Source organism: Oncorhynchus mykiss, chromosome 12 (genome assembly GCF_013265735.2).
Source record: "Oncorhynchus mykiss isolate Arlee chromosome 12, USDA_OmykA_1.1, whole genome shotgun sequence".
Taxonomy (NCBI): domain Eukaryota; kingdom Metazoa; phylum Chordata; class Actinopteri; order Salmoniformes; family Salmonidae; genus Oncorhynchus; species Oncorhynchus mykiss.
This window is the reverse complement of record NC_048576.1, coordinates 44,011,338-44,299,695: the sequence shown is the minus strand read 5'-3', so window position 1 is coordinate 44,299,695 and position 288,358 is coordinate 44,011,338. Positions and strand designations below refer to the sequence as shown.

Genomic DNA, 288,358 nt, shown 5'->3' with positions numbered 1-288,358 from the left:
TCCATGTCGTCAGCAAACTTGATGATGGTGTTGGAGTCGTGCGCTGCCACGCAGTCATGGGTGAACAGGGAGTACCGGAGGGGACGCTCTGAGAATGCGCCCTGGAATAACATCCGGTCCCGCGGCCTTGAGAGTATTGACCTGATTTAAAACTTTCCTCGGGTCGGCCTCGGAGAGCAAGATCACCCAGTCCCCTGTGTCGCCAAGGGCCCTCATGCACGGCTCATTGTTATTTTTGTCGAAGCACGCATTGAGTTTGTCTGGTAGAGAGGCATCGTTGGACAAATCATGGCTGGGTATTCCTTTTTAATCTGTAATTGACAGACAGATATAATCCCCTCCCCTCCTTGTTTCAGTCCGCTGTCTTCAGTTTGGTGCTTGAATACCGCCGGGACTCATTATCAGGTTTTATTGTTGTTGTCAAAATGTAGACTACATGTATTGTTGTGGTTTATCGATAAAGCCCACTATTGTGAGTCAACATGATTATTGTTGAACATGCAGTACATCAAGACAGTCCCTAATCATAGGATAGGATAGGACACGAATGGATAGGATAAGCAAGGAAAGTATAGGGTATAGAATAGGATATGAAAGGATAGGATGGGATAAGAAAAGAAAGGAAAGTATAGGGTTTAGGATAGTATAGGAAAGGATAGCGTAGAACAGTAAAACATTTTTATTGTCCCTGAGGGGGAAAATTGTCTTGGAATCGTAGTAGGCCTACTGCTGTAAACAAACAAATACAGCAGCGCATGTGTCCAGGTTGCTACCAGGCAGAAGAGGGTACATCGTACAACATAAACATTTGGCTAATTTACTGTGGAAGGGTGTTTTTACGGAATAATAAATGAGTCTAAATGAGTCCCAAACATGTGGCAGGGACATCATGCTCTCCCTGGAGAGAGATGGACCGTCATGATTTCTCTGTGACGCCTGTCACCTCTGTGTGAACCCCCTTCCATCTTTCATCATTAGGGAGTTGTGGTTTGACCTTGTTAACATGACATCCTCCCCAGTCCCCACACGGCCCTGCTGCCTCGTCCCTCTGGTACCTTGTCCCAAATGGCACCGGAACAGCCATTTGGGGGTGCATACTCTGATTCCACACAACCGCAAAGCTCTTCCACAGTTTACAATGAGACCACAAGACCTTTGAGACGGGTGCCTACTCATCTTCTTCTTTTGTCTCCGCAACTGGAAGGTATTCCCCTTTCTGTGTTTTTTCTCCCTCTCTCCCTCATTCAGTTTTCCCTCTCTGTCTTCATCCCTGTCGCTCTTATCTAAGAATGCTAAGATGTATTGATGTGAATATTTGTTAATCCAGCGAGGGACTGCATGCATTGCTGAATGCTTACACCAGTCTGGCTTGTAGTGATATTACAAACACAGCTCATTGTCGCTACCCAGAGGCTAGAAGAGGCAGAGTATAGCATTAAAGGCTAGGATGCTAAATCAATTATTTCCAAAGTTGTTTGCAGTGTGAAACACTTAAAATCTAATAAAAATAAAAATAAAATTAAATATGACCCTCCAAATTAACAGAATTATGTTTCTCTTTTATTGTTACTTAAAGCCACAAGTCCACAGGATTTCCTGCTGATCAATTACGATAGCCTATATGTAACTGGTGTGAAATGGCTAGCTAGTTACCGGTGCGCGCTAGTAGCGTTTCAATTGGTGACTTCACTCACTGACACCTTGAAGTAATTGTTTCCCTTGCTCTGCAAGTGCCTTTACTTTTGTGGAGCCATAGGTAACAATGCTTCATGGGAGGCAGATGTCGATGTTTTCAGAGGGCCCCTGGTTCAAGCCCAGGACAGAAGCAACACTGTTACATGTAAAATGGATTTTACCCCATTTTTCTCCCCAATTTCATATACCAATTGGTAGTTACGATCTTGTCTCATCGCTGCATCTCCACAACGGGCTCAGGAGAGGTGAAGGTCGAGACAGGCATCCTCCAAATCATGACCCGCCAATCCATACGGCTTCTTAACACACTGCTCGCTTAACCCGGAAGCCAGCCGCACCAATGTGTCGGAGGAAACATCGTTCGACTTATGCCCGAAGTCAGCTTGAAGGTGCCCGACCCACCACAAGGAGTTGCTAGAGGGTGATGAGCCAAGGAAAGCCTTCTGGTCAAACCCTCCCCTAATCCCAGATGGTGCTGGGCCAATTGTGTGCCGCCCTATGGGGCTACACAGCCGGCTTTGTGCCTTAGACTGCTACACCTCTCGGGAAGCAAACATAGATGGATTTTTTAAGAATAAACATTGTAAATGTCTCATTAAATCAGTAAATCTCAGAGTCAGTCAAGAGTAGCCAAGTAGTTCAGTTTTCTCTATTGGCCTCTATAGGAATTTTTCTCACATTCTTGAACACTGTGTAAACGTCTATAATCAACATTTTCAGACAACATGACAGAGATGACAGGTCACACAACAGACAGAGCCATTTGCACCACAAGCTATAGATCTGACATCACAATATGAAGGTCCTCCATGCCCATACAATCGTATTCATTTGGATCTAAAAGGGGTAATGTATCCTAGATCAGCACTCATACTCTAAGAAGCTTTGTGAATACATGCCCAGAAATGATGGGACAGCCAGTCAGAGGGTACTTGGTTCTCTGGCAGTAGAAAGTAAAAGCAACACACTGCTACCATCTGCTGGAAACTGTGAAGCACTACAGGCATGGGCACCTGATGGTTAGAGGAAGGCCCTGTTTGAATACATCCTTCCTTCCATCCTTTCGCCCTTCCTTGAAGTAATCACTGATCTAACAGCAATGGCTTATCACCAATCTAACATCAAGATTTCCACTATATTAATTCCACCAATTCACATAAGCTCAAGGGAGGAAGGGAGGAAGGATGCATGTTATGAGTATTTGAACAAGGCCCATACCTGAATAGGAAAGGATCCCAATCGTCCTATTGGTTGCACTAGCACCAATATCACCAAACTTATGGGTTAGTATATGCTGACTGATCATGTGCTGATAGACCAAGCTGCATTTTGAGATGGTTTATTCCCGAAATGGTACCCTATTCCCTATAGTTCACTACTTTTGACTCGAGCCTGGCATAGGGTCAGCCGCGGTGCAGCACCGCTGGATGGAGAGCAATTTAGGTTTAAGTGCCTTGCTCAAGGGCACAATGGCATTGGTTTGTACCTGGGATCAGATACCACAACCTGGCCTCAAGGCAATTTGTAGGATTTGGGATGTACATTTGTATCCCTTCATTTAGTATAATATGTTACCTTACGTTATGAATGGAATAGTGGTGGTAAAATATTATACAAAAACTTCTTACCCGATCTATCGTACAATATCATAATTTTGTTTATGTCTTAATTAAGAAAAGATGCAGTCCGGGATTTTAAGCACTTACAAATTCTTGTATGAATTGGAATTAGTAACATATCATAAGAATGGCAAAAAAACGTGCAGGAGGTAACATATGAAATGGATAAAGTGGTACACAATTGTGCACAATTTTCTATGACCTGTTTTGACTCGTGAGCACTACTTTCAAAACTACTGGCTGAAATTATACAAAATCACTGGAGCATCACTTTAAGTAACCAGTAATATATTTGTAATTTAACATAACATATCATACTAAATGGAGGGATACAAATGTACGCAACATATCCTATGTCTGTTTAATGTGGTCAGGCTGGACATCAGCACCCCTACCCCTATCAGTTCAATTCCCTTTTTTTTTTATCGCTGGCCCTTGGCTAGAACCAGCAACCTTCCGGCTGCTGTTGCCACCCTCCTTATTGACATAATACTTGTCCACATACAATATTACATACAGACATATTCCCATTCTGTGTCTTTGGTAGATTTGAGGGAGGGCACTTGAGTGATCAGTAACATAAGGTATAAACAACTGTAGAGTTACCAAATAAGGTAACTTCCCAAAACCCTGGTTGGAGGAATTTTGCAACTCTTTGACTGAGAGAGGGTTAACTGTTAGATCCTATCCTTCTCTGGGACAGCTGAACATGCCCCAACTGCACCCCCAGTCACCCCCCTAAATCACAACAATAAATATGGAATATTTAGCCTACTCAGTCAGTGCATGAGTGCACAAATTAAAATATCAACATTGCTCTTACATAGGCAGCTTGACTCTTATAATCGTGTACTTACACATTGTTCCATAGTCTACTCACAACTGTGATAGGCTTGATGGTATAACACATAAAATATGTTTTCTTTATATGATTTAGATGTGCAAACATTCAAATACCCTCACTTCTCAATTATACACTGTAAAACTATTGTTTAATATCAGGCTATAGGCCACACAAGGCTTCGTTCTGATTTGATCTGCAGCTACACAGTTGTAATTAGAATAGTTCAAGTCTACAATGCTGTCTGTCCAATTAACTAAACCTTTTTTGGAATAATTTATTCACATGAATCTTCATATCATAAGAAAATTAACCAGGCTACGGATTTCATTCGATTTTGACATATATTGATATTTCTGTAGCCTACAAGAATCCCAATTTGTGCACCAGCTCTGGAGTGCTGTCTTTGGATGGGAGAAGACTGTAAAAATTGATGGGTGAATTGGAAAGCGTGGCGGTGTGAGTTGTTTGTTTATCTATCTAAATACGGATTTAGGCTATAGCTAACCACTACTGTGTATAAGAAATATTGAAAATGCGTCACTGATTTAAACACAGACTTTCCATCTTCCGTTTTTGGCTAGGTTTCTTTTACGCTCAACTTTACGCTCGTAGGTGCGTTTTCGGTCGGTGGATGTGTCAGTCAGCGTCTCTGACGCGAGAAGTGGCGCATCGCAGCCATCAGGGTTATGAACAATTCGGTGTTTTTCATGCAAGATACCCTCTGTTTTCCCGCGGATTAATGCAATCGTCGTCGGTTGCATGCAGCAAAGCGATGGGGAATTGATAGATTAAACAGTAGCCTATTATTATGATAAACAGAGACGCTCATCCCAAAGCCGTATATTTGTTTTATATGCCGAAATGAGGCAGGGGGCGGAAAGTCGCCGCAGAAACAGTGGGTTTTGGCCAAACATCACACAGTTTCAGTCCATAATTGACGTTAAATCGTGGGTTTGCGTTGCTTTTGGTGCAAAATTACCGAATTGAGCGAATTTTGCCAGAGAAATGCAGCTTGCTTGAAGACACCCCAGATATCGGTTGGCTACTGCTGCCATGACAGGTAGAGGTCTCCTCTCGACTACGGCGTCGCCGGTTGGAGAATAAACAGGTTGATTGGGACGTGATCTCAGCTGCGGAACTGCCAATGTCGGATGTTATTATTAGTGGAGCCTGATCCTGTAAATATAAACGCAAACATACAGTAATTCGGGAAAAACTCAGGGAAAATGTCTTCTCGTTCTGCATTACCGTCTGGAAACGACAGGAGCACGGACCATGTAAGTGCAATAATTATCCCCATAATTTGAGTGTCAATGCAGAAATTATACATCCTATGTAGAGTATAGAAATATGGTTCATAACATGGGGCTTTGCATTCACCATATTTATTTGTAATGCATAGGCCTAATTATTATATGGTGTGCATTTTGGTTGTTAAAAAAAGAGCCTGGGTATGAGAGTGGGTGGAAATTTAGCATAGCAGATTATCTCAAAATGGGCCGTATCCTTATAACGTCTAAACAGCAAAATAGCTGATGGCTGTAGGGAAACAGCCCGGGATGAATCCATCCACATACGGTAACACTCCGTGGATATGCGCAGAAGCTCATACTAAGAACCGTCACCTCTTATTATAGCTGTATATATAGTGATGTCACTTATTGCCCATGTATTCCCCTTGTGTGGTGAAACCTCGTTATGCCTGGCATACTGTCGCACCTACAACCATTCGGAATAATAAAAACGAGAAAAGTCTTTAAGATAACTGTTTTCGATTATTGCATACAATGTTGTGCAAAACGCTATCCATTGCTGGGTATAGCGGCGTACTATCCAGGGCTATGGGTGTAACAGCGGAGCGCCATCTGCTAGGCTACAGCTTCCACTAGCCAGTAGCAGTAGGGCCTGCACAAGCAACAATGGATATGTACAGTGTGTGTGTGTGTGTGTGTGTGAGTGTGTGTACAGTATTTTTGTATCTCCATCTATCTATGAAGGCCTATCTAATATGCATAGCCTAATATGCACTTTGGGGGTTTCTCTTTAGATGTGATTCCATAAATACTGATTTCACTGCTGAAATTATGTGTGTTTATTGAGGACCTGTCTGATGAAGCAATCTGTTATTATTCCCAGGCCCAAATCTTTGTGTGGAGACCATGACCGCATTACAAATGGCACCGTATTCACCATATAGTGCACTACTTTTGACCAGAGCCAAATGGGCTTCTTCACGATATATACTGAACAAAAATATAAATGCAATATGCAACAATTTCAATGATTTTACTGAGTTGCAGGTCACATAAGGAAATAAATCAATTGAAATACATAAATTAGGCCCTAATCTATGGATTTCAGATGACTGAGCAGGGGTGCAGTACCCATGGCTGCGCCCCTGCTGAGAATGAGTTTTTCTCCACAAAAGGGCTTTATTACAGACAGAAATACTTCTCAGTTTCATCAGTTGTATGGTTGGCTGGTCTCAGACTATCCCTCAGCTGAAGAAGCCCGATTTGGAGGTCCTGGGCTGGCATGGTTACACGTGGTCTGGGTTGTGAGGCCGGTTGGACGTACTGCCAAATTCGCTAAAATTATGCTGGAGGTGGCTTATGGTAGAGAAATTAACATTACATTTTCTGGCAACAGCTCTGGTGGACATTCCTGCAGTCAGCATGCCAATTGCACGCTCCCTCAAAATTTGAGACATCTGTGGCATTGTGCTTTGTTACAAAACTGCACATTTTAGAGTGGCCTTTTATTGTCCCCAGCACAAGGTGCACCTGTGTAATGATCATGCTGTTTAACCAGCTACTTGATATGCCACACCTGCCAGGTGGTTGGATTATCTTGGCAAAGGAGAAATGCTCATTAACAGGGATGTAAAAAAAAAATGTGTGTACAACATTTGAGAGAGAGAAGCTTTTTGTGCAAATGGAAAACTTCTGAGATCTTTTATTTCAGCTCATGAAACATGGGACCAACACTTTACATGTTGCGTTTATATTTTTGTTCAGTATAGTTAACAACTTTTGACCAGAGTTTCCCTATTCCAAAGTAGTGCACTTTAAAGGGAATATTGTGCCAGTTGGGGCACACTCCATGTCCCCTCTTCCTCTACTCTCACCAATCACCACCCCTCTCATGCCTTGATGACAACCAGCGACTCCTGGAATGTTTTTCCAACTGTCTTGAAGGAGTTCCCACATATGCTGAGCACTTGTTGGCTGCTTTTCCTTCACTCTGCGGTCAAACTCATCCCAAACCATCAGGTTGAGAGAATGCCAAGAATGTGCAAAGCTGTCATCAAGGCAAAGGGTGGCTACTTTGAAGAATCTGAAATATAAAATATAACACTTTTTTTTGGTTACTACATGATTTCACGTGTTATTTCACAGTTTGGATCTCTGCACTATTATTCTACAATGTAGAAAATAGTAAAAATAAAGAAAAACCCTGGCATGAGTAGGTGTCTCCAAACTTTTGACTGGTACCGTACATCATAGACATTTTAAATATAACAAAACTGTTTTAAAAGAGTATCTTTATTAACCTCTACAGGATCTCTGGGTCCCCCGCGGTATGGTTGAGCTAACGTAGGTTAATGTGATAAGTATGAGGTTGTAAGTAACAAGAAAATTTCCCAGGACATAGACATATCTGATATTGGTAGAAAGCTTACATTCTTGTTAATCTAACCGCATTGTCCAATTTACCATGCTATTGTTTGAGGAGAGTGCACAGTTATGAACTTGAATATGTATTAATTAACCAATTAGGCACATTTTGGCAGTCTTGATACAACATTTGAACAGAAATGCAATGGTTCATTGGATCAAGTAAAACTGTGCACATACATTGCTGCCATCTAGTGGCCAAAATCTAAATTGCTCCTGGGCTGGAATAATACATAATGGCCTTTCTCTTGCATTTCAAAGATGATGGTACAAAAAAAAACACGTTTTTTTCTTTGTATTATCTTTTACCAGATCTAATGTGTTATTCTCCTACATTTATTTCACATTTCCACAAACTTCAAAGTGTTTCCTCTCAAATGGTATCAATAATATGCATATCCTTGCTTCAGGTCTTGAGCTACAGGCAGTTAGATTTGTTTATGCCATTTTAGGCAAAAACATTTTTAAAAGGGGTGGATCCTTAAGATTTAATTATGAAATTATTAAAAATATTAATAACTGTCCACCCATGAGGCCACTAGAGGGCGATTTGGTGATTTGACTGCAGGGAAGGACGACGGTGGGCCAGGCCAGGGTTGGACGGTGAACTGTGTACCAATAGTAAACCTCATGGTAACACTTTACTTAAAGTATCCCATTATAATGCTTATCATGAGCACGTACAACCCCTTTATAATGTCTTAGAATCATCTCGTAATGATCCTGACTCAACAACAGCCAGTTGAGTCAAGTTCACATTCATAGTCATCTCACCATAGAGAGTTTTTAGGCATTGAAGGTGGGAATGTACAAATGTATACATATACAGTGCATTCTGAAACCCCTTGACCTTTTCCACATTTTGTTACGTTACAGCTGTAATCTAAAATTGATTAAAAAAACACATCCTTAGCAATTTACACACAATACCCCATAATGACAAAGTGAAAACTGGTATTTTTACATTTTTGCAAATTTGTAAAAAAAAACAATAACAGAAATACCTTTACTTAAGTATTCAGACCCTTTGCTATGAGACTTGGAATTGAGCTCAGGTGCATCCAGTTTCCATTGATCATCCTTGAGATGTTTCTACAACTTGATTGGAATTCTCCTGTGGTAAATTACTTTAATTGGACATGATTTTGAAAGGCACTACCCTGTCTACTTAAGGTCCCACAGTTGACAGTGCATGTCAGAGCAAAAACCAAGCCATGGGTTCGAAGGAGCACGGAGACAGGATTGTGTCGAGGCAACGATCTGGGGAAAGCTACCAAAACATTTCTGCAGCATTGAAGGTCCCCAAGAACACAGTGGCCTCCATCATTCATAAATGGAAGAAGTTTGGAAACACCAAGAGTCTTTCTAGAGCTGGTCATCTGGCCAAGGTGAGCAATCGGGGGAGTTGAGCCCGATGGTCACTCAGATAGAGCTCTAGATTTCCTCTGTGGAGATGGGAGAACCTTCCAGAAGGACAACCATCTCTGCAGCACTCCATCAATCAGGCCTTTATGGTATGGCCAGACGGAATTTATGGCCAGACGGAAGCCACTCCTCAGTAAAAGGCACATGACAGCCCACTTGGAGTTTGCCAAAAGGCACCTAAAGACTCTCAGACCATGAGAAACAAGATTCTCTGGTCTGATGAAACCAATATTGAACTATTTTGCCTGAATGCCAAGCGTCACGTCTAGAGGAAACCTGGCACCATCCCTACGTTGAAGCATGGTGATGGCAGAATCATGCTGTGGAGATGTTTTTCAGCTGAAGGGACTGGGAGACTAGTCAGGACTGAGGAAAAGATGAACGGAACAAAATACAGAGAGATCCTTGATGAAAACCTGCTCCAGAGCTCTCAGGACCTCAGACTGGGGTGAAGGTTCAAAAACCCCAAGCACATAGCCAAGACAATGCAGGAGTGGCTTCGGGACAAGTCTCTGAATGTTCTTGATTGGCCCAGCCAGAGCCCGGACTTGAACCTGATCGAACATCTCTGGAGAGACCTGAAATTAGCTGTGCAGCAACACTCCCCATCCAATCTGACAGAGCTTGAGAGGATCTGCAGAGAAGAATGGGAGAAACTCCCCAAATACAGGTATGGCAAGCTTGTTGCATCATCCCCAAGAAGACTCAAGGCTGTAATCACTGCTACAGGTGCTTCAACAAAGTACTGAGTAAAGGGTCTGAATACTTATGTAGATGTCATATTTCAGATTTTTTTGTTTAGAAATTTGCTAAAATGTCCAAAAACCTGTTTTTGCTTTGTCATTATAAGGCTGTAACCTAACAAAATGTGGAAACAGTCAAGGAGTCTGAATACTTTCCGATGGCACTGTACATCAGTCCGAAATCAACAAGAAGATTAACTCTAAAGTTCCTCATCCTGTGTGCATCCAGTACATAGTCTCCTCCTCATTTTATCTTTCCTTGATTCCTTGCTTTCTCTCGCCTCACTTCCTCAAACCGCATTGGAGGATAAGATCCAAGGTCCCTCCCCTCTGATCTTCTCTTCCAATGTGTTTTGAGAAGGAGGCGATGAGAGAGGGCACGAGAAATAAAGGAAAACATGTTGGGAAAGATACTCTGTACTCAAGACCAGCCAGGGACCACTGTCTGCTTATGCTTTCTTTCTCTCTCTCTCTCTCTCTCTCTCTCTCTCTCTCCCTGCCTCTCTCTCTGTTTCTCTCGCTCTCTTTGTTTTTCTCTCAGTCCTTTCTCTGGTATCTGTTTCCCTCTGCTTTGGGCCCTGCTTCTGTTTGGTCACATGACAAGGAGCTGCATCCTACTAAAACACATGTATCTATGTTCCTGTAAAAAACACATAGTTTAAAAAAAATCTTACGCTTTGCTGCCTACCTAACTTAAAATTAGCCATAACTCAAGCTTTGGACTGAATCTTCACAGCACCTAGGTCGAAAGCTATTGGGTTCTGGGATGGAGCACCTACCAGCATGCCATGCATACCAGACCTGGGTTCAAATTCTATTTGAAATTATTTAAAATACTTTAGCTGTGCTTGATTGAGCTTACCTCTTGCAATGGAACCAATAGAAAACTGCAAACCCTCCCGAAATGGCACTCGACACAGTCTAAAGCAAACACTCAAACCCTGGTTTTATGAAAACTAGCTCAGTAGTTGTAGGGCTCATGTGACTAGTCACCTCATACACTTGTACCTTTGTCCCAGTTATCAGAGAGATCAGACAAGATATTCTATGAATAGTAGTATTTGTCATGACATATTCATATGTTCACCTGGAAATGAATGATCTCATGAATTTCTATACACTAAGCTATACCAGGGCCATGATCAGTAGACAAACGGTGTGTAACATTCCACAACATTATGCCCCGTTGAACGCAACCCAGGCATGACGATGTCCAAATCAACGATAATATTACAAATTTGAAAACAATTTCAGTGAAGAACTATGGTGTACCAGCAGTCCAGGGTGTTGCTTTCAGGCACTTAACCCCCTGCCTATGAGCAAATAGATCTAGGGAAAACACTGATGTGACATTATCTTAGTTAGATAAGTTCACTCTCAGTAATTTCCTGCCATATTAGAGAGCCAGAGCCACCATGCTATAATGGCAGACCAGTCCAGTAGTGTACAGTGGTACCTTAAACACTACCATGCCGAGCTGAGCCAAGCCAAACTGTACTGGCCTGGTTACACATCCACCATAGTTAGTGCTGAAACCGTGCTGGAAGGGGCCATATGAAAACAAAATTCCTTTAATCCGAGCCAGCTCAGTAGTGTGGTTCAGGTCAGCAGTTGGTACAGTAGTGTAAAATAGCAATTGGTCTCTGAGTTTGTCTTGTATCATTTCACCCCACTAGGCTGAGCCAAGCTATACTGGGCTGGCCTTGTTATGCATCTACCATAGTTGGAGAAACCGTACTGGAGATGGAAATGTGAAAATAAAATATCAGAGCGTGCTAAGTATGGTTTGGGTGGAACCCTATTTTGAAAAGGGTCTTGGAGTTCCCAGGCTTTGCATGGTAGTGGTAATGGGGGCGCTGGTGGTGACCCCCTCTCCCCTCTCTCCTCTCCCCCCAGCATGTGTCTCTAGCCGCCAGTCGCTCAGACAAGGGCACTAGCCTGTCCAGCCGCTCACTGGGCGCCCGCTGCAGGAACTCCATCGCCTCCTGCTCTGACGAGACTCCGCACATCGGCAACTACCGCCTGCTTAAGACCATCGGCAAGGGCAACTTCGCCAAGGTCAAGCTGGCCCGCCATATCCTGACGGGCAAGGAGGTGAGGCTGGGGCATGGGGAGGGTGGCGGGTGGGGGGTTGTTGGGTAAGGGATATGATGCAGAGGAAGGGTAGTGGTCTTAGAAAGCAGAAATATGATGCAATAGTGTCCATTTCCATGGTAGTGTGTTAGAGCATGGATGAATGCATGGGGCCCAATCCCAAATTGACTCCTAGACCTAGTGCATAGGGTGTAAAGTCTAGGGGTTGATTTGGTATTGGTCTGTTTTAATGATTGGGTTGGAATATAGGGTAGAGAGATGAGACTTGGGTAGGGATAGGGGTAGAGTGAGTGGTGGGGGTAGGAAGTGGATGGAGGGGGATCTGTAGTTGTGGTTCTTCTTTATTCAGATGGTTCCCCATTATCTTTGGCCTAAGCAACCCCTTGTCTTCCTGGGGTCAATGATTAGAGTATAGATGGGTGCAATGCTAAAATAGAGGGTTGGGAGGAATAGGGATAGGTTTGACTGGAATGGGGAACTAAAGAAGTGGGACATTGGTTCTGGGGCGTCTGGCCATGGATAGGAAAATAATGAATGTGAATAGGGATATTAATCTTCATTACTTGAAGCTTGTTGGAGAAAGCTATGTTGTACTACTGGGTTGTTTTCATCTTCTCATTGTGCTTTTTTTGTAAAATGTTGTAAAAAGTTATCCTCATGTCTCCTCCAGGTTGCAATAAAAATAATTGACAAAACTCAGTTGAATCCAACCAGCCTACAAAAGGTGAGTCTTGGCAATTTACTTTAAAAAAAATCAATCTGTGTTTCATCAGTCACAGTGGACACGACCTTAATAAACGCTTAATGAACACTTAATAAATGCATAATAAATGCCCTCCTTACCCCAACACACTATCACAGATTAATGTGAAATAGACACAAATGACTGATTTGAAATTTGTGACAGGCACAGAAAAAAGTCCACATTTTAGTGTGTATTACATGCTTTTCATCACAACGCATTTTGTGTGTATTACATGATTTTCTTTCTTCATAACACATTCATGTACATTACACAAATTCATTTTTTAAAATGTTAGCTAGGCTAGCTAGGTGGCTAACGTTAGCTTGGCTAGGGGTTAAGGTTGGGGTTAGAGGTTAAGGTTAGGTTTAGGCGTTAGGGGTTAATGTTAGGGCTAGATAACATACTAGCTAAGTAGTTAAAGGGCTAGGTTTAGGAGTTAGTTTAAAGGGTTATGGTTAGGGGAAGGGTTAGCTAACATACTAAGTGGTTGAAAATTAGCTCAAAAGTAATAATGAGTTGCAAAGTAGCTAATTTGTTCAAATTCTAAAGTTATCCAGATTCGAACACACAGCCTTTGGGTTGCTAAATGTTCACGTTATATGCCCACCCATCCTTCCCGACCAACCTCTCTCCTACCAGGACCCCTACAAATCAGCCGGGCTAGACAATCTGGACCCTATCGTTCTAAAATGATCTGCTGAAATTGTTGCAACCCCTATCACTAGCCTGTTCAACCTCTCTTTCGTATCGTCTGAGATTCCCAAAGATTGGAAAGCTGCCACAGTCATGACACTCTAGACCCAAACTGCTATAGACCTATATCTATCCTACCCTACCTTTCTAAGGTCTTCAAAAGCCAAGTTAACAAACAGATTACCGACCATTTCGAATCCCACCGTACCTTCTCCGCTATGCAATCTTGTTTCAGAGATGGTCATGGCTGCACCTCAGTCACGCTCAAAGTCCTAAACGATATCATAACCGCCATCGATAAGAGACATTACTGTGCAGCCATATTCATTGACCTGGACAAGGCTTTCGACTCTGTCAATTACCACATTTTTATCGGCAGACTCAACAGCCTTGGTTTCTCAAATGATTGCCTTGCCTGGTTCACCAACTACTTCTCTGATAGAGTTCAGTGTGTCAAATCGGCCGACTCTCTTCTCTGTATACATCAATGATGTCGCTCTTGCTGCTGGTGATTCTCTGATCCACCTCTATGCAGACGACACCATTCTGTATACCTCTGGCCCTTCTTTGGACACTGTGCTAACTAACCTCCAGACGAGCATTCAATGCCATACAACTCTCCTCCCGTGGCCTCCAACTGCTCTTTAATGCAAGTAAAACTAAATGCATGCTCTCCAACCGATCGCTGCCCGCACCTGCCCGCCCGTCCAGCATCACTACTCTGGACGGTTCTGACAACTACAAATACCTAGGTGTCTGGTTAGACTGTAAACTCTCCTTCCAGACTCACATTAAGCATCTCCAATCCAAAATTAAATCTTGAATCTTCCTACTTTGCAAAAAAGCATCCTTCACTCATGCTGCCAATCATACCCTTGTAAAACTGACCATCCTACCAATCCTCAACTTCGGCGATGTCATTTACAAAATGGACTCCACCACTCTACTCAACAAATTGGATGCAGTCTATCACAGGGCCATCCATTTTGTCACCAAAGCCCCATATACTATCCACCACTGCGACCTGTACTCTCTCGTTTGCTGGCCCTCGCTTCATACTGGTCGCCAAACCCACTGGCTCCACGTCATCTACAAGTCTCTGCTAGGTAAAGCCCCACCTTATCTCAGTTCACTGGTCACCATAGCAGCACCCACCCCTAGCACCCGCTCCAGCAGGTATATCTCACTGGTTACCCCCAAAGCCAATTCTTCCTTTGGCCGCCTTTCCTTCCAGTTCTCTGCTGCCAATGACTAAAAGGAGCTGCAAAAATCACTGAAGCTGGAGACTCATATCTCCCTCACTAGCTTTAAGCACCAGCTGTCAGAGCAGCTCACAGATCACTGCACCTGTACATAGCCCATCTGTAAATAGCCCATCCAACTACCTCATCCCCATACTGTATTTATTTATTTATCTTGCTCCTTTGCATTGTTCATATATACATATATATATATATATATACACTGCTCAAAAAAATAAAGGGAACACTTAAACAACACAATGTAACTCCAAGTCAATCACAGTTCTGTGAAACAATATTGCACGCCCAATTTTTCAGTTTTTGATTTGTTAAAAAAGTTTGAAATATCCAATAAATGTCATTCCACTTCATGATTGTGTCCCACTTGTTGTTGATTCTTCACAAAAAAAATACAGTTTTATATCTTTATGTTTGAAGCCTGAAATGTGGCAAAAGGTCGCAAAGTTCAAGGGGGCCGAATACTTTCGCAAGGCATTGTATACAGTGCATTCGGAAAGTATTCAGACCCTTTGACTTTTTCCACATTTTGTTAGCTAACAGCCATATTCTAAAATGGATTAAATCATTTTTCCCCCTCATCAATCTCCACACAATACCCCATAATGACAAAGCAAAAACTGGTTTGTAGAAATGTTTGCACATTTAAAACATTTTGGGAAACAAGATGCACCTGAGATAAATATCAAGTCTCATAGAAAAGGGTCTGAATACTTATGTAAATAAGATATATAAGTTGGAATTTTTTTTTTAAATTAGCAAACATTTAAATATAAAACTGTTTTCACTTTGCCATTATGGGGTATTGTGTGTAGATTGAAGAGGATTTGTATCTATTTAATCAATTTCAGAATAAGGCTGTAACGTAACAACATTTGTAAAAGTAAAGGGGTCTGAATACTTTTTCTGCACATGGTAACATTGACTCATAACCCCCCTCATGCATTAGTCAGAGGCCCGGGCTGCTCTGTAGATGGGCTCAGAGCATGTATATGCTCTCTCTCTCTCTCTCTCTCTCTCTGTCTCTCTCTCTCTCTCTCTCTGTCTCTCTCTCTCTCTCTCTCTCTCTCTCTCTCTCTCTCTCTCTCTCTCTCTCTCTCCCCCCCCCCCCCCCCCCTCCTGGCTCTGTGGCGTCACACATGCCGGGGGGCATGAAGTGAACAGACCGGAAAGAGCCAATCAAGGATGAAGTAATTGTTCATAATGGTGCTGTGTGTATGTACAGTATGTGGGGAAGATAGTGCTGGACTGGGAGAACGTCTGTTACGTTCAGCTTCACATCATGATTTTGCTTGACTATGGGACCATCTCATACAGTATGTGGATTAATGACATCGACATGAGTCAGGATCAGGATTTGAGTCTCTATGAGCTCCTAGTGTCATCATAGTGAGTTTGATTCCTGCTGGGGCCACCCATACTGAAATGTCTGCACGCATGACTGTATGTCACTTTGGATAAAAATATTTTTCTAAATGGCATACAGTCCTCACCATACTGTATGTATTTAGGCAGTGAAGCAATTTTTTATTATTTTGTCTCTATACTCCAGTATTTTGGATTTGAGATGAAAATACAATTTTGTAGCTCTGAGCCTCTACTTTTATCCAATATACAAAACACCATTCAAAATTCATGAGACCGAATCGAGCCACTCGGTCACAATTTACAGTATGTTGCAGTAAAAAGTTTCAGAGAATGTGGATGTTGACAATACCAAAAATTACTGTATTACATACAGTTTTCCATTATAGTGTATTATAGTTGAATATTTGGCCCCATGTTTGGTCCCATATCCATTGCACACAATGACTGCGTAAAGCTTGTGACTCTGCAAACTCATTGGAAGTACACTGCTCAAAAAAATAAAGGGAACACTTAAACAACACAATGTAACTCCAAGTAAATCACACTTCTGTGAAATCAAACTGTCCACTTAGGAAGCAACACTGATTGACAATACATTTCACATGCTGTTGTGCAAATGGAATAGACAACAGGTGGAAATTATAGGCAATTAGCAAGACACCCCCAATAAAGGAGTGGTTCTGCAGGTGGTGACCACAGACCACTTCTCAGTTCCTATGCTTCCTGGCTGATGTTTTGGTCACTTTTGAATGCTGGCGGTGCTTTCACTCTAGTGGTAGCATGAGACGAAGTCTTCAACCCACACAAGTGGCTCAGGTAGTGCAGCTCATCCAGAATGGAACATCAATTCGAGCTGTGGCAAGAAGGTTTGCTGTGTATGTCAGCGTAGTGTCCAGAGCATGAAAGCGCTACCAGGAGACAGGCCAGTACATCAGGAGACGTGGAGGAGGCCTTAGGAGGGAAACAACCCAACAGCAGGACCGCTACCTCCGCCTTTGTGCAAGGAGGAGCAGGAGGAGCACTGCCAGAGCCCTGCAAAATGACCTCCAGCAGGCGACAAATGTTCTTGTGTCTGCTCAAACGGTCAGAAACAGACTCCATGAGGGTGGTATGAGGGCCCGACATCAACAGGTGGGGGTTGTGCTTACAGCCCAACACCGTGCAGGACGTTTGGCATTTGCCAGAGAACACCAAGTTTGGCAAATTCACCACTGACTCCCTGTGCTCTTCACAGATGAAAGCAGGTTCACACTGAGCACATGTGACAGACGTGACAGAGTCTGGAGAAGCCGTGGAGAACGTTCTGCTGCCTGCAACATCCTCCAGCATGACCGGTTTGGCGGTGGGTCAGTCATGGTGTGGGGTGGCATTTCTTTGGGGGGCCACACAGCACTCCATGTGCTCGCCAGAGGTAGCCTGACTGCCATTAGATACCGAGATGAGATCCTCAGACCCATTGTGAGACCATATGCTGGTGCGGTTGGCCCTGGGTTCCTCCTAATGCAAGACAATGCTAGACCTCATGTGGCTGGAGTGTGTAAGCAGTTCCTGCAAGAGGAAGGCATTGATGCTATGGACTGGCCCGCCCGTTCCCCAGACCTGAATCCAATTGAGCACATCTGGGACATCATGTCTCGCTCCATCCACCAACGCCACGTTGCACCACAGACTGTCCAGGAGTTGGCGGATGCTTTAGTCCAGGTCTGGGAGGAGATCCCTCAGGAGACCATCCGCCACCTCATCAGGAGCATGCCCAGGCGTTGCAGGGAGGTCATACAGGCACGTGGAGGCCACACACACTACTGAGCCTCATTTTGACTTGTTTTAAGGACATTACATCAAAGTTGGATCAGCCTGTAGTGTCATGTTGTCTTGTCTCTGTCCTTTCCCTTCACCCTGTCTCCCTCTGCTGGTCGTTGTTATGTTACCTTTTCTCCCCCTCTTTTCCCCAGCTGTGCCTTGTCTCCTCCTAATTACCCATTCACCCCGTTCCCCACCTGTTCCCTTTTTCCCTCTGATTAGGTCCCTATATCTCTCTCTGTTTCTGCTCCTGTCCTTGTCGGATTCTTGTTTGTTTGTTTGTGTGTCTCATGCCTGAACCAGACTATCATCGTGTGTGCTGCAACCTTGTCCTGTCCTGTCGGAATCTACCTGTCCATCTGAGCCCACGTATGTTCGTCATTAAAGTACTCTGTTTGTTAATTCGCTTTTGGGTCCTCATTCACGCACCATAACAGAAGAATCCGACCAAGAATGGACCCAGCGACTTCGGATCCTCTCCACTCAGCCGTCGAGATCCAGGGAGCGATGCTAGGCAGACACGAGCAGGAATTGTCTGCTGCTCGACATGCCGTTGAGACCCTGGCCACCCAAGTCTCCAACCTCACAGAACAGGTTCACCATCTCCGCCTCGATCCACCGGCCACTTCCAGGGCTTTCGAATCTCCGGAGCCCAGAATCAATAACCCGCCGTGTTACTCTGGGGAGCCCACTGAATGCCGCTCGTTCCTCACCCAGTGTGATATTGTGTTTTCTCTCCAGCCCAACACTTACGCCAGGAGCACTGCTCGTGTCGCCTACGTCATATCTCTCCTTACTGGACGGGCTCGTGAGTGGGGCACGGCAATCTGGGAGGCAAGGGCTGAGTGTACTAACCAGTATCAGGACTTTAAGGAGGAGATGATACGGGTTTTTGATCGATCTGTTTTTGGGGAGGAGGCTTCCAGGGCCCTGTCTTCCCTATGTCAAGGCAATCGATCCATAACAGACTACTCTATTGAGTTTCGCACTCTTGCTGCCTCCAGTGGCTGGAACGAGCCGGCTTTGCTCGCTCGTCTTCTGGAGGGTCTCCGCGCAGAGGTAAAGGATGAGATTCTCTCCCGGGAGGTTCCTTCCAGCGTGGATTCCTTGATTGAACTCGCTATTCGCATTGAGCGACGGGTTGATCTTCGTCACCGAGCTCGTGGAAAGGAGCTCGCGTTCTCCGTTGCCCCCCTCTCCGCATCACTACCATCTTCCTCTGCCGGCTCGGGAGCTGAGCCTATGCAGCTGGGAGGTATCCGCATCTCGACTAAGGAGAGGGAACGGAGAATCACCAACCGCCTCTGTCTCTATTGCGGTTCTGCTGGTCATTTTGTCACTTCATGTCCAGTAAAAGCCAGAGCTCATCAGTAAGCGGAGGGCTACTGGTGAGCGCTACTACTCCTGTCTCTCCTTCAAGATCCTGCACTACCTTGTCGGTCCATCTACGCTGGACCGGTTCGTCAGCTTCCTGCAGTGCCTTAATAGACTCTGGGGCGGAGGGCTGTTTTATGGACGAGACCTGGGCTCGGGAACATGACATTCCTCTCAGACAGTTAAGGGAGTCCACGGCCTTGTTCGCCCTGGATGGTAGTCCTCTCCCCAGGATTCAGCGTGAGACGCTACCTTTAACCCTCACTGTTTCTGGTAATCATAGCGAAACCATTTCTTTTTTGATTTTTCGTTCACCTTTTACACCTGTTGTTTTGGGCCATCCCTGGCTAGTTTGTCATAATCCTTCCATTAATTGGTCTAGTAATTCTATCCTCTCCTGGAACGTCTCTTGTCATGTGAAATGTTTAATGTCTGCTATCCCTCCTGTTTCCTCTGTCTCTTCTTCACAGGAGGAGCCTGGTGATTTGACAGGGGTGCCGGAGGAATATCACGATCTGCGCACGGTGTTCAGTCGGTCCAGGGCCACCTCTCTTCCTCCACACCGGTCGTATGATTGTAGTATTGATCTCCTTCCGGGAACCACTCCCCCCCGGGGTAGACTATACTCTCTGTCGGCTCCCGAACGTAAGGCTCTCGAGGATTATTTGTCTGTAGCTCTTGACGCCGGTACCATAGTCCCCTCCTCCTCTCCCGCCGGAGCGGGGTTTTTTTTTGTCAAGAAGAAGGACGGGTCTCTGCGCCCCTGCATAGATTATCGAGGGCTGAATGACATAACAGTTAAGAATCGTTATCCGCTTCCTCTTATGTCTTCAGCCTTCGAGATCCTGCAGGGAGCCAGGTTTTTCACTAAGTTGGACCTTCGTAACGCTTACCATCTCGTGCGCATCAGGGAGGGGGACGAGTGGAAGACGGCGTTTAACACTCCGTTAGGGCACTTTGAATACCGGGTTCTTCCTTTCGGCCTCGCTAACGCTCCAGCTGTCTTTCAGGCATTAGTCAATGATGTCCTGAGAGACATGCTGAACATCTTTGTTTTCGTTTACCTTGACGATATCCTGATTTTTTCACCGTCACTCCAGATTCATCTTCAGCACGTTCGACGTGTCCTCCAGCGCCTTTTAGAGAATTGTCTTTTTGTGAAGGCTGAGAAGTGCACTTTTCATGCCTCCTCCGTCACATTTCTCGGTTCTGTTATTTCCGCTGAAGGCATTAAGATGGATCCCGCTAAGGTCCAAGCTGTCATTGATTGGCCCGCTCCTAAGTCACGCGTCGAGCTGCAGCGCTTTCTCGGCTTCGCGAACTTCTATCGTCGTTTCATCCGTAATTTCGGTCAGGTGGCAGCTCCTCTCACAGCCCTTACTTCTGTCAAGACGTGCTTTAAGTGGTCCGTTTCCGCCCAGGGAGCTTTTGATCTCCTCAAGAATCGTTTTACATCCGCTCCTATCCTTGTTACACCTGACGTCTCTAGACAGTTCGTTGTCGAGGTTGACGCGTCAGAGGTGGGCGTGGGAGCCATTCTTTCTCAGCGCTCCCTCTCTGACGACAAGGTCCACCCATGCGCGTATTTTTCTCATCGCCTGTCCCCGTCGGAACGTAACTATGATGTGGGAGACCGCGAACTGCTCGCCATCCGGTTAGCCCTAGGCGAATGGCGACAGTGGTTGGAGGGGGCGACCGTTCCTTTTGTCGTTTGGACTGACCATAGGAACCTTGAGTACATCCGTTCTGCCAAACGACTTAATGCGCGTCAGGCGCGTTGGGCGCTGTTTTTCGCTCGTTTCGAGTTCGTGATTTCTTATCGTCCGGGCTCTAAGAACACCAAGCCTGATGCTTTATCTCGTCTCTTCAGTTCTTCAGTAGCCTCCACTGACCCCGAGGGGATTCTCCCTGAGGGGCGTGTTGTCGGGTTGACTGTCTGGGGAATTGAGAGGCAGGTAAAGCAAGCGCTCACTCACACTCCGTCGCCGCGCGCTTGTCCTAGGAACCTTCTTTTCGTTCCCGTTCCTACTCGTCTGGCCGTTCTTCAGTGGGCTCACTCTGCCAAGTTAGCCGGCCACCCTGGCGTTCGGGGTACGCTTGCTTCCATTCGCCAGCGTTTTTGGTGGCCCACCCGGGAGCATGACATGCGTCGTTTCGTGGCTGCTTGTTCGGTCTGCGCGCAGACTAAGTCCGGTAACTCCCCTCCTGCCGGCCGTCTCAGGCCGCTTCCCATTCCCTCTCGACCGTGGTCTCACATCGCCTTAGATTTTGTCACCGGACTGCCTTCGTCAGCGGGGAAGACTGTTATTCTTACGGTTGTCGACAGGTTCTCTAAGGCGGCTCATTTTATTCCCCTTGCTAAGCTTCCTTCTGCTAAAGAGACGGCACAAATCATCATCGAGAATGTTTTCAGAATTCATGGCCTTCCGTCAGACGTCGTTTCGGACAGAGGTCCGCAATTCACGTCTCAATTTTGGAGGGAGTTTTGCCGTTTGATTGGGGCTTCCGTCAGTCTCTCTTCCGGCTTTCACCCCCAGTCTAACGGTCAAGCAGAACGGGCCAATCAGACTATTGGTCGCATCTTACGCAGTCTTTCTTTTCGCAACCCTGCGTCTTGGTCAGAACAGCTCCCCTGGGCAGAATACGCCCACAACTCGCTTCCTTCGTCTGCGACAGGGCTATCTCCTTTTCAGAGTAGCCTCGGGTACCAGCCTCCGCTGTTCTCATCTCAGTTCGCCGAGTCCAGCGTCCCCTCCGCTCAGGCTTTTGTCCAACGTTGCGAGCGCACCTGGAAGAGGGTCAGGTCTGCACTTTGCCGTTATAGGGCGCAGACTGTGAGAGCTGCTAATAAGCGTAGAACTAAGAGTCCTAGATATTGTCGCGGTCAGAGAGTTTGGCTCTCCACTCAGAACCTTCCCCTTAAGACCGCTTCTCGCAAGTTGACCCCGCGGTTCATTGGTCCGTTCCGTATTTCTCAAATCATTAACCCTGTCGCAGTGCGACTTCTTCTGCCGCGATATCTTCGTCGCGTCCACCCGGTCTTCCATGTCTCCTGTGTCAAGCCCGTTCTTCGCGCCCCCGCTCGTCTTCCCCCCCCCCCCCCCCATCCTTGTCGAGGGCGCACCCATCTACAGGGTCCGTAGGATTTTGGACATGCGTCCTCGGGGCCGTGGTCATCAGTACCTAGTAGATTGGGAGGGGTACGGTCCTGAGGAGAGGAGTTGGGTTCCCTCTCGGGACGTGCTGGACCGTGCGCTGATCGATGATTTCCTCCGTTGCCGCCAGGCTTCCTCCTCGAGTGCGCCAGGAGGCGCTCGGTGAGTGGGGGGGTACTGTCATGTTGTCTTGTCTCTGTCCTTTCCCTTCACCCTGTCTCCCTCTGCTGGTCGTTGTTATGTTACCTTTTCTCCCCCTCTTTTCCCCAGCTGTGCCTTGTCTCCTCCTAATTACCCATTCACCCCGTTCCCCACCTGTTCCCTTTTTCCCTCTGATTAGGTCCCTATATCTCTCTCTGTTTCTGCTCCTGTCCTTGTCGGATTCTTGTTTGTTTGTTTGTGTGTCTCATGCCTGAACCAGACTATCATCGTGTGTGCTGCAACCTTGTCCTGTCCTGTCGGAATCTACCTGTCCATCTGAGCCCACGTATGTTCGTCATTAAAGTACTCTGTTTGTTAATTCGCTTTTGGGTCCTCATTCACGCACCATAACATGTAGTGTGGTTTTCCACTTTAATTTTGAGTGTGACTCCAAATCCAGACCTCCATGGGTTGATACATTTGTTTTCCATTGATAATTTTTGTGTGATTTTGTTGTCAGCACATTCAACTATGTAAAGAAAAAAGTACAGCCACAGCTTTTGCAGAGCAAGGGGAACAACTACTTCAAGGTCTCAGAGCGAGTGACGTCAACGATTGAAACGCTATTAGAGCGCACCCCGATAACTAGCTAGCTATTTCACACCGGTTACACATAGGCTTCATTAATGCCATTCAGACTTGAAGTTGATACAACAACTATGATAGCTGAGGTTCATAGATAGGTTCTAAACTAATATTCATACCAAACGTTTTAGGGTCCATACACAGATCAGCTACATACTGTAGCTAGCTACACATCCATAGTCATGCAGTTATTTTTATCCTCCACTACACAATAAGCAAGTAAATACTTAGCTATGTTGCAAGGCAAGCTTACACAATTGTGCATTCAATTTGCAGTAAATGCTTTAGCTAGATAGATTCTTTACATCCACTGTTTCACAAGACGACAGCCTGGTTTGCTGGTTTTCTCAGGAGTCCCTAAAACATTAAACAACACGAATTACAAATTCATTCTCCCAACACTAGCTAGCTGGCTAATGTTAGCTAGTCAGATAACTTGCTAAATAGCGATTTTCGTAAATTAACTTTATGACAAATATGCACAAACCTTTTTCTCTACATTAACTAGGCGGCAGGGTAGGCTAGTGGTTAGAGCGTTGGACTAGTAACCGGAGCTGGTAAACCCCCGAGCTGGCAAGGTACACTGTTCCTAGGCCGTCATTGAAAATAAGAATTTGTTCTTAACTGACTTGCCTAGTTAAATAAAGGTTATAAAAAAAACTAACATATTCCTCTAAATTGTACATTTTGTTAGCCAGCTTTGCCCAAGGACGGGTGACTCGCGTCAAATATCGTCATTGAAACCACTCAATATGTTTGGTCATATAAAAACCTTGGGACCCAAATGCATAATGAGTGCTCTAACTTCCCCTTGTGGTGGTCTGGAGCAATGAAGTCGTGACGCTGGGTAGCTCTAAGTCCCGCGGTGCAAGCTCACAACTTTTAATGGAGGAACCACTGTATATATTTACAATTGTGTGCCTTTGTTGTCTCTCTGTTGATATCGCCGGTCTGTCTAGGGTGTAATTCGAAAGAAAGTCTGTGGTTTTGTCTGTTAGAATGTATCTTCCAGACATTCTATGGTCGTTGGATATGGAAATGTTCTTTTAGAATGGATTTTTTTGAAGTGCCACCCGGTGGTTCTTGGTCGAGGTTACTAGAATAGATACTTCGGTTCGAGTTTCCTAGGCTAACCGTATTTAAACAGACTGAATGTTCCTGTGTAGTCTTCTTCACTCGAGAGTTTGAGGTTCTTACCATTTCCTGGTATTGTAGTCTTTAAACCATTTCTCAGCCATGTAGCCACCGCTTCACGCTGTCTGGTCTATATTTAAATTGCCAACCATTCCAACATGTAGCTACAGTGCCTGGCTCTCTGGTCTAATGTACATTTTGTCAGAAGTGGGTTTTATTCTCTTTGGGAAAAGGGGGGCGTTCCATGACCCGACGTAACATCTGTGCTCACGTGGGTGTGGCCAATGACTTGGCTAAGACTTCATATAAAAAACAATTATATCATTTAGAAGGCTAACATCACATTACATCTTCTCACAAATAGTTTCATGTTTAATCATATCAGCAACATTTTGATGTGAATCTGATCACTGGGAATACACATTCAGAGATACAGTTATGTTCTTATACTGTCCTTCATGGGATCCCAAAACACAACTGATCTGACATAATTGTTCTTCAACCACTCCAACCGTTTGGTTGTATTGGCGGGAGGACTCCCTTTGTTCTACAGAGGTTCTCTCCCTGGCAATTGAAATGTACAAACTATGGCAAAAGGGGACGACAAGTGGATAAGAGGCAAGCAGTAATTTTGATTAATTAATGAGCGAGCTAAGATGGACGTAGTCAATATAACTATTTGTTCAGCACTTTTGAAATGTACATCGACAGAATTCAGAACAAGGGCCATTTTTACAGTGTTCTCCCTGTACAACAAGTCAGAACTGTAGGATAAATAAAGGGGGCATGTAAGCAGACAATGAAAGCTCTTACAATATTCAATGATTTAATTTCTCTAAAACAGGTTATAGGCTACATGTGCACCACCAAGTCAGAGCAGTAGGCAAAATTAAAAGGGGAAAATATACCAAATGATTAGGGTGAGGCACATGTACCTAAAATCTATCTACATTTCTTAAAAAGCTATGGCTATGTTTGGACAATTCCCTAATAAAATATAATGGTCAGAAGATTGAAGTGAGGGCCTCCCGAGTGGCACAGAGGTCTAAGGCACTGCATCGCAGGGCGTGAGGCGTCACTACAGACCCAGGTTCAATCCCAGGCTGTGTCGCAGCCAGCCGTGACCTGGAGACTCATGAGGCTATGCACATTTGGCCCAGCATCGGAGGTTTTGGCCAGCCTGGATGCCCTTGTCCCATCGCACTCTAGCGACTCCTTGTGGCGGGCTGGGCGCATGCACCCTGACTTCGGTTGCCAGTTGTCCTCCGACACATTGGTGCACATTGGTGCGGGTTAAGCGAACAGTGTGTCAAGAAGCAGCGCGGCTTGGCAGGGTCGTGTTTCAGAGGACGCATGGTTCTCGACATTCACCTCTCCCGAATCCATATAGGAGTTGCAGTAATGGGACAAGACTGTAACTATCAATTCAGATAGCATAAAAAAAGAAGATTGAAATTACATTTGTATAAAAGTTTGGTAACTTCGTATAATGTTACATCAACATTATTACACAAATTTACTGGATTTTTTCATGTTTGTTGTTATTGGTGTTATTAGGAATCCATCACCATTAGCTGAATATTGTTTTTTTAACAACTCCAACATTTTATTGCAGAAGTATGTTCAAGGAACTTTATTAGAACCATCATGTTATAATGTCACACTATAACTTTATGAGGAATAATCCCTCCTGGTTTTTATGGGTGTTTGAATAACATATCCATCAACATTAGCAGAATGTTCCCGTAACCACTTATATTGCTCCCGCATTTTGTTGCGGCAGTATGTTTAAAGAACATTACCGGAACATTGTGTTATTATTTTCCCTGTTAACCTAAAGACAACCTTAAGTAAATGTTCTGTGGTAACATCTGATCAACATTTTAGTGAATGTTAGGAGAACATTCCAATAATATTTCATTAAAAACATGAATAAAAGTAATAATTGTTAGCGAAAACATTCTTTGAATGGGATTTTATCATCCTAATGATAAAAACTAGAACTTAATGAGAATCTTAGGAAATGTTCTGGGAATGTTCCCCGGTTTGCTGTGTAGATACATAAAGTGCTTTTCGTGGCTTAATGGTAAAACCGATATGAAAATACCCTCAAATAAAAAGTGGCATAATGTACTGTCTCCTCATAATTTGATCTCAAATGCAAAATGCTATAATGAGTAAAGTAAAAAAAAATAAAAAATGTAGCTTCACTCTCCATATGGTGAGGAATGTATTATGTTATACATATAATCTATAAGGCTTTAAATTATGACTCCTACTATCTTATAACATTTGGACCTATTCCCTTTCGTTTTGATCTGTTGTACATTTTATCTCTTTGAGGACATACAGTATAGGATCATTCAAATTGATGATCTTTCGTCTGGCCACTGTCTAGGTTCTAATTCATGGCTACTATGTCTTTCCCTTGAGTTACAATGTTCTTGCCTGGATGGCATGTCTTTCCAGGATCTGTGATCATATGCAGGCCTATGCCTTCATTCATAAATCCTTCTCAATTCTCTCGCTTATCTTCGATTGGGCGACTGTGCGAGAGAGGACACTGATTGGGTGGCTGCATGAGACCAAACAATGTGATTGGGCCATTGTCAGAGAAAACACTTGCTATCTATTGGATTGGGCCTAGATTGCCAAAAGAGGGCCGGGATTGGGTAGGGACAGGGGAGAGCGCTCTACAATTGGCCAGCGATGATAGCAGGTTACTTTACATACCTGTGGTCTAGAGAAAATCCTCAATACAGAAAACATGAAAGAGCCCATATTAGCATAACCTGGCCTGCTATGCAGTCTCACAAGATGGGTATACAACTGACCAAATCCAATGTATCTGTAAATTCACCCTATATGCTGTTTGTTAGTAGTATATCAGTGACAGTAGGTCAGATGGGAGATTGTGGTAGCGATTGGGCTGGGGCGTGTTTGGTCAGTGGAATTCTGGGATTTCTTGACAACGACGACGAGACACATTGGCGTATCCCGTGATTCCCTCTGGCACAGCTGGAGAAGCAGGGTTGCTATGGCAACAGTGACGTTGGGCATTGCCAGAGGAAAAACCTGAGAAAATAAGGGATTGAATGAAGAAGGAGGAAACCGGGAGAGAGAGACATATAGAATAAGGAGAAGGATTGAAGAAAGAGGATAGAAAAGCTTATCATGCTATCTTCTTTCTGATTCTGACTAGATGACGTGGGGGAGTTGCTGCTGATTTGCAACGATGGTCTTTATGTTAAGGAGCCTTAAAGTTATTATGAGCCAGACGAATGGTTCAAATTTAATCTTCTGCTTTATGACAAAGTGTAGACCTACAGCAAATGTTGAAAAAACAAATTGTACACATTGCTATAACATCTACTATCAGTTCAAGACCCCATATTAATATATTATTTGTATTCTATTCACTTCTAACACACTTCCTTCTACGTTTCACAGCTCTTTCGAGAGGTTCGGATAATGAAAGGTTTAAATCATCCAAACATAGGTAAGGGCCTACATTTAAGAATCTGTTATACAGTGCATTCGGAAAGTATTCAGACCCCTTGACTTTTTCCATATTTTGTGATGTTACAGCCTTATTCTAAAATTGATTAAATTAATTTGTTAATCTACACACAATACCCCATAATGACAAAGCAAAAATGGGTTTTGAGACATTTTGGCAAATGTATTAAAAATCACAAACAGAAGTACCTTATTTACATAAGTATTCAGACCTTTTGCTATGAGACTCAAAATGGAGCTCAGGTAGATCCTGTTTCCATTGATCATCCTTGAGATGTTTCTACAACTTGATTGGAGTCCACCTGTGTTAAATTAAATGGATTGGACATGATTTGGAAAGGCACACACCTGTCTATATAAAGGTCCCACAGTTGACAGTGCATGTCAGAGCAAACACATAGCCATGAGGTCAAAGGAATTGTCCGTAGAGCTCAGAGACAGGTTTGTGTCAAGGCACAGATCTGGGGAAGGGTACCAAAACATTTCTGCAGCATTGAAGGTCCCCAAGAACACAGTGGCCTCCATCATTCTTAAATGGAACCACCAAGATTCTTCCTAGAGCTGGCCGCCTGGCCAAACTGAGCAATCGGGGGAGAAGGGCCTTGATCAAGGGGGTAATCAAGAACCCAATGGTCACTCTGACAGAGCCCCAGAGTTGCTCTGTGGAGATGGGAGATCCTTCCAGAAGGACAACCATCTCTGCAGCACTCCACCAATCAGACCTTTACGGTAGAGTGGCCAGACAGAAGCCACTCCTCAGTTAAAGGCACATGACATACCCAAGAAGACTCGAGGCTGTAATCGCGGCTGAAGGTGCTTGAACAAAGTACTGAGTAAAGGGTCTGAATACTTATGTAAATGTGATATTTCTGTTTTTTTTATTTTATAAATTTGCAAACATTTCTGAAAACCTGTTTTTGCTTTGTCATTATGGGGTATTGTTTGTAGATTGATTAGGTAAGAAAACAATTTCATCAATTTTAGAATAAGGCTGTAATGTAACAAAATGTGAAAAAAGTCAATGGGCCTGAATACTTTCTCAATACACTTTATGTAAGTATGTGTGTGTTTGTGCGTGCGTACGTACGTGTGTTCTTGCGTGTGAGTGTGTGTGCATGTGTGTGTTTGTTTATGTTGATATGTTGCAGTTTTTGCTCCTGGCACCTGCTACCATACCCCGTTCAAAGGCACTCAAATATTTTGTCTTGCCCATTCACCCTCTGAATGGCACACATGCACAATCCATGTCTTAATTGTCTCAAGGATTAAAAATCCTACTTTAACCTGTCTCCTCCCCTTCATTTACACTGATTGACGTGGATTTAACAAATCACATCAATAAGTGATCATGGCTTTCATCTGGATTCAGCTGGTCAGTTTATGTCATGGAAAGAGCAGGTGATCTTAATGTTTGTATACTAGTGTAATAACATGTGTAGTCTAAATGGTCCATTCCTGTCTCATCTACCCAGATGGCAGGCTTTTGTCTAAGCCTCTCACTGTGTTTAATAGACTGATACACTACACTACTTGCACATACAGTAGCTAGCTACAGTAGGCCCAGGGTTGGGGATAGAGGGCCCAGGATTGGGTTGGCAAGGGGGGTAGGGAACAGGATTTTCTAAAGATGAAAAAAAATTAATGCCATTAGACAAGACCGGCGTCATGCACCACTGTATTTAGCAGGCCGAGACAGAGATTTGTGTTTTTTAATGAAAGGGGATTTTATTAATTTATTCTTTTTAATCTGATTTTATTTTTGCCTACTACAGTGCAGCTGTTCGAAGTGATTGAGACGGATAAGACCCTTTATCTAATCATGGAGTATGCCAGTGGAGGTGGGTGCATCTGCCTTCCTGTCTGTTTCAATAGACTTAGCTACTGTCTCTCCGTAATGGCTGATTAGCTTGTGTTTGATTAACAGGGGGAAAAGTATAAATAAACCAATGGAGATTACTCAAAATCACAACCTAATGCAACGGTTGTACATTACGTACTCCTACTGTATGTGTATGTAAACACAACATAATGTTGCATATTTTACCTTTGGTGTTCTATGAAATTATATGATAAATGTAAGGGGGAGTGTGGTAATAGGCTTATAGCTTAGGACTGGGGTTTTAGTGGCCAGGGAAAATATTTCTACCAGCATGAAATGTCATTGGGATAGAATATAGGAGGCAGCAGGCCACAGCCCCACAGTCTCTGTCATGACAACATTACTGTTAGGCCTTTGATATTAGCTACTGGAAACATATTAGTTTAATAACTGTTAATGATGGTTGGAAATACAGAATATTCTAAGAATAAAATATGGAGTACAATACGAGTACAGTACGAGTAGAATATGGAGCCAGGAAAGTGTTTAAGCAAGATTGAGTGTACATTATAATGCATTGAAACATATTTTGTCACATATCTCCTTCATCATCATGTTGACCACTCTTCTTTTTTTTCAGGTGAAGTGTTTGACTACCTCGTATCTCATGGGAGAATGAAGGAGATTGAAGCCAGAGCCAAATTTCGGCAGGTATGACGACCACTGTGCCTCACACACCTGTAGGCCGTCTATACTGCCTATCTGTCTGTCTGTTTGTCTGTCTATCTGTCTTTGTCTAGTTGACTGTCTGGCTGGCCGCTAAACTTTCTATCTGTGTCCGTCTGTACATCTCTGTCTTGTCTGCCGCTCTGTTTGTCTTTCTGTCTTTCTTTTCCATTTGGCTTGCTAGCTGACTGGCTGCCTGCTAACCTGTCTGTCTGGCTGCCTGCTAACCTGTCTGTCTGTCTGTCTGTCTGTCTGTCTGTCTGTCTGTCTGTCTGTCTGTCTGTCTGTCTGTCTGTCTGTCTATGTACAGTTGAAGTCGGAAGGTTACATACACCTTAGCCAAATACATTTAAACTCAGTTTTTCCACATTTCCTGACATTTAATCATAGTAAAAATTCCCTGCCTTAGGTCAGTTAGGATCACCACCTTCTTTTAAGAATGTGAAATGTCAGAATAATATCAGAGAGAATGATGTATTTCAGCTTTTATTTCTTTCATCACATTCCCGGTGGGTCAGAAGTTTACATACAATCAAATAGTATTTGGTAGCATTGACTTTAAATTGTTTAAATTGGGTCAAACATTTCGGGTAGCCTTCCACGAGCTTCCCGCAATAAGTTGGGTACATTTTGGCCCATTCCTCCAGACAGAGCTGGTGTAACTGAGTCAGGTTTGTAGGCCTCCTTGCTCGCACACGCTTTTCAGTTCTGCCCACAAATGTTCTATAGGATTGAGGTCAGGGCTTTGTGATGGCCACCCCAATACCTTGACTTTGTTGTCCTTATGCCATTTTGCCACAACTTTGGAAGTATGCTTGGGGTCATTGTCCATTTGGAAGACCCATTTGCGACCAAGCTTTAACTGATGTCTTGAGATGTTGCTTCAATATATCCACATCATTTTACTTCCTCATGATGCAGTGGCTTCTTCCTTGCTGAGTGGCCTTTCAGGTTATGTGGATATAGGACTCGTTTTACTCTTTATATAGATACTTTTGTACCTGTTTCCTCCAGAATCTTCACAAGGTCCTTTGCTGTTGTTCTGGGATTAATTTGCACTTTTCGCACAAAAGTACGTCCATCACTAGGAGAAAGAACGCTTCTTCTTCCTGAGCGGAATGACGGCTGCATGGTCCCATGGTGATTTATACTTGCGTACTATTGTTTGTACAGATGAATGTGGTACCTTGAGGCGTTTGGAAATTGCTCCCAAGGATGAACCAGGTCTTGGCTGATTTCTTTTGATTTTGCCATTTTTCCCAGCAAAGAGGCACTGAGTTTGAAGGTAGGCCTTGAAATACATCCACAGGTACACCTCCAATTGACTCAAATTGACTCAAATGATGTCAATTAGCCTATCAGAAGCTTCTAAAGCCATGACTTCATTTTCTGGAATTTTCCAAGCTGTTTAAAGGCACAGTCAACTTAGTGTATGTGAACTTCTGACCCACTGGAATTGTGATACAGTGAATTCTAAGTTAAATTATCTGTCTGTAAACAATTGCTGGAAAATGACTTGTGTCGTGCACAAAGTAGATGTCTTAATCAACTTGCCAAAAATATTGTTCGTTAACAAGACATTTGTGGAGTGGTTGAAAAACAAGTTTTAATGAGTAGAACCTAAGTGTATGTAAACTTCCGACTTCAACTGTATGTCTTTGTGTCTATTTGTCTGTTTGTCTGTCAGTCCGTCTGTCTACTAACCTGTCTCTCTGTCCTCCAGATCGTGTCTGCTGTCCACTACTGCCACATGAAGAACATTGTCCACCGAGACTTGAAGGTAAGAATGAGGACATTCTATAGAGCTTGATTGAAAAGCTTGTAAACTCACTTTTGAGACAATGGCCTTTGAATGTTTTGGTATCTAGTGAAGAGCTATTTTGTTGTCTATACCCATTCAGCACCATTCACACCCTCTTAAGCTTTAGCCCCACCCATCTCGTTTAGCTCTCGGTGCGTTCAGAGCGCACACTTGACTCTCTGGTTGATTATTTGTTTACCTCTGGATAACATGGAAATATCCTAACCAGTTCTGCTGGCAACAATTTCATTACGCTTTTTTGCAGACGTTTACTGACACCGGCCTTAAGACATGTAGCTAGCTAGCTAGGTAAACAATGAACCTAGCTAGGTTAACAACGTGTAAGATCACACACATCACGTAACGTTAGCCAACGAGCCAGCCAGTTAAAGTTAGCTAGTTAAACAACAATGAACATAGTGCCAAGCTAACGTTAACAGTACACAATAGCTTGAAATGAAACCACTTTCTGTCAAAATTAGAAATGTGTAATATCTGAAAATGTAGCTAGCTGACGCTAGACTATCCTACCTGTATACATCATCATACATGATGGACGCGTCTCCCTGTCATGGATACCATGCCACGGTTGCCCTTAGTTTGAAGATGTAATCCAGAGGCAAGGGTTTTCTCCATTTCTTTAGCTATCATACTCTAATTCCACTGATTTCAAAACTTGAAAGTGGAGAGCAACACTTATGCAGCTCCACTACACAATAAAACATTTTAAAGCCACGTTCGACAGGATTACCAACACAGACTGACCAGCTAAATAGACACAAGCCTTCTATATGGCAGACCAATCGGAACTCCTCTCTCGGGATGTCCAGCCCGCTCATTATCTCAGCCAATCATTACTAGTGGGAAGGTTTCTGACTTTTTCTGTGGCATGGCTTAACCAATAAGGCTCGTAATGTAACAATTTTATTTGTATTTACAGATGGCATACAAGTTTGTTATCAAGGCACATGAAAGTTAACATATTCCAGAAGGCATTTCTACCAAAAAACACATTTTGATAAAAATAAACGTTAAAATGGCTCTCCTGTGAAGTCGTGACTTGCGATATACGCCTAGTTTCCTGAAACGGGTCACATTTAGCAGACACTCTTATCCAGAGCTACTTACAGTTAGTGCATTCATCTTATAATAGCTAGGTGGGACAAACACATATCTAATGGCGAAAGTTAAAACTGCCAAAAATGCAGTCAAAGAGGGGAATAATTGTCAATGAATTAAAAAAAAGGTTTTAATAGAGGCATACTAAGACAAAATAAATGTGTGTGTGTAAACAATAACACATGAGTGCAGCAAATTAAGACATTTATTAAAATGAGGGAAGTGAGTGTTAAACAAATAACTATGCAAATGAGGAAAAGCTTTGCGCAATAAGGAAATATACACCTGGCTCAACTAGAAGTGTGTCTCTACTAAGCGACTGTTGTGTTCCGTGATTTAAGCAAATAAACGCCTAGGCTATTAATTGAAGTTTTACAGGTATTGTGATTATTATTGGATATTTACATCCTTGAACATAAACACAGACAGACGGAATGTGAGTCACTTCTTCTCCCAGTGTTTCCGATGTACTTATCTATAATACACTGCTCAAAAAAATAAAGGGAACACTTAAACAACACAATGTAACTCCAAGTCAATCACACTTCTGTGAAATCAAACTGTCTACTTAGGAAGCAAGACTGATTGACAATAAATTTCACATGCTGTTGTGCAAATGGAATAGACAACAGGTGGAAATTATAGGCAATTAGCAAGACACCCCCAATAAAGGAGTGGTTCTGCAGGTGGTGACCACAGACCACTTCTCAGTTCCTATGCTTCCTGGCTGATGTTTTGGTCACTTTTGAATGCTGGCGGTGCTTTCACTCTAGTGGTAGCATGAGACGGAGTCTACAAACCGCACAAGAGGCTCAGGTAGTGCAGCTCATCCAGGATGGCACATCAATGCGAGCTGTGGCAAGAAGGTTTGCTGTGTCTGTCAGCGTAGTGTCCAGAGCATGGAGGCGCTACCAGGAGACAGGCCAGTACATCAGGAGACGTGGAGGAGGCCGTAGGAGGGAAACAACCCAGCAGCAGGACCGCTACCTCCGCCAAGGAGGAGCAGGAGGAGCACTACCAGAGCCCTGCAAAATGACCTCTAGCAGGCCACAAATGTGCATGTGTCTGCTCAAACGGTCAGAAACAGACTCCATGAGGGTGGTATGAGGGCCCGACATCCACAGGTGGGGGTTGTGCTTACAGCCCAACACCGTGCAGGACATTTGGCATTTGCCAGAGAACACCAAGATTGGCAAATTTGCCACTGGCGCCCTGTGCTCTTCACAGATGAAAGCAGGTTCACACTGAGCACATGTGACAGACGTGACAGTCTGGAGACGCCGTGGAGAACGTTCTGCTGCCTGCAACATCCTCCAGCATGACCGGTTTGGTGGTGGGTCAGTCATGGTGTGGGGTGGCATTTCTTTGGGGGGCCGCACAGCCCTCCATGTGCTCGCCAGAGGTAGCCTGACTGCCATTACGTACCGAGATGAGATCCTCAGACCCCTTGTGAGACCATATGCTGGTGCGGTTGGCCCTGGGTTCCTCCTAATGCAAGACAATGCTAGACCTCATGTGGCTGGAGTGTGTAAGCAGTTCCTGCAAGAGGAAGGCATTGATGCTATGGACTGGCCCGCCCGTTCCCCAGACCTGAATCCAATTGAGCACATCTGGGACATCACGTCTCGCTCCATCCACCATTGCACCACAGACTGTCCAGGAGTTGGCGGATGCTTTAGTCCAGGTCTGGGAGGAGATCCCTCAGGAGACCATCCGCCACCTCATCAGGAGCATGCCCAGGCGTTGCAGGGAGGTCATACAGGCACGTGGAGGCCACACACACTACTGAGCCTCATTTTGACTTGTTTTAAGGACATTACATCAAAGTTGGATCAGCCTGTAGTGTGGTTTTCCACTTTCATTTTGAGTGTGACTCCAAATCCAGACCTCCATGGGTTGATACATTTGTTTTCCATTGATAATTTTTGTGTGATTTTGTTGTCAGCACATTCAACTATGTAAAGAAAAAAGTATTTAATAAGAATATTTCATTCATTCAGATCTAGGATGTGTTATTTTAGTGTTCCCTTTTTCTTTTGAGCAGTGTATATCCTATAGCCTAAAATCCAATATGACATGCTCTCTTTCTCCCCCTCCATCTCCTCCCTTCATCCCTCCATCCCTTTCCTCCATGCCTTCTTTCACCCCTCCCTCCTTCTCTTCCTACCCTTACCCTACCCTCTCCCTATCCTCCCCCGTCCCTTCTCCAGGCCGAAAATCTCCTGCTGGATGCCAACGCCAACATCAAAATTGCCGACTTCGGCTTCAGCAACGAGTTCACACTGGGCAACAAGCTGGACACGTTCTGTGGCTCTCCACCCTACGCCGCCCCGGAACTGTTCCAGGGGAAGAAATACGACGGGCCCGAGGTGGATGTCTGGAGCCTGGGGGTCATACTGTACACGCTGGTGTCAGGATCGCTGCCCTTCGACGGGCAGAACCTCAAGGTGTGTGTTTGTTAGAGGTGGACGTCTGGCGTCTGGGAGACATGCTGTGTACGCTGTATACGCGTGTGTGGGGAGAGGTGGGGGCAGTGTGTCTGTGTGGCTGGTAATCCGAATGCTTCCTAGGTTATAGCGTTGTGCAGAGTACTTTTAGTGTCCAATGGGTGTCTTATTTCTACTGTACTATATGTCTGTGTTGGTATGTGTCTGGGTTGGCCTGTTGTGTTTGATGTGTGTTTGACAATTTCTGTTTTCATATGTATTTGGTGTGCTTGACAACACATGTTTGGTGTGTGCTTGCAATGTGTTTTTGATCTGTGTTTGACAGTGTAGGTGTAGTGTGTGTTCGTCGTGTGCTTAAAAACATGTGTGTTTGTCACTGCCCACAGGAGCTGCGTGAGCACTTCCTGAGGGAAAAGTTTCTTGTGCCTTTCTACATGTCCACCGACACTAACCCTTAACCTCTGACCTTTACCTTGACCTCTCCTCTCCATCGCATCCTATAGGAGCTTCGTGAGCGCGTCCTGAGGGGAAAGTATCGCGTGCCCTTCTACATGTCCACCGACTGCGAGGGGATCTTACGCCGGTTCCTGGTGCTCAACCCTACCAAGCGCTGCACCCTAGATGTGAGGAGGACCAACCCCCCAACACCAATGCCTGATTCACACTATAGGATCAAATCAAATCAAATCAAATTTATTTATATAGCCCTTCGTACATCAGCTGATGTCTCAAAGTGCTGTACAGAAACCCAGCCTAAAACCCCAAACAGCAAGCAATGCAGGTGTAGAAGCACGGTGGCTAGGAAAAACTCCCTAGAAAGGCCAAAACCTAGGAAGAAACCTAGAGAGGAACCAGGCTATGTGGGGTGGCCAGTCCTCTTCTGGCTGTGCCGGGTGGAGATTATAACAAAACATGGTCAAGATGTTCAAATGTTCATAAATGACCAGCATGGTCGAATAATAATAAGGCAGAACAGTTGAAACTGGAGCAGCAGCACAGTCAGGTGGACTGGGGACAGCAAGGAGTCATCATGTCAGGTATTCCTGGGGCATAGTCCTAGGGCTCAGGTCCTCCGAGAGAGAGAAAGAAAGAGAGAATTAGAGAGAGCATATGTGGGATGGCCAGTCCTCTTCTGGCTGTGCTGGGTGGAGATTATAACAGAACATGGCCAAGATGTTCAAATGTTCATAAATGACCAGCATGGTCGAATAATAATAAGGCAGAACAGTTGAAACTGGAGCAGCAGCACAGCCAGGTGGACTGGGGACAGCAAGGAGTCATCATGTCAGGTAGTCCTGGGGCATGGTCCTAGGGCTCAGGTCCTCCGAGAGAGAGAAAGAGAGAAGGAGAGAATTAGAGAACGCACACTTAGATTCACACAGGACACCAAATAGGACAGGAGAAGTACTCCAGATATAACAAACTGACCCTAGCCCCCCGACACATAAACTACTGCAGCATAAATACTGGAGGCTGAGACAGGAGGGGTCAGGAGACACTGTGGCCCACTCCGAGGACACCCCCGGACAGGGCCAAACAGGAAGGATATAACCAGGACCATATATAGGACCATCCCAAACCGTACTGATCTGGCTTGGATATTTTCTTTTCACATTGACCTTTGCTACGTAGATTCAGCAATTATAGTGGATTCGTAACCATGCCATCCCAGTACAGCTCGGTTTGGCTTGTCTCAGTAGTGTAAAAAGGGAATAATAACAGCAGTATATGTCACACACTAATAGCCCAACATGTAATAAAGCACCAAACCACCATAACATGAATATCACCTACATCCCCAACACCCCAACACACACACACACACACACACACACACACACACACACACACACACACACACACACATACATCAAATACAATTTTCCACACCAAATCAAATCAAATTGGAGTAATCAAGGTGACAGACAGTGACACATTTAATACCATCTTGCACACTCTTGCCTGCATCCAACTGATCTGGGGCTTAATCAGTCCAAACAGTTGCAAAACATTCTGTGTGACAGGTAAAATAATAATAAGAAAAAACATGAGAAAATATAGCTACCTCTCTCTCTTTGCTCCTCCTTATACTTTGAAGAAATTAATTTGTTCAAAACTGTTCAAGTGTTGTCTTTCTCTCTCTTTGAGTCAACTACTTACCACACGTCATACACTACATTGCTAGCTAGCTGTAGCTTATGCTTTCAGTACTAGATTCATTCTATGATAGGTTGGAGGACGTTCTCCAGAAGTCATCATAATTACTTTGTAAGTCTATGGAAGGGGGTGAGAACCATTGTATTGATGTCAATGTACCCAGAGGAGGACGGAAAATAGTATCCTCTAGCTACACAAGGATGCTAACCTAGAGGGTGTTGTTGAGGCTACCGTAGACCTTCATTACAAAACAGTGTTTTAATCAGTTATTTGGTGACGTGAATATATTTAGTATAGTTTTATCTAAAACCAATTCTCTATTTTTAGGATTTCTAGGATGTTCCTCCCCTTCCTCCTCTGAGGAGCCTCCACTGACACACACACACACACACACACACACACACAATCACACACACAATCACACATGCACACACAATTTCCAACTTTACTTTCTAACATTGAATCTTGTTGTGATGCCACAGCAAGTCATGAAGGACAAGTGGATAAATGCAGGGTATGATGAGGATTCCCTGAAGCCCCATATAGAGCCTGTCGAGGACTACAGTGACACTAGTCGCATAGGTGAGCTAGCTATGTTCAGGCCACTGGGTTGCCATCCACCATTTTGGCTCTAAGGGCAATGTGTTACTCTTTCATTTTGGCTCTCATGACATCTTTAGACAGTTCATTTCATGCCGATTTGACATTCTCATGAAACATATTTCAGATATATGTATCTTTAAGTCCTAGTTGAAATCTGTTCCTGAAATTCAGCAGGAACATTAGCTTAAAATTATTTCCAAAATGTCTGCCTTCTTTTTCCTCATCTCCCCTCATTTGTGGTCCTCAGAGGTGATGGTGGGGATGGGCTTCACTCCAGAGGAGATCAAGGACGCTCTGCTCAACCAGAAGTACAATGAGGTTACCGCCACTTATCTACTGCTGGGCCTCAAGAACGAGGTGAGATGTCTGGGACTGACCACCAGATGGCAGCACAAGATATCAATGATCTATTATACAGAAATACACAGCAAGCCCTAGTAATCAGTATGTATGCTTGAATTAGGTACGAATGTGTTTAACAAAATAGGTATTTTGATATTTATATAGCCATATTATGTGAATTTGATGAAAAACAGCATACCGGTACACAGAATGCCACAATGCTCTTGGTGGCTCCATATTCAGTCCATGCAGCAGGCTAAAAGGAGGTGGTTTTCTTGGTAACAGGATGGCAGCGAGTCTCGTTTGGCCAGTACCCTGTCCTTGGCACGGATCCGGCCCAGCCCCATCACCAATGGGACCAACAAACACTCCTCAGCCACTGCAGGCTCCTCTTCCTCCTCTTCCTCGCATAGCAAGACCCAGCGCAGCACCTCCACCTATCACAGGCAGCGGCGGCACAGTGACTTCTGTGAGAGTTCTACTGTGCATTCTACTGTATATTTCACTGTACCTTCTACTGTATCCTCTCGTCTACTCTAACCCTAACCCTTCTACTGTAGATTTCACTGTACTCTACCTTTCCTCACCTGGTCTCATATCTGCCCCATATACTCAGCTCCTGTCCTGGCCACTGACTAAGTGTGTGTATGGGTGCGTGCGTGCATGCGCATATGTGTCTTTGTCCGTGCCTGTGTACACACAAGTGTATATGTGTGCCTGCCTGTGTGTGCATGTGTGTAAATATATGTCTCTGTGTCTGTGTGACAGTGTTAACATGTGTGGTCGCCCCTCAGGTGGGCCCTCCATGCCCGTCATGCACCCCAAGCGGAGCCCCACCAGCACGGGTGACCGGGAGCTGCGGGAGGGGCGCATGCCACCGCGTAAGGCCAGCTGCAGTGTGATGGGCAGTCGCTCGCTGCCCCCCTCCAGCCCCATGGTCAGCAGTGCTAATAATCCCAACAAGTCAGAGATCCCTGACCGCCGCAAGGAGATGACGGCCACCACAGTGAGAAACAGTGAGGTAGGAATGGTGGGTTGGGAGGGGGGGGGGGGGGGGGAGTTAAAAGGGCTGCATTTGAAATGGAACTCTATTCCCCAGTGGAGGCTGCTGAGGGGAGGACGGCTCATAATAATGTCCGGAACGGCGCAAATTGAATGGCATCAACCATTCCACTCATCCCGCTCCAGCCATTACCACGAGCCCGTCCTCCCCGATTAAGGTTCCACCAATCTCCTGTGCTATTTCCTAAGTAGTGCATTACTATACAGAGAATAGGGTGCCATTTAGGATGCGGCCTAGCAAAGATTTATGTTTCAAGCTCTGTGTTTGAAATGGCCCCTTGTTCCCTAAGTCAGTGCTCACCAGCCTTTTCTGAGTCAAGATCACTATCTGAGTCAAAATGCAAGCTGAGCTCTGCCTCTCAGATTTAATTTAAAGATGACTTTAAAAAGCCTCCGCTCTTCCTCCCTCCTGTTACAAAAGGAAACACATTTTTCCAGCAGATGATGAAACTCAAGTCGCACTGCATTATTTCTGCCTCATGTACACATTCATGTTGTTACACCTATGACCAAAGAAAGTGAAATATTCGTTGGTATTGAAAAAGACACAAGCCGCTAATAATAACAAGGCAAGCTTATCGGAACACTTTCCTATACTCAATCATTGCAGCTGTAGTGCTTGTTGTAACGTGAGTGGAAGTAGAGAGAACACGCATCTTATGGCTTATAAAAGTTTTGACCGAAGTGTTGATAGTGTTGAATAACAACTTAAACATGAACTTACTCTTAAAAACAGAGTCTCTCTCTAGTCATGGTTTTAAAAGATTTGAAATCTCACAGTATCAACTTTGCTGTGCGCTCGAGGCTGTGCAGACACGGTGATCTGAGATATCTGATTGGCCAGCGGTAAGCCTATAGGTGCTCTTGATTTGCTCTCTGGGCCTGCCGGGTAGGCGGAGTTCTACTGTCAGACACATGAAATGGTTCAAAATGGGAATAATTTGCATTCCCTGTGCTACGACTGTTGAATCAAGTGCACACTGTCCACAGTACAAAACAAATAATGGGAAGGCAAAGTGTGGTTGGTGATCACTGCCCTAAGTAGTGCATTACTATACAAGGAATAGGGTGCCGTTTCAGATGCACTCTAGGTTAGAAAATGGAAGGCGCCATCTAATGCGCAATTGGGTTCATTAATTTTTGTGCAGAACACCCCCTTGTTTGATTATCAGCTGTTGTCACACACACATGGGTCGGAAAAGACAATTCTCTTTCTCAATAGTATGCACCGAAATCTTACGAGATGAGAAGCCGAAATTAGTATGACATCGTGGCATTTCAAACTAGAATCCTTAATTGAAACAATAACAAAGGGTCACCCTGCCTGTATTTTTGTAAAAAGCTGAGGGATGGACCTGGAGAAATGAAACCACTCTCAAATTCATAGACTAGAGCTATGGAAGCAAGGACTGACCGTCCATGATATCAAAATGATAGTTTTACAAATGTTTTGAGGCTATAAATTGTTTGTTTAATTTGACATTGTTTACGAACATTGGAGAAAAATAAGCTTGTATTTTAGGTTCTGATGGGATACGATGGGTTACGGTGCCAAAAGAACAAACAAATAAAAAATGGATGTAGCAACTAAGGAGACCAACTTTAAAGCAGCCAACATTTTCTACATTTCACATACTATAAAACATTATATTTTCACATTCCCAATCAGCCTACTATGTAGAACGCTAGTATGAACATTTGGAAACAGCCATTGAGTACTCCACTTTGGTAGTATGCAGTGACAACTTGGTAATGTCTGATTTGGACATTTGTTCTGATCCCGCCCTCCTACTTTCCCAGAACAATATCCCGGGAAGTGCTATGACCCGCCGGAACACATACGTCTGCACGGACCGCTCCAGCACCGACAGACACTCCTTGCTGCAGAATGGCAAGGAGAACAGGTAAAGGGCATGGAAGGACAAGGGGGGGAGAGACTCTCGAAAAGATGTCCTCTCATGTCCGCTGATGATGATATTTTTAGTGTTGTTGTTTTTTTATGTCAACCTTGTTATTGTGAAGTCAAAGACAAATGTCCACTTTGTGTGGACTGTAACATTTGTCTAATTCTAATTGCTTCTCTCCTCCAGCTCGCTGTCCCACCGCCTACCCCCCACCTCCCCCTCCACCCTGAGCATCTCCGGGGCTGGGGCCTCCTCCTCTGGCGAGCGCTGCCGTCTGACACGGGGCTCCACGATCCGGAGCACTTTTCATGGGGGCCAGTTGAGGGACCGGGGCCCGCCCGTCTACTCGGCCCCGCCCACCTCCCCCACGCTGTCCCACCACGACGCCAGTCCACTGCCGCACGCCCGCAGCCGCGCCACTTCCAACCTCTTTACCAAACTCACCTCCAAACTCACACGCAGGTAAGCGGTCAACTCCGTTACAGTCAGCTCCGTTACAGTCAGCTCCGTTACAGTCACCTCCGTACCAGTCACCTCCGTAACAGTCACCTCCGTAAAAGTCACCTCTGTAACACCTACCTCAAAACTCACAAGAAGGTAGTCTTGGACCAGGGTCATGTTTAGAATGGGAAACAGGGGAGGTAGGCCTACTACCTGAAGTTGTTCAAGAAGATCACAGATATTCATTCTCCGTTGCAAAACGTTACAGGGCACAGCCTTGGGTCCTGACATTGGAAACAGAGCTAAATACGTTTTTACCTTGGCTTGCTTGACCAAGAACAACCTCTTTCCTTGGACTTACCCAGCTCTCCCTGGCCTCAGCTATTATACACTGCTCAAAAAAATAAAGGGAGCACTAAAATAACACATCCTAGATCTGAATGAATGAAATATTCTTATTAAATACTTTTTTCTTTACATAGTTGAATGTGCTGACAACAAAATCACACAAAAATTATCAATGGAAATCAAATGTATCAACCCATGGAGGTCTGAATTTGGAGTCACACTCAAAATTAAAGTGGAAAACCACACTACAGGCTGATCCAACTTTGATGTAATGTCCTTAAAACAAGTCAAAATGAGGCTCAGTAGTGTGTGTGGCCTCCACGTGCCTGAATGACCTCCCTACAATGCCTGGGCATGCTCCTGATGAGGTGGCGGATGGTCTCCTGAGGGATCTCCTCCCAGACCTGGACTAAAGCATCCGCCAACTCCTGGACAGTCTGTGGTGCAACGTGGCGTTGGTGGATGGAGCGAGACGTGATGTCCCAGATGTGCTCAATTGGATTCAGGTCTGGGGAACGGGCGGGCCAGTCCATAGCATCAATGCCTTCCTCTTGCAGGAACTGCTGACACACTCCAGCCACATGAGGTCTAGCATTGTCTTGCATTAGGAGGAACCCAGGGCCAACCGCACCAGCATATGGTCTCACAAGGGGTCTGAGGATCTCATCTCGGTACCTAATGGCAGTCAGGCTACCTCTGGCGAGCACATGGAGGGCTGTGCGGCCCCCCAAAGAAATGCCACACCATGACTGACCCACCGCCAAACCGGTCATGCTGGAGGATGTTGCAGGCAGCAGAACGTTCTCCACGGCGTCTCCAGACTGTCACGTCTGTCACATGTGCTCAGTGTGAACCTGCTTTCATCTGTGAAGACCACAGGGCGCCAGTGGAGAATTTGCCAATCTTGGTGTTCTCTGGCAAATGCCAAACGTCCTGCACGGTGTTGGGCTGTAAGCACAACCCCCACCTGTGGACGTTGGGCCCTCATACCACCCTCATGGAGTTTGTTTCTGACCGTTTGAGCAGACACATGCACATTTGTGGCCTGCTGGGGGTCATTTTGCAGGGCTCTGGCAGTGCTCCTCCTGCTCCTCCTTGCACAAATGCGGAGGTAGCGGTCCTGCTGCTGGGTTGTTTCCCTCCTACGGCCTCCTCCACGTCTCCTGATGTACTGGCCTGTCTCCTGGTAGCGCCTCCATGCTCTGGACACTATGCTGACGGATACAGCAAACCTTCTTGCCACAGCTCGCATTGATGTGCCATCCTGGATGAGCTGCACTACCTGAGCCACTTGTGTGGGTTGTAGACTCCGTCTCATGCTACCACTAGAGTGAAAGCATCACCAGCATTCAAAAGTGACCAAAACATCAGCCAGGAAGCATAGGAATTGAGAAGTGGTCTGTGGTCACCACCTGCAGAACCACTCCTTTATCGGGGGTGTCTTGCTAATTGCCTATAATTTCCACCTGTTGTCTATTCCATTTGCACAATAGCATGTGAAATTATTGTCAATCAGTGTTGCTTCCTAAGTGGACAGTTTGATTTCACAGAAGTGTGATTGACTTGGAGTTACATTGTGTTGTTTAAGTGTTCCCTTTATTTTTTGGAGCAGTGCATATAATCACATACAGTACCAGTCAAAAGTTTGGACACACCTACTCATTCAAGGTTTTTTCTTTATTTTTACTGTTATCTACATTGTAAAATAATAGTGAAGACATCAACACTATGAAATAACACATATGGAATCATGTACAGTGCCTTGAAAAAGTATTCGGCCCCTTTGAACTTTGCGACTTTTTGACACATTTCAGGCTTCAAACATAAAGATATAAAACTGTATTTTTTTGTGAAGAATCAACAACAAGTGGGACACAATCATGAAGTGGAACGACATTTATTGGATATTTCAAACTTTTTTAACAAATCAAAAACTGAAAAATTGGGCGTGCAAAATTATTCAGCCCCTTTACTTTCAGTGCAGCAAACTCTCTCCAGAAGTTCAGTGAGGATCTCTGAATGATCCAATGTTGACCTAAATGACTAATGATGATAAATACAATCCACCTGTGTGTAATCAAGTCTCCGTATAAATGCACCTGCACTGTGATAGTCTCAGAGGTCCGTTAAAAGCGCAGAGAGCATCATGAAGAACAAGGAACACACCAGGCAGGTCCGAGATACTGTTGTGAAGAAGTTTAAAGCCGGATTTGGATACAAAAAGATTTCCCAAGCTTTAAACATCCCAAGGAGCACTGTGCAAGCGATAATATTGAAATGGAAGGAGTATCAGACCACTGCAAATCTACCAAGACCTGGCCGTCCCTCTAAACTTTCAGCTCATACAAGGAGAAGACTGATCAGAGATGCAGCCAAGAGGCCCATGATCACTCTGGATGAACTGCAGAGATCTACAGCTGAGGTGGGAGACTCTGTCCATAGGACAACAATCAGTCGTATATTGCACAAATCTGGCCTTTATGGAAGAGTGGCAAGAAGAAAGCCATTTCTTAAAGATATCCATAAAAAGTGTCGTTTAAAGTTTGCCACAAGCCACCTGGTAGACACACCAAACATGTGGAAGAAGGTGCTCTGGTCAGATGAAACCAAAATTGAACTTTTTGGCAACAATGCAAAACGTTATGTTTGGCGTAAAAGCAACACACCATCCCCACTGTCAAACATGGTGGTGGCAGCATCATGGTTTGGGAATGCTTTTCTTCAGCAGGGACAGGGAAGATGGTTAAAATTGATGGGAAGATGGATGGAGCCAAATACAGGACCATTCTGGGAGAAAACCTGATGGAGTCTGCAAAAGACCTGAGACTGGGACGGAGATTTGTCTTCCAACAAGACAATGATCCAAAACATAAAGCAAAATCTACAATGGAATGGTTAAAAAATAAACATATCCAGGTGTTAGAATGGCCAAGTCAAAGTCCAGACCTGAATCCAATCGAGAATCTGTGGAAAGAACTGAAAACTGCTGTTCACAAATGCTCTCCATCCAACCTCACTGAGCTCGAGCTGTTTTGCAAGGAGGAATGGGAAAAAATGTCAGTCTCTCGATGTGTAAAACTGATAGAGACATACCCCAAGCAACTTACAGCTGTAATCACAGCAAAAGGTGGCGCTACAAAATATTAACTTAAGGGGGCTGAATAAGTTTGCACGCCCAGGTTTTCAGTTTTTGTTTTGTTAAAAAAGTTTGAAATATCCAATAAATGTCGTTCCACTTCATGATTGTGTCCCACTTGTTGTTGATTCTTCACAAAAAAATACAGTCTTATATCTTTATGTTTGAAGCCTGAAATGTGGCAAAAGGTCGCAAAGTTCAAGGGGGCCGAATACTTTCGCAAGGCACTGTAGTTACCAAAAAAGTGTTTTTTATATTTTAGATTCTTCAAAGTAGCCATCCTTTGCCTTGAAGACAGCTTTGCACACTCTTGGCATTTTCTCAACCAGCTTTGCCTGGAATGCTTTTCCAACAGTCTTGAAGGAGTTCCCACATATGCTGAGCACTTGTTGGCTGCTTTTCCTTCACCCTTTGGCCCAACTCATCCCAAATCATCTCAATTGGATTGAGGTTGGGTGATTGTGGAGGCTAGGTCATCTAATGCAACAATCCATCACTCTCCTTCTTGGTCAAATAGCCTTTACACAGCCTGGAGGTCTGTTGGGTCATTGTCCTGTTGAAAAACAAATGATAGTCCCACTAAGTGCAAACCAGATGTGATGGCGTATCGCTGCAGAATGCTGTGGTAGCCATGCTGGTTAAGTGTGCCTTGAAATCTAAATAAATCACAGACAGTGTCACCAGCAAAGCACCCCCACACCTCCTCCTCCTCCTCCATGCTTCATGGTGGGAACCACACATGCTGACATTATATGTTCACCTACTCTGCGTCTCACAAAGACAGTGGTTGGAACCAAAAATCTCAAATTTGGACTCATCAGTCCAAAGGACAGATTTCCACCGGTCTAATGTCCATTGCTTGTGTTTCTTGGCCCAAGCAAGTCTCTTCTTATTATTGGTGTCCTTTAGTAGTGCTTTCTATGCAGCAATTCGACCATGAAGGCCTAATTCACGCAGTCTCCTCTGAACAGTTGATGTTTAGATGTGTCTGTTACTTGAACTCCGTGAAGCATTTATTTGAGCTGCAATTTCTGAGGCTGGTAACTCTAATGAAATTATCCTTTATTGCAGAGGTAACTCTGGGTTTTCCTTTCCTGTGGCGGTCCTCATTAGAGCCAGTTTCATCATAGCGCTTGATGGTTTTTGCGACTGCATTTGAAGAAACTTTCCGCATTGACTGACAAGCATGTTTAAAAGTAATGATGGACTGTCATTTCTCCTTGCTTATTTGAGCTATTCTTGCCATAATATGGACTTGGTCTTTTACCAAATAGGGCTATCTTCTGTATACCACTCCTACCTTGTCAAAACACAACTGATTGGCTCAAACTCATTAAGAAGGAAAGAAATTCCACAAATTAACTTTTAATAAGACACACCTGTTAATTGAAATGCATTCCAGGTGATTACCCAATGAAGCTGGTTGAGAGAATGCCAAGAGTGTACAAAGCTGTCATCAAGGCAAAGGGTGGCTACTTTGAAGAATCTCAAATATAAAATATATTCTGATTTGTTTAACACTTTTTTGGTTACTACATGACTCCAAATGTGTTATTTCATGGTGTTGACGTCTTCACTATTATTGTACAATGTAGAAAATAGTAAAAATAGAGAAACTCTCGAATGAGTAGGTATGTCTGAACTTTCGACTGGTACCGTATATATAATGTAAGGAAGCATGTGCTTCCTCCGTGCCAATCAACTATAGCTGACCTGTTATCCACCACTCCCTTGGCCATGATTCAATGATATTCTCTTTCTCCCCCTCCTCCTCTCCCCTTTATTTCTCTCTCTTGCTCTTCCTCTTCCTTTCCGTACATCAGGGTCAATCTTGACCCCTCTAAGCGCCAGGGCTCAAACAAATCAGTCTCGGGTTGTACCCTTCCCCAGGGATCAAAAACAGTTAGTAAGTTCCCATGATACTAGCTTCTGTCTGCCTGCATGTCTGCCTGCCTAACCTACTGGATGTGTGTGTGTGTGTGTATGTATGTGTGTGTGCGCGCACCTGTCTGACTGTGTGCTTGTTTACTTACTTATATGTTTGCCTGTCTGTTACATTTATTTTTGTCTGTCTGCATGCCTACCTGTTTGTCTATGTCTTACCAACCTGTCTAATTTGCCTAGTACTTGTATGCTGTAGTATGCCTGCCTGCCTGTCTTCCCACTTGTCTTTGTTCTGCAGCTCTCTGCTTTTTGGTTAATTCCTTTGGCATACCCTTGTCATCCATTGTCTTGGGGGTAACACTTTACTTGAATGTTGCATCATAAGGGCTACATAACACTGTCATTACAATGACATGTCATAAACCGTTTTGACTTGCTGCAACTGACTTTAAACTGTCACGACACAAACCATGAATTAACTATGGCAGTTTTGCTAGACGATTGGCTAATCTACAGTAAACATAGTCTGTATCATTTTGACAGTGTAAAGGCATTTGTCATAAAAAACTGACACCTATGACATCTGTTATGGCATTGTTATGAAAGTGTTATGTAGCCTTTATAATACATTGGGCTTCTGTTAAAATAAGTATTTGTTCCAGGGGCACCATCGTAGTGGATAAGGTCTTCTTGTGACTCCATCTACTTTGTTTTAGTTTTATTTTGAATGACATTTTATTCCCGGGCATGAGGATTATCTTTGTTGTGTGGTGGAATTAGGGTTGCAAATTGAGGGTATATTACCGGAAACGTTCAAAGTTTACCATTAAACTATCAGTTTTTTTTTTTTTGTGCGCATTTTATCAGATGACTATCTACTGTAGTGACGTTTTTGATACTTCAGATTATCACAGGTGTCTCTAATTACCTCTGGAACTATGTGGCCTTATCACACGGAAACGGTGGTGGTGTAGTGGGGGGTAAATGTAAGTAAATGCAATTTAGCCATATGTTTTTGTTCCTATACAGTTTAACCACTGTATTTTTTTAAACCGCGACCGGCGATCAGTTTACCCACCATTTTTTTTTACTTTACCATTACCTCACTGCATGTAAAATGTAGAATATATATATATTTTTTAATTAGAATGACAAAACTGTCAAAAATCGTCCTAAATATAAACCATCAACTTAGTGAATACCATTGGTGTTTTTTTAAATGTACGCACTTTTATTTATATTACTATGTCAATATGTCTTTATTGTAAATATTTTTGCGCGGAATTGGTGGCAGTTGTGAAAAAAGTCAATAGTTGTAAGAGTTGCAGAGTTAATTGAAAATAATGCAATTGTTAATTATATGCTTTTTTCATTCATTTGGCTATTTTCTCTTGAACCATATGGTCTATCCACTAGAAACTCATGGACAATATGGACACAGATCAACAACAAAAAATTAATACTATATATGAAAAAAACTCATCCTAATTACCATAGATTGCCACAGATGACCTTTTAATTACAAAAAGTACAGAAGATTCCGGTAACTTTGGTAAATATCCAGTATCTTTGCAACCCTAGGTGAAATTGATAGTGATGGACAGTTGGTGTCACAGAATGCACCAACATTTACACTGCTGTGGATTCTCCCACTTCGCCTTAAAAGACATGGAATGTAATCACATCAGTACAGTTTACTGTTCTCAATGAACAAACACAATATGAGACGCTTGGGGTTGTTTATTCATTTCTTATATTGATACAGCGTTATTATATTACTCTGTTGTGCAAGTCAGGGCGCTCTGATACAGAGTGATATTTGTGCCAATAAAAAGTATGTTGCACTCTTATCACTCCATACTCTGACCTGTATACATGAGTTGCAACTACGTCATCTGATCGCGTCACCACATTGTTATCAACATTCTCAAGACGCTGTCAGCCATAGTGGCTCCTGAATGTCGAGTGGTGCCCAGTCATTCTGAACAGAGGCTAATGATTGTTTCGTCTTTACAGTATACTGTAGTGGCATGAACATATAATGACATTAATAGTAGGCAAATAATAAGTAGGAAACAACTTTGTCATCACCATGATGTTGTTACATTTACTTTGGACAGAAGACAATGTTGTCATTAGCTAGCAAAGTTTATCAAAAATACCTAGCAATGCTAACGTTAGCTTAAATCCGGTGCTCTCCTCTCACGCTTATCTAGCTAGCTAACATTATACTGCATCTAAAGGTAATATGAAGACATCACAATTAGAGGTCGACCGACTATGATTTTTCAACGCCATACTGATTATTGGAGGACCAAATACAGCCTAATCTCGGGAGTTGATAGGCTTGAAGTCATAAACAGCCCAATGCTTGAAGCATTGCAAACGCAGGAAAGTGCTGTGTGAATGCTTACGAGCCTGCTGCTGCCTACCACCACTCAGTCAGACTGCTCTATCAAATCATAGACTTAATTATAATATAATAACACACAGAAATACAAGCCTTGGGTCATTAATATGGTCAAATCCGGAAACATTAATGTCGAAAACAAAACATTTATTCTTTCAGTGAAATACGGAACCTTCTGTATTTTATCTAACGGGTGGCATCCATAAGTCTAAATATTGCTGTTACATTGCACAACCTTCAATGCTATGTCATAATTACTGTATGTAAAATTCTGGCAAATTAGTTTGCAACGAGCCAGGCGGCCCAAACTGTTGCATATACCCTGACTCTGCGTGCAATTAACGCAAGAGAAGTGACACAATTTCCCTAGGTAATATTGCCTGCTAACATTAATTTATTTTAACTAAATATGCAGGTTTAATTTTGATTTTAAGAAAGGCATTGATGTTTATGGTTAGGTACATTCGTGCAACGATTGTGCTTTTTTTGCAAATGCGCTTTTGTTAATCATCCCCCGTTTGGCGAAGCTGTGTCACGTTCTGACCTTTATTTCCTTTGTTTTTGTATTTAGTTAGTATGGTCAGGGCGTGAGTTGGGTGGGCAGTATATGTTTGATTTTCTATGATTTGGGGATTTCTATGTTTCGGCCTAGTATGGTTCTCAATCAGAGGCAGGTGTCATTAGTTGTCTCTGATTGAGAATCATACTTAGGTAGCCTGGGTTGCACTGTTTGTTTGTGGGTGATTGTCTATGTTAGTGGCTTGTGTCAGCACAGGTCTCATTTGTAGCTTCACGGTCGTATTTGGTTTATTGTTTATTGTTACTCTTTTGTATAGAGTTCAGTGTTCTCTTTATTAAAATTCACTATGAACACATACCACGCTGCATATTGGTCCTCTGATCCTTCTCGCCTCTCCTCTTCAGATGAAGAGGAGGACGACCGTGACAAGCTGGCTGTCTTTGTTGGGAAGAAATGGTCTTCACACAGTTCGCAACGAGCCAGGCGGCCTAAACTGCTGCATATACCCTGACTCTGTTGCACTGAACACAAGAGAAGTGACACAATTTCCCTAGTTAAAAGAAAGTCATGTTATCAGGCAATATTAACTAAATATACAGGTTTAAAAATATATACTTGTGTATTGATTTTAAGAAAGGCGTTGATGTTTATGGTTAGGTACACATTGGTGCAACGACAGTGCTTTTTTCGTGAATGTGCTTGTTAAATCACCTGTTTGGCAAAGTAGGCTGTGATTCAATGATAAATTAACAGGCACCGCATCGATTATATGCAACGCAGGACAAGCTAGATAAACTAGTAATATCATCAACCATATGTAGTTAACTAGTGATTATGTTAAGATTGATTGTTTTTTTACAAGATAAGTTTAATGCACCTTACCTTGGCTCCTTGCTGCACTCGCATAACAGGTAGTCAAGCCTGCCACGGAGTCTCCTCGTGGAGTGCAATGTAATCGGCCATAATCGGTGTCCAAAAATGCAGATTACCGATTGTTATGAGAACTTGAAATAGGCTCTAATTAATCGGTCGACCTCTAATCACAATGACAACAAAAGGTTTTCCTACTAATTATTTGCCTCCTTTAGAAATGTTAATCAATGGCAGTTGACAATGCATTGAGTAGAATGTTCACTCGGGAGTCAGCCCTCAATATAGAACTTATAAAACAATATTGTGACGCAACGTACAACCGATGAATACCTGGAGTTTTTTTGTCGCTGTTGTCGTTTGCTTGTCCTCACTCTATGATTTCCTTTCTTTTTGAATGGCTTCAAAGTATTGTGGATTGATGGTGACTCTCTCTGTGTACTTGGTGGACATGGAACTGCATCTCCCTTAAAACACCTCTCTGATTCCCCATTTAATTGTGTGTGTGTGTGTGTGTTCTCTACGCAGGGTCACAAATGAACCTGAGGGAATCTGCCGATCTGCGGTCACAAGGTCAGTATATGTCACAAGGTCAGTATATCCGGCAACCCTTTGTCACCTCATCTATAACCCCAACATAACCGTGTTAGGTTGTTGTCATGTTTTAGACAGTAAACTTGCTCACATTAACTGAAAATTCATTCTTAAATTTAAAGGCCCAGTGCTGTCGAAAATGTTGATCAGTGTTATTTTCTGATAGTTGCTGGTTGAAAATACAATATACACAGGACCTTCTAATCAACAGGCTTGCATCGTCTGGAGTTTTTGCTTGCAATGGTGACATCACCATCGGTAAATTGGTAAAGAGACCTAAAACAAATAGAGTTCCAAACCTCTCTGCCAATACAGCTATTGTTCAGTTTCCCCCTCCCCACTCCTAGCAAAATTCTTGATTAAGAAATATGTTTTTGCTAAAAACAAATGAAATATATTGCAGTAAGGTACTTAATTGTTACCCAGAAAATATTTGATATTGATATAAAAATGGCTGCATTGGGCCTTTACTAGATTCAACCACCCATTCTCACTTTCTTTTCTCCTTACCCACCCCTTTCCCTCTAACAACTCTTCTCTCCTCCTTTTTCTTTTACTCTCCCACCACTCTGTCCTTTCTCTTTCTTTTTTTTCTGTCGCTCTCCCTTTCTGGTCACCAGTCGCCATTTACCTGGGCATCAAAAAGCGGCCGAGCCCCGGGCCATCGGATGTGGCTGGAATCTGAGGGTACCCCGGGGGCGGCGGGACCCAGCGGAGGTGGTGCTGGCTCTGTGGGAGGCGGCACGGGGCTGCGGCTGCCAGGTCCACCACGCCGGCCCCTTCCTGCTCTCCTGCACCCACGGGGCGTCCGGAGGTTGCGTGGCCTTCAAGGCAGAGGTGTGCCACCTCTCCACGGGGGGTGGTGCCTCCAACAATAAGACTTCCAACGGGGTGCGCTATACACGACTTTGGGGAGCACCGCTCGTTTTCCGGGACATCGCCATGCAAATCTCAAAGGACCTCGAACTCTGAATATAATGGGGGTTGAGAATGATGGAAAGAGAAATACAGAGAAAGAGGGATGTGGGGCTGGACTCAAGATAAAATACATTTGCCCCTGTCTCTTACGTGGCTATAGCCCTACCCCCCTCCGCACCAGTCTCAACCTAACCACCCGCCCCCATCGCCACACCACCCAGACCCAAATGTACCCCCCGCGTCCCTCTCACCACTACAACTGAACAGCTTCACCCACTGGAACCTGATCAGACAGGAATCCAGCTTAAAATGTTTTACTGTTACCTCTAGCCATAATGACTATTACTTTTATGATTGGTATCATTGTCTTTTTTAACGATCACCAACTCCGTACCGACAACATCAAAAACATTCTCGAAAACATTTCTCGTGTACAGATATAGGATCTTGATTTGATCACCCTGTTGCAGGATAACTTTCCTGCAATACAGGAAATGTAAAACTTGTAGTGTATTTGAGGTTTAAAAAGGCTTCTGAAGTTTGTAATTTCCACTTCAAAATTTCAGACTTTATTTTCCCTTACGAAAAATGTATCAACCCATAAAACATTTCCATTAATTATAATCCACATAATAATTCATAATTCCTGTTGCTGCAGGATTATTTTCCTGCTGTAGCTAACTGGCTCAAATTAAGATCCTACATCTATGTATGTATTGCTCTTTCTTCTCCCATTTGAACATTGATACTGATGAAGTGATCATCCAAGGACTTCTGTGGACGATATGCACAAATAGAGACAGTTAACTCAAGGATTTGACAAGCGGCATCAAAGGTTACTCTGTTTTTCTATTTGTGCACAGTATAGGCGGGATTGGATTGTTGGGCAATGACAGAAGTTGACAAGACACTTTGTACCAGCCAATGGGAACCTTCACATCCATTTCCACTAACATCATCAACTGAAAAAGGTAGTAGCTGGGGATGTTATCTCGGACACATCATGAATCTATCTCAGTTAGTCTTACTGCATATGACATAAATAAACTGGACTGATATAGGTTTCACTTTTGTAGTATTGTACAAACCAAACACCATAATAAGCTATTATGTTAATGTGTAATGTCAGGCAGTATACACTTTAGTACATATCATGCTCCATTTTAGATATCAGTGCCAATACGAAAACTGAATCTATGTACAGTGCATTCGGAAAGTATTCAAACCCCTTGACTTTTTTCACATTTTTTTACTTTACAGCCTCATTCTAAAATGGATAAAACATGTATTTTTTCTCATCAATCTACACACAATACCCCATAATGACAAAGCGAAAAACAGGTTTTTAGACATTTGTATGAAACAAATATAACAGAAATACCTTATTTACATAAGTGTTCAGACCCTTCGCTATGAGACTTTAAATTTAGCTCAGGTGCAACCTGTTTCCATTGATCATCCTTGAGATGTTTTTACAACTTGATTGGAGTCCATCTGTGGTAAATTCAATTGATTGGCCATGATTTGGAAAGGCACACAACTGCCTATATAAGGACCCACAGTCGACAGTGCATGTCAAAGCAAAAACCAAGCCATGAGGTCGAGGGAATTGTCCGTAGAGCTCCGAGACAGGATTGTGTCAAGGCACAGATCTGGGGAAGGCTACAAAAAAATGTCTGCAGCATTGAAGGTCCCCAAGAACACAGTGGCCTCCATCAATCTTAAATGGAAGATGTTTGGAACTACCAAAACTCTTCCTAGAGCTGGCCACCCGGCCAAACTGAGCAAGAATCCAATGGTCACTCTGACAGAGCTCCAGAGTTCCTCTTTGGAAATGGGAAAACCTTCCAGAAGGACAACTATCTCTGCAGCCCTCCACCATTCTGGCCTTTATGGTAGTGTGGCCAGACGGAAGCTACTCCTCAGTAAAATGCACATGAAAGCCCACTTGGAGTTTTCCAAAAGTCACTTAAACTATTTGGCCTGAATGCCAAGCGCCAATTCTGGAGGAAACTTGGCACCATCCCTATGTTGAAGCATGGTGATTGCAGCATCATGCTGTGGGGATGTTTTTCAGCGGCAGGGACTGGGAAACTAGTCAGGATCGAGGGAAAGATGAATGGAGGAAAGTACAGAGAGATCCTTGATGAAAACCTGCTCCAGAGCGCTCAGGACCTCAGACTGGGGAAAAAGTTCACTTTCCAACAGGACAACGATTCTAACATGCTGACTAGACCGGACACGTCGCGTGCGCGAGCGTCACAAAATACATTTAGAAATCCATGTTATTCAATTATTTCACCCACACTGCTCGCGTGCACCAATGAGCGTCTGCGATGCCAAGGGCTAAAATAGGACTCCTTTCTATTTCTGATGCCGATCGCGCTGCAAGTCCTGCCTCTTCCATCTCCTCGTTAGTTTATAGAAGCAAGTACCCACATGCCATCTCCTCATTGGTTGAATGATGAACTGTTGCCGGTTGTCGTGGTAAAACTACGAAAGTTTAGATGCCAATCGCCATATAAATTAAACGATGAAAAGGCCTGGAAGGAGGAGAGATGACTAGAAACGATTTGGTTGGCTGTTTTATGTGTGGATTAATTGTCGGCGTAGGGCACCTTGTGCCTTCCAGGTAAAATAACAACTCGATGTTTATATCCCAGGACAAATTAACTAGCAACAGCAAGCTATCTAAATAGGACAAATTAGCTAGCAAGTGCAAGCTAACTAGCCTAATTGCCATACATGTTTAAGGCTTTTCGACCTGTCCCCAAATTAATGTCATTGGTTCAGAGTTTGTTTTGATATTTTAACCTGCTTGTCGTGATCGCGTTTGGTGTAGGGGGACAAAATAAATGTATGCACAATAGCGCATGATGGCGCACGCGCACAGCCGGTTTGGGTTCCGTGTAAGCACACAGCCAAGACAGCGCAGGAGCAGCTTCGGTACAAGTCTTTGAATGTCCTTGAGTTGCCCCGCCAGAGCTCAGACTTGAACCCGATCGAACATCCCTGGAGAGACCTGAAAATAGCTGTGCAGCGACGCTCCCCATCCAACCTGACAGAGCTTCTCTGTAGAGAAGAAATAGGAGAAACTCCCCAAATACAGGTGTGCCAAGCTTGTAGCATCATACCCAAAAATAATCTAGGCTGTAGTCGCTGCCAAAGGTGCTTCAACAAAGTACTGAGTAAAGGGTCTGAATACTTATGTAAATGTAATATTTCAATTTTTTATTTTTAATACAATTGCAAAAATGTCTAAAAACCTGTTTTTCGCTTTGTCATTATGGGGTATTGTGTGTAGATTGATGAGGAAAATGTTTTATTCAATCCATTTTAGAATAAGGCTGTAACGTAACAAAATGTGGAAAAATTCAAGGGGTCTGAAAACATTCCGAATGCACTGTAGATCAAAACTGTGGTTCGTAGCGCTATACATTTTTTCACCTTCAAACATCTTTAGCTATCTGTAGCTTTGGTTTCCTGCACACACCCTTGGAAAGTAATTCCTTTGCCAAATTCCTATTCCGTAGAAACTCTTTTATCCCTCTGATTGGCTGGGATCAATGTCTGTGTTGGCACTGGTCATCATCAATAATCATATCATGCCATTTCTAAGCATTTTATCCCCTACCTCTCACGGTTTGATCTCTCCCTTTTACCTTTCTTGAACAGAGTTGAATTCAAGTCATGAAACAGTTGCACAGTGAGTTGTTCCTCAGCATAAACTAGTTTAACTCAATGTCTAATGACTAAAAGGGTGACTGGGAAAGCCATTTTTGTTTCAATGCAAAAGCAGTTCAGTGCAGAACATTGTGCCCTTGAACGCCACATGGCTTTGCCAAAATGCAAAGCTGTCAGGCTTCATAGTGAACCAAATCTGGAACAGACCTGGGTTGAAATAAATGATTATTTAACATTTCAAATACCCTTAGATACTCTGCCCTAAACGTTGGGCAAAAAGAGAGAGTATTTTAGTAATATTTTTTTAAACAATATTTGCCCACTGAAATAGGCTACATAGTTCAGAGAAACTCGATATAGAAACTCAAATAGAGATAATACTTGATCCAGATCTGTTTTGGAATAAGTCATATTTCTTTCAATGTGATGCAATGCCATTTTGTTTGGATTCTATTCCGTGCCCTGATGTTTTATCTTCAGCTATCTCTCAACATTGAAGGTGAACATCAAAATCAGTTTTTTTCCCTGAGGTAACTGCAACTGTCCAATCCCATTCCTACTGTTACACATGCCTCAACTCTGACACCCTTTAGCATTTTGGCACTGGTTATCTTCAGATCAAACTGGTTTTGTCTACTGTTGATGACGGTGGGTTGCTGTGAGGTGTGGGGGGAGGAATGCATAGACACACAGATGAGTCATTTAGAGAGAGAGAGCCTTAAAGGCAGTGTGACTGGGATGCTGTGTTTTCCCTCTTGCACCCCTTATGCCTACATATAGTACATGTTCAATGCTGGAAAATAAGCTAAAAAAGGCTTCCTCACATTCCCCCCTGATAAGAATGAATGATGTACTATGATGTTCATGTAGGCTACAAGATTTCTGCCTGATTATTTACTGGTAATACTCTCGAACTCAGTTGTGGCTTTTTGCTCATGGTGACATAACCAGTCAGAACAACGTGGTCATTTAACTTTGGATCTCTTTTTTTTTATTTCAATCTTCACCACAAGCGTTTTTACTGTCCGTATGTCCGTTTGTTTTTGCAATCCTCCTCTTGTTTTATTTTTCGAAAACACTCCCAGCTGTCTTCCACTTCACAGACACGTCGTTAAATCATCTCTTCAGAACCTCCTCAGTGCCGTTTGGTCTGCTACGCTGCCACATGACAGGATCCCCTATAGAGGAGAGCAATACTAATCTACAACAATACACAGCCCTCAACAGTACAGACAGATAGATTCACGGGCCTGAGGAGGGTCAGTCCTATAACATTGTGGTGTATATTAGCATTAGGTAATATAGACCTTGATGCACTTTGCTTTGACTTGAATCAGCTCCTTCCAGTGGAATCTCGGGCAAAGCCCACAACGAGCCACTGGAGGGCGCCAATGTCTTAAATGTGAACACTTCAATTTGTGGATATTTGCACAGGTACTTTATTTATTTTTTAGAATAATATCGTAATAAAAAATCTGCATTTATATCAGCCAGTTTATGGCTGTATAGAAAATATATGAATATAGTATATATCTTAGAGCTCAAGGTTTATTTATAGCTAGAGCAAGGGAAGTACTTCTAGTTTAAAGCAGTTTCTGTCAATGACAATGTGGAACAATACCAACCTGCAATCCTGCATGACTTCAAAGTTTGGGTTTTAGGGAGGGGGGGGGGGTTGAAATGATTCATATCCATTATTCATAAAAATGCAGTCAGTGTTTGGATATATATATATATATATATATATATATATATATATACGGTACAGAGAAATGGTACCAAGTACAAATGGCAGGCTTTTGGCCAATTGCAATGATTTCAGTCAATCTTCTATTACTTACAGGGAAATTGGTTCAATTTGGACAATTTTACTTCCTGAATTCTGCAAATGTAACTTAAAAGGATTATCCACTGGGTTTTCAGAAATGTACTTCACAAGTCTCTGATTTTCTCCACCCGCATAACAAAATGTAAAATGTGTCTAATGTGTTGTTGCAAATTCTGACATTTTAAATTGATGTTTCAATTCACACTATCCCTGATAAACACAAATGTCAGGCAGATCTGATAGGAAAACCTTGGGTGCGTTCAAGCAATAGTAACGTCTGTTTAAGTCTTTACAGAATTAAAGTAAAGCATCTGGTTGATGAACATGCTAAGGTGAAGGAAAAAAATGATGGGCTGACATTGTTTCCAGGTGGAATATAATACAAACCTATGAAATGCAGAAAGATAGTTCAATGTGTGCTGGTATGCCTATAAGAGACTGTCTGTGGTATAGATGGTTGTTGAACACAGTATTGTGACCCCAGGGGCTCAGTATTTAAGTAATGTACATTGTCATGCTAGAACTGTTTATTTTTGGAAATGATGTAATATGCAATAGAGGCCAATGAAACGGATGAACAGACACATTTTGACCTGGACGCCTAGTTCTGTACACCCCTTGACCCATTCAGAAACAAACAATGTGAGATTGTGTTACCCAAAAGCCCTGTTGCTTTTGGTCTAGAGAGAAAGTGAGAAACATGGAGCGGACGAGAAATTAAAGTCACAGATGTTGCCATTGTTTCTTTGTTTTTTGTTTGTTTGATGGATTTCTATGTTCGCCTCATGATTGAGCATCAATTGATTCTTGCTGTTGATCTTACTACAGATAATAACTTCATTTGACAGTTAGGCTTTTGGAAAACATCTTGACCTACCACCCAGCAAACACACAACCACCACACAAAGCTATATAAATGTTTACTCCAGGTTGTGAGCGTCAACGTGCCCTTGCTACTTCGTAACAACACTTCGAATACCCTGTAAGTGCTACACTGTCTTAACAACAGCGCCTTTAACTATTAGTATATTCTACACCCTACAGTGTTAAAAAGTACATTCTATTAGAGGCAAAATATTTACACAGAGCTGGTTTTGTATAACATTTCACGTTTACACCCTATACTGTTCAAATGTAGTCACTATTAGAGTTTACATTTACTCGGATGCAGTTTATTTGTAACACTTGACGCCAGTGAAGAGTAAATACAACAATAGGCAGTGTTAGCCAGTGTTAATGTTCAACTATTCACAGAGTAACAGAAACGTTGTAAATGGTTAGAAAGCTAACCCTTTTGAAATTGTAATATTGATATACAGTGCCTTGCGAAAGTATTCGGCCCCTTGAACTTTGCGACCTTTTGCCACATTTCAGGCTTCAAACATAAAGATATAAAACTGTATTTTTTTGTGAAGAATCAACAACAAGTGGGACACAATCATGAAGTGGAACGACATTTATTGGATATTTCAAACTTTTTTAACAAATCAAAAACTGAAAAATTGGGCGTGCAAAATTATTCAGCCCCCTTAAGTTAATACTTTGTAGCGCCACCTTTTGCTGCGATTACAGCTGTAAGTCGCTTGGGGTATGTCTCTATCAGTTTTGCACATCGAGAGACTGAAATGTTTTCCCATTCCTCCTTGCAAAACAGCTCGAGCTCAGTGAGGTTGGATGGAGAGCATTTGTGAACAGCAGTTTTCAGTTCTTTCCACAGATTCTCGATTGGATTCAGGTCTGGACTTTGACTTGGCCATTCTAACACCTGGATATGTTTATTTTTGAACCATTCCATTGTAGATTTTGCTTTACGTTTTGGATCATTGTCTTGTTGGAAGACAAATCTCCGTCCCAGTCTCAGGTCTTTTGCAGACTGCATCAGGTTTTCTTCCAGAATGGTCCTGTATTTGGCTCCATCCATCTTCCCATCAATTTTAACCATCTTCCCTGTCCCTGCTGAAGAAAAGCAGGCCCAAACCATGATGCTGCCACCACCATGTTTGACAGTGGGGATGGTGTGTTCAGCTGTGTTGCTTTTACGCCAAACATAACGTTTTGCATTGTTGCCAAAAAGTTCAATTTTGGTTTCATCTGACCAGAGCACCTTCTTCCACGTTTGGTGTGTCTCCCAGGTGGCTTGTGGCAAACTTTAAACGACACTTTTTATGGATATCTTTAAGAAATGGCTTTCTTCTTGCCACTCTTCCATAAAGGCCAGATTTGTGCAATATACGACTGATTGTTGTCCTATGGACAGAGTCTCCCACCTCAGCTGTAGATCTCTGCTGTTCATCCAGAGTGATCATGGGCCTCTTGGCTGCATCTCTGATCAGTCTTCTCCTTGTATGAGCTGAAAGTTTAGAGGGACGGCCAGGTCTTGGTAGATTTGCAGTGGTCTGATACTCCTTCCATTTCAATATTATCGCTTGCACAGTGCTCCTTGGGATGTTTAAAGCTTGGGAAATCTTTTTGTATCCAAATCCGGCTTTAAACTTCTTCACAACAGTATCTCGGACCTGCCTGGTGTGTTCCTTGTTCTTCATGATGCTCTCTGCGCTTTTGACGGACCTCTGAGACTATCACAGTGCAGGTGCATTTATACGGAGACTTGATTACACACAGGTGGATTGTATTTATCATCATTAGTCATTTAGGTCAACATTGGATCATTCAGAGATCCTCACTGAACTTCTGGAGAGAGTTTGCTGCACTGAAAGTAAAGGGGCTGAATAATTTTGCACGCCCAATTTTTCAGTTTTTGATTTGTTAAAAAAGTTTGAAATATCCAATAAATGTCGTTCCACTTCATAATTGTGTCCCACTTGTTGTTGATTCTTCACAACAAAATACAGTTTTATATCTTTATGTTTGAAGCCTGAAATGTGGCAAAAGGTCGCAAAGTTCAAGGGGGCCGAATACTTTTGCAAGGCACTGTATTAGGGCTCCCGAGTGTTGCATTGGTCTAACTTGCTGCATCTCAGTGCAAGAGGTGTCACTACAGTCCCTGGTTCGAGTTCAGGCTGTATCACATCCGGCTATGATTGGGAGTCCCATAGGGCTGCGCACAATTGGTCCAGCGTCGTCCGGGTTTGGCTGGGGTAGGCCGTTATTGTAAATAAGAATTTGTTCTTAACCAACTTGCCTAGTTAAATAAAATATATATATATTAGTGTAGTGTGAGACAATACGACAAGAGTGTTAACTCTACATTGAGTGCATGACCAAGAAAGACGTCAGCATCTGTATTTGTTCATGGAGATTATTGGACCACAGTTTCAATGATAACTTTTACTGATACATTTTAACAACCCATGTGATGCCACATCTGTCAGACAAGCCCGACTACAGTGGATGCTGATCCCAGGACATTACCGACTGAATAGGAGAAAAGTGAGAAAAAATGGCAGAAGGAAGAAAAATAAATGGGTCTGTGTTCTGGGTACCAGATTCCTCTAAAGTCGGGCCAGTCATGGGCCATAACAGCACCCAACAGCAGGGGGAGACGGGGGCTTGTCAAACAAGAAGTGGTCATTGGTCAGCTGGTCCTGCTTGGCATCTGTCATGCCCTTCAGGGGGTAGTGCTTTCCCTTGAACACACCGTCCAGGGTGTTTAGAGCTGGAGACACAGAAAAACCCATTAAATATTATGTTCTACCATCCTCCAACTCTTAACAGCTAGAAGCTGTTCAATAAGAATTCTGGACCTGTATCCACAAAGCGTCTCAGAGTAGGAGTGCTGATTTAGGTTCAGGTCCCCACTTATCCATAATCATGTTGTTTCTGGAGGAAAAAATGTAGCACTTTGTTAATACGAGCCTTATCTATATTTCCAGTAAACTCCCTTTCGCTCACCTTACTACCTAGCTTCATGCACAATCCTGTGATTGCATGAGTGGCTATTGGTAGATGGGAGGCTCACCCTTGACGGACAGTCTCTCCATTGCTCTGCGGTAACCACGGCTGTCGTGGAGGGGCAGGGCATATCCCTTGATGCTGCGGCTGGTGCGCACATGGCTGGACAGGACGTAGTTGGGGTCCAGGTCATCACCTCCCTACACAGAATCAAGGTCACAACTGAGTTTTAGACCTGAACATTTGAAGTGACTCAAACAACTTTGTGAATCCCAACCCCCTATGTCCTGAAGAGATTATTCAAAACATTTCCACACTACTTTTGCTCAGCAGTACTCCTCCTATAGTGAATGAAACCCATCAAACATGTCAGAGGAACGTCTCTACCTTCAGGTTCTTGAAATTCAGGTCCGTCTTGTGCTTGTCTGTGGGCTTGTAACCACTATGACGGTCTGAGATGATGGGGTCCAACAGATCCTTGAAGACCTCGTAGGACTCCTCATCACCAGCCACTCAGCCAATGGTCATGATGAAGGGGTGACCTGAAGACAGAGAGAGGAGAGGAGGGTAAGAAGGCAGCACATCTAAGGAGTAGGCTTACTGACTTTAATATACCACTCTGTGGTGTAAAAATATGCAAGACTTCAAGAAAGTGTGTGATATGTAAAATGCAAGTTACACATACAGTATTACAAGATTCCCCAACTGGTGGGCCGTCAGCCGAATTTGGCCCGCTTGTGATTTTATTTGGCCCCCCATGTTTTCTGAGCAAAAAACCCAAATTTTTTATTTATTTATTTAATTGTTGGACATAAAAGACTGTAAAAACACCATCAAATCAGCTCCAAGTTATATACATTTCGGAAATTTGTTCCCAAGTATTCCTACACATAATAGAGACGTGAGTGTATACAAATTTAAGCAAGGTTTGAAATGGTTATGCTTTAGTCAAATATTATATATGTTTGGGCTTCTTGCGGTCAATATGCAGTCTACAAATTATTTGTAATTATGTTACGGCCCCGTAACCATCTGCTCAAGAAAAAAATTGGCTCGCGGCTGATGATCCCTGCAATATTATATTCGCTAACATGGATATGGGAGCAGGTATCTATTGTATGAAACTAAAAGCCCACAAACATTGTTGCAGCTTGTGCATATGTTAAACCTGCAAATACCTTTGCGAGCTTCCCGTTTTCTGCTCAGAAACTCATGAGCAATGACTCCCGCTAAAACTGACAGTTGGCCATTTCTCCTCAGTTTGAGTTTGGTTTTCACCATGAACAAACAGTTTACCAATTCACCTATATTACAATGTTGCATTATTGAAACTCTTTAACTGGGTTCTTGTGTCCATCCCACTCAATGACTGGAGTGCAGTCTTGGTTATAGGCTACATCATCTCCCAGGCAGCACCAACTCCTACCACTTCATCCAGGGTTGCAAAGGGAGGGTATTACTGGAAAGAATTTTGGTAACGTTCACATTTGTTTTCCATTTTATTTTATCAGATGATATCTAGTAGCCTTTTTGGGTACTTCAGATTATCACAGGTGTGTGTAATTAAATCTGGACCTCTGTGTGGCCTTGTACATGTACACAGTGGTGTAGTGGAGGGTAAATGTAAGTAAATGCAGTTTGGCCATTTTTTTTGTTCCTATACATTTTAACCACTGTATTCTTAACCCCGACCGGCAATAACACTGCATGTAAAATGTATTAAGATTATTATAATTTTTTTAATTAGAATGACAAAGCTGTAAAAAATCTACCTAAATATAAACCGTCAACTTAGTGGATACCATTGGTGTTTAATATGAGGGTTTCAGCATTAAATATACATATTTTTAAATGTACACACTTTTATTTATTTTACTATGACAATATGTTTTTATTGTAAATGTTTTTTTTTGCAACCATAGTCTAGGCTATATTATATATTATGGTATTGATATCTCTTAAGCGATGGCATTATGATTGATTATGATTGATTGATGCCTAAGCTTTAGCTCAGCAGGCTACAATGGTTGTGCAGACTATTGTAGGGATATCTGCTCAGTTCTACTTCTGAGAGTTGTGTGTTTGAGGTGGTTATTGTCTATCCTCAGGGGGTGTATAGGAGATGTGTGGCACTCACTAGGGTTGTCGACACCTGTCTGGATGCGGTCATCCTGTGTGAAGCCTGGAGGAGGTTTGCTTGCCCCTCAGCTTGGCGTACATGTCCTTGGTCAGCACCTTGGCCATGTGGTTGATGTGCTTGGTGAGGTCAGGGTACTCCTCCTCAACTTTGAAGTTGAGTTTGAAGTTGTTGTGGGTGTCACCGAAAGGCATGCTTGCGTTTCTAACACTGTGGGGGGAAAAAAACCTCTTTGATCTTTAGATTTTTATTGTCCATAATTTGCACAGAAAAACAGCATCGTACAGACACATTAGGAATCCCTGAATGGCTTTGAAACCACCAAATATGATAGTAACCTATCAAGAATGTTCCCAGACACTGACAGTCGAGGAGATTCAATAGAACAGCTGCAAAGACTAAACGGTATCCTAGTAACAATATCCATGTGCACTGTGTCAAGTTATTCAGAATAGTTAAGGGGGAGCGCTTATGCATTGGATATTTTTAACACCCTCACCCCCCGACCTCATAACCTCTTCAACATTCCACCCACCATATATAATCCTCACCATATATAATCCTCTCTTCAGTCCCCTTACCACTATCTCACACTCAACCCCTCTCTTGAACACCCCTACCCTTCATTCCCTTTGTCCACTTACACACACTGACCAAAAATATAAACACAACATGTAACGTGTTGGTCCCATGTTTCATAAGCTGAAATAAAAGATCCCAGAAATGTTCCATTCGCACAGAAAGCATATTTCTCTTAAATTGTGAGCACACATTTGTCTACATCCCTGTTAGTGAGCATTTCTCCTTTGCCAAGGTAATCAATCCACCTGACAGGTGTGACATGTCAAGACGCTGATTAAACAGCATGATCATTACACAGCTGCATCTTGTGCTGGGGACAATGAAAGGCCACTCTAAAATGTGCAGTTTTGTCACACAACACAATGCCACAGATGTCTCAAATTTGGAGGGAAAGTGCAATTGGCATGCTGACTGCAGGAATGCCCACCAGAGCTGTTGCCAGACAATTTAATGTTAATTTCTCTACTATAAGCTGCCTCCTATGTCGATTTACAGAATTTGGCAGTATGTCAAACAGGCCTCACAAACGCAGACCACGTGTAACTACGCCAGCCCAGGACAACCACGGACCTCCACATCGGGCTTCTTCACCTGTGGGATCATCTGAGACCGGCCACCTGGAAAGCTGATGAAACTGTGGGTGTGCACAACCAAATAATTTCTGCACAAACTGTCATAAACAATATCTTCTCCAGGGTCTTGTCCTGACTGCAGTTCGGTGTCATAACAGACTTCAGTGGGCAAACGCTCACCATCACTGGCAAGCTGGAGAAGTGTGCTCTTCTCAGATGAATATTTGTTTCAACTGTACCAGGCAGACAGTGTGTATGGCGTTGAGTGTGTGAGCGGCTTGCTGATGTCAATGTTATAAGCTACGAACAACGAACACCATTGCATTTTATCAATGGAAATTTCAATGCACACTGATACCATGACGAGATCCTGAGGCCCATTGTCGTGCCATCCATCCACCGCCATCACTTCATGTTCCAGCATGATAATGCATGACCCAATGTCGCAAGGATCTTTACAATATTCCGTGAAGCTGAAAATGTCCCAGTTCTTCGATTGCCTGCATACTTACCAGACATATAACCCATTGAGCATGTTTAGGATGCTCTGTATCTACGTGTACGCAGCATGTTCCATTTCCCGCCAATATCCAGCAACTTCGCACAGCCACTGAAGAGGAGTGGGACAACGTTCCACAGTCCACAATCAACAGCCTGATCAACTCAATGCGAAGGATGTGTCGTGCTGCATGATCACACTAGATACTGACTGGATACTGACTGGTTTTCTGACCCACGCCCCTTCCTTTTTTTAAGATATCTGTGACCAACAGATGCATATATGTATTCCCAGTCATGTGAAATCCATAGATTAGGGCCTTATACATTTATTTAAATAGACAGATTTTTTTATATGAACTGTGACGTGGTAAAATCTTTGAAATTGTTGCATGTTGTGTTTATATTTTTGATTAGTATACATATTCACCCCATACATTACACTCACACTGCAAAGAGAACAAACGCAGCCCCCCTTCACTTTACAGTATACAGGTAACTGCCAACATAAAGGAAAACTTGAGTAATTGAGGGATACAAAGTATATTGAAAGCAAGTGCTTCCACACAGGTGTGGAATTAACATCCCATCATGCTTAGGGTCTTGTATAAAATGCTGAGCAGGCTCAGTTGCCCATTATTTTGGCTACAATGGCTAGAAGAATAGGTCTCAGTGACTTTAAAATAGGTGTGATTGTTGGCACGTCTGGCAGGAGTTTCAGTGACGAAGACTGCTCAACTTGCTGATGTTTCAAGATAAGCCATGGCCGTCTGAGTCACCAGATCTCAACCCAATTGAACACTTATGGGAGATTCTGGAGCGGGGCCTAAGATAGCATTTTCCACCACCCTTAACAAAATGCCAAATTATGGAACTTATTGTGGAAGAATGGTGTCACATCCCTCCAATAGAGTTCGAGACCCTTGTATAATCTATGCCAAGGTGCGTTGAAGCTGTTCTGGCAGCTCGTGGTGGCCCCACACCCTATTAAGACACTATGTTGATGTTTCCTTTATTTTGACAGTTACTTGTAGCTCCCTACCCTACAGTGTGATCACCCTATCAGCATTTTCATTGTCAAATATGTCAAGAGAATCTGACACGTAGCCTATGAGATATTTTCAAATATCAATTGATTTTAAACTCAAACCAATTCACCAGAATGCCAGTGGTTTAAAGTACTGAAGTTAAAATAATTTAAAGTACTACGGGTATCTGTACTTCACTATTTATAGTTTTGACTACTTTTACTCCACTACATTCCCCCCCAAAATAATGTACTTTATACTCCATGCATTTTCCCTGACACCGAAAAGTAGTCGTTACATTTTGTATGTTTAACAGAACATGAAATTGGTCCAATTCACACACTTATCAAGAGAACACCCCTGTTCGTCGCTACTGCCTCTGATCTGGCAGACTCACTAAATGCAAATTATTAATTCGTAAATTATGTCTGAGTGTTGGAATGTGCCCTTGACTATCCATAAATAAATAAAAAAACAAGAAACTTGTGCCGTTTGGATTGCCTAATAGAAGTCATTTGTAAAAAGCTTATTTTTGCAATTACATTTACCTTTGATGCTTAAAAACTTATTGGGGATAGCCCCTTTTTTTCCCAATTGTCACCTAAAATGACCCAAATCTAACAGCCAGTAACTCAGGCCATAAAGCAAGGATAGGCATATTCTTGGTACCATTTGAAAGGAAACACTTTGAAGTGTGTGGAAATGTGAATTGAAGGTAGGAGAATATAACACAATAGTCAATAATCTATTAGAAGAAAATATAAAGAAAAAAACGACCATATTTTTTCCACCACCATCTTTGAAATGCAACAGAAAAGTCCCACGTCTAGCCATCACTTTGGTTGTAATTCCAATGGTGTCGACAAGAGGGCATGTGCAGACGGACAAGTTTAGCAGCTACATTTTGCGACAGATATGGGGTTTCCTGATACTCCCGTAAAACCCAGCTCATTGGCTATCTGTCTAGCTTTGTTTGACCCCGATTGGTGCTTATTTGACAAAATTACAGTTGATAAAGTGAAGATTGCCCGTGTTATCGGCGTGCCATGAAGGCATCGCTCTCTGATCAAATTTGGTGTCCTATAGGATAGGGTAGCCTAGTGGTTTGAGTGTGGACTAGTAACTGGAAGGTTGCAAGTTCAAACCCCCGAGCTGACAAGGTACAAATCTGTCGTTCTGCCCCTGAACAGGCAGTTAACCCACTGTTCCTAGGCCGTCATTGAAAATAAGAATTTGTTCTTAACTGACTTGCCTAGTGAAATAAAGGTAAAATAAAATACTACACCCCTAATGATATAGTGAAGTCTGGTTATGTTCTAGGATCTCAATCTTTAGAATTAGATTTTCACAGATTCCTTTTTTTGAAAATTGAACGAGTGTAAATACAAAATCGATCGTGCATGCTATATGGACCTTTTTAGGATATGAAAAATGATTGTATCTAACAAAACGACACATCATGTTATCTCTGGGACCCGTTGAATAATAAATCAGAGCAAGATTCCAGAATGTCAGTACACATTTCACCTTCAGAGGGGAATTTATCAAACCTATCGCGGTGAAAAAAGTGTTTCGTTGTTAAGAGCTCTTCTCAAACAATAGATATTTGCAGTAATATCTACTGTAAATTGTACAGTGCAGTTCTATTAACAAGAATTTAAGCTTTCAGCCGATAGAAGACACTTATATGTACCGACATTTGTTGTTTCTTGTCCATTAAAATAACATCAAAATGATCCGAAATACAGTGTAGACAATGTTAATGTTATAAATGACTATTGTAGCTGGAAATGGCTGATTTTTTTATGGAATATCTACATAGTCGTACAGTGGCCCATTATCTGCAACCATCACTCCTGTGTTCCAATGGCACGTTGTGTTAGCTAATCCACGTTTATCATTTTAAAAGGCTAATTGATCATTAGAAAACCCTTTTGCAATTATGTTAGCACAGCTGAAACCTTGTTCTAATTAAATAAGCTATAAAACTGGCCTTCTTTAGACTAGTTGAGTATCTGGAGCGTCAGCGTTTATGGGTTTGATTACAGACTCAAAATGGCCAGAAACAAAGACCTTTCTTCTGAAACTCATCAGTCTATTCTTGTTCTGAGAAATGAAGGCTATTCCATGTGAGAAATTGCCAAGAAACTGAAGATCTCGTACAACGCTGTGTACTACTCCCTTCGCAGAACAGCGCAAACTGGCTCGAACCAGAATAGAAAGCGGAGCGGGATTCCCCGGTGCACAACTGAGCAAGAGGACAAGTGCATTAGAGTGTCTAGTTTTAGAAACAGACTCCTCACAAGTTCTCAACTGGCAGCTTGATTAAATAGTACCCGCAAAACACCAGTCTCAATGTCAACAGTGAAGAGGCAACTGCGGGACAAATGAAGAGTTGGGATTTTGCCTGAAGACCAGACAAGAATGAAGTAACTGTCCTTGGGATCAGATCCTGTTCATCAGAGCCACAACAAACTCTGAAGGTCTTTGCCTCAGTTTAAATACCAGGCAGACACACAGCCATATTCTGGCCATTTTATTTTCTGCACGATTAGCAGTCCGGTTTGGTATGCTCTGCCCCATGACAGGATCCCTTATAGGAGAACAATACTAGTCCTACAGAACACAGACATATAATGAATCTTGTCTTCCCTCCTCCTCAACCTTTACACCTTCTATAGTCAAGTTTCAACCTGGGGTTACATTAGGAATTTAGTGGCGGGGGAGCCCTTTTTTGGAACTGTAGGCTTCACTGTGGGAACCACACATGCTGAGATCATCCGTTCACCTACTCTGCGTCTCACATAGACATGGCGGTTGGAACCAAAAATCTCTAAATTGGACTCATCAGACCAAAGCACAGATTTCCACAGGTCTAATGTCCATTGCTCGTGTTTCTTGGCCCAAGCAAGTCTCTACTTCTTACTGGTGTCCTTTAGTAGTGGTTTCTTTGCAGCAATTCAACCATGAAGGCTTGATTCACGCAGTCTCCTCTGAACAGTTGATGTTGAGATGTGTCTGTTACTTGAACTCTGTGGGCTGAAATTTCTGAGGCTGGTAACTAATGAACTTATCCTCTGCAGCAGAGGTAACTCTGGGTCTTTCTTTCCTGTGGCGGTCCTCATGAGCGCCAGTTTCATCATAGCGCTTGATGGTTTTTGCGACTGCACTTAAAGAAACTTTCAGAGTACTTCAACTTTTCAGAATTGACTGACCTGCATGTCTTAAAGTAATGATCGACTGCCATTTCTCTTTGCTTATTTGAGTTGTTCTTGCCATAATATGGACTTGGTCTTTTACCAAATAGGGCTATCTTCTTTATACCAACCCTACCTTGTCACAACACAACTGATTGACTCAAATGCATTAAGAAGGAAATTACACAAATTAACTTTTAACAATGCACACCTGTTAATTGGAATGCATTCCAGAAGCTGGCTGAGAGAATGCCAAGAGTGTGCAAAGCTGTCATCAAGGCAAAGGGTGGCTAATTTGAAGAATCTCAAATATAAAATATATTTGGATTTGTTTAACTCTTTTTTGGTTACTACATGATTCCATATTTGTTATTTCATAGTTTTGATGTCTTCACTATTATTCTACAATGTAAAAAATAGTAAAAATAAAGAAAAACCCTTGAATGAGTAGGTGTGTCCAAACTTCTGACTGGTACTGTATGTCCCCAGAATTACCATGTAGTCCAAAAAGTTGACTCAAGTTTGCCAAAAAGCACCTGGAAGCAACTGGATGATTATCAAGACTCTTGGGAGAATGTTCTATGGACAGATGATTCACAAGTATACCTTTTTGGATGACATGGGTCCCATTGTACCTGGCGAAAACCAAACTGCATTCCACAAAAAGAACCTCATACCAACGGTCAAGCATGGTGGTGGTAGTGTGATGCTTTGGGGATGCTTTGCTGCCTCAGGACCTGGACGACTTGCCTTAATAGAAGGAACCATAAATTCTGCTCTGTATCAGAGAATTCTACAGGAGAATGTCAGGCCATCCGTTTGTGAGCTGAAGCTAAAGTGCAGCTTGGTCATGCTGCAAGACAATGATCAAAAACACACAGTCAAGACTACATGAAAATGGCTAAAAAGCAAAGTCCAGACCTAATCCCAATTGAGATGTTGTGGCAGGACTTGAAACGAACAGTTCATGCTTGAAAACCAACAAATGTCATTGAGTTGAAGCAGTTCTGCATGGAAGAGAGGGCCAAAACTCCTCAACAGCGACATGAGAGACTGATCAACAACTACAGGAAGTGTTTGGTTGGAGTCAATGCAGCTAAAAGTGGCACAACCAGTTATTGAGTGTAAATGGGCAATTACTTTTTCACACAGGGGGTGTTGCGTAACTTTGTTAGTTAAATACATAAAATAAGTATCCATTTTTCTTTTTGTAAACTCAGGTTCCCTTTATCTAATATTAGGTTTGGTTGAAGATCTGATAAAAGTCACTATCAAAAAATTTGCAAAAATCAGAAAGGAGCAAATACCTTTTCACTGTGTGTCATTTTAATAGTGTAATGCAAACCAAAGTTTTCATAAATGGCACCTAATGTAGGAAAATTCTGTTAACTTCACCAAATAATAATAATAATAATGAATGGTATTTACACGGAACAAAAAGATAAACGCAACATGCAACTATTTCTAAGATTTTACTCATTTACAGTTCATATAAGGAAATCAGTCAATTTAAATAAATTCGTTAGGCTCTAGTCTATGGATTTCAATTTACTGGGAATACATATGTATATGCATCAGTTGGTTACAGATACCTTTAAAAAAACGGTAGGGGCATGGATCAGAAAACCAGTCAGTATCTGGTGTGACCATTTGCCTCAAGCAGCGTGACACATCTTCTTCGTATAGAGTTGATCCGGCTGTTGATTGTGACCTGTGTGGAATGTTGTCCCACTCCTCTTCAATGGCTGTGTAAAGTTGCTGGATATTGGCAGGAACTAGAACACGCTGTCCTACACGTCGATCCAGAGCATCCCAATCATGCTCAATGGGTGAAATGTCTGGTGTTTATTCAGGCCATGGAAGAACTGGGACATTTTCAGCATCCAGGAATTGTGTACAGATCCTTGTGATATGGGGCCGTGCATTATCATGCTGAAACATGAGGTAATGGCGGAGGATGAATGACACGACAATGTGCATCAGAATCTCGTCATGGTATCTCTGTGCATTGAAATTGCCATCGATAAAATGCAATTGTGTTCATTGTCCGTAGCTGATGCCTGCCTATACCATAACCCCACTGACACCTCTGTTCACAACGTTGACTTCAGCAAACCACTCACCCCACACCATACATGCTGTCTGCATCTGCCCGGTACAGTTGAAACCGGGATTCTTCAGTGAAGAGCTGACTTCTCCAGTTTGCCAGTGGCCATCGAAGGTGAGCACTTGCCAACTGAAGTCGGTTACGACGCCGAACTGCAGTCAGGTCAAGACTATTTAAGAGGATGACAAGCACGCAGATGAGCGTCCCTGAGACGTTTTCTGACAATTTGTGCAGAAATTCTTCAGTTGTGCAAATTCAGCTGTCCGGGTGGCTGGTCTCAGATGATCCCACATGTGAAGAAGCAGTGTGTGGAGGTCCTTGGCTGAAGAGGTTACACGTGGGCGGCAGTTGTGAGGCCGTTTAGACGTGCTGCCAAATTTTCTAAAATGACATTGGAGGCATCTTATGGTAGAGAAATTAACATTAAATTCTCTGGCAACAGCTCTGGTGGACATTCCATGGTAATTGCATGCTCCCTCAACTTGAGACATCTGTGGCACTGTGTTGTGTAACAACACTGCACATTTTAGAGTGGCCTTTTATTTTCCACCTGTGTAAGGATCATGCTGTTTCATCAGCTTCTTGATATGCCACACCTGTCAGGTGGATGGATGATCTTGGCGAAGGAGAAATGCTCACTAATAGGAATGTAAACAAATGTGTGCCTATGGAACATTTCTGGGATATTTTATTTCAGCTCATGAAACATGGGACCAACATTTTACATGTTGCGTTTATATTTTTGTTCAGTATATTTAGCGCTTTCAAGGTCTCAAAGTCGCTGATAAGGACCCAAAGTCGCTTTAACTACTGATGTTCTTATAAACACGCCTCCAATTCTTCTGCTGAAGGCCCTGACATGCTGTGTGACCTTTCATGAATTTGCAGGAAAGTTGTCAAAAACACATTGCATAAACATAAAAAACAAACATTCTTGGAACTTTAAAACTACCTCCCTAATGTTCATGGAAATATACATTTTCCAGGGAAATGTACAAATATGAATGGCTACGCATTGTTTACGGTTTATGTTGTTGTTAAGTGATAAATATTTAACATCACTTGTTTGTTGCTGTTGCTCTTACTGTTGATAATTACTCATGTTCATGCTTTATTGTTGGACAGTTAGGCTTGTTAATAGCATATTTGCCTACTATCCAGCTAAAACACAACCACCACACAATTTTGTTTCAATGTTGATTCCAATTTGTGGGCCTCAACCTGCATTGCTACTTTGTAACAACACTTTGAAAACCCTGCCAGTGCCTGTGTGTTAAAAAGGTAGTCACTATTAGAGTTAAGACATTTCTGAGGGATTACAATTTTTTTGTTACACCATAGTAGAGGGAATCCAACAATAACCAACAGTGTTGGCCAATGTTAACTTAATTTGCAACTATTTACAGAATATCTGTGAAATTGAAAGCGTACAATTAACTCTGTGTACTGTGGGACCATATAAACACTTTTTTATGGTTAAAGTGAACAATGTTAGACTTGTTTTAACATTTACAGTGACTTATCACGAGTGTATGACCAAGAAAGACCAAGCTATGTTGACATCCGTTTTGGTTCATGGGGCCAGGTTTATTGAATCACAATTGAAATGGTAACTTTTTAGAACCAAAGTTCAAATTAAGGTGACGCCACATCTGTCAGGCAAGCCGACTGTAGTGGAGACTGATCCCCTGATGTTACTGACTGAACAGGAGAGAAGTGGGAAGAAACGTCTGAAGGAAGAAAAGGAAGAAAAAGGAGAAAAAGAAAAAGGCTGAAGAAAAAGATGTGAGCAGCAGTCAAGAGTCTCTAGAGCGACCATCAGTTTCCTCTGCGCGGTAGTTGGTTTGGCTCGATTTCACATGACTTGACAGTAGAAAAACAAAAGATGAATAGCGACGTCAACAACTCTTTACTTCTGGGCGGGGATCATGCCGTCGATGGCCTCTCCCTTCTCCAGCTTCTTCTCCATCTCCACCATGAGCTTGACACCATCGACCACCATCTGGACCTGATCCACCTCAGAGGAGCCCAGACGGTCAGCGTTGGAGATGTCGAACACTCCACCCACGGAGGCGGTGTCCACGCCACCTGGAGAGAGCGAGGAAAATGGGGAGAGAGGCGAGTGTAAGTGTTTGTCTCAGACTATCTCTGCATCCCTACTGATACTATAAATGATCCAGATGTCAACAAAATACAGACTCAATGAATTAACAGCTGTGGGACATGGCTATTTCATAATAGCTTTCGCTCATGCTAATCTCCTTTTACATGTTTTGTTGTGAAAGGGAAGACAGCTGTGATCTGTGACGAATTAGAGTTGAATATATCAGCAGCTGTTCTGGATGTGTTTTTCTGTTGTGCGTGTGTGTACCTGTGCCACGCTTCTGCAGACGCAGCCTGCCCAGGATCTCCTCGAACTTGGCATGTGTGCTCAGCTTGGGCAGCTTGACGTGCACTCCACCACGCAGGCCGGTTCCCAGGTTGGATGGGCAGGTCAGCACATAGCCGAGATGCTCGTTCCACATGAAGCCGTGGTTGTGCTTTTTGAAAGTCTCCTCAATCTGTCAGGTAAGAGAAACAACCATATATCAACATTGTTGTCTTTGTCTCTCTTTGTTTCATGTATTTCCATTGTTTTAGGGGTGTTTTTGGGCCATATCAAAATGGTTTGAGTACAAGAACGTACCCTTTTCAGACCAACGCAGAAGCGTCTGAAGACCTCCTTCATGTTGCCACCCTTCTCCATGGAGATGACACGCAGGTGATCCTCCTCATTCACCCAGACCAAGAAGCTTTTGGCATCGTTGTGCCTTCAGAAAGGAGGGACGGGGTTTCACATGACGCATCGCCACGATACATTGTGGGATGTTCTGCACAATACACCATCTGTTTCCACAAACAGTATTGTTTTGGTGTGGGCCTGTGCTCGGGTTACTCACCAGATTCCTCTTGCGTCGGGCCAGTCACGGGCCATACCAGCACCCAGCAGCAGGGGGGAGACGGGCTTATCAAACAAGAAGTGGTCGGCGATCAGCTGCTCCTGCTCGGCATCGGTCATCTTATTCAGGGGGTAGTACTTTCCCTTGAACTCACCATCCAGGGTGTCCAGGGCTGGAGAGACAGAAAACCCCTCAGTTTCCCCTCACTCTTAACATGGTATCTCCTATATGGAGTTATTTGACGCCATGCACAAGTCATTGCAACTAAGGATTCACTTTTGATCTCCATCTCAATTTCCGATAAATACCCTTTTGTTAGTTTTACTGTCTAGCTTCATGAACAATCCTATGGATGCATATGTAGCTATTGATAGCTGGGTGGCTCACCCTCGACAGACAGTCTCTCCACTGCTCTGCGCTCGCCACGGCTGTTGTGGGGTGGCAGGGTGTATCCCTTGATGCTGCGGCCGGTACGCACACGGCTGGACAGGACGTAGTTAGGGTCCAGGTCATCACCTCCCTACACAGAAACAAGGTCACAACTGAGTTTTAGACCTGAACATTTCAACAAGTCTGTGATTCCCAACCTCCTATGTGCTGCAGAGATACCGTTGCCATCTTTCCATTCTACATCTAATCGAGAATGAAACCAAGAAAACATGTCCAACAAATGTATACAAAGCCCTACCTTCAGGTTCTCGAAGTTCAGGTCGGTCTTGTGCTTGTCTGTGGGCTTGTAACCGCTATGACGGTCTGAGATGATGGGGTCCAACAGATCCTTGAAGACCTCGTAGGACTCCTCATCACCAGCCACGCAGCCAACGGTCATGATGAAGGGGTGACCTGAAGACAGAGAGAGAAGTGGCTGTAAGAAGCCAGCAGGTCTACAGAGTACAAACATTAATATACCACTATGTGGTGTATGCTGCATATTGAATACATGTGAAATGTATGCTGCATATTGAATAAGGTAACCTGCAAATCTAGTATCATGTATGGTTGTGGTATTAGTATGTCTTGACTGTAAATGGGATATAAGCATCTGCTAAATGGCATGTATTATTTTTATATGTTTTAATTGCAATGATATTACGATCTATTGATTCTTAGAGCGCTAACTTGGTTGTGCAGACTGTTGTAGGGTTTTGATACCTGCTCAGCTTTATCTTTGACAGGGGTGTATTGTGTGTTTGCGGCGGTTAGTGACTATCCACCGGGGTTGTGTGGGAAATGTATGTCACTCACCAGGGTTGTCTACACCGGTCTGGATGACGTCATCCAGGGTGAAGCCGGAGGGGGTCTGCTTGTCCCTCAGCTTGGCGTACATGTCCTTGGTCAGCACCTTGGCCATGTGGTTGTTGTGCTTTGTGAGGTCAGGGTACTCCTCCTCAACTTTAAAGTTGAGTTTGAAGTTGTTGTGGGTGTTACCGAAAGGCATGATTGTGTTTAATACTGCAGGGGAGAAAGAAAATAGGAAATCTTTAGATCTTTAATGTCTATTTGCACAGAAAACAACCCACAAAACCTAATATTAACCTATCTGAAATGAAGTTCCCTGACACTGACAGTGGAGTAGAGTCTATAAGGAGCGCCGTCCACTGTGTCATGATTCTGTTTGGAATAGATAAGCAGGAGAAGCACGTTTGTTGGATATATTTAAACACCCTCACCCCAACCTCTAACATTCCACCCCTAACCTATATTACCTTTCTCCCTTATGCATGGAACATATTTCCACACCGTCCACTCACACAAAGAGCCCCCCCTCACAATATAGCCCCATACCCTACAGTGCGATCACTCAACACGTTGGGTCCTATCCATCAGAGAGACCAACTGGCTGTTGTGCCATTACCTTTTCCAGCCCCTCTTGTTTTTTATAGTTCTTAACACAAGGGTCAATTGATTTTAAAGGCCAACTCATTAATTGAATTGTATTCACTATACTTGATAGGTCATTTACCAATTCACAAATTGTATTTCTTTCTTATTATTTTTTTTTCAACTTTTATCCCATTTTCGTGATATCCAATTGGTAGTTACAGTCTTGTCACATCGCTGCAACTCCCATACGGACTCAGGAGAGGTGAAGGTCGAGAGCCATGCATCCCCCGAAACACGACCCTGCCAAGCTGCACTGCTTCTTGACACACTGGTCACTTAACCCAGAAGCCAGCAGCACCAATGTGTCAGAGGAAACACTGTACAACTGGCAACCGAAGACAGCTTGCGGGCATGTCACAAGGAGTCGTTAGAGCACGATGGGATAAGGACATCCCGGTCGGCCAAACCCTCCCCTATAACCCGGACGATGCTGGGACATCTGGCCGTAAGTATTGACACAGTTGTTGCATCACATACCCATGTCCAAAGGCAATGAAAGGATGTGACTGTTACAGTAACTGTCCGAAAGCAACTGCTAGACATTCAAGCTATTTTTTTATATATTTTTTTACACCTGTTCCAGAGATGTTTAGACGCCTCATACTGTATCGGATTGTGAGACACTTACTTATTTACCTCAGTATCCACACTAGAGAACTATTTGCTGAAACAAACCTTATAAAACTTTGCAACAGTTCACAACTTCACAACTTCATTTTTTCAAAACGAATCGGTCTTTGTCAAACGAGCCAAGAGAATCAGACTCCTACTAAAATATGCTGTCAAATATTCTACTGATCTGAAACGTTTCCAGAATGCCCCATATGTACATTTACATTATTGATTTTGCATCGTTAAGCCTATTCATTTTTTAAGTATGATGACAATTAAAAGGCAAAAGAAAGACAAAAGAAAAGTAGCTACATGTGCAGGAGAGGTAAAGCACCTCCCCCCAAAAATTATTTAGCTAACTCTAAAATGACATGTTGTACACCTATTCTCCCCCCAAAAATGTTTTTGCTCAGAAGCTTTTCCAAGTCCAACTAATCAAAACCACCAACCTGGCTTCCCAAAGCTTTAGCTATTCATACAAAGCGCAACATTGAGTTACCTGCACACCAGACAAGAAAAAAAGTAACAGTCCTTGGGATCAGATCCTGTTCACCAGAGCCAAAATATAGAGGTCACCCAACTCTGAAGGTCCTTGCCCTCAGCTTATATACCGGGCAGACACGCAGCCATTGGCTGCCCATTTTACTGCATTCCGGTCTCTCATTGGCCCAAGCCGGTCTCTGATACACAGTTTACTTTACGGAAGGACTGGATTTACATCTTAGTCATCCAAGACGAGGCTGCAGCTGCACACTCACCCTCTGAACCCCTCCCGCCCCTCCCCTGTCCCCCTGCCATAGTGCCTGTGGAGGGGATCTGGTGTTTTTTGGATTCCATCCAAGATTTTTGCAGTCGACTCCAGACTCCTGCTAGCAGAGTAATTGGAATTGACTCTCTTGACTCCAACTCCAAAACGAAAATAATCAAGGCTAATCAATACGTCAGCTTAGCTGCTTTTTTTTTAAACATTAATTTAAAACACAATAAAAGGACAGCTGGTAGCTGCTCTTTAATTGAGAAACATGCTATTGTATTATAGATATATGTATCTAACACTATCCTACAATAATTGATTCTAGCGAAATTCAGACCCCTTACTCAGGACTTTGTTGAAGCACCTTTGGCAGCGATTATAGCCCTGAGCTTGGCAAACTGCATTTGGGGAGTTTCTCCTATTCTTCTCTGCAAATCCTCTCAAGCCCAGGTTTGATGGGGAGCGTTACTGCACAGCAATGTTAAGGTCTCTCCAGAGATGTTCGATTGGGTTCACGTCTGGACTTGTTTCCAAGTCCCTGCCAATGATAAACCTCACCACAACATGATACTGTCACCACCATGCTTCACTGTAAAAAGAAAGCAAAGGGACAATGAAAACTCTAAAAGTCTACTCTGACCCAGTCTTGTTCTGGGCTTCTTTATGGCCACTGTATGACTAGAGGTGCTGTCAAAGAAAGATTGGAAGATCCATATCCTGACGGTCATGTCTGTCAGGGAAGTCTTTCCGGTGATATGTTAGAAGAGACCCAACGTAATCTGCCTCACTTACTAAGATGAATATGCTGGTCTCCCTTTCTCTGATGTTGGCTTTCCCGTATTCATGTGAGGAAATACCATTCGAATACCAAGGAGGACGTGTTTTAGCCGGCATTTCAGTTCACGACGAGACAAGCATCAAGGGATAAGAATTCAAGTGAATACACATTTGAGGCCATGAAAATAGATTGCCGTATAATATCAAATGCTAAATCCATCTTGTGGGAAGCAGACCTGCGTTCCATTAGTATTTGTTTTCTTTCCAACAAAGAGTGTTTGATTGAGCCTATCTGGAGGGCCAGATGGGCAGGTTTTTTTCTTTTGGGGCTATTCATGGGTTGCACCTCTGTCACTCGGTCAATTCATGCCATTATTATGAATGTTCTAAAGATGCCTCAGCCATAGTGCTCCTCTGGATGTTGTATTTCCTAGTTGTTGACGTCATAAATATGAGTTTCGAGTTTTGTCACGTGCACAAGTACAGTAAAATGCCTTTTTTGTAAGCTCTTTACCAACAATACAGTAATCAATATCAGTAGTACTATACAAAAAAAAGTAAAGTAGAACAAAAACACAAGAAATAGAAATAAGAAGAACTGCGACGGTCCGTGGGGCGACGCACAATTGGCCTAGCGTCGTCCGGGTTAGGGAGGGTTTGGCCGGTAGGGATATCCTTGTCTCATCGCGCACCAGCGACTCCTGTGGCGGGCCGGGCGCAGTGCACGCTAACCAGGTCGCCAGGTGCACGGTGTTTCCTCCGACACATTGGTGCGGCTGGCTTCCGGGTTGGATGCGCGCTGTGTTAAGAAGCAGTGCGGCTTGGTTGGGTTGTGGTTCCGAGGACGCATGGCTTTCGACCTTCGTCTCTCCCGAGCCCGTACGGGAGTTATAGCGATGAGGCAAGATCGTAACTACTAACAATTGGATACCACGAAATTGGGGAGAAAAGGGGGTAAAATTTCAAAAAAATAAATAAAAAAAGACTGTCGATAAAGGCTCCTAAGACCACTTGGAAATAAATCTTAACCTGTCTACGATACTGGTTCCCAATTGGGAATCAACCCTCCCACGTTCAGCTGAAACGGTGGCGCATGGAACGCAAAAATATTCTTAAAAATATTTAACCTCCACACATTAACAAGTCCAATAGCTCAAATGAAAGACACACATCTTGTTCATCTAGCCAGCAAGTCAGATTTCTAAAATGTTTTACGGCGAAAACATAGCACATATATATGTAAAACCACCACCAGACACAGCTCATTTCAATAGCCAAAACATGCAATCAACAAACGCAGGATTAAAAAATAAATCGCTCACTAACCTTTTGAAAATCTTCATCAGATGACAGTAATATGACATATTACACAGTACATATTTTTTTTTTCAATAATATGCCATTTATATCCATAAATGTCCATTTACAGTGAGTTCACCTTCAGAAATTACTCAAAAATGCCCGCAGGAAATCTATGTAGCGCGGCAAGATAACGTAAATAGACATCATAAACTTTGACTAAATATACATGTTCTACATATAGTTAGAAAGATACACTGCTTCTTTATGCAACCGCTGTGTTAGATTTATTTTTAACGTTACAGAAATCGCACACTATTCCATATGCTGAGACAGCGCTCAGTTCCAAGCTACATTTCCACGTAATGTTGGAGTCAACAGAAACACAGATTTAAGCATAAATATTCCCTTACCTTCGATGGTCTTCGTTCAGAATGTTCTGGAAGGCTTCATACTTACCCAATACATCGTTTGGTTTCAAGTCTTGCGTCTTTGTATTAGCTACTGCTAATAACATCAGCTGAAATGCACCCAAAACGTCCTCTGGTCCGGATAAGTTGCGCATCAAAACTTCAAAATTACACATTATATGTCGACTAAACAGGTCAAACTAAGTGCAGAAGCAAGCTTTATGATGTTTTAGACGTGCAAAACAAACTTCAATTCAATCGGCCATCGTCTGCCCTTCTCTTGAGTGCTGGAAACAAAGGAATGGCTGGGACCAATTCGCGCCCATACGCACAGCCTATTCTCTCGTGGCACGCACTAATTTCACTCCCATAGGGTCAATTCTCGCGGGATTTGAACGATTGGAAGCTCTAATGAAAGAGGACATCTAGCGGAAGAGATAGAAAGTGTCCCCAGAATCATAGCTGGTTGGGAAGGGTGGGGGCCATGACGTCAAAGTTGCTCCAACTTTCATGGCCACAAAAACTAGTTTGGAAGAATGCCTGCCCTGTGAGTTCTGCTATACTTACAGACATAATTCCAACGGTTTTAGAATCTTTAGAGTGTTTTCTATCCAATAATAATTGGATAGAAATTGGATAGATTTTTCTTCCAGTTTACTAGGGGTACCCAATCTCTCCAAAGGGGGCGTATGTCTGCCATATCCTTAACAGGTTTCACCAAAGCTTTATTGAAATATCAAGTTTGAGAGGAGTACAGTGCATTCGTAAAGTTTTCATACCCCTTGACTATTTCCAAATTTTGTTGTTACATTTTGTTACATTATTCTAAATGTTATCCTAAAATTGATACACTGAAATATCACATTGACATAAGAATTCAGAATTAGGTACTTTACTCAGTACTTTGTTGGCAGCGATTATAGTCCTGAGCTTGGCAAACTGACCATCTATACCATTTGTATTTCATTAATATTTGACTATTGAATGTTCTTATAGGCACTTTAGTATTGCCAGTGTAACAGTATAGCTTCCGTCCCTCTCCTCGCTCCTCCCTGGGCTCGAACCAGTAACACAACAACAACAACAACCACCATCGAAGCAGCGTTACCCATGCAGAGCAAGGGAAACAACCACCCCAAGGCTCAGAGCGAGTAAAGTTTGAAACACTATTAGCGCAAGCTAACTACCTAGCCATTTCACTTAGGTTACACCTGCCTCAACTCGGGAGTTGATAGGCTTAAGTCATAAACAGCGCAATGCTTGACGCACAACGAAGAGCTGCTGGCAAAACGCACGAAAGTGCTTTTTGAATGAATGTTTACGCGCCTGCTTCTGCCTACCACTGCTCAGTCAGATACTTAGATACTTGCATGTTCAGTCAGATTACATGCAACGCAGGACACGCTAGATAATATCTAGTAATATCATCAACCATGTGTAGTTAACTAGTGATTATGATTGATTGTTTTTTATAAGATAAGTTTAATGCTAGCTAGCAACTTACCTTTTCTTACTGCATTCGTGTAACAGGCAGTCAGTCTCCTTGCGGAGTGCAACGAGAGAGAGGCAGGTCGTTATTGCGTTGGACTAGTTAACTGTAAACTTGCAAGATTGAATCCCGAGCTGACAAGGTGAAAATCTGTTGTTCTGCCCCTGAACGAGGCAGTTAACCCACCGTTCCTAGGCCGTCATTGAAAATAAGAATGTGTTCTTAACTGACTTGCCTAGTTAAATAAAGGTATAAAAAAAAAATCGGTGACCAAAAATACAGATTTCCGATTGTTATGAAAACTTGAAATCGGCCCTAATTAATCGGCCATTCGGATTAATCAATTGACCTCTAGTATGTATAGGGGTATGGCATCAGAGTATATGATAATCAGAGTAGCAGCAGCGGATATGATGATTGTATGAATGTGTGTGCATGTTATGTGTGTGTGAGCAAATTAAGTGTATGTGTGAGTGTGCGTCTGTTGGTGTGTCAGTGGGAGTGTGTAGAGTTCTGTGAGTGTTTATAGAGTCAGTCCAAAAATAAAATGAAAGGGTCAATGCACATAGTCCCTGTAGCCATTTTCTTAGCTATTTATCAGTCTTATGGCTTGGAAATAGAAGCTGTTGGTGTCAGACCTGTTGCTCTGGTACCACATGCCGTGCAGAAGCAGAGAGAACAGTCTATGGCTTAGTTGGCTGGAGTCTTTAACAATTTTCCGGTCCTTCCTTTCACACTGCCTGACATAGAGGTCTGGATGGCATGGATCTTGGCCCTAGTGATGTACTGGGCTGCCGCATCACCCTCTATAGCGCCATGTGCCTGAGGGCGGTATAGTTGACATACCAAGCAGTGATGCTGACAGTCAAGATGCTCTCACCAAGTCCTCTGGGTCGGCGGGGGCCCTCATGCACAGCTCAGTGTTGTTTTTGTTGAAGTGTGCATAAATGATTGCGTTCTAGAGTTTTCTAGTCAGAACAATTCTTCAACCAATTTAGCTAGATGAGCTAGATGAGCTAGCTAACGTGGCTAATCTTGACAATACTGTCTTTGTTTCAAAGGTGAAAGGTCAGTGATTAAACGTAACGTCTTGAAATGTCCGACAGCACCACTGACAGCATTATTGTCATCCTCCTGTCGGAATATACTGCTTGCTCTATTTGCAGCAGGGTTACAGGGCCTGGACAAAGAAAGAGGAGACCAACACTGAGGCAGAGAAAGTCCAATGTAGGTGAAGTGCCTTGGGGAGACAGGCATCCCAACCCTGCCAGTCTATGGTGTGATCTGGCCAATTGGCAATGGCAACAGCCTGCAGCCCAACCTGCACACACTATGTCTACCCTCACCCCAGTCCCAACCTCACACACTGAACCCCGACCCACTGTGAGCGGACATGGAGGGGTGGAGTGTGGGCTGGTCACGGTGCCCTTGCCTTGAATCAAAACCATGTCTCTTGTTACACAGCTGTCTCCTGCATTTTCACCTTCAACAGGGGGCTGACCAAATGAGTCTCTTTCCCAACTCCTGCCACCAACCCCCTTGCCGGCCTCCCCATGCCCATTCCCCAACATCCCAAGACAATAATCACTCATCAGCACTCTTAAAGGTTGAGTAAGTAAGAATTATGTCCACAAATGTACTGAAATGTCTATTATATGTCAATAGTTTATGATTAGTGAATGACATAATGTTGTTATTTTGTTAGATACTTCTTATTAGCTGAAGTCGTATTTTTTCAAAGCCATTTTAGCTGTCGCTCTAGCTGTTAATTCAGAACAGATTCACAAATCATGGGAATTTGTCACGCAATGCAGAAGTTGATTCCCTCTGAGGCACGTGTTGCTAGGCAACCCCCCTGCACTTGCCAGGACAACCTTGCTCCCTCTGTGGCTAAACCCAGTGAGTGAAACTGTCACGCCCTGATCTGTTTCACCTGTCCTTGTGCTTGTCTCCACCCCCCTCCAGGTGTCGTCCATCTTCCCCATTATCCCCTGTGTATTTATACCTGTGTTTTCTGTTTGTCTGTTGCCAGCTCGTTTTGTTTCGTCAAGCCTACCAGCATTTTTCCCTCTGCTCCTGTCTCTTGTTTGTTCCTTCTAGTTTTCCTGGTTTTGACCTTTCTGCCCACCCTGACCATGAGCCTGCCTGCCGTAGTGTACCTGTCCCCCACGACTCTGGATTATCAACCCCTGCCTGCCTTGACCTGTCATTTGCCTGCTCCTTTTGCTGTAATAATGTCACGGGCATCATGCAGCGTGGAGAGCGTACATATTCCTTTTATTTGTAGAAGATGTAGCCAACAAAACAAGGAAACAACCGTGAAGCTTAACTCCGGCTATAATGCCTCTAACAAAGTCACCTATCCACAAGAAGGCTGCCTAAGTATGATTCTCAATCAGGGACAACGATAGACAGCTGTCCCTGATTGAGAACCATACCCAGGCAAAACATAGAAGCACAAAAACCTAGAAAACAAAACATAGAATGCCCACCCAAATCACACCCTGACCAAACCAAAATAGAGACATAAAATGGCTCTCTCAGGTCAGGGCGTGACAAATAAATATTGTTAATTCGACACAGTCTGCATTTTGGTCTTACCTGAAACGTGATAGAAACATGCAAACGTCTGTACAATGAAGCTAAATAAATTCTGCACTCTGATCCACAAAACGTATTTGCTAGATTAAAGGTAGTGTTAGACAAAGAAAGGAAAGTGAAATTCAAAACGTGATGTAGTTTTATTGGCATTTGCAGCTGTTGATGGTAAGTAAAGTATCCGCTACCTTCTGACATGACATACTGCATCTTTAAATGTCGCTCTGATTAAAGCTGACCATCCAGATTTTTGCAATTTCTAAATTAAAGATTGTGTTGTTGTTGCATTATGAAATTGGAATGAGTCTACTGGGCTGGCATGGGCAGACAACACTGTTAACTTACAACTTGATAGTAATAACCTCAGCAGTGCAGTAATAGGCCTGTGTGTTTTGAGTGTGTTTCTTCCCCATAATCATTAGTCGAGTTGTAGGTCGAGGCAAGTAGCAGTGTCTGAGAATGTCTCCTGGTATTGCAGTTGCAAACATTTCACACACTACAGCCGCCCAGATCTGAGCTGGAACAGCTATGCAATGGAGGGCCGTTATACTGTACGATGCACGATGTACGATGCACGACTGTACGATGCACTGTACGATGCATGTGAACCGACAGAACTTTAACAGTGGTCAAGTAGGCTACTGCTATTTGATTATAATGTAGGCCTAACAGAGTGGCCTATCATCAAAAACAATAGAAAAAATGCATCTCATAATATTTTAACATGGAAATTGCTGCTATATCATTCAGCCTATGTAACAGTATAACTTTAGTCCGTCCCCTCGCCCCTACCCGGGCTCGTACCAGGGACCCTCTGCACACATCAACAACAGTCACCCACGAAGCATCGTTACCCATCGCTCCACAAAAGCCGCGGCCCTTGCAGAGGGGAACCACTACTTCAAGGTCTCAGAGCGAGTGACATCACCAATTGAAACGCTATTAGCAAGCACCACCGCTAACTAGCTAGCCATTTCACATCGGTTACACTCACCCCCCTTTTGACCTCCTCCTTTTCCGCAGCAACCAGTGATCCGGGTCAACAGCATCAATGTAACAGTATAACTTTAGTCCGTCCCCTCGCCCCTACCCGGGCTCGAACCAGGGACCCTCTGCACACATCAACAACAGTCACCCACGAAGCATCGTTACCTATCTGCAAGGAGAACCAATACTTCAGAGTGATGTTACCGATTGAAACGCTATTAGCGCGCACCACCGCTAACTAGCTAGCCATTTCACACCGGTTACACCTACAGTAGCAGCCAATGTGTGGTGTTCTATGTAGGCTTACATTCCATGAGACTTGAAAAAAACATGCAGGGATTGACATAAACGTGTTTATCCACTCATCCTTCAGGCTGAAGATGTTGTTCAAATCAAATCCAATTTTATTGGTCACACACATGGTTAGCAGATGTTATTGCGAGGGTAGCGAAAATGCTTGTGCCTCTAGTTCCGACAGTGCAGCAATATCTAACGTATAATCTAAACATTCCACAACAACTACCCAATACACACAAATCTAAGTAAAGGAATGGAATAAGAATATATACATATAAATATATGGATGAGCAATGACAGAGCGGCATAGGCAAGATGCATTAGATGGTATAAAATACAGTATATACAGTTGAAGTCGGAAGTTTACATACACTTATGTTGGAGTCATTAAAACTTGTGTCACGAACCGGCTCAAAGCCCTTAACAAAAGGGAGACAACGTGGAGATAAGGAGTAACAAAATATATATTTATTAAATAAGTAACTAAGTACAATATACACTGGTGTGTGTAATCAGTAATCAGTAGTGTAAGTGAGTGTTTTGCATGCATGAATGTGATAATGCAGGGTGTTGAAAGGTGCCAAAGCAAATAACCAAAAGGCCACCAAGAAACACAACAAAATCTAGAAAGGTGTCTGCATGGAGAGAGTCTCCTCCATGAATGGGGAAGTGGTGTATTTATCCTGGGACACACCGGGCCCAGGCGTTTCCCATGTAGCTGACGACCCTCCCAACTCCGCCCACCGGCATCCTAATAAGGAAACAAGAACAAAGAGAGAATACGGCAGACAGAGTGGGAGGGTCGTCACACTTGTTTTTCAACCACTCCACAAATTTCTTGTTAAACTTCTTTGGGATATGTGGGACGCTAACATCCAGTGAAAATGCAGAGCGCCAAATTCAAATAATTTACTATAAAAATTTAACTTTCGTGAAATCACACATGCAATACACCAAATTAAAGCTACACTTGTAGTGAATCCAGCCAACGTGTCAGATTTCAAAATGGCTTTAAGGCGAAAGCAAACAATGCTATTATCTGAGGACAGCACCCCAGCAAACAAACACAATCATATTTCAACCCTCCAGGCGCGACACAAAACACAGAAATAAAGATATAATTCATGCCTTACCTTTGACGAGCTTCTTCTATGGGCACTCCAAAATATCCCATAATCATCACAAATGGTCCTTTTGTTCGATTAATTCCGTCGATATATATCCAAAACGTCCATTTATTTGGCGCGTTTGATCCAGAAAAACACAGGTTCCAACTCGCGCAACATGACTACAAAATGTATCATAAGTTACCTGTAAGCTTTGTCCAAACATTTCAAACTACTTTCCTAATACAACTTGAGGTATTTTTTTACGTAAATAATCGATACAATTTAAGACTGGATTAACTGTGTTCAATACCGGAGGAAAACAAAGTGGAGCGTGCTTTTCAGGTCACGTGCCTCTAACAAAGAGTACACGTCTCTCTACCCTCGTTCTGAACAGTGCTACTTCTTCATTTCTCAAATGATAAACCTCAACCAATTTCTAAAGACTGTTGACATCCAGTGGAAGCGATAGTAACTGCAAGAAAGTCCCTTAGAAATCTGGATTCCCAATGAAAACATTGAAAAGAGATTGACCTAAAAAAACAAACATCTGAACGGTTTGTCCTCGGGGTTTCGCCTGCCAAATAAGTTATGTTATACTCACAGATATGATTCGAACAGTTTTAGAAACTTCAGAGTGTTTTCTATCCAAATCTACTAATAATATGCACATCTTAGCATCTGGGCCTGAGTAGCAGGCAGTTTACTTTGGACACGCTTTTCATCCGGACGTGAAAATACTGCCACCTATCCCAGAGAAGTTTTAACAAAACTATAGTTTTGGCAAGTCGGTTAGGACATCTACTTTGTGTGACACAAGTCAATTTTACAACAATTGTTTACTGACAGATTATTTCACTTATAATTCACTGTTTCACAATTCCAGTGGATCAGAAGTTTACATACACTAAGCTAGCTGCCTGTGCCTTTAAACAGCTTGGGAAACGCCAGAAAATTATGTCATGGGCTAATTGACGTACGTTTTGTCAATTGGAGGTGTACCTGTGGATGTATTTCAAGGCCTACCTTCAAACTCAGTGACTCTTTGCCAGACATCATGGGAAAATCAAAAGAAATCAGCCAAGACCTCAGAAAAAACATTGTAGACCTCCACAAGTCTGGTTCATCCTTGGGAGCAATTTCCAAATGCCTGAAGGTTCAACGTTCATCTGTACAAACCATTGTACGCAAGTATAAACACCATAGGACCACGCAGCCGGCATACCGCAGGCATTCTGTCTCCTAGAGATGAACGTACTTTGGTGCGAAAAGTGCAAATCAATCAAAGACAAACGGGCAAAGGACCATAAGAAAACATATTTTGGAATGCACTCGGAGAACTACCAAGTGGTATAAGAAGATATTTTTCCATCTGATCGACACTGCTGCCCTCAATGGCCACATAGTTTACGGCCATGTGACAGGTGAGATGATTACTGAAAAGGGTATTTTTTGTAATTGGACATACAGCTCACATACAAGTCACATAAGGTTCCATTATGCAATTATAGTGACAATATCTCACCCACCTACCCACTGCCTCATCATCCTCTCCCTTCCCTCTTCCTCCCCACTCCCTCATAGGTAAAGTAATTACCTACCAAAAGTAGAGAGAGAACCTCATGAGAGAGCTGCAGGAGAAGCACCTCACCCCTCTGCGCCCATCCACTGGGGTTGTCCTGCTGCAGACAATCCCCTACGCCTCACTGCACGGCATTTTCCCTGCAAAGTCCCTCAAACTGCTGCTCAAGGTAGTCGCACACGGAGGCACTGCAAAGTCTGACTAAATGGCACCAGGAGAAGGAAGCAGAGGAGGTTGACAAAGTACATGTGTTTAGCGTATGACACACCTCTATGTGTTTCACCATGCTTTGGGGAGTATCATATGCTCCAGCGTTATTGAACTTATCTGTAGCAATTACTGACTGACTGACCTGACAGGTGACTTGACAGGTGACCTGCCATGATACTATGCCTTTAGAGGTGGGGGGTGGAAATGCAGTTGTTGTTCAATCACTGCATGAATATGAAATATGGGTTTTGCATATTCCATTTTTCCCTCTAGTAAAACAAGTTTTTGTTGTTGTTGTTCAACCATCACCAATACTTCAATAAATAGATGACTATTACCTATCGGCCTATGTGTTTTATTGCTGTGTTTTCATCCAGCACAACAGTTAAGGAGTATACGCTACCAAACAAAAGCTGGTGTCACGACTTCCGCCGAACTCGGTCCCTCTCCTTGTTCGGGCAGGGTTCGGTGGTCGACTTCACCGGCCTTCTAGCCATCGCCGATCCACTTTTCATTTTCCATTTGTTTTGTCTTTGTCTTGCACACCTTGTTTCAATTCCCCAATTACTTGTTCATTATTTAACCCTCTGTTCCCCAATGTTTGTTTGTGAGTGATTGTTTGTTTTGTAATATGTCACGTTATTGTGGGCTCGGGAATTTTTGTGTTGTATTTGTGCAATTTTGAGTAAATACGCCTGACTCCTCTACACCAGCTACACACAGGCTTTATTACAGTTGGCCTCAATCTTCAGCTCAAATGGTGTCCAGCTCCAGTTATGATATTGGCAAATACTGTTTGTGTGTATGGTTTCTGAAAGTACAGAATAAAGAGGAATTATTAGTAATTAGAATACAATATCAGGATATAGCAATAAAACAATATTGCAAAAAAGTAACATAACACTGCTATAAAAAATAATATATAGCATTGACAAAATCACTAATGAGTTATAACAGTAAGAAACAGTAACTGTTGAGCTCCACAAGGGCAGGGCAGGGCAGAACAAAGCTATGCTAAATAGGCCAAATGAAAACAAACCATGGTCATAAGGCCAGGGTAGCTTCAAAATAAAACACAAGCTAATACTTCTCTGATGCAATTAGCATTGTTTTACAGAGCTAATAGAAGAATGTAGCTAGCTACTGTACATAAGCACGATTGAATATAATGCCATAAAGGTTATATGAAATTAGTAACGTTACCTCGAGTGTCTGCGGTTATAAGGAATACACACAAATATATTATACTCCATACATACAGTGAGCTACAGTAGAAATGACATAACACGACATACAGAAACTATTATAATGTAATAAGGCACTTACTTTGACATAAACGCACACATTTCCAAAGTTATTATCATGTAGTAATGAAAACAACAATGAATGCGATGCAGTCACCAGAGGGAAAATGTGAACACTTGTGTGCAGGTCCTGTTTTGACAGGAGATGTGCAAATTTCTGCAGACTTGATTTGCAGAAACAATTGGGAAGTGCTTGGGGAAGGAGGTTAGCGTGGATGAACTGTCCTGTTGCGTAAAAATCCAATTTTGGAACAGTGAGCGCACTCTGATATCACGTGCATAAAAAATTCATGTAGGGGGACCATTAGAGATATTTGGAACACACGCATGAAAAGATTAAAACACAATAAAAGGACAGCTGGTAGCTGCTCTTTCATTCAGAAACATGCTATTGTATTGTAGATGTATGTATCTAACACTATCCTGGAATAATTGATTTTAGCGGCAATTTATTTTATTTTTTTAATAAAATGGAAGTAGACTAGTCGAGTCAAAAGTCAAGGAGATGAAGAATCGACTCTTTTGCGATAGTCTTTCCATGGGACGTCATGATGGTGGGAGGGTTTCTTTGAATGGGGTGGACTGGGAGAAGTAAGTAACAACAACAAAAAACTGAGCAACGCTTTTGCCAGCCATGCCATGAATTAGCAGGGGTCCTTCCTTGTCAGGAGTAGCCTAAGGGTTTAAAAAAGCTGGTATTCTTTTCCCTTTTCACATGGCGTCCTATACATTTACATTTTAGTCATTTAGCACACACTCTTATCTAGAGCTACTTAGAGTTAGTACATTTATCTTAAGATAGCTAGGTGGGACAACCCCATATCTCAGTCATGGTAAGTACATTTGTCTTCAATAAAGTAGCTATCAGCAAAGCCAATGCAGGTAGAGAAAAAAAAGTTAAGTACGGGTGTTACTTCACGAAATGCAAGGTTATTAGTTACCCCATGAACGCTACTGTTTTTTCTTTTGTAGGTTTCTCTTCTAACGTGTTTAGCTTATTACATGTGAATTAGTAATGCATGTGTAATGCGTGTTATTTACATGTCAAGTGAATGTTAAGAATTTGGTTATCTTTATTACCGCCTTATATCAATGCAGGCCTCTCGTGTGCGTGTGCGTGCGGCTAGTCTTTCCTATTCGCATGCAGACACATTGAACAGCATATCTAGTTTGCTCATCGTTAGGTTTTCATCCAGACGGAGTATTTGCATAAAGTACATTTTGGCAGCGTTGGAAGCAAATCATGGGGGCGGGGACATGTGTCTGTTGAGGGACGGAGGCAGGCCCATCGCTGATGATCCTAAATGCTAAATTCATCATGTTGGAAATAGACCTGCGTTCAATTAGTATTTGTTTTCTTTTCAGCAAAGAGTGTTTGATTGCGCCTATGTGGAGGGCCAGATGGGCAAGTTTTTCGCTTTTGGGGCTATTCATGGGTTGCACCTCTGTCACTCGTTCACTTCATGCCATTATTATGAATGTTCTAAAGATGCCTCAGCCATAGTTTTGCCGGAGAATTAGTGGTGCCCAGTCATTCTAAATGGTGGCTGATAACTGTTTAATCTAAATTAAACTATAGTGGTGTGGAAAAACGTTTACATTGCTACATAACTGCTATCATTATGATATTGTAAAATGTATTCTAGAGATGTTCATGTTGCCATTAGCTTGCAAAGTTTGTCAAAAATAGCTAGAAATGCTAACATTAGCTAGCTAAAATATGGTGCTGTCCCCTCAATCTTAGCTACTGTAGCTAGAAAAACTTATAGTGCGTCTAAAGTCAATCACAATGATGACAAAGGTTTTCCTGCTAATTATTTGCTTTCCAAGCCACTATGATGAACTTTGGACGAAATCTTTATCAGCACCAACTGAAAATTATTTAAGTAAAATGCTCAGTCGGGGAGCAGTGCTCAAGAGAATCGTCATAACAATATTGTGATGCAACGTAAAACCCATGAATTCCATTGGTTCAATTGTGCCAGGCAAGCTCATTTAAGTGCAATTTTAGTGAGTGAGGGGCACACTCACAGCCCTTTCGCGCCAACGGCAGCAAGTGGGCTGATAATTGTGATAGTGAAAATATTACAAATATTTCTGACACACCCCATAACCTATAGCGAAACCGCCAGCGCATAGATTTACCAGTGCGTTAGGTTTGTTAAAATAGACCCCTAGATACTATATGTATCAGGCATCAGAGTATATGATGATCAGAGTAGCAGCGGTGTATGTGATGATTGTATGTGTGCATGTGTGTAGACTCAGTATGAATGTGTTATGTGGGTGTGAGCAAATTAAGTGTGTGAGTGTGTGATGGAGTGGAAGTGTGTGAGTGTTTGTAGAGTCAGTCCAAAAATAAAATTGAAACGTCAATGAATATAGTCTGGGTAGCCATTTTGTTAGCTATTTAGCAGTGGGTCAGCGGGTCAGCGGAGGCCCTCATGCACAGCTCGGTGTTGTTTTGTTGAAGTGTGCTTAAATGATTGCGTTCGCATGTTTTCTACCCCTCCCTCCACTACCACCGTGAGCGGATATGGAGGGTGTGGGCTGGTCACGATGTTCTTGCCCTGAATCAAAACCCTTTCTCTTGTTACACAGCCGTCTCCTGCATGTTCACCATCAACAGCGGATGACCAAATTGGGCTCTTTCCCAGTTCCCGCCACCCACCCCTTGCTGGCCTCCCCATGCCCATTCCCACACATTCCTAAACAGTCGTCACTCATCAGCACTCTTAAAGACTGAGTAAGTAAGAATTTTGTCCACAAATTGTAAATTATATGTACCGAAATGTCTATTATATGTAAATAGTTTATGATTAGTGAATGTCATAATGTTGTTATTTTGTTAGATACTTTTCCTTATTAGTTGAAATCGTATTTTTTCAAGCCATTTTAGCTGTCACTCTAGCTGTTAATTCCGAACAGATTCACCAATCATGGGATTTTGTCGTGCAATGCAGAAGTTGCTACACAACCCCCTGAACTTGCCAGGGCAACCTTGCTCCCTCTGTGGCTAAACCCAGTGAGCAAAACATGCAAACGTTTGGTCTATGAAACTAAATAAATACTGCACTCTGACCCACAAAACTTATTTGCTAGGCTCATAGTAGTGTTGTCAGACAAAGCAAGGAAAGTGAAATTCAAAACGTGATGTAGGTTCATTGGAATTTGCAGCTGTTGATGCTAAGTAAAGAATCTGCTACCTTCTGACATGACTTACTGCATCTTTAAATGTCGCTCTGATTAAAGCTGACCATCCAGATTTTTGCAATGGATATACTTTCTAAATTAAAGATGTTGTTGCATTATGAAATTGGAATGAGTCTACTTGGCTGGCATGGGCAGACAACCCTTAACTTACAACTTGATAGCGAAAACCTCAGCAGTGCAGTAATGGGCCTGTGTTTTTTGAGTGTGTTTCTTCCCCATAATCATTAGTCGAGCTGTAGGTCTGAGGCAAGTAGCAGTGTCTGAGAATGTCTCTCGGTCTCCTGATATTGCAGCTGCAAACATTTCACACACTACAGCTGCCCAGATCTGAGCTGGAACAGCTATGCAATGGAGGGCCGCTATATTGTACGATGCATGTGAACCGACAGAACTTTACACTCCAGAAGCTACGAAAGCACTATGACTACACAGGATATGGAAACCCTCTCTCCTCATAGTCCGACCACCTCAACACATAGACTGCAGATACTTTTGCAACACTTTAGTTGACACCCAGTGTCATGACACGTTATGACAATTATATGTCATAACAGCTGACATAACCTGTCATAACCTGTCATAATATGGTCATAAAGGGTGTGTTCCTAAATTCAATCTGGAGTGCAGAGCGTGGTCAGATTGTCTGTTTGTACATTTTTGAGCGTTTCGCTGTCGGAATGTTCAGAGCGCACATTGGACACTTTCGCCTAGGATCCGAGTGTTCTGACCACACAACGGCAGTCAATCACCCAAACTAACTGGCTAACGTTGGCTAACGGTCCCTCTCATTTGAGCACAAACTTGAATGTTGTCAAAATTCTGTTCAACTTCCGGCCCAAATCTACTTATAATATGCATATCTTATCTTCTGGGGATGAGTAGCAGGCAGTTGAAATTGGGTATGCTTTTCATCCAAAATTCCAAATGCTGCCCCTATCCTATAGAAGCTAGTGCAAGGTAAACTGACCAAGGGATGTGAATAGCCAAATTTGGTTAGAAATGTTATTTCATGTAATGTTGTAGATACAGTATCAATCAATCAATCAAATGTATTTACATCAGCTGATGTCACAACGTGCTGTTCAGAAACCCAGCCTAAAACCCCAAATAGCAAGCAATGCAAGTGTAGAAGCACAGTGGCTAGGAAAAACTCCCTAGAAAGGCCGGAACCTAGGAAGAAACCTAGAGAGGAACCAGGCTATGAGGGGTGGCCAGTCCTCTTCTGGCTGGGCCGGGTGGAGATTATAACAGAACATGGCCAAGATGTTCAAATGTTCATAGATGACCAGCAGGGTCAGATAATAATAATCACAGCTGTTGTAGACAGTGCAACAGGTCAACACCTCAGGAGTAGATGTCAGTTGGCTTTTCATAGCCGATCATTCAGAGTATCTCTTCCACTCCTGCTGTCTCTAGAGAGTTTAAAACAGCAGGTCTGGAACAAGGTAGCACGTCCGGTGAACAGGTCAGGGTTCCATAGCCGCAGGCAGAACAGTTGAATCTGGAGCAGCAGCACGACCAGGTGGACTGGGGGCAGCAAGGAGTCATCAGGCCAGGTAGTCCTGAGCCATGGTCCTAGGGCTCAGGCCCTCAGAGAGAAAAAGAGAGAGAGAGAGAAAAAGAGAGGGAGAGAATTAGAGAAAGCCTACTTAAATTCACACAGAACACTGGATAAGACAGGAGAAATACTCCAGATATAACAGACTGACCCCCGACACAAAGTATTGCAGCATAAATACTGGAGGCTAAGACAGGAGAGGTCAGGAGACACTGTGGCCCCATCCGATGATACCCCTGGACAGGGCCAAACAGGCAGGATATAACCCCTCCCACTTTGCGAAAGCACAGACCTCACACCACTAGAGGGATATCTTCAACCACCAACTTACTATCCTGAGACAAGGCCGAGTATAGTCCACGAAGATCTCCCCCACGGCACGAACCCGTACACACTGTTGCTCCAGTGCCTTTCCGTTCACCTTCACACTCCTGGGCCAGACTACACTCAATCATAGGACCTACTGAAGAGATGAGTCTTCAATAAAGACTTAAAGGTTGAGACCGAGTCTGCATCTCTCATATGGATAGGCAGGTCATTCCATAAAAATGGAGCTCTATAGGAGAAAGCCCTGCCTCCAGCTGTTTGCTTAGAAATTCTAGGGACAGTAAGGAGGCCTGCGTCCTGTGACCGTAGTGTATGTGTAGGTATGTACGTCAGGACCAAATTGTAAACATAGGTAGGAGCAAGCCCATGTAATGCTTTGTAGGTTAGCAGTAAAACCTTGAAATCAGGGCTAACCTTAACAGGAAGCCATTGTAGAGAGGCTAGCACTGGAGTAATATGATAATTTTGGTTAAGATTCTAGCAGCCGTGTTTAGCACTAACTGAAGTTTATTTAGTGCTTTACCTGGGAAAGTAGAGCATTGCAGTAGTCTAGTATAGAAGTGACAAAAGCATGGGTAAATCTTTTTGCATCATTTTTGGACAGAAAGTTTCTGATTTTTGCAATGTTACATAGATGGAAAAAAGCTGTCCTTGAAAGTCTTGATTTGTTCGTCAAAAAAGAGATCAGGTTCCAGAGTAACGCCAAGGTCCTTCACAGTTTTATTTGAGACGACTGTACATGTCACGCCCTGACCTTAGAGATCCTTTTTATGTCTATTTTGGTTTGGTCAGGGCGTGAGTTGGGGTGGGCATTCTATGTTTTGTGTTTCTATGATTTTCTATTTCTATGTTTTGGCCGGGTATGGTTCTCAATCAGGGACAGCTGTCTATCGTTGTCGCTGATTGGGAACCATACTTAGGTACCCTTCTTCCCACCTGTGTTTGTGGGAAGTTGACTTTGTTTAGGGCACATAGCCTTTGAGCTTCACGGTTTGGTTTTGTAGTGTTTATTGTTTTGTTTGGCGTCATTTTGAGTTAATAATCAAAATGTGCGCTCACCACTCTGCACCTTGGTCCTCATCCTTCAACAGCCGTAACAGAACCTCCCACCACGAAAGGACCAAACAACGTGGTAAAGAGGACTCCTGGACATGGGAGGAGATCCTGGATGGTAAGGGACCCTGGAGGCAGGTTGGGGAGTATCACCATCCACAGGAGGAACTGGAGGCAGCTAAGGCGGAGCGGCAACATTATGAGGGAACACGGCTGGCAAGGAAGCCCGAGAGGCAGCCCCCAGAATTTTTTGGGGGGAGGGGGGCACAAGGGGAGTGTGGCGGAGTCAGGTTGGAGACCTGAGCCAACTCCCCGTGCTTACCGTGGCGAGCATGTGACTGGTCAGGCCCCGTGCTATGGGGTGATGCTCACTATGTCGAGGATGAGCATTCACGGGCCGGTGTGCTCGGTTCCAGCGTCCCGCATTTGCCGGGTGGAAGCGGGCATCCAGCCAGAACGGGTGGTGCCAGCTCTGCGCACGAGACCGCCAGTGCGCCTCCATGGCCCAGTGTATCCGGTGCCTCGGCCAAGGAAGAGGCCTCCTGTATGTCTCCCCAGCCTGGTGAGTCCTGTGCCTGCTCCCAAAGACAGGTCTCTTGTGTGTCTCCCCAGCCTGGTGAGTCCTGTGCCTGCGCCCAGCCCCGAGCCTCCAGAGACGGCTTCCAGCCCGGTCCCTCCAGAGTCGCCCTCCAGTCCGGAGCTTCCAGCGACGCTCTCCAGTCCGGAGCCTCCAGAGACGACGGCCTCCAGTCCTGGGCCCGCTACGAGGGCGCCCAGTCCGGGGTCGGCGGTGAGGGTCCCCGCAACAGAGGTGCCACCAAAGTGGGGTGAGCCAGCGGTGGATCGGGGTCTGCGTCTCGCACCTGAGCCGCCGCCGCGGATAGATGCCCACCCAGACCCTCAGGTTCAGGTTTTGCGGCCGGAGTCCGCACCTTTTTGGGGGGGGATACTGTCACGCCCTGACCTTAGAGATCCTTTTTATGTCCCTAGCCTTTGAGCTTCACGGTTTGGTTTTGTAGTGTTTATTGTTTTGTTTGGCATCATTTTGAGTTAACTTTTTATGGCTGCAGGGGCAGTATTGAGTAGCTTGGATGAAAAGGTGCCCTTTGTAAAGGGCCAGCTCCTCAGTCTCAGTTGCTAATATATGCATATTATTATTAGTATTGGATAGAAAACACTCTAAAGTTTCCAAAACTGTCAAAATATTGTCTATGAGTATAACAGAACTGATATTGCAGGCGAAACCCTGAGGAAAATCAAAACAGGAAGTAGCTTCTATTTTGAAAACTCCTTGTTCCATAGGGATATGAACCAGATTCCTTTTCCTATCGTGTCCTCAAGGTGTCAACAGTCTTCAGACATAGTTTCAGGCTTTTATTTTGAAAAATGAGCCAGAACGATAACATCGCGTCAAGTGGTCACATGAGTTTTGCTCACGCAACAGAATTCGGACAGCCATTTCCTTTCCCTCTACTACTGTGAAAGACATTTGCGGTTGATATATTATCGATTATATATTTTAAAAACTACCTGAGGATTGATTATAAAAAACGTTTGACATGTTTCTGTGAACATTATGGAAACAATTTGGAATTTTCGTCTGCGTTGTCGTGTCCGCTCTTTCCTGTGGATTTCTGAACATAACGCGACAAACAAATGGAGGTATTTTGGATATAAAAATCATCTTTATGGAACAAATGGGACATTTGTTGTGTACTTGGGAGTCTCGTGAGTGAAAACATCCGAAGATCAAAGGTAAACGATTAATTTGATTGCTTTTCTGATTTTCGTGACCAAGCTTCCTGATGCTAAGTGTACTTAATGTTTTGTAGTGCGATCGATAAACTTACACAAACGCTTACACAAAAATCTGACACGACAGGTGGATTAACAAAAGGCTAAGCTGTGTTTCTTATATTGCACTTGTGATTTCATGAATATAAATATTTGTCGTAATATTTATTGAATGTAGCGCTATGCTATTCAGCTGTTGTTGTTGACACTTATCCCGATATCGGGATTGCAGCCATAACAAGTTAATAAAGAAAATGTACGACCACAACGCTGCACCTTGGTTCTCATCCTTCAACAGCCGTGACAGTACAACCATCAAGATGAATTGTCAGATTCAACAGAATATATCTTTGTTTCTTTGGACCTAGAACAAGCATCTCTGTTTTGTCCGACTTTAAAAGTAGAACATTTTCCACCATCCACTTCCTTATGTCTGAAACACAGGCTTACAAGGAAGACAATTTTGGGGCTTCACCATGTTTCATCGAAATGTACAGCTGTTAGGAAATACCTGAACCATGTTTCTGTCATCTTTGTACATGTTACGTATATGCCGGGAGTAGGAAAGCAAGTGCAGGTGGTGAGTTTAATAAAAATAAAACGGAATGTAGAACAATATAACAAACATGAGTAGCGCATAGACATGAAACACATAGTCAATACTGCCTGGGGCATAGAACTAACGGAGTGACCGATGTAGTGGAGGTAATCAGTGAAGTGATGGAGTCCAGGTGTACCTAATGATGAATGATGAATGCCAGGATCGATGGTTAGTAAACAGGCAATGTCGACTGCCGGAGGGGAGGAACAGGAGTTAATGTGACCTATACGTCACCTCGTTGACCCTCCGGAGAAACTTGAACAGCCCCACAAACCAGGGGCTCAGCTTCTTACAGGGCAGGCAGAGTGAGAGGTGACAGCTCCCACTCCGATGAATGCCAGGTGTTCATAATGATGAATGCCAGGACCGTTTTTTAGTAAACCAGCGACGTCGAACGCTGAAGGAGAGGAACGGGAGTAGATGTGACAGTACACTTTAAACAATGTTTAAAAATTTTGACTTTATTTAACTAGGCAAGTCATTTAAGAACAAATTCTTATTTTCAATGATGGCCTAGGAACAGTGGGTTAACTGCCTTGTTCAGGAGCAGAACGACAGATTTTTACCTTGTCAGCTCGGGGATTTGATCTTGCAACCTTTCGGTTACTAGTCCAACGCTCTAACCACTAGGATACCTGCCACCTTAAATGTACTATATGATTAAATCCACATTGTTATGTTTGATCAAACGTTGTGACTCAGATATCAACTAAAGGGTGAAAAATAAAACATATCAGAGAAGCTGACAAAGGCAGAGAGGCTTGGAATCCGTACAACTTGACCCTTTGGAGGAGGTAGCCATGTCAACTTTACAACCCATGTCAGAACAGCATGGCGCCAAGCTGCAGCTTCCAAAAATACTTATAGCCTTTTGAAACCTGATTCTGAACACTACATAGGCATACAGTCGTGTCCAAAAGTTTTGAGAATGACACAAATATTTATTTTCAAAGTCTGCTGCCTCAGTTTGTATGATGGCAATTTGCATATACTCCAGAACGTTATGAAGAGTGATCAGATGAATTGAAATGAATTGCAAAGTCCCTCTTTGCCATGCAAATGAACTGAATCCCCCCAAAACATTCCCACTGCATTTCAGCCCTGCCACAAAAGGACCAGCTGACATCATGTCAGTGATTCTCTCGTTAACACAGGTGTGAGTGTTGACAAGGACAAGGCTGGAGATCACTCTGTCATGCTGATTGAGTTCGAATAACAGACTGGAAGCTTCAAAAGGATGGTGGTGCTTGGAATCATTATTCTTCCTCTGTCAACCATGGTTACCTGCAAGGAAACACGTGCTGTCATCATTGCTTTGCACAAAAAGGCAAGGCACAGGCAAGGACATTGCTGCCAGTAAGATTGCACCTAAATCAACTATTTATTGGATCATCAAGAACTTCAAGGAGAGCAGTTCAATTGTTGTGAAGAAGGCTGCAGGGAGCCCAAGAAAGTCCAGCAAGTGCCAGGACCATCTCCTAAAGTTAGTTCAGCTGCGAGATCGGGGCACCACCAGTACAGAGCTTGCTCAGGAATGGCAGCAGGCAGGTGTGAGTTCATCTGCACGCACAGGCGAAGACCTTTGGAGGATGGCCTGGTGTCAAGAAGGGCAGCAAAGAAGCCACTTCTCTACAGGAAAAACATCAGGGACAGACTGATATTCTGCAAAAGGTACAGGGATTGGATCAGTCCTGTGTCATGCCAACAGTAAAGCATCCTGAGACCATTCATGTATGGTGTTGCTTCTCAGCCAAGGGAATGGGCTCACTCACAATTTTGCGAACACAGCCATGAATAAAGAATGGTACCAACACATCCTCCGAGAGCATTTTCTCCCAACCATCCAGGAACGGTTTGGTGACAAACAATTCCTTTTCCAACATGATGGAGCACCTTGCCATATGTCAAAAGTGATAACTAAGTGGTTCAGGGAACAAAACATTGATATTTTGGGTCCATAGCCAGGAAACTCCACAGACCTTACTCCCATTGAGAAGTTGTGGTCAATCCTCAAGAGGCAGGTGGACAAACAAAAAACAACTAATTCTGACAAACTCCAAGCATTGAATTATGCAAGAATGGGCTGCCATCAGTCAGGATGTGACCCATAAGTTAATTGACAGCATGCCAGGGCGGATTGCAGAGGTCTTGAAAAAGAAGGGTCAACACTGCAAATATTGACTCTTGGCATCAACTTCATGTAATTGTCAATAAAAGCCTTTGACACTTATGAAATGCTTGTAACTATACTTCAGTATTCCATAGTAACATCTGACAAAAATATCTAAAGACACTGAAGCAGCAGACTTTGTGAAAATGATTATTTGTGTCATTCTCAAAACTTTTGGCCACGACTGAACATAACATAAGGTGTTTCAACTTCTGGCTCAGTGCTTAAGGTGGGAGACAAAGGAGCAGGGTTGTGGAGGGGGTTACTCATCCAACAAAGAGGGCTCCGTTAGGATTCCTCATAACATTTCCAAGTCCATAATCCTACCCTGATCCTTCCTCTTGTGGAATTACTTACATTTCTCAAGCAATAATTTAACGTGGACTTTCGGGGAACGGTCTGTGGGAAGTGGAAAACTGAAAAATAGCTGTTATTGGCAGAGAGTTTTTGAAATCTCTTATTATTGATCTTTTAGCAAATGTACCACCTGGCATCATCGCCTGTTATGGCAACTGCTCGGCATCTGACCATAACTCACTACAAAGGGTAGTGCGTACGGCCCAGTACATCACTGGGGTAAAGCTTCCTGCCATCCAGGACCTATATACAGTTGAAGTCGGAAGTTTACATACACTTAGGTTGGAGTCATTAACACTAGTTTTTCAACCACTCCACAAATTTCTTGTTAACAAACTATACTTTTGGCAAGTCAGATAGGATATCTACTTTGTGCATGACAAGTAATTTTCCCAAAAATAGTTTACAGACAGATTATTTCAATTATAATTCAGTGTATCACAATTCCAGTGGGTCAGAAGTTTACATACACTAAGTTGACTGTGCCTTTAAACAGCTTGGGAAATTCCAGAAAATGATGTCATGGCTTTAGAAGCTTCTGAGAGGCTAATTGACATAATTTGAGTCAATTGGAGGTGTACCTGTGGATGTATTTCAAGGCCTACATACAAACCCAGTGCCTCTTTGCTTGACATCATGGGAAAATCAAAAGTAATCAGCCAAGACCTCAGAATTTTTTTTTTCATCATTGGGAGCAATTTCTAAATGCCTGAAGGTACCACGTTCATCTGTACAAACAATAGTACGCAAGTATAAACACCATGGGACCACGCAGCCGTCAAACCACTCAGGAAGGAGATGCGTTTTGTCTCCTAGAGATGAACGTACTTTGGTGGAAAAAGTGAAAATCAATCCCAGAACAACAGCAAAGGACTTTGTGAAGATGCTGGAGGAAACAGGTACAAAAGTATCTATATCCACAGTAAAGCGAGTCTTATATTGACATAACCTGAAAGGCTGCTCAGCAAGGAAGAAGCCACTGCTCCAACACCGCCATAAAAAAAGCCAGAATACGGTTTGCAACTGCACATGGGGACAAAGATCATACTTTTTGGAGAAATGTCCTCTGGTCTGCTGAAACAAAAATAGAGCTGTTTGGCCAGTTGTGGCAAAATGGCTTAAGGACAACAAAGTCAAGGTAATGGAGTGGCCATCACAAAGCCCTGACCTCAATCCCATAGAAAATGTGTGGGCAGAACTGAAAACGCGTGTGCGAGCAAGGAGGCCTACAAACCTGACTCAGTTACACTAGCTCTGTCAGGAGGAATGGGCCAAAATTCACAACAACTTATTGTGGAAGGCTACCCGAAACGTTTGACCGAAGTTAAACAATTTAAAGTCAATGCTACCAAATACTAATTGAGTGCATGTAAACTTCTGACCCATTGGGAATGTGATGAAATAAATAAAAGCTGAAATAAATCATTCTCTCTACTATTCTGAAATGTCACATTTTTTAAATAAAGTGGTGATCCTAACTGACCTAAAACAGGGAATTTGTACTAGGATTAAATGTCAGGAATTGTGAAAAACTGAGTTTAATTGTGTATTTGGCTAAGGTGTATGTAAACCTTCCACTTCAACTCTATGTATGTGTGTGTATATTTATATATATATATATATATATAACAGGAAAATCACACTTTTGACTGGGCCTTTGAGAAATAAATAAGATCTGTCTTCACCTCATCCTGAACATCATATAAAGTTGTTTCAGCTTTTTTTTAAACCGCAACAAATACAATCTTTATGACCACAATTTTATTCACCACCATGTTAACTGCTGTTTGACATTTTGGGGAAATTATGTATAAAATCCCACAAAACTAGCCCACCTGTATTTTGAAAACAGACCAATAAACCGACTACTAAGACATCTAGTGAACGCAGTTTGTGTTTATTGAACTTTCTATTTAAAGATCAGTGCTATTATATGGTTGACAGTGAGGAGGGAGAGGAGTGCTTGTTTGCATGGTGGTGGGTATCGCTGGTCGGTCAACCCCCATTGAAACCAGAGCCTGCCCAGTCACGTGTACTGTGTGGTCAGGTGGAGGCTATATTTATTACAGGGGTTGGGTGTCCACCATTAAACGCAAACACTTCCCCCCCACCTACCTAAACTGTCTTGTTTGTTTTCTACCCCTAATATCTAGTCCAGGCTAACCAGTCCCAGAAAGCCTATGTTCAGCAAAAATTTTATTCAATTGACCACAGTATACTGTATCATGTAGGTTCTACTCTGCATAAAAATGCATGCTACAAAGCCACCAGCCCAAAATGTGTGTACAGCACAGAAGGCTGCTGAGGGGAGAAAGGCTCATAATAATGGCTAGAACAGGGCTTATGGAATGGCATCGAACACATGGAAATCATGTGTTTGATTTATTTGATACCATTCCACAATTCCGCTCCAGCCATTACCACAAGCCTGTCCTCCCCAATTAAGGTGCCACCAACATCCTGTGATGTACAGGACGTACTCTTGGAGGGTCGGCTGTAGCCTTTTGGGTGCCCTAAGCGAGAGTTGGTTGACCATTGATGTGTGGACAGTATATGACCAGGGATGCGGGGACAGTATGTGACCAGGGATGTGTGGACAGTATATGACCATGGATGACACGTACTGTACTTTTGTAGCTTATACCACTGGGTTGGCAGTTCCAGTTCCTGTGGCAGATTATTTTCCTATCCTGTCTGAGCACCAGAAAGCCTGCATCTGTAAGTAACCCGACAAAAGACCCTGGCACCAGGGATGCAGAGGTGTGATGAATTACCTTACCTGACACGTGCCTAGGTTTTTAGCTCAATGGGCTAAGACAGCCTTGTGGTGCTCAGAAGGCCCAGGTTTGAAACCTTGGTCGAAACCCTAGTTGATCACACTAACCTTCAGCTTAAATAAGTGATTAAACTCAGAGGAGATCCCCCTTCCATGCAGGCTGTAGAGCTAATGTCTAAGTCATCACTGTCCGCTGAATAAAACTGTTTACCCAAATGTCTCTACTTGAATGAAATAACTCCTGACCCCTCATGGCTCTAATGGGAGCTGGGGGTCACCCCTAACACACGCCCTGCCTATACGGTACAACCACATTCCCAACACTAAGCACAGGCACAGGCTAGGCCTTCACCCAGAGCAGTGGAAAACACCCTGTGCACAGCACCACTCCTTTCTGTTGAGGCCTGCCTAACAAAACATGTTGCTAAATACTGTACACATACATGAACACACAAAATACACATACACACAATTGTTTGTGTCATTGCATTGTTAGTGCTCATCCCAATATGTGGAATGCACAAATGTAATCATTGAATTAATAAATTGAACTTGTATTTCATGATTTGAAACTGAATTGAATCAATATTGCGTTACACTTTAATTTAATTGACTATTCAAATGTAATATTTTTATATATTCAGCTTCAATATGCTAGAGAGTATTTTTCTCTGCTCTGCAGAGGAGTAATAAAGGCCCAGTTCACTATTTCTGTGGATTTAAAGAAATAATAATATTATAATTTTGTCTTCTAATTTATTTATCAAGGGGTGCTGCAGCACCCTCAGCACTCCTACTTCCCAAGGCTATGTAGATATTGCATTAATTGTCTGTGTATCACGTTTACAAACCATCATTTCAAGTTTACCAAAGTGTCATTTATTCAACTTCTCAGATGCATTCAGATTCAGTTTTCAAATTCAGATTCAAAACCAGAGACAACATCCTGGTACTTTGCCAGCAAGGAATGGTAGAAGAGAGCAGTATGAATCAAACACTCTCTTAAACAAGTTTCTGGTGCTTTCTGAAGCCAATGTGGCATGTTGAATTTATTTGAATTTGGCTCTAGCATTTGAACAGGGGTTGTGAAATACAGTCTTGGTTCTTGGTAACGTACAATATATATACATATGTATGTGGACACCCCTTCAAATGACTGGATTCAGCTATTTTAGCCCTACTTGTTGCTGACAGGTGTATAAAAATCGAGCAAACAGCCATGCAATCTCGGTTGACAAACATTGGCAGTAGAATGGCCTTACTGAAGTGACATTCAACGAGCCACAACATTTCCAACAAGTCAGTTCGTGAAATTTCTGCCCTACTAAAGCTGCTCCGGTCAAATGTAAGTGCTGTTATTGTGAACGGGAAACGTCTAGGAGCAACAACGGCTCAGCCACAAAGTGGTAGGCCACACAAGCTCACAGAACAGGACCGCAGATTGCTGATGCGCGTAGTGCATAAATATTGCCTGCCCTCGGCTGCAACACTCACTGCTGAGTTCCAAACTGCCTCAGGAAGCAACGTCGGCACAATAACTGTTCGTCGGGAGCTTCATGAAATGGTTTTCCATGGCCAAGCACCAGCTCACAAGCCTGAGATCACCATGTGCAATGGTAAGAGTCAGCTGGAGTGGTGTAAAGCTCACCAGTATTGAACAATGAAGCAATGGAAACGCGTTCTCTAGAGTGATGAATCACGCTTTACTATCAGGCAGTCTGACCAACGAATACGGGTTAGGTGGATGCTAGGTGAACGCTACCTGCCCAAATACCAGTGGTGTAAAGCGCTTAAGTAACAATACTTTAAAGTACTACTTAAGTCGTTTTTTGCCAACTTTTAGTTTTACTTCACTACATTCCTAAAGAAAATAATGTAGTTTTTACTCCATACATTTTCCCTGACACCCAAAAGTACTTCTTACACTTATCAAGAGAACATCCCTGGTCATCTCTACTGTCTCTGATCTGGCAGACTCACGAAACACAAATGCTTCATTGGTAAATTATGTCTGAGGGTTGGAGTGTGCCCCTGGCTATCCGTCAATAAAAAAAGAAAAGAAAATAGTGTCGTCTGGCTTGCTTAATATAAGGAAATTGAAATGATTTATAATTTTACTTTTGATACTTAAGTATATTTAAAACCAAATACTTTTGGACTTTTACTCAAGTAGTATTTTACTGGGGGACTTTCACTTTTACTTGAGTCGATTTCTAATAAGGTATCTTTACTTTTACTCAAGTATGACAATTGAGTACTTTTTCCACCACTGCCGATTGCATAGTACCAACTGTAGGAGGAGGAATAGCGGTCTGGGGCTGTTTTTCATGGTTCATCAGTGTCCAACCTCACTAATGCTCATGGCTGAATAGAAGGAAGTCCCTGCAGCAATGTTCCAACATCTAATGGAAATCCTTCCGAGAAGAGTGAAGGCTGTTATAGCAGTAAAGGGGGGACCAACTCCATATTAACGCCCATGACATTGGAATGCAATGCTCGACGAGCAGGTGCCCACATACTTTTAGTCACGTAGTGTATTTAAAGTGTCTTGGCGTACTGAGAGAATCCGGGTACATTTCACTGCGTCATTACTCAGTCTGATTCCAGGCCCTGTCCTGCCCCCTGTCCTGTTCCCCTCTCTCTGCCAGATTTTGCCAGCCCTTATAGGGTGTGGGTGTCTCTCTATGCCAATAGCAGCTGAACCATAAATTATATTTTATAAAACTTCAGCCCCAGTTGCACACACACACGCACACACTCTTGATCATGACCAACATCCATGTCATCGGCACCCAGGGAGCAGATTTTGTTGGGGGTTAACTGCCTTGCTCAAGGGCAGAACAGCAGATTTTTCCACCTTGCCAGCTCAGGGATTCAAACCAGCGAACTTTCAGATTCAAACATGAGGCTACAAGACTGTTTAGCTAGTACAGGCTGGGATATTCATCTGATAGAATACTTAGCTAGAATCTATTTAATCAAAAATAAATCACAGTAAGAGTTAATCAATTGTTTGACCTTGTGGATTTTAAAGTTACCAAAATCCTGAGTGGAGCTACAGCAGAAATTTTTCCACTCCAGATTTTGGCCCATTGAAATAAGTAGCATCAGACACCACTAAAACCCACTAGGTGGCGCCATTTCCACAGTAAGCACTGTCAACAAGCCCCTCAAAGTAACCAGCTGTCACGGCTGATTTCCTACTCTTTTTCTGAAGAGGAGGTGTAGCAGGGATCGGACCAATACGCAGTGTAGTACGTGCTCAACATGTTTTAATGAAAGACGAAAACGTGAACACTACGCAAATACAACAAATACGTCAAAACCGAAACTGTGCTATCTGGTGCAGAGAACACAAAGACAGGAAACAATCACCCACAAAGTACCCACAGAATATGGCTGCCTACATATGGTTCCCAATCAGAGACAACGATAGACAGCTGTCTCTAATTGAGAACCAATCTAGGCAACCATAGACATACAATAAACCTAGAAGGGAAACAGCCCCATAAACATACAACAACCCCTAGACAAGTTAAAACATACATCACCCATGTCACACCCTGACCTAACCAAAATAATAAAGAAAACAAAGATAACCAAGGCCAGGGCGGGACACCAGCCGACATTGTCAACTATTGTAAGAGTGAATGCATGTCTTTTACTCTATTTCACATATTGGCAATGTCAACTAAATCAATAAACAATCAAATAAATAAAGGAAATCAAATCATGAATGCCTCATGACATTTTGAAGGAATAGAGAGAACTGTATTAAAGATAAGCTAATGCAATTCAAATGTACTGGCCATAAATATGACAATTTCTCACATTAATATCTCATTCATATATCACTTCTAAACTGACAAATAAACATCAATATACCTTTTACAAATTCATGAGCACCTTTAATACATTTGTTTCAAGCAATAGAGCATAAAATATGCTTTGAATGCTGGTCTGTTGGGAAAATCTGCAGTTTTGGGCAAATTCTCATATCAATTTTCTCAATGTCACATATAAGGCTTTGGTTTGGCTGTTTAAATGTGCAGAACATTAATCAGCTATGCCTGCCCCATATGTAAGGCCCTCTGAGTGGTTGCTGGTGCCGCTTTACTTTCTTGACCGTGTAATGGGACCTGTGCCTACCCTTGGCACACTCCGTTGAAGCAGCGTCAGCACTCACAACACACCTCATATCCTTCTCTCGGATTGCTTCTAGTGTCACCAAAGTGCTGTCAAACCGCAATTTGTCCATCAGATTTGATATAGCAGTGGCTGCCTCAATGAAGCTTTTGCCCATGAAGACAGTTTTGGGGCATTGCGACCATATTACAGAGTTCAGACATTCATTTGCATTCTGGGTTCCTCCGTGAAACATTATTTTGAGAAGGTTATCATTTGACATCCTATGATATACATGCACCACTTTCTGGGCAACCACTATTAAAAATGTATGGCCTCCGTGGTTTTTGTGACTGGGTGGATCTTCACCATTTTCTAGGGCTTGCTGGTACCAGCACCAATGCACACATCTATCCCTTAGTGGGAAGTGAATCCTCTCATGCCAAGTGCCATCAAAAGATACATTAATGTCTTTGTACCACGTTTTAGGGAAGACCCAGTTGCAGACAGTGTAAAAGTAATGTTTTATTACTAGAGCAGCGGGCAGGCAAAACGACAGGTTAAGAGCAGGCAGAGGTCAGTAATCCAGATCAGAGTCCAAAAGGTACAGAACGACAAGCAGTCTCAGGGTAGGGGCAAGGTACAGGACGGCGGGCAGGCTCAGGACAGACAGAACAGTCAAAACCGGGAAAACTAGAAAACAGAAACTACTTTTAAAAAAGACAGGCGCAAGGGGAAAACTGCTGGTAGGCTTGACAAACAAAACAAACTGGCAACATACACAGAAAACACAGGTATAAATACATAGGGGACAATGAGGGGAGATGGGAGCCACCTGGTGGGGGGTGGAGACAAGCACAAAGACAGGTGAAACAGATCAGGGTGTGACACTATGATGGCATTGTAAGGGAAATGTTAACGATTGTGCTATTCTTATAACTAATTTCTGTGTTCTGTTTATGTGCTGTTCTAAATAACCAATTTCTGTGTTCATGCAAGTGGCTGACCATACAAATCCTCACTATCAGTAGCTGCCATTTCAGTACACCCAGATCTTGTTTTGAGAAAGAACGAAAGATCTCAGTTTCAAGGTCTCAGTCTGTCACATGTTATGAACCAGCATTGGTCTGTCACATGGATGAAACAAAACGGTAATGATTCAATAATTATGCTAAATCATGCAAATATAACTTGTCTGTGTATAGCCAGCCGTATGTAATACAACCGGTCACATTCGTCATAACAATGAGACCAAGGTGCAGCGTGAGATGAATACATTATTTTATTAAAACGAAGACCACTTACACAAACTAACAAAATGACCATGATGCTATAACCACTAGTGCTGACACGCAACTACACATAGACATAACAACCCACAAACAATCCAAGGAATATGTCTACCTAAATATGGTCCCCAATCAGAGACAACGATAAACAGCTGCCTCTGATTGAGAACCAATCTAGGCAACCATAGACATAAAAACACCTAGACTAGAAAAAAAACATAAACATACAAAAACTACACGAACCACCCTTGTCACACCCTGACCTAACCAAAATAATAAAGAAAACAAAGATAACTAAGGTCAGGGCATGACACAACCGCTGGACTGCCCAGGCAGAGCTTCTGCCAGACATTCACTATGGCACATTAAGTTTGTTGGAACCTTTCCAGTGCACTGACAAATAAACATTTATTCATTTAAGATTGACTTTGAGTAAGTGTGTAAGAATTTCCACAATGGCATCCTCATCCTCCTTCAATTCTGCTATGTCTGGGTCTATATCTGCTTATGCTCTTCTAATTAGCTTTGCAGCACTATCCATTGAATGTAGCCCTCTCTGAATCTATGCAACTAAAATGGAGGGGGAAAGTACTTATTATGTCTGTCGACATTATAGTCAGAACTGCAGGACTAAATATCAGCATGTTACCCTATGTAAATAGTAGCATATCAGCATGTATTTACTTTATTTAAAGCTCATTTCTAAATAATCACAGTAGGCTACACCCCTATGACCCTATAGGCCTATGTGAAAGTCTCATTGTATAGTTATGTTTTCCTATCACTCTGTCGATTCACTTTGATTACATTTGCTGGAGCAAGGGAAAATATTTATACACAGCAAGTCACCTGACAATAATGGGCTTCCCTCCCTTTTTATTTACCTATCACTCTCCTGACATGTCTCTGATATGAGCAGAGATGCAAGGAAGGAATCCCTAGGACTTAGCTTATTTTCTTTTGCGTTGCATAACAAAGTCCAAGTTCGTGGGCTAGAAGAACCATCCTCACATTTATATAAAATGCCACATCTCCCCTGGAGCACTCCTGCAGCCTGGAGGAAGAGTAAACACTCATCCTAAAGGCATCACAATAACCTTCACAGTGTGCACATTCTATCATAAAAGAATTACAGAATCCCTGGTTGGTGGGGTCTATGGTGATTGTCAGTCCAGTGTTCAGACACTTAGGGCAAATCAAATCATGTACAAATCAAGTTGGTTAATTTGTGACATGATAAATAAAAGCCACTGATGGCTGCTTTATTTTAAGAAAACTTAACGTGTAAATATTTGTCAATATTTGTATGAACTTAACAAGACTCAACAACTGAGACATAACCTGAATAAGTTCCACAGACATGTGACTAACAGAAATTGAATAATGTGTCCCTGAACAAAGGGGGGTCAAAATCAACAGTAAGTGTCAGTATCTGGTGTGGCCACCAGCTGCATTAAGTACTGCAGTGCATCTCCTCCTCATGGACTGCACCAGACTTGCCAGTTTTTGCTGTGAGACGTTACCCCACTCTTCCACCAAGGCACCTTTAAATTCCCAGACATTTCTGGGAGAAATGGCCCTAGCCCTCACCCTCCAATCCAACAGGTCCCAAATGTGCTCAATGGGATTGAGATCTGGGCTCTTCTCTGGCCAAGGCAGAACACTGACATTCCTGTCTTGCAGGAAATCACGCACAGAACGAGCAGTATGGCTGGTGGCATTGTCATGCTGGAGGGTCATGTTAGGATGAGCCTGCAGGAAGGGTACCATATGAGGGAGGAGGATGTCTGCCCTGTAACGCACAGCATTGAGATTGCATGCAATGACAACAAGCCCAGTCCGGTGATGCTGACATACCGCCCCAGACCATGACAGACCCTCCACCTCCAAATCGATCCTGCTCCAGAGTACAGGCCTTGGTGTAACGCTCATTCCATCGACGATAAACACGAATTCGACCATCACCCCTGGTGAGACAATACCGCGATTTGTCAGTGAAGAGCACTTTTTGCCAGTCCTGTCTGGTCCAGTGACGGTGGGTTTGTTCCCATAGGCGACGTTGTTGCCAGTGATTTCTGGTGAGGACCTGCCTTACAACAGGCCTACAAGCCCTAAGTTCAGCCTCTCTCAGCCTATTGCGGACAGTATGAGCACTGATGGAGGGATTGTGTGTTCCTGGTGTAACTCAGGCAGTTGTTGTTGCCATCCTGTACCTGTCCCGCAGGTGTGATGTTCGGATGTACCGATCCTGTGCAGGTGTTGTTACATGTGGCCTGCCACTGCGAGGACGATCAGCTGTCCATCCTGTCTCCCTGTAGCACTGTCTTAGGCGTCTCACAGTACGGACATTGCAATTTATTGCCCTGGCCACATCTGCAATCCTCATGCCTCCTTGCAGCATGCCTAAGGCACGTTCACGCAGATGAGCAGGGACCCTGGGCATCTTTCTTTGGGTGTTTGTCAGAGTCAGTGGAGTCAGTAGATAGGCCTCTTTAGTTTTCATAACTGTGACCTTAATTGCCTACCGCCTGTAGTGTCTTAACAACCGTTCCACAGGTGCATGTTCATTAATTGTTTATGGTTCATTGAGCAAGCATGGGAAACAGTGTTTAAGCCCTTTAAAATGAAGATATGTGAAGTTATTTGGATTTTTACTAATTATCTTTGAAAGACAGGGTCCTGAAAAAGGGACGTTTCTTTTTTTGCTGAGTTTATTTTCTTTCTTTCACTGCTTTTCTCACATTGACTTACTGGGGTAGCCTATTCTTATTCACAAACTAAGTATATTCTTTGAGATTTTCAAATTTTGTCTCTCTTTACATTGATTCTTCATGGGGAGTTATTTTCAAACAAGGAACAACCAGGTTGCTGGAAAGGGCCTTTAAATGCCAGTAACCAATCAGATGTCAGGAAATTACTCAACTTTCAGCATGAAGCACCACGTCTACAAAAGATATAGCCATGTATGGACTAGCTAACGATATGCTCCGGAAAACAAGCTTTTGAATGATATGTGATTCAACATGGAGATTTAAAAAAATACCAGTTGAAGTTCTACATGAAACATGCTAACAATAACAAAATGTATGCTAGGTGTAAATCAAATCAAATTGTTATTTGTCACATGCTCCGAATACAACAGGTGTACAGCCTTACCTTGAAATGCGTACTTACAAGCCCTTAATCAACAATGCAGTTCAAGAAAGATATATCTTTTTTAATTACTTAATAAACTAAAGTAAAAATAGTCAAATTAAAATAGAAAGTAACACAATAAAAATAGCAATAACAAGGTCAATGTGCGGGGTACAGTTTAGACAAGTTATTTTGCACATGTAGGTAGGGGTAAAGTGACTATGCATAGATAATAAACAGCGAGTAGCAGCAATGTAAAAACAAATGAAGGAGGAGCAAGTCAATTTAAATAGTCCGGGTGGCCATTTTATTAATTGTTCAGCAGTCTTATGGCTTGGGGGTAGAAGCAGTTAAGGAGCCTTTTGGTCCTAGACTTGGCGCTCCGCTACCGCTTGCCGTGTGGTAGCAGAGAGAACAGTCTATAACTTTGGTGACTGGAATCTTTGACAATTTTTGGGGCCTTCCTCTGACACGGTCTAGTATATAGGTCCTGGATGTTAAGAAGCTTGGCCCCAGTGATGCACTATCCTCCGTAGCGCCTTACGGTCAGATGCACAGCAGTTGCCATACCAGGCGGTGATGTAGTTGACGGAGTTGGGATAAATTATACAAATCAATAATTTATATACATTATTACAGATATATTTGTACATTTTATGAAAGTATAGAAGTTATAGTTGCAAAAAATCCCCAAATCTGAATTGTTTTTGCTAGTGGTGCATGGCCTTAAGAAAGTGCTGTGTGATGACGTGGGAGTGGATAAGTGGGTCTCTAGGGTATCCTGACTCCTGAGGTTTCTTTGAGGGAGCAGGTAGAGAAAGCCCAGGCCACTGATGATGGTGAACAGGCATGTGATGATTCCTCCCCTCCAGGTCCATCCCCTACCTAACACACACAGAACATCAGGTGTGAATGAATTGCAGATCTTTATTAGGACTCTCTATGGAGGAGGACATCAAGCAACCTATGTTGAAATTACATCTGAATAATATGTTTTTGCATCAATGAATGTGAAAGATGTCTTCAATGATCACACATGGGAGGGAAATTATGGAAATTTGATTTCTACATTTTTTATGGGTCAATTTTGATGGGTAGTGCAAGTGTATTGCCTAATGTGAAAACAGGACTATAGAATATTACATTCAAATGGCAATTTTGCAACATGTATCTTCCATTTTTGGATTAACTGGTTTTTAAATCAACTATACTGAACAAAAATATAAACGCAACATGCAACAATTTGAAAGATTTTACTGACTTACAGTTCACATAAAGAAATCAATCAATTGAAATAAATAAATTAGGCCCTAATCTACGGATTTCACATGACTGGGAATACAGATATACATCTGTTGGTCACAGATACAGTACCTTTAAAAAAAGGTAGGGTTTGCAGCTCGGTTTGCAGTTTGATCAGGCTGTTGATTGTGGCCTGTGGAATGTTGTCCCACTCCTCTTCAGTGGATGTGAGAAGTTGCTGGATATTGGCTGGAACTGGAACACGCTGTTGTACATGTCGATCCATAGCATCCCAAACATGCTCAATGGGTGACATGTCTGGTGAGTATGCAGGCCATGGAAGAATGGGACATTTTCAGTTTCCTGGAATTGTGTACAGATCCTTACGGCATGGGGCCGTGCATTATCACACTGAAACATGAGGTGATGGCGGCAGATGAATGGCACGACAATGGACCTCAGGATCTCATGACGGTATCTCTGTGCATTAAAATTGCCATTGATCAAAGGCAATTGTGTTCGTTGTCCGTAGCCAGTGGTGAAAAAATGACCCAATTGTCATACTTGAGTAAAAGTAAAGATACCTTAATAGAAAATGACTCAAGTAAAAGTGAAAGTCACCCAGTAAAATTCTACTTTAGTAAATGTCTAAAAGTATTTGGTTTTAAATACACTTAAGCATCAAAAGTAAATGTAATTGCTAAAATATACTTAAGTATCAAAAGTAAAAGTATAAATCATTTCAAATTCCTAATATTACGCAAACCAGACTGTTTGTCTCCACCCCCCTCCAGGTGTCGCCCATCTTCCCCATTATCCCCAGTGTATTTATACCTGTGTTTTCTGTTTGTCTGTTGCCAGTTTCATCAAGCCTACCAGCGTATTTTCCGTGCTCCTGTGTTTCTCTAGTTCCTGTTTCCTCAACCTTGCGGGTGGTATCAACATTCGCTATGAATACTGGATTTTGTGGTTCACTACGAGTAGACGAATATACAGGGAGATGAAACTTCCTGGCTCTACCAGTGTTTTAGCTTGTGGTTTGGATAATTGTGATATTTATGATAACAACATTTAACATAGTAATGACTATATGCTGGGGCAGAGAAAGGGTGAAATTCCCCTTTAACAAAAGGCACATCTCAATAGGTGGACCAGGTATCCTCAAGACATGGCACAAGTGGGGAGGTGGGCCTTTCCTCTTTTGTTCTCTATTTCTTCTTTAATGTTTCTGCAAGCAAGGGGGAGGCCGATGACATCACAAGGCACCACTAGACCAACTCCTTGATTGGCCTACTCCATAAAGTTTGCAGTTGTGTCTATTTTCTTTTGAATGCTGCAACTGAGACGGAATGAAGTCAAGTGACACACACTGAGACTCCGAGTATGACTGGACATGCGAGAGTCGAATATTTGTGACATCAACCAAAAAGGGGTGTAGAAGCACATCAGCACCCCATTTTATGTTTATTCTATGGCCAACCATCTCTCTAGCTACCCCTTATTCCACACTATGCATTTTATGCCGCATGGTCCCTCAACTTCCGACACTTTGGAATTCTCTATCTTACTTTTATAAACCCACCCTACATTCACCCATTTTGATGCTTCCTTCACTTGTTCTTCTCCTGATTTGAAAAATGTCTAGACTCAGTTCCACGCTTAAGTGTTGTGGTGTACTGTATTAGCTACCATTTTTTCACCTGTGAAATGCTGTCCTATTTATTCTGGGATTCAGATTGAATGCAGTGGTTAAGGTGCTTCTCACAACTGACAGCAGCAACATGGACCTGTTAAATTGACAAGGGTGTTGATATACAGTGCCTTCAGAAAGTATTCACACCCCTTGACTTTTTCCACATTTAGGTGTGTTACATAATGTCAAAGTGGAATTATGTTTTTCGATATATTTTTTTACGAATTAATTTTAAAAAATGAAAAGCTGAATTCTTGAGTCATTAAGTATTCAACCCCTTTGTTATGGCAAGCCTAAATAAGTTCAGGAGTAAAATGTTGCTTAATAAGTTGCATGGTCTCACTCTGTGTGCAATAATGGTGTTTAACATGATTTTTGAATGACTACCTCATCTCTGTACCCCACACATACAATTACCTGTAAGGTCCCTCAGTCGAGCAGGGAATTTCAAACACAGATTCAACCAAAAAGACCAGGGAGGTTTTCCAATGCCTCAAACAAGGGCACCTATTGGCAGATGAGTAAAAAAAACAGGCATTGAATATCGCTATTAATTACACTTTGTATCAATAAACCCAGTCACTGCAAAGACACAGGCGTCCGTCCTAACTCAGTTGCCAGAGCAGAAGGAAACTGCTCAGGGATTTCACCATTATGACAATGGTGACTTTAAACCAGTTACTGAGTTTAATGGCTGGGATAGGAGAACGGAGGATGGATCAACAACATTGTAGTTACTCCACAAATACTAACTTAATTGTGTGAAAATAAGAAATCAGAACACAAATATTCCAAAACATGCATCATAGGTTGCAAGATCGAATCCCTGAGCTGACAAGGTAAAAATCTGTCATTCTGCCCCTGAACAAGGCGGTTAACCCCTTAAGCCATCATTGAAAATAAGAATTTGTTCTTAACTGGCTTACCTAGTTAAATAAAAGTTTAAAAAAATGCAACAAGGCACTAAAGTAATCTGCAAAAGATGTTGCCAAGTAATTCTCTTTTTGTCCTAAATACAAAGTGTTATGTTTGGAGCAAATCTAATCCAACACATTACTAAGTACCACTCTCAATATTTTCAAGCATAGTAGTGGCTGCATCATGTTAAGGGTAGGCTTGTAATTGTTAAGAACTTTCAGGAAATGGAGTGGAGCTAAGCACAGGCAAAATCCTAGAGGAAAACCTGGTTCAGTCTGCTTTCCACCAGGCACTGGGTGGTGAATTCACCTTTCAGCAGGACAATAACCTAAAACAAAAGGCCAAATATACACTGGAGTTGCTTGCCAAAAAGACAGGACTCAGTGGCTGAGTTACAGTTTTGACTTAAATCTACTTGAAAATCGATGGCAAGACCTTGAAAATGGTTGTGTAGCAAGGATCAACAACCAATTTGACAGAGCTTGAAGACTTTTGAAAAAAGTAATGGGCAAAGGCTGTACAATACAGGTGTGGAACTTTCTTAGAGACTTACCCAGAAACACTCAAATCAAATAACCTTTTTTTCACATGCGCCGAACAGTTTACTTACGGCTATTAACCAACAATGCAGAGTTTTCAAAAAGTAAGTATGAAAAAATTTCTTAAATAAACTAAAGGAAAAATAGTAACACAATAAAATAACATTAACGAGGCTACATACAAGGGGTACCGGTACCGAGTCAATGTGCAGGGATACGGGTTATTCGAGGTAATTGGGGTAATATGTATTTACTGTGGGTAGGGGTAAAGTGACTATGCATAGATAATAAACAGTAGCAGCAGTGTATGTGAAGAGTGTGAAGGAATGTGAGTGTGTGTGTGTGGCGTCCATATGCATGTGTGTGTGTGTGTGTGTTTTATGTGTGTGTCCGTGTGGGAGTACAGTGCATTCGGAAAGTATTCACACACCTTCACTTTTTCCACATTTTGTTACGTTACAGCCTTATTCTAAAATGGATTAAATTAAAAAAAATCCTCATTAATCTACACACAAAACAGTATTCAGACCCCTTGCTATGACACTCACAATTGTCTCAGGTGCATCCTCTTTCAATTGATCATCCTTGAGATGTTTCTACAACTTGATTGGAGTACACCTGTTGTAATTTCAATTAATTGGAAATGATTTGGAAAGGCACACGCGTCTATATAAGGTCTCACAGTTGACAGTGCATGTCAGAGCAAACACCAAGCCATGAGGTTGAAGGAATTGTAAGTAGAGCCCAGAGACAGGATTGTGTCGAGGAACAGATCTGGGGAAGGGTACAGAAAAATTCTGCAGCATTGAAGGTCCCCAAGAACACAGGGGCCTCGATCATTCTTAAATGGAAGAATCGTAGAAACACCAAGACTCTTCCGAGAGCTGGTTGCATTTTTTGACCATTTGATTCTGAAAAATAAAATAAAATATATTCAATAAATAATAATAAATTCAAATTGATCAGCAACATTAATAACTCCGGAGCACAATATATGAAACACTTTGACCTATAAAACCTAAATGAATAAAACAATTTGTGCTGATTTTTTTTATCAAAATGAGGAAGTCAGGATTAATGGCTACAATGAGCACGTTTTGCAGAGCACAGCTTTTCGAAGCGGGTTTTGAAGCATGATACTGCAACTCTCAGCTCCTGCTCAATGTTTAGCCCGGGACCTGTACTTGGTCTTCAGTGCAGCAACAGCAGAGAAGCCAGTCTCACAAAGATAAGATGTTGCAAAAGGAAGAAGAATGCCCATGGCCCTCTGCCCTAAGAGTGGATACTGCCTCTCTACACTCAGCCAGAATTCACTCAGTGTCTGTGATGTGAACCTCAGTCTCAATGTGGAGTCAGATGTCATATCAATGAACTGGTCCTACTCTGCAGAGCTGAAACCAGTTGGAGCTGGTGCATTGAAAGGATCTCTCACCCAGTCATATTGGGAACTGTTTTCAGGGAAGTACTTTTTAAAGAATCCGATCAGTGATGAAATATGCTCCTTAATATATGGAATCACAGAGGTGGCATCATAGTAAGTAGTGTCAACAAATTCATGCAGGTTCTCGAATGAATCATTATTTCCTTCATCAAGTCGCCTGCCCCACAATGCAAGCTTTCGAGTGAAAGAGCTGATCTTGTCTGTGACCTGAGGGAGGTGTTTATCTTTCCCTTGATGCTGTAGATTTTGTTCATTTAGCTTTCAAAATATGTCACTCAGGTAGGCCAGTTTTGCCAGGAAGTTCTCATCACTAAATTTTTCTGCGAGGTCATACATGTGCTCCTGCTCCGAAAATATTCTTATCTGCTGTCTGAGCTCAAAGACTCGGGACAATACCTTTCCTCGTGACAGCCACCTTCCTTCACTGTGAAATAGCACAGCTTGATGTTCAGCTCAAATCTCCTCACAGATAGCAAGGAAGACTCTTGTTTTTAGTGGTCTGGTCTTTATAAAATTGACTACACCTACAATGTCAGTCATAACCTCACTTAATTCAGAGGAAAGGTGCCTTGATGCCAGTGCTTCTCTGTGTATAACACAGTGTGTCCACTCAGCATTAGGTGAGGCCTTCTTGATGAGTGCCCGAAGTCCTTTTCTCATCCCTGCCATGGTCTGTGCACCATCACTGCAAACACCAATGCAGTTCTCCCACTTTAGCCCATTCTCAGTCAGGAAGCAGTTCAGCATTTTGAATAGCTCTTCAGCTGTGGCTCTGTCTCTGACATATTTACAAAAAAGTAGATCCTCTCACAGGGAGTTTGTCATGTCAAAACGTACATAAGCGATAAACAAAGTCTTTGTTGCTGTCAGTCTTTGAGTTTATCTACCAGCTGTTCTTTAAGATCGTTAGCAATGTCATTTATACGTCTGGCGACAGTGTCATTGGACAGAGGGAGAGTTTTTATTTTTGCAGCACTTGCGTCATCCAGCATGACAGAGACCATGTCTAATGCTACAGGCAGTATCAGCTCCCCATGCTATGGAGTGGGGTTTTTTGCACTGAGCAATTTGGTACGCCACCTTATATGATGCTAACAGTGCTCGCTGGTTTACTGAAGTAGCATTCACAAAGCTGGACGATTGTTGGCAATATTCGGCATGTTTTCAAGTGGCTTATCAGCGTGATTGGGGTGTAATGTCTTTAAGTGACGCCTTAATTTATTTGGCTTCATGCTGTCCGCTGCCAACATTTTTTCACACAGTAAACATACCGGTCTTTCGTCGTCTCCCACCGTAGTCACAGTGAAGCCGAGCGCTACATACGCTTCGTCATATTTCCTCATCTTAGCTTTCGGGAGACTTACCATTGTCTCATTATCTCTGCCTTTCTTTTCATGGTGTCTCTAAAGGGTTTGTTATCTACACTTCATATATCCTGCTCTGTGCTGTATGCTCTTGTTTGGTGCAAAAAAAAACTACTCCCTGCGGCAAAACAAAGCATGTTCCCCGGGGTCACGCGCGCCCCCCCCTGGGAATGTGATGGGAAGAAATTAAAGCTGAAATAAATCATTCTGACATTTCACATTCTGAAAATAAAGTGGTGATCCTAACGGACCTAAGACAGGGAATTTTTACTAGGATTAAATGTCAGGAATTGTGAAAAACTGAGTTTAAATGTATTTGGCTAAGGTGTATCTAAACTTCTGTCTTCAACTGTAAATAGTGAAAAGATCTGGACCAAGAATTTAACCCTGTGGGACACCTTTTGTATTATCTAGAAATCCTAATTTAACGGCATCAGTAAGTACACACTGTGTTCTGTCTTTTTCAAACAAGCTTCATGCAGCCCGATCTAAGCCAATCGTAGAGAGTTTCTGAGTAGGTAAGGTGTGATCCACACATAGGACAGGTCAATTAAGAGGGCAGCACAGTGTTCATTTGTATCTAAACAATTTATGACATCCTTTAAAACCATAGAGGTAGCAGAGATGGTGCTATGACCTGGTCTGAACCCTGACTGTTTTACATTCAGAAAAGATGTAGCAGTTAAAAGGGATCTAAGCTGAAAATTAATCAATGATTCCAAGATTTTTGCTCGGCATTAGAGTTTGGAAATGGGACGATAATTATTTAGATCACTCTGATCACCACCTTTATGTAAAGGAAGCTCTGGGGATAGTACTCAATATAATTGTCAAGTAAAAAATATGTGTTAATGCTTCCGCAATCAATGGAGCAGAAAGCTGTATAAAGAAGGGCTCAAGCATATTACCCCGAGTATTTTTTTTTTACATCAGAAGCAGACGGTTGCTCCAGAGAGTAGAATGATTCATTGGGGGTTGTCTGGTCCTCCTTCAAGACGACCAGCGGCTGGGAGAGGGATGAGCAATTTACTGACTGACCCGGATGTATTAAACTTGATTATTTTTATGGGGGACATAAAATGTTGATTAAAAGCATGACCTATCAAATTTTTTTCCAATACTGATGTCAGAATTCAGTATAACTTGCTTGTGTAGGGAAGGAGAGGAATTTCCACGCTTTAGTGCCTTAACTAGTGCCTTAACAGAGTCAGAGATAGAATTTGGGAAGTGGCCCAGGCATGATTTCTTGTTCTAAAAATATTGAAAAGTTCTGTAGAAAACCAGGGATTTGATCTGTTTTTTAGTCTATAGCGTTTAAAAGGAGCATGTTTATCTGCCAGTGATATAAAAATAGATGAGAAATGCTCAAGCGCTAATTCAGGGTCAGGTATACACTTGGAGGAAAGTTCCGAAAGTACAATTCATGCATAAACGCTTGGAGAGAAAAGTAAGAAAAAATGTATCCTAATAATATGGGGATCAGAATTATGCTGTCTCTAAATCTAATCATCTGGATCTATCTAGATTTCTCACATTTAACCTAGTGGGTTTTGTGATTAGCTGGGTTAGATTAAGATCAAGATAAGTTTAAAGTCACCTAAGACCACCAGTTCAGAAGATAGAACATTTTTTAAATGCTAAACTATGAAACTAGTCGCATCAACTAAAGCAGCAGGAGGCCTGTACACTCCAGCAACAAATACATGCACGTTTTGGCTCATGGTCACATCTAAAACCAGGATTTCACATTTCTGTTGAGCTTCCAATGATGAGCTCAGGTCGGATCCCCCCGCTACCGTATCTCCTATCAGCAGCAGGAGCCGCAGAAATCGGATGTTGAGGCGGCAGCCACGCGGCACCCTGAACAAGAGAGCCCAGAGTGTAGCCCGTAGTGGAGGCGGTCGTCACTGTAGAAGCTACAGCATCTGCGTACCCGGTGTCCGTATGCCCTGAGGAAGACAGCGGGACAGTGGATGAAAACGATTTGAGAGTTTGTCATGACGCTGCGAGAAACAAGACGGAACGCTGGGGTGTGGGTCTCTTCCTCCTCCTAGATCCAATCACACTCCATGTACGCCCGCCAGGAGTAGAGCTGATAGCATCCGACTTTTGGCTAGGTTTAGAAGGCCGTGAGGTGGGGAAATGCTCAAGATCCATAAAAGTTCCATTACAGTTGTCTTTTTGAAAAGAGGCATCAACAAATGCGGTTAAATGTGAGGCGTCCTTATTCAAAATTAGACGCTCATCCAGATGTTTAATTTCCTCAAGTAAAGGAATGATCATCCTCTTGGCAGCATTTATTTTGTGACATTGGACACAGGTGAAGTTTTCAGATAGGTCCTTCACTGGGATGACTGTGAACATGTCACATAAAATGCATTTACTGGCCTTATGGTCGGCCGATAGAGTCAAAGGAGTTTTCACTGCTTTATGTAGAAGCAGGAGAACACCCTTTACTCAATTCAGCTATTTTGCGTGCTAGCCAAATAGGCTTCTAAAAGGCTATCTGTGGCTATCGGCATCACTGGATCCAAAATAACTAATGAAAACTGGGTATAAAATACTAAATATAACATAAAATGAAATGTTTATCTAATAATCAGATAATTAAAAGTATTCACCGTTTGTCAGAGAACCACAGCATGGACAGGTAGCAAACAGCATGGACCTGCATCCCATGTTCTTTGCACATCAGTGCAAAATAACCATGTCTGTCCCTGTTTCATTGCATTCTCAACCCGCAGAAAAGAGAATAGAATGTAACTTATCTCCCAAAAGCATGGGAGGACAATAACTCCCAAAATAGACTGCAATGATGATGTATATTTCATTCATAGCGTTAAAAAAATATTGAGATGATCAAATGCCAACAACAACACATACAGTTTACTGCTATTTTATAGATGGTGCAGGTATTGTGCTAATTCCATAACAAGTCCAACAAATACTAATTGAAACCATAACACAACTAACACTTCAGGCTCATATCTAAAAATCCTACAACTGTCTTGTCTAGTGTGATGACCTTCCATAATATTGCTGCTGCATGGCTATATGATCTTCCTAGTCCTGCGATGGATCAACACCCTGTAATTTATACTTCCTATAACTCAGTACCAACGACCCAAGGATGATGGTACTGATTCCTAACACTGTCTAGGCTCAACATATGCTTTTAAATAGATGTAGTCCCCTTCCGACTTCATTAACACACATCCCACCATGCTACTGTGCAGGTACTGATAAGCCTCGGAGCCTTTCAGGTAGTTCATGGCTTGCCCATCGCTAGCGATGGATTCAATGAAATAACATAAAAATACTACCGTAGGTAATTCGGGGCCACTTTTTCACATTATCCTCCCATCCTTCGATGGTATAGGGGTGAGGGAGAGTAATGTCGCCTCGTTTTAAAGTTGTTTTAGTATGCTCCCAACTTTTGCGACTGCTGATCATGTAATGTTAAAGTTGCTAGCCGCCGGTTGTTTACACTTTGCCGGAAGTTGGTCCCATAATGCGAGCAAAGAATCACGGGATTTAGGAATGTTGTGGATATGCTGTTTTACCGTTTGTGTTATTTGTGCTGGTCTAATTCCTGTAATGGAAAATCAGAAGAATCTGTGTGCTCATGGATAGTTCATATGGTGCTCTTCGATGTCCCAGGTTTATGGCAATGATTAACAAATAATTTAATCTTTACTTATAGTCAGACATTTATATGTTATGTTATGTATAAAAGGCATGCAGTGCCTTCGGAAAGTATTCAGACAACTTGACTTTTAACACATTTTGTTACGTTACAGCCTTATACTAAAATGGAAGTGCTTGCAAATGTTTGTTTTTTTTTACACAGAAATACCTTATTTACATAAGTATTCAGACCCTTTGCAATTGAGCTCAGGTGCATCTTGTTTTCCATTGATCATCCTTGAGATGTTGCTCCAACTTGATTGGAGTCCACCTGTGGTAAATTCAATTGATTAGACATGATTTGGAAAGTCACACACCTGTCTATATAAGGTCTCACGGTTGACAGTGCATGCCAGAGCAAAAACAAAGTCATGAGGTCGAAGGAATTGTCTTTAGAGCGCCGAGACAGGATTGTGTCGAGGCACAGATCTGTGAAAAAGCACCAAAAAATGTCTGCAACGTTGAATGTTCCCAAGAGCACAGTGGCCTCCATAATTCTTAAATGTAAGACATTTGAAACCACCAAGACTCTTTCTAGAACTGGCAGCTCGGCCAAACTGAGCAATTGGGGGAGAAGGGCCTTGGTCAGGGAGGTGACCAAGAACCCGATGGTCACTCTGACAGAGCTCTAGAGTTCCTTTGTGGAGATGGGAGAACCTTCCAGAAGGACAACCATCTCTGCAGCACTCCACCAATCAGGCCTTTATGGTAGAGTGGCCAGACAGAAGCAACTCCTCAGTAAAAGTTACATGACAGCCCGCTTGGAGTTTTCCAAAAGGCACCCAAAGACTCTCGGACCATGATTAACAAGATTCTCTGGTCTGATGAAACCAAGATTGAACTCTTTGGCCAGAATGCCAAGCGTCACATATGGAGGAAACCTGACACCATCCCTACGGTGAGCATGGTGGTGTCAGCATCATGCTGTGGGGATGTTTTTCAGCAGCAGGGACTAGGAGACTATTCGGGATCGAGGCAAAGATCAACGGAGCAGAGTACAGAGAAATCCTTGATGAAAACCTGCTCCAGAACACTCAGGATCTCGGACTGGGGAGAACGTTCACTTTCCAACAGGACAACCCCCCTGATGAGGGGGGGAAACTATTTAATCAATGTTAGAATAAGGCTGTAACGTAACAAAATGTGTAAAAATCAAGGGGTCTGAATACCATCCAAAGGCACTGTATGTATGAATTTTTTACTATTTAGATGTAATTAAAACGATGCAATTGTTGGAGCTCATGTGTTTGATGTGATTGATAGGTGACTAGGTGCATTCTTGTCAAATAATCTTTATGATTATGGATACATTCTGCAATAAATTAATCTGGCTTGGAATCTGCAACAGAAGATGTCAAAAGGTTTTCAGTTAAATACTTGATTACACCATGATCTGAAATAGAATTCACCTTGTTCATATAGTTGGCAGACATTAAATATTAGTCCTCCACTGGCTGAAGGAGAAGAGGATCTGGCAAAATAAGGGTATGTTGCCAATATCATCTATGTCAGATTTTCCTAACTCCAGTCCTCGAGTACCCCCAACAGTACACATTACATTTTTAGCCCTGGAAAAGCGCAACTAATTCAACTTGTTAACTAATCATCAATCCATTGATGAATTGAATCAGATGTGCTTCTCCAGTGCTACAACAAAAAGGTGAGCTGTTGGGGGTACTCGAGAACTGGAGTTGGGGAAACGCTGAACTATCTTATTTGCAGAAAACTAGCCTATTCAAACAGTAGCACATTGTAAATATCTGACTGCTACTAGGATAGTATTCACAAGACCAAATTCCTAAACAAGCCAACAAATATTAGTTTAAAAAAATGTAATATGGAACAGTAATGAAAATGTTCAATATATCGTTTTAGATCAAGATAGCTAGTAGTTAGCTAGTTGACAGCCAAGGTGTTGCCTAGATGAAGTGCAAGAGCTTGCATGGATTTGTAGTCTTGCATGATATTTACAGTAATTTGATAATTTGCATTTTTTAATCCAGGAGTAAATAAAGCTGAATTGATTGATAAATGTCACCTTGACCGAGAGAGATTTTCAGTTCTCAAAATGTCATGCTATGGAAAGCCTACATGAAACACATACCTTTTTTAAGTGGTTTTAAAATCCCCTATGAGAAAAATGTATGTTGAAAAACTATTGGAACCATTTCCGTGTTACTTTGACTGATAGATTTGATGGGTATTATAACGACAACACTGTGGTACCCTATTGTAAGATGTTTCATTCATCCACCTGTTTATTTTAACCATAGAGATAGTTAGAGGACACAACATGTACCTGTCCCATTAGGGAGAGGCTATACGGAATGTCATACAGCGAGTTGCGACGGAGGGTTTCGGTTCCGTCAGTTGTCGCGATGAGCCCTTCCCAGCTAGCTAGATTATGCTTGTGGCTAAAAACTCCAGCAAGAATTTGAAACTTGTCTGCCGAAGTTGAAACTTGTAGTGTAGTGTAGGGAGAGTGTTCAGAAGCATTCCGTTTTTATTGGAGTAAAAATAAAAATAGGTGAAAATCGCTACAATGTAGGTGCTTTAGCTGTCACCCTGGCGGTCAAGCGGGAGTGAAGGACACATGCCCCATGTTGTGTTGCTGGCTTGCAGCGCAAACTCACACCATTGCGCAATAAACTGTATCACAGTGACATCCAGATGGTTACTACCAATGTTACAAGTTATTTCTCTTGTAGGCTACCATACTACTCAAAATAAAATGAAGTGGGGTGGAAGAAATTTGCCACGTTAACTACCACCAGCGACATGTGATACAGCTGCGTTGGGAAGCAACTGCTGCAAGCACCTCGATACAACACCGTTGCACATTCATTACATCAACCAATTGCTTGTCATGGTGACCAATACTACAAGTGGTGACCAATACTACAAGTTTTTTCTCCCTCACCCATCAAAATAGACTTCACTTTATTTTACAAGTTTTAACTAGCGTCATATTCTGTTGTTGCCAGCGTAACTGATTGACTGAAACAAATCCATTCCTCTCTTCTTTTTTTTTATCATTCTTTTTTTATTAATTTCAAATCAATACATAAAGCACATGAGGGAACACAAGTATACATAGATTACAAACAATAGACAATCGAGCTAGGGGGTACAATATCACATTACAATTACACAAGGACCTTAAGGGACATGCATATACTTACAATTCTAACAGCTTTTTTGTTAGTAGAGCATTTAACCGTCTTAAAATACAGTTCAATTTCTTTTTGTAGGGTACGAAAATATGGTTTTCTGTTTGTAAATTTACATTTGTATATGAAATTTGGCCAAAAGAATAATGAAATTAATTACATAAAAATGATTCCGCTTATTTCTATTGTATGTAAAGAATCCAAACAGTACATCTCTCCACAATAGTGTAACATCTTCATAAATGTGTTCAATTATAAACCTACTGATGTCTTGCCACAGTTTTCTTACATGCATACAATGCCAAAAAAGATGCACAACTGTTTCTGGGTGGTCATTACAAAAGGAGCAATTTGAGTTAATGTTTTCCTTAAACTTCTTCATATAGTGGTTGGCAGGATAATATTTATGAATAATTTTAAAGGAAACTTCCTTAATTTTGTTAACAAGTAGGTAGGTATGTGTGTGGCAACATCCAAACTTTTTTCCAACAGATATTATCAATAAATCCATTCCAATAAGGCATGACATAAAACAAGGATCGTATCGCTCTGTTGTTGAATGGACCAAAAGAGAAACCAATCTTTCCTACTGATGAGTCAACAGGGTCAACAGAAGGTAGGCTCTGAGGGTCAGGTCTTGACACGTTCCTGAATAACATAGCAACACCCGAGGGAATGGCATCTAAAACAATTGAAAAATCTTTAGGTGTTACAGGGACCTTGTAAAGTGATAAGAAATCCATTCCTCTCCACTTGACTCTCAGCTGCATGACATGCGTCATCAATTTGGGCACCAGTGTCTGTATAGCCTCTCCCGTCGCATTATGGCATCTGTGAGAGCATGGGCAGCGCCATGGATGCCATATCCATTTTGAAGTAGTTCATTTTCTTCTACTACTTCTTTGAACATGTATAAAGTCAAGGTTGATGATTTACAGCCATCTGCAGTTATGGAATGTTTGTGCATGAGTATAATTCATTGGCTGATCCCTCCTGATGACCTGGATGGTATTATGTTTTCCATTAGATGCTGTAAAGAAGTCAGTGGAACGACCAAAATAATGGTAATACCATGGAAACGCGTGGGGAAAGATCCAGAATATCCTCATTGCCAGCTAAATTTGCCTACATTTAGGCTATTGTTTTTATGTGTATTTCACAATATGTTATGGTAAAAATCGGAGTATATTGCTTGTATGGATGTCAACCCCAATATACTTTCATGTCATCATCACAAATGAACTGCATTAAAGTTAAAATGACTTTGACTACCACCACCAATTTCTGTAAGCTCTCTATGCTACCAGCTCATAATAACACGAGTTAGCATTTAGCAGTCATTTCTTCTAAACCTGAAAAGCAGGTTCCCAAACTATTGGGAAATCATTCCAGGTGAAGCTGGTTGAGAGAATGCCAAAAGTGTGCCAAGCTGTCATCAAAGAAGAGGGAAGAATTTGAAGAATCTAAATATGAAATTTGTTTAACACTTTTTTGGTTACTACATGATTCCATATGTGTTATTTCATTATTTTGATGTCTTCACTATTATTCTACAATGTAGAAAATAACAAAATAAAGAAAAACCATTGAATGAGTAGGTGTTTTAAAACTTTTGAACCCAAAATAGAAGCTTGTTTTACTCCAATGTTTGTAAACATTGTAAAAGTTAACAAACACTGTATAGCCTCATAACATTTTTAAAACAAAAAAAATATGTAATGGATAGTCAGTCCTTGCATCCATAGCTCTGTCTATTAATGAGTGGTAACATTTCTCCTGGCCCATCCCTCAGCTTTTTACCAAACCATACTTGGGGCGACCGTTTAGTTATTGTTTCATTTGTGGATTTGCCCTTTAAACAGCTGCATATTATCAAGATATCAAAGTGTCACCAACAAAAAGGTAAGCGATCGGCCTATAGCAAATGCAGCACATGGCATTCATTTTTCACATGTAAATAGCATGTTTCAGTAGTGCTCAAAGCATGCCATTCCATGAGTGCAGCATTTATTTTTCAACTCAAATCAATGAGCCCAATCAGTTCTCCATGACAACAAAATCATAAACAACAGAGTAAGGCTGGCTAATAAGTCCTTAGTTTTGGGTTCATGCTCAGGTAAAACAATTTGGCTAATCTATACTTCCATATTTCCAAGTCCTATTCTTGAAGATCAAGGGGTATAACATGTCTTGGAATGACTGGAATTCTGACAGACTTTGGTTTTCAATGTAAATATATCATTTAATTGTATTATTATATGTAGTAGAAAGCGATGGGTTAGAAGAAGCCTACATTACCAACCCATAAAGTAAAGTTGAACATCCATATATGGTCAGCTATGTAAGCTTTAACATTGATTTATCCTGCAATAGATGGGGTTTAATTGGTAACATAAGTAATCTAAAATAATAATCTAAAAGTAATGTAATCAGATACATTTTACCCCCTTTTTCTCCCCAATTTCGTGGTATCCAATTGTTAGTAGCTACTATCTTTTGGATCAATGCTACTTAGGAAATCTGTTTAATATCTAGAGGAAAATCTGGAATGTGTGGAGGCTGGAAGGTGAGAGTCACAAGAATTAGTCTTATTTAGATTGTTGTGTGTGTCTGCAGAGCAGAAGAAGCATGTTTTAAGACTATTTAACTAGGCAAGTCAGTTAAGAACAAATTCTTATTCACAATGACAGCCTACTGTCAAACCTGGACGACCCTGGGGCATATTGTGACCCACCCTATGGGACTCCCAATCACGGCTGGTTGTGATACATGATGTCGTTTTCCCCCTTTCCGTAATGTTTTTTTCAAAACTTTTCTTATTCAATTCCCCGTTCAGTTGGTGGCGGTAATGCACCATTAACATTGGATGCTAACCGCCGTTTTAAACCCCATCGACGAAGAAGATTACGTGTGCACGCACCCGGCATCGTAGCTTGTAGGAACCAATGGTATGTTACTATTCAGGAAATCCCTCCTCCATGAAACCGAAAGAGACTCGCTCTCTGGTTGGCGGTACTTCCTTCCCTGGGTTATATGTTAAACGTGCTGTTGCCTTGTGCGAGCAGCTAGCTAGGTCAATACGGGAAAGGGGGGGAGTGTGGAAAAGGTGAGTGCCCGGCTTGTTACTATGCTAAGGAAACGAAGACAGCATAACATTAAACACAAATTATGAACTCGTAAAATGAATCACGCTTTTTTTTTTACTAGTATTTGCAGCTGACTGAGGCCAACTGGGAAACGGTGTTCATTCACTAGCTGAACGGGGGAGGCGGGTAGCTAACGTTAGCATAGCTAGCTGCATCAAGTGAGTATGGCAGCCATTGTATATCGATCCAAGCTGCGTTTTCGGCGAACTGTCTGAAATCACATTTTGGCAAGAATCAAATGCTTAGGGTTTGTTTTCAAACCAGTTTGTGTTTATCGTGATATTTCTCCCATTTGTAACGTTATAGCCTTATTTGGTGAACAAAACCGCGTGAAACCATGCAATGGTGTGCGGCCTAGCTTCTACGCGCAAAGTGCTGTATTGCCCACTGCACTGTTGCTAGCTAACTAGTTGTGAGCATTGGTCTCATCTTAGGTAACGGCTGCTATAGCTAGTTAACTACTGCCACTTGTAACGTTAGCAAACAACGGTAATGTTAACTACGTTATTTGGGTAAAAGTACATTAGTCTCGAGACCGACATGGTATTCTTTACGCGTTTGTTATCTAACGTTAACTAAGGGCATTTTTACACTTGTTCTCTCTGACAGTTTTTGTCAGTCAACTCGGTTCCGTTATTTTTTGTGTGCAGAGTGAACACTCCAAAGGAACTCAGACCTTTCAAAAGAGCCCCGGAACCGAACTAAAACCATCTCGATAGGTGGTCTGGGTTAGGTTCGCTTGAATTCCTCTGCCCGGTTGCCTTTTTTAGAGCATTGTGAACATGAAGCATCTCAGGTTTGCTTGTCATTATTCCTGCACCACACACGAGGCTATTGCAATACCGTGTCCCCTGCCATAAATCCTCACATTGATGCCACAAAAGAGAGAAGAGGTGGGGGGTTGCAGAAGAAACGGTCTTTGGCTATTGATTGGGATTGTCAAGGATGCACAGAAATTCCACTGTGGCGTTTTTAGTTCAGATTATTTGGTATGCAATATGTCTTTATGTTAAGAGAGCTTCAGAAACGCATTTTTCGATTGTGGGGTTTGAATAGTGTGAGAATCACAACATGGGGTATAAAATCATTTCTAGCTCTTAAAGGTGTAGTAGCCTACGTTGGGTGTAAATTGAATTAGTAATATTTAATCTGCAGTTATTCTAGTATTTATTCTGTTACTATTAAAATGTACATAAAGATTATAGGTATCTTCTGATTAATTATTGTCTCATCTTTTAACTAAATGCAATTTATTTGCTTACCAAATGTACGTAGGTATGTCTAGCTGTCTGATACCACTTTCTGATGGAATGTCTTGGCCTGCACTTTGTAAAGACCCAGAGTGTATTGAGTGAATGTTAAAAAAAAATCTAGATTCCTTTCGAAACATAGCAATGTGAATGTAATCAGGACTCTGACAAAACAGGAGAACTGGCAAAAGTGTTGTCGTCATTCAAAGGCCATCCAACCAGCCTCATAACCGCAGACCATGTGTGTGGGCAAACGGTTTGCTGATGTGAACAGAGTGCCTCATGGTGGAGGTGAGGTTATGGTATGCGCAAGCCTAAGCAAGGACAACAAACACAATTGAGTTTTCTTGATGGCAATTTGAATGCATAGATCCTGAGACCCATTGTCGTGTCGTGCGATTCATCCGCCGCCATCACCTGTTGCTCTGGATCAACATGTAAGAATGCACATTCTAGTTCCTGATGATATCCAGCAACTTTGCAGAACCTTTGAAGAGAAGTTGGATGACATTCAACAGGCCACAATCTAAAGCCTGATCAACTTTATGCAAAGATGACAAATGGTGGTCACACCAGATGACTAGTTTTCTGCTCCACACCCCAACTTATTTTTTTTTAAGGTACAGTGGGGCAAAAAAGTATTTAGTCAGCCACCAATTGTGCAAGTTCTCCCACTTAAAAAGATGAGGTCTGTAATTTTCATCAAAGGTACACTTCAACTATGACGGACAAAATGAGGTGAAAAAATTCAGAAATTCACATTGTAGGATTTTTTATTTATTTATTTGCAAATTATGGTGAAAAATAAGTATTTGATCACCTACAAACAAGCAACATTTCTGGCTCTCACAGACCTGTAACTTCTCCTTTAAGAGGCTCCTCTGTCCTCCACTCGTTGCCTGTATTAATGGCACCTGTTTGAACTTGTTGTCAGTATAAAAGACACCTGTCCACAACCTCAAACAGTCACACTCCAAACTCCACTATGGCCAAGACCAAAGAGCTGTCAAAGGACACCAGAAACAATCTAGTCTTTTAAAGTGGGAGAACTTGCACAATTGGTGGCTGACTAAATACTTTTTTGCCCCACTGTGTATGTGACCAACATGCATATCTGTATTCCCAGTCATGTGACATCCATAGATTAGTGCCATATTTATTGGTTTCAGTTGCATTTATTTTCGTTCAGTATAGGACAATGCCGCAATACGTTTAGATGGAGTTGTTGGTTACCATAGCCAATTTTCCTCTAAACACAACATGTAAGGTCCTTGGACTAGGAGTAATGTTAGGCTCTTTAATCCATTATTGGGCTAGCTAACCTTTAGCCAGCCTCACTTGTAGCATGTGCGTAAACTATTTAATTGTTCCTGTAAAATAATGAGCAGCTGGATAAATTGCAAATATTTTCATGAAATGATGAGTTGGTCATTATTTCCTACCCAGTGCAACAGGCCATGCTAGTCCTGAAGGTCTGTATGGTGTTACACAAGGTCTCAATGTCACTCCTTCATATCTAGTTTCAGATTTTAAGATGTCCCACTCGTCATCACGTGGCTCCTCGCGCAACACTGACTGCAAGGTCTATGTGGGTGACTTAGGCAACGGGGCTGCTAAGGGGGAGTTGGAGCGGGCGTTCAGCTACTATGGACCTCTGCGCAGCGTCTGGGTGGCCAGGAACCCTCCTGGCTTTGCCTTCGTCGAGTACGAAGATCCCAGAGATGCTGAGGATGCGACAAAGGGCATGGATGGCAAGTGAGTACATGTGAGATTGCATACAGCAGCCCGTTATTCCGTGGATTCATAGGGCTTAATCTATAACACTGTCTTCAATATTACATTTTTTGCAGACCTTACCACTTTCACAAGACCTGACACTGGCTAGCAGGCTATATATGCCATATATTCTTAATCCACTGTCCTTTTTCAGAGTGCTCTGTGGTTCTCGCATAAGAGTGGAGTTGTCAACTGGCATGTCTCGCAAGTCACGCTACGGCCGTCCCAGCCGTCGGCACTTCGACCCCAACGACCGCTGCTACCAATGTGGCGAGAGTGGCCATTATGCATATGACTGCTCTCGCTTTAGCAAGAGGGGAGGAGGCCGTCGCCGCAGCAGGTACAGTGTAGAGGCCGCCTACTCCAGAATGTTTCTTTCACCGTTAATTGGAATGTCACTTTCGTTGAATGACATTCAACAACATGGTGGCTCCAAGATAATGTCATTTGTGTAGCAACCATACATATACTATATGTTGATCAATGATCCTCCTCTCAGGTCCCGCTCACGATCTCGCTCAAGGTCCAGGGGAAGGCGTTACCGTTCACGCAGCCGAAGCAACGACCGTGACCGGTGAGTGATTCTGTTTCACAAAAGGACCCCTGCAAGTTGACTTGAAGAGACTTGGAGTCTCCTATGAAATGTTTTTATTTGATTATTTATTATTCTAGCTGACCTTGGACCTGTGTCTGATATTATAAGGCTGTTTTTACACAGGCAGCCCAATTCTGATATTTTTGCCAATTGGTCTTCTCTTTTGCTGGTAATTTGGCAAAATATTAGAATTGGGCTGCCAGTGTAAATGCGGCCTAAGAGTTCTCTTAATTGCTATTATCAGCTTCATGAGTTCCCTTATCTCCCTCTAACAGGCGTAATAGATCCCCATCATACTCAAAGCGCAGAAGCAGGTAAGATTTAATCTACTGCTGAAATCGGTGAATATACTATATTTTTTGACTGTTTGTTGTATATATATTTTTAGACTTGTGTAATTTGTAGCTACCATCCCAACCCTTAGTTTACATATAGGGGCTAGAGCTGCTTTGAATAGATGACATGACAGAGGGTATTGTGTTTGCACGGTAGATCTGGGTCCCCCGCACGTTCCAAGTCCAGAAGTCCAGTGTGCAGATCCAGGACCCCAGTCCGTCGGTCCAGGACTCCAGTGCGCAGATCAGTAAGGTAAATGATAGTCAGTCATGAAGTTGTCTTTAAACATGGTAGGCCTGTCGTCTAGTTCTTACTGCGACAGATGATGCTACTGAAAGTAATGATTGATCGAAAGTGCATGATTGCAGGGCCTCCTGAATGGCGCAGCGGTCTAAGGCTGTGCCCTGAGGCGTCACTACAGATCCGGGTTCGATCTCGGGCTGTATTGCAACTGGCTGTGACCGGGAGACCCATGAGGTGGCGCACAATTGGCCCAGAATCGTCCGGGTTAGGGGAGGGTTTGGCCGGCCAGGCTGTCCTTGTCACATCGCACTCTAGCGACTCCTGTGGTGGGCCAGGCGTGTGCACGTTGACAAGGTCGCCAGTTCTACAGTGTTTTCTCCGACACATTGGTGCAGCTGGCTTCCAGATTAAGCAAGCTGTGTGTCAAGAAGCAGTGTGGCTTGGCAGGGTTGTGTTTCGGATGACACATGGCTCTCGACCTTCGCCTCTCCGGAGTCCATACAGGAGTTGCAGCGATGGGACAAGACTGTAACTACAAAAAAGGGGTAAAAGAGTACAAAGTAAAGAAAATGCGTGCTTTTCATTTTACTGACGACACACTGCGGTTTCGAAAAGCCAGTGTCTCTCTGGAAATTAAACAAACGTGTCGCAACTGCCCCACTCTAAACAGGGCTTTGCCACAACCTGATGGGGGCGATGAACTAATAGAGTTTTCAATGTAAGGCAGTGAAGTGTGCAGGGCGAGGACAAGTTGGGGAAAGCTAAACTTTATGCAAGTACTATGCAATGGCTGCTGATACCTAGCACTACCAGGCCTGCTTGTTAGCACTCACGAGGGTGACACTTGCTTGGCTATCCAAATTATCGTGTTATGTGAATTTCCTGTAAGGTGGTTTTAATCAATGTTGTAAACCAACCAATATGGCACTCAAGAATGGACTACTGTATCATGGCAAATCTCCCTTGTTGTGAAATCTATTCCTTGGGAGAATAATACAGAACTTTTGCACAGGTTAAAGTAAACTCAATCTACATTCTGACTAGAAATGAGACAGGTTCTTAAATGGCAGTAACCAGGTTTCCATCAAACTATTTGAGTCAAGTACCTGTTAAACTGAAGACAGACCTGGTGGAAATGTTAAGTTGTTTAAAAATGTTGATGAAACAAAATATGCTAGACAAGGGTGGATAGTTTTTTTTTTGTAGGTGATTAGATTCTGCGACTAATAGAATAACCGGTCACGCTATGCGGTGTGGTCCTCCCACGACGACTTTAAAAAGCATGCACAGTTTATTGGGCTACAGATTAAATAAATTGAACTTCAGTGTGGTAAAAGTGCACTGATGAGCTTGATGCTCCTTTGCAATAGATGGAGGATCATTGGTGATTGGCTGCCAATTGACAAATGTAGATTCTTGCTCTTATCTGTAATCTCATCATGTAGCCTACCCTCTGCACTGTATCTGCAAGTTGTTGGCTAGAGTGCATGCCAATACCAGAATGGGCACATTTGCTGTTTTAAACAGACTTTGTGCCAAAACCAAGTTAAAAATGGGATGGAAATGCATAGCATTTGCTTTTTATTCGGGAAATGAAAGTTATGCTTTGTGTGCACTTCATTACGCACAGCCTTTTATTCGCAAGAAGTTGGTTTGATGTTATAACACCACTGCTAGTAAAATGCCAATATAAAAAATAGCAAATCTGCCACATTTATGGAAACCTAGCCTAGTGCTTGAAGTGGAATAAGTGCTAGTACAAAAAAAGAACCAAACCAGTCACGGCTGAACGATTAAATCAAATTTGACTCGAAATTGCGATATTGATGTGCAATATCCATATTGCAAGAGGCTGCAATATATTTTAAGTACCAAGTAAGTGAAAAACTCATCAGGAGGTGAAGCAAGCTGGGTGGAAAGGACCGGCGGAGTAGTGACTATGCTAGCAGGATATTATCTCCAATCTTTACAGATGGCAATCGTTTCCATAAATTGATGAATAGGTCTAGCTTAGCATGTATGGTAAGGCCTTGACTATCTTCCTATTCAAATGAGCTCAAAAAAAAATTATGGTAACATTCGTATTGTTTTGTGTGGCTTCAGCGTAAGCGATAAAAAGTGAAAATAGAGACCCGTTCTAGTTGAGATGCGCGTCAAAGCTGTCAGCCTGATAGGCATCATTATAATTCAAAACCATGCATTCTAAAATCGCGCGCTCATGTTTGAGTTTAGGCTGTCTAACATTATTTTAATGTATTTTTTACTTTCAATTTTTTTTGCTAGACTTGGGAGTTCTCTCCTCTTTTGGCTGCTTCCCAATCCCACACACCACTCCCCGCCCCCTGTCACTCCAGCAGATTCACTCAGCATGCATTGACCAAAACGCATGCAGTCAACAGATTATCCCAAACAAAATCGATGCAGCTTTCCACTTTTCTTAATATAAATTCAAGTGTTCTATTATACTATTTGTTTGTATAACTAGTGTTTTGCAGAGAGCAAGTGATGTGGTCTTAGCAAGCTCCAAATGTGCCTAAAAACAATGGCCCCTAATGCTAATTGCTAGTGACCAGATGGCTAGCAAAATTTATTGAGGGCGAATCTTGCTAGGAAACTTTTGCTCTAATACAGGCTGGGACCAGTGGTGGAGTATATCAGCATTGTTCTTAATCTGAGGAAAGGGTGAATAATATTCTAAAATCTGTCTGCATGTACATTTATCTAATTAAGGTCCCATGGGAATCAGTGACCAACACTTTGATTCCTACTGTCACAACCATTTCCTCCCTTCATTTGTTATCATGCCAAACTAAACTGCATTCCAACCTTTAAAATTAGAATGATCATTCTATTTCTGTGATTCCAATAGTACCTGTTTTGATCTATAATTGCAAGTAAAATTGCAATATTTGGTCCATGCCATATTGTGCAGACCTACAACCAGTATTGAATTGAGAATTTAGGGACCCCTCATTGCCCACTGACGCTAATGCTGTTTCTTCTGCAGTCGCTCCCGTTCTCGCTCCCATTCCCGGTCAGTGTCCCACCCCAGGGCGCGGAGCGTCTCCAGATCTCGCTCCAGGTCCCGCTCGGCCACGACCAGGAAGAAGAGGTATTAAATTTGAGGATCTCCTCATACCCCTACACCAGGGTTTCCCAATCCCGGTCTTCGGGACCCCAAGGTGTGCATGTTTTAGTTTTTTGCTCAATCACAACATAGGTGATTTTTAAAAATCATCATAGCTTTGATCATTTGAATCAGCTGTGTAGTGTTAGGCAAAAAACTAAATGTGTACCCCTTGGGGTCCCAAGGACTGAATTTGGGAAATGCTGCCCTACATATGTTTTCTTTCATGTGGCACAGAAGTAAGACTTTTATTCATGCATTTGGTACTGGATACACTTAAATTCAACTCAAAATGGGTTGCCTCTGTCTGTACACTAGTTTTCCCACTTTTGCACCACATGTCTTTCTCCAGGTCGCATCCCAGATTACTAGCTATTTTAGTTATGGTGATTACCAGATGCTTGTACAACTATCAGGTTCTACCTTTTTTGTTTTTTTCCCCCCAGTATCTAAACACAATGATTATTTGAATTAGGAGCAGTGCCTGGTGCAGTCAGCTGATGAAATAGCTACGCCAATGTTCATGCTTTGTTTTTAAGGTCGTGCTCCACTGAAAATGCTAATTACCTTCCTGCCTTGTTTCAGCCGATCCAGGTCTCCCAGCCAGAGGAAAAGCCCCATACCCGATGCTGACTGACCATGGGGGTGAAACCGCTCCATGCCCTGCTGTTCCCCTATCCCCATTTGCCTCAGGGCTTGAAGCCATTTAACCCCTTTGTCCATGTATTTTGATTTCTTTCTCCTGTCATTTAGTTTATTTATCCCTTGGTGTTCATCCTCTGGCTTTGGCATTATTATTTCATCTGTATGTACAACAAATTCCCGAACTGTACATTTCAATGGCTCTTTTTACAGTGGTGATGTTTTTAGCTTTCTGTGCATTTTGAATTTGTTAGCCTTTGGCCAGTGTTAATGGCAATTTTTTTTCCTTTTCTGACATATTTGGCAATATATCAGCTCCAGTCGAGTGCATTGAAGTGTACTCATAGCTGTACTAAAAGCAGAATGATTTAGGGTTTTATTTCATTTTCAATGTAAATGGCGGTATCTTTTTAATAAAATGAATCTTTACACTAGTAATCTGATTCATGATTGTCTGATGTGGATTTAGTCTTAAGTCGATTGCTCACCTGTGTCCATTTTAATTAACATAATAATAAATTCCCCATTTAAAAATCAGTCTGTTTAAGCTAGAGGTGGTTTTTGTATGGGCTGCATCTCAAGCCATTGCATCAGCCTTCCACATTTGTGGTGGAAAATGGCAGCTACAGGGCTGATTATCAGACCAGGAGACATCCTGAAAATCTGTCTTCACACAAGTCTGAGGTCAGTACTTCTGGGCTGTAGTGTCCAGAACCATTTGGGATAAAAACTAGACTGAACTAAATTATAAATGCAACATGTAAAGTGTTGGTCCTATGTTTCATGAGCTGAAATAAAATATCCCAGAAATGTTTAATTGACTAAAAGCTGAACTCAAATGTTCACATTTTGTTTATATCCCTGTTAGTATTTCTTCTTTGCCAAGAAAATCATCCACCTGACAGGTGTGGCATATCAAGAAGCTGATTAAACAGCATCGACATTACACAGGTGCACCTTGTGCTGGGAACAAAAGGCCTGTCAAAATGTGCAGCTTTGACACAACACAATGCCACAGATGTCTCAAGGTTTGAGGGAATGTGCAATTGGCATGCTGACTGCAGGAATATCCACCAGTGCTGTTGCCATAGAAGTTAATGTTAATTTCTCTACCATAAACTGTCTCCAATGTCATTTTAGAGAATTTAGCATTAAATCCAACCAGCCTCAACTGCATACCACGTGTAACCATGCCAGCCCAGGTCCTCCACATCTGGCTTCTTCACCTGCGGGATCGTCAGAGACCGGACAGCTGATGAAATTGGAGTATTTTTATCTAATAAAGCCGTTTTGTGGGGAAAAACTCATTCTGAGTGGGCTGGCATATGCACACTTGATACAAACTGTAAATCAGTAAAATGGATATTTTTGCATGTGTTCATATTTGTAAGTATATGACCCTATTATGGAAAAGGGAGACCCATCACCAACCCATAAAGTAAAATGTATCATTCAGCTATGTAAACTTTAACATGGATTTATCCTGCGATAGATGTGGTTCAATGGGTAACATGTCTTCTAATACCTCTTAAAGGGCAAAAACGAAAATACAGCGCTAATTTGACCACTTCACGTCAAAGGACATGAACCTACGGTGTCAGGAAAAAAAGAACCAACCATTTATCCATTGCAATTTAAGAGAAATCATACAATGTACAATTGGTGATGTTCATAAAAAGGTGTTTTTTTTCTTCAAAGATGTTACAGATCCAGTTGCAGCATGTTCAGACAAATCTTTTTTAAGTGTGTATCGGAGCTCTGTGAGATTTCTGTGATTTTCTGAAATAACACACACTCATTCAACCCTCTGTAAATAAGTCAAAGGAGGATATGTGTTCACTTTCAGCTTCCTGTGTCAACCGGAAGTGCCTTCAAATGGTGTCATAGGTGCTGTTTCGAAAAGGGTTAAAAGGGTCTGATCTTTTCAAAACTTCATATGTGTCATTTCTTCCAACAGATGTCAAAGAAAAGCTCTCTCTCACACACATACACACACACACAGCAAGGATGGAGTGACAAAGTGCAGTGCTTAAAGACACTCAGAGCCTGCAATGGCATTACCATCATCTCTAGGCTGTGCCGAATTCAACGAGATGCCCCGTTAGACCTTAGACCGTAGCTTGCTCGGTCTGAGCTCACCGACCATGAAAAAAGTAGGTCCATAATGAAGCCTGGCCCTAAATTGCAGGTGCTTTTGGGTGACAACGGGAGAACAGTTAGGGTTAGAAGCACAATTCGACCTCAGGAACATTCCTGAGGTCCTCCCGATCTGTGCAAGCCTAATCTTGACCATGCGGCATTAATCCTTAACAGTTAAAAGGTGTTTTCATCAAACAGTTTTCAATGACTTCTCTCCCCATAGGAATACATTGCCTGCATCCCTAAATTCCACCTGGATCCTAGGACGGAGGGACAGTGTGGTGCGTAGAGACAGACAGAGCCTGCAATAGTTACCTTTGTTCGAACTATTAAAGAACCGTCAGACCTAGAGCTCTGAAACTTTAGAAACCTGCTATAGAGCTCAAGTCGACAGTGCACAGTGAGTTATGTGGCTCTAGAAGGTTCTCAGACCGAGAAACAGCCTCGTACATTTGCAATAACTTCAATTCATTTTGACATCACGGCAATGACGACATTTAGAAATGTCCCAGAGTCGCAAGACTAGGTGCATTGAAACCACCTCGGCCCATAGAGACGGACCCTAACGTTTCTGTCCGATAGCTCATTCAAGGACCCCTTAGCAATGCCCAGAAAATTTGGATTTTCAACACCAATTAAGGTCGCTACTCGGGCTCCAAATGACCTATCGAGCTGAAACTTGGGATTCGGGGTCACCTCAGCTAGGCCTACATATAATGTCAGAACTGGAACCGCAGCTAGAACGTAACTACGTGTTTTATGTTTTTATTATGGTTTGAACAGAAGGCGCTGTGAATTTTGTGCCTGCTCTGAAATATGTGATAGTTGGCTTCTAAACGAGTTGGAAAAAGTGGGTGTGGTGTCGTTTACCTTTGATGATCTTCTGATGTTTTCACTCACGAGACTCCCAGTTAGACAGCAAATGTTCCTTTTGTTCCATAAAGATTATTTTTATACCCAAAATACCTCACCTCCGTTTGTTGGTCACGTTATGTTGAGAAATACACCGGAAATAGCGGTCACGACAACGTCGAAAAAAATCCAAATTATATCCATAATATCGACAGAAACATGGCAAACGTTTTTTATAATCAATCCTCAAGGTGTTTTTCAAATATCTATTCGATAATATATCAACGGGGACAATTGGCTTTTCAGTAGGACTGAGAGGAAAAATAGCTACCTCTGTCTTTTATGCAAGAATCTCTCTGAGAGCCCCCACCTGTCCACTTACGCAATGTAGTCGTTTACGCTCATTCTTCAACATAAAGGCGTGAAACTACGTCTAAAGCCTGTAGACACCTTAGGGAATACGTAGAAAAAGGAATCTGGTTGATATCCCTTTCAATGACCAATAGGGGTGCATAGGAACACAACGGTTTCAAAACATGAGTCACTTCCTGATTGGATTCTTCTTAGGCTTTTGCCTGCAATATCAGTTCTGTTATACTCACAGGCAATATTTATACAGTTTTTGAAACTTTAGAGTGTTTTCTATCCTAAGCTATCAATTATATGCATATTCTAGCATCTGGTCCTGAGAAATAGGCCGTTTACTTTGGGAACGTTATTTTTCCAAAAATGAAAATAGTGCCCCCGTAGCTTTTAGAGCTTATTAATGGGGGCGATATTAATTTTTTTTACTTTTGACTTCCTATGAAATCATATTGCAAATGGACAAAACATATGCCTTTTGGACAAGTAAAATAAAAAAATAAAAAATATGATAATAAATTTGACAAAAGTATGTTCATACAGTTCTTATACATGTGTAATTGACAAAAAATGTTTAAAGAATTTCGAAAAACGGTCCAGAAAGCACTTTTTTAAGGGGGTGATAAGGTTTTGAAAAATGTTCAAATGTTCAAAATTGTACTCTTGGGTCTTGACTTGTGTTACATTTGCAATATGAAAAATTACGGTGGAGCGCACTCGCCATCTATTGGATTTTTGCAGTGTTACACTTGGCATTTGCCATATGGCATTTGCAATCAACTTTGAATGAAACTATGTCCAATTGAGTGGTATTGTCCATTGGGTATATGTTTTGTACGGTGCCAATATGATCCCATTCATTTTTGTCCATTTCAGGGGGGTGTTCTATTACATACATACACCAACCAGAAGCCATGGATTACAGGCGACATCCGCACTGAGCTAACCTGCCACTTTGAAGGAGCTTATAAGAAATCCTTCTATGCCCTCCGACGAACCATCAAACAGGCAAAGCATCAATACAGGACTAAGACTGAATCGTACTACACCGGCTCTGATCCTCGTCGGATATGGCAGGGTTTGTAAACTATTACAGACTACAAAGGGAAGCACAGCCGTGAGCTGCCCAGTGACACGAGCCTACCAGATGAGCTAAATTACGTCTATGCTCGCTTCGAGGCAAGTAACTATGAAACATGCATGAGAGCATCAGCTGTTCCGGACGACTGTGTGATCACACTCTCCGTAGCCGATGTGAGTAAAAATAAAATGCATTATTATTCCCATACCATTATTACAGAGACTCAGATAAATGATGCTACCCTCTGCCTATTTGCTACTTAGCTTAATCAAGCCTTTCTCAAAATACAACACTGCCCCTTTAAGACAAAAATAAGCTCTGTACCTGACTTGCTTTTCAAAGATGTCTAGAAACGTACAAGTTTTGTGCTCTTGTAGGAAGGAATCACTCCCCTATTGCTGACTACAAATTATCTATAACTGGGCTATTAACACACTGATGCACTAACTAGCAAACATTATGAACAGAATGTGGCTACATGCAGCTCTTATTTTCATCTTAAAACAAGCTTATCTACTCACTACCACAGCAGTAAACAGTCCAGTTCATAGTAAATGGCACAGATCTATATTGTATAGTCTAAATGCATAGTCTATTTGCATATAGGCCTACTACAGCTCTGATTGGTTACACTGCACTTGTCTGTGTCTGTGTAGAGTATGGGCTGCGTCGTGCACATAGAATCCTAGTCCAATGCGTTCTGCCTACAACAAAATCTCTGTTTCTGTATGTTACATTGAAAGTGGTTAATATTGCGTTGATTTGATCACAATTGCCACAGTAAAGGGAAATGTTGATAGTGTTAACTAACTTTGAAAACTCTAGAAAGTTGAGTGTAGTTCAATCTCGTGCTTCTCCATGGTCGGATATTTCTTCTGAGCTTTGTGTACCAGTGCTGCAAGCTGCAAGGCTTACATGCTGAATTGAACGGGCACACGCCTGCATGTTGATTTTGTCCATCCACACCAGATGCACGCAACTCTGAACCACCTATATTATTTTTTGAAAGGTCGAAATGCATGAAATTCATTTATGGCCATTTATCTAGCTAGCTTGCTGTTGCTACCTAATTTGTCCTGGGATATAAACATTGGGTTGTTATTTTACCTGAAATGCATAAGCTCATCTACTCTGACAATTCATTTGTATTTAATTTAAAGGGCTAGGCATCCCGCTGGCGGGACAACTTCCAGTGAAACTGGAGGGTGCGCAATTCAAATAAATAATCATAAAAATTATCGATATTAAACATTTATGTACATACAAGTCTCTTATATCGGTTAAAAGCTTAAATTATTGTTAATCTAACTGCACTGTCCGATTTACAATAGGCTTTACAGTGAAAGCATGCCATGCGATTGTTTGAGGACGGCAACCCACATCGAAATATTTTCAACCAGCACAGGTTTCATAAATTCACAAATAGCGATTAAATATTCACTTACTTTTTGAAAATCTTCCTCTGATTTGTCATCCAAAGGGTCCCAGCAACAACATGTAGTGTCGTTTTGTTAGATAAAATCCTTCTTTATATCCCAAAAAGTCTGTTTAGTTGGCACCATTGAAAGGAAGGAATCCAAAAAGCTACCGCTGAACTTTGTTATAACAAAATTATGGTTGGTTTTTCTTTGGATTTTCTCCTACCATATCTATTTTGTTATAGTCTCCTACACTATTTTAACATTTCTACAAACGTCAGAGTGTTTTATTTCCAATGGTACCAATTATATGCATATCCTGGGCTTCAGGGCCTGAGCAAAAGGCAGTTTACTTTGGGCACGTCAGTCAGGTGGAAATGGAGAAAAATAGACCCTAGCCTCAAAAAGTCAATATAACTGATCATCTGTGGTGTCAGCAGTGAGTGTGTACATGTAAATGTAATGTGTGAGCATGGGTGCATGTGTATGTGTGTATGCATGAATGTGAAGTGTCAGTGTAGGTGGGTGTGGCTGAATGATAGAGACCTGAGGATGGGCAAAGTCCTTTCAGGTAGTCAGTGTGGATAGTCTCTGGGAGAGAGGGAGTGCGGGGGTAGTTAGCTATTCAACAGTTGTATGCTATTCAACAGTCTTATGGCCTTTTTGGAGCCTGTTGGTCTGTGATCCGATGCTCCGGTACCGCCTGCTGGATGGGAGCAGAGAGAACATGGCTCGGTTGGCTTGAATCCTCAGGTTGCTGGAGTTTTTCAGGCCTTTCTCAGACCCCACCTGGCATGAATGTCTTCGGTGGCTGGGAGCTTTTAAGATGTATTAGCTGTTGTTTAAAGAAAGTTTTTAACAAACAGGGAAACCTTTGCCCATCCCCTTTAGCCCAGACAAAAAAAATGGTACATTATAGCAATAAACTTTTAGCAATTGATTAGTATTTTAAATCTGTGATTATTATATTATTATTTTGGTGAGGAAAAACATTTTGGTACTGGTAGCTGGGGATTCTACAACAAGCACACAGATTGCATAGAAATTAGTAAATAGAACAGATGTATTCATTATATAATGTGATATGACATTAGCTAGCTACATTGAATCAAACAAATATTTAATTCAAAGAGACAGGCAACATTCCAATGCCCACCCCTTTTCTAACAATGTTTCTACCGTCCAATCATCACAAACACTAGTAGGGGAGGGAAAATCTATCACTCTTGCACGATTGGTCTGTTGTGATAGATTGACGGATCACTCCCACCACTGTACGTGTGCTCCAGCTCCTGTCATAATTTTTTTTGCAACAATAATATCACAATACTACATATCAATACAGGGACAATACAGTGTGCACAATGAAAATGGGTGAAGAGAAATCTAACAAAATATAACAAGAATATTTCAGGACACATTTAGATGTGACAAGGCAATGAGATAGCAACATACATTCAGAGACATAACTTCATGACTTTAGACATTTTAAGTTTTACAAGTTTGAGGGATTTATACAATTTTTGCAGTTCAATATATAAAAAATGAATAAACATTATCCCACCTCAAGGGAGTAGCCCCCCTATCCTTTAGGAAAAGGGCAGTATCATCTGCAAATTGACTGATATTTCTATCTTTACCAAAAATATGAATCCTGTTTAAATGATCAGATTTGTTAAGAAAGAAGGCTAAGGAATATGTGGCTAAAATAAGTTAAAGAGGGGAGCTTTGACAACCCTGTTTATTCCTCTAGCAATAGAGAAATTAGTGGATGTTATTTTGCTCATAGCCACCGAACTGCTAGTATCATTATACATCAACCTTATCACTTTACAGAAATTCTCCCCGAACCCAAAGTAGGTTCTAAATAAAAAGTTAGTCTCTAAAGTGTAAAAAGCCTTGAAAAAAGAGAAAGACTATTTAAAGCCATATTCTTCTATGAACTCTGTAATGAGTTCTGCTGTAATGTAGGTTATCTAATACCTTCTATGAACTCTGTAATGAGTTCTACTGTAATGTAGGTTATCTAATACCAATTGTATATGGTTATGAATACTCCTTCCTTTAATGAAGGCTGATTGAGTTTCAGTCAGATCTGACAGAACAACTGGTCAGGGTGGTGGATGCGCTACATTCATAAATGCATATTGTAATATATCTGTTCCTCCTAAATATGAATGTGTGATGGTTGACATCCCCAGTACAGGTAATAATATTAAGCTGGTCAATTTCAACAATCCTTGTCGAAAACTTTGTATAGCAATGTTTGATGAAATGTCAGGATACTTGGGATCTAGAGAGATATGGTGTGGTGTCTTTAATACACATACTACTTTATAGGGAAGCCCACATTGTTACGGTGCGTGAATGAGGACCCAAAAGCGAATCAACTTAAACAGAGCTTCTTTAATTACCACACACAGGTAGGCTCAGATGGACCGGCAGATTCCGACAGGACAGGACAAGGTTACAGCAAACATGACGACAGTCTGGTTCAGGCATGAATGACACAAACAAACAAGAATCCGACAAGGACAGGAGCAGAAACAGAGAGAGATATAGGGACCTAATCAGAGGGAAAAAGGGAACAGGTGGGGAACGGGGTGAATGGGTAGTTAGAGGAGACAAGGGACAGCTGGGGGAAAGCGGGGGAGAAAAGGTAACCTAACACGACCAGCAGAGGGAGACAGGGTGAAGGGAAAGGACAGAGACAAGACAACATGACAGTACATGACAGTACCCCCCCACTCACCGAGCGCCTCCTGGCGCACTCGAGGAGGAAACCTGGCGGCAACGGAGGAAATCATCAATCAGCGCACGGTCCAGCACGTCCCGAGAGGGAACCCAACTCCTCTCCTCAGGACCGTACCCCTCCCAGTCAACTAGGTACTGATGACCACGGCCCCGAGGACGCATGTCCAAGATTTTACGGACCCTGTAGATAGGTGCGCCCTCGACAAGGATGGGGGGGGGGGGGGGGAAGACGAGCGGGGGCGCGAAGAGCGGGCTTAACACAGGAGACATGGAAGACCGGGTGGACGCGACGAAGATATCGCGGAAGAAGAAGTCGCACTGCGACAGGATTAATGACCTGAGAGATACGGAATGGACCAATGAACCGCGGGGTCAACTTGCGAGAAGCCGTCTTAAGGGGAAGGTTCTGAGTGGAGAGCCAAACTCTCTGACCGCGACAATATCTAGGGCTCTTCGTTCTACGCTTATTAGCAGCTCTCACAGTCTGCGCCCTATAACGGCAAAGTGCAGACCTGACCCTCTTCCAGGTGCGCTCGCAACGTTGGACAAAAGCCTGAGCGGAGGGGACGCTGGACTCGGCGAACTGAGATGAGAACAACGGAGGCTGGTACCCGAGGCTACTCTGAAAAGGAGAAAGCCCGGTCGCAGACGAAGGAAGCGAGTTGTGGGCGTATTCTGCCCAGGGGAGCTGTTCTGACCAAGACGCAGGGTTGCGAAAAGAAAGACTGCGTAAGATGCGACCAATAGTCTGATTGGCCCGTTCTGCTTGACCGTTAGACTGGGGGTGAAAGCCGGAAGAGAGACTGACGGAAGCCCCAATCAAACGGCAAAACTCCCTCCAAAATTGAGACGTGAATTGCGGACCTCTGTCCGAAACGACGTCTGACGGAAGGCCATGAATTCTGAAAACATTCTCGATGATGATTTGTGCCGTCTCTTTAGCAGAAGGAAGCTTAGCAAGGGGAATGAAATGAGCCGCCTTAGAGAACCTATCGACAACCGTAAGAATAACAGTCTTCCCCGCTGACGAAGGCAGTCCGGTGACAAAATCTAAGGCGATGTGAGACCACGGTCGAGAGGGAATAGGAAGCGGCCTGAGACGGCCGGCAGGAGGAGAGTTACCGGACTTAGTCTGCGCGCAGACCGAACAAGCAGCCACGAAACGACGCGTGTCATGCTCCCGGGTGGGCCACCAGAAACGCTGGCGAATGGAAGCAAGCGTACCCCGAACGCCAGGGTGGCCGGCTAACTTGGCAGAGTGAGCCCACTGAAGAACGGCCAGACGAGTAGGAACGGGAACGAAAAGAAGGTTCCTAGGACAAGCGCGCGGCGACGGAGTTTGAGTGAGTGCTTGCTTTACCTGCCTCTCAATTCCCCAGACAGTCAACCCGACAACACGCCCCTCAGGGAGAATCCCCTCGGGGTCAGTGGAGGCTACTGAAGAACTGAAGAGACGAGACAAAGCATCAGGCTTGGTGTTCTTAGAGCCCGGACGATAAGAAATCACGAACTCGAAACGAGCGAAAAACAGCGCCCAACGCGCCTGACGCGCATTAAGTCGTTTGGCAGAACGGATGTACTCAAGGTTCCTATGGTCAGTCCAAACGACAAAAGGAACGGTCGCCCCCTCCAACCACTGTCGCCATTCGCCTAGGGCTAACCGGATGGCGAGCAGTTCGCGGTTACCCACATCATAGTTACGTTCCGACGGCGACAGGCGATGAGAAAAATACGCGCATGGGTGGACCTTGTCGTCAGAGAGGGAGCGCTGAGAAAGGATGGCTCCCACTCCCACCTCTGACGCGTCAACCTCGACAACGAACTGTCTAGAGACGTCAGGTGTAACAAGGATAGGAGCGGATGTAAAACGATTCTTGAGGAGATCAAAAGCTCCCTGGGCGGAAACGGACCACTTAAAGCACGTCTTGACAGAAGTAAGGGCTGTGAGAGGAGCTGCCACCTGACCGAAATTACGGATGAAACGACGATAGAAGTTCGCGAAGCCGAGAAAGCGCTGCAGCTCGACGCGTGACTTAGGGACGGGCCAATCAATGACAGCTTGGACCTTAGCGGGATCCATCTTAATGCCTTCAGCGGAAATAACAGAACCGAGAAATGTGACGGAGGAGGCATGAAAAGTGCACTTCTCAGCCTTCACAAAAAGACAATTCTCTAAAAGGCGCTGGAGGACACGTCGAACGTGCTGAACATGAATCTGGAGTGACGGTGAAAAAATCAGGATATCGTCAAGGTAAACGAAAACAAAGATGTTCAGCATGTCTCTCAGGACATCATTGACTAATGCCTGAAAGACAGCTGGAGCGTTAGCGAGGCCGAAAGGAAGAACCCGGTATTCAAAGTGCCCTAACGGAGTGTTAAACGCCGTCTTCCACTCGTCCCCCTCCCTGATGCGCACGAGATGGTAAGCGTTACGAAGGTCCAACTTAGTGAAAAACCTGGCTCCCTGCAGGATCTCGAAGGCTGAAGACATAAGAGGAAGCGGATAACGATTCTTCACTGTTATGTCATTCAGCCCTCGATAATCTATGCAGGGGCGCAGAGACCCGTCCTTCTTCTTGACAAAAAAAAACCCCGCTCCGGCGGGAGAGGAGGAGGGGACTATGGTACCGGCGTCAAGAGCTACAGACAAATAATCTTCGAGAGCCTTACGTTCGGGAGCCGACAGAGAGTATAGTCTACCCCGGGGGGGGGTGGTTCCCGGAAGGAGATCAATACTACAATCATACGACCGGTGTGGAGGAAGAGAGGTGGCCCTGGACCGACTGAACACCGTGCGCAGATCGTGATATTCCTCCGGCACCCCTGTCAAATCACCAGGCTCCTCCTGTGAAGAAGAGACAGAGGAAACAGGAGGGATAGCAGACATTAAACATTTCACATGACAAGAGACGTTCCAGGAGAGGATAGAATTACTAGACCAATTAATGGAAGGATTATGACAAACTAGCCAGGGATGGCCCAAAACAACAGGTGTAAAAGGTGAACGAAAAATTAAAAAAGAAATGGTTTCACTATGATTACCAGAAACAGTGAGGGTTAAAGGTAGCGTCTCACGCTGAATCCTGGGGAGAGGACTACCATCCAGGGCGAACAAGGCCGTGGGCTCCTTTAACTGTCTGAGAGGAATGTCATGTTCCCGAGCCCAGGTCTCGTCCATAAAACAGCCCTCCGCCCCAGAGTCTATTAAGGCACTGCAGGAAGCTGACGAACCGGTCCAGCGTAGATGGACCGACAAGGTAGTGCAGGATCTTGAAGGAGAGACAGGAGTAGTAGCGCTCACCAGTAGCCCTCCGCTTACTGACGAGCTCTGGCCTTTTACTGGACATGAAGTGACAAAATGACCAGCGGAACCGCAATAGAGACAGAGGCGGTTGGTGATTCTCCGTTCCCTCTCCTTAGTCGAGATGCGGATACCTCCCAGCTGCATGGGCTCAGCACCCGAGCCGGCAGAGGAAGATGGTAGTGATGCGGAGAGGGAGGCGACGGAGAGCGCGAGCTCCTTTCCACGAGCTCGGTGACGAAGATCAACCCGTCGCTCAATGCGAATAGCGAGTTCAATCAAGGAATCCACGCTGGAAGGAACCTCCCGGGAGAGAATCTCATCCTTTACCTCTGCGCGGAAACCCTCCAGAAGACGAGCGAGCAAGGCCGGCTCGTTCCAGCCACTGGAGACAGCAAGAGTGCGAAACTCAATAGAGTAGTCTGTTATGGATCGATTGCCTTGACATAGGGAAGACAGGGCCCTGGAAGCCTCCTCCCCAAAAACAGATCGATCAAAAACCCGTATCATCTCCTCCTTAAAGTCTTGATACTGGTTAGTACACTCAGCCCTTGCCTCCCAGATTGCCGTGCCCCACTCACGAGCCCGTCCAATAAGGAGAGATATGACGTAGGCGACACGAGCAGTGCTCCTGGAGTAAGTGTTGGGCTGGAGAGAAAACACAATATCACACTGGGTGAGGAACGAGCGGCATTCAGTGGGCTCCCCAGAGTAACACGGCGGGTTATTGATTCTGGGCTCCGAAGATTCGAAAGCCCTGGAAGTGGCCGGTGGATCGAGGCGGAGATGGTGAACCTGTTCTGTGAGGTTGGAGACTTGGGTGGCCAGGGTCTCAACGGCATGTCGAGCAGCAGACAATTCCTGCTTGTGTCTGCCTAGCATCGCTCCCTGGATCTCGACGGCTGAGTGGAGAGGATCCGAAGTCGCTGGGTCCATTCTTGGTCGGATTCTTCTGTTACGGTGCGTGAATGAGGACCCAAAAGCGAATCAACTTAAACAGAGCTTCTTTAATTACCACACACAGGTAGGCTCAGATGGACCGGCAGATTCCGACAGGACAGGACAAGGTTACAGCAAACATGACGACAGTCTGGTTCAGGCATGAATGACACAAACAAACAAGAATCCGACAAGGACAGGAGCAGAAACAGAGAGAGATATAGGGACCTAATCAGAGGGAAAAAGGGAACAGGTGGGGAACGGGGTGAATGGGTAGTTAGAGGAGACAAGGGACAGCTGGGGGAAAGCGGGGGAGAAAAGGTAACCTAACACGACCAGCAGAGGGAGACAGGGTGAAGGGAAAGGACAGAGACAAGACAACATGACAGTACATGACACACATACTGATGCTAATGGTATGATTGTCGAAGATATGATGGAAGAAAAAGCATTAGTATGTCTTAACGATGGATGGCGATACAAGAATAGATGTTGTCAGAGAGGTTACATCCTGCCTGGACCTCACAATGGTTTCTAACGCTATTGCAGACATTTGTGAATGGAAGGTATTGGATGATTCTACTATTGGGAGTGATCATTTCCCGATTATGTACCATGAACTTTGATGTCACTATTCCAGATAGTTCAGAAGATGTGGCTTTCCTAAAGAAGACTGGGAAACGTTTGGAGAACATTGTTTAAACTCTGTTGGAGAGTTGTTTTTAGAGAGGTATGTTGATGTTTGTGCTGCCTCTGTCACTTCTCTGATTTTGAGTGCAGCGAACCTACATATACCAGTGAGTGAAGTGGGTGAGAAAGGAAAGGTAGTTCCTTGGTGGCCTGAAGATTGTACTTTGGCTATTCGAGAAAGATATAGGGTCTACAGAGTATGACTTTGACGCCTGAAAATCGAATTGATTTCCAAAGGAAGAGAGCTTTGGTGCACAGGGTCGTTAAGTCTGCCAAGAGAAATGCATGGAGACAGTTCGTTCTACAATAGGCAGGGGTACGGAGTTGAGAGATGTTTGGTCCAAGTTGACGAAAATGACTGGAAGAAGTAAAAACACTCGAATTCCAGTTTTGGAGACGGTGATAATCTGGCTGTATCAGATAAAGAAAACTATGACATGTTGGGGAGAGCATTTGCTAATGTACATAGTGGGGTTACTTTGAACGAAGTGTACAAGCAACGCAAGCGTCAGATTTCAAATGCTCATACTAATGTGTTTAAGAAGAGGAATATTGTTCACTCATCATTGGATGCTGATTTCACATGGCATGAGATGCGATTAGCCCTAATAGGCTCTGGATGTACAGCCCAGGTTATGATAAATTATGTTATGCAATGTTTAAGCATCATCCTGATGAGGTCATAAATATTCTCCTGAGATTATTTAATAGAATCTGGAGTGAAGAGGTTCTACCTTCTAGATAGAAATGTGCAGTTATATTGCCTTTCGTAACGCCTGGGAAGGATCCTTCATGTGCGGGAAGTATGGTGGCAAAATTGCAAGATTATGTTATAATACTTTTATTGCATCAAACGGTTGTTTTATTCAACAGAATAGAGTATTCTTACAGTGCCTTGCGAAAGTATTCGGCCCCCTTGAACTTTGCAACCTTTTGCCACATTTCAGGCTTCAAACATAAAGATATAAAACTGTATTTTTTTGTGAAGAATCAACAACAAGTGGGACACAATCATGAAGTGGAACGACATTTATTGGATATTTCAAACTTTTTTAACAAATCAAAAACTGAAAAATTGGGCGTGCAAAATTATTCAGCCCCTTTACTTTCAGTGCAGCAAACTCTCTCCAGAAGTTCCGTGAGGATCTCTGAATGATCCAATGTTGACCTAAATGACTAATGATGATAAATACAATCCACCTGTGTGTAATCAAGTCTCCGTATAAATGCACCTGCACTGTGATAGTCTCAGAGGTCCGTTAAAAGCGCAGAGAGCATCATGAAGAACAAGGAACACACCAGGCAGGTCTGAGATACTGTTGTGAAGAAGTTTAAAGCCGGATTTGGATACAAAAATATTTCCCAAGCTTTAAACATCCCAAGGAGCACTGTGCAAGCGATAATATTGAAATGGAAGGAGTATCAGACCACTGCAAATCTACCAAGACCTGGCCGTCCCTCTAAACTTTCAGCTCATACAAGGAGAAGACTGATCAGAGATGCAGCCAAGAGGCCCATGATCACTCTGGATGAACTGCAGAGATCTACAGCTGAGGTGGGAGACTCTGTCCATAGGACAACAATCAGTCGTATATTGCACAAATCTGGCCTTTATGGAAGAGTGGCAAGAAGAAAGCCATTTCTTAAAGATATCCATAAAAAGTGTTGTTTAAAGTTTGCCACAAGCCACCTGGGAGACACACCAAACATGTGGAAGAAGGTGCTCTGGTCAGATGAAACCAAAATTGAACTTTTTGCCAACAATGCAAAACGTTATGTTTGGCGTAAAAGCAACACAGCTCATCACCCTGAACACACCATCCCCACTGTCAAACATGGTGGTGGCAGCATCATGGTTTGGGCCTGCTTTTCTTCAGCAGGGACAGGGAAGATGGTTAAAATTGATGGGAAGATGGGTGGAGCCAAATACAGGACCATTCTGGAAGAAAACCTGATGGAGTCTGCAAAAGACCTGAGACTGGGACGGAGATTTGTCTTCCAACAAGACAATGATCCAAAACATAAAGCAAAATCTACAATGGAATGGTTCAAAAATAAACATATCCAGGTGTTAGAATGGCCAAATCAAAGTCCAGACCTGAATCCAATCGAGAATCTGTGGAAAGAACTGAAAACTGCTGTTCACAAATGCTCTCCATCCAACCTCACTGAGCTCGAGCTGTTTTGCAAGGAGGAATGGGAAAAAATGTCAGTCTCTCGATGTGCAAAACTGATAGAGACATACCCCAAGCGACTTACAGCTGTAATCGCAGCAAAAGGTGGCGCTACAAAGTATTAACTTAAGGGGGCTGAATAATTTTGCACGCCCAATTTTTCAGTTTTTGATTTGTTAAAAAAGTTTGAAATATCCAATAAATGTTGTTCCACTTCATGATTGTGTCCCACTTGTTGTTGATTCTTCACAAAAAAATACAGTTTTATATCTTTATGTTTAAAGCCTGAAATGTGGCAAAAGGTCGCAAAGTTCAAGGGGGCCGAATACTTTCGCAGGGCACTGTAACTATTGTGTGTATGTTCTACTGAGGATGGGCCTTTGGGAGATAACACTGACAGGAGATTTACGATGTCTTTTGGGTGATAAAACCTAAAGAGCATTCCAGAGCATGAGTTAATGTTTCTGTTCTCTACCGTACCAGGGAGAGATGGTTCAAGTTTGGAGTCGGAGGGACAGACACAATGAAAACTGTTGCCACAGCAGATACTGTCTGCTACGTATTATGGGTATCTTTCATACAAATCTTAACCTTGTGACCCATTCTATATATCTGCTGTTTGTCATGTAGGTTGAAGGGGGTGTATCTTGGCTATAAAAGACCTTTGTACTTTTGTCTCGGCGCTCTCAACAGATCATCAGAGACGGTGATTCGTCGACCAGCCATCGCTATTGCAAAGCTTTCACTAATAAAGTTTCAGTTTAAGTACAAGTCTGAATTGTGTGATAAGTTTGTCTCTCCTCATTTGATAGCAAAGAAATGAACCACCACATTTAGTGACGAGAATGGGATGTGAATCTTCACTTGGTGATCGCTCCTGACGACCCAGGTAAATCGTCCACGAGGGATCCCTCAATCTTGGGATCTCAGGGAGACCACACTTCGGGAACAGAGCAGATGGACCCACCTTTGATATGAGAGGCAGCGAGCCGAGTGGATACCACATCTCAAACTTCGTTTTTTTAAAAACAGGTGAGCGAACCACACAGTCGAGTTTAAAAAAAAGCCTCTGTTACGTAGGCTCTGAGTGTGTATTCCTGTGTGAGTGGGGCACCTTTGAGGCGTAAGCAGGGCCGAGTCAGAGGAGAGTAATCTGAGCGTTTGTGGACTCAAAGATACTCTGCCACTGGTCGGTTGCTTGCGACCTAGAGCCGTCCTGACACTGAATTGATCACAGTGGGGATTGGTGCGGTTTGTAGGAGTGAAGGGCCAGGTTGACTGTGGGTTCTGTGTGAAGCACGGTACCTGGCGAAACCCTATTGGAAGAAGGACCTCATTCTGAAACGTGATCCTCAGAAGTGGTGAATTCCAATTATTTTAAATGTGCTAGCCAGGTATGCCCTGGGTTTCGTAAATTAGCGTTAAATATCTAGAATCTGTGTGAACTAGTTTTGGCCATTTATAATATTGTATAAGATAGTAAGGTGCACCTGTACTTGTTTTAAACCTGTAATTGTTTTAAACCTGTACCCCATTTTAGAAGTATTGAAAGATGTAAATGTATGAGTTGCATTATCCCAGGAACTAATCATGAGATGTACATTTGAAAATATTCCTGCAGGTTCAAATATTGTTGAAAAACAACTAACTGATAAGGTATGTTTGAGAATATCATTGTGTGACTGTGATATGAGAGTTGTGTGAATACGGAATTGAGTCTTAATCTGAGTTTGGATAGTAACATGCTTAATCTGATTATTGACATTTGGATAATAAGCTTTGATATAACGTTATCTTTGGGTTCTGTTCCTTCACTGCCCATCACAGAATATCACGGGGTGGTATTGAGAGCGGGATGATATTTTAGAAAGCAGCGGAAGGTCTATAGTTCCTGAGAAGCTTGATTTTGAAATTTTGAGAACCGTTGAGGATCCCCAAAACGGGATGGTCATTGTCCGGGAAACATACATTTTTTTTTTCTTTTCTGTTGGGAGAATGTTTGGAGAGCTGCTTCGTAGCTATGGAGAGTCCTTGAAAGAGCAAATGGAATGGTTGTCGTGAGTACCTTAGAATTTCATACGTTTTATATGGATTCTGTGAATATATGAAAATATGATACATTGTATGTGTGTATAATCGATTACTAGAGATTTGATAAAGTAATACTGGGAATATAATTAGATACAATTTAAACCACCCATTCTACGTAGGGTTTGAGTTGGTATCTTTAGTGGATAATTTGATAAAGATGAGGTTTAAGCATTATTAAACTGTCTACAAAGTCCGGGCAATTGTTTTAGAAACTGATTGTAGTGTGTCCACTTTTGGTTAATTTACCCCTAACGATGTTACTATAAAACGCTTATTGGATTTTCTCCGTCTGGGTACTACATTTGAACTAAAACTGCCTGAAAATGTGTTTTATTTTTTTCTTCCCAGTATGAGAGGAGTTGCTGGATTTATTTAATAAACCTTTTTCCATTCAGTTAGAGCGATTTAGGATGGAATCTCGACGTAATTTATAACGCCGTACAAAGCCTAGGGTATCCATCAAACTAATTATCATTGCGTGATTAATGTGATGTAGTAAAGTGATTGAAATACGTTGCACGAGAAAACATAATCTAGTTTTATTAAAAAGTGCAAGATCTGTTTCCTAGTCAATGAATTTCGATGTAACTCTTTGACTGCTAATCTATTCATTTGGCATGTGAGAATCATCGCCGGAGAAACGCTTGGACCTTTAATTAGGGCTATTTTCTGGGAATTGTGTCGTTATTATGTGCCTGATTCTACGACTACAGACAATTGTAAATTGGGTTATTTGCGGGGTTTCTTCGTCATTTCAATTACATTGGGTATATGGTATTGACTAAAATCTGTGTTTCTGATTGTAATTCAACTATTGGTATGTTTTGCCTGGAAAGATTGTGTTTGTTTAAGATATAAACTGAACGTTTTAATAGCTTGCTTAGTTCAAATTGTAAGACAAATTCATTCAACATAAAAAGCGAGGCGATTTCGAGGTAATACGTTGTCTGTTGCCTAAATGGTCTGCTGGAATAACATATTGAGAATGGAGTCATATTTAAATAATTGAATCAAAGAAGAGACAGTTACCTATATCTAATCAATTCTAATAATAGCGGATAGGTAATTGCGATAGAGTTGTGCCCACCGAAATGTGTTTTTTTATTCTTAAGGATTGACTAATTTGGCACATTACATGTTATTTTTAAAGTCTTGGACATTTCATAAATGTGAAGCCGAAAGAGAAGAGAAGGTTGTAAAGTTTGTTCTTACGATAGAGGTAAGCCAGAACGTTGTTTGAGTATGGGTTATATTTTTTCCTACTGTTTGTAGGAGAGTTGTTTGTGCTCACTGGACTGTATTGGGCTGTAAATGATTCAGGTCTGAATAGTTGAATCGGAAACGTTTTGTGATAGATTCTTATTATTGTTGCTTGGTTTTATTGTTTAGGTATCACCAGGGAATTTGAGCAGGAAGTTAATGTATTCTAACATTATAATCTGTTTCCATTACTTGGAACAATGTCAGGTCATTAAAGTGGACTGCAGTTTGAGTTTGATTTTATTTATATTTTTGCAGGGACAGTGCACATTAATCACAGTTGCGCGTGTCTAATGGCAGGCTATTCCGGACATGGGAAGCTCTCACAGAGAAAGCAGATTGACTAAAGGTGCTTTTCCTTAAGGGAACTATACAGTCACCTCTCATGGCGAACCTTGTGGATCTGCTGCCATATGTTTGGGTTTTCTGTTTAACAAAAATACTGAGTGGAGGGGGAGCCTGGCCATTTAGAATATTGAATACAAGACAGGCCTCAGTGTATTGCACAAGATTTTTCCAACTCAGGAGCTCATGCTTTCTGAGAATGTAACAGTGATGATATCTATTTGGCTTCCTATCAAGCACTTTGAGAGCCTGTTTGCAGACAGAATGGGTTTTAATGTTGTGCAGCAAGCTTGGGCCCAACTAGTCAAGTAGTATGTTAAGTGGGGGAGTATCATAGGTTTGAAGTACAGTTTTGTTACCTCTGTAGTCAAACATTTCATATGTATTGGAAATTAGCTAGGTTGAATTTGGTTATTTGAGTTACCTTTTTCATTTGCTTTTTAAAAGAGGTTGGAATTAAGTATGATGCCAAGGTACTTAAAATCAGATACCCCCTGGAGCTTTTCCTCTGACACATAGACATCTGGCTCAGTGCCATCAGTTGTCCTGTTGTGAGGAACATGCAGACTGTGTTTTTTTTTACATTGAGATGGAAATATGAGTCCCTGAGCAACTTTGTCATCTGGGCCATTACAGTAGTGATTTCTTGTGTAGCTTGTTGTTTGTTATTTGCATGCATTCATCACTGTATCATCTGCATACATTTGAACTTCTGACCCAGTACAGACAGAAGGAAGGAAGATCATTAATGTACAAGCTGAACAGTATTGACTTTGGGACATGCCAACATTGTAGCTAAGAGTGGGAAAAAGTTAGTTTTGACTATTACTGAAAGATTAGTGGAATCTGTGTGGGTAGCTGGACAGGTAGGATGACTGACAGTGAAGGTGAACAGGTGTCAGGTGACAGAGGAATGGATGAGACTGAGGCAGGAATTCCTTTAACCATAAAGTGGTATATTTACTGAGTAGTGTGGATTCATGGACGCACAGAACTTCTGGATCAGATGGAGTTAAGGAAGAGAAAGCAGTGAGATCAGGCGATGGCAATTTCTTCCTTTTATGGAGTTGAGATCTGAGCTGAGTAAATGGCAATGAATTAAAGGATTATTCCACCAACTCCATGGGCCTTTTCTATAATTACACTGATGAGACAGCACCAACTTTTTAAAGGTTTTAGATTTGTTAAACAGGTTTGTTTTTACTGACTTTTTGCAACAGGTTGAAATGATTAGATTACTGGAAAGGGGTTATGGGTTTGGTTATTGTTTATTGTTTATTTTCTGTGTGGATTTGACTTAATTAAACACTGTATTATCTGATGTGTTTTGAGTAGGTTTCTTTCTTCCGGGACTGATGGAACTCACCTAAAGTATGTATGTTAAAGGAGACATAGGAGAAGACATCTCAAACACATTTTTATTAAATGCCTGGGATTAAATATCACTGATTCCTTACGCTGAGAAATGTACTACATTTGCGACTTATTATTATTTTTTTTTACATTTAGAGGGGTAACAGGAACAATCTAAGGAGAAACAGCTATCACATATTTGTTGGACATTGGTCTAGTAACGATACCAGGATAATTGTATCTAAGGGTAGCGCATGCTAAATTAAGCATACATAAACATTGAGGTAGATTAAAACTAATGATTAATGATTTGAGGGAGTACGGTGGACTTATCATTATTATCAGGTTTTGTTTGTAGTTAAAACTTTTGGCTTGCTGAATCGGTGTAGTATAATGAATGCTGAAGAAGAGTTTTGTGTTTTTTCTGGGAAAAGGGGGGTTTCATTGTCTCTCTGTGAAATGTTTCCTGGGGCTATAATCTTGGGGAGAGTGGGTGAGATTAAGGCCGTAAACTACCAAATTAAATAAGGCCTGGCAATTTTTTGTTTGTTTTTACCTTAAGGTTTGCAAATACCCACACACAACAGATTTGTTATGACTATTTGTTGGTGTTTAAAATATTACGTTTGATATGTGTGTTCTATTTCCTTTGGGTTTAGTGATTTTTCCATTTGTCTTAGTGCCAAGGTATCTTAAAGGGGCAGACACACACATGGAATTTTCAGAAGTTTTTATTTCCTGAGTTTTAATTAAACACGTGAATTATTTTGATAAAGGAATGTACTGGAAACCTGGGATACAACATGTATGAAATGTTTGACTGTTTTTAATTAATTAGTCTAATATAGTACAAAACACTTTTTTGAAGGGTTTGTATGACCTCTGACCTCTGTCATGACTTTCCATTGTGGTTTGATCACCCTCATTGGAAAGCCATTTGGATAATATATTTAAGGTCATTTGTAATACTGATTTCAAGGTAATCTGTAATATTGATAATTATGATGAAGTCTATAGTTCGTAGCCATATTTGTGATTTGAACCAATGTGAAGGAGAGGGCGTTGCCTTTGACTAAGGGTAGGTTGCCTTAAGTCTATTTTCCTTATGGGTACATTATGGGTACAATCATTTTTCTTTACGGAGTTCTTAAGAGTAGTGTTTTTAATTGGATTTTGTTATTTGAAATGTTGTTTTGTTTTTTTGACCATTAGTAGTGTTATTTTATTTTTTACACATTACTCTCATGGAGAGTTATGTGTCAAAATGGGGGAGGGAACAAACCTTTGAGGTTTTGGATTGAAGTTTACACACCTTGAGTGATGTGTAAGAGTGTATGGAGTGATATGTGAAGGAGTGTATTGTTGTGTTGTTTGTTCTGTTCTTTCCCCAATGGGTTATAGGTCTAACTTCCTGATCCTGTGGCTCTACGATGAAGCTAACAGTGTGATGGGGAGTATAAGACAATTTGAAAGAATAGTTTCAATAGAATGTGTTGTTATTCTCTTTGACATATGTTTAGACATTTGTATTAAGAATAATTGGTAAAAGTATTAATGTATCATATAGTTAATGAACTGAACTAAACTGTTGTTCTGATCTGTCCTCTTGAGGTTATCATGAAAAGTGACATCAGACGGTATCTTAATGCATGGAAGAGATAATTGGACCGAACAGTGTGTGTACATCAAACACCCCTCTAACTGGCTGAAGAAGAGTGACAAAGGCATTCAATACGGCCCTGTCCACACCACTTCTACCGAGAGAAATGAGTCCGAGCCAGCAACCGGTGTACAGCATCCAATCTAAGCTATCAACTGCTTTTATCTCATGTCTTTTCTCAGGAGTGTGAGAGGAGTCCACGTGGAGTGAGCATGGGGAGAGATCTGTTCTAAACGTATCTTATGTTGCTGGTATACTGGTTGACGAATGGACAAGACATAATGGGTGGTAAAGGTGATGGTGGCTCAGGTGAGACATTGAAATTGGGACATTATCATGGCCATCCACTTTGAACTGTAAAGCTATCTGAAGAAATCTTGCTTGTTTGTAGTTGACTCGTGTTTGGAGGACAAAGAATGCTGAGTTGCATCCAAAGAACACCATACCTACTGTGAAGCATGGGGGTGGAAACATCATGCTTTGGGGCTGTTTTTCTGCAAAGGGAACAGGACGACTGATCCGTGTAAAGGAAAGAATGAATGGGGCCATGTATCGTGAGATTTTGAGTGAAAACCTCCTTCCATCAGCAAGGGCATTGAAGATGAAACATGGCTAGGTCTTTCAGCATGACAATGATCCCAAACACACCACACGGGCAACGAAGGAGTGGCTTCGTAAGAAGCATTTCAAGGTCCTGGAGTGGCCAGTCTCCAGATCTCAACCCCATAGAAAATCTTTGGAGAGTTGAAAGTCTGTGTTGCCCAGCAACAGCCCCAAAACATCACTGCTCTAGAGGAGATCTGCATGGAGGAATGGGCCAAAATACCAGCAACAGTGTGTGAAAACCTTGTGAAGACTTACAGAAAACGTTTGACCTCTGTCATTGCCAACAAAGGGTATATAACAAAGTATTGAGATAAATGTTTGTAATTGACCAAATACTTATTTTTCACCATAATTTGCAAATAAATTCATTAAAAATACTACAATGTGATTTTTTGGAGAAAGAAATGTCTCATTTTGTCTGTCATAGTTGAAGTGTACCTATGATGAAAAGACCTCTCATCTTTTTAAGTGGGAGAACTTGCACAATTGGTGGCTGACTAAATACTTTTTTGCCCCACTGTATGTAAACTGATGGAAAGATGATTGTCAATAAATTGTGCTATTTCCTGGAGCACAGAGGTTTATAGAGTCATTGTCAAAGTGGTTTCTGTAAAGGTAGACCTACCCTGGATGTATTAGTCAAGGTGAGCAAATAAGTGTAAAAAAAAAAGAAAAACTATGGTCACGAAAGAAGTAAGGGTGTGAGGTTATTTAACTGGGTTTTGGCCTTCTATTTAATTGTTCCTTTCGAGTTCAAATGGGACACAGTGTATATGATGATTTTGGAGTTGACAATGTGTTGTGAAATATGTTGTAAAAATGTATTGTAATGTTTATAAAATTGTATATATCTGCCTTAATTTTTCTGGACCCCAGAAAGAGTAGGGATTTAAATGATCCGTGGCAAAGTCTTACTGTATGTTCTTCTCAAAGATGAAAATGGCTGATAAACAGTTGTTTTGTATGAACAGCCTATGGGTAGGGTTTCTACATTCAAATATGTGTGTTTATGGTTCAAATATATATATATACCATTTACCATTTAAAAAAATCAACAATATAAGAGTTATATATTGGAAAGACAAGAGACAACAAAAATACTATTTACACACTATTCATACATATTCATATTCTTATATACAGTTCAATTAGATCTTTAGAAAGAGATGATGTGATATAATGTATTTTTTAAAGCTTGCTTTTTGCCTGAGTAACCTCTGGTGGCAAATCATTCCACAATGCATGGCTCTATACATAACTGAGTGATGCATTAAATCTGTTTTTGGTTTGGGTACAGTGAAGAAACCCATAGTGGTGTGTCTGGTGGGGTATGTATGTCTGTTTGAAGTGTATGCAAATAGATTATACAAGTGGTTATGCATTTTCAACAAACAAATGTTTATTAAAAAGACAAGAAGAGAACAAGTCAAATTCTCTTCAACCCTCAACTCTCCAACCATGTGATGGCAGGCTATGTAAATTCATAACAAGTGAGTTTTTTCAATAACAAATTATGATCAATAACTTCAAAGGCTGCACTGAAATCTAACAATACAGTTCAAACTATTATCTTATTATCCATTTATTTTAGACAATCATCAGTCATCTGAGTCGGTGCAATACAAGTAGTACACGATTAGATATTAGGGTTTAGTTTCTCTAGTGTTTGGTTCTTAAAACATTTAAACCGGGTGTACACAACATGACCATCAAAATCCTAAAGTCACTGAGCCTCTCACATTAAACGACCGTATTTCCTGTATTTTTTTGTTGTCTTGCCAACACTAAAAGATGTGGCACAGACGGGGATGACACACTACAACGTTCTTCGCTTGGTCGTGAGGATTGTCGATTGCACGTTGTCTCGCTAAAACAATGATGTGATACGATTTAACGTAGCTACAACGAGCTGTGGATCAAAGCAGCCTCATTAACGTTTTCAGTCAGACATTTACGCTTGCCACACAGAGTTGAAATGTATAGTCAACATTTTGAATTGAATAACATTGCTTGTGCACTTCAGAGCTGTAACGATTTGATGCGTTGGTTATTTTATTTTTTATTTAACTATGCAAGTCAGTTAAGAACAAATTCTTATTTACAATGACGGCCTACCCCTACCAAACCGGGACGATGCTGAGTTAATTGTGCGCCGCCCTATGGAACTCCCAATCACGGCCGGATATGATACAGGCTGGATTCGAACCAGGGACTGTAGTGATGCCTCATGCACTGAGTGCCTTAGACCGCTGCACTGGCCTCTTCTCTGGCAAGCTCTCTTTGACTTTTTCTGATCGCCGTTTTCAAAACTTGTCGTTGTACATCTCACTCCACAAGATCCTTGCAGATTTTTGTCCGATAAAATCAAACATGTTTGAAACTACGGGGAATCTGCGCCTGCTCACAATCAGAGATCGGAAGCCCTCTGATTGCGTCTTTGACCCGCTCACATTTAACGAGCGTCGGTGACGGCCGCCCGTCCCGAGTAGGCAACAACATGGTGATTTTGTCTCCGATCTTAAAAATCGGGGCAATATCGTGTAGTGTACTCCCGGTGACAAAACACTCCAGTACAGTAGGTGGCGGCACACACTTATAATGTTTGCCATAATATTCTAGAAGAAGAAGACAACATGGCTGCTGCAGCAGGTCGCTATTACAACGAGGGTGGCAGAGCAACGAAAAGACAGAAAACCGAAGACGGGATGACGACGGTAAGTATTGACTGGCGACTTCGTTGGGGATGAAAAGTGCATGCATCAGTAAAACATTTCCTACCCCCAGCATTTTGGAACTTCGAGTGTGCAACAACATGAATGCTGAACACTAGCTAGCCTGAGCCAGACGGAACTAGCTAACGTTAGCTGAAGGTAACTAGCTAGCCGCACAACCGGTATTTTTTTTCTAGCTAAACTAGTTAGCTATGTATTTCTCCAGTTTTGTAAACGGTATTTAACGTAGCCAACATTGCTATCTTGCGTAATTGTATCGTCGAAGATGTACGGCTAATGAGGATAGTAGGTGTTAGCTAACTAGGTTCCGAACGTTAGTTAGCGTTGTATGATGGAGGTTAGTTTAGTCACCATATCCAAGCGGGAATACTTGGTGACAATTTAATTCATTTTGTGGGGTGGGTATAATTTGTGGAACGTTCCAACAGGAATCTGTTCCAAAAACTTCGTAAATAACAAGGTTGCCAACAAACAACGCAGACAAAGTTGTAAAGCGGCCGAATAAGATACCGGGTAGGGAGTGTGCTTTTTCAAAGTTTTTCACTCACCACGTTTATTCCGAAAAATGTCTGTCCTCACTGGTAACCTATGGACAAACATGAAGCATAAGCTACGTAGTGAGTTATGCCTATTCGGCAGCGAGTTAGCAAGGTGAATTGATCGTGCAATTTTGTATGCGTTGTTTGTTGAATAAACGTTGTGAGTGGAAAAACTCAACAAAATTGCCCACTCCTTACCTGGTATCTTATTCTGCCGATATACAACTTTATATGCATTGCTTGTTGGTAACTTTATTTACAACGTTTTTGGGACAGATTCCTGTTGGAACGTTCCACAAATTATACCCACCCCGTTTTGTGCACTTGTTTCCGAGTATTTTCTACCTAACTTTAAGTTAGTTAGCCAGCTAACAATCCCCAGGCTGACATCCATCCTACTCCCTTATACACGGGATTGGCTTTTCAAGAAGATCAGGCACTTTATACAAAGCCCACCACCCTTTAAATTGTGTTTATGATTTGGTGTTCTATTTAGTACACACTTTGCTTGCCAACCCCATCATTGTTTACTTTAGCTAGCTTGGATTTGTGTTGTACTCTTGGGTGGTTCCTGTGTCGCTCTGTCATCAATACAGGTTGGTTTTAATTGGTAACATACACCCTGGGGATGTCTTTATTGCATTGGTAATCTGTACTGGTTTTCTCTAATCAACTTTTTGGTCTTGTTTGTAAGGAGGGCTATGATGACCCCCATAAAACACTCCCTTCCCCAGTGGTCCACATCAGGGGCCTTGTCGATGGCATCATGGAGGCAGATCTAGTGGAAGCCCTGCAGGAGTTTGGGACCATAAGGTAATTATCCTTTTCTTTGACCAAATTTTTATTTTGCACCATTCCAAATTCATTGGTGAAGTATTTTGTTCCTGTATGTTTATCATGCAGTGCATAGAAACCAAATTATTCCATCTTCCATTCTCTTCACAGTTATGTGGTCATGATGCCCAAGAAGCGCCAGGCCCTGGTGGAGTACGAGGACATGAATGGATCCTGCAATGCTGTGACCTATGCAGCCGAGAACCAGGTCTACATTGCCGGGCACCCCGCCTTCATCAACTACTCCACCAGCCAGAAGATCTCCCGGCCCGGAGACCCAGACGACTCGCGCAGCGTCAATAACGTGCTGCTGCTCACCATCATGAACCCTATCTACCCCATCACCTCGGTAACACACCCACTATTATGCAAGGCAGCTGTTTCGTTGCCATGACAAGGCACAATTGTTTGGCTCCCTGCATTGGGTTGTTAGTCATACCATTTGTCTCTTTGCTCTGCAGGATGTGCTGTACACAGTCTGTAACAACTGTGGGCCCGTCCAAAGGATTGTCATCTTCAGGAAGAATGGCGTTCAGGCCATGGTGGAATATCCTTTGCTCAAAATCTTATATTGTTGAAAATGTCGTATCGTGCCGGGGATCTCGTCACCACACACAGGTTCACATTCTCCACTGTGCATGCCACACGACATTACTTCACGCCACAGTTAAAGCTCCTGTCAGCACCACTGACTGTTGTCATTTGCAAGTGGTGGCTAGTAAATATTTGTGCTTGACATAGATCTAATTGTGTATCAAGTGCTCATTGTTTTGTAAATAGAGCTTTGAATTACAAGAGAAACATAATGTGGAAAGGAGGCATAGTATGCATTTATTACCCATAGTTTCCTTGACTTCCCATACATTTGATGCTGTACAAAGTGCCCAGAGGGCGAAAGCCTCTCTAAATGGGGCAGACATCTACTCTGGCTGCTGCACACTGAAGATTGAGTATGCCAAGGTGAGTGGTTACATTCTTATCGTCAATTGTCCATCTAAACACTAAGGTAATTTCACTGAAGGAACACTGCAATGGGCAAAATAATCAAATGCTCAAATGTCTCTCTTTACAGCCAACCCGCCTCAACGTGTTCAAAAATGACCAGGACACCTGGGACTACACAAACCCCAACCCGAGTGGCCACGGTAAAATAAACACAGCCCCGCATCCCTCCCCATCCCCTTCTCTCTTCCCCTCCTGCTCTTATGGCATTGTGGGATGGGTAGGGTCCCAGGCCTCCGGGCGTAGTGCCTTTGAACGCCCTGCTCCATGGTGACTTTGGCCATGATGAGCAGTGATGCGGGTGAGGCACTACTTCTGTGACGCATCACGCTCTCTCACAACATGACAGACAGTAAGGGCACAAGGAGTGACCTCGAGGGGTAGCCATTTTGCAGCACATGCTCCTGCACTGTGAATCGTCTGCATCTCAGACCACTGCATGCATTCTTGGCTAAACTGATGAATGCCTCGTTATGTCACAATTGAAGCACCTAGGTTCTCGTCACACAGGTTCACATTCCCCGCAGTGTGTGTCACACCTCACTCCCTCACGTCAAGCTCCTGTCTGCACCCAAGCACCGTGTTACACCCTAGGTGTCTTGCTTGGAATGCCCCTGCACCCATTAATCTCAAAACCATATTGGAGATTTTTTTTGTTGTTGAAAAATAACACTTATGGTTCTTTTTTTAGTTTGACCAATCATGGCTAAAGTCAGGTTTGGCATTAAAATCTGTTCCTTGAGGCTAAAGTGTCAGTAGGTTTTTGTTCCAGACAGTGTGTGTTAGCAACCTCTGACCCTGTAGCTCGCATGGACCAGCTTTCCCTGCCTTTGGGGTGGCCTTTAATTAAAATGTTTATTTCATTAGGAATCTCTATGGTAACATTGCAGAGGCAAGTGTTAAAGGAATCCATGGTAGTCCTGGAACTTTCAAGAAGTCCAGTTTACGACCTGTCAATCAGTTGTTCATTCGGACTATTTGTGGATGGCAGTTTTGAATCTAGGCAGGGTTTCTTGTGGCCTTCTCTCCATTTGTAATGGTGTGCTGCCATGAGTGCCAAAATAAAATCATGGTGTTCCAGTAATGTATGAAGCTTGGTAGATACATTAATCTAACATTGCTCTCTTAGTTCAACCTCTTACAGCAGATAGTATTTGCCATCCAATGGGACACAGTGAAATTGCAGTATGCCATTTGCCTTGCTTCTAGCTGTATGCCCTGATCCCTTTATGCAAAAGGGAACACATTTCTATTTAAGGTGTTAGTCCATTTGACTATCAGATTCTCATATTTTAGCCACGATGCGTTTTGGTCTTAGTAGTTTCATCCACACCATGGCCACATCTTCATTTCAGACATTTGACACTCAGGAGGTGTAAGAGAGAAAAAATACCGGCAGTGTTTAGACAGCCCCTGTTAATGTGCAGGTGTTAAGTGCGACCGGCGCTGCTCCTCGTGTCCTCACTGTGCACAGTCATACAGACTCACCTAAAGCCCTAAGCAGACACATGCTGTAGCTTAAGACACATCAGCTACAACAGCACCCACCCACAGGCATTCCAAACCAACCAGTTCCTCGGTTAACATCGGACACAATGGGGGCAGCAGACACTGGAATTCACACAACCTGATTTTCTTCCTAATCCAAATTTCCACCACTACTCTCTCCACTTCTGCAAGGAAAACCATGTTCCTCTTTTTATCCCACTTTTGGTTTGGGGAAAATAGCCGTCCTGTTTTGATCATGGTGAGGGCCTGAGACTCCCAAGAGTCTGTGAGCAGACACCCAGCATTATCCACCACCACAGACTGATCTGATAGATTGATATCCATCCATCCTCCTCTTACAAGTACAGCATATCCCATCTCCAGAACGCTGAAGATCTCACCTATTGACACAACACATTTTGTTTGATGGGGGCAGGAGTCTGGTGTGTGGCCGATAAGGCCACTCCTCCCAGCCCTCGGGATCCGACTGTCAGACACCAACCACTAAGCGAGCAACAGAGGAGTTTTCAAAACACACTTAACAGCCCGAGAAGGGAACAGATGACACTACATACTGAGACAATATACAGAGGCAGCGGGAACACTTTTTCTCAAACTACCCCTATGCCGTCCCGTCTCTTGACTTGGGCGTGGGCTTCCTTTTGATATCACTCTCCCCTCTTGTGCTGAACAAAACACCACCGAGCTGAATACTCATGGCAACAACACACCAAGTTGAATCGCCATGACAACACACCACCATGCAGACAATGCCATTCCAGATGATTTTACTGCCAAGCACTAGATGCCTCACTTCGCCATTGGGGGGACCACATCCATTGTACAAAAAAAACAAGCAGCACACTGTGCGGCCCCTTACATGAGAAGACGCACTGCACAAACCCAAACTGGGACCACGAAGACACAAGCATCAAACACCCGCCAAGCATACAAGCACAGAGGCAAACTGATAGAAACCTCAGCATTTCCCAAACTTCTCTCTGCATTGATGGACTTGGGTGCTCTGTTTTTTTCCCTTGTACCCTCCCCCTCTTCTCTCTGTGCTGTTCTTGTGTTGATTCTACTACGTTGTTTTTTCCCTTTCTGAACTGGCCTGTAGTGATGCCTCTTAACGCCTCCCGTGTGATGCAGGTTTGGCTCTGTGTCTGACGACAAGACACGCCTCAAACGGTGCAAATGTCCTCTGGCTTTGCGGTCAAAGCACGGTAAGCTGGAAATGTGCCTCAAATGGCAACACTTAAAAACAAAGCAACCAACTTGGAGCGAAGCGTGGAAGATTGGTGTATACTCTTTCTCTGGTGGGGAAATGTGGAAACAGTGAGTTGAAGCTGGAGTCACAGGTTTGGTGGGTGGGATCCTCACTGACCAGCCTTCTGCATCCTGTGTTCTCCGTGTCTGGTGCTGTAAGTACATGTAAAGAGACGTGACTGACCAGGTGATAGAGAATGATTGAAATGTAAATGTCTGCTTGTTGTGATTGACTTTGTCAACCCCATTTGTAAATCGTTGACTTATCAAATTAGTTCTGGAATCTCCTCACTGAGATTGCTGCTAGTGCTCAGTAGGCTATCCTCTGTATTATTGCTTTAGAAATGTGTTGTCTCACAGCAACTTCTATGAAAAGGGGAAGAAGGAATTGAATTTCTAGTCTCATATTTTGATGCAGACCACTGTTAGATGTATAAGTTAAAGTAGTTTCTAAAATCACAATTCACTGGACATTTGAGGAAATGTCTCTGTGGTTGTTGCTCCATATTATAGCTAGCCAATGTAATATATTCACTCACACGTATACAATTCTAGGCCATGTTTTTGTCAAATGCTTTTCAGACTGTTGTCCATGGGTGGGGTGCTATGCATTTGTCAGGCTATGAAACTCAAGTCCTGCTAGAATCAAATAAACATTAAGCTTAGCTACTAAGTGATATTCAATGTATTATTAGTGCTATATCACATTACTACTAACTGGGGAAAAGGGCTGCTCCTTTTAACCAATGTAATGACTGTACATTTTAATAGAATTGTTCTGATTTATAAAAAAATAAAACAAATCTTAATACATGTAGCCCGTTAATGTTTGAATTAGTTTATTTGTCAGGTGGTTCTAGTTTTTCCTAGATGTCATTTTATGTTTTGCAACATGTTACTGATTAAATGTTAATTTGATATTCTTGCTTTTGGTTAAACTATAAACAAATATTCAAGTTTGTACATGATTTGTTTTGGTTTTGACATGTGTATGTACCTGCACAGATGCTGACGCTGAAGGCAATTGGAACAATTCACAAGGTGTGTGTGAGTTCGTATGATAATGATTGAGCAATAATGGAATACATTAGTGTGACTCTGTTCCATTCGCTATGCTGCTGTTAAATCCTCATACAAATCTCCAGTATGTTACATTTTGTTTTAGTTATGGTAACAAATGGTATGAGGGCCTGCATAAGCTTGTAACGTATGGTTTTAAGACAGTAAATATTTTAACCCAGCTTCTCGTGCATGTTAATCACAACACTGCCCCATAGCTTGTAGCTGTGCCTCTTTTGATACACTGTCAAATCAGCATTCAGTGGCTAACTTTATTGCTATTTCTTGCTCTCAGATCCCAATGCCAACCCCAACAAGCGTGCGAGGCCGCCAGCTCTACTAGGAGACCACCCTCCAGAGTATGGTAAGTATAGGAGTTGGGATGTCTAGAAGGACTCCAGTGACTATTTTAATCGGTTTGCCCAGTAACCACCACTCTGTCTATCCATTCCTCTCACAAGGCGGGCCGACTGGTGCTTATCACGGCTACCATGATGAAAGTGGCTACGGGCCCCCTCCTCCTCACTATGAGGGCGGGCGCCGCATGGGGCCTCCGATGGGAGGGCGTGGCCGCGGACGTGGTGGAAGCTACGGGGGACCTGGGTACGGACATGGCCCACCTCCCCCCGGTGACTACACCGCCCACGCTGACTCCCCTGTTGTCATGGTGTACGGCCTGGAGCCCGCGAAGATCAATGCCGACAAGGTCTTCAACGTCTTCTGTCTCTACGGCAATGTGGAGCGGGTGAGTCCAGACAGGGGAGCAGTGTATTATTGAGGCAGAGGTTATAGACTGTTCTTGTTGGGGGTATAGACTGGTGAAAAATCTGTTCTGTGGCCATGCTGGAGGTGGGTAGTAGGATAGTGTTTCTGAACCCTGTCCCCCTTCGTCCTCAGGTGAAGTTCATGAAGAGTAAGCCGGGGGCAGCCATGGTGGAGATGGGCGACTGCTACGCTGTGGACCGTGCCATCAGCCACCTCAACAACAACTTCCTGTTTGGACAGAAGCTCAACGTCTGGTCAGTGCTGCTTTCAAACTCTGCATGCACATTGACATCCAAAGAAACTGACTAGTAACAGACGCCTCACAGGTTTGTGGTGTTAATGTACACTCATACTAGTGTTGTCCATCCACCGTCCACAGTGTGTCCAAGCAGCAGGCCATCATGCCTGGTCAGTCCTATGAACTGGAGGACGGCTCCAGCAGCTTTAAGGACTTCCACGGCTCCCGCAACAACCGCTTCACCTCCCCGGAGCAGGCGGCAAAGAACCGCATCCAGCATCCCAGCAATGTCTTGCACTTCTTCAACGGGCAGCCCGACATCTCCGTGGAGGTCTTCAATGGGGTAAGACAACTGGAGAGGATTCGGGGGCTGTGAGCTTTGGATTGGGTTGTTGGTTTTCTTGGAGATTTGAATGTTACAAGTTTACTTACCTGGTTTGTGTGTGGGGGGCTGATCCTTTCAGGTCTGTGAGGAACTTGGTGTGAAGAACCCATCCAGCATCAAACTCTTCACTGGAAAGAGTGAGTGATATGAACTTTATTTGCATGAATATCTGGTCTTTAAATTCGAGTGAATTCCCATGGGTCAGGTGTTGCAGTGTCAATAAATTAGAATGTGTGTCTCGCCTCGGGTGGCGCGACAGGTGAGAGGAGCTCATCCGGGCTGCTGGAGTGGGAGTCTATAAACGATTCCATGGAGGCTCTGGCCATGATGAACCACTACCAGATGAAGAACCCCAGTAAGTACTCCGACTGCGATAACAACACCACCGCTAATGATACCAACGGTGAGCAAATACACTAGTCTGTCCTTCAGGAGTGACTTTCCCAAAAACATGATCATCTTCAGCGCTGAGATCACCTTAAGGCCAGGATTCATTCAAAGCCACGGTACTACCCTACCGACTATGTTCGCAGAGATCAAATTCATGGTAAACGCTGCAGATTTTGGCTCAAGTGTAAATGTAGGAACTATGATCTTAATGCTAAAGATTCTTTGTTTTTGGGAATCCACCCCAGACTAGTTAATGTATTATTCCAGACTGACACAAGCTTTCCAGTTGGCTAACCTCCCCCTCCCCTTTCTTCCAGGTGGTCCGTACCCTTACACACTGAAGCTGTGTTTCTCAACTGCGCAGCATGCCAACTAGAAAGAACTCTGACCCCCCCCCACAAATCTGTAATGCTCTGTGTCCATGCATAGTGTATTTTGCATTCACATCTTCACTACAAGTCCCCTGTATGAATCAGAAACAAAATGTATGAGACCGACAAGTGTTTTCCTTTAACTTAAGTGCTAATATTGCGGACAGGATTTTGTACCAGTGAGTGTATTGTTTGATGTAGAATTATTATTTTTTTGACTTATTGTTGAATTTGATTTGTTCTGTACATTAGACCTTGGAAAAAAGAACCGCTCCTATTCTGAAATAAAAATTCCATGTTAATACGGCCTGTCTGTTTTTAATAAAGTGAATGGTGAACTATAGGGCTGTGATCTTTTCAGTTAGTAGATATAAGGCCTTAAACAGGTTCTTCAATCCTGGACCACAGCAGGTATACACAATGAAGCAGAAGAGGATTCCTACTACGGTGGCCAGGGTCATCTGGAGGAAGGAAACAACAGTACTGAAAGGGAAGATATGTCATGATTTGTGGTTATATTCTATTTGAGTCCAAGGGTGCATCCCAAATGGCACCCTATTTAGTGCACTACTTTTGACTAGAGCAAGTTGTGCACTGAATAGGGTACTGTTTAATTTATCAATTTAACCATTTTGAAAAATGAGCACACAACTTGTAAAAGATATGCAAATAAGAAAAATCAGGATTGCAAACACTGTATGGATGTTAAAGATATAACTATTTGGAACAACCCAGTGACCAGACTTACCAGCACGTAGAACAGGCCTCTGGTGTGGTCCAACGGGAATCCATGCATGTGGAGTATAAACCACAATGCATAGTCACAGTATGTACTCTAATTCATACCCCTAAAGAATGTAAGGCCATGTCCAATTAACATACAATCAGATTTTGAGTGCACACTTTCTGAGAAAGTAGAACCTATACACATGTAACACTTGACCCTTACTTGTTTGAGACTTTGACAAAGTAAGTCTGGTGCTTCCAGGATCTGTGCCGCCATGTTGACACGGAGCGTTTCCCCTGACACATCCAACTGCACCACACCAGCCAGTGATCAGTATGTAGCCTGTTAGTGCTGTATAGCCAACTCAAGGTTTGATATTGACAAAGACCACATGAGTTCAGGCTATACAGCTCAAACAGGACCAGGGTAGAAACTATGCCAAGACTAAAGATGCACCTTAGTACAGTCAGGAATTCACAGCATTACACAGACGAGAGTGAAAGACTGGGAAGAGTATACTGATTATATGGAGTGTTACCAAATCTTGTTTGTAGTGCCATGCATGACCACAAATCCTTCCTCAGTGACATTGACATTTGTCCATGTCTTCAAACATCCAAACCAGTGTCCTCTGGGATAGACAGAGAAACCAGGGGGAGTCCAACAAATATGCATCTCTATTGGTAGCATATATCACACCAACCTTGTTCTAATATACTAAAAGTATACATTTGGGTCCTCCTGTGTGTTTTCCAGTGCAACTCCGTCACCTGTAGTTGAGGCTGTTGTAGTTCAGCAGCACCTCTTGAGTGTAGAGGCAGATGTGATCTTTCAAGTAAGCTCCTCCACCTAGCTGTAGTGTAACAAATAGAGACGGTATTATATCAAGCCATGGGCAGCGATTCATTCATGTATACATTTTATTTTTCAGTAAAGAAAAGCAGGACAAGAGATGAGATTGATGTCCTCGAGAAAAGATAGAACACTGCAGACAGATACAAAACAGAGGACATGTAGAGGGCCACAGTGGTAGTAGATCAGTTCAGATTTAGGTTAATGGTCAAAACTTGTCTTTGCAAAATGTAACCATTTCAAAACAGGCTTTGTTCAAGGTCATAGTTTCACAGTCTTTGTAGTAGAAGCATGATGGGGTTGGGGTAGTTACAATAGCCCTTGTTGCAGGCACACTGCTCCAGGGTGGTGGTGATGTCAAATGCCAGGCAGTTGCCAGGAAGGCAGCCGATGTAGATGAGTACCCTGTGCAGCCCTTGAGTGCTGGTGCAAAGCAAAGGGAATATATTTGTGTCCTTTAAAAAAGCTAAAATTATCCCATTATCCCAATGGGACTCAAAGGGAATACCCTGAAATCTCAGACTTCAGTACGCTAAAAACAACTGGGAACTCGGAAGGAAATGAGCTCTGACTTGGAAAAATCGTTTTGAACGGTCATCCAACTCAGAATTCCAATTTGAGAACTCTGACTTTTTGACCTAAAGATCACTGACATCATGATTTGACTTTGTATTTATCAGTTCCCAGTTGTCTTGAATGCACCATAAAACTCATGGTAGGCTACTCTTCGCCATCTCATATCTGTGTGAAGCTGGATTCAGTGCTCTCGTTTGCAATAAAACCAAATATCAATCTAAGTTGGATGTGACAGCAGAGATGAGTTGCGCACTGTCGACCACGCCCCATGACTTTGAGAAGCTCCGACACGACATGCATCAAGTACACTAATATCATTAGTGGTGGTGAGATAGGAGACATTATGTCAGACCAATTTTCAATTGACTGCCTCACATTAAAAGTATGTGATGGTGAGTTGAGAAGATAATCAGAAATGCTGTTTTTCAATTGACTGCCATAGCCCCAAATATGGGGGGGAATCGCAAGAATTTTCAGATATCAAAATGTGGTCGTGGACCAAAAAGGTTTGGGAACACCTGGCGTAAACTGTTTGACCTGTGTGGCTCAGTTGGTAGAGCATTGTGCTTGCAACGCTAGCATCGTGGCCCGTGGGTTCAATTGCCGCTGGGGCCACCAATAAGAAAATGGATTCATGCTCTGGATAAAAACATCTGCTAAATCACATATATTATTATATTACATTGAGCGTTTAGAAGTGCCAGTGAACAACAAAAAATATGTGAAGATGAAACTCTTTGTCAAATGATGTTCCCCCTGGAAAATGTGTCAGAGAAGCATGTTGTAGGTTGTAAAAGAAAAGTGGTGGTGAAAAAGTGAAGAACATACTGAGGTATCTAAAGCTTGGTTTATGCATGCATTACCTTATATAACATGGCTGTAGTGGTTGTCGGACGATTCAGCCAAAAGCCAGATGTAGTTGTCACAACACATGACGTAAAACATCACAGAAATACCAACAGAATGCTCTTGAACAGTTTATTAGTATTTTGAAATTATTTTCACCGGTGTAAGAACTGGGTTAAAACAGCATTTGTTTTCTTTCAAATACTTTGAGTGTTTGAGCGTGCCTGGAGTGCAAGATGGCTCAACAAACACAGATGAAGAATTTCAAAGAACTGTTATGGAAATTCTAACCAGAAAGGAAGATAGACTGTAGATTCTTCAAACAACAACCTTTTATTATAAGAATTGCAATTCCGGAGCAGTTAACAATCACTCAAAAGGTGCAGAGTTAAGAGCCCAGTGAACAAGAGTTGGGTCTCAGCTTTTATAACCTTTGTCTACATGGCAGTTTAGCAGGTGTGTGAGATCATGATGGGAACATAGCGATCAAACAAGTGATAATATCAGTTGTGTTACTCCTTTCTGCTGATAGAATTGTCACTGCTGCTCAAGCTAGCCCCTGTTTTCTTCATATCTCCACACAGCTGTGCGCTTGAAACATACAAAAAGAACAGGATGGATCAAAAACTGATCACTCTCAGACAGCCCTTTGTCTTTAGCCGCATGACTAAGTTACTCAGAAACAAGAGACGAAAAACACTGGCTTCTTCTTACATGAGAGAAACAGACAGTGGACATGTACAGGTTTAAATCTCATTCAGTGCATGAGCATAACAGAGTTTGTATTTGTTCCACCATATTCCTCCCCTTTGAGACTAAACTCAACCTAATATAAAATTACAAGTAAGCATGGAAGTAATAATTCATAATGTAAGAGTGATTGTACAGCATTGTCAGGCAGCCAGGCTCTACAATAGCCTGCCATTCCTGTGAGTGTTAACATACAGTCAAAGGTTTGGACACACCAACTCATGCCAAGAGTGTGCAAATCTGTCATCATGGCAAAGGGTGGATACTTTGAAGAATCTCAACTATAAAATATATTTAGATTTTTTCAACACCTTTTTGGTTACTACATGATTCCATATGTGTTGTTTCATAGTTTTGATGTTGTCACTATTATTCTACAATGTAGAAAATAGTAAATTTAAAGAAAATACCTTGAAAGTCTGTATGTTGTTTTGTAACTGGCTGTGGTACAGATAGAATTGCAGCCAAATGTTCTCGACCTAATTTTCTACCTTTTGATGTAATGTCATGTCCTAGATACTTAACGGATTGAGACACAAGCTGCAGATTGTTCTTAGAAACTTTGTGGACATTTTCAGCAAGTGACACTGACAGAGCTATGGTGTCGACTTCGCATGCTTGTTGGTTTTCAGAACACAGTAACAGGTCGTCGACATACTGTATTAAATACTCCCAGCAGGGGGTATGAAATCTTCTAAATCTAAAATGGTCCAAGCCCAACGCTTGTTTAAAAATGTAAACGCAAATCAGAGCTGTGATTCTGGAGCGACGGGAATGCTAAAGAAAGCATTAGCCATATCAACAACTAAAAACCATTTACCAAACGTCGGCACGGCAGATAGTACTGTAACAAGGTTTGACACAACAGGTGCCCTTGCTCGAACAGAATCATTAATTAATATGGCTGCGATCCCCGTACAGGGATCAACATCAGGGGAAATTTCAGAGTGACAACTAAAAATACAACGTCGTAACATTAAACATTCTTGAAAATGCAAGTGTCTTACATCTTTCAAAAGATTAGGATCTTGGTAATCAAACTATGTTTTCCGATTTAAAATAGCTATTACAGAGAACAAATACCATGCTTTTGTTTGAGAAGAGCAATCAACAACAAAAACATTTTTCGCCATGACAGTTTTTACACATTCACATCTGAAGGTAAAATTATGAATTACATTCTGATATCTTGCTCTTATTTCTCTTCCTGAGGGTCCCAGTGATCAAATGAAGTGCCGTTTTCTTTGATAAAATCAATTTTTATACCCTAAATTGAAACATTTTGTAACCCGTTTGTGCCGTGAATTCCATCTCTATACATTTTTTTACGGAGCATTCGACGTAATTACACACGGTAAACAATCGTTTATCTAGTCATGGTTGGTTTCAGTGCATTCCTCTGGATGTTTGCAACACAGCCAAAATCATTGTTTTTTTTTGCGGGGAGTATTGACCGAAGTGAACTGATTTGTAGACAACGAGACCTTGCGCAACAATAATTTTAGCGAAGCTTCATTGATTGACTGTATTTCTGCCCAATGACCACTGATCTTCTTGAAATCTAGCTGGGTAGATAGCCAATGAGCTGAGGTAAACGCCAGTATGTAATGGTTTTGGGTTGGACCACCATTCCTTGTTTGTAAATGCACGCGTAAGGAACTCCATTCTCGCCTTGACTATCAGAGGAGTTGCTGTGACGCTTGTTACACGCAGCAGTATTTAGTAAAGTTGTATTTTCAATGATTTCATTGAAGACATCATGGTGAATAAATCAGGAAAAGCGAAGTCAAAGTCTAAAGTGAAAAAGTGAAAGTGAGACAGATTTTTTTGTTTGAGGAATCTTTGAGTGTTATGATTCAAGCAGGAACTGAGGAGCTGTTTCTGCAAGGACAGGACAGACTTCTGGACGGGTAAGTGCTAATGCCGTTTTATGAAATATAAATATGTATATATTTTTTTTCTTTCTTCCCCCCCAAAATATATATATATATATATATATATTTTGCAATTTGCAATGAAATGTGTGGTTTGTTTGTGTGTGTGTGTGTGTGTGTGTATGTGTGTGTGTGTGTGTGTGTGTGTATACATGTATATATATATATATATATATATATATATATATATATATATACAGTGCCTTGCGAAAGTATTCGGCCCCATTGAACTTTGCGACCTTTTGCCACATTTCAGGCTTCAAACATAAAGATATAAAACTGTATTTTTTTTGTGAAGAATCAACAACAAGTGGGACACAATCATGAAGTGGAACGACATTTATTGGATATTTCAAACTTTTTTAACAAATCAAAAACTGAAAAATTGGGCGTGCAAAATTATTTAGCCCCCTTAAGTTAATACTTTGTAGCGCCACCTTTTGCTGCGATTAAAGCTGTAAGTCGCTTGGGGTATGTCTCTATCAGTTTTGCACATCGAGAGACTGAAATGTTTTCACATTCCTCCTTGCAAAACAGCTCGAGCTCAGTGAGGTTGGATGGAGAGCATTTGTGAACAGCAGTTTTCAGTTCTTTCCACAGATTCTCGATTGGATTCAGGTCTGGACTTTGACTTGGCCATTCTAACACCTGGATATGTTTATTTTTGAACCATTCCATTGTAGATTTTGCTTTATGTTTTGGATCATTGTCTTGCTGGAAGACAAATCTCCGTCCCAGTCTCAGGTCTTTTGCAGACTCCATCAGGTTTTCTTCCAGAATGGTCCTGTATTTGGCTCCATCCATCTTCCCATCAATTTTAACCATCTTCCCTGTCCCTGCTGAAGAAAAGCAGGCCCAAACCATGATGCTGCCACCACCATGTTTGACAGTGGGGATGGTGTGTTCAGCTGTGTTGCTTTTACGCCAAACATAACGTTTTGCATTGTTGCCAAAAAGTTCAATTTTGGTTTCATCTGACCAGAGCACCTTCTTCCACATGTTTGGTGTGTCTCCCAGGTGGCTTGTGGCAAACTTTAAACAACACTTTTTATGGATATCTTTAAGAAATGGCTTTCTTCTTGCCACTCTTCCATAAAGGCCAGATTTGTGCAATATACGACTGATTGTTGTCCTATGGACAGAGTCTCCCACCTCAGCTGTAGATCTCTGCAGTTCATCCAGAGTGATCATGGACCTCTTGGCTGCATCTCTGATCAGTCTTCTCCTTGTATGAGCTGAAAGTTTAGAGGGACGGCCAGGTCTTGGTAGATTGCAGTGGTCTGATACTCCTTCCATTTCAATATTATCGCTTGCACAGTGCTCCTTGGGATGTTTAAAGCTTGGGAAATATTTTTGTATCCAAATCCGGCTTTAAACTTCTTCACAACAGTATCTCGGACCTGCCTGGTGTGTTCCTTGTTCTTCATGATGCTCTCTGCGCTTTTAACGGACCTCTGAGACTATCACAGTGCAGGTGCATTTATACGGAGACTTGATTACACACAGGTGGATTGTATTTATCATCATTAGTCATTTAGGTCAACATTGGATCATTCAGAGATCCTCACTGAACTTCTGGAGAGAGTTTGCTGCACTGAAAGTAAAGGGGCTGAATAATTTTGCACGCCCAATTTTTCAGTTTTTGATTTGTTAAAAAAGTTTGAAATATCCAATAAATGTCGTTCCACTTCATGATTGTGTCCCACTTGTTGTTGATTCTTCACAAAAAAATACAGTTTTATATCTTTATGTTTGAAGCCTGAAATGTGGCAAAAGGTCGCAAAGTTCAAGGGGGCCGAATACTTTCGCAAGGCCCTGTATGTCAGATATATATATTTTCAATTTTTTTATTCAAATGGAATGGAGTAGAACAGCAAACACACACATGGCCACTGCGCCTGCTACTCCTCTCCATTTCCATATGAAATAGCCATTGGGTGCTGTTCAGGGGAGGGCAGGCCCACAACAATGGCCAGAGTTGAATGGAACAGCACTTCACCTTAGTGACGGTTCCCTCTGCTCTATACAATACATATCTGTTTATTTTATGTGATGATAAAAGGCTCATACAATACAAATATTTTTTTAATGTTTTCTTTCACAGTGATAGCGACTCCGACTGGGAGCCCCCAGTGCCAAGCTGCCCGCTCTACCTCTGCCCGCTCTACCTCTGCCCCCTCTACTCCTGCCTCCAGTGGTGTTCATATGCCACAGTTCATTACTGCAGGCATGACTGTGCCTCAGGGCCAAAAGGGCACAGCATGGAGGCGTCGTTGTGTTCTGTGTCGCATGAACTGCACCACTTGTTCAGTTTGCCTCTGCTTTACATCAGAAAGAGACTGCTATGGGACATGGCACAGGCAGCAAAATATTGTGTAGAGGACTTCCAAAGGGTGTACTGTTTTAAAAAAATAATTGTTTTCTAACTTTTTTTGTGAGTTGTTGTTAGAATTGCTTTTTGACATGTTGTATATAGTTATTTGCACTATTGTATATAGTTATAGCTCATTTCACCAATTCGGCCACTTGGGTACATTTGGGCAACTTGTGTGGGACACCTGGGTGACTTCATGCTAAATGTCACGTAGCTCACCCATTCCTGAAGTTATCAGTCTGAAACTTTGCACACCTACAGTTGCCCTTGTGTGTTATCCATCAAAATTATTTCCAGCATCCTATCTGACTGTGTGGCTATTCTAGTACATGTGAAAGATGATACTACAACAATAAAAAACAGAAAACTTATGCTCTTTCTTTCTCTTTTCTTCCACCAGATCTACTGTGTTATATTATCCTACATTCAATTAACATTTCCACAAACTTCAGAATGTTTCCATTCAAATGATACAAAGAATATGCATATCCTTGCCTCTGGGGCTGAGCTACAGGCAGTTAGATTAAGGTACGTCTTCAGGCGGAAATTGAGAACAAGGGATGCAGCCATAAGAGGTTTGAACTGGTCTAAGATCTTAAATAAAACGGCAATCACTCGAGGATTTCCGGACGGGAAGGAGTGTCTGTTACAGGGAGTGGCTGGACAAGGCACAATATCGCTTTCTACCAATAAAGCATGAACAGGGGTAATTCCCCCGCAATGTCTCCTAACTCAGAGGATACTGGGCTCGGCCGTTTCTGTGTGCTCTCAGGTGTGACGTAAGCGGTTCCACCCTCCTCATTTGCCCAATGTCAAACTTATCTTTAGCCCACAGAGAGTCTGGGAGACCAGCCAACAAGGGTGATTCAGTCTCAAAATAAACCACCTGTTTAGTTGGTTTCACATCAAGGCCATGGACACCTCGTTGAGCAGGTGCATTCCAAAAGAATGGCACACAATGTACAGTGCCTTCAGAAAGTATTCAGACCCTGTGACTTTTTCCACATTTTGTTATGTTACAGCCTTATTGTATAATTGATGAAATCAAATAAAACAACTCAGCAATCTACAGACAATATCCCATAATGACAAAGTGAAAACAGGTTTCTAGAAAGTTTTGCAAATGTTTAAAAAAATAAAAAACAGAAATACCTTATTTACATAAGTATTCAGACCCTTTGCTTTGAAATTCGAAATTGAGCTCAGGTGCATCCTGTTTCCATTGATCATCCTTGAAATGTTGCTACAACTTGATTGGAGTCCACCTGTGGTGAATTCAATTGATTGGACACGATTTGGAAAGGCATACACATGTCTATATAAGGTTTTACAGTTGACAGTGCATGTCAGAGCAAAAAATCAAGCCATGAGTTTGAAGAAATTGTCTGTAGAGCTCTGAGACAAGATTGTGTCGATGCACAGATCTGGGGAAGGGTACCAAAAAATGCCTGCAGCATTAAAGGTCCCAGTGGCCTCCTTCATTTTTAAATGGAAGAAGTTTGGAACCTCCAAGACTCTTCCTAGAGCTGACCGCCTGGCCAAACAGCAATCAGGGGAGAAGGGTCTTGGTCAGGGAGGTGACCAAGAACCAGGTGGTCACTCTGAAAAGCTCCAGAGTTCCTATGTGGAGATGGGAGAACCTTCCAGAAGGACAACCTTCTCTGCAGCACTCCACCAATCAGGCCTTTATGGTAGAGTGGCCAGAAGGAAGCCACTTCTCAGTAAAAGGCACATGACAGCCCGCTTGGAGTTTGCCAAAAGGCACCTAAAGACTCTCAGACCATGAGAAACAAGATTCTCTGTTCTGATGAAACAAAGATTGAACTCTTTTTGCCTGAATTCCAAAGTCACATCTGGAGAAAACCTGGCACCATCCCTACGGCGAAGCATGGTGGTGGCAGCATCATGCTGTGGAGATGTTTTTCCAGTGGCAGGGACTGGGAGACTAGTCAGGATCGAGGAAAAGATTAACGAAGTAAAGTAGTGAGATCCTTGATGAAAACCTGCTCCAGAGCGCTCAGTACCTCCGACTGGGGCAAAGGTTCACATTCCAACAGGACATCGACCCTAAGCACACAGCCAAGACAACGCAGGAGTCGCTTCGTGACAAGTCTCTTACCGTTTTTCCCAATTGTTTACACACTAAAACTGGCTCATGAGGCACAATGACCCAGATCTGCAATACTACTGGCACGTTTTGCTTTTCACTCAGATGGCAATTCTATAACAAACATTTGGCAAAAAAAACAATTATCTTTGGCACAACCTTCACAACTAAAATATGTTGTGTTTAGATGAAAAGCAACACTGTTCAACAAGCTAAGCTCAATTACCAATTGATCGCTTTCTCTCTACACATGTGCAAACACTAATGGCAGAAATGTTCACTTTGCAATCAGACCTTTGGTATGGATCAAAAGGCCACATGTGAATACTCTTGTGTTTGGAGAACAATGGAAGCAAACTTGGCAGAGAGAGGTAGAACAAGGAGAGTAATCTCTGATGAAATTTGGGCAACTATGGTGGACCATGTGGTCAACCATGGTTTGACCTTGAGAGGCTGGGCAGAGAGTGCTGCCCAATCTGAGCCGCTTCACCGTAGCACCCATCATCTGGACATTCCAAAATCAAAATATGTATTGTAGAAGGCTCAAGGGTGTGGGGTTTCCACAACTCCAAGTTCAATAACAAAACATGCAGTAGCACAACTAGAAAGCAAATGGGTGGTTTATTAGGGATTTTTGTACACATGGGGAAAAAGGGAGAATTCACCAATTACTTCACAGTCCACAAGCCTTTCTTATTGTCCGTTCCTTCCTCCAGGGGTAATCCTAAAACTCAGGTCCTCCGCCAATCTGGTTGGGGGGTAATCCAACAGTCAAGGTCACAACAGGTAATCTCACATATATTATTATTTATTCCACTCTTCATAACACACATTGCTTTCGCCTTACTCTGCCCCTTTGTGCAGGCTGCTTCCTCCTTTAACTTCAAGCATTCCCTGGCTTAACGATCCACAGCCTCGCCTCGTCGGGTCAGGAAGTCCATATAAGGCTCAGGGGTGGAGCCAGCGGACTGCAAGTTATCTCCCCTCAATAACCACTCCCCTCACCTCTCCCTGCCGTCTGCCACATTATGTACTGCAGACATTGGACCTATCTACTACTTTTACTACTTTACAGTAGTACAACATAAAGCACAGTAAAACTGTAGATTCCAATACATACAGTAAGGCGAAAAAAAGTAAATGTTTTAAGTATTACTTTATGTATGAAATTGGGAGCTATACTACTTTGTAACATGTTTATTTTGTATACTTTATTACTGTAGTGTTTACTCTACTGCATGCTATTTAGTTTTTGTAGAACTGAAAGACGTCCACCATGTACGTGGTGGTAGAAAGTGTCTATTTACAGATGAACAGGAGGCTTCCATTGTGCAAATGGTAGTTGAAAATAATGCCATAAGACTGTGGGAAATCCAACAACAGATTATTGAAAACTCTGCCATAACATCAGAGCGAGCTTATCATCCATAGCCAGCATCGTTAAGAAACACCAACTCCGGATGAAGCAAATCTACAGAGTGCCATTTGAATGGAGTTCCCAAAGAGTGAAAGATAAATGGTAAGAATATGTGCAAGTAAGCAATGTAGTAGTACTACATTTGATGTTGCCAGTGAACCTAACTATATAGCAATTACAGTATTTACAGTTATTTCAGAGAATCATGAAGTTGGATGCAAGTCCTATCCCTCAGGAACTCATATTCATAGATGAGGCTGGATTCAACTTAGCAAAGACAAGGAGGAGAGGAAGGAACATCATTGGTCAATGCACCATCAATGATGTACCTGGCCAGCGTGGGGGAAATGTCACCATATGCGCAGTTATGAGCCACGATGGGGTCCTCCACTGCCATGCCACCCTTGGACCATACAACACTGCCCATCTCCTTAATTTCCTGAACACCTTACATGACAATCTTTTTCAGCCAGAGCAGAGAGGGCCAGGCGATCCTGAGCAGCAAATGTATGTTCTAATTTGGGACAACGTGAGTTTCCATTGGGCTGCTCAGGTCCACAACTGCTTCCATGACCAAACAACAGATATGACAGATTTTCTTTTCGCAATTTAGTATTTGTTTCTTGACTTAGCATTTCTACACAATCTAATATGACCCTTTTGTGGTATTTTTTTAGTCACTTATTGTAAATAAGAATATAATATGTTTCTAAACACTTCTACATGAATGTGGATGCTACCATGATTATGGATAATCCTGAATGAATTGTGAATAATGATGAGTGAGAAAGTTAGACGCACAAATATCATACCCCCCCCCAAAAATGCAAACCTCCACTGTTATTATAATAGTGAGAGGTTAGCATGTCTTGGGGGTATGATATTTATGCGTCCAACTTTCTCACTCATCATTATTCACAATTCATTCAGGATTATCAGTAGAAACATATAATATTTTTTATTTACAATAAAAGTGACTCCAAAAGTGACACAATATATTATATACCATTAATTTCTATTGGGCACAAAATAATCTGAAACAGCCTCCCGAGTGGCGCTGCGGTCTAAGGCACTGAAACCACTCCCCCTCCAATAGAGCCATATATTACGAAGACAACAACAGCTGAAAATTGCCCTGCCCCTTAATCGTGGTTGATGTGTAAACAATCATCTGCAAGTTAATAGCAGTCAGCAGTTCACACACCTTGTAGGCTACTGGGAAGACAGGCTACACTTAAAGTAGATGGCCCTAGCTAGCAAAAAGACAGTAATATACAGTGCCTTGCGAAAATATTCAGCCCCCTTGAACTTTTTTTTGCCACATTTCAGGCTTCAAACATAAAGATATAAAACTGTATTTTTTTGTGAAGAATCAACAACAAGTGGGACACAATCATGAAGTGGAACGACATTTATTGGATATTTCAAACTTTTTTAACAAATCAAAAACTGAAAAATTGGGTGTGCAAAATTATTCAGCCCCTTTACTTTCAGTGCAGCAAACTCTCTCCAGAAGTTCAGTGAGGATCTCTGAATGATCCAATGTTGACCTAAATGACTAATGATGATAAATACAATCCACCTGTGTGTAATCAAGTCTCCGTATAAATGCACCTGCACTGTGATAGTCTCAGAGGTCCGTTAAAAGCGCAGAGAGCATCATGAAGAACAAGGAACACACCAGGCAGGTCCGAGATACTGTTGTGAAGAAGTTTAAAGCCGGATTTGGATACAAAAATATTTCCCAAGCTTTAAACATCCCAAGGAGCACTGTGCAAGCGATAATATTGAAATGGAAGGAGTATCAGACCACTGCAAATCTACCAAGACCTGGCCGTCCCTCTAAACTTTCAGCTCATACAAGGAGAAGACTGATCAGAGATGCAGCCAAGAGGCCCATGATCACTCTGGATGAACTGCAGAGATCTACAGCTGAGGTGGGAGACTCTGTCCATAGGACAACAATCAGTCGTATATTGCACAAATCTGGCCTTTATGGAAGAGTGGCAAGAAGAAAGCCATTTCTTAAAGATATCCATAAAAAGTGTTGTTTAAAGTTTGCCACAAGCCACCTGGGAGACACACCAAACATGTGGAAGAAGGTGCTCTGGTCAGATGAAACCAAAATTGAACTTTTTGGCAACAATGCAAAACGTTATGTTTGGCGTAAAAGCAACACAGCTCATCACCCTGAACACACCATCCCCACTCTCAAACATGGTGGTGGCAGCATCATGGTTTGGGCCTGCTTTTCTTCAGCAGGGACAGGGAAGATGGTTAAAATTGATGGGAAGATGGATGGAGCCAAATACAGGACCATTCTGGAAGAAAACCTGATGGAGTCTGCAAAAGACCTGAGACTGGGACGGAGATTTGTCTTCCAACAAGACAATGATCCAAAACATAAAGCAAAATCTACAATGGAATGGTTCAAAAATAAACATATCCAGGTGTTAGAATGGCCAAGTCAAAGTCCAGACCTGAATCCAATCGAGAATCTGTGGAAAGAATTGAAAACTGCTGTTCACAAATGCTCTCCATCCAACCTCACTGAGCTCGAGCTGTTTTGCAAGGAGGAATGGGAAAAAATTTCAGTCTCTCGATGTGCAAAACTGATAGAGACATACCCCAAGCGACTTACAGCTGTAATCGCAGCAAAAGGTGGCGCTACAAAGTATTAACTTAAGGGGGCTGAATAATTTTGCACGCCCAATTTTTCAGTTTTTGATTTGTTAAAAAAGTTTGAAATATCCAATAAATGTCGTTCCACTTCATGATTGTGTCCCACTTGTTGTTGATTCTTCACAAAAAAATACAGTTTTATATCTTTATGTTTGAAGCCTGAAATGTGGCAAAAGGTCGCAAAGTTCAAGGGGGCCGAATACTTTCGCAAGGCACTGTAATAGAATAGAATAGAATGAAGCCCTCAGCTGCAGAGTCACAGTGATGTTCTCCTGAGTTTTGGTCACCGCCGTGAACGAGTCTCCACTGCCTGCACACACAAACAGGCAAACACAAACACAGTTACTATCCTCATTAATAATAAGTTAATATTTCACAAAATATAATAAATTATTCTAATGTGTTAACTGTGTCACGCTGTCGCTCAACAGTTTAGCTTCCTCATTCACGAGTCCGCACTGGTACTTGATCTTGCAAACACACGTGACCGTCCCCTTGAAACCCCTTAGCCAGCTGCACCACTGAAAAGATAGCAATACAATGGTGTAGGTGGGGGTACTTCAACTTGAGTGAGTTTAAAGCTACTCAACTCGGTCACAAATGCAACACACATGCAAGAGGGGCTAAAAATACCTTTTGGAATATACTTGGGGAAGATGTTGCCAATGTGGAAATTCTCATCTGCAAAGATCAGAAACAGCTTTACTATTACATGCCTTACATCTCACACTTCTTTGTTACATTGAAAGTATAGGCTGCATCCAAAATGGCATCCTATTCCCTACATAGTGCACTATACTGCCCTACCAAGCAAAAAGGCAGTAACAGCTCATTTGGTCAAAAATTAGTTAGTCATTTTTGCTACATTAAATACATGCTTAATCATGTGAACAAGTATCCTGCCTCTATTGTATTGTGTTTTGGAGAAAAGTGGGGTCATGTTAGCAGTAACTGCATAAAGTTACCGTGAAACCAAGGTAAATAAAATACACTTTTATCAGTTCACGCTATGAGCTGTTACTGCCTTTTTGCTTGGTAGGACAGTATATTAGGGAATATGGTGCCATTTTAAACGCAGATATAGAGATTTTCAGGCTTTAAAGTTTCTCTTAATAATCTGAAATAACATGTTACATACTGTACCTAATATGAGGAGATGGTAGGAGTGGGACTGACTGGCTGACTGGTTGATTGATTGTTTGACTAATTGACAGACTGCCTGCCTATGGAAAATACTTATTTTCAGACTGCCTATGATGGAAAATACTTATTTTCCATCATAATTTGCAAATAAATTAATTAAAAATCCTACAATGTGATTTTCTGGATGTTTTTTTTTCTCATTTTGTCTGTCATAGTTGAAGTGTACCTATGATGAGAATTACAGGCCTCTCTCATCTTTTTAAGTGGGAGAACTTGCACAATTGGTGGCTGACTAAATACTTTTTTGCCCCACTGTAGTAACCCTAGATGTAAAATTGTAAATAATGGCTACTTCTCAGAAAGTATTAAACTGTCAAGAGGATTAAAACAAAGTTGTCTACTATCGGTATATCTATTTATTAAGGCCATAAAATGTTAGCTATTAAAATAAGATCCAACAATAATATCAAGGGCCTAGAAATCCAGGGCTTAAAAACAAAGGTGTCATTGTACGCTGATGATTCACGTTTTATTTTAAAGCCACAATTTGGATCCCTCCACAGCCTCATAGATGATCTAGATAATTTTTCTAACCTCTCTGGATTACAACCAAATGATGCACTATATTACGTATTGGAGCACTAAAAATTAAAACTTTAAAATTTCTGTGTAGTTTACCAATAATATAGTCTAATGATGAAGTGGACATACTCGGTATTCATCACCCGAAATAAAGAGATTAAATATTATGTTTGAACTCAAATATAATAAAATATTTAAAAAATATATATTTTACACAACAATAAAACATTCTAAAAGTATAATCTTTTTAAATTATATTATAAATAGGACTAGTGGAGTTATGTCACACATGCAGCTAACAAAAATATATGGAAACGTCTGCTCTATCAAAATTACAACCAACTAATTGCAGCATTACCGCAAAAAAAAGAGGCAAGTGGAAGGGGGAGAAAGTAAGGGACCTGTCTGTCAGCCCTGCATTAAAGACCAAAATTGGCTAAAGAAAATTGTGATAAAGAAAATAGTCTACTAGTTTAATTTAAGGACCAAAACATTTAATTGAGAGCTGTGCCATATAGATTGCAAAATAGTTGGTGTACCGATTCCATGGCACATGATTTATGAACTGATACACAAAACAACGCTAGATTCAAAACGTTGACTTTTTCAATTTAAATGATTATACAAAATTATTGCAACCAATGTAATGTTATATATATATATATATATTCATTACAGTTTTCTCGAATGTGGAGTAATTTGTAGAACGTCACATGAACATATTCAAACCCCCGGTATTTGGGAAACATAGATCAGGGGTGGCCAACCCTCTTGGAGAGTTAACTTTTGGCAGGATTTTCTATGGCCCAAATGAATTACATGTTTACAAGTTTGTTTGCTATGGACAAGGAGAGACTGAAATCCATAATACACTTAGCAACTGCCACCAACCAATAATATTAGCATTTTCTATCCCATCAAAAATTTATTCAATGTTCCCCAGTTAGCTTACTCTACATGTCATGCCCAAATAATCTCAAAGGTACTTCAAACAAAGTCGTCGAATATTGAGTGTGTATTCCAACTTTTTTTTTTATTCAGCCCTGGTCAAGGGCCTAAGCCATGTGAAAATATGGAGAATTGCTGGAAATGAGCTTTAAAACATGTTTTTTTCTGGGGTGGATCAGCCATGCACAATGCAGGTGATGGCTGCAGGATGAAGTTGGTGAAGAGCAACTGCAGAAACTTACAGTCGACTGCAGTCAAAATTTACGAACTTTGATCACCTGATTTTTGTCAAGTTCATGCATTTGCTCAACGCAATATACTTTGAAGGCGGCAACCAACGATGGTCAAGGACTTGACAAAGTGATCTGCTCGAACGCATCCTTTTACTTCTCTAGCCTTGGCTACCACACGAGCACTCAATCGGTCACACGTTCAAGCTAGCCAATAATGAGCAAGTTCCCTCTTTTGTCGTGTTGGTATCATGCGTAGAAGCACTGGGCACAGAACATTGCATGAATCACGTAGTTAGTTAGCTAAGTAATTTTTCTTAAAACGTTGAATGAGTGTGAGCTGGCCAGCTATCGAGGAGATGTTCCGACTTAAACTACAGCTTCCAGAATGCAACCGCAATGCAGCGTAGGTGCGTATATCCGGTGTCTTAAACACATTATACTTCCGCCCAGACAGACCGACACAGGCAGCCCGAAAAGGAAAACGTAGCTAACTTTTAAAAGCACCAATCAACAAGAGCTTTTTGAGCATAGTTTCATATTTTACAACAAAATCAGGACATGTTTCTCGACTTGACTGAATATTGACGAAGCCGCTAAAAGCAAAGACAAACGCGTTGGCCGCTCAAGAAAGTTTGTGTGAGGGCCTGTAAACAACATGTCCTCCGCCTCGCAGGCATCCTCTAGACGGCAATGGTGCTACCTCTGCGATCTGCCCAAGATGCCCTGGGCCATGCTCTGGGAATTCAGCGAAGCTGTTTGCCGGGGATGCGTGAACTACGACGGGGCGGACAGAATCGAACTCCTAATTGAGACGGCCAGACAGTTGAAGAGTAGCCACGGTGTTTTGGATGGAAGGTCCCCGGGCCCTCAGCAAGGCAAACCCAGCTCAGGTGGACCGATGGAAGGAGGGAGGCAGCATGCAGAACGTTTAGACAGGGGGAGGGGAGAGTATGGCGTTTCACCCCGCCTCCCCAATGGTCTGCACAGAGCTGAAGATGTGAGTATGTCAGAGGGGAGCAGACAGAGCCCCAACACTAGAAGGGCTATGGCTGGGGCCGCACCTGCTCTACATGGGACCATACCTCATGCTTTGATAGCCCAGGGGTTAGTGGGGGCCCCTCACGGCTTGTTGGCCCCTGTTTCAGGCACCAGAGCTGGGGGCCAGCAGATGGCTAGTTCCTCTGGCCATATAATGGGTGGTGATGGAAGGCGCCAGGTAATGTCAGCCATGTCGCTGGGGGCTGGTGCCTCCACTCTTGTGGGTCTGGAGGCAGGCTGGAGGAATGGTGAGGTCATGGCTGAGCTGGCAGAGAGCGCCAGGAGCCGGGCAGAGGGCTGGCCCAACCGCCCCAGAGCAGTACGAGACGTCCTGGTGACCCTCTGCGGCTGTGCCCCCTTCAGTGTGCGCTTCAGGAAAGACCACAACCTGGTGGGGCGCATTCTCGCTTTCGAAGCCGGGACCGGGCCTGAGTTTGAGCTGAAGGTGTTTGTGGAATACCCCAGCGGCTCTGGAATAGTCTTCTCGGGCATCCCAGAGCTTGTCAGGCAGATGTTTCGTGACTCAAACAAAGACGCGGGCAAAGCAGTGAACTCAGGGCTGCGTTACGTGGAATATGAGAGGCGACAGGGCGCTGGGGACTGGCGTGCGCTCACGGAGCTCCTTAGTGACGGTGTACGCTCGTTTAAGGAGCCACCGATGCCCGAGATCCTCCCACAGCCGTACACAGATGCCGGCATGCCCATGGCGCCCGCCGGCCGCTCTGCACCTACCAAGGGTGCTGCACGGCGACGCAAAGCATCACCAAGCTCTGAAAACGGAGAGAGTGATGGAAGGCCCATGGGGGATCACCCAGCCAGAGAGCCCTGGTCTCGAGGTGCATATCCAGGCATGGAGCCCCTAGGCTCAGGCATGACCAACCCCCAGGACGGCCTGCCCCGCTCTCACAGCCAGCCCTCGCCCATCTCAGCGCTCATGGGAGTGGCCGACAGCCTAAGCTCAAGCCAGATGTCCCGAGACGGCCCCGGCTTGTCCTCAGCCCATTCCTCTGCAGCTGGCCGCCCAACCAGCGGCAGTCCCTCCTCTGCCTCCACCGCAGTCTCCCAGGCAGATATGGGCCAGGGTGCCCAAGGGGGGCCGAGCACTACCAGCGCTGGGGATTCCGGGAGTGGCGCCCTGCTTTGCTGCACCCTCTGCCGAGAGCGCCTGGAAGACACTCACTTTGTCCAGTGTCCGTCTGTCCCGCACCACAAGTTCTGCTTCCCATGCACGCGTGGCTCCATCCGCAGTCAGGGCCCTGGAGGAGAGGTGTACTGCCCCAGCGGCGAGCGTTGTCCCCTGGCCGGATCCACCGTACCCTGGGCTTTCATGCAGGGAGAGATCTCCACCATCCTGGCCGGAGACGGCGACGTGACGGTGAAGAAGGAGAACGACCCCTGACCCCAATCAAGGTGAAAGGCCCATGACATCCATCTTTATTTTTTTCATAGATCTATTAGCAGTAGTTTCTGTTTCTAATAAATTTGTAATTGTCTTTCTCAACAGCGGCTCAAACACTTTGAAAGCGCTTCCCTGATCTATTTATCTCACCCGAAAGTTCAGATTGGCTGCAGTTTATCACGTGCACCGCAGAGGTGCAGCAAGATAACTGAATCACCACGCAACCCAGGAGGGAATAGAACCACCTTATTAAACAAGTTAGGAGGGCACCAGAACCATCAGTCCAAAAGTGGGCCACATGTCGGTCCGAGCTAGGCTCATCTGTTAGTAATAATTCAACTAGAGAAAATCACAAGTCATTCTCCATGTCCAATGAAGCAGCAGAGGCTATTCACGAGGCCTTGTTTTAAAAGCCCAGGATTGAAAGCACAGGTCTGTTCTTTAAAATGACAATCTCTCAACGTTTCATGTGTTTCTATATAAAACAATTTAGTTGCATACTGTGTCATATGTGAACGATACCAATATTGAAAGTCCATGGGTAGCCAGAAGCAGGCAATTATTTGGACAGGACAAATAGATTTTTAAAACAATGGCAAAACCAGTAGGTCCTTAAAACCAAGGTTTAAACATTTTAATCACACGTCTCTTCAATGTATGCTCATTTATTACATATTGTATGTCAGAAATGTGAATTTACTTTAAATGACTAATTTCTATTTTTGATACAATAAATTTATGTATGCGTTTATAGTAAGTGATAAGACCAAAGATGGCTTTGTGCTCTAATTTTACTGTAGCTTTGTATGCTGTACACACTGATTACTTTATCAGTCACTCTGTTTCTTAATCTACCACAGAAGTAAGCTGGTTGTTTGTCTCTAACTTTTTTGAATTCCCTGTGTGTGTGTGTGTGTGTGTGTGTGTATATATACACACACGCTTCAATGGTGAAACAACATACTCAAATGTGATCTTAATATGGGGGTCAACTAATAAATTCCAGAATAGTCATTGCTCTTGTGTATTTTTTGTCTTGCTCCCTTTTTGCTAGTGCAATTCCTACCCTTTTGTAAAAATGTTTCTGTATGGCACACACAAATACCAGGAGAAGTGAAGCATTTTTCAAACATTTAATTCATCTTAGAAAAGGTATACAGTTGCACTTTCCAAAGGAGGAAAGTTCAAAACTGTTTGAAATGCTATTTTTACCCTGTTGAGAAATTACACCGTTAACCTGATTCCAACCAAATTAATTAGAATTTTGTATAATTTAGTCCAGGCCATTTGACGTTGAAAAATCAATTCCAAATCAAACAAACACCAAGTCCTAAATTACAATTTATTTAAGAAGGGAATTCTGAAAGGGTGCCAATATATTACAGCACAACTGTACATAGATATTTGAAGACAGGCACATATTTAATACTTAACTTTTTCCATGATTCAGCATTTTGAAATTCCAATGATACCACAGTAAACCACCTCTAACTGTAAACAATGTATTTGAGCAGCGAGATAGGGTAGAAAAAGGTGACAGACATTCAATAAATGTCAAACGAGCTCACATTTCACATGCCTTGTATGCATAGACTGCTACCAAGCATCACAACCAATTTCCATGATTAGAATTGGGCGGTATCTAGATTTTCATACCGTTTCTGTACCATACCGAGGTATACAGTATCGCTAAATGTTCACATAAGTGGCACCCAAAAGATTAATACTTTTTTTTGACACAACAATTTAGGCACTAGGGATCTCGATCCATGAGGCGATTGAATGTCTGCTATAAGTAGTGGCGTAGCACGGTATTGAAAATCATACCGTCGGTATTCGGCAATACCCCAGTATAACACCCAAGCCTAATTAGAAAATATAAAAAATATTGTAAACAAAACACTTACCCATAGATTATGTATATTGTAATAACATTTTCACAAACAAAAAGGAAGCCTGAAAAATATAGAATTTGGCATCATCCCTTATTGATCTGGTTCATGAGGACCATATTAATAATCCATTGACAAATATCAAGTGATAATGAGCAACTTGATGGTCAGCCATCAATGCTTTACATTGGAGTCACCCAGTGAAACCTCACAAGGAGCTTCTTGATCCAACAACGTGACCCCTCAGAAAGGGCTTCCTGTGTCCCGGAGGGCCTCTTGGGCCCCTTTCAGTGTCTCCCTCTTCACACACTTCCAATAATCTATGATGCCACGCTGGGGCTGCACCTGGGGAAATACAAACATCACATAATAATTAGAGGTCGACCGATTAATTGGCATGGCATATTTAGGTAAGATAAATTCATGTTAGCAGGCAATATTAACTAGGGAAATTGTGTCACTTCTCTTGCGTTCAGTGCAAGCAGAGTCAGGGTATATGCAACAGTTTTGGCCGCCTGGCTCGTTGCGAACTGTGAACTCATTTGTCAGAATTGTACATAATATTGAAGGTTGTGCAATGTAACAGCAATATTTAGACTTGGGGTTGCCACTCGTTCGATAAAATACGCAACGGTTCCGTATTTCACTGAAAGAATAAACGTTTTGTTTTCGAAATGATAGTTTACGGATTTGACTATATTAATGACCAAAGGCTCGTATTTATGTGTTTATTATATAATAATTCAGTCTATGATTTGATAGAGCAATCTGACTGAGCCGTGGTAGTTAGCAGCATGCTCATAAGCATTCATTCATACAACACTTTACTGCAAGTATCTCTACTTGCACCTCATCATCTGCACATTTATCACTCCAGTGTTAATCTGCTAAATTGTAATTATTCGCTCCTATGGCCTATTTACTGCCTACCTACCTCCTCATGCCTTTTGCAAACACTGTATATAGACTTTCTTTTTTTTCTACTGTGTCATTGACTTGTTTATTGGCTTGTTTATTGTTTACTCCATGTGTAACTCTGTGTTGTTGTCTGTGTCACACTGCTTTGCTATATCTTTGCCAGGTCGCAGTTGTAAATGAGAACTTGTTCTCAACTAGCCTACCTGGTTAAATAAAGGTGAAATCAAAAAAGAAAACTGCCAGCAGCTCTTAGCAATGCTTGAAGCAAAGCGCTGTTTATGACTTCAAGCCCATCAACTCCTGAGATTAGGCTGGTAATACTAAAGTGCCTATATGAACATCCAGGTATATGAAATACAAAATGGTAGAGAAATAGTCGACGCATCAAAATTCCTATAATAACGACTACAACCTAAAACTTCTAAACTGGGAATATTTAACCACCAGCTTTCACATATTGCACTTTTACTTTCTTCTCCAACACTGTGTTTTGGCATTATTTAAATCAAATTGAACATGTTTCATTATTTATTTGAGACTAAATTGATTTTATTTATGTATTATATTAAGTTAAAATAAAAGTGTTCATTGAGTATTGTTGTAATTGTCAATTACAAAAATATATATTTAAAAAAGCGTCCGATTAATCGGTATCGGCTTTTTTTTGGTCCTCCAATAAATCGGTATCGACATTGAAAAATCATAAATCGGTCGACCTCTAATAATAATAATAATAATAATAATAATAATAATGTTAATAAACTTTACAGAGTGGCTGCGTGAATTGATCACCAGGACACCTTTTTATATGGACTAAACAACCCCCCCAAAAATGTTGCGCAATCTCCGCTGCGTCCTCCCTTTCCTAATCCTCACTTCTGAGATTAACATTCTGGAAAATTTGGACAACATGATCAGCGTGAGGTTTTCTCCCCCCCAAAAAAGTGCGTAAAGTAACACATCGCGGAACGTTTAAAAGGTCATTTAGTACACTGGAAAAGGTGTCCTAGGGGGCGGGGCGGTTTGATTAGATTGTGTAGCCTCGGCTGAAACTTAACTTGTGTAGCACAATTCATACAGAGACCGCACCGCACCTCACAACACAATGATTATTAACAAGTAAATTGGAGACTTGAAAGTTTGAAAGAAGCACAGATCAAGATCAAATAACACCCTGACATACTTTTTAATGTGATTGCCAACTGGTAAATACCCCCTTTACCTTCAAGCCACGTAGTACTCGGTCCTCCATCACTCCGATAAACTCCTTGTGGCTCAGGCAGTTATCGCCGTCCAGGTCAAAGATCTTGAACACAGTGTCCAGCACGTTCTCCGAGAGGTCGTGCCCTGTGGCGATCTTCACAGCTCGCTTAAATTGGACTGTGGAGTATCAAAAGAAAGTCAAATTATCAGGATAATGTCTTTGGTTGAAGTGATTTGACTGTGTCGAATCAGAAACTTTCATACAAAATGCCCAAGGTAGAAATTAAAATTACCCATTCCAATAGGTCGGTTGGCTTCACTTATCATTTTCACAGAGAAGGCAAAGTCCTCCAGGTTGTTGGTGAATAGGCAAAACGCTTTGAACTCATCAAATGTGATGCTCTACAAAAGAAGAGGGACAAATGTCCAAGTTGTATACTGAGAAGTCAACCCTTGAGACCCCCCCCCAAGAAAAATGGGTTTATTTCACAACTTCTTAAACCTGAAGGTACATTGACCTGACTTCCTATTATCCTTGGCCCTGTTTGAATAGAAAATGCATCCTTTCTACATTAAAGTAACCCCACATCAGAATTGGTTGGATTGGGGAAAGTAATTGGGTGGCAATTCTCAACCTTGCTTTCACAACCCCTAATAATCTGTGGTGACCAAGGAAGGAAGGGTGGATTTTTCAAAGCATTGGAACAGGGCCACATTCCTTTTTACCTGGCCAGCGGGGATCCTCTTCCTCATGTTCTCCCAGTAGGCCTCGTTGGCTTCCTCGTTGGTGTAGTGCAGCAGCCACTCTGCAAAGTCCTCCCGCCGCATGGTGTCCATGCCCTTGGAAAACTGCAAGAACTCCATCTCCTGCACCTCTGCCTGCAGGTCCTCCATGAACCTAGAAGAGAAATCCAGAGTAAAGACACTGAATGTGACTAGGTCGGTTCCGGGCCCGTACTCAGTGTCTCAGAGTAGTTATGCTGATCTAGGATCAGGTCTCCCTGTCCTTGTAACTATATTATGATCTAACAGGCAACACTGATCCTTGAGCAACAATAAGTATTCAGTGCATATGAGAAAACATGATTTTACTAGGATTAGGTACACCTATATATGCAAAAGTATGTGGACACCCCTTCAAATGAGTGGATTCTGCTATTTCAAACACACCCATTGCTAAAATCAAGCACACAGCCATGCAATCTCCATAGACAAACATTGGCCGTAGAATGGCCTTACTGAAGAGCTCATTGACTTTCAACTTGGCACAGTCATAGGATTCTACTTTCCCAACAAGTCAGCCCTGCTAGAGCTTCCCCAGTCAACTGTAAGTGCTGTTATTGTGAAGTTGCAATTTCTAGGAGCAACAACGGCTCAGCCGCAAAGTGGTGAGCCACACAAGCTCACAGACCGCCGAGTGCTGAAGTGCATAAAAAATTGTCTGTCCTCGATTGCAACCATCACTACGGAGTTTAACTTCCTCTGGAAGCAATGTTCACAGCACAATATCTGTTAATCGGGAGCTGAATGAAATAGGTTTCCATGGCCGAGCAGCTGCACACAAACCTAAGATCCCCATGCGCAATGCCAAGCGTCGGCTGGAGTGTTGTAAAGCTTGCCATTCTACTCTGGAGCAGTGGAAACATTGCGATGAATGATGATGAATCACACTTCACCAATGAGGGCTGTGATGAATCACGCTTCACCAATTACGGCTGTGATGAATCACGCTTCACCAATTACGGCTGTGATGAATCACGCTTCACCAATGGGGCGGTTTTTCATGGTTCGGGCTAGGCCTTTCATGGTTCGGGCTAAGCGTTAAGATTTCCCTTCACTGGAACTACAGCATACATTTACATTACAGACAATTATGTGCTTCCAACTTTGGCAACAGTTTTGGGAAGGACTTTTCCTGTTTCAGCATGACAATGCCCCCTGTGCACAAAGCGAGGTCTTACAGAAATGGTTTGTCAAGATTGGTGTGGAAGAACTTGACTGGCCTGTACAAAGCCCTAACCTCAACCCCATCAAAGACCTTTGGGATGAATTGGAACACCGACTGCGAGCCAGGCCTAATCGTCCAACCTCACTAATGCTTGTGGCTGAATGGAAGTCCCCGCAGCAATATTCCAACATCTAGTGAAAAGCCTTCCCAGAAGAGTTGAGGCTGTTAAAGCAGCAAAGGGGAGACCAACTCCATATTAAATGCCTATGATTTTGGAATGAGATGTTCGATGAACATGTGTCCACATACTTTTGGTCATGTAGTGTATTTTACCTGCAGAATACATTGTACTGAAGCTTGTTTTTGCCATTCCTGCCAAAGAAGAATGCCTGCAGTGTAGTGTTCACACCATCCCCCTCTACGACTGGTTTCTGTGAAGATGACATCAAGTTTCAACACTTCCTGCCTTTGTTATTACTGCAAGCCCCATCACGCTTGAAATATGAGTAAACACAATCAGTTTTCCAGCCGGTACGCAATGGTTTACGTCACCGTACAATGACAGTTGGCAAGGTTTAGTGCTTTCAATGTGCATTTCCACATGTAATTTAAAATAAATGTTAAAAAAATACCCTTTATTTAACTAGGCAAGTCAGTTAAGAACAAATTCTTATTTACAATGACGGTCTACTTGGGAACAGTGGGGTAACTGCCTTGTACAGGGGCAGAACGACAGATTTTTACCTTGTCAGCCCAGGGATTCGATCCAGCAACCTTTGTTACTGGCCCAACGCTCTAACCCCTAGGCTACCTGCTGCCCATATCAAGTATTTTGAAAACTTTTCAACAATTCACATAAATGACTAAGGAGTTCAGTCTTAAAAAGGTTTAGAGTGTTGACTCACCACGTCTGTGGCACCTTCCATGGGCACTTTCTCTTTTCTTTTCCCAATGATTTTCTTGAGCTTCATCATAAAACAAAGCAGCAACAATTATTCCTTGTATTATAATAAATGCAGATACTAAACTACAAAAGATTGAGCTAAAAACATTTACTACTAGTGAGAGCATTTCTTAGCTAGCTTAGTCTAAAAATTCAGGAAACTACTAATTCAGTTATAAACCCACTAATAACACATACATACCTCTTACTCATCTGGATTATCCAATAAATGTCAGCAATAAGATAATTTTTCATTAGTCAAAAAGGTTTACTACCCACAATGCCTCACTAATATTAAAACTGGAGCCAGTTTGAAACAGCAAACAGTGTGTGTTTGAGATCGACTGAACAGCAGATGGACCGCATAGAACTACTGATCTACAAATCATCTTGCAACCCAAATACTACTCATGATGTGACCAAAGCGATCACTTGCCTTGCTCACACTGATCCTCTCAAACACGCTGAATGATTATCCATGCTGCTCCTCGCTCTACTTTGTCAGGTGCATAACATGCTTACATGTAAGATGTTTTGGACCCCATATTCCCAGTAGGAACACACAACAGAGGTCTCTTAACGCTATCTAAACCCTGTGGTTCCCAGTGTTGCTGAATGTCTACACCAGGCTCTATTCAAAATTAGGGAATCAACTTTCATTGGTTTGGCGCAAAACTGTGTCAGTCACATGCATTTTTGTAGCAATGTATGCATACTGCATTGTGCTAAAGCCAACTGGCAAATACAGTATGTTTACAAGCTAGATTCTGTAACATACAATGCATTTGGAACGTATTCAGACCTCTTGACTTTTTCCACATTTTGTCACATTACAGCCTTATTCTAAAATTGATTGAATTGATTTTTCCCCTCATCAATCTATACAGAGAGTCAGAGTCCTTTAGGTGCCTTTTGGAAGAAACTGGTGCAGACTGGCCATACAACATGTGACTGAGTTAGTATCAAGAGTATAGTACTCACTTGTTGGAGCATTTATTTTAAAACCTCCAACTGGGCAACGTCCATGTAAGGGCTGGTAATATTTTGGAATTTAACAGTGTGGATACTTGATCTAGATATACATGACTGTATACTTTGATATACAATCAGACAATACAAATTACTATATGCAACATGAAAATACAAATCCATCAACTCCTTGAGAAGTATATCATCACTGTCTGATGAAAACCTCATCCTCAAACCACAAATGTTTCAGTAAATAAAAAAAATATATAAAAAAATTCCGCATTAACGAACATGCAATTATGAATACATTTTCTTGGTCCTAGAGTCACGAAATGTTCAGAGTACATTGAGGGGAATTACTGCTTTCAATCAATAAAAAAATAAATAAAAATTTGCCACAAATGCAGTTACACGGTTTTCATCAGAGAGCGACGATATAAAAAACAAAAATGTGAGGAACATTATATAATACACATTATAAAAGCATACCTTGAGAAACTCCTTTCTGTCCACATGCTCATTGCCATCAATATCAAGCATTTTGAAAGCTATATGAAATCCTGTGTGTGGCTCTGAAATTACACAATGCATTTTCTATTAGAAAATAACATCACAGGCTTATCTGCAGTTGAAGTCGGAAGTTAACATTAAAACATTAACATTAACATTAAAATGGTTGAGTCATTAAAACTTGTTTTTCAACCACTCCACAAATGTCTTGTTAACAAACTATAGTTTTGGCAAGTCGGTTAGGATATCTACTTTGTGCATGACACAAGTAATTTTCAACAATTGTTTACAGAGATTATTTCACTTATAATTCACTGTATCATAATTCCAGTGGGTCACAAATTTACATACACTAAATTGACTTTGCCTTTAAACAGCTTGGAAAATTCCAGAAAATGATGTCATGGCTTTATAAGCTTCAGATAGGCTAATTGACATCATTTGAGTGAAAGGGAGATGTACCCGTGGATGTATTTCAAGGCCTACCTTCAAACTCAGTGCCTCTTTGCTTGACATCATGGGAAAATCAAAAGAAAAAAAGGTACCACGTTCATCTGTACAAACAATAGTGCGCAAGTATAAACACCATGGGACCACGCAGCCGTCATACCGCTCAGGAAGGAGAAGCGTTCTGTCTCCTAGAGATGAACGTATTTTGGTGAGAAAAGTGCAAATCAATCCCAGAACAACAGCAAAGGACCTTGTGAAGATGCTGGAGGAAACAGGTACAAAATTATCTATTTTCGTAGTAAAACGAGTCCTATATCGACATTACTTGAAAGGCTGCTCAGCAAGGAAGAAGCCACTGCTCCAAAACCGCCATAAGCCAGACTATGGTTTGCAACTGCACATGGGGAAAAAGATCATACTTTCTGGAGAAATATCCACTGGTCTTACGAAACAAAAATAGAACTGTTTGGCCATAATGACCATCGTAATATTTAGAGGAAAAAGGGGGAGGCTTGTAAGCCGAAGAACACTATTCCAACCGTGAAGCACGAGGGTGGCAGCATCATGTTGTGGGGGTGCTTTGCTGCAGGAGGAACTGGTGCACTTCACAAAATAGATGGCATCATGAGGTATGAAAATTATGAGGATATATTGAAGCAACATCTCAAGACATCAGTCAGGAAGTTAAAGCTTGGTCGCAAATGGGTCTTCCAAATGGACAATGACTCCAAGCATACTTCCAAAGTTGTGGCAAAATGGCTTAGGGATAACAAAGTCAAAGTATTGGAGTGGCCATCACAAAGCCCTGACCTCAATCCTATAGAACATTTGTGGGCAGAACTGAAAAAGTGTGTGCGAGCAAGGAGGCCTAATAACCTGACTCAGTTACACCAGCTCTGTCAGGAGGAATGGGCCAAATTTCACCCAACTTATTGTGGGAAGCTTGTGGAAGGCTACCTGAAACGTTTGACCCAAGTTAAACCATTTAAAGTCAATGCTTCCAAATACTAATTGAGTGTATGTAAACTTCTGACCCACTGGGAATGTGATGAAATAAATAAAAGCTGAAATCATTCTCTCTACTATTATTCTGACATTTCACATTCTTAAAATAAAATGGTGATTCTAACTGACATAAGACAGGGAATTTTTACTAAATGTCAGGAATTGTGAAAAACTCAGTTTAAATGTATTTGGCTACGATGTATGTAAACTTCCAACTTCAACTGTAGGTACTGCTTGGACCCAACAAAGCAGCGACAAAATGAGCGCTTAACAGCAGGGTCTTCTGAAATAATGATTCTAGCACAACATTGTTAGTGACTGGGCAACATTTTGAATGAGAAAGTTAATTCGCCAAAACACTACCACATGAGCTGTGTGTTCAGTATCTAAGTATGAGAGAAAAATACTATAAATAGAAAAATAAAATGTGCGTTCTATTGGACTGTTTGAATTTGTTATTTTTTATTTTTGTGCCTACTGAAAACCACCACCCAGGTTGTCAGTCCAGCCACATAAGTTTTAGCCAGCTTTTCAGTCACTGCACTAACCTTGAGGGCATAGAAAATCCCACAAAATCAAGTAATGCATACATAATCTTATTATTTTCACAATGTTACAGTAGCAGGCTACACAATATACTATCCTAAACATGATAGATAGTACATTAGATTAGGCTACGTCAAATTAAGTTAACCTATTGTGCAGACAATAAGATGAGGGGCCTGAAAATATCATGAGCAACGGAAGCTCGGCAATTCATAAATGAGCCAGCTATTGTACAAAGGTGTTGCCACACATTCATTATGTTTGCACGTCTATATGCTACATCTGTGCTAAACCAGAGCTGTGTTCATTAGGCACCCAACGGTAGAAAACGTTCTGAAACGGGAAGGTATCATCTGTCCTTGTGTAACACTGTTGTTTCCGTTCTTCTCCCTGCCCCAACCTGGACTCAAACCAGGGACCCTCTGAACACATCAACATCTGTCGCCCATGAAGAAGCCGCGACCCTTGAGCAGGTGATGTCACCGATTGAATGATACTAGGCTACACTCAAACCCTTTGACCTCCTCCACAGCAACCCCAGCAGTCGGGCAGAGCTCAACTGAGTAGATACCACTAACTAGCTAGCCAATTGATATCGACTAAACTTGTCCAATAAACACACATTTTTATTTTCAGTTGCAAACCATTTTACTAATGGACACGACCCAGATGAAGTACGATGTGCTGTGTAAGCATGAGAGGATGCATGTCATTGAAAGGGAGGGCTGTTTCTACTGTATGTCATGCTGAGTCTATAACTTACTGGTCAGAATAGTCAACAGGAACAGGTACTCTGTGTAGGATATCAGACCTGCAAGACACAAAACATGCCATCTGTATCACACAAACATTTCAGTGAGTGTTCATTTAACCCGTTTAGATTGACTCCAACATCAAATACATATTTCCTGCCTGAAGTATAACTAGCCAGCATCTTCTAACTTTGATAACGCACGTAGCACCAGTGAGGTTGCTTGACCATGGCATGAAAACGTACCATTGTCTCCAAAGTTTCTGAACAGACTGTTGCCTGCCTTGGCCCATGAGGCAGCATCCAGCATCTTATCCACCTCCTGCAAGTATCATCAATTATGCAAAGAGAAACAACAAAAAGTAATCTCGTGCTGTAATGCTCATGTTGGTAAGACTATAGGAAATCCAAAACAAGTTCTGACAATGTGTTAACCCGATCCCAACACTCACCTTTTTGGTTAGAGCTTTATTTTGCAATTTACCTACAAGCAGAAGGAAAAGTAAAGAGCAGTTGTTGCTTGGAATAAAATGTAATACACTTACCCAGATGGAGCTTGTATCTAGCCAATGAAGCCATATGCCAAACAATTACATTCATTACATAATGCAGTATTCCTTTTCAACCACGTAGGCCATTTTACAACATGGACACTATCATTTGATACTACTGTACTTACGGTCAACATTCTCCAGCATGATTGAGAAGAGGAAATCCCTTGGTGTCATGTAGAGCTCCTCATCGTACATCATTGAGGCAAACTGGTTGAAGCGCATCCGTCTGGCAGACATCTGGGATACTGGAAGCACCTATAATACAGAATGAAGAATTAGCATTAAAAGGAGGACAAAGTCTAAACTAAGGGGCAGTGCAAAGCTGAACATTTGATAAAATAATGGAAATAGAATGGTCAGTACTCCTGACCAACTATTTTGGCACATAGACATTCGTGCAAACAGCAATTAGCTAATGGATACATTTTATTTGCTTGCTTATTCTATCAATGTATCAACTGATGGCACAATTTCCCTATACATAGAAAATATTATCCCATAGGCCTGTCCCTCTCGGTCACCACAATCACACCGTTATTCAACTGGTCGTTCAGATCGGCACCGTTTCCTTTTTATTTAACGTTGCACACCGTTTTCTTCATACTGAAAGCAGCCCTAATCAATATGGTGTGACCAACAAATAGCAAAACTTGTGGAGCAGACATAGATCATAGCTGTGTTCAAATACCCATACTAACATACTTAATGAGTATAAACTACATACTATTAGTTCATTTTAGTATACTGTAAACAAACAGTATCCTTCAGTTGAGCATACTAGCGCTTCACCTGTCTACCGGAAGTTGATGCTGTTGCTATGCAACCTCTTGCTAGCATAACAAATTACTAGCTAGACATTTTACTACTTTGGGTGTGTTCTTAAATTCAATCTGGAGTGCCAGAGTGTGCTCTGGGCGTTGGTAAATTCAGAGCGTCGTCAGATTGTCCGTTTGTAAATTCATAGCGTTTCGCTCTGGGAGCGTTCAGAGTGCACACTGGATGCTCTAGCCGAGGAGTAGGGTTGATTTAAGCATTCTGACCTTACAACTGGCTAGCTACTTCCAGACACAAATGAGAGAACACCTCACTCTGACCATTTCACTCACCCTAGCAGAGCTGGTTAGGCAGTTTTCATGTTATCCAGACAGTTGGTGACAAACTGCTGCTGGCAACAATTTAATTAAGCTATTTTACCAACACCGGCAATATTCAACAGGTGTTGAGCGTTCGTAAATTCAGTTATTCTGCGCTACTCTTGTACACTCAAACGAGAGTGCTCTCGGACTAACTCGGATAGCCAGAGCAAATTTACGAAAGCACCTGAATTGAGAACGCACAACTAATGACTGGAATAATCAAGTCAATAGTTAGATAGGATATTGTTAATATTCTGGCAATTTTGACGTATTAGTAACCAACTAACGTCGTTAATGCTGTTAGAAAGCAGCTAGCTAACATAGCATATCTTTATGCAACCTCTCCCTCAATGTGATCAAGACAAAGGAGATGACTGTGGACTACAGGAAAAAGAGGACCAAGCACACCCCCATTCTAATCGACGGGGCTACAGTGGAGCAGGTTGAGAGCTTCAAGTTCATTGGTGTCCACATCACCAACAAACTAACATGGTCCAAGCACACCAAGACAGTCGTGAAGAGGGCACGACAAAACCAACTCCCCCTCAGGAGACTGAAAAGATTTGGCACGGGTCTTCAGATCCTCAAAAGGTTCTACAGCATCTCCATCGAGAGCATTCTGACTGGTTGCATCACTACCTGGTATGGCAACTGCTCGGCCTCCGACCGCAAGGCACTAGAGGGTAGTTCTAGCGGCCCAGTGTATCACTGGGGCCAAGCTTCCTGCCATCCAGGACCTCTATACCAGGCGGTGTCAGAGGAAGGTCCTAAAAATGGTCAAAGACTCAAGCCACCCTATTCGTAGACTGTTCTCTCTGCTACAGCACGGCAAGCAGTACCGGAGCGCCAAGTCTAGGTCCAAGAGGCTTCTAAACAGCTTCTACCCCCAAGCCATAAGACTCCTGAATATCTAGTCAAATGTCACTTATACAATTTGATTTGATTTACAGCAGTATGTAACCGGTATGTGGTTCGTAAGGATAGCGTAGCTAACGAATTGTCAGCCAACATAACTGTAAGGTAACTTATTCGAAAAGTAACGTTCATTACATTGCCCAACATTTGTCATAATTAGTTAAGCAATGCATTTGTATCCGCTCTCGTTAAGACTTCGGCTGCATAAGTCACACCCATTTCCAGAAGAATTGCATTATGGATCCTAAAATCACGGCAAGTGTCCACTGTTTGAATACTTCGTATTTTGGCGAATGTAGTACGAGATCCGGAAACTTTTGGCATACTAACTATATCCATACTATGACCAATAAGCATACTATACATTTACGTCACGGATAGCATGGTTAGTATGAGTATTCGAACACAGCTCATATTGTAACGACAGTCGATAGCGCGCCGGACCTGGTGTCAGAAGTGATCGGACCTCGCATCCACGACAGTGCGTGTGCTTGGCCGGTGAGCGCGTTCCTGTAAGACGTAGAATCGCGAGGACGCGCTCTTTGAAAGGAGGGAGTAGTGTACAAGAGTAGCTCGAAGGTCGAGGGTTCGAGACCTGCTCACTGCTGTTCATTACAATATATAAAGAACACACAAAACAATATCGCCCTCTGAGCCACTGTAATCATCATGCACAGTTTCCGTCTAATTAAACGTTTAACACCGTTCTGAATACACCACAATACTCTCAAAATGTTGATTGGATCCAAAAAAAAAAACATTCCGATAACTAGCTACCTAACGTTACCATATTATTTGTATGCAGAGCCTTAGCTAAATAGGCTACTTGTTGTTTACTAATAGGCCTACTGTAATTGTCAGCTCGTATTTTTGTTTACTTGAGCATTCAGTTGTGATAATGCCTGGTAGAAAAGTTTAGCATACAAATACTGATTCACCAGGCACTTAGCAAGATTCCTGGCAAGTTCGGAGATCTAGTTAACTCAAACTTCGTTGCTAACTTTACAGACAGCTAGTTAGCTGCGCCACTTCACCAAAGAGACTCGAATGTTACCTTTTCCTCCTCGGCATGGACGGTGAAGGGCAAAAACCTCTTGCTCGACTCAAAGTGAAAATATACCAGCCCGCTTCCAACGGCAGACCCCAAAATGCCAGGTCTCAGGGCACTATGCAGCGTTCTATATGACCAAGGTCTCCTCCAAAAGTTTCTCAAAACTCCAGCAACCCTGCCAAAGCTGGCCATTTTCCGTAAACTTCTTCTTAGGTACCTTCTTCTTCGATGACGTTTAATGGCGGTTGGAATCCAATACATGTTGCATTACTGCCACCAACTAGACTGGAGTATAACACCTTTATACTTTGCTTGAATAAAATGTAAAAAAAACAAACATATAAAAACAAAGAATACCCATTATTTAAATCATACATCACTTGTTGGACTATCCCTCTGCACTGGTACAACTCTACAATTCACAAGACTCCTCATGATCCCCCCCTTGACCCATCTTCCTTTACTTTCTTCACTGCCTCAGCATAGACAGCTTCTGCAATACTCTAACCCTGGAAACCTCAACCTGCCTCTCTCGTGGACATTTCTGATCTCCAGCCCCATGGGTATCCCTACAATTAACACATACCACTACTTTCTCCAATGCTACACATGCCTTTGTCTCATGCCCTTGCACACACTTTTCACACCTAGGAACCTCCCTCCTACACATGTGTGGCAGCTGCCACATGCACATGAGGTTGACACCTGTAACCACGTAATGTATTCGGCACAAAAGCTCATACGGGATAACTTACATATCGTAACATCATTTCGTTGGGCAAAGACTGAATATCAAAACTCAAAAGGACAGACAACTCTTCTGTTCCACCACTCACGCCACCCTGTCTGGGTCGCGTCAAATTACGAGCATCGCAAACCCCCAGAATCTTCCCCTTCAGTTTACATTTACCTCTACCCCAGTAATCACTCCTTGCAATGGCACCCTTTCCTTGAGAGCAAAACAATTCACCTCTCTTGTCCCCAATCGTTTAATGTGGAGTGCCTGCTCCCTCTGACCAGCAGAAACACACAATTATCAAAAGACCACTTCTGATTACCTTCATGGATTCCACAGCACCAAATCTGTTTTCACCCAGCCTGAAACCATAAATGGATCAGCCAAAAGGCAAGGGTTAAATTTTTCAAATTTTTCTACTCCTACTGTCACAGACACATCTTGATCCTGACCCTTGGTGCAAACCTCGGGCTCCGAAAATTTAACCACATCTCCTTATGATAATACTGCACTTCTCCTGACATACATCTTGTTATTGCCCTCTCAAGGGATACCAGTTAACCGGCAGTTACAATCCAACAGCAAATGCAACCTTCCTGCTTGTCCAAATCTCTTCTTCGGTATTATGGCATTCACACATTTTGTTTGTGCATGCCGCCACCTACTGTGCGGAAATGTGTGGTCGATCACATTACATTATGTGATACAAACATAAAAACGATGGGCGAAAGGAAAACAATTGCACCACCAACTAACCACACACTTACATACCGCTATTTAATTTACCCTAAATTATCTTAGCCAGGCCGATGGCCTGGGAGAACGGGACTCTCGTTCAACACACCCTGTAACTCTTCTGCAGTAAAACCTTCTACACCAGTAATTCTCTGCAGCTGCCACCATAACATCTATATTCTGGGATTTACATTCCATTTCTGCAATACAGTTATTAACCATGGCAACGAATGCTAAGAAGCCAAACTTACTGAAGCACAAATTTGTATTACTTTGTAGTAGAGGTCGACCGATTGCCGATTAATTAGGGCCGATTTCAAGTTTTCATAACAATCAGTAATCGGCATTTTTGGACGCCGATTATGGCCGATTACATTGCACTCCATGTGGAGACTGCGTGGCAGGCTGACCACCTGTTATGTGAGTGCAGCAAGGAGCCAAAGTAAGTTGCTAGCTAGCATTAAACTTGTCTCATAAAAAACAATCAATCTTAACATAATCACTAGTTAACTACACATGGTTGATGATATTACTAGTTTAACTAGCTTCTCCTGCGTTGCAAATAATCAATGCGGTGCCTGGTAATTTATCATAGAATCACAGCCTACTTCGCCAAACGGGTGATGATCTAACAAGCGCATTTGCGAAAAAAGCACTGTCGTTACACCAACGTACCTAACCATAAACATCAATGGTTTTCTTAAAATCAATACACAAGTATATATTTTTAATCCTGCATATTTAGTTAAAATAAATTCATGTTAGTAGGCAATATTAACTAGGAAAATTGTGTCACTTCTCTTGCATTCTGTTTAAGCAGAGTAAGAGTACATGCAGCAGTTTGGGCCGCCTGGCTCGTTGCAAACTGTGTGAAGACCATTTCTTCCTAACAAAGACCGTAATTAATTTGCCAGAACTTTACAAAATTATAACATAACATTTAAGGTTGTGCATTGTAACAGCAAATTTTAGTCTTATGGATGCCACCTGTTCGATAAAATACGTAACAGTTCCGTATTTCATTGAAAGAATAAACGTTTTGTTTTCGAAATGATAGTTTCTGGATTTGACCATATTAATGAACGAAGGCTTGTATTTCTGTGTGTTGATTATATTATAAGTCTATGATTTGATATTTGATAGAGCAGTCTGACTGAGCGGTGGTAGGCAGCAGCAGGCTCGTAAGCATTCATTCAAACAAAAAATGTGTAGGAGGGAGGTTTGCCAGCAGCTCTTCGCAATGCTTGAAGCACAGCGCTGTTTATGACTTCAAGCCTGTCAACACCCGAGATTAAGCTGGCAATACTATAGTGCCTATAAGAACATCCAATAGTCAAATGTACTGTATATGAAATACAAATGGTATAGCGAGAAATAGTCCTATATTTTCCTATAACTACAACCTAAAACTTCTTAACTGGGAATATTGAAGACTGATGTTTAAAGGAACCACCAGCTTTCATATGTTCTCATGTTCTGAGCAAGGAACTTGAGCTGAGCTTTTTTACATGAGCTTTTTTACATGGCACATATTGCTCTTTTACTTTTTTCTCCAACACTGTGTTTTTGCATTATTTAAACCTAATTGAACATGTTTCATTATTTATTTGAGACTAAATAGATTTTTATTTATGTATTATATTAAGTTAAAATAAGTGTTCATTCAGTATTGTTGTAATTGTCATTATTATAAATATGTGTATACAAATTGGCTGATTAATCGGTTTCGGCTTCTTTTGGTCCTCCAGTAATCGGTATTGGAGTTGAAAAATCATAATAGGTCGACCTCTACTCTGTAGTGGCCTTGGCCTACTGCTCACCCTTGACCCATCATCCTCTGCTCTCTTCACTGCCTCAGTATACAGCACCTTCTGTTATATTCTAACCCTGGCAACCTCAACTTGTCTCTCTTGCACTGGGCACTTCTGATCCCCAGCAACATGGGCACCCCCTACAATTGACACACAGTTTTTTCCACTGATCCTACACATTCCTTTGTCCCATATCCTCCTGCATACTTCTCACATCTCGGAATCACTGCTGCAACATGACCATAAGTTTGGCATCTGAAACACCTTAATGTGTTAGGCACAAAAGCTCTCACGGGATAACTGACATATTTTAACATGACTTTGTCAGGTGAAGACTCTGCTTCAAAACTCAAAAGGACAGACAGTGTCTTCTCAGTTTCATCACGCTAGCCACCGGGTCTGCGTCGCACCAAACAGCGAGCGTCACAGACACAGTGTCACGTTCTGACCTTAGTTCTTTTGTTATGTCTTTGTTTTAGTATGGTCAGGGCGTGAGTTGGGTGGGTTGTCTATGTTCCTTTTTCTATGATTTGGGATTTCTGTGTTTGGCCTGGTATGGTTCTCAATCAGAGGCAGCTGTCATTCGTTGTCCCTGATTGAGAACCATACTTAGGTAGCATAGTTTCACTTTTGAGTTGTGGGTGATTATTTTCTGTGTCAGTGTTTGTTCCACACGGGACTGTTTCGTTTGTTTCATTTATTCACGTTGTTATTTTGTACTTTTCAGGGTTCTATTAAAAGTAAGCAATATGAACACGTACCACGCTGTGCATTGGTCCTCCGATCCTTTCTACTACTCCTCCTCGTCTGCCCAAATGTATTTCTGCAGGCATGGATGTGCCTCAGGGTCAAAAGGGCACAGCATGGAGGCGTCGCTGTGTTCTTTGCAAAATGAAGTCCCCCATCACCTGCACCACATGCTTGGTGACCCTCTGCTTTACAGCAGAAAGAGACTGCTATGGCACCTAGCATCAGCAGCACAATATTGTGTAGAGGACTGAGGGTCTTCCAAATATTGAAAGTGTTATTTTGTAAATGTAAATATTTTTTGTTCATGTTTTTTTCTCCATTTTGTTTTTTGGGGGGGGGGTGTTAGAATACCGTTTTGGTATTTTGTATATACAGTGGGGGGCAAAAAAGTATTTAGTCAGCCACCAATTGTGCAAGTTCTCCCACTTAAAAAGATGAGAGAGGCCTGTAATTTTCATCATAGGTACACTTCAACAATGACAAATATTATTTGCAAATTATGGTGGAAAATAAGTATTTGGTCAATAACAAAAGTTTATCTCAATACTTTGTTAAATACCCTTTGTTGGCAATGACAGAGGTCAAACCTTTTCTGTAAGTCTTCACAAGGTTTTCTCACACTGTTGCTGGTATTTTGGCCCATTCCTCCATGCAGATCTCCTCTAGAGCAGTGATGTTTTGGGGCTGTTGCTGGGCAACACGGACTTTCAACTCCCTCCAAAGATTTTCTATGGGGTTGAGATCTGGAGACTGGCTAGACCACTCCAGGACCTTGAAATGCTTCATAGACCACTCCAGGACCTTGAAATGCTTCACTCCTTCATTGCCCGGGCAGTGTGTTTGGGATCATTGTCATGCTGAAAGACCCAGCCACGTTTCATCTTCAATGCCCTTGCTGATGGAAGGAGGTTTTCACTCAAGATCTCACGAAACATGGCCCCATTCATTCTTTCCTTTACACGGATCAGTCATCCTGGTCCCTTTGCAGAAAAACAGCCCCAAAGCATGATGTTTCCACCCCCATGCTTCACAGTAGGTATGGTGTTCTTTTGATGCAACTCAGCATTCTTTGTCCTCCAAATAAGACGAGTTGAGTTTTTACCAAAAAGTTATATTTTGGTTTCATCTGACCATATGACATTCTCCCAATCTTCTTCTGGATCATCCAAATGCTCTCTAGCAAACTTCAGATGGGCCTGGACATGAACTGGCTTAAGCAGGGGGACACGTCTGGCACTGCAGGATTTGAGTCCCTGGCGGCGTAGTGTGTAGGGTTTGTTACTTTTGTCCCAGCGCCCTGCAAGTCATTCACTAACGTGTGGTTCTGGGATTTTTGCTCACCGTTCTTGTGATCATATTGACCCCACGGGGTGAGATCTTGCGTGGAGCCCCAGATCGAGGGAGATTATCAGTGGTCTTGTATGTCTTCCATTTCCTAATAATTGCACCCACAGTTGATTTCTTCAAACCAAGCTACTTACCTATTGCAGATTCAGTCTTCCCAGCCTGGTGCAGGTCTACCATTTTGTTTCTGGTGTCCTTTGACAGCTCTTTGGTCTTGGCCATAGTGGAGTATGGAGTGTGACTGTTCGAGGTTGTGGACAGCTGTCTTTTATACTGATAACAAGTTCAAACAGGTGCCATTAATACAGGTAATGAGTGGAGGACAGAGGAGCCTCTTAACATGTTATCAGAATTCTAATGTTAAAGTGCATCAATACATATGGCTTTCTGGGTGATTCAGTACAATTGACTTGAGCATGTTTTAGTATGTTTATAGCTATATAAGTGGAAAAGCAGTAGTGACTAATGTGTTATTGATTAGATGGAATGATTTATGTGCAAATGTAAACTCTGCAAAAAAAAGAAACGTCCATTTTTCAGTACCCTGTCTTTCAAAGATAATTTGTGAAAATCCAAACAACTTCACAGATCTTCATTGTAAAGGGTTTAAACACATGCTTGTTCAATTAACCATAAACAATTAATGAACATGCACCTGTGGAACGGTCGTTAAGACACTAACAGCTTACAGACGGTAGGAAATTAAGGTCACAGTTATGAAAACTTAGGACACTAAAGAGGCCTTTCTACTTCTCTGAAAAACACAAAAAAAGATGCCCAGGGTCCCTTATCATCTGCATGAACGTGTTTTAAGCATGCTGCAAGAAGGCAGCAATAAATTGCAATGTCCGTACTGCGAGACGCCCAAGATAGTGCTACAGGGAGACAGGATGGACAGCTGAACACCTGCACAGGATCCGAACATCACACCTGCGGGACAGGTACAGGATGGCAGCAACAACTGCCCGAGTTACATCAGGAACGCATATTCCCAGTCCTCATTCTCAGTGCTCAGACTGTCCGCAATCGACTGAGAGAGGCTGGACTGAGGACTTGTAGGCCTGTTGTAAGGCAGGTCCTCACCAGACATCACCGGCAACTAAGTTGCCTATGGGCACAAACCCCCCGTCGCTGGACCAGACAGGACTGGCAAAAAGTGCAATTCACTGACGAGTCGCGGTTTTGTCTCACCAGGGGTGATGGTCAGATTCACATTTATCATAGAAGGAAAGAGCGTTACACCGAGGCCTGTACTCTGGAGAGGTGGAGGGTCCATCATGGTCTGGGACGGTGTGTCACAGCATCATCGGACTGAGCTTGTTGTCATTGCAGGCAATCTCAATGCTGTGCGTTACAGGGAAGACGACATCCTCCCTCATGCGGTACCCTTCCTGAAGGCTCATCCTCAAATGACCCTCCAGCATGACAATGCCACCAGACATACTGCTCGTTCTGTGCGTGATTTCCTGCAAGACAGGAATGTCAGTGATCTGCCATGGCCAGCGAAGAGCCCGGATCTCAATCCCATTGAACATGTCTGGGACCCGTTGGATCGGAGGGTGAGGGCTAAGGCCATTCCTGCCAGAAATGTCTGGGAATTTGCAGGTGCCTTGGTGGAAGAGTTTGGTAACATCTCACAGCAAGAACGGGCAATTCTGGTGCAGTCCATGAGGAGGAGATGCACTGCAGCACTTAATACAGCTGGTGGCCACACCAGATACTGACTGTTACTTTTGTTTTTGACCCCCCTCCCCTTTGTTCAGGGACACATTATTCAATTTCTGTTAGTCACATGTCTGTGGAACTTGTTCAGTTTATGTCTCAGTTGTTGAATCTTGATATGTTCATACAAATATTTACACATGTTATGTTTGCGGAAAATAAACGCAGTTGACAGTAAGATGACATTTCTGTTTTATTTGTACATACAGGGCATCTATTTGAGACAGAATGTTTGCATAAGGGTCTTAGTTGCAGATTCTAACAGAGGCAGTGTTGTCATTTCAGACAATATTGTCAACTTTCAGTGAGTAGTCTGTTATTAAAGAAGGTACAATTCTTGAAAGAATAGCCACAGATCCCTGTATACAGGAGGTCACCTCACCGGAAAGGAAGTTTGCTGTAGTAGTAGCACCACATCTCCTGCAGAGGGTGCCAAATGATAAGTGACCATTGCTTTATATTCAGACCCCGGGGTGAAGGTAACTAGACTATTGTAGTGGAACATTTGAAAGGGCTCAGCGGTGATCTCGCAAATATACACCAATCAGACAACGATTGGAATCCGTTTGGATGGGTTCAGTAATTGTTTGGTGTTATGGGAGCTATAATATTTCATTGGTTGATTTATCTTAGTTATCTTTTTTGCAATAATACTTATTATAACTTGTGTTAAGAAATTGTGAAGCAAAACCATTGACACTATTCCATGCCATTACTGACCCCTGAAGGAGACGCCCCAGAACCCTATTTACTTGATTTATTTCCTATGTGTTATTACATGTCTGATGTAGACGATGGTAATCCATAACACCAAGGTAAAAACACTGAGTTAATGTTGCAGCATGTCCATAAGCCATGTCCACAATGCAGGTCATGTAAATAGTGCTCCCATGGCAATGTAGACTGTGTCAACGGAGTGATTGCCTTGTGTGTGGTGATGAAGCATGTACTGATGTTTAATTAAAATGTTCCTTTCCCCCTTCGGAGAATGAATTGCAATATATGAAGGTTTGAAACTCAATGACAACGGAGGTCATTTACAATTGTAATGTGCTAAGTGAAAGAAAGTATTTTCTTTTCCCTCTTTCCAAATAATGTTAATGCTTATTTGATGAAAATGCTTGTAAGTCATTTTCCATTAGGTCAAGACTTAGTCTCAAAAGGGAGGAAATGTTGTGGAAAATTACACAATTAGATATACTATGCTGTACAGGTAAGAGCCGGGTGTGACCACAGTATGTGACATCCCGTTCGTACTATATGTAGGAACTCCTATGTGTGGAAACTTGCATGAAGGAACATACAATGGTGGCAACGTCAGCTATCTTAATATACACAGACAAGCTAAACGCCTTTTATACACTATGTTCCCCATCCATGTTTGCACACATCTGCTAACAGCCACATAGACAAAGAGGTTGGACTTTTCTATAAAAGCTGAGAGCCAACTCTGTTAGTTGGGCCTTAACTATGCACTGTTGCTCCTTTTTGAAAATCTTATAATAAATTTGTTGTTTGAAGATTCTGCAGTCTCTCTTCCCTTCGAACAGATAAAATCCCCTACAGACTTACTGCCAAATTCTCTAAAATGACGTTGGAGGCGGCTTATGGTAGAGAAATTAGCATTTTCTGGCAACAGCTCTGGTGGACATTCCTGCAGTTAGCACACTAATTGCACACTCCGTAAAAACTTCTGACATCTGTGGGATTGTGTTATCCCCAGCACAAGGTGCATCTGTGTAATGATCATGCTGTTTAATCAGCTTCTTGATATGCCACACCTGTCAGGTGAAAGGAGAAATGCTCATTAAAAGGGATATAAACAAATTTGTGCACATGGAACATTGCTGGGATTTTTAATTTCAGCTCACAAAACATGGTACCAACACTTTACATGTTGCATTTATATTTTTGTTCAGTATACAGTAAATATGAATAAGTGTTTTCTTAGTTATTCAAGTCTAAATTACCATAGAAAGCCATATATTCATTACCAAAATTACAGAAGATTCCGGTAACTTTTGTAAATGTACGTTTCTGTTGGTGGCCCACTCTTTTGATAGTATGCATGTACTTCTTACATAGCATGACATTAATATATTTTTGACTATGCCTTGGGTAATATCTATTTCAGCCTCAACCAGGCGCCTTGGAAGTTCCTTCCACACATTCCCTTTTTCCCTGGAGAGAATGTTTATGTATGGCTATCCAAGTGAAACCTTCGTAACGCTACCAATGAGTAAATACAGTCATATCATACTATGATACTTTGACTAGAACACCTGCATTTGTCTATGTGCTTCTATCTGTTGCTACGGTACTGTATGTTTGTTATCATGGAAGTGGAGCAGGGAAGTCAAGTGATTAGGTGAATTGTAAATTGATTCATTGTTTCAGAAAAGGACATTCCCTGAAAATAATGTCTGTACTTGCTTGTCTTGGTAGTATTTATGGTATTGAAATATGTTTTATTTTGTGGGGGGGGGGCTTTCAGCAAGCACGCTAATTATTTCTGAGATGCAAATGAAATGGGATGTTGATAATGTTCTAATGTCTATGCAAGGGCGGACTTAGTGATTTGGAGGCCACAGGCAGAGATTCCCCCCACACACCATTTAATATGGGTTTTATAAGAAGTAATTTAACTGTAAAAATGTAGTACCTTTTTAATGTCAGTCTGAGCTCCCCTCCACCTGAGCTCTTCGGAGTCTGAAAATGCAGACTGAAAAGACTTGAAATTCCCTTTACTACTAAAGGTCTTTGCAACACCACATAGAAGATAAGGAAGCAGGAAAATAGATAAGAAGAGAGAGAGTATTACTCTTTTAAATTCATTAGATTTATTTGATATGATTAATAATAGTAATACATATGATATTTATTGTCTGTTTCCTTTTTGGATCCTCTTAAGTGCTTGTTGGAATGTGTGTGTGTGTTTATTTATGTGTTTGTGAGTATGTGTGTGCCTTGTGATTAAGGCTGCTGAGCTTTGCTGCCTGAATGGTGATCTTCATCAGGTCTGTGTCCTGTAACCAATCAAGATAGACCTGGAGAGAGGGAGCGGGCAGAAGGTACTTGTTAGAAACTGAGATTACTCCCCCACTTCTGATATTTACCCCTTAGACTTCCCTTGTATAATAATTACTTTACTCTAAAGTTGAGAGATACACAGAGAGCTACAGAATGAGCTACAGAGATACAGCGAGAGAGATAAAGGGAGGCAGGTAGTATAGAGGTTAAGAGTGTTGGGCTAGTAAGCGAAAGGTCCCTGGTTCAAACCCCAGAACTGCCTAGGTGAAAGAAATCTGACATTGTGCTCTTGAGTAAGGCACTTAACTCTAATTTTTCCTGTATGTCCTCTGAATAAGAGCATCTGTTACAGTTTTTTTTGATTGCTTAAGCATGATTTTCAAAACAGGGCCCGTGTTTTCAAAACACTACACACAATTAGCACGACCACACACCCAAATAGCAAAACACCACAGATCCTTTGCAAAATTCAACACTCTTGTAAAAACTATACACTTCTTTTTAAAAACCACACTTTGTTACCATATGAAACACACACGTTTCACATTACTATACTCTGTTGACACGAGTTACACTCTGCTGTGATAAACCTAAAACACTTTTAGCACTTCTACTTCCCTATGATTAGAGTAGGCTACTATCAACAAAGTACAAATATAATGTAAATTCACCAAACACTACAAAAGACCAATGTTGCAGACTGAAGAAACTCATTTATTTCTCAACACGCCCAAAATGTTGACATGGAGATTCATAATACTGTAACCAAACGTCACTTTACATATTGTAAGTTCAAAAAAATAAAATAAAAAATAACTAGACATTGTCTCTTCGCCTAGCTGGATCTGGCCAGAGAAGTTCATCAACATCGCAGGCAATGTTGTCATTAGCAAGACACCTTGGAAAGAAACGTCTTGAATGACGAATCCATCCTTGCATTGAAGCTACCTCCATCTGGTCACAGCCCTCCTCCATGGCTTGGATGAGGGGTACCTCAGCCTGGAACGGAGATCATATACCTTCCACCGCCATGCCGAGAAAAAATCTTCTATAGGGTTGAGGAATGGAGAGTATGGTGGAAGATATAGGACGGTGAAATGTGGATGTTGCTGTAACCAGATCTGAACCAGAGCAGAGTGGTGGAAAGACACAGTGTCCCAGACAACAATGTATTGCATATGATCGACTTGATTTTCTGCTGTTATGTTGTGCAATTGGTCCAAGAATGTAAGTATGAGTGCTGTGTTGTAAGGGCCCATATAGGCATGACTTTGGAGGACCCCATTCTGTGTAATGGCTGCACAGTGTGTTATATTACCCCCACTTTGCCCTGGGACATTGACTATAGCCCTGTGGCCATTGATGCTTCTTCCCCTCCTTCGTGTTCTCGTCAGGTTGAACCCAGCCTCATCTACGTAAATGTACTCATGCTGGATCTCCTCTCCATCCATTCATAAAACTCTCAGAAAAACATTGTCAGGCAAAATTGTGTAGTTCAGTGTAGATCTAGTATACATATTACAGTACAGTAAAATATTATGAGACAGTATGCAAGATCACACTGCTAAAGTGAATACATACCTCTGCATAATCATGCCGCAGTCGTTTCACCCTTTCGGAATTGCGCTCGAAAGGCACTCGATAAATTTGCTTCATTTGAATACGTTTTTTTTTTAGGATGCGTGCCAGTGTTGATGTTGAGACCTGATGGATATCGTTGAAAATGGCGTGGTTATTGACAATGTTAGCTTGGAGCTGCTTGAGTGTTATAGCATTGTTGGCCAAAACCATGTTTACTATCTCCCTCTCTTGCTGTTCTGTGAACATAGGAGGCCTTCCCCCTTGTCGTCCCTGACCCTCAATCCTATGTAGAAAAAAATCAGTATACAATAGTACAGTAATTTCACTGGAAAAGGTAACAGAAGTGCTGATAGTGCATAGAATACAGTACTGTAAGCAGTTACTGAAACCGTGCAGATGTTTTTGATATGATGATATTTTTACAATACCTATTTTCCAGTCGAAATGTTCTCATCACACTTGCCACTGCATATCGGCTTAGATTTGGCTGTACGCGCAGTCCAATTTCCCTCAGCGTCAGGCCGTGGTTGACAACGTGGTCAACCAGTGTTGCGTGGATCTCATTTGTCAGATTCGGTCCTCTTTGAGCACCTTCTTGTCTTCCTCTTCCTCCCCTTCCTCCTCCTCCTCGTTCTCGTCCTCGTTCTCCTCGTCGTCCTCCTCATTCTCCTCATTCTCCTCATTCTCCTCGTCCTCCTCGTCGTCGTCGTCGTCCTCCTCTTCCTCCTCCTCCTCGTCTTACTCTTTCTCTGACACTTTCCATTGTGCTTGAAGACCGATGAACTCACCTGCTGCTTTTTATAGTGCTTATACACCTGATTGGTGTGTCTACAATTAAGCAAACGAGTGTTTGCACACCTGAATACTGTGTTGAACCAATTGTTTGGACGGTGTGGTAATTTGCCAGTCAGTGCTTTGGTATTGCAAGGACGTGACTTCATGATAGATTTTTGTGTGTAATGTATGTTAAGTGTGTTTAGTGTTTTGCAAATCACTGTGTGTAGAGTTTTGCAACAAGTGTGAGGTTGACAATGTGCTTATAGTTGTGCAAATATGGGCTGATGTTTTGCTTCTTGAGTGTAAGGTTTTGCTAATAGTGTACTACTTTTAATTTTAGTGTGTAAGCAATCCAAAAAAACTGTAAGTGACTCAAATGTAAAACACAGAAAGAGAGATAGCACTCCTGCCATCAAATACTGTAGAAGATTGACCAGATAGTCCACAACAATAAATAAATAAATAATAGTTATTTTACTTTTCTCCTAAAGTTTTTTGTTTTATTGGTCCTAAGACTTGAGAAGAGAAGGGTAGTGGAAGAGGGATACAACAATTCAAAGACATGATGAGGTGGGATGATTGAGTACTCACCCTGGTCTGTCATGGTTTCACCTGTCGCCAGAGGGCGGCAGAGACCGTCCTAGAGACATCAACTACACTCAGGTGTGTCCGATTTACTCAATATGATTTCCCTGTTAAAAGAGGTGTGTTTTCTGTTATCTTTGGCAGAAGCTTGAATTATGTGCTATGTGTGTGTGTGTGTGTGTGTGTGTGTGTGTGTGTGTGTGTGTGTGTGTGTGTGTGTGTGTGTGTGTGTGTGTGTGTGTGTGTGTGTGTGTGTGTGTGTGTGTGTGTGTGTGTGTGTGTGTGTTGTTGATGCCTGAGAGAGGTTGAGAATTAGTGTTTGTTGTTTTTTTCAAGTGTGCTGTGATCCTGTGGCTACCTTTCTCAATAAAGTATTATGTTTATCCTTAACTGCTGATTCCTCATCTGGTCTCTTCTCTGCACCTTGGTCCAACCTCATCATGTCACATGGCCAGTGAGCAGAGGCATCAGGTCGGTGGAGTAGTTCTAGGAAGGCAGTTTGAGGGACACCTTCAGAAGCTTAAGTGTCTTGGAGAGGTGCTGAACAAACTCGGCCGTCAGGCTCTCCTCCACCGTGGAGGAGATGGCAGTGACCTCATCAGGGAGAAACACAAACATACTGACAATCCTGCATCTGAACAATCAGCAGAGAGAGAGAGAGAGAGTAAGGAGAAATAGGCAGGAAGAAAATGGAGAGATATCAGATCAATAGGAAAATATGTTTATGAACAAGAAGTATTTTAAACTTTTTATACCAGACTGTGAGAACAAATTAACTGTACTTACTGTTCAGCCCAGGTCTGAGTTGATATCCCAATTTCCCTTGGTAATGGTCATGGGTCATCATGGCAATGCGGGTGAGTGTCTTCCCATCTAGCTGGAATTCCTCCATCCCTCTACTTTGACTTATCAAATAAAATTGTATTTGTCACATGCGCAGAAAACAACCGGTGTAGACCTTACAGTGAAATGCTTACTTACAAGACCTTAAGAAGCCTTTTGACCCTAGACTTGGCACTCCGGTACTGCTTGCTGTGCGCTAGCAGAGAGAACAGTCTATGACTAGGGTGGCTGGAGTCTTTGATAATTTTAAGGGCCTTCCTCTAACAGTGTCAGGTATAGAGATCCTGGATGGCACAAAGCCTGACCCCCGTGATGTACTGGGCCGTACACACTACCCTCTGTAGTGCCTTGGGGCAGTTGCCATATCAGGCAGTAATGCAACCAGTCATGCTCTCGGTGCAGCTGTAGAACTTTTTGAGGATCTGGAGACCCATGCCAAATCTTTTCAGTCTCCTGAGGGGGAATAGGCATTGTTGTGCCCTCTTCACGACTGTCTTGGCATGTTTGGACCATGATAGTTTGTTGGGGATGTGGACACCAAGGAACTTTAAGCTCTCAACCTGCTCTACTACAGCCCCGTCAATGAGAATCGGGGAGTGCTCGGTCCTCCATTTCCTGTAGTCAACAATCATCTCCTTTGTCTTGATCACATTGAGGGAGAGGTTGTTGTCCTGGCACCACACGGCCAGGTCTCTGACCTCCTCCCTATAGGCTGTCTCATCGTTGTCGGTAATCTGGTCTACCACTGTTGTGTCGTCGGCAAACTTAATGTTGGTGTTGGAGTTGTTTCTGGCGATGAAGTCATGGGTGAACAGGGAGTACAGGAGGGACTGAGCACGCACCCCTGAGGGGCCCCCATGTTGTGGATCAGCATGGCAGATGTGTTGTTACCTACCCTTACTGCCTGGGGGGCGGCCCGTCAGGAAGTCCAGGATCTAGTTGCAGAGGGAGGTGTTTAGTCCCAGGGTCCTTAGCTTAGTGATAATCTTCGAGGGCACTATGGTGTTGAACGCTGAGCTGTAGTCAATGAATAGCATTCTCACAAAGGTGTTCCTTTTGTCCAGGTGGGAAAGGGCAGTGGGGCGTGGAATAGAGATTGCATCATCTGTGGATCTGTTGGGGTGGTATGCAAATTGGAGTGGGTCTAGGGTTTCTGGGATGATGGTTTTGACATGAGCCATGACCAGCCTTTCAAAGCACTTCATGGCTACAAACGTGAGAGCTACTGGTTGGTAGTTATTTAGGCAGGTTACCTTAGTGTTCTTCGGCACAGGGACTATGGTGGTCTGCTTCAAACATGTTGGTATTACAGACTCAGTCAGGGATAGGTTGCAAATGTCAGTGAATGCACTTGCAAACTGGTCGGCTCTTGCTCGCAGTACACATCCTGGTAATCCGTCTGGCCCTGCGGCCTTGTGAATGTTGACCTGTTTATAGGTCTTACTCACATCAGCTATGGAAAGCGTGATCACAGTCGTCCAGAACAGCTGATGCTCTCATGCATGCTTCAGTGTTACTTGCCTCGAAAAGAGCATATAAGTTATTTAGCTCGTCTGTTATGCTTGTCACTGGAAAACTCGCGGCTGTGCTTCCCTTTTGTAGTCTGTAATAGTTTGCAAGTCCTGCCATATCTGACGAGTGTCGGAGCCGGTGTAGTACGATTCAATATTAGTCCTGTATTGACGCTTTTCCTGTTTGATGGTTCGTCGGAGGGCATAGCAGGAGGGCATAGCATAGCAGGTTTTCTTATAAGCTTCCGGGTTAGAGTCCCGCTCCTTGAAAGCAGCCGCTCTACCCTTTAGCTCAGTGCGGATGTTGTCTGTAATCCATGGCTTCTGGTTGCGGTATGTAAGTACTGTCACTGTGGAAACGACGTCATCGATGAACTTATTGATGAAGCCAGTGTCTGATGTTGTGTACTCCTCAATGCCACCGGAAGAATCCTGGAACATATTCCAGTATGTCCTTGCAAAACAGTCCTGTAGCTTAGCATCTGCTTCATCTGACCACTTCTTTATGGTGCGAGTCACTGGTGCTTCCTGCTTTAGTTTTTGCTTGAAGCAGGAATCAGGAGGATAGAATTATGATCAGATATGCCAAATGCAGGGCGAGGGAGAGCTTTTGTACATGTCTCTGTGTATGTTTGGAGTAAAAGGGGTCTAGATTTTTTTTTTTTTTTTTTTACATTAATACATGCTAATGACACGTCTTAGTTTCACAAAGTTGTTTACTTAGTCTCTATCTTTTAGTTACCTTTATTTGTTTCTTCATCATCATCATGCAGCTCATTGTGTTTGAGGAGCAGGAAGCTGACTGTAAGATGTTTGAAGAGACTCCTGATCTGGGCATGGCTGTGGACAATCAGTGACTGCATTCCAAAGCCACTTGCAAAAGTACTTTTGATAGACAGTAATAATGAGTGGATCGCATTTTCACATTGGTTTTTCTCTGGGCCCCAAAGTGCTGAACATTTTATGGGGCTAATTCACCTCATCCATCTTGAGTAGAATATTTATTTCCATTTTATTGACATGAAATATCATGCAAACGGGTTTATTTATTGAAACAAGGAACTAGAACTATATATCCCAGCCTAACAAAACATATTTTCAACTAGAATCATTGTAATCATCACTTTCTGTGTGTGTCATGATGTAAATGAAAGCATTCTGGAGTGGTGCAGCGGTCCAGTGCATTGCTTCGCAGTGCTAGAGGCGTCACTACAAACACCCTGGTTCAATTCCAGGCTGTATCACAACCAGCCGTGATTGGGAGTCCCATAGGGTGGCACACTATTTTTTGTTTAACCTTTATTTAACTAGGCAAGTCAGTTAAGAACAATTTCTTATTTACAATGACTGTCTACACCTGCCAAATCCGGACAACACTAGGCCAATTGGGTGTTGCCTTATGGGACTATCAATCACAGACGGTTGGGAAACAGCCTGGAATCAAACCAGGGTGTCTGTGGTGACACCTCGAGTCCAGAGATGCAGTACATTAGACCGCTGCGCCACTCAGGAGCCTCAGTGTTGTCCGGCTTTGGCCGTTGTATGAGTCATTGTAAATAAGAGTTTGTTCTTAAACCTCTACAGGATCGTTGGGTCCCCCACGGGACAGTTGAGCTAACGTAGGCTAATGCGATTAGCACAAGGTAAGTAACAAGAACATTTCCCAGGACATAGACATATCTGATATTGGCAGAAAGCTTACATTCTTGTTAATCTAACTGCACTGTCCAATTTACAGTAGTTATTAGTGAAAGAATACCATGCTATTATTTGAGGAGAGTGCACAGTTATGAACTTGAAAAGTGATTAATAAACCAATTAGGCACATTTGAACAGAAATGCAATGGTTAATTGGATGAGTGTAAAACTTTGCACAAACACTGCTGCCATCTACTGCCCAAAATCTAAACTGTGCCTGAGCTGGAATAATACATTATGGCCTTTCTTAGATGATAGTACACAAGAACATGTTTTTTTCTTTGTATTGTATATATCTTTTACCAAATCTAATACGTTATATTCTCCTACATTCTTTTCACATTTCCACGAACTTCCAAATGTTTCCTTTCAAATGGTATAAAGAATATGCATATCCTTGCTTTAGGTCCTGAGCTCCAGGCAGTTAGATTTAGGTATGTCATTTTAGGCTAAACAATTTTTTTTAAAGGGGCAGATCCTAAAGAGGACTTGCCTAGTTAAATACATAAAAAAAAAAAAAAACTTCCAAATGAAACATTACACCTGTATCATCTGACCACTGATTGACAGGCTCAGTCAGTTTTAGTTGTGATATTTATCATGTAACATATTGGCAAATATGAGTTACTGTGCTGTATGTTTGCACTTCAATATTTGGTCTTCTCTGAGACCAGGACTGTATACGATTTACTTTAGAAAAAGGGAAACCAATGCTATGTTTGAACAAAAATGTAAATATCAGCCATTAGTCGCAATAAACCATGTCAAACAAGGAAACCGAAAGAGACATTGACATGTGGGGTAAATTTGTGTAATTGCAGTGGTTGTTTACAAAGCAGACATTCCCTCCGTTTACTTTTGAATATCAGATCAACAATCATTAAGTGCCATTTGGGGTCCAGACTGGTTAGAAAATGGCATATCAAGAGAAGGCATTTATCCTGTGACTGATGTAGTATGTGTTGTGAAATAATCATATTTAATTGACTAGCTCTAGTTTCATTGGCAAATGACCTATTGTCTGTTGGAGAGGTGAAAAAATGTGATGCGTATTTCACTCCAAAATGTGTTTTTCTCAATCGCATTCAAGGAATTTTTGAATCGGTGTTGAAACAAACTATAGCAGAAAATCAATGATCAAATGCTCAAATACATTTACAGAACTTCTGATAATTTTTTTGCTGGTGACTTGCATATCTTACCGCTCGCGTCGCGTGAGAGAGCGTTGCAAAATAAAAACTGCTCACATGCGCCTATGAGCGTCTTTGTTGCCAAGGACTAAAATAGAAATCAGTTATATTTCTGACGCAGATCGCGCTGCAAGTCCTGCCTCTACCATCTCCTCATTGGTTTATAGAAGCAGGTACCCACGTGCCATCTCCTCATTGGTTATGCCCACGTGGGTGACTGAAAGACGAACGAGGTCAGTGGCGGTAATGCACCTAATTTATGAAAGTTGCCAATCGCAATATAAAGAGAAGAAAAAGCCTGGAAGAAGGAGAGATGACTAGAAACTATTCGGTTGACCATTTTATGTGTGGATTAATTGGCGGAGTAGAGGACCTTGTGCATTTCAGGTAAAATAACAACTCAATGTTTATATCCCAGGACAAATTAGCTAGCAACAGCAAGCTAGCTAAGTAGGACAAATTAGCTAGCAAGTGCAAGCTAACTAGCAAAATTTCAATAAATGTTTAATGCTTTTCAACCTGTCCCCAAATTTATATAATTGGTTCAGAGTTTGTTTTGATATTTTAACCTGCGTGTCGTGATTGCGTTTGGTGTGGGGGGACAAAGTAAATGTATGCACGATGGCGCACGATGGTGCACGCACGCAGCCGGTTTGGGTTTCGTGTTAGATTTTACAGGAGATACTGACCCTATTGTTATAGAGGTTTTGCTTTGAGGCCTCCCTATACATTCATACCAGTTGTATTCTTCCATTGTATTCACCTTTCCTTATTTCTATTTTGGATTGTGTTTCTGTGCACCAATGGAGTCTACAAAGCCTGGTTTGCTCATAGTTATGTATTGACTATGGAATGGAATTGGATTGTGATGATATCGATGAATCCTGCACACAATGTGCTAATTTTGTTTCTTATCAGGAATATATTTAATTTAATGTGTATGAAATTGTTTGGTGAAATATGCATAAAAGGAGAGTAATTGCACATAATTCTGCACTTTTGGATAGTTGAACTTACAATTTTGATCATCATGATTTAGTAACTGCAAGGAAAATCTATTGATCTACTGGGATTTTTTTCTCGAGTCTACTTGGACTCGAGATAAGTATATTTGTGTTCATCTTTTTGCAGGCAGTCGTGTTGTTTTGATCAATTTATTAGCAATTTTGAATGTACAATTTTAGTTTTGATTTAATGTATTTATAATTTGAGAAGGCAAATACATTTTGGTAAGGCAACCATTTACTGTTTTGCGAAAAGCCACAGAGTTCTGTCTTGTGAACTTTGTTTTGAAAATCGATTGTTAAAAAAAATGCTTGTACGTGATTGAGAAACTGTAACAGACAACAGACCCTGACCTGAAAGTGCTAATATAGTGTTATATGATCAGTAAAAGATGCAACAGCAAATAAAAGCTGGCATTACAGTACGGGGGTTATGCTAAATCATTGTTCCTACACTGATTACTCTGTGCGTATATGCGTGCGGATGTTTGTGTACAGACGTGTATGTGTGAGACGTGTTCTAATTAGTGATAGGTTTGAGGGAGCAGAGCTGTCTGAATAGCTCAGTGTTTTACAATGGGACGTGGGAAGGGTTCATGTCCTTTCCAGATCAGTCTGTCAGTCAATGCTGACTCCAGTCAGACAAGAACTACTTTATCCAGCTCTGTTCTGCACCCCAAGTACAGTCCGCTCCACAACAAAAGGAGCCTAATCACCAACAGACAAAAGCTATTCGGGGCCTCTGATTGATTCAGTTTGGTCCAGTGCCTGGTTACGATCATGTTGGTTTGTGTCAGCTGGGTTAAGGCCGCTTCCTGTTGACCACTGTATGAAGCCATCCTGTTGTTTGAACCGCCGACAGTCTTTTGTTTAAGTTGCAAGCTCCTTGTGGGCGTCTTCCATTGATGCATCAGTAAAGCGCTTAGCTAGATACAGTATCACCATCCTCCATGAATCTGTGCTTTGATATTCTATGCCTGTATTGATACGTAGCTGTGTACTGCTTGTAGTAAACAATAAGGCTGTCTTACTCCCTTTACAGTCGTATTACAGTAAATATACATTTCACCCTGATCCTGCTTGCCCGGAGCTTGTCTTTTGCCAGTCCGTTTGGAATCCCAGCCATATATAACCTGCAATAACAAAATGGTATATGGGCTTAGGAGATGTGTAAAGAAAATATGTAATCAACAATTATTCCATCATTACTACCAACCACAGAGAGAATAGTTTAGGCAAATGAGAAGAAACTAAAGACAAAACCGCATTAATAAAACAATCTATCTTTTGTAAGGATCTTCTGTCAAGTTATGAGATGAAATCATAACATCCCTGTTATACAAATTCAGACAGATTCGGCAAAGCTTTATACTATGAATAATAATACAATATTAAAACCTTTCGTGGAAATAATAAGCTCACAGGGGTTCAGAGAGCCAGGTTGGCACTCAGACATAGGGTTGCAAAATTCCAGTAACATCTACAAAACCTGGGAACTTTGGGAAAGGTACTGGAATTTTGCAAACTTAATTAATCCCAGACCCAATAACTTTCAAATTACCTGTGATCCAAAATAAGTTTTATATCTCCACGTTGGAGTCCGTAAATCCTTTCTTTCCCTCGTTCACCAGGACAGGCTTCTCTGTCCTCGTGTGCCATACAAGTACCTGTTTGGGGCGGGGGGTTCAAGTAAAAATGGTGGAAAAGTTAGTTGAAAGTAGTTGAAAGTATTTTTATACCGCTTGAATGTTAGCTAGGCTAGGGGTTAGGCTTAGGGGTTAAGGCTATGAGTTAAGGTTGGGGTTAGCTAACATGCTAAGTAGTTGCAAAGAAGCAAAACATGTAAGTAGTTGCCCGTGAGGAGTTTCGAACACGCAACCTTTGGGTTGCCAGACATTTGCATTATACGGCTATTATCCACAGCGACCAACCACCTTTCTTTAATTTTTGCCTGAAGTAACATTCTGTCTTATGTAACCATATTAAACGGATCATACTAATTTGACTGTCCTGGATTTTCATTTCCTATGTTACATCTATGAGACCAGCCTGACCCAGTGGGAATCAAACCCACAACCCTAGCATTGCAAGCAACATACTCTATTAGCTGAGCCACACAGGGCAACTGTTAGTTCCTTACCTTAGTGCAATTAGCAGCCTTGGGCTCCAGGTCGCTGAGGGTGACCAGCTCCCGCAGTAAGCTGCTCTCCTGGTATCCTCCCTTGACTCCCCGCAGCTTGAAGTAGGCCTGAGGCTTAAAGAGAATGAGGCGGAGGTTCACCGCAAACCCAGCCATGTCTATGGCAAAGGGTCGGTTGGGGTCAAACACAGTCTTCCAGCCGTAAACCTTGCCCAGGGTATTGACTTTAGGGGACTCGTACCGCAGGCCGCCCACAAAGGCTACAGGCCACACAGACACCTTCCTTGTTGAACGCATCTAGACGAGGAAGGAGAGAGAGGGTAGAGCCCATGGAGATCCTATGATATTAGTGCTCTATGTAATTCTATGGGTGGAGAAGGATCAATAAGTATTTATTTTACGATATATGATTTTATGTGAGGAAATAGCTATTTTAATTTGTATCATATGCAAATATCAGAATTCATGTTTATAAACTTTGTTTATGGCAGGTGTCAAGTGATGCCTATGTGTTGAGGCTGTGCATTTATCTAGTGGCATATTGTAAGGAGCCATGCTCTTTATTTAATTATACTACTGCGCACCGAAACCAAACATTTTGCCTGTTTTGGTAGCTAAAGAGGAAACAATTCTGTACTGCACAACATCTCTCCTTGTTCCACTCACCTCCTCAAACAGATCCAGACTATAGGTGTTATCATCGTCTGCAAAGTAGACGATACCAGGCTGGCTGTTGCTGTTGTTGGGGCTGAAGGTCTCTCTAAGCCAGCGCAGAGCCAGGTTCCTCTGCATGGTTCCCCGGGGTATCCTGGGGTCCCTCATGTCCCCACGCAGCTTATAGTTCCTGGGTGTCTCCACATTAAGGTGGGTGTAGTTCAGGCCTGTTTCCTGAAGGAGCCTGGTGACTAGCAGGGTTTGTCGCTGAGAGTCCTCAACCAGGATCCAGTGCAGGTTGGGCACGTGGAGGAAGGTGTTGGCCAGACGGGTCAGCTCTGCCTTCTGGACCGGCCGGCTGTAGGTTGGGGTGATGACGTGGAGGGTGGCGAGGACATCAGACCAGGGCGGCTGGCGGCTGTAGACGTACTCGGTGCGCACAACCTCCACAATGTCCTTGTTGTTCTCTGAGGTGCAGGGCTCCTTGAGGGTGAAGGTGTTCCGGGAGTCTCGCCGACTCTCATGTCTGTCATCTGAGAAGAGGAAAGAAGTTTTTGGTATAATAAATGCTTATAGACTGTATAGGAACTGTACGTTTCCATAGAGATGGCCTTCGTAGAGAGGGAGGAATCATCTAATCGTGCAAATAGTCTTCTTAGTCTGTTGTAGAGTTAGATTTCAGTCAAAAGTTTTAATGAACGTGTCGTTCTGAAATCTAACTCCATACTCTTTTGTTAGACATGTAATCTCCTTGTGATAAACATAATATACTCATCACTAACTTAAAAAGTAATGAATTAGATGTCAGACTAATATGAGTCAGTTAAAAGGTGTGAATCCGATTAGAGAAATTAATATTGTGGACAATCAATTTTCTACTGACAGTGCTCAAATTGATAGCGGCCTCATGCCACGGTCTCACAAAATGACAATATTTAGTTCATTATGAACAAAAACCTTTTGCCATTGTGTTAAAAGTCTTGTAATAGACAATGCAGCATATTCTGATAGAAAGTTAAGTGGTGGGAAAATGTAAAAAATTAAGCTGGGAAATCATGTGTAGACGTTCTTTTTAAGTGTACTATATTAAATGGAGCATCCCAGAATAAGCATAGATATAAGTAAACCAAACGTGCTCCTCTGCTCAAGAGACTAACCATAAAACCCCCTACATGGGGAATTTGAGGAATGACCTTTACACTTTCGAGCAGCTAGCAGAGGGGTGATGGCACTCTGATGCCAAACAGTGATAAGTAGCGTCCAAGGCAACACGATCAACACGATGGCCAGAATGTCTCGTCTCTTCGGCATCTCCGGGGTCAAACCTGAGCCACGTCATTACCTGCAACACACATTTTTGGTTCAGAAAGGGTAACACAATTATACTAAGCTCATGTAGCATTTATTAGTTATATTCTTCAAGAATCAATGAGTGACCATTTTATCATTAATTGAGAACCTTAACAGCAGAATATTTTAGACATTGTGCCTTTAAGGTAAATACCAGGTGTTATTTCTGGATGGATTTCTGAACAATGGCTTCAGTATAAAGCGTTGAACTTAAAGAATGGGAGAAAGCGATCCTCCACTTTTCAAACAGACTACAGTGCCTTCGGAAACTATTCAGACCCCTTGACTTTTTCCACATTTTGTTACATTACAGCCTTATTCTAAAATTGATGAGAGTTAAAAAAAAAAAATCTGTCTTCACACAATACCTCATAATGACAAAGCAAAAACAGGTTTTTATTCATTTTTGCTAATAAAAATGAGATGACATTTTACATAAGTACTCAGACCCTTTACTCAGTACTTTGGGCAGCACATTTGGCAGCGATTACAGCATCAAGTCTTGGGATGTTTTTCAGTGGAAAGGACTGGGAGACAGGATCGAGGGAAAGATGAACGGAGCAAAGTACAGAGATTGTTGATGAATACCTGCTCCAGAGCGCTCAGGACCTCAGACTGGGTTGAAGGTTCACCTTCCAACAGGACAATGACCCTAAGCACACAGCCAAGACAACGAAGGAGTGGCCTCGGGAGTCCGGACTTGAACCTGATCGAACATCTCTGGAGAGACTTGAAAATAGCTGTACAGCATACAATCTGACAGAGCTTGAGAAGATCTGCAGAGAAGAATGAGAGAAACTCTCCAAATACAGGTGTGCCAAGCTTGTAGCTATAAGTAAACCAAACGTGCTCCTCAGTCTGAGGTCCTGAGCGCTCTGGAGCAGGTATTCATCAACAATCTCTGTACTTTGCTCCGTTCATCTTTCCCTCGATCCTGTCTCCCAGTCCTTTCCACTGAAAAACATCCCCCTGACCAAGGCCATTCTCCCCCGATTGCTCCGTTTGGCCGGGTGGCCAGCTCTAGGACGTCTTGGTGGTTCCAAACTTCTTCCATTTAAAAATGATGGAGGCCACTGTGTTCAATGCTGCTGACATTTTTTGGGACCCTTCCCAAGATCTGTTTCTCGACAGGTAAATCCAATCAAGTTGTAGAATCATCTCAATGATGATCAATGGAAACAGGATGCATCTGTCTCATAGCAAAGGGTCTGAGTAATTATGTAAATATCGTATTTCCATTTTTTATTTGAATAGATTTGCAAAAAAAACAACTGTTTTCTCTTTTTTTCCTTATGGGGTATTGTGTGTAGATTGCTGAGGATTTTTAAAAATGTAATCCATTTTTGAATAAGGCTGTTACGTAACAAAATGTGTAAAAAGTCAAGGGGTCTGAATACTTTCCAAAGGCACTGTATATTTAGCCAGCTCATAGTCAAAGAATGGAGGGGTTGACCCGTGGTGGAGCTACAGTAGCTGCCATCTAATGGATGATCACGTGTGAATTAGCCACATGCTTAACCCTCCATTAAGGAGCTGTCGCTCCGAGACTGGTTCTGCAAAGATAAAGCTTGCTAAGGAACCTGCTTTCCCATCAAAGTCATTGCACACCAGAAAATAGGTCAGAGACAGCTGCAAGCTTTTTTCTTATTTCTATCTTATAGAAAAGCATGCCTGAACACTACATAAAGAATACCTCACATTGCTAATGATCTGCAATTTTTTTTTATTATTTAAAAAAAACTGTAATATCCTATGTTTCGGAGTCGTGGCTGAACAATGACATGCATGATATATACACCTCACTGGCTTTTCCATGCATCGTCAAGATCGGACACCAGTCTTGGGTAAGCTGAGAGGTGTTTATCTTTGTTAACATTAGAGTCTTGAGTTTTTGCTCGCTTGAGTTAGAATACCTCATAATAAGCTGCAGATCATACTATTTAAATTTTTTGTAGCAGCCTATTTTCCATCACAAACTGATGCTGGCTTCATTAATAAGTGCATCAGTGACCTTGCAAACATATCCCATCCAAAAGCCATGGATTATAGGCAACATCCGCACTGAGCTAAAGGCTAGAGCTTCTGCTTTCAAGGAGCAGGACACTAATCCAGACGCTTATAAGAAATCCTGCTACGACCTCCGAAAGACATCAAACAGGCAAAGAGGCAATACAGAACTAAGATTGAATCCTACTACGCCGACTCTGATGCTTGTAGGATGTGGCAGGGCTTGCAAACTATCACAGATTACAAAGGGAAACCCAGCTGCAAGCTGCCCAGTGATGCAAGCCTTCCAAACCAGCACTCAACCATGCATGAGATCACCAGCAGTTCTGGATGACCAGTTGTGTAAAGTTCTTAAGTTGTACTTTAAAGTATTTTTACTTAAGTATTTTTGTGGAGTATCTGTACTTTACTGTGCTATTTATATTTTTGACAACTTTTACATTCCTAAAGAAAATAATTTTTTTGAGCAATTACATGTCCTTTTGATACTTAAGTATGTTTAAAACCAAACACCTTTTTTTTTTTTTGAATTTTACTCAAGTAGTATTTCACTGGGTGACTTTCACTTTTACGACTAGTCATTTTCTATTAAGGTATCTTTTACTCAAGTATGACAATTGAGGACTTTTTCCACCACTGCAGATGACTGTGTGTTCTCGCTCTCCGTAGCCAATGTGAGTAGCACCTTTAAACAGGTTAACATTTACAAGGCCGTGGGGCCAGACATATTACCAGAATGAGTACTCAGAGCATGCACTGACCAGCTGGCAAGTGTGTTCAAGTATATTTTCAACCTCTCCCTGGCCCAGTCTGTAATACCTATATGTTTCAAGCAGACCACCATAGTCCCTGTGCTCAGGAATGACATTGTAACCTGTCTAAGTGACTATCGCCCCGTAGCACATCTGTAGCCATGAAATGCTTTGAAAGGCTGGTCATGGCTCACATTAACACCATCATCCCAGACACCCTGGACCCACTCCAATTTGCATACCGCCCCAACAGATCCACATGATGCAATCTCTATTGCACTCCACACTTCCCTTTCCCACTTGGATAAAAGGAACACATATGTGAGAATGCTGTTCAGCCTTCAACACCATAGTGCCCTCCAAGCTCATCACTAAGCTCATGACCCTGGGACTGAACACCTCCCTCTGCAACTGGATCCTGGACGTCCTGACGGTCCTTCCCAGGTGGTGCGGGTAGGCAACCAAACATCCGCCATACTGATCCTTAACATGTGAGCCCCTCAGGGCCACATTGACAGGCCTGTAGTGGAGAGGGTTGAGAGCTTTAAGTTCCTCGGTGTCCACATCACTCCCTGCCATCGAGGACCTCTATACCAGGCGGTGTCAGAGCACTGGCATAATGCAGTTTATCTGGACTCCCGCAAGGTTGGCGTTTGGCCCCCTTCCCCCTCCCTAAAATAAAATGTGTCAGCCAGACAGCCACACAAAATATAGACTAGCAACCGCTGTCCATGGTGCTGAAATTGAGACATGTCTATGCGGATGCATGCCTATTGGCTTTCAGTTGTTGATAGGCTTTCAGTTGTGCTACGGCATGTATAGCTTTGCTTTAGCTAATGGATAAATGTGTATTGGTAGGCTTATTTGGTTGTAATTTTCTCATGTTAAGCCTAACATTTCACAAAGCTATACATGGTGTCGCAATGCTGCCATTTCATACTGCTGGCAACAATGTAATTACTTGTTTAGTAATTAAAGTTGGAAATTCAAACATTTCAGATATAAAATAAACGTTTGATGCAAACGCATACTAATCAGCTACCAAAAGTCTCCAAGTTCAGCGATTTTTGCAATTCGTTCCAGTCACAGGCAGCAGAGAACTTGAAGGAAAGGTGGCCAAATGAGGTGTTGGCTTTAGGGATGATCAGTGAGATACACCTGCTGGACCGCATGCTACGGGTGGGTGTTGCCATCGTGACCAGTGAACTGAGATAAGGCGGAGCTTTACCTAGCATGGACTTGTAGATGACCTGGAGCCAGTGGGTCTGGCGACGAATATGTAGCGAGGACCAGCCGACTAGAGCATACAGGTCGCAGTGGTTGTTGGTATAAGGTGCTTTAGTAACAAAACGGATGGCACTGTGATAAACTGCATCCAGTTTGCTGAGTAGAGTATTGGAAGCTATTTTTAGATGACATCGCCAAAGTCGAGGATCGGTAGGATAGTCAGTTTTACTAGGGTAAGTTTGGCGGCGTGAGTGAAGGAGGCTTTGTTGCGGAATAGAAAGCCGACTCTAGATTTGATTTTAGATTGGAGATGTTTGATATGAGTCTGGAAGGAGAGTTTACAGTCTAGCCAGACACCTAGGTACTTATAGATGTCCACATATTCTAGGTCGGAACCATCCAGGGTGGTGATGCTAGTTGGGCGTGCGGGTGCAGGCAGTGAACGGTTGAAAAGCATGCATTTGGTTTTACTAGCGTTTAAGAGCAGTTGGAGGCCACGGAAGGAGTGTTGTATAGCATTGAAGCTCGTTTGGAGGTTAGATAGCACAGTGTCCTTGGAAGGGCCAGAAGTATACAGAATGGTGTCGTCTGCGTAGAGGTGGATCAGGGAATCGCCCGCAGCAAGAGCAACATCATTGATATATACAGAGAAAAGAGTCGGCCCGAGAATTGAACCCTGTGTCACCCCCATAGAAACTGCCAGAGGACCGGACAACATGCCCTCCGATTTGACACACTGAACTCTGACTGCAAAGTAGTTGGTGAACCAGGCAAGGCAGTCATGGAGTTCAAGGGACGTTTCACCTATGGACCCATCCTCGTTCATCCTGATCTAACTTGTCCAACACCAAACTGAGGCCGAAGCAGAGGCGCCATCAGCCGAGGCGTTCATTCATCGATGTCGCCGCACCTGGATCAGAGCACAATCCTCCTCGCTCTGCTCATCTGCCCGACACCAACACCAGAAAAACCCATCACCGAAGGCTTCTTCGGCTCCTTTGACCGGGTCAACGAGTATGTCTGTCCACCTGTGATCTTCCCTTAAAAGGTGGACTCGCTGAAGTTTGCTCCATGCTCCATACGACCATTCAAGATCCTGAGTCGCATCTACCCGGTCACTTATCGTCTCTAGCTTCCCAGATCTATGAGGGTCTGTCCATCCTTCTATGTCTCCCTTCTCTCCCCCCACAGCTGCCCCTCTGCCCCCTCGACTTGTCGATGGTCACCCGGCCTACACTGTCCGGCATTTGTTGGAAACTCGTTGAGTCCGAAGCACCCTGAAGTACCTGGTGGACTGTAAGGGCTACGGCCCCGAGGAGCGGGCATGGGTGCCTGCCTGGGACATCCAGGATCCGGGACTCGTTCGGGACTTCAACCAAACACGTGGTGGTTGCCTTGGCTCTGTGGCTGGAGCCGCTCCTAGAAGAGGGGGTACTGTCATGGTTCCACCTATCACCAGAAGGTGGCAGAGACCATCCTAGAGACATTAATGACACTCAGGCGTGTCCTATTTACTCATTATGATTCCCCTGTTAAAACAGGTGTGTTTTCTGTTGTCGTTTGCAGATGCTTGAATTGTTTACCATGTGCGTTTGTTTCCTGAGTGAGTTTGAGACTTATTTTTATTTGGTTTTTATTTTTTTGAATTTACTTTTTTTAAATTGACTATCCGAAACATACAATATACTTGCAGTGAAGCCGCTCAACAACTACATAATACATAATACCAGTCATCCAACAGACTCCCATTCAGAGCGACACACAGAAGCATCCAGGGTCAATGCCCTGCTCAATGGCACGTTGACTGAACTCCCTCCAGGCCAAAAAACGTGAACCCTAACCCTCCAAGATCCCCCCCACAGTTCCCCAATAGCTGTCCCTCAACCATTCGAGACACCTTCCACAGCCCCCCCCCCCCCCCCCCAAGATTAAAAATATAAAATACAATTCATTCCATTCCCCATGCCCAAGAACCCCCCCAATGCACCAACAACCAAGAGACTGAACTAAAGAGAAAAAAGAAAGACACGAAACAACAAACAACAATGCAAAAAAATCAACAACAAAAATTACAAAAACTAAGGATATCAACGACAACTAAAATCATAGCCGCAATGCCAACTATATGTGTTTGTGTGCATGTCTGGCACTATTACATGCATGTGTGTGTTCTTGTATGCATTTATTTGAATGAGTGTGTGTGTATATGCATGTGTACAAACTCCTGCAAGGCATCAGCCTCAGGCAAACCGGCATTAGTTGTAAAAACACTGTCCCTCATTGTCATTCAAACAAACTGTTTCTTATGTTTTATTTGTACTTAAAAAAAAACTTTTATCTTTGACCATCATTCTATCTCCCGCACAACAACTCCACTCCCACCTGTCTCCAATTCCACATCCCATCTATCTCTGCTGGCCACCCTCTTCAGATTTCTACGTAACACATACAGTGCCTTGCGAAAGTATTCGGCCCCCTTGAACTTTGCGACCTTTTGCCACATTTCAGGCTTCAAACATAAAGATATAAAACTGTATTTTTTTGTGAAGAATCAACAACAAGTGGGACACAATCATGAAGTGGATCGACATTTATTGGATATTTCAAACTTAAAAAAAAAAAAACTGAAAAATTGGGCGTGCAAAATTATTCAGCCCCTTTACTTTCAGTGCAGCAAACTCTCTCCAGAAGTTCAGTGAGGATCTCTGAATGATCCAATGTTGACCTAAATGACTAATGATGATAAATACAATCCACCTGTGTGTAATCAAGTCTCCATATAAATGCACCTGCACTGTGATAGTCTCAGAGGTCCGTCAAAAGTGCAGAGAGCATCATGAAGAACAAGGAACACACCAGGCAGGTCCGAGATACTGTTGTGAAGAAGTTTAAAGCCGGATTTGGATACAAAAAGATTTCCCAAGCTTTAAACATCCCAAGGAGCACTGTGCAAGCGATAATATTGAAATGGAAGGAGTGTGACACAATCATGAAGTGGAACGACATTTATTGGATATTTCAAACTTTTTTAACAAATCAAAAACTGAAAAATTGGGCGTGCAAAATTATTCAGCCCCCTTAAGTTAATACTTTGTAGCGCCACCTTTTGCTGCGATTACAGCTGTAAGTCGCTTGGGGTATGTCTATCAGTTTTGCACATCGAGAGACTGAAATTTTTTCCCATTCCTCCTTGCAAAACAGCTCGAGCTCAGTGAGGTTAGATGGAGAGCATTTGTGAACAGCAGTTTTCAGTTCTTTCCACAGATTCTCGATTGAATTCAGGTCTGGACTTTGACTTGGCCATTCTAACACCTGGATATGTTTATTTTTGAACCATTCCATTGTAGATTTTGCTTTATGTTTTGGATCATTGTCTTGTTGGAAGACAAATCTCCGTCCCAGTCTCAGGTCTTTTGCAGACTCCATCAGGTTTTCTTCCAGAATGGTCCTGTATTTGGCTCCATCCATCTTCCCATCAATTTTAACCATCTTCCCTGTCCCTGCTGAAGAAAAGCAGGCCCAAACCATGATGCTGCCACCACCATGTTTGACAGTGGGGATGGTGTGTTCAGCTGTGTTGCTTTTACGCCAAACATAAGGTTTTGCATTGTTACCAAAAAGTTCAATTTTGGTTTAATCTGACCAGAGCACCTTCTTCCACATGTTTGGTGTGTCTCCCAGGTGGCTTGTGGCAAACTTTAAACAACACTTTTTATGGATATCTTTAAGAAATGGCTTTCTTCTTGCCACTCTTCCATAAAGGCCAGATTTGTGCAATATACGACTGATTGTTGTCCTATGGACAGAGTCTCCCACCTCAGCTGTAGATCTCTGCAGTTCATCCAGAGTGATCATGGGCCTCTTGGCTGCATCTCTGATCAGTCTTCTCCTTGTATGAGCTGAAAGTTTAGAGGGACGGCCAGGTCTTGGTAGATTTGCAGTGGTCTGATACTCCTTCCATTTCAATATTATCGCTTGCACAGTGCTCCTTGGGATGTTTAAAGCTTGGGAAATCTTTTTGTATCCAAATCCGGCTTTAAACTTCTTCACAACAGTATCTCGGACCTGCCTGGTGTGTTCCTTGTTCTTCATGATGCTCTCTGCGCTTTTAACGGACCTCTGAGACTATCACAGTGCAGGTGCATTTATACGGAGACTTGATTACACACAGGTGGATTTATCACAGGATTGTATTTATCATCATTAGTCATTTTGGTCAACATTGGATCATTCAGAGATCCTCACTGAACTTCTGGAGAGAGTTTGCTGCACTGAAAGTAAAGGGGCTGAATAATTTTGCACGCCCAATTTTTCAGTTTTTGATTTGTTAAAAAAGTTTGAAATATCCAATAAATGTCGTTCCACTTCATGATTGTGTCCCACTTGTTGTTGATTCTTCACAAAAAAATACAGTTTTATATCTTTATGTTTGAAGCCTGAAATGTGGCAAAAGGTCGCAAAGTTCAAGGGGGCCGAATACTTTCGCAAGGCACTGTATCTTTCAACATTGCTGTGATGTTTAACGTAAAGTATTAGTATATTAGTAATTGACTGACCCGGTCTCTCAAGATCTCATAACGGTACTATGTCTAGGGTCAATTTTAGATCAATGCTATGCATTTTCAACCATTCCTAAACCTGAGACCAGAAACAGGCTACCTGAGGGCAATACCAAAATCTGCAGAGCTTCGATGATTTTATGCCCCAAAAACTCAACGTTTTGTTGGTGGCAAGAATTCTATACAATCATTTTAGCTGAAAAGCATGAAGTCTTGAATCGTGCGTTGTTTTATATATCAATGCATACATACCATAGAATCGGTACATCAAAAATCTCTACCCAACTATTTTGCAATCTGTATGGCACAGTTGTCAACATCCTGGTCCTCAAATTAAACTGGTATACTTTTCTATTCATGCTATTTATTCCTCTGCCAGTTTTGATCCTTTATATTGGGCAGACAGACCAGTTCCCTACCTCCTCCCTCTGCCACCTGCCTCCTACATCTTTGGGGTGATGCTGTAATCAATTGGTTGTACTCTTGGATTGAGCAGACCTTCCTGTACAATTCTGATAACTCCATGAAGGACATAACTCTACCATTCCAATATCATTTTCAAACATCTTTCCCATAAATACAGGTATTTTATCAACCAGCACATTAGAGTTCAGCCATAATATTTGTTCTATCTTTTCAGGGGGGTGAAATTGAAATTGTAGCCAGCTCTGCAATGCTTGTTTGAAAAAGAGAGATACTTTGAAAAAAGTATAATTTTCAATTAATTGAAAATGAGACATGGCAATCTGCACAAAGGCAAAAAGACAATTTTTAAACAATGGATGAGCTTTTTTTGTAATCTACTTGAGAACCGTTTAGGGTTCAAGTAAAACTTATAAATAAGTGAAGCTTTTAGAGAGATGTTTAGTGCTTTTATATATAATAATCTCAACCCACCCAATTCATATTTATTATATAGATAAGCATGCTTTATTTTGTCTGATTTAGCGTCCCAGATAAAGCAAAATATATTTGCTCATATGATTTGAAAAATGTATCCTCAGGAGAAGGCAGCGCCATAAGTAAGTGAGTAAACTGAGATAAGACTAAGGAGTTTATCAGAGCAATTTTTCCATAAATAGACAGGTATTTACCTCTCCATGGTTACAGGATCATGTCTATTTTTACAAGTTTTCTATTGAAATTCATTGTGGAGAGCTTATTTATATATTTAGTGATATGAATACCAAGTATGTCTACTTCACCATCAGCACATTTTATAGGTAAACTGCAGGGTAATCTAAAAGTTGTATTTTTTAAAGATCCAATGTGTAATATTGTACACTAATCATAATTAGGTTTTAGTCCAGAAAGTACAGAAAAGTTATCTAGGTCTTCAATAAGACATTGCAGGGATCTAGCTTGCGGACTTAATATAAAACTTGAGTCGTCGGCATACATGGACACCTTTGTTTTTAAGCCTTGGATTTCTAATCCTCTAATGTTGTTGTTTAATCTGATTTTAATAGCTAGCATTTCGATGGCCATAATGAATAGATATGGTGACAGTGGACACCCTTGTTTAACTCCTTTTGACAATTCAAAACTCTGACAAGTAGCCGTTATTTGCTATTTTACACCTGGGGTTACTATACATTATTTTTTCCCATTTTATAAGAGAATTACCGAAATCGAAAAAAATCCAGGCATTTATAAATAAAATCTATTCTTACTTTATCAAATGTCTTTTAAAAATCCGCTATAAATACCAGGCCTGGCTTCTTAGATGTTTCATGATCTTCTATTATTTCTAGTAGTTTCTAGTAGTTGATCAGGATTAACAATACCTGGTAAAACCTTTTTAATTCTGAGTGCTATGCATTTCGCTGCTATTTTTTGCATCACAACATTGAAGTGTAAGGGTCCTCCAGTTTTTTTTAAATAGACTGGGTCTTCATATTTGCTATCTGGGTCTTGTTTTAATAATAGAGAAATCAGACCTTCCTGCTGAGTACCTGACAGACTACCATTTCTATAGGAGTAGTCAAAACAATCTAACAATGGAGCTTTTAGTAAAGGCTTGGTATACCTCTACCGATATGCCATCAAGCCCTGAGGTTTTTCCAGACTGAAAGGATTTAATCGCCTCAAAGTTCTTCCTCTGTAATTTGTCCTTCGCACTGATCTTCCTGTACATTTGTTAATTTTCTATTTTGTTTATATTATTTGGAAAGAATTCCTTACCGTAATCTTCATTCAGTGGGGGAGGATGAGATGGAAAAGAGAACATCTGCCTAAAATAATTAGCTTCCTCTTTTAAAATATCATTTGGAGAATCATAGATGACTCCGTCTTCAGTAACGAGTTTCTGCAAATTATTTTTGTTAGCGTTCCTGTATTGGTGATTGAGGAATAATTTTGATCATTTTTTTGTAATAGATCACATTAGATCGTTCTTGAATAAGTTCCTCAAGTTCTTTTTGTTTTTCCTCTAACTTATTTTGTATCTCCGTAGTATCGTTTTTATTGCTATCTACCTGTATTATTAGTTCATGGATTTCCCTAGTTAGTCTTGTCTCTTTAGCCAGAAACTACTTTTTTATTATTGAGGAATATTGAATTGAATGACCTCTGAAGGAACATTTAAAAGGTATCCCAAACAATAATGGGATTTGCTGAACCTGTATTATACTGGAAAAATTCAGTTAAATTATTTTGTCTAAAATAAGTTGTCCTCCAGTAAACTTTGATTCAATTTCCAATATCCTCATCCACGTGGAAAATCTATAAGAGTTATATGAATTCCAATGAGCTGATGATCCGATCGCATTCCGTCTCCTATTAAAACTTTTTAAACCTTTGATGCAAGAGAGAAAGAGACGAGAAAGTAGTCAAGACGACTAGCTTGATTAAGTCTCCTCCATGTATATCTCACTAGGTCGGGGTTTCTAGTCTCCAAATATCTACTATTTCTAATGTGTCCATAATATTTGTGATTTCCTTAAGGGCATGGTGATGATAGTTTGTAGAGTGATTACCTTTACGGTCCATTGAGGTACTTAACACTCTATTATAGTCTCCTACCATAATGATTTGATAATTTGTTGCCTGTAAATTCAATAAAATGGTATAAATGTTTTCAAAGAATTATGGATCATCCTGATTTGGACCATATAGATTAATGAGCCAAATCTCTTTATCGTCCACTTTCATATTAAAAAAGATCCACATTCCTTGTGAATCAATCCTGACTATTTACATATTCAGATCAACATTTTTGTTAATTAATATCATCACACCTTTTGAGTTCCTTTGTCCATGACAGAAAATTATTTCACCACCCCATTCCTTTTTCCACACAACTTCATATAAGGATGTAGAGTGAGTTTCCTGTGAACAGTGTTATATTCCTTTTTTTTTAGCCATGTAAAGACTAATATTTTTTTTAATAATCTGCTAAACCGTTACAATTAAAACAGGCTACACTTATTTCACCCCGTACCATAACTAGATGCTATTCTCAGTCTAAATTGACCATGACTAGTGCTGGTAAAGTTACTGTCATCAGAAGTATTATGATGGTCAAAATTAGAGCTTTCAAATGTCTGATATTTATAATTCAAGAAATAGGTTCTAGCAATATTTGTTTTATTCCCTTGCCTGTTTTCCTGTGAGCCAATGCCACAGATGTTAGAAATTATTAAATTATTATTAGGTGTGTAGTAAATCTGAGTAGGTTGACGTGTATGATATTGGATGTGATTTAGTGAGTGTATATGATATCTGCATAAGAGTAAGACTATGATATGTGATGTCCAAATAAATAATAACTCAACCAATTTGCATGGTTGAGTATCTATGTGTGTAACATGTAGTGCGTATAGCCTTAATATTCATGATGATAATTGTAATCCATATCGTATCACCATCATAGTTGCATCATAATTACCTTTAACATCATTGAAAAACACATCCCAGCATTTCCATAGGAATTGATGTTTCACATGATCATGAAAGTCACCTTGCAGTACTCTAGAGAAGGCTTCACTACAGTACAAATGTATTCCGTACAATATGTTATCATTCCCCAATGCCCCTATTCTGATATCTCCCCCATGCTTGTTGTAAACATATATAAACTTGTAGACAAATACATTAAAAAAATAGATAAACAAACATATTAAATTATAAAACAGTTCGACAATAGAGAGAGAGAAGAGAGAAGAGAGAGAGAGGAGAGCGAGATCAGGTGTGTGTGTGTATGTATAAGTCTGTATGTGTAAGCGAGCATGTAATTGAGTACGTGTGTGTTCATATCCACTTCATAGTGTTCAGATATTTTTACAGTTCCCATACTTTCTTTTTTTCGTAACCTGAAGTCCCTGTAGAATTTAGTACAGCCATGGTGTTATGGAGCTGTCTCGGAATAGCTGTCCATCTATAAAGAGGTTGTCCACAATGAGAAAGGCATGCTTACCCTTCTCCCTTTGTTGCCTTTGTACCAGATACAGTCTTTCACGACGTTCGTTTATCTCCCTTGGAAATTGATCATTTAGACTGAATTTGGTCCCTTTAAGTTCCCTTCCCCTGCCTTTGATCCTTTAATTGGTAGTGTTCAAATTTTGTGATGATCAGTCAGGGACCCTTGGTCTTGTCGCTCCGAGCTCCAAGTCTGTGTACTCGGTGGAAAGCCACCTTGTTTACAGTCTCTTTATGAAGTTTTAAGGCGGATTGCATGAGTTCTCTGATTGCACCCTCTGGATAATTGGATGTGTCTTCCTGGAAAAAAATGGATTTTCACACATACTGCGACTTTGTATGTCTAGTAGCAACTCGTTCATCACCCTGTTTTCCCTGAGTAGACAATCTATGTTGGAATCGTGGATTTTTACCTTGGCTGCGAGTGCCTTGTTTTCTCCTTGGAGTGTGAGAATTTCACTCTGGCTAAACTCCAAACTCCCCATCAGCCCTGCTACCTCTTCACACAACTTTTCCAGTGTTGAATGGATTCCAGCCAGAGCACTAGCCTCTACTTCAACGGTAAGTAAATCGTCCGTGTCTGTGGACTAATTTGTTTTCTATTTTTGTTGGGTTAAAGTTATTAAGTGAGGTCGTCGGATATTTCCATGATCGAGTATGTTGCTCTTCCTTAGTGTAAAGCTGTTGGTACTCGTCAATTTCCATCAGGATCTCCTTAGTATCCAGGTTGGCTTTTTACTGCAACCAGTTGTTTTCCGAAAAGACAACAATGAGTCTTTCCCACGACTAGCACTCGTGGAATCCACGCCAAAAAATGGAACACAAACTTGCAGTCCCAGCCATCGTGTAATCCTTTGCAACAAAACCAATAAACAACAAACCGAGACTTAGCGTTTGTTGTTTTTCTAGTGTACTGTGATCCTGTGGCTACCGTTTCTCAGTAAAGTATTTATGTTTATCCTGAACCACAAATGTAAAAAATTTAAACCACTTGGAGCTGATTTTCTGGTGTTTTTACTGTCTTATGTCCAACAATACTGAACAAAAATAAACATGCAACAATTTCAAAGATTTGAGTTACAGTTCAAATAAGGAAATCAGTCAAATAAAATAAATAAGGCCCTAATCTATGGATAACACATGACTGGGAATACAGATATGCATCATTTGGTCACAGATACAGTACCTTAAAAAAAAGGTAGGTATGTGGATCACAAAACTAGTCAGTATCAGGTGCGACAACCATTTGCCTCATGCAGCGCGACACATGTCCTTCGCAAAGAGTTGATCAGGCTGATGTTTGTGACCTGTTGAATGTTGTCCCACTCCTCTTCAATCGCTGTGGGAAGATTCTGGATATTGCTGTGAACTGGAACACGCTGTCGTACACGTCAATCCAGAGGATCCCAAACATGCTCAATGGATAACATGTCTGGCAAGTAAGCAGGCCATGTAAGAACTGGGATATTTTCAGCTTCCAGAAATTGTGTACAGATCCTTGCGACATGGGGCTGTGCATTATCATCCTGAAACATGAGGTGAAGGCGGCGAATGAATGGCATGATAAAGGGCCTCAGGATCAATTTAAATTGCAATTGATAAAATGCAATTGTGTTCATTGTCCGTAGCTCATGCCTGCCAATACCATAACCCCACCGCCACCCTGGGGCACTGTGTTCACAATGTTGACATCAGCAAACCACTTGCCCACACGATGCCATACATGCTGTCTGCCATCTGCCTGGTACAGTTGAAACTGGATTCATCCGTGAAGGGCATACTTCTCCAGCTTGCCAGTGGCCATTGAAGGTGAGCATTTGCCCACTGAAGTTGGTTACAACGCCAAACTGCTGTCAGGTTCAAGACCCTGGTGAGGATGATGAGCATGCAGATGAGCTTCCCTGAGATGGATTCTGACAGTTGTGCAGAAATACTTAGGTTGTGCAAACACACAATTTTATGAGCTGTCCAGGTGGCTTGTCTCAAACCATCCCGCAGGTGCAGAAGCCAGATGTGGATGTCCTGGGTAGGCGTGGTAAGACTAGGTCTGCAGTTGTGAGGCCGGTTGGACGTACTGCCAAATTCTCTAAAACGACATTGGAAGCAGCCTACGGTAGAGAAATTAACATTCAAACATTCTCTGGCAACAACTCTGGTGGACTTTTCTGCAGTCAGCATGCCAATTGCACACTCCCTCAACTTGAGACATCTGTGGCATTGTGTTGTGTGACAAAGCTGCACATTTTAGAGTGGCCTTTTAGTGTCCCCAGCACAAGGTGCACCTGTGTAATTACCATGCTGTTTAAATCAGCTTCTTGGTATGCCACACCGTCAGGTGGATGGATTGTCTTGGCAAAGGAGAAATGCTCACTAACAGGGATGTACACACATTTGTACAAAAAAATTGAGAGATATGCTTTTGTGCATTTAAGGTCATGAAAGATGGGACCAACACTTCACATGCTGCGTTCACATTTTTGTTCAGTATGTATACAGACTGAGTATACCAAACATGTGGAACTCCTTCCCAATATTGAGTTGCACCCCACCTCTCAGAACATCCTCAATTCGTCGGGGCATGGACTCTACAAGGTGTCGAAAGCATTCCACAGTGATGCTGGCCCATGTTGACTCCAATGCTTCCCACAGTTGTATCAATTTGTCTGCATATCCTTTGGGTGGTGGACCATTCTTGATACACATGGAAAACTGTTAAGTGTGAAAAACCCAGCAGCATTGCAGTTCTTGACACAAACCGGTGCGCCTGGCCCGGCACCTACTACAGTACCATACCCTGTTCAAAGGCACTTCAATTTTTTTGTCTTGCCCATTCACCCTCTGAATGGCACACATACACAATCCATGTCTCAATTGTCTCAAGGCTAAAAAAAATCCTTCTTTAACCAGTCTCCTCCCCTTCATCTACAGATTGAAGTGGATTTAACAGGTGACATCATAAAGGGATCATAGCTTTCACCTGGATTCACCTGGTCAGTCTATGTCATGGAAATAGTTCCTAATGTTTTGTGCACCCAGTGTATGGTACACGCACATGCATGCATGCACGCACGCACTCAAACACATGCCCCTGATTTTATCATTCAGACACATTTCCAAAGCTAGCCACTGGTCATAATAAGGGTATTATTAAAAATAAGGATCTGTAAAGAAACACTTATTGAATGTCTTGAGCTTACCAGCAGACCAGCAGAGAGCCATCCCTGTGTAGATACATGAAATGTTTATATGCATGATGTGAACTCAGCTTGTTCTACATGCAAAGCTTTTCTGAGGAGCAGAAGAATACCAAAGCACATCACACAATACAAATCCTCTCTCTGGGGAGATTGTGATGAATGAGAACCCCCCCCCCAAGAAAAAACATATTTGATTTATCTGACAATAAACCAACTTAACCCAGAGGTATTTAAATTCATTTTTTGCTGTTACTCCGTTGTTACTCTTACTGTATTGATATTTATAAATGCTCACTGCCCCTTCTGTGCACTCTTTTCAGCTCTGTGGCACCTAGATATAGTAAATGTGCAGTCTGAATCTGGTTGATATGTACTACAGATATTGCAATCAGACCACTCCATGATCTTCGGGCAAATCCATTAAAACTTTTTCAAATGCTTGGCAGCTCCAGGACTTGGCAGCTCTGGAGTTTGTCCTCTGACTGCCATTGATTTGAGAGACTGGCAGCGAGTCTCACTGCGAGCTCCATGGTGACAGAGACATCACAAAGAGCCTCACACTCACGCACTCATACACTATGAAGGAGCTGGACAGGGACCAAACCATTAACCACACTGGAGGAAGCAGGGATCCTTACTAATGGGCCCCACTGGGGTTGGCCTTGTTACATGTGGAAATGTCCCCAATTACTGTAACCAGGCCAGCCATAAACTCTGGTTGGATAGAGTGGTTCAGTCGGCGAAACGTTTGCAGGTCTTTTAATCAAATACTGAGAATGCACAAATACAGACCGGAGACTCATAAATCAGACACAATGTGCCATTAATTTATCGAGACCTAGAAAAGCAACACAAAAGACTATTCTTCTGTGGTGCTGCTTTATCTTCATGTAATCAATATGATTCACTCACATATAATAACTATTGATCCTTGAGAATGTACTTGATTAGTCTTTACATCTGGTCAAGGCCAAAGTCAAGATATCCACATGGTGAATGTTCTATACGGTGAACACATTGACTGGGTAGTTGATAGAGGACTGCTTTTCTCTTGTGAGACCTGAGAAGGTTTCTGTTCTGTATGTTATTCACACCAACCATGCTATACATATGATATAAAACTGAACAGGTTTATCTTGATAGAACCATTAGCATGTGTCCATCCTCATCACTAAACTTCCTGATTAAATAACTTATCTATGAAAACCTGACTATGCAATAAAGATTTGAGCGTTGCTTTACCAGCAACTGGACCCCTGAAATCCAATTAAATCACACAAATTGATTATTTACCTTCAGAGCCATATCCCCACCACCTCTCCAAATGATGCCTAGATACATCAAATAAGATGGGATTTTCAAGGTGGCCACTTATCAAGGTGGCCATATTGCCGCTGCTGTGAACGGTGGTAATAGTATGAATGAACTATATAGTCAATTTGATGACTGGTTGGAGTATACAGTAGGACACATGGCAGAAGAATACATTAAACATGACTAAACTCATTAACACATCGTCACTGGAGGCATTCACTACAATCTTGAGGTCATGTTTATTATACAATATGGGTGGAATGTAGACAGAGGAACCACAAAATGTCATCTTGCTTATACATGTATCCTAATCATGAATGCACTGATGTTTTACAGCTTAATGTCATCACACTGAGCAATCTCTAGTCTAGACTATTTGTTTGACTAGTCAATTTACACACAGCACTGACACACACTAACCCCACCAGAAATGCCACTAGAGGTCTTTTCACAGTCCCCAGGTCCAGAACAAATTCATGGAATACCGAGCCACGAGTGCATGGAACTGCCTTCCATCTTATATAGCGCAAGTGAACAGCTAACCTGGTTTATAAAAAACAAATAAAGTAACACCTCATGGAACAATGCTTCTCCCCCATGTGACCTACTTGTTGTGTGTATGTACGGACATGTACACTATATATACAAACGTATGTGGACACACCTTCAAATGAGTGAATTTGGCTATTTCAGCCACACCCGTTGCTGACAGGTATACAAAATTGAACACACAGCCATGAAATCTTCAAAGACAAACATTGGCAGCAGAATGGCTTTACTGAAGACCTCTGACTTTCAACGTGGCACCTTTCTAACAAGTCAGTTTGCACAGAGCTCTGACCTCAACCGACTGCGTGCCTGGCCTAATCGCCCAACATCAGTGCTGGATCTCACTAATGCTCTTGCGGCTGAATGGAAGCAAGTCTCCACAGCAAGGGACAGAAGAGCTTATAATCACCCATGTTTTTTTTTTAGATATTTACCTACATCCTTGTGCTAAGATGCTGTGGCAACTCAACACATGGCAGAGCACACCTTTCATATTAGCATGCTGAGTATTGCTATACAACACACTATTACTGGTGGCAATTAAATAACCAATACACTATCAGATTTGGATCTCTTGGAATTGTATTTTTTCCCAGTATGACAAATTTCCTTAAAACAAATAGTTCTGCACTTTGCAACATTGTTTTTTTTAACGAGTCAGTCTAGGTAAATTATTTAATCAGTCTAGGTAAATCATTTGATCTAATGGCGAAGAGTAACCAAATACCCAATAGAATGTTCCATTGTTGTTTGATAGTCATTTTCTATAGAGAGCTTGCGGTCGCAGTTGTAAATGAGAACTTGTTCTCAACTAGCCTACCTGGTTAAATAAAAAATCAGCTAGCAAAATGCACCAGGCGCCATGTTGGAAGACCAAAGTCAGCCTGTTGGAAGTTATCCAATCATCCACATGGCTGGCTGCCTTTTGCTACCACTGGAAACTTCGGAAGATTGCACATAATTTCGTTTTTTAAGGACCCAGAAAACAGAGGAATTGGGAGAACCTATTCAAGAAAGTAAATGTTTTGAAAATGATCAAAAATGATTATTAGCTAGCTAGCTTTCTACAGAAATGTAGTGTGCAGGCTAACTCATGAGCTGCTATGTAATGTTCACTAGTTAGATAACTTTATATAATGTATAGCTAGCTAAATGAATTAAATATCACCAGCTTGCTAAGAAGCTGGTTAGCTTCTTGATGTATTTATCGTTGTAACTCTAAATGCATTTGTAGCTAGGTAGCTAACTAACAGCCATGGAAGAGGGTGAAAGGATTAGCTAGCAGTTCCAGCTGTCAGAGAAGGGAGACAAGGCTACTCTGTATAGGGCAGGTAACTGTGGGAGGACATTATGAAACTGAAGACAGAGCTATATAACTAGCAACATAATATTCAGTACTGTCTTATTTGAGTATAATTATATGTTAGCACATTTGGTGAACAAAAATACAGTTTAAAAGTCACACAAAAATGTATAAACCTATTAAAACTGGAGCAGGCCAACCCTGCTGGGTGTGCATGCTTCTGTTCCAGCCCAGCATGAACACACCCGATTCAATGTATCAAACCTTATTAGTTAATAATCAAGTGTACTATTTCCGGGCTGGAACATAAGCCTGTTCCCCCATAGATCAGGGATCAAGGTATGGTATAGACTTCTTTTGGTTCACCTAAAATTATGCTTAAGTAAAAAACAGCCTACATGTTACTAAAATGTCTATCCTTTAGATACGAGTTAGTGCCTCGACACAATCCTGTCTCAGCGCTCTACAGGCAATTCCTTCGACCTCATGGCTTTGATCTGACATACACTGTCAACCTTATATAGACAGGTGCGTGTCTTTCCAAATCATGTCCAATCAATTGAATTTACCACAGGTGGACTCCAATCAAGTTGTAGAAACAACTCAACGATGATGAATGGAAACAGGATGCACCTGACCTAATTTTGATTCCCATAGCAAAGGGTACTTACGTAAATAAGGTATTTATTATATCTATATTTTTTATAAATTTGCCAAAATGTCTAAAAACCTGTTTTTGCTTTGTCATTATGAGGTATTGTGTGTAGATTGATGAGATTGAAAAAATATTTGTAGATTGAAAAAATATTTCATACATTTTAGAATAAGGCTGTAACATAACAAAATGTTAAAAAGTCAAGGGTTCTGAATACTTCCTGAATGCATTGTACCTGATTCAACTCAGAGGGCCTGATGATTAGTTGATAAGTTGAATCAGGTGTGTTTGTCCAGGACTAGAATAAAATATACTGTTGGAGGTACGCGAGGACTGGTGTTGGGAACCACTGGCCTACAGTGTGATGGCATTAGCGTTATGGGCATTTGCAATGCAGCCCTTGCCATTGTGCATCTGAAGCAGAGAAGCTTAACTCACACATGGTTTACATATTATTCAGCTATATGTTCTCAATTTAAAAATGATACCAGTTGACAATGTATATGAGGCTAATCATTATACTGGATTTTGTACATGCCTTGTGCTGACATTAAATTGTTTAGTTTAAATCCAACCGTTGTAATCTAGGTGGTGAAATGTCTGGAAGGAGATGATGGGAGAGAGAACAATACTTTTAATTTCACCCATACAAAAATGTAGTGTTTTATTAAAGTACATAATCTTTACAATGTCATGAACAATAGTCTTTAACACTTTTCAAAATACATTTTATACATTTGTATGATTTAAGGGGGCACTTCTGTCTTGACGACAAGGTGAAGGTGCTCTCTACTCAAATGGCACAACAGAATCATTCAGCTATTCCAAAGTACAACATACGACAACCATCTCGTATAACTGAGGGATTTCTCCTTTCACAGCTGGGAAAGGACGAAGTAGAAGCAGAAACTGACGCTGCTGCAGCATTGCTCATCTTTACAGTGGGAATCCAGTCGACATGGGTGTCTTGATAGAGGTCAGCTGGTGAACCTACAGTACATAAAACAAATGAGAAGCACTCCTGATGTTAGAATATGACTTCTTCAGGTCACCTATACCATCAGGGGACTTTTTTTTATTTTTTTATTTTATTTCACCGTTATTTAACCAGGTAGGCTAGTTGAGAACAAGTTCTCATTTGCAACTGCGACCTGGCCAAGATAAAGCATAGCAGTGTGAACAGACAACACAGAGTTACACATGGAGTAAACAATTAACAAGTCAATAACACAGTAGAAAAAAAAGGGGGAGTCTATATACAATGTGTGCAAAAGGCATGAGGAGGTAGGCGAATAATTACAATTTTGCAGATTAACACTGGAGTGATAAATGATCAGATGGTCATGTACAGGTAGAGATATTGGTGTGCAAAAGAGCAGAAAGTGTATGACTTAAGTGTATGATTGTGTTTAATTCATTCAGGTGTTTTAGTTTCATATAAAGATTACATCAATTGTTGGGCTGGAGCAACCAATAGTCAACAAGGCAGGTTGTCCTATGTCCAGTTTAATTGTTTTAAAAAAAAATGTGTTTATTATATGATATTTTTAATTTTTTTAAATTCAATTTGCATCTCCCCTTTTTATGGTCATGGCCAGAATGGATCCAGCTTTTGTCAAATTCATGTAATATTTTACATTCCGTAGCAGATTAGGAGAATTTATGCAGCATGTTAGGAAAAGGGTTAGGGTTTACTAAAATGTATTTTTTTTAAACTTTTGACCTTAATTTGACAAAAGCTGGTTCCCTTTTAGCCAGGACCCCTTTTCGGCCAAGATTACATGGTTGCATTCAAAACAAGGTCATTTTTATTGATCTGTTGTCAGTGTCAGTAGAGTAGGCCTAGGCTACTATCGTACAAAAAAATATTCTGCTAATGTCTCCAGTCCATATAAAGTGTAGTAGAATTGCATGAAATGTTTATTAAAGGCTACATTTCTCCTGTGCAAATGAAAGAAACATCTCTGATATAGCCCATAAGCCTGTGCCACTATGCGCTTATTAATAGCCTAAATTATTACTATCCAGTCTACTCATCACATTAGGAATATTACGCTTACATTCCTCTGCAAATGTGTGTCATGCATGCTCCCGCCATTCCCCCCTAGCGCTGGAGGAGGCCAGGCTCCCCATCATTGCGCACTCCTGCCATCATCATTACGCACCCCTGCCTTCCCCCCGTCACGCGCATCAGCAATTATTGGACTCACCTGGACTCAATCACCTCTATATTACCTTCCCTATATCTGTCTGGTTCCCCGCTCTGTTCCCTGCTTCTGCATTAATGTTCATATGTCCTTGTATACCCGTGTGCTGATGCTGTTTCTGTCCTGTTACCTGTCTGTTCCTATTAAATGTTTGACTCCCTGTACCTGCTTCTCTTCCGCGGCATCAGTCTTTACAATGTGATGATAGAGGCATGCAATCCATTGTTATAAAGGTGTATTTTTATGGTGAAAAAATACCTTCCCCAAAACTTGAAAATCACGCGACACATACTAATATCTAGACTACAAGCTATCTAGCTAGCTAATTTTGGCAAATGTACTGTATACAGTGTTAACATCTGATTAACATAACAGCTAAACTAAACTCGAAATTGATCAGACTTGACTTACCAGTAATGAAATAATCGTAGCAGACCCTGTACTGACAGCTGTCTGGGTTCAGGTCTTGACAGGCAAAAAGGTTTCTTAACTTTTCTGACAGTTCTTGAGTCTTATCTCATTGTTATCACCAATGGTCAGTGGCGATTTTAGCATGTAAATCTTGGTGGGGCAAAAAAAAGAAAAAGTGGGATGCATGCCAGCAAAGCCACTACACAACACAATACTAAACAATACATTAATTGCACTATAATGGTGACAAACGGTGCCCACAAACTGTTAGGGCCTATATAAAGCTGTCCCAACAGCAGAGTCCCAACAGCAATCCCAACACCTTACCACTGCTACACCTGGTTATCAGCGGAGCCTAGTCTGGCAGCGAAACAGTTAATTCAGCCTCATTTACTGCCATTTAAAAAACTTAGCTGATATGGCTGACTTTCTTACACAAATGTGGTTTCTACTGACAATTGAGATGCACAAACTATGGCATAAGAGGACGACAAGGGGATAAGAGGCAATCCATAATTTCGATTAAGACATTGATGAGCAAGCGACGATGGACGTAGTCAATATAACCATTTGTTCAGCACTTTTGAAATGTACAGCGACAGAATTCAGAACATGGGCCGTTCTTACAGTCCTTCGCGTACACCAAGCCACAACCGTAGGATAAATAAAAGGGGCGTATAAGCAGACAATGAAAGCTCTGACATTTGATGATTACATTTCTCTAAAACAGGTTATAGGTTACATGTGCACCACCAAGTTAGAACAGTAAGTGAAATTAAGAAGTGAAAATAGACAAAATTATTAGGGTGAGGCACATTGAACACCATTTCGCGTGTCAAAAAAGATTCACGTCAAATAACACCATTTGACATGTTAAATCAGCTTTTAATTTGACACTTCAAATAACACAATTCTATTATAGAATGTTGTGTGTGCTCAATTTGCACGTGCAAGCCAAGCGTCACCACTACTACAGTAGCACTGTCAAAGCTGTACAAAAAAAGTCTGCAGACAAGCACACACACCGGCCACGAACAATGTGTTTACAATACAGTGTTAGTGAAAATAGACCAAATTATTAGGGTGAGGCACATGGGCTACTAACAGCTTACTACACAACATACATACATTGTATTACTTTCTTAGCTACAATATACATGTATCCCTTGCATATTACATCATTTATGCAGCAGCATAAAGTTACAAGACATTTTTGGACTCACCTTGTGCTGTGCTCACTTAAACAGGAAGGTGGCACGGTGGTCCTTTGTGGGCAAATTTTGTCATCAAACTTTGTCATCAAAGTCTGGCATTCTCTGTATTTAAGGTGGAATCTCTGGGGAAAAAAACACACAGCCACTCCACTGAATAGCAGGCTAGTGGTTGCTTTGAAATGCTTGCTGTTAGCCACTGATTCCTTCCAAACCTCTCATTGTTGAATTTGCGATTTCCAACTTGTTGGAAGGGACCCATAAAGTCAGCTTCCTCCTCTTTCCCCAGTGAACTACACAAAGTGATTTGCCCCACTGAGGAGCTATGAGTCTGAACAGGCTGATCTGGGTAGCGCGAGGTATCCAATCCACGGGAAGCAGGGTCGTGTCCTCAGTGCCAGTCCCTGTGGAGACAGAAGAGGTCATCCTTCTGGAAGAATGCTGCTTCTCATTGCAAAAACAAAGGCTGGGATTGTTGAAAGCTGACAGAAAGGGTGGGGTTGGGGAGGGGGCACATGGTGGGACAATGGGATAAATCCTATAAAAATGTAACAGCCCTCCGAATGGGATTTTTGCTTAGGGATGAGGTATTATATAACTGTGATGCATAAGTGATACATAACATGCAGGTAATTTATCTGCCTTACAATCAACAGTCACATGGGCAGTCAGACAGACAGTCATGCCATTTCTTTTCATTCGCTTTCATTTTCTGACGAGACTTGACCTTATTTAAGGGCCACATTCTGAGTGGACATCCTTAAGCCCCTGAATTGCCACCTATTTGACATGGTAAAAATAAACCTCTAATATAAGAAGTTGCCCAGATTGTAAAAAAAAAATGGCTATATGAGAGTATATATAGTGAGACATTTCTATATTGGATTGAGGAACATGTTGATAGTGAATGTCAAACAGGAAATTAGCTAAATAATTTTGGCAGGGGGATTAGAATGCAGTTGTTTCTCTGAGGAGTGCATGCAGCAGGTGTTTTGGAAGAGGAGGAAGTGTCTGCGAACTCCCTGCCCTGTGAAAGACCAGTCGAGATCAAAGCTACTGTATTACAGAGTGAATCAAAGGCTGAATCAGTCTATAGACAGCGTCTGAAAATGGCGATGTGAAATTAAAGAGCACCCAGAATATTGTATTAAATGGTGTATACACTGGACTCAATGGCCTCTTCAGAAAATAAAACATTTGTTCAAATTCTTCAGAATTTGTCTCAAAAAACAACAGGTGATATTTTTTAAATTATTATTTAGTTTCTGACAGTTGAGAGAGAAATTACTTTTATCTGACAGGTGAGAGAGACAGCATCAATTTCTTGAAAAGGCATGCATCCCCTCCTCCTTTTTCAAGGAAGATATTGGAAGAAAACGTAACTTTAAGAGCATTTAACTTTAAAGGGTCATGATGGGATATGGTGGAAAGTAGCTAAAAAAATAAGAGTACATACACTTGATGACAGAGAGGAGGGTGTCCTTGAAAAACTCCTAAATCTGATTCTGCCTGTTGGTTCTTTTTGAATGACAAGTGTGTCTTATTTCCTCATTCCAAAAGATAATACAATCTTCAACAAATGTTGTCATTTCATTTCATAAAAAAAAGGCTTTGTAAACGTCAGTGTGCGAGAACAGCTTTGCTTGATTAAAGCTCTATATTCCAACCAGTTTTGGGTTGTAGTTTCACTACATGTAATTCCACTAGTAATTTAACTACATTTTGCAGTATGGTAGTTTAACTAAATTCACAGTGGGATTAACAAGAAGTTGTGCTTTTAAATGATGTATGACACTTGTATTTTCACGATATTTGTATTTTGAATTTCGGGCTCTGTAATTTCACCGGATGTTGTCGTAGGGGTCCAGCTAGCGGTTCATGCGCCAAAAGAGAATGCAGTTTTAAGGAAAATAATAGTTAAGAAAATACTTACTAAATAAACTAAAGTGAAAAAAATTCAAGAGTAATAATAAAACAACAATAACGAGGCTATTTAAAGGGGGTACCGGCACCGAATCAATGTGCATAAATCCGGGAGAATTCTATTAGTATGGTATGTTACCTTTGTATGATATTTATTAATTTGTGGATGTCCATCATCCATTTCGTATGATATGTTACGAATTACAATTCATATAATATGTTACGACTCCTCTAACTGGGGTACCTGCTCCTGCTGAAGCCATGGTAGGTGTGAAATTCTGTTACAGGTGTGTACTGGAGGCGAAGTCAGGTGCAGGAGAGCAGAGTGTAGTTAACATGCACACTTTTTTTCTGGTCCAAACGAAAGCACATAAGTACATAAACGTTCCCAAAACACGGAACACAAACAAAATTCTGGCGAATGACAATACTCACATAACAGAAAACAATTTCACACAAAGACATGAAGGGGAACAGAGGACTAAATACATGCGGTGTGATTAGGGAATGAAAACCAGGTGTGTATGGAACAAGACAAAACAAATGGAGCGGCGATGAAAAAAGAAAGCCAGTGACGTCGATTGGCGAACGTCGCCCGAGCAAGGAGAGGAGCCGACTTCGACAGAAGTCGTGACAGTTACATATTGCAATTCATACAATTCATACAATGTTACGAATTGTAATTCGTGCAATACGTTACGGATTTTGAAAATGTACAGTATATTGGGCTCCCGGGTGGCGCAGCGGTCTAAGGCATTGCCTAGCAGTGCTAGAGGCATCACTACAGACACCCTGGTTTGACTCCAGACTGTGTCAGGAGTCCCATAGAACGGTGCACAATTGGCCCAGCGTCGTCTGGATTTGGCTGGGGTAGGCAATCATCGTAAATAGGAGTTTGTTTTTAACTGACTTGACTAGTTAAATAAAGGTAAGCAAATGGCAAATAGCTAGGTGGCTAACGTTAGATAGGGTTAGAGTTATGAGTTAGGTTAAATGGTAAAGGTTAGGGTTAGAGTTAAAGGTTTAGGGGAAGGGTTTGCTAAAATGCTAAGTACCTAAAAGTAGCTGCAAAGTTGCTAAAATCAAATTTGCTTTGTTAAAATCCCCAGCTACAATAAATGTATCCTCAGGATATAGGGTTTCCAGTTTGCATAGTCCAGTGAAGTTCTTTGAGCGCCGTCGTGGTATCAGCTTGAGGGGGGATATACATGGCTGTAACAATAACCGACGAGAATTCTCGGCATTTGATTAAGAGGAATTCTAGGTCAGGTGAACAAAAGGACTTAATTTTCTGTATGTTGTTTCAATTACACCATGAGTCGTTAATCATGAAACATACAAACCCCGCCCTTCTTTTTCCCAGGGAGTTGTTTATTTCTGTCGGCGCGACTCAAAGAATCCTGGAGGCTGTATCGACTCCGACAGCATGTCCTGAGGGAGTCATGTTTCGGAAGTTTACATAGCCAAATACATTTAAACTCAGTTTTTCACAATTCCTGACATTTAATCCTTGTAAAAATCCCCTGTCTATGGTCAGTTAGGATCACCACTTTATTTTAAGAATGTGAAATGTCAGTACAATAGTAGAGAGTGATTTATTTCAGCTTTCATTGCTTTCATCACATTCCCAGTGGGAAGTTTACATACACTCAATTAGTATTTGGTAGCATTGCCATTTAATTGTTTAACTTGGATCAAACGTTTTGGGTAGCCTTCCACAAGCTTCCCACAATAAGTTTGGTGAATTTTGGCCCATTCCTCCTGACAGAGCTGGTGTATCTGAGTCAGGTTTGAAGGCCTCCTTGCTCACACACACTTTTTGAGTTCTGCCCACATATTTTCTATAGGATTGAGGTCAGAGCTTTGTGATGGCCACTCCAATACCTTGACTTGTCCTTTTTGCCACAACTTTGGAAGTATGTTTGGGGGTCATTGTCAATTTGGAAGACCCATTTGCGACCAAGCTTTAACTTCCTGACTGATGTCTTGAGATGTTGCTTTAATATATCCAAATAATTTTCCCTCCCATGATGACATCTATTTTGTGAAGTGCACCAGTCCCTCCTGCAACAAAGTACCACCACAACGTGATGCTGCCACCCCCGTGATTCACGGTTGGGATGGTGTTCTTCGGCTTGCAAGCATATCCCTTTTTCCTCCAAACATAACGATTGTCATTATGGCCGAACAGTTCTATTTTTGTTTCATCAGACCAGATTAAATTTCTCCAAAAAGTATGATTTTTGTCCCCATATGCAGTTGCAAACCGTAGTCTGGCTGTTTTATGCCGGTTTTGGAGCAGTAGCTTCTTCCTTGCTGTGCAGGGAAGGACTCGATGTCGATATAGGACTCGTTTTACTGTGGCTATAGATACTTTTGTACCGGTTTCCTCCAGCATCTTCACAAGGTCCTTTGCTGTTGTTCTAGGATTCATTTGCACCGCTTGCACCAAAGTACGTTCCTCTCTAGGAGACAGAACACGTCTCCCTCCTGAGAGGTATGACGGCTGTGTGGTCCCATGGTGTTTATACTTGCGTACTATTGTTTGTACAGATGAACGTGGTACCTTCAGGCATTTGGAAATTGCTCCCAAGCATGAACCAGACTTGTGGAGGTCTACAATTTTTTTTCTGAGGTCTTGGCTGATTTCTTATGATTTTCCCATGATGTCAAGCAAAGAGGCACTGAGTTTGAAGGTAGGCCTTGAAATATATCCACAGGTACACCTCCAACTAACTCAAATGATGCCAATTAGCCTATCAGAAGCTTCTAAAGCCATGACATAATTGTCTGGAATTTTCCAAGCTGGTTAAAGGCACAGTCAACTTAGTGTATGTAAACTTCTGACCCCCTGGAATTGTGATACAGTGAATTCTAAGTTAAATATTCTGTCTGTAAACAATTGTTGGAAAAATTACTTTGTGTCATGCACAAAGTAGATGTCCTAACTGACTTGCCAAAACTATAGTTTGTTAACAATAAATTTGTGGAGGGGTTGAAAATCAAGTTATAATGACTCCAACCTAAGTGTTTGTAAACTTCTGACTTCAACTGTATATTTAACACACACACACACACACACACACACACACACACACACTGCATTCGGAAAGCATTCAGACCCCTTCCCCTTTTCCACATTTTGTTATATTACAGCCTTATTATAAATGTATAAAATAAAAAATCATCAATCTACACACAATACCCCATAATAACAAAGCAAAAACAGGTTCGCTTTGTCATTATTTACATACGTTTTCAGACCCTTTGCTACCTGAAATTGAGCTCAGGTGCATCCTGTTTCCATTGATCATCCTTGAGATGTTTCGACAACTTGCTTGGAGTCCACCTGTAGAAAATTAAATTGATTGGACATGATTTGGAAAGGCACACACCTGTCTACATAAGGTCCCACAGTTGACAATGCATGTCAGAGCAAAAACCAAGCCATGAGGTCAAAGGAATTGTCCGTAGATCTCCGAGACAGGATTGTGTCAAAAAGGTCCCCAAGAACACAGTGCCCCCCATCATTCTTAAATGAAATAAGTTTGGAAACACCAAGACTCTTCCTACAGCTGTCTGCCCGGCCAAACTGAGCAATCGGGGTAGAAGGGCCCTCTTCAGGGAGGTGACCAAGAACTCGATGGTCACTCAGAGAGGTCCAGAGGTCCTCTGTGGAGATGGGAGAACCTTACTGGACAACCATCTCTGCAGCACTCCACCAATCAGGCCTTTATGGTAGAGTGGCCAGACGGAAGCCACTCAGTAAAAGGCACATGACAGCCCGCTTGGAGTTTGCCAAAAGGCACCTAAAGGACAGTCAGACCATGAGAAACAAGATTCTCTGGTCTAATGAAACCAAGATTGAACTTGTTTGCCTGAAATCCAAGCATCAGAACAGCTTATATATAGAAATTATCCACACACTGAGACACACTGTTCTTTATCTGGCTTTGGTACACTGGCAATGGTGTTTGGCATGATGGGCTGTGGAAGTGCAGACTCTTTGTGCTTGTGGTGGCATGGTCTGTCTGCGGTGTACGCACAGCTGGATAAGACTCTGCCGGAAGTGATGTAGGGCTCGTTGACCTTACCCTCTTAACTACCAACTGTTTGGACCTTTTGCAGTACCTTTGCTGGTATTGCCGTCACCTGGAAAGACATGTTTACAGTGCTACTATTTTACCCTTTTTGTGGAAGAGACGTAGGGCAACAAACATACTACATACTGTTTAGACACAATATTGGGAACTGCTTTTGAGAGGAAAGATAAGTCAAAGTGAATGGGCTGGGGGGCTGCAGAAGGTGTGAAAAGTCCAAGGAGGGCAGTTCAAATACATTTTTATTGGTCACATACATATGGTTAGCAGATGTTAATGCGAGTGTAGTGAAATGCTTGTACTTCTAGTTCCAACAGTGCAGTAAAATTTAACAAGTAATTTAAAAATTTCACAACAACCACGGTGGGGCAAAAACGTATTTAGTCAGCCACCAATTGTGCAAGTTCTCCCACTTAAAAAGATGAGAGAGGCCTGTAATTTTCATCATAGCTACACTTCAACTATGACAGACAAAATGAGAAAACAAAATCCAGAAAATCACATTGAAGGATTTTTATTGAATCTACAGTGCCTTGCGAAAGTATTCGGCCCCCTTGAACTTTGCGACCTTTTGCCACATTTCAGGCTTCAAACATAAAGATATAAAACTGTATTTTTTTGTGAAGAATCAACAACAAGTGGGACACAATCATGAAGTGGAACGACATTTATTGGATATTTCAAACTTTTTTAACAAATCAAAAACTGAAAAATTGGCCGTGCAAAATTATTCATCCCCCTTAAGTTAATACTTTGTAGCGCCACCTTTTGCTGCGATTACAGCTGTAAGTCGCTTGGGGTATGTCTATCAGTTTTGCACATCGAGAGACTGAAATGTTTTCCCATTCCTCCTTGCAAAACAGCTCGAGCTCAGTGAGGTTGGATGGAGAGCATTTGTGAACAGCAGTTTTCAATTCTTTCCACAGATTCTCGATTGGATTCAGGTCTGGACTTTGACTTGGCCATTCTAACACCTGGATATGTTTATTTTTGAACCATTCCATTGTAGATTTTGCTTTATGTTTTGGATCATTGTCTTGTTGGAAGAAGCCTGAAATGTGGCAAAAGGTCGCAAAGTTCAAGGGGGCCGAATACTTTCGCAAGGCACTGTATTTGCAAATTATGGTGGAAAATAAGTATTTGGTCAATACTATCTATTATCTCAATACTTTGTTATATACCCTTTTTTGGCAATGACAGAAGTCAAACCTTTTCTGTAAGTCTTCACAAGGTTTTCACACACTGTTGCTGGTATTTTGGCCCATTCCTCCATGCAGATCTCCTCTAGAGCAGTGATGTTTTGGGGTGCTTGAAATGCTTCTTACGGAGCCACTCCTTCGTTGCCCGGGCGGTGTGTTTGGGATCATTGTCATGCTGAAAGACCCAGCCACGTTTAATCTTCAATGCCCTTGCTGATGGAAGGAGGTTTTCACTCAAAATTTCACGATACATGACCCCATTCATTCTTTCCTTTACATGGATCAGTCGTCCTGGTCCCTTTGCAGAAAAACACCCCCAAAGCATGATGTTTCCACCCCCATGCTTCACAGTAGGTATGGTGTTCTTTGGATGCAACTCAGCATTCTTTGACCTCCAAACAAGACGAGTTGAGTTTTTACCCAAAAGTTATATTTCGGTTTCATCTGGCCATATGACGTTCTCCCAATCTTCTTCTGGATCATCCAAATGCTTCAGACGGGCCTGGACATGTACTGGCTTAAGCAGGGGGACACGTCTGGCACTTCAGGATTTGAGTCCCTGGCGGCGTAGTGTGTTACTGATGGTAGGCTTTGTTACTTTGGTCCCAGCTCTCTGCAGGTCATTCACTAGGTCCCCCCGTGTGGTTCTGGGATTTTTGCTCACCGTTCTTGTGATTTTGACCCCATGGGGTGAGATCTTGCGTGGAGCCCCAGATCGAGGGAGATTATCAGTGGTCTTGTATGTCTTCCATTTCTTAATAATTGCTCCCACAGTTGATTTCTTCAAACCAAGCTGTTTACCTATTGCAGATTCAGTCTCCACAGCCTGGTACAGGTCTACAATTTTGTTTCTGATGTCCTTTGACAGCTCTTTGGTCTTGGCCATAGTGGAGTTTGGAGTGTGACTGTTTGAGGTTGTGGACAGCTGTCTTTTATACTGATAACAAGTTCAAACAGGTGCCATTAATACAGGTAACGAGTGGAGGACAGAGGAGCCTCTGAAAGAAGAAGTTATAGGTCTGTGAGAGCCAGAAATCGTGCTTGTTTGTAGGTGACCAAATACTTATTTTCCACCATAATTAGCAAATAAATTCATTAAAAATTCTACAATGTAATTTTCTGGATTTTTTTTCTCATTTTTTCTGTCATAGTTGATGTGTACCTATGATGAAAATTACAGGCCTCTCTCATCTTTTTAAGTGGGAGAGTTTGCACAATTGGTGGCTGACTAAATACTTTTTTGCCCCACTGGACCTTATACACATACAAGTGTAAAGGGATGTATAACAATATGTGCATATAAATATATGGATGAGCGATGGCCGTGCGAAAATATGCAAGATGCAGTAGATGGTATAGAGTACAGTATATACATAGGAGATGAGTAATGTAGGGTATGTAATCATTATATAAAGTGGCATTGTTTAAAGTGACTTGTGATACAAGTATTACATCCAATTAATAAATTGACTAGAGATTTGAGTCAGTATGTTGGCAGCAGCCACTCTGTTTGTGATGGCTGTTTAACAGTCTGATGGCCTTGAGATAGAAGCTGTTTTCAGTCTCTCGGTCGCAGCTTTGATGCACCTGTACTGACATAGCCTTCTGGATGATAGCGGGGTGAACAGGCAGTGACATCGGGTGATGTAGGTGTCCTGGAGGGCAGGTAGTTTGCCCCCAGGTGAAGCGTTGTGCAGACCGCACTACCCTCTGGAGAGCCATACGGTTGTGTAGTCATGGGGTTGAAGAGGCGTGGTTGCACCTTCTTCACCACTCTGTCTGGGTGGGTGGACCATTTCAATTTGTCCGTGATGTGTACACTGAGGAACTTAACTTTCCACGTTCTCCACTACTGTCCCGTTGATGTGGATAGGGGGGTGCTCCCTCTGCTGTTTCCTGAAGTGCACAATCATCTCCTTCGTTTTGTTGACGTTGAGTGTGAGGTTATTTTCCTGACACCACACTCCGAGGGCCCTCACCTCCTCCCTGTATTCCATCTTGTCGTTGTTGGTAATCAAGCCTACCACTGTAGTGTCGCCTGCAAACTTGATGATTGAGTTGGAGGTGTGCATGGCCACACAGTCATGGGTGAACAGTTCTTACACAGTATCTATTGTTGTTTATGGGAAAAGGGAGAAATGGCACCTTTCAATCTTTATCATACACAACAATACATTTACTATCTCTAAGCACAACTGTGCACAACCAAACCCCCCTTCCTCATCTCAAAGACTTATCTGTAAACCTCCTCCATTCCATTGACTTTAACAGATCATTCTTGTCAATAGTAGCTCATGACATGAGCTTTTAGTCTTTGTATTGTGTGTTGAGAATCTGCAGAGTGAAGAATGAGGTGGTTGTGCCATTACTGTTGTAGTCTTGATTTTATACCTTTCAGTGTCCCTTGCTCGTTTTTGTCCCACACTCTTGTTGTGCCCCATAACAGCAAGGTGTGCCCCCTCCCTCATGCTCGTGTACCCAAAATGCCACCGCTTTTGGGTATTTTTCAGCAGGGCACTGTGGAATGACTCCAGATAACCTGAGTTTTACAAAGAGAAACAGTAAAAAGGGAAAAGGGGTAGACTAAATTGATGGTCTGGAAGGTACTCCTCAGGCTACATCTAACCACATGTAACCCCATAACACAAACACAAACCCATTCAAACACCACACAATTCATGTTTATGCCATGCTTACTCTAAATTGAGCTGTCTCAGCCATCAGCTTGTGAACATTTTAGCCAACTTACCTTCACCTTGTGCAGAGCTAATGATTGGAAACACATGCCACAAAACACACAATTGAACCACCCTACTAATTGTATTGATCTCTATTAGACTGGCTAGCTTAGCACATGGACATTTCAATGTTGTCAGCTTGCTATTAGCTAGCTAGCATCACCAAATTGGCAGCAAGATTGTTAGCCAGCTGAGAACGAACTAATCAACCATAGACGATTTATATACGTTCATCATTGCTACCAACAGAGAGTGAGTTAGCTAAATTGACAATTCCATTTTTAGTAAGTGTTTTCCAGACAAGGGTGGAATAGATGGCTACCAGATAGAGCCACTCTTCTTTGCTAAAGTTAACATACTTACGTTAGCGAACTTTAGTCAAAAATACAACAAAGATATTTACTCTGCAGATGATTACTAGTTGTCTAGCAGTGACTAACACGGCATAGGCTAAATTGATTGAGCGTGTGTATCCAAAAGTTAGCTGGCTAGCGATATGATTTATATAGTCCAGCTACGGTAAAATGCTAGCTAATGTTACGCGACCTCTAATCGAGAATATTCTGTGTTGTTGTGAAGGCAAAACGCATCACTTCCCAGATGTCGTCTATGTATTCCCCTTCAGTTCAGTCTGAAAATCCCTCTGATAGTCTTTGGTCATTGTAAGCATCATTCTTGATAGCCTCAAGCCACTGGCTGCATCGGGGTAAATCTCTGGTAGGTAGAACGGTTAAAGATAACACATTTTTGCACTTGTTTGTAATTAGCATAGCCAGACACAGAACACCACACAGGCATGATGACAAAACATGTTGGCCTAGAGAAGATCTGAGATTACTACGTGTTGGTGGTTTAAAGTAACCAATACACAGGAAGTAGAACCTTCAAAATTGTTGTAATTTGTATGTTTATGAATAAATTGTAATGTTGTATATATAGTAATGGTTATATGCTGTGGAAGAACCAGTGTGAAAATCCCCTTTAACTTCTTTGAGGTATTTTCTGAACAGGTTCTCACTTGGTTTATCCAGTTGTCAGTTCAACCACACCGTTTACGCATTAATTTGTGGCACCCTAATAAAAATATAACAGTTGCAAACTCTGCAGCAGAAAATATATTCTTGCAGCTAGGTGCAGTGCTTTTATCTTGTGGTTTGCATGTCTTTATCCAGAGGGAATACGAAAGCTATAGCTAGTTCAAATTATAAACTTTTCTAACCTTTTAAAAGTTGACGGTGCAAAAATCTTGCCAATACATTCGTTATTGTAACGGTTACCTGTATGTGAAGGAGAGTCGGACCAAAATGCAGCGTGTAGATTTCGATCCATGTTTTAATAAACAAACGTAAAACACGAATCAATACAAACACTGCAAAATAAATAAACGTAAGTAACGAAAACCTAAACAGCCTCTCTGGTGAAAACACATAGACAGGAACAATCACCCACCAACACACAGTGAAAACCAGGCTACCTAAATATGGTTCCCAATCAGAGACAATGACGAACACCTGCCTCTGATTGAGAACCATATCAGGCCGAACATAGAACTGGACAAACTAGACATGTAACATAGAATGCACTCAGATCACACCCTGACCAACCAAAACATAGAAACATACAAAGTAAACTATGGTCAGGGTGTGACAGTTATTCTACTAACTATGACTAAGTGAGACACATGTTTTCCATAATGTACGTTTCATACACTATATATAAAAAAGTATGTGGTCACCCCTTCAAATTAGTGGATTTGGCTATTTTAGCTACACCCGTTGCTGACAGGTGTATAAAATCGACCACACAGCCATGAAATCTCCATGCACAAACATTGGCAGTAGAATGGTCTGACTGAAGAGCTCGGTGACTTTCAACGTGGCATTCTGTCATAGAATGCCACCTTTCCAACAAGTCAGTTCATAAAATGTCTGCCCTGCTAGAGCTGCCACGGTCAACTGTAAGTGCTGTTATTGTGAAGAGCCGCGAAGAGGTAGGTCACAGAACGTGACCCCTGAGGGCTGAAGCGCGTAGAGTGTAAAAATCGTCTGTCATCGGTTGCAACACTCACTATCGCTACATATTCGTTGCCAAACCCACTAGCTCCAGGTCATCTATAAGTCTTTGCTAGGTAAAGCTCCGCCTTATCTCAGCTCAATGGTCTATATGCTTTTGTTTTTCTGCTCTTTTGCAGACCAGTATTTCTACTTGCACATCCTCATCTGCACATATATCAATCGAGTGTAAATTGCTAAATTGTAATTACTTTGCCACTATTGGCATTTTTATTGTCTTACCTCCTTACTTCATTTGCACACACTGTATACAGATTTTTCTAGTGTGTTATTGACTGTACCTTTGTTTATCCCATGTGTAACTGTGTGGTTTTTGTCGCACTGCTTTGCTTTATCTTGGCCAGGTCGCAGTTGTAAATGAGAACTTGTTCTCAACTAGCCTACCTGGTTAAATAAAGGTGAAATTAATAAAAATAAAAAAATACAAATTTAAATACCAAGTTCCAAACTGCCTTTGGAAGCAACGTCAGTACAATAACTGTTCGTCGGGAGCTTCATGAAATGGGTTTCCATGGCCGAGCAGCCACACACAAGCCTAAGATCACCATGCGCAATGCCAATCGTCAGCTGGAGTGGTGTAAAGCTCGCAGCCATTGGATTCTGGAGCAGTGGAAACACGTGCTTTGAAGTGATAAATCACGCTTCACCATCTGGTGAATCTGGGTGTGGCGGATGCCAGAAGAATGCTACCTGCCCCAATGCATAGTGCCAACTTTAAAGTTTGGTGGAGGAGGAATAATGGTCTGTGGTTGGTTTTCATGGTTCGGGCTAAGCCTCTTAGTTCCACTGAAGGGAAATCTTAATGCTACAGTATGCAATGACATTCTAGACTATTCTGTGCTTCCAACTTTGTGGCTACAGTTTGGGGAAGGCTGTTTCAGCATGACATTGCCCCCATGCACAAAGCAAGGTACAGAAATTTGTTGAGATCGTATACATTGACTTACCAATCAATTTATACTGAACAAAAATATTAACGCAACATGTGAAGCGTTGGTCCCATGTTTCATGAGCTGAAATAAAAGATCCTAGAAATGTTCCAAATGCACAAAAAGCTTAATTCTCTCTGTTTACATCCCTGTTAGTGAGCGTTTTTCCTTTGCCAAGATAATTAATTCAACTGAGAGGTGTGGCATATCAAGAAGCTGATTAAACAGCTTGATCATTACACAGGTGCACCTTGTGCGGTGGGCAGTAAAATACCACTCTAATATGTGCACAAGACACACAACACAATGTCACAGATGTCTCAAGTTTTGAGGGAGGTTGCAATTTGAATGCTGACTGCAGGAATGTCCATCAGATCTGTTGCCAAATAATTGAATGTTAATTTATCTAAACTAAGTTGCCTCTAAAGTCGTTTTAGAGAATTATTTGGCAGTACATCTAACCGGTCTTACAACCGCAGACCACATGAAACCACGCGAGCCCAGGGCCTCCACATCCGGCTTCTTCACCTGCTGGATAGTCTGAGACCAGCCATCCGGACAGATGATGAAACTGTGGGTTTGCACATCCAAAGAATCTAATTTGTGTCTCAGGGAAGCTCATCACAATCTTAGAAAAAAAGGTGCTATCTGTAACCTAAAAGGGTTCTTCTGCTGGAACCCTTTTAGGTTCCATATAGAACCCTTTCAGTTCCAGGTAGAACCCTTTTGGGTTCCACATAGAACCCTTTTCACAGAAGGTTCTACCTGGACCCAAAAAGGGTTCTCCTATGGGGACAGTCAAAGAACCCTTTTGGAACCTTTTTTTCTAAGAGTGCAAGGTCTTGACCTGACTGAAGTTCGGAGTTGTAACCGACTTCAGTGTGCAAATGCTCACCTTCGATGGCCACTGGCATGCTGGAGAAGTGTGCTCTTCACGGATGAATCCCGGTTTCAACTATACCTGGCAAATGGCAGACAGTGTGTATAGCGTTGTGTGGGTGAGCGGTTTGCTGATAGTGACGTTGTGAATAGAGTGCCTCATGGTGGCGGTGTTTAAAAAAATAAATAATAGAACCTTTATTTAACTAGGCAAGTCAGTTTAGAACAAATTATTATTTACAAATGATGGCCTACTCCGGCCAAACCCGGACGACGCTGGGCCAATTGTGTGCCGCCCTATGGGACTCCCAATCATGGCCGGATGTGATACAGCCTGGATTGTGCTTATGGTATGGGCAGGCATAAGCTATGGACAACGAACACAATTTCATTTTATCGATGGACATTTGAATGCACATAGAAACTGTGACAAAATCCTGAGGCCCATTGTTGTGCCATTCATCCGTCGCCATCACCTCATGTTTCAGCATGATAACGTGCGGCTCCATGTCGCAAGGATCTGTACACAATTCCTGGAAGTTAAAAATGTCCCAGTTCTTCCATGGCCTGCATACTCACCAGACATTTCACACATTGAGCATGTTTGGGATGTTCTGGATCGACAGGGTGTCCCAGTTCCTGCATACAGTATATTCAGTAACTTTGCACAGACATTGAAGAGGAGTGGGACAATATTCCACAGGCCACAATCAACAGCCTGATCAACTCTATGCAAAGGAGATGTGTCACACTGCATGAGGTAAATGGTGGTCACAGCAGATACTGACTGGTTTTTTGATCCATTCCCCTACATTTATTTTGAACGTACTGTATCTGTGACCAACAGATGCATATCTGTATTTCCAGTCATGTGAAATCCATAGATCAGTGCCTAATTCATGTATTTCAAGTGACTGATTTCCTTATATGAACTGTAACTCAGTAAAATCTTTCAAATTGTTGCATATTGTGTTTACATTTTTGTTTAGTGTATATCAAGTGCCGTGGAGGGCACAATCTTACAATGTTGCATTTCAGAAAGGAGAGTTTTACCATCTATGGCAAAAGCCGGGGCCTCTGATGGAGACTGTAGAAATGTCATCAACGCATGCTTCAGTATTCCCCCTTCTCTCTAGGAGAATTTGTGTACCCAGGTTCCATAGGCATATCAAAAGGATCCCAGCATGGTTAGTAATGGAGATGACCAATGTAGAGAAAGACAAGTGCCTTAGCAGAATGCAATCTAAAGCTTGTGTGGTCCAGAGACGAGAACTCTACCATCTACGGCAAAAGCCTGGGCTCCTGAAAGGGACAATAGAATTCTCCCCAACGCGTGTTACAATAGCAAAATAAATATAAATAAATAAATATACACAGTATGTAAAAACCAGCTCCTACCTTGACAGAGACTGAACATCTCGAAAACAAAAGCAGATACTGTAGCTTGCTATGGCCCACCACCTATTGTTTAGCATATCAAAATCCTGATATGGACCTCAGACAAGAGCATATGCATTATATTTGCTGAGAAAATATACAGTGCATTTGGTAAGTATAAGTAAAAGACCCCTTGACTTTTTCCTGATTTTGTTACAGCACAACCTTATTCTAAAATGGATTAAATAAAATGTTTTTGCCTCATCTAAACACAATAAACACAATACCTCATCATGTCAAAGCATAAACTTTTTTTTTTTTTTACAAATGTATTACAAATAAAAAATTGAAATATGACATTTACATAAGTATTCAGACCCTTTACTCAGTACTTTGTTGAAGCACCTTAGGCAGTGATTACAGCCTCAAGTCTTCTTGGGTATGAATCAACAAGCTGTATTTGGAGAGTTTCTCCCATTCTTCTCTATAGATCCTCTCAAGCTCTGTCAGGTTGGATGGGGAGCGTCGCTGCATAGCTATTTTCAGGTCTCTCCAGAGACGTTAGATCGATTTCAAGTCCGGGCTCTAGCTGGGCCACTCAAGGACATTTAGAGACTGGTCCCGAAGCCATTCATGCATTGTCTTGGCTGTGTGCTTAGGGTCGTTGTCCTGTTGGAAGGTGAGCCTTCATCCCAGTCAGAGGTCCTGGGCGCTCTGGAACAGGTTTCATCAAGGATCTCTCTGTACTTTGCTCCGTTCATCTTTCCTTCGATCCTGACTAGTTTACCAGTTCCTGCCACTGAAAAACATCCCCACAGCATGAGGCTGTCACCCCCATGCTTCACTGTAGGGATGGTGCCAGGTTTCCTCCAGACGTTATGCTTGGCATTCAGGCCAAAGCGTTCAATCTTGGTTTCTCATGGTCAGCGTCATTTAGGTGCCTTTTGGCAAACTCCAAGCAGGCTGTCAAGTGCCTTTTACCAAGGAGTGAATTTATTTATTTATTTTATTTGATTTCACCTTTATTTAACCAGGTAGGCAAGTTGAGAACAAGTTCTCATTTACAATTGCGACCTGGCCAAGATAAAGCAAAGCAGTTCGACACATACAACGACACAGAGTTACACATGGAGTAAAACAAACATACAGTCAATAATACAGTATAAACAAGTCTATATACGATGTGAGCAAATGAGGTGAGATAAGGGAGGTAAAGGCAAAAAGGCCATGGTGGCAAAGTAAATACAATATAGCAAGTAAAACACTGGAATGGTAGATTTGCAATGGGAGAATGTGCAAAGTAGAAATAAAAAATAATGGGGTGCAAAGGAGCAAAATAAATTAATTAATTAAATACAGTAGGGAAAGAGGTAGTTGTTTGGGCTAAATTATAGGTGGGCTATGTACAGGTGCAGTAATCTGTGAGCTGCTCTGACAGCTGGTGCTTAAAGCTAGTGAGGGAGATAAGTGTTTCCATTCCGTCTGGCCACTCTACCATAAAGTGCTGCAGAGATGGTTGTCCTTCTGGAAGGTACTCCCATTTCTACAGAGGAACTCTGAAGCTTTCTCAGGGTGACCATCAGGTTCTTGGTCACCTCCTGACCAAGGCCCTTCTCCCCGATAGCTTTGTTTTGCCGGGCGGCCAGCTCTAGGAAGAGTTGGGGACCTTCAATGCTGCAGACATTTTTTGGTACCCTTCCCCAGACCTGTGTCTCGACACAATCATGTCTCTACGCTCTACGGACAATTCCTTCAACCTCATGGGTTGGTTTTTGCTCTGACATTCATTGAGAACTGTGGGACCTTATATAGACAGCTGTGTGCCTTTCCAAATCATGTCCAATCAATTTCATTTCTACAGGTGGACTCCAATCTAGTTGTAGAAACATCTCAAGGATGATCAAAGGAAACAGGATGAACCTGAGCTCAACTTTGAGTCTCATAGCAAAGAGTCTGAATACTTATGTAAATAAGGTATTTATGTTTTTATCTCTAATAAATTTGCCCAGATTTCTAAAAACCTCTTTTCCCTTTGTCATTATGGGGTACTGTGTGTATGTAGATTGATGAGGGGAAAAAGGCTGTAATGTAACGAATAATTTCCAAATGCACTGTACTACTGGCAGTATTTGTCAACATATAGAGAAAATGGGATGTCCATATAGTCCTATCTCATAATAGCCAATTAGTCCATATCTGGTCATACCATGTCTGTTATCTGGAGGGAATCCAAAAATGATTTGTGCATGAAAGAAAAATATGGATTTCATATTTGTCAAATTATTGAGCATGTACTGAAAACTCAGAAATGCAGCAGAAATCGTCCTTATTTTCAGCATATCAAAAAACATATAAAGATTTGGATATGGACCTTAGCCAAGAGATGCATATCTGGACTCAATATAGCTTCCTATCTTGAAGGTGCTGAGAAAACACAGATATGCTACATATACAGTTAGTATTTGTCAACATGAAGAGAGAAAATAGGATGTCACATATCTCAGGATATTGAATGAGTCCATTTCCGGCCGTAGAAAATGCTTGTGTGATATTAGTAATCCCAATATCATATACAGTGCCTTCAGAAAGTATTCACACCCTTTTACTTTTTCCACATTGTGTTGTGTTACAGACAGAATTTAAAATGGATTACATTGAGATTTTGTGTTACTGATCTACACACATATGATGTCAAAGTGTAATTTAGTTTGTAGAAATTAAAAAGCTGAAAAGTATTCAACCACCCTGTTATGGCAAGCCTAAATAGGTTCAGGAGTAAAAATATGTTTCACAAATCACATAATAAGTTGCATCGACTCAGTCTGTGTGCAATAATAGTGTTTAGCATAATTCTTGAATGACTACCCTGTCTCTGTACCCCATATATACAGTTATATGTAAGGTCTCTGAATTGAGTAGTGCATTTCAAGCAAAGATTCAACCACAAAGACCAGGAAGGTTTTACAATGCATCGCAAAGATGGGTACCGATTGGTAACCCTATAAATAAAAAAGCAGACACTGAATATCCCTTTGGGCATGCTGAAGTTATTAATTACGCTTTGGATGGTGTATCAATACACCCAGTCAATACAAAGATACAGGTGCCCTTCCTAACTCAGTTGCTGGAGAGGAAGGAAACTGCTCAGGGATTTCACTTTTAAAACCGTTGCAGTTTAACGGTTGTGATATGAGAAAACTGAGGATGGATCAACAACATTGTAGTTACTCCACAATACTAACCTAAATGACAAAATGAAAAGTAGGAACCCTGTACAGAATACAAATATTCTAAAACATGCATCCTGTTTGCAACAAGGCATGTAAGAAATACTGTCAAAAATTTGGCAAAGAAATACAATTTTGGTCCTGAATACAAAGCATTATTTTGGCGACAACACATCACGGAGTACCTCTCGTCATATTTTCAAGCATGGCGGTGGCTGCATCATGTTATGGTTATGCTTGTCATCAGCAAGGACAAGGGAGTTTTTTTGATGATAAAATGAAACAGAATAGAGCTAAGCACAGGTAAAATGCTAGAGGAAAACCTGCTTCAGTCTTCTTTCTAACAGACACTGGGAGACGAATTCACCTTTTAGCAGGATAATAACCTAAAACACATGGCCAAATCTACATTGGAGTTGCTTGCCAAGACGACATTGAATGTCCCTGAGTGGACTAGTTACAGTTTTGACTTACATTGGCTTGAAAATCTATGGCAAAACTTGAAAATGGCTTTCTAGCAACGATCAACAACCAACATGACAGATCTTGAAGAATTATAAACAGAATAATGGGCAAATTATTGTACAATTGTGTGAAAATCTCTTAGAAATGTACACAAAAAGACTCTAATCGCTGCCAAATGTGTTTAATCAAAATATATTAGTGTTTTATTTTCATTAATATGTTAGAATTTTTCTCCCACTTTGACATTACAGAGTATTTTGTGTAGATTGTTGACCAAATATGATAATTAAATCCCTTTTAATCCAACTTTGTAACACAACAAAATGTGGAAAAAGTCAAGGGGTGTGAATACATTCTGAAGGCACTGTATGCTATATCTAAAAGACACAGCTGGATTCAGAATTTGTCAGGATTTGGTGCATATCCAGAAAACTCAAAACATGTATTAGAAATTGTTTAGAATATCTTTAGAATATCAAAAACATGTAAAGATGTCCCCTGATATGGACCCTTTTGCTCAGTGTAAGTGTTGGGTTACACTTTTAGCCTGCTAGCTAAGTCCATTTGAACAAAACCTTCCATACACATTACCCATTGTAGAAGTGCTCAGAAAGTGACTTTTTGTTCTTGAATGCCAAAACAATCAAGAGATAAAAGAGCTCAAAGTTAACCCATTTTGCATACCATGAGACATCCATGTCATCATCGCAGAAAAATATAAACTGTTGAGTTTGATATAATTTAAAAGCTTACAAACAGGGTTGTCTAACCATTTTATAATTTCTGAAAATATATATATTTTTAATAAAGAGTATCTATTTTCTTTTATCTTCATGCGTGACCTCAGATTTGTTTTCCATATTCACATATGTTGTAGCTTAGATTCTGTTTAACATCATCTAAGGTTGTGTGTTGTGCCCGCCATCGGTTGAACAATGAAACACAACATGCTCTTGAATACAGGATGGGTGTCATGGTTTACTTAGGAATAAAATAGACATTTCACCTTTCAAATGGTACTACAAAGATGGTGGGAGGTCAACAGGTCAGAGAATGTTGTTTAAATGACAATGCAACACAAAATCTAGACAACACATTTTTTTTTAATATACATTCTGATTGAAATGGATGCTTCACCAACCTGGACTCAGATTTATGTTTACCATGTTACGTCTATCCCTATGTCCCTCCATCTAGTATGATATCTTACGTTTTGTATGGTATGTATGAATTTGTGAACAATATACTACGAATTTGCAATAGATGTGTTATATGTTTTTTTATTGTATTTTTTAAAAATCCTAGGGGGTAGATCAGCTTTAATACCAGGCCTGGTTTTCCAGATTTTTCATAGTGTTCTATTGTTTTCAGTACCTGTTGTCACGCCCTGACCATAGAGAGCTGTTTATTCTCTATTTTGGTTGGGTCAGGGTGTGATTTAGGGTGGGTTATCTAGGGGAATTGTATTTCTATGGTGCCTGATATGGTTCCCAATCAGAGGCAGCTTTTTATCATTGTCTCTGATTGGGGATCATATTTAGGTAGCCATTTTCCCATTGTGCTTTGTGGGATCTTGTAGCCTGTGAGCATTATTATTAGCGTCACGTTTCGTTTGTTCGTTTTGTTGTTTTGTTCTTTGAAGTTTTCATTTCCAAAATAAAGGATGGAAACATACCACGCTGCATCTTGGTCTACTCCTTATGACGAACGTGACACCTGTCTTATATTATCCCCAATGTATCATCCATGTAAAAATGAATAATATCCGACAATACCTTGTTAATTCTATGCGCTGTTCATTTTGCTAGGATTTTGGCATCACAACACTGTAGTGTAAAGGGTCTCCAGTTTATGGATCTTTATATTTACCACCTGGGTGCTGTTCCAGTAGCAGTGAAATCAGACCTTATTGCTGAGTATCTGATAGTCTACCGTTTTTATAGGAGTGGTTAAAACATGTTAATAACGGTTCTGAGAACATAAAGAAATATTTGATATACCTGAACTGGTATGCCTTCCAGCCCTGGAGTTTTCCCGGATTTGAAAGCTTTAATTGCATCTAAAAGCTCCTCCTCTGTAATTAGGCCTTGACATTAGTGTTTCTGTATAGCTGTTAATTTGACACTATTATTAGAAAAAAATCCTTACAATTAACTTCAGGTAGTGGAGATGGAAGAGACTGAAATGAAAATATATGTTTAAAGTACTTTGCTTCCTATTTCAAAATATTATTTGGTAAATCATGGCTCACTCCATAATTTGTAACAAGTTTCTGTACATTCTACCCTTCTACCATACGAAATGTAACATATCATACTAATTTGAGTGTCACAGATTTACAATTACTATGTTACGTCTTGTCTTTGAGGCCAGGCTGACCCTGCAAACCCATTGGACCATTGACACATAATACTTTGGTCTGCAACATGTCCCTTTGTGACAGCACCAAAATAACACAGAACACACAGAGGAGTTCAACACCTGTACATGGCTGTATCCCTCTTCACTGCGACTGTTGAAGTTGAGATTAGAACTTACCTTAAGGTTTAATTGTAACTCCAGTTTGACAGCATTTTCCTTGTTGCGTTAAATCCAATTCAGTCTATGAAATAGTTTGCTTTTCTATGTTTCCAAGCTCTTTTCCACCTCCAAGACAGACAGATTCAAAGCCTTTTTTCATTTAATTTCATGCCAACATTGTAGCTGACAGTCCCAAAATACACCCGCAAAACATGCTCCTGAGATTCACTCCTTGCTCCAGTTCACAAGCACAGAGATGTGGGAATAGTAGAGAAGGCAGTGGATTCTGTAGTATACATACTCTCTCTTGCTCATTCTCTCTTCACAGCTATCGCTCTCTCTCCCTCTCTCTTAGCTCTCTCCCTCTCTTGCTTGCTCTCTCTCCCCCCTTTCTCAGCTCTCTCAGCTTTCTTGCTTGCTCTCACTCCCCTCTCTTTCTCTCTCTTTCTCTCTCTTCCTCCCCTCTTTCTCTCTGCTCTCTCTCCATCTCTCTCAGTGCTGGTGCTAGTGATTAGAATCTGGCAGAGGGAGAGAGAGAGGCAGACAGCTTGGACAAAGACATCTGTGATTGTGTTTATATGGGAGTCTCTCCTTCGAAGCAATAACCAACCCCCACCCCTTGTAGAATGGGTTAGCTGTTGGCATGTACCACTTGCTCACGGAGCAGGGTGGGTAGCCTAGCGAGAGAGAGAGAGAGAAAAAGAGAGAGATTTAAGAGGGTTTTTGTTCCATAAATAATTTCAGAACCACTTGCCTTTATAACTTGTGTTAAAACAGATACATAATACATAATGATAATACTTACAATATATCATACAGCAACATAGAAAGTGACACATGCATGCCATGTATAACATTGAGTAATCCTTTGAAATATCACACCTTTAGAATCATTCATGTACATTTAGAAGAAATACAACATCTAACTAAGTCAAACCTAACCTTTATGAATACTGTACAGTGGCCATGCATCAAGAGAATCACATGAATTGGGAAAGGTCTCAAGGTATTCAAATATTTTGCAATACTTTCCTTGGTTGGGACCTTAGAGGACCACCGGCAATGTGTCGCAAATGGATCTTTACAAATGATGACAGGCTGTCTGTCAGCCTTCCTGTTGAAGCCAGTCTGAAGTTCTCTGAACATGCCCTACATTTTTGGTATTTTTCATTTATTTAACCTTTATTTATACAGGGAGCGAACAATAAAACCCAGGTCTCTTTTTCAAGTGAGCCTGGTAAACAACAGACAAAATGCATATAGATAAAGAAAACACATACAAGAACATACAACAGTCCAAATAAAACACTATACTTGACTTCTTTTAGCAAATGACAGTTCCACAAAGGTGGCATGCTCTATGACTTGAATATTGCATGTTTCTTTTGACGGAGAGCTTCAGTGTTAGAGAATCCCTCTATATGTGGATTGGCTATGGTTGAACAGCTTGCCTTACCAGGAGCACGACAAGTAGGTCAAAGCTCCCAGGGATCTTGTAAGTGTTTTGGGGGCAAACAGACCCACACATCTCCTAGATGTGGCTCTCTAGAGAGGTGATGGGAGTATTTAGGCCAAGGCCATACAAATACACAGTGATCTCACTCCTTTCAATAGAAATCATGGAACCAAAGGAAAGATAAGAGACACACGTTAAGCATTTGGCAGCAGCCAATCCCTTGATTAATTTAAGGATGGTGAAATATTTTATTTTACCCATATCAGTACTGAGTTATTCTCATACAGTAGCTAAAGATTCTGAGGGAAGAATGGCTTTTTAATGCTATAACTTTGATTATGATCAGCTAATGGCTAAGAAGCAGAAGTTATGGTGGAAATGATTGTGTATCCGTTTCAGTTGTGTATCCATTGTGTATTTGTAATGTGAAAGCATGTTCAAGGCAAGGCGTCTTTATCTTTACTTTCCTTAGTTCAACGGTGTCACTTTTGGGATACCCATCATGCACCTTGTCATTCCCCAGTTACCAAGGGAGCGGTGAAAACAGTGGTAGGGAAAAGGAATAGAAGACAGAGATCAAGGCAGGGTACATTGTGATGAGAGGGATAAGAAGCTCAGCCGACCTGGAAGCTTTGATATTTTGTCTTTGGGTGTCTCAGGGGGTGGACTCATTCACTCACTCACTCACTCAGTCCCGCACGCACCTACGCACGCACACACACACACACACGCACACACACACTGATTTATGTCATGTAAAGGCAGGAAAGTGGTGCATCATCTACTCTGCCAGCATTGTGGCACTTTTGTTATGATAAAATACTGCAGTGGCAAGACAATACAAAGACTCTTGTGAGTCTGCATATCCCATTTGAGCTGTTATCAAATTTAGCTGTTTGTTGGATCAGCAATTCTGCCCTTAACTTTTGAGGAGGACGTGGGTGAACTGACTTGAGAGAGAATTAGATGAAACAGCTTATTATTGTTTTGTCCCTTTCCAAACTCATTTTGAGATTGGGGTATTTACACTCCAGCAGTTTGTAATTGTCTTCACACCATCTTTTGTGGGTCCAGAGTTGACCTGACTTTCAGCTCTTAGTCATCTCTACCTTCAAGGTTCTGGCCCACAGATTACTTGTATCGTGTTATGAATTATTGACAAACCAAATGGCCTTCTTTCATTATTTAATGACTATGAATAGCAGGGGAAAACAGCATGGTCGATGTTTGCTTGTCAGCAGGGCTCGATGTGACTCCTAAATAACAACATTAGTTTCAACGAAGTATGGAAGTATGGAGTCCATAAAGGATTCATAACATACTATACAACTACACATACTGTAACTACACATGGCTGGCCGACTACGTTAACAGTAAGTTTTGAGAGACTAAGCTATGCGAGTCTGTGGTGTCCGAAAGGTAAAGACCTCTAATTAAAAGGACATGGCTACCTTCCCGATGCCGCATCGCTAGAGGGAGCATGGTGGAAAAGACGACCATGTAGTAACGATGTAAGGAATCTGCTGACGTTTATTCTCCCTGGTAATGCACTTTCTGCTGTGGAGTGAAAGGACAATATTTGTACTTGAGAGAGGACAATGGGGACAGAAAATGCAGAGGAGTGCTGTGCTACTCCAATGTAATTAAATGTATGTTTTAAAGAGCCAAGAGGATGTTGTTTTTTAGGGTGCATTACAGTAATTCAACATACACTAATGAATTGCTATAGTTTACTTAGTGAGGATCTGAAGACAAGACACCATGATCTTCTCTCACGACAAACAAGCATAATCCTCTTCATGATTCAGAGACCTTATGGCTTTTACTGTAAATCATTTCCCCACCCGCTCACACTTAGTTGACCTTGTGTTGTGTTCACCTTCTGACACTATAACTTTAAATTACACACCCCCACAGAAGGCTTACTAATGCTTTAAAATGGGAAGGATTAATGTTATAGGCTCGAGTATTAAGGCATTCCAGGTCAACGTTAAGGCTTTGTCTCTAATTCAAATAATTGTGTAAGTATTGCTAACATTTTTCAACATTGCTCTTCTGTGGGTTTTCTTTCAAAGGTTACAGCATCAATGATCCGTGCTAGCAGGTTTACACTGATAAGAAGAAAAAAAAATCTGAATCATACTGCAGTTCCCCATTGCAGAAAAGACCACAGTCTATACTGTGTGAATGACTGATTTCTTTACCTCAATGTTGTTAAAAGTTTTGCTCCTTGGACGGTTAACAAGCATTTGAAAGCAGTGAAGTAAGCATACCCATGCAAAACTTTACCAATAGGTGAAATTAATATAATTCTGGTGGATGATGTCAAATATTGTTGCACATCTACAAATACTAAAATTATCAAGGAAAAAATACCAAAATGTTAAAGGGGCAATCTGGAGTTCAAACAATAACAAAGCGGTTACCCTGCTAATGTTTTGGCAAACAGCTGAAGAATGGGGCTGGGTAAATGTTTCCAAAAATGAATAGAGAGAGCTACGGATACAAGGACTGACCATCCATGATATACTGTACAAATTATAGTCTTAACCATGTTTTGAGGCTATATAGTATTTGTTTACAATTACATTGTTTACAAACAAATGTGTAAAACAAAATGTAGGTTCTGGTGGCGTATGAAGATTGAACTAAGCTCATGGGGCTTAAGTTACAGTGCATTCAGGAAGTATTCGGACCCATTGACCTTTTCCACATTCTGTTATGTTACAGCCTTATTCTAAAATTGATTGAATAAAAACATTTCCTCATGAATCTACGCACAATACCCTATAATGACTAAGTGAAAACAGGTTTTTAGAAAGCTTTGCAAATGTATTAAATAAAAAAAACAGAAATACCTTATTTCCAGAAGTATTCAGACCCTTTGCTATGACACATGAAATGGTGCTCAGGTGCATCCTGTTTCCATTGATAATCCTTGAGATGTTTCTACAACTTGATTAGAGTCCACTTGTGGTTAATTCAATTGATTGGATAGGATTTGGAAAGGCACACACCTGTCTATATAAGGTTGACAGTTGACAGTGCATGTCAGAGCAAAAACCAAGCCATGAGGTCAAAGGAATTGTCCGTAGAGCTTCGAGACCGGATTGTGTCGAGGCAATGATCTGGGGAAGGGTACTAAAAGGTCCCCAACAACACAGTGGCCTCCATCATTCTTAAATGAAAGCAGATTGGAACAATCAAGACTCTTCCTAGAGCTGGCCGTCCAGGTAAACTGAACAATCGAAGAAGGGCCTTGGTCAGGGAGGTGAACAATAACCCAATGGTCACTCTGACAGCGCTCCAGAGTTCCTCTCTGGAGATGGGAGAACCTTCCAGAAGGATAACCATCTCTGCAGCACTCCACCAATAAGCCTTTATGGTAGACTGGCCAAGACGGAAGCCACTCCTCAGTAAAAGGCACATGACAGCCCGCCTAGAGTTTGCCAAAAGGCATCCAAAGACTCTGTGTCACCGGACCAAGGTGCAGCGTGATATGGTTTCCTCATGTTTATTAACCGAAAAAGCACAACAAAAAAAAAAGAATTGTTTTATTTATTTATTTGAACGAAACGTGAAGACAATGGAGTGCTCACAAAGCCCTGACCTACTACACCATAGAGAAACAATGGCTCTCTATGGCCAGGGCGTGACAGTATCTCTATTGCCAGGGCGTGGCAGTACCTAGGCTCTGACCATGTAACAGGACTGAACACCGTGCTTGGACTGGGCATCGGCGCAGAGGAAGGCTCCTGCCATGGAGCGGGACTGGACGACATGTCTAGAAGCTCCGAACCTCTGAAAACTCTGGACTGTGAACCATCGCCGGAAGCTCTGGACTGTGAATACGCACTACACATAAACAAGATCCCACAAACACAGGTGGGAAGAATAACTACTTAAATATGATCCCCAATTAGAGACAACGATTACCAGCTGCCTCTAATTGGGAATCATACAAAACACCAACATAGAACAGAAATTAGAACACAACATAGACATAGAAATACTAGATCACCCCCTAGTCATACCCTGACCTACTACACCATAGATAAACAATGGCTCTCTCAGGGCATGACACTCAGACCATGAGAAACAACATTTTCTGGACTGATGAAACCAAGATTGAACTCTTTGGCCTGAATTCCAAGCGTGACGTCTTGAGGAAACCTGGCACCATCCCTACGGTGAAGCATGGTGGTGGCAGCATCATGATGTGGGGATGTTTTTCAGCGGCAGGGACTGGGAGACTAGTCAGGATTGAGGGAAAAATGAACGGAGCAAAGTACAGAGAGATCCTTGATGAAAACCTGCTCCAGACCACACAGCCAACAGCAGGAGTGGCATCGCGACAAGTCTATGAATGTCCTTGAGTGGCCCAGCCAGAGCCCGGACTTGAACCCGACCGAACATCTCTGGAGAGACCTGAAAATAGCTGTTCAACGACACTCCCCATCCAACATGACAGAGCTTGAGAGGATCTATAGAGAAGAATGGGAGAAACTCCCCAAATACAGGTGTGCCAAGCTTGAAGCATCATACCCAAGAAGACTTGAGGCTGTAATCGCTGCCAAAGGTGCTTCAACAAAGTACTGAGTAAAGGGTCTGAATACTTATGTAAATGTTATATTTAAGTATCTTATTTTTAATACATTTGCAAAAACGTCTACCTTTCAAACAAGTTAGGGTTTCCATGGCCGAGCAGCCGAACACAAGCCTAGATCACCATGTGCAATGCCAAGCATCGGCTAGAAAACCAAATTTGGGAACCCCTACAAGACTGTTGGAAAAGCTTCCAGGTGAAGCTGGTTGAGAGAATGCCAAGAGTATGCAAACCGGTCATCAAGGCAAAGGGTGGCTACTTTGAAGAATCTGAAATATATTTTGATTTGTTTAACTTTTGTTGGTTACTACATGATTCCATATGTGTTATTTCATAGTGTTGATGTCTCCACTATTATTCTACAATGTAAAAATAAAGAAAATGTATTTCACCTTTATTTAACCAGGTAGGCCAGTTGAGAACAATGAGTAGGTGAATGAATAGGTGTGTCCAAACTTTTGACTGGTACTGTATTTCTGGATAGCTGACATTTTATTTGATATAAGGAGTAGACATGCTCCAAATATGCATATCCTTAATTTAATATATGGAGCTAGGATATTCTCAGTAATGGGACAGGTTCTACATGCATGCAATCTGAACCTATGAAATCTCCCTGCTACCGTATGAGTCCAGAGAGATATCTGGATATCTGAGATACACTACATGACCAAAAGTATGTGGACACCTGCTTGTCGTATATCTCCTAAAAAAATCATGGATATTAATATGGAGTTGGTCCCTGCTTTGCTGCTATAACAGCCTCCACTCTTCTGGGAAGGATTTCCACTTGATATTGGAACATTGCTCAGGAACCACAAGAGCATTAGTGAGGTCGGGTCTGGCTTGCAGTCGGCGTTCCAGTTCATCCCAAAGGTGTTCAATGGAGTTGAGGTCAGGGCTCTGTGCAGGCCAGTCAAGTTATTCCACACCGATCTTGACAAACCGGCCATGGTAACCCATTTCATGATGCTCCCGACAAACAGTACTTGTGCTGACGTTGCTTCCAGGCGGCAGTTTGGAACTCGGTAGTGAGTGTTGTAACTGAGGACAGATGATTTTTATGCGCTTCGCGCTTCAGCATTCAGTAATCCTGTTCTGTGAGCTTATCACTACATGGCTGAGCCGTTATTGCTCCTAGACGTTTCCACTTTACAATAACAGCACTTACAGTTGACCGTGGCAGCTTTATTAGGGTAGAAATTTGACGAACTGCCTTGCTGGAAGTATGGAATCTTATGACGGTGCCACGTTGAAAATTCTGTAAGGCCATTCTACTTCCAAAGTTTGTCTATGGAGATTGCATGGCTGTGTGCTCGATTTTATACAACTGTCAGCAACGGGTGTGGTTGAAATAGCCAAATCAACTCATTTGAAGGGGTGTTCACATACTTTATTATTATTTATTATGCGGCTAAACCCACTTACATATTTGTAGAATATTCTAACTCCAGAAAGTGTATGTGTTAAGATGCTGACATATCTAAGCTTTTATACTTAGGCATGAACGAATCCACATATTTTCATAAATATATTATATCTGTAGAAGTGAAGGCTGCTGAGGGGAGGACGGCTTATAATAATGGCTGGAAAGTAACAAATGGAATGTCATCAAACACATGGAAACCATGTATTTGATGTATTTGATACCATTCCACTTATTCTGCTCCAGCCATTACCACGAGCCCATCCTCCCCAATTAATGTGCCACTAACCTCCTGTGATCTGTAGTCATTACCTGATAATTTATGTATCCGCATAAACAAATGCAGTAAATCCAAGTAAAAATTCCCTGTTTTAGGTCAGTTAAGATCACCACTTTATTTTAAGAATGTGAAATGTGAGAATAATAGTAGAGTGAATGATTTATTTCAGCTTGTATTTCTTTCATCACATTCCCAGTGGGTCAGAAGATTACATACACTCAATTAGTATTTGGTGCCTTTAAATTATTTAATTTGGGTCAAACATTTCGGGTAGCCTTCCACAAGCTTCCCACAATAAATTGGGTGAATTTTGGCCCATTCCTCCTGACAGAGCTGGTGTAACTGAGTCAGGTTTGTAGGCCAACTTGCTCGCACATACTTTTTCAGTTCTGCCCACAAATTTTCTGTAGGATTGGGGTCAGGGCTTTGTGATGGCCACTCCAATACCTTGACTTTGTTGTCCTTCAGCCATTTTGCCACAACTTTGGAAGTGTGCTTGGGGTCATTGTCCATTTGGAAGACCCATTTGCGACCAAGCTTTTGCTTCAATATATCCACATAATTTTCCTCCTTATGATGCCATCTTTTTTGTGAAGTGCACCAGTCCCTCCTGCAGCAAAGCACCCCCACAACATGATGCTGCCACCCCATGCTTCACGGTTAGGATGGTGTTCTTCGGCTTGCAAGCCTCCCCCTTTTTGCTCCAAACATAACGATGGTCATTATGGCCAAACAGTTCTATTTTTGTTTATTTTTATTTTTATTTTGTTTATTTTTGTTTAAATAAATCATTCACTATACTATTATTCGGACATTTCACATTCTTAAAATAAAGTGGTGATCCTAACTTTCCTAAAACAGGGAATTTTTACTAGGATTGAATGTCAGGCATTGTGAAAAACTGAGTTTACATGTATTTGGCTAAGGTGTATGTAAACTTCCAACATTAACTGTATATTGAGAGGGAGAACATGAACGGAAAATACAGCACAAAAGGAGGAGAAATATGACCAGGCTGAAACATAGGTTTTTAATGTCGTTTTTGACAAACCCATTTCGGTAAGGTAAGATCTGCAGGGTAGGGTCTAATCTAGCACTGTGAGCTTGAATTCTGGACAGGTAAAACCGTTTTTGCAATGCCTCAGGGCTCAATTTCCGGAACTCCTGCAGATCAAAAGTATGAATGGTTTTTAGGCAAAAATTATTTGTGAAGCATGTCCAAATGAAACGCCTTAGAAATGTATTAAGAGAACCGAGGAACAACTCTTATTAAGGATATTAACAATAGTTTTGTTATCACAGAACACAGACAGTGGCTTCTTGGACCACTGGCTGCACCAAAGTAAACAAGCTGAAACAATGGGGTACAATTCATAAACGGCTGTAGATTTCAACTCCGAGGACAAGAATTGTATTTCAAAAGGCTATTGGTCGAAAAACCATTGATTTTGATGATAACCCCCAAAACCAGCAGAGGCCGCAGCATCAGTAAAGCACTCAAGAGAAACCAAAGTCATTTTTTATGAACTGAATCGCATTGTCGTCAGTAGCATAGAAGACAGAAAACAGGTCAAGCGAAATAAGGTTATTGATCAGTGGAAGCTCCTCAGAGGAGGAATAATAATAAAAATAGTAAAACATTAAAAAAGTTATCCTTTTTAGATAAAACTATTCTAAATATATTCACGTTACCAAATTATTGATTAAAACACACTGTTTTGCAATTAAGGTCTACGCAAGCCATGGTGTAGCTGGAGGACAGGTAGTTTCCATCCTCCTCTGGGTACATTGACTTCAATACAAAACCTAGGAGGCTCATGGTCTCACCCCCTTCCATAGACTTAAACAGTAATTATGACAACTTCCGGAGGACGTTACATCACTGACATCAATTGATCAGAGAATGTATCGAGTACTAAAAGTATAAGCTAAAGCTAGCTAGCACTGCAGTGCATAAAATGTGGTGAGTAGTTGACTCAAAGAGAGAGAAAGAGAAACAGTTGTGAACAAATTAATTTACTTAAAATGAAGGAGAAGCAGGAGAGAGAGAGCTAGCTATATTTAATTGTCTTTTTTTTCACTTTCAGCTAGCTAGTTTATCCTACTCAAACACCTGGCTCAAACAGAGAGGGATGCTATGTTGTCTAGCTGGCGATGGCTATCCAACACTGGAACTCTTAAGGTCAAGGTAAGCTTTTGGTGTAACTGCTGAAATGCTTGCTGACTGTACACTGTACTGCATGATTGTAGCAGGTTTACTAACACATTGGTTCTAGTAGCTATGTTGGCTAGCTATGACGTTAGCTAATATGGTGAGAATAATGTAGGCCGTGTGTAACGGTTAGAGGTTAGGATATAAAGGTTTGGCTTGGAATGTTTCTTTCGCCTGGTCACAGACAGCTGATGTGTTGTGCACTGAAGTGCACAAGTGAAGGGAAAAGGTGAGTGAAGGAGAGCGCGTAGATGCAAAAAGGAATTCTATAATGAGCAAAATGATCATGCTGTTGGTATGTGGCTGCTATGAAAGTATTTGTTTCCGTGTGACCTGGGGTGTATTCATTCATTCCGCAGATTCGGTTGAAAAACTTTTATTAAACAGAATGAAATGGGAATAAACATACCTGAATTTGTTCCAATAGAAACTCTTGTTTGCAACTGTTGACCTAATGACTAAAACCAAGATCAGCTAGATGCAGTCAATATTGTGTAAGGCGGATTTGATTGTGTCAATGTCTGTCACCTACGTTGTAAACTTTCCTTCATAGGCGAGGTTGTAGCAACCTCATTATAGGTATAGGGAAACTTTGAGTATCATGTACTAACCTAAACCTATTGAGCTGTTGCCAACTGTTGCCAACACTCACAACACATGCATTAGCAGGCTAACACAATCATCCACGTCATTTGTCATCATGACAAATAACACAATGTCACGTTGGTATGAATGATTTGGGAGACAGGCGCAGGAATGTGCAAGTTTTTTTTTATTACACCCAAATTACAGTGTGCCGTGTAAAGGCACGGAGAAGAAGACCAAACAAATACAATACAAAACACAGGGTAGAAAACCAAAACAAAAGAGCGAGGAGTACCACTAATAATTAACACAAGCACACAATGATTAACACAAAGGACGAGACCCGTAATCATCTGCGCAATCCACAATGGCACGAAAGCCAAAACACACAGCACAGATACTCACACACACCAACGGACATTAAAACAATAATCGACAGGACGATGGTGAACCAAGGACACACATACACAATTATTCATCACTGGGAATAGGAGCCAGGTGTGCGTAATGAAAGTTCCAGAGGGATCCGTGACACACAACTGCAGGGGCTTGGAATATCGGGGATATTGTTTTTGTTTGCGTGTTGTGGTCCTCTGAATAATATAATGAATGGCTCATTATCCTCTATTCGGTAAGTCTTTATATGACAGACACTCCATAAGGAGAACACAAAATCTCTATTTACAAGCAGCTCACTAAGCATTACAATTAATTCAATGATCAGCTTTGCAAATAGACATTGAGGTTTATGTCAGGTAAACAATTTGAAATGTATACCGTGCCTATAGAAAGTTTACACCTTGGACTTTTTTCACATTTTGTTGCATTACAAAGTGGGATTGATATAGATTTTAATTTTTTAATTGTAGTTGATCTACACAAAATACATAATGTCAAAGTGAAAAGAACAGTCTACAAATGTTTACAAATTATTAAAATGTAAATAACTAAAATATAGTTGTTGCATAAGTATTCATGCCATTTGTTTAGGCACGCCTAAATTAGTTCAGAAACAAATATGGATTATCAAATTACATAAGTTATGGACTCATTTGTGGAAAAAACTTGGTGTTGACATGATTTTTGAATGACTACCCCTTCCTCTGTCCACCATACATACAACATCTATAAGGTCCCTCAGTCAAGTATTGAATTTCAAGCACAGATTCAACTACAAAGACCAGGGAGCTTTTCAAATCAAATCAAATCAAATTGTATTTGTCACATGGTACGAATACAACCTTACACTGAAATGGTTACTTACAAGCCCTTAACCAACAATGCCATTTTAAGAAATACCCCCCAAAAAGGTGTGAGATAAGAATAACAAATAATTAAAGAGCAGCAGTAAATAACAATCGCGGGGCTATATACAGGGGGTACCGGTACAGAGTCAATGTGCGGGGGCACCGGTGTCAAGGTAATTGAGGTAATATGTATATGTAGGTAGAGTTATTAAAGTGACTATGCATAGATAATAACAGAGTAGCAGCAGCGTAGGGGGGGGGGGGGGGGGGCAATGCAAATAGTCTGTGTAGCCATTTGATTAGATGTTCAGGAGGCTTATGGCTTGGGGGTAGAAGCTGTTTAGAAGCCTCTTGGACCTAGACTTGGCGCTCCTCTGACACCGCCTGGTATAGAGGTCCTGGATGTCAGGAAGTTTGGCCCCGGTGATGTACTGGGCCATACGCACTACCCTCTGTAGTGCCTTACTGTCGGAGGCCGAACAGTTGCCATACCAGTCAGTGATGCAACCCGTCAGGATGCTCTCGATGGTGCAGCTGTAAAACCTTTTTAGGATCTGAGGACCCATGCCAAATATTTTCAGTCTCCTGAGGGGGAATAGGTGCTGTCTTCACGACTGTATTGGTGTGCTTGGACCATGTTAGTTTGTTGGTAATGTGGACACCAAGGAACTTGAAGCTCTCAACCTGCTCCACTACAGCCCCGTCGATGAGAATGGGGGCGTGCCTGGTCCTCCTTTTCCTGTAGTTCACAGTCATCTCCTTTGTCTTGATCACATTGAGGGAGAGGTTGTTGTCCTTGCACCACACGGTCAGGTCTCTGACCTCCTCCCTATAGGCTGTCTTATCGTTGTCGGTGATCAGGCCTACCACTGTTGTGTCATTGCCAAACTTAATGATGGTATTGGAGTCGTGCCTGGCCGTACAGTCATGAGTGAACAGGAGGGGACTGAGCACGCACCCCTGAGGGGCCCCTGTGTTTAGGATCAGCGTGGCGGATATGTTGTTACCTAACCTTAC

At 42.0% G+C, this 288,358-nt stretch overlaps 7 protein-coding genes, 3 long non-coding RNA genes and 1 pseudogene across 20 annotated transcripts; 5 read left to right on the top strand and 6 right to left on the bottom strand.

The window, feature by feature from the left end:
- The first annotated feature begins 4,684 nt into the window (after positions 1-4,684).
- Positions 4,685-54,089, top strand: LOC110537653 (MAP/microtubule affinity-regulating kinase 4). Of its 2 annotated transcripts, none has more exons than XM_021623861.2 (18): positions 4,685-5,435; positions 11,900-12,097; positions 12,768-12,821; positions 27,862-27,910; positions 29,703-29,768; positions 30,390-30,460; positions 32,199-32,255; positions 35,606-35,842; positions 36,346-36,465; positions 38,482-38,581; positions 38,850-38,959; positions 39,230-39,413; positions 39,739-39,965; positions 41,807-41,910; positions 42,097-42,372; positions 47,659-47,741; positions 52,048-52,092; positions 52,734-54,089. In XM_021623861.2, the coding sequence occupies exons 1-18, from the start codon at positions 5,385-5,387 to the stop codon at positions 52,796-52,798; spliced, it is 2,097 nt and encodes a 698-aa protein (XP_021479536.2). In that variant the 5' UTR covers positions 4,685-5,384; the 3' UTR covers positions 52,799-54,089. The 2 variants fall into 2 exon arrangements, with proteins under 2 accessions (XP_021479536.2, XP_021479533.2); XM_021623858.2 differs by having other exon boundaries at positions 52,048-52,110.
- Positions 54,090-61,728: 7,639 nt separating this feature from the next.
- On the bottom strand, positions 61,729-64,726 carry LOC110537652 (annotated as a pseudogene).
- Positions 64,727-74,072: 9,346 nt separating this feature from the next.
- Positions 74,073-78,715, bottom strand: LOC110537651 (creatine kinase M-type). Its single transcript, XM_021623857.2, has 8 exons — positions 78,451-78,715; positions 76,701-76,907; positions 76,144-76,298; positions 75,843-75,975; positions 75,456-75,627; positions 75,203-75,326; positions 74,888-75,077; positions 74,073-74,604 (listed from the first exon to the last, which is right to left on the bottom strand). Exons 2-8 carry the CDS (start codon positions 76,891-76,893, stop codon positions 74,426-74,428), a joined length of 1,146 nt encoding a protein of 381 aa, XP_021479532.1. The 5' UTR covers positions 76,894-76,907; positions 78,451-78,715; the 3' UTR covers positions 74,073-74,425.
- A 12,752-nt stretch (positions 78,716-91,467) lies between these two features.
- Positions 91,468-97,515, top strand: LOC118937676. Its single transcript, XR_005034987.1, has 3 exons — positions 91,468-91,597; positions 93,366-93,510; positions 96,954-97,515. It is a non-coding gene; the product is annotated as an uncharacterized LOC118937676 (long non-coding RNA).
- Positions 97,516-130,167: 32,652 nt separating this feature from the next.
- On the top strand, positions 130,168-138,770 carry LOC110537650 (serine/arginine-rich splicing factor 7). 3 transcript variants are annotated; one of them, XR_005034986.1, is made up of 9 exons: positions 130,182-130,322; positions 130,424-130,520; positions 133,133-133,367; positions 133,543-133,728; positions 133,888-133,962; positions 134,259-134,297; positions 134,476-134,571; positions 137,570-137,744; positions 138,275-138,770. XR_005034986.1 is itself a non-coding variant. In XM_021623856.2 (9 exons), the coding sequence occupies exons 3-9, from the start codon at positions 133,147-133,149 to the stop codon at positions 138,324-138,326; spliced, it is 774 nt and encodes a 257-aa protein (XP_021479531.2). In that variant the 5' UTR covers positions 130,185-130,322; positions 130,424-130,520; positions 133,133-133,146; the 3' UTR covers positions 138,327-138,769. The 3 variants fall into 3 exon arrangements, 2 of the variants coding, with proteins under 2 accessions (XP_021479530.2, XP_021479531.2); XM_021623856.2 differs by having other exon boundaries at positions 130,185-130,322; positions 137,570-137,674; positions 138,275-138,769; XM_021623855.2 differs by lacking the exon at positions 130,424-130,520 and having other exon boundaries at positions 130,168-130,322; positions 137,570-137,674; positions 138,275-138,769.
- Positions 138,771-163,889: 25,119 nt separating this feature from the next.
- Positions 163,890-172,770, top strand: LOC110537649 (heterogeneous nuclear ribonucleoprotein L). 5 transcript variants are annotated; one of them, XM_021623854.2, is made up of 14 exons: positions 163,890-164,071; positions 165,323-165,441; positions 165,574-165,811; positions 165,924-166,009; positions 166,326-166,422; positions 166,535-166,607; positions 170,227-170,262; positions 170,576-170,644; positions 170,742-171,025; positions 171,178-171,299; positions 171,425-171,626; positions 171,748-171,805; positions 171,928-172,023; positions 172,376-172,770. In XM_021623854.2, the coding sequence occupies exons 1-14, from the start codon at positions 163,991-163,993 to the stop codon at positions 172,432-172,434; spliced, it is 1,620 nt and encodes a 539-aa protein (XP_021479529.1). In that variant the 5' UTR covers positions 163,890-163,990; the 3' UTR covers positions 172,435-172,770. The 5 variants fall into 5 exon arrangements, with proteins under 5 accessions (XP_021479529.1, XP_021479528.1, XP_021479527.1 ...); XM_021623853.2 differs by having other exon boundaries at positions 171,916-172,023; XM_021623852.2 differs by having other exon boundaries at positions 171,928-172,071; positions 172,376-172,731.
- Positions 172,771-189,779: 17,009 nt separating this feature from the next.
- LOC110537647 (interferon regulatory factor 2-binding protein 1) lies at positions 189,780-193,062 on the top strand. The gene is made up of 2 exons (XM_021623847.2): positions 189,780-192,048; positions 192,143-193,062. Exon 1 carries the CDS (start codon positions 190,256-190,258, stop codon positions 192,035-192,037), a length of 1,782 nt encoding a protein of 593 aa, XP_021479522.2. The 5' UTR covers positions 189,780-190,255; the 3' UTR covers positions 192,038-192,048; positions 192,143-193,062.
- A 102-nt stretch (positions 193,063-193,164) lies between these two features.
- Positions 193,165-207,083, bottom strand: LOC110537648 (calcium uptake protein 2, mitochondrial). Its single transcript, XM_021623848.2, has 12 exons — positions 206,832-207,083; positions 203,852-203,981; positions 203,625-203,656; positions 203,419-203,494; positions 203,185-203,232; positions 200,400-200,482; positions 198,904-198,963; positions 198,332-198,429; positions 196,777-196,948; positions 196,344-196,452; positions 196,070-196,227; positions 193,165-194,274 (listed from the first exon to the last, which is right to left on the bottom strand). The coding sequence occupies exons 1-12, from the start codon at positions 207,018-207,020 to the stop codon at positions 194,173-194,175; spliced, it is 1,257 nt and encodes a 418-aa protein (XP_021479523.1). The 5' UTR covers positions 207,021-207,083; the 3' UTR covers positions 193,165-194,172.
- Positions 202,341-203,178, bottom strand: LOC118937675. Its single transcript, XR_005034985.1, has 2 exons — positions 202,570-203,178; positions 202,341-202,423 (listed from the first exon to the last, which is right to left on the bottom strand). It is a non-coding gene; the product is annotated as an uncharacterized LOC118937675 (long non-coding RNA).
- Positions 207,084-216,453: 9,370 nt separating the features above from the next.
- LOC110537645 lies at positions 216,454-220,876 on the bottom strand. The gene is made up of 3 exons (XR_002475664.2): positions 220,686-220,876; positions 219,906-220,533; positions 216,454-216,973 (listed from the first exon to the last, which is right to left on the bottom strand). It is a non-coding gene; the product is annotated as an uncharacterized LOC110537645 (long non-coding RNA).
- Positions 220,877-225,683: 4,807 nt separating this feature from the next.
- Positions 225,684-276,108, bottom strand: LOC110537644 (galactosylgalactosylxylosylprotein 3-beta-glucuronosyltransferase 1). Of its 4 annotated transcripts, none has more exons than XM_021623839.2 (7): positions 275,548-276,108; positions 254,113-254,504; positions 230,097-230,281; positions 228,952-229,472; positions 228,286-228,582; positions 227,707-227,812; positions 225,684-227,278 (listed from the first exon to the last, which is right to left on the bottom strand). In XM_021623839.2, exons 3-6 carry the CDS (start codon positions 230,248-230,250, stop codon positions 227,726-227,728), a joined length of 1,059 nt encoding a protein of 352 aa, XP_021479514.1. In that variant the 5' UTR covers positions 230,251-230,281; positions 254,113-254,504; positions 275,548-276,108; the 3' UTR covers positions 225,684-227,278; positions 227,707-227,725. The 4 variants fall into 4 exon arrangements, with proteins under 4 accessions (XP_021479514.1, XP_021479519.1, XP_021479520.1 ...); XM_021623844.2 differs by having other exon boundaries at positions 230,133-230,281; XM_021623845.2 differs by having other exon boundaries at positions 230,139-230,281.
- Between the last annotated feature and the right edge of the window lie 12,250 nt (positions 276,109-288,358).

Coding starts and splice junctions, on each gene's coding strand:
- LOC110537653 (XM_021623858.2), top strand. CDS start 5,385: ATGTCTTCTCGTTCTGCATTACCGTCTGGAAACGACAGGAGCACGGAC. Junction 30,461..32,198: donor CCAGAGCCAAATTTCGGCAG/GTATGACGACCA, acceptor TCTGTCCTCCAG/ATCGTGTCTGCTGTCCACTA. Junction 52,111..52,733: donor AGGTCAGTATATGTCACAAG/GTCAGTATATCC, acceptor TCTGGTCACCAG/TCGCCATTTACCTGGGCATC.
- LOC110537651 (XM_021623857.2), bottom strand. CDS start 76,893: ATGCCTTTCGGTAACACCCACAACAACTTCAAACTCAACTTTAAAGTT. Junction 76,299..76,700: donor GACCGGTGTAGACAACCCTG/GTGAGTGACATA, acceptor CTCTGTCTTCAG/GTCACCCCTTCATCATGACC. Junction 75,078..75,202: donor TCTGCGTTGGTCTGAAAAGG/GTACGTTCTTGT, acceptor CTTACCTGACAG/ATTGAGGAGACTTTCAAAAA.
- LOC110537650 (XM_021623855.2), top strand. CDS start 133,147: ATGTCCCACTCGTCATCACGTGGCTCCTCGCGCAACACTGACTGCAAG. Junction 134,298..134,475: donor TACTCAAAGCGCAGAAGCAG/GTAAGATTTAAT, acceptor TTTGCACGGTAG/ATCTGGGTCCCCCGCACGTT. Junction 134,572..137,569: donor CCAGTGCGCAGATCAGTAAG/GTAAATGATAGT, acceptor TTTCTTCTGCAG/TCGCTCCCGTTCTCGCTCCC.
- LOC110537649 (XM_021623849.2), top strand. CDS start 163,991: ATGGCTGCTGCAGCAGGTCGCTATTACAACGAGGGTGGCAGAGCAACG. Junction 164,072..165,322: donor CCGAAGACGGGATGACGACG/GTAAGTATTGAC, acceptor CTTGTTTGTAAG/GAGGGCTATGATGACCCCCA. Junction 170,263..170,575: donor CAATTGGAACAATTCACAAG/GTGTGTGTGAGT, acceptor TCTTGCTCTCAG/ATCCCAATGCCAACCCCAAC.
- LOC110537647 (XM_021623847.2), top strand. CDS start 190,256: ATGTCCTCCGCCTCGCAGGCATCCTCTAGACGGCAATGGTGCTACCTC.
- LOC110537648 (XM_021623848.2), bottom strand. CDS start 207,020: ATGGCCAGCTTTGGCAGGGTTGCTGGAGTTTTGAGAAACTTTTGGAGG. Junction 200,483..203,184: donor CCTGTTGACTATTCTGACCA/GTAAGTTATAGA, acceptor GTGTAATTTCAG/AGCCACACACAGGATTTCAT. Junction 196,228..196,343: donor CAACCGACCTATTGGAATGG/GTAATTTTAATT, acceptor GATACTCCACAG/TCCAATTTAAGCGAGCTGTG.
- LOC110537644 (XM_021623839.2), bottom strand. CDS start 230,250: ATGCCGAAGAGACGAGACATTCTGGCCATCGTGTTGATCGTGTTGCCT. Junction 229,473..230,096: donor CCCATGTAGGGGGTTTTATG/GTTAGTCTCTTG, acceptor TCCTCTTCTCAG/ATGACAGACATGAGAGTCGG. Junction 227,813..228,285: donor AGGCTGCTAATTGCACTAAG/GTAAGGAACTAA, acceptor CGCCCCAAACAG/GTACTTGTATGGCACACGAG.